The sequence below is a fragment of the Rattus norvegicus genome, chromosome 7 (assembly GCF_021556685.1).
Source record: "Rattus norvegicus strain SHRSP/BbbUtx chromosome 7, alternate assembly SHRSP_T2T, whole genome shotgun sequence".
In the NCBI taxonomy this organism is placed as follows: Eukaryota; Metazoa; Chordata; class Mammalia; order Rodentia; family Muridae; genus Rattus; species Rattus norvegicus.
Window position 1 is genome coordinate 120,641,608 of NC_141540.1, and position 283,172 is coordinate 120,924,779.

The 283,172-nt window shown below is 47.9% G+C and overlaps 11 protein-coding genes and 2 long non-coding RNA genes across 41 annotated transcripts; 5 read left to right on the forward strand and 8 right to left on the reverse strand.

Moving 5' to 3' along the window:
• Positions 1-3,871: 3,871 nt before the first annotated feature.
• On the forward strand, positions 3,872-14,101 carry Kdelr3 (KDEL endoplasmic reticulum protein retention receptor 3). The gene is given in 5 exon segments (NM_001127546.1): positions 3,872-4,033; positions 9,459-9,559; positions 11,197-11,355; positions 12,039-12,291; positions 13,519-14,101. Coding segments are annotated over 5 exon segments (645 nt in total). The 5' UTR covers positions 3,872-3,942; the 3' UTR covers positions 13,560-14,101.
• Positions 14,102-14,320: 219 nt separating this feature from the next.
• On the reverse strand, positions 14,321-34,038 carry Ddx17 (DEAD-box helicase 17). 5 transcript variants are annotated; one of them, XR_015624107.1, is made up of 14 exons: positions 33,511-33,872; positions 30,508-30,658; positions 29,126-29,225; positions 27,564-27,697; positions 26,949-27,014; positions 25,874-26,015; positions 25,382-25,542; positions 25,123-25,295; positions 23,999-24,109; positions 23,496-23,557; positions 22,372-22,431; positions 19,413-19,648; positions 18,138-18,374; positions 14,321-16,900 (listed from the first exon to the last, which is right to left on the reverse strand). XR_015624107.1 is itself a non-coding variant. In XM_087557449.1 (13 exons), exons 1-13 carry the CDS (start codon positions 33,558-33,560, stop codon positions 16,395-16,397), a joined length of 1,953 nt encoding a protein of 650 aa, XP_087413575.1. In that variant the 5' UTR covers positions 33,561-33,872; the 3' UTR covers positions 14,321-16,394. The 5 variants fall into 5 exon arrangements, 3 of the variants coding, with proteins under 3 accessions (XP_087413575.1, NP_001359065.1, NP_001015018.1); XR_015624106.1 differs by having other exon boundaries at positions 18,132-18,374; XM_087557449.1 differs by lacking the exon at positions 19,413-19,648.
• Positions 34,039-49,567: 15,529 nt separating this feature from the next.
• Dmc1 (DNA meiotic recombinase 1) lies at positions 49,568-92,144 on the reverse strand. Its single transcript, NM_001130567.1, is given in 15 exon segments — positions 49,568-50,656; positions 56,865-56,981; positions 71,210-71,270; positions 71,845-71,959; positions 72,081-72,154; positions 72,631-72,722; positions 76,134-76,206; positions 78,909-78,950; positions 80,571-80,623; positions 82,985-83,067; positions 86,292-86,438; positions 87,713-87,757; positions 88,568-88,651; positions 90,776-91,191; positions 92,028-92,144. Coding segments are annotated over 13 exon segments (1,023 nt in total). The 5' UTR covers positions 88,619-88,651; positions 90,776-91,191; positions 92,028-92,144; the 3' UTR covers positions 49,568-50,586.
• A 6,891-nt stretch (positions 92,145-99,035) lies between these two features.
• Fam227a (family with sequence similarity 227, member A) lies at positions 99,036-141,407 on the reverse strand. Of its 7 annotated transcripts, none has more exon segments than NM_001130581.3 (18): positions 99,036-100,247; positions 102,401-102,523; positions 104,148-104,288; positions 107,212-107,364; positions 109,807-109,964; positions 112,248-112,342; positions 112,481-112,580; positions 115,393-115,478; positions 118,181-118,288; positions 119,849-119,972; positions 122,263-122,367; positions 122,902-123,003; positions 124,820-124,966; positions 125,776-125,855; positions 126,390-126,459; positions 128,162-128,244; positions 131,935-132,156; positions 141,146-141,255. In NM_001130581.3, coding segments are annotated over 17 exon segments (1,890 nt in total). In that variant the 5' UTR covers positions 132,077-132,156; positions 141,146-141,255; the 3' UTR covers positions 99,036-100,174.
• A 265-nt stretch (positions 141,408-141,672) lies between these two features.
• Positions 141,673-148,231, forward strand: Cby1 (chibby 1, beta catenin antagonist). Of its 4 annotated transcripts, none has more exons than XM_087555744.1 (6): positions 141,673-141,742; positions 142,290-142,562; positions 143,769-143,883; positions 146,114-146,219; positions 146,298-146,416; positions 147,379-148,231. In XM_087555744.1, the coding sequence occupies exons 3-6, from the start codon at positions 143,806-143,808 to the stop codon at positions 147,457-147,459; spliced, it is 384 nt and encodes a 127-aa protein (XP_087411870.1). In that variant the 5' UTR covers positions 141,673-141,742; positions 142,290-142,562; positions 143,769-143,805; the 3' UTR covers positions 147,460-148,231. The 4 variants fall into 4 exon arrangements, with proteins under 4 accessions (XP_087411870.1, XP_087411868.1, XP_087411869.1 ...); XM_087555742.1 differs by having other exon boundaries at positions 142,290-142,401; XM_087555743.1 differs by lacking the exon at positions 142,290-142,562 and having other exon boundaries at positions 141,673-141,914.
• LOC134479938 (uncharacterized) lies at positions 145,397-147,464 on the reverse strand. Its single transcript, XR_015625765.1, has 2 exons — positions 147,160-147,464; positions 145,397-146,756 (listed from the first exon to the last, which is right to left on the reverse strand). It is a non-coding gene; the product is annotated as an uncharacterized LOC134479938 (long non-coding RNA).
• A 3,479-nt stretch (positions 148,232-151,710) lies between the features above and the next one.
• On the forward strand, positions 151,711-153,461 carry Tomm22 (translocase of outer mitochondrial membrane 22). The gene is made up of 4 exons (NM_212514.2): positions 151,711-151,840; positions 152,005-152,123; positions 152,505-152,622; positions 152,799-153,461. The coding sequence occupies exons 1-4, from the start codon at positions 151,724-151,726 to the stop codon at positions 152,871-152,873; spliced, it is 429 nt and encodes a 142-aa protein (NP_997679.1). The 5' UTR covers positions 151,711-151,723; the 3' UTR covers positions 152,874-153,461.
• A 1,632-nt stretch (positions 153,462-155,093) lies between these two features.
• On the reverse strand, positions 155,094-169,922 carry Josd1 (Josephin domain containing 1). 2 transcript variants are annotated; one of them, NM_001025009.1, is given in 4 exon segments: positions 155,100-157,087; positions 157,899-158,093; positions 158,210-158,338; positions 168,784-169,170. In NM_001025009.1, coding segments are annotated over 4 exon segments (609 nt in total). In that variant the 5' UTR covers positions 168,969-169,170; the 3' UTR covers positions 155,100-156,987.
• Positions 169,923-173,165: 3,243 nt separating this feature from the next.
• Positions 173,166-197,619, forward strand: Gtpbp1 (GTP binding protein 1). Its single transcript, NM_001199315.1, has 12 exons — positions 173,166-173,397; positions 176,262-176,373; positions 182,924-183,104; positions 183,635-183,983; positions 188,718-188,841; positions 190,454-190,568; positions 192,917-193,061; positions 193,144-193,326; positions 194,007-194,142; positions 194,628-194,806; positions 195,896-196,096; positions 196,930-197,619. The coding sequence occupies exons 1-12, from the start codon at positions 173,206-173,208 to the stop codon at positions 197,020-197,022; spliced, it is 2,010 nt and encodes a 669-aa protein (NP_001186244.1). The 5' UTR covers positions 173,166-173,205; the 3' UTR covers positions 197,023-197,619.
• Positions 197,620-200,290: 2,671 nt separating this feature from the next.
• On the reverse strand, positions 200,291-217,417 carry Sun2 (Sad1 and UNC84 domain containing 2). 14 transcript variants are annotated; one of them, XR_015624113.1, is made up of 18 exons: positions 217,268-217,417; positions 214,687-214,845; positions 213,771-213,961; positions 213,470-213,610; positions 212,633-212,728; positions 212,232-212,325; positions 211,175-211,248; positions 209,327-209,430; positions 206,318-206,572; positions 205,719-205,796; positions 205,285-205,328; positions 204,692-204,857; positions 204,164-204,385; positions 203,818-203,902; positions 203,389-203,504; positions 203,130-203,293; positions 202,754-202,846; positions 200,291-201,768 (listed from the first exon to the last, which is right to left on the reverse strand). XR_015624113.1 is itself a non-coding variant. In XM_087557451.1 (18 exons), exons 2-18 carry the CDS (start codon positions 214,806-214,808, stop codon positions 201,655-201,657), a joined length of 2,163 nt encoding a protein of 720 aa, XP_087413577.1. In that variant the 5' UTR covers positions 214,809-214,845; positions 217,268-217,417; the 3' UTR covers positions 200,291-201,654.
• On the forward strand, positions 214,078-215,530 carry LOC148004880 (uncharacterized). 2 transcript variants are annotated; one of them, XR_015625766.1, is made up of 3 exons: positions 214,078-214,182; positions 214,595-214,872; positions 215,393-215,530. It is a non-coding gene; the product is annotated as an uncharacterized LOC148004880 (long non-coding RNA). The 2 variants fall into 2 exon arrangements; XR_015625767.1 differs by having other exon boundaries at positions 214,081-214,182; positions 214,652-214,872.
• Positions 217,418-237,330: 19,913 nt separating the features above from the next.
• Dnal4 (dynein, axonemal, light chain 4) lies at positions 237,331-250,190 on the reverse strand. The gene is made up of 4 exons (NM_001009666.2): positions 250,079-250,190; positions 240,859-241,067; positions 239,535-239,618; positions 237,331-238,445 (listed from the first exon to the last, which is right to left on the reverse strand). The coding sequence occupies exons 2-4, from the start codon at positions 240,925-240,927 to the stop codon at positions 238,281-238,283; spliced, it is 318 nt and encodes a 105-aa protein (NP_001009666.1). The 5' UTR covers positions 240,928-241,067; positions 250,079-250,190; the 3' UTR covers positions 237,331-238,280.
• An 11,380-nt stretch (positions 250,191-261,570) lies between these two features.
• Nptxr (neuronal pentraxin receptor) lies at positions 261,571-279,634 on the reverse strand. Its single transcript, NM_030841.3, is given in 5 exon segments — positions 261,571-265,051; positions 265,526-265,705; positions 267,886-268,133; positions 269,496-269,718; positions 278,912-279,634. Coding segments are annotated over 5 exon segments (1,485 nt in total). The 5' UTR covers positions 279,521-279,634; the 3' UTR covers positions 261,571-264,826.
• Positions 279,635-283,172: the final 3,538 nt, after the last annotated feature.

The following is a 283,172-nucleotide window of genomic DNA, read 5'->3' on the forward strand; positions in this document are numbered from 1 at the left end:
CTCAGGAGCTTCCAGAATAGATTCTTCTTGTCTTCTGGGATTCTTCTGGGGATACAGCCCACACTCTGCAGGGTATTCAACACTGGGGTGAGATATAAGAAAGCTATAAGCCAGTAAGGGAAAAGAGAGACAAGAGTGTGTGTGTGTGTGTGTGTGTGTGTGTGTGTGTGTGTATGTGTACATGCACGTATCTTCTTTCTATAACTGAGCAACCTTATTCTTTCTCCCACAACTTGACCTTGAACATGCGAGCTGCTTAGGTAGTGAGAAGGAATGATCCTCACGTTTTTCTTTTTTTCTTTTTTTTCAGAGCTGGGGACCGAACCCAGGGCCTTGCGCTTCCTAGGCAAGCGCTCTACCACTGAGCTAAATCCCCAACCCCAATCCTCATGTTTTTAAGCTGAGGGAAATTTCCCCCTTGGCTTCACCTCAGCTTTTGGGGATGTGGAAACTGAGGCATGGAGGGTGAGGTACTCACTCCCATCTACCCAGTCTCAGGGGCTGATGGGAAAGGACGGCTGGAGGCAGGGGATAGGCTGGAATGAAGTGTCTCACCTAACCATGGGAATTTACTCCAGAAATTCTCTTTCTTTCTCTCTCTCTCGCTCTTTCTTTCTTTCTTTCTTTCTTTCTTTCTTATTGAGACAGGGTCTCAGAACTCAAGCCAATCCTCCTGCCTCAGTCTCCCAAGTGCTGGGATTACAGGTAGAAACCAGCACATCTGCTTTCCCTGGTGCTTTCAGATGCTCCACCTTGGAGATGGGATGGGTATGAGGAGCTCATTGGGTGAGAGAGAGACAGCACCTACCCCTGATGCAGGCCTGCGGCACAAGAAACAACTTGGACCCTTTATTTCTCCATCTGTGAAATGCAGACTTAGTATCTTAGGTAGTGAGTACCTTAGGAGCTTCAGGAAGACCTAACACCAAGATCACGGAAAAGCACTCAGTAGTTCTTTCTCCATGTCCCCCATTTAACAGACAGGCAAGCTGAGGCCCAGAGAAAGGGCATGCACAGGCTCACATAGCAGACCCTGGATATGGTCCAGGCCCTGCAGCCTCCCAGCCTGTTCTTTCCCTTCTGCCTCTGTGATGGTCACTTCTCAGGCCTTCCGACTGTGGCCAGTCCTCTCCACCCCACCAGTGTCTCCTGGAGGGAATTAAAGGGAGGGGGGAGGTTCAGTCCCTTCCCTGCCTCAGGCCTCACTGACAGCTGCACTGCTTCCCAGAAGGGCAGATGTGTCGCACATGCTTCTCTCTGGCTTGAGGAGGATGTGGGCGCGGGAAGGAGATGGCAGCTGGTTAAGCAGCCTCACCTGAGGGATTTAAATAGCCACTGCCTTCTGCAGGCATTGCTTGGCAGAGGCATGTAGGCAGGAAACTGAGGGCTGAGGGCCATTTATCTTCCCAGAGAGCCATGGTCCATGTACCTCACCTGTCTGACCTCAGGATCCATTGCCTGCCCCCCTGGGCTCTAAGACTGAACAGGGAGAAGCTGCCCAGCATGTCTGATGTGATGCCTAGCACCCTACGCATATGCAAATCTCCCACAGATGTGTAAACTCTTCGGCTCTCACCATGGGGAAACTCCTTGTCAGATGTCAATCTTTGCTGACACAGGGTTATCTACCTCTCCAGGCTGGGAATTCCAACCCAATCATGGCTGTGGCCAGATTGGAGCTGGGCCTTGGGCTCTAGGCTAACATGATGTCCTGTGTGATAATCAGAAATTATGGCACCTCCTTGGGCCCAGATTCTGTGTGAATGGCAGTGCCCTCCCTACCTGTGCACATTGTTGAGACAGTGACCCTCGAGCCTATGCTGTGTCATCTTGGGGCCTCTTCTCAGTGGGCACACTCGTGTATGTGTGTGTGTCTGTGTGTATGTCTGTGAGTGTGCATGTCTGTGTCTGTCTGTGTCTGTTTGTATGTATGTCTGTGTGTATGTCTGCATGTCTGTGTGTATGTCTGTGTGTGCATGTCTGTGTATGTCTGTATGTGTTTCTGTGTGTCTGTGTGTCTCTATGTGTCTGTATGTCCGTGTGTGCATGTCTGTGTATGTCTGTGTGTGTCTCTGTGTGTCTGTGTGTCTCTATGTGTCTGTGTCTGTGTGTTTGTATGTCTGTATGTCTGTGTGAGCATGTATGCACCTGTGCATGTTTTATACAAGCTTCCTCTGAGATTAAAACATTCCATCCTGTCTGGAAAAAGCTCCTTAAGCAGGAAGATAAACAACAACAACAACAAAATAGCTTCAGGAAGTCCCTGAAATTGACCATATTCCCTAGGCTCCTCCCTGCCACAGTAGGCAGAGAGAGCCCAGCTGCAGAGAAGACTCAGACAAGAAGAGCTGCCTGTAAGAGATGTAGACCAAATGAGACACTGGAAAGGAGATTCTCCAACCTGCTGAGCTGCCTGCAGCAGTGCAGTGAGCTCCAGGTTCCCAGCTTTGTGAGCTGTGTGTCACTCATGCTGGGTGGGCTCAGCTGTCTGAGTCATTTCTGCTCCTATAAGTAATCCCTCACCCATATTCCTGTAAGTAACTCCAACAAAACTCATTCATTCATGAAGTTGGACTTTGGTAGTATCTGTACTTTGGTCTGCCATTGGCTCCCATCTGGGATGAGCAGACAAGTGTGTTTCATCTCCCTAGGAAAGGTGTGTGTGCGTGTGTGTGTGTGCATGTGTGCATGTGTGTGTGTAGAATCACAGCAAGCCTGCCCAAGGTCCTCCATGATGCACTCCCTCAGGCCGAGTCTGTGCTACTGGTCACAAGCAAAACCTCCCAGGACTGCTTTATGCGGTGGGGGGATGGGGAGGTAGGGGGGTGTTAGTAATGGAGGCCACGGAAAGAGTTGGTGAACATGGTAGCAACAGATCTTCATCCTGCCAAAGCCTGTGCTGCAAGCAGTGTGAGTGGGAAGAGGCCTTTTTTTTTTTTTGTTCTTTTTTTGTTCTTTTTTTCGGAGCTGGGGACCGAACCCAGGGCCTTGCGCTTCCTAGGCAAGCGCTCTACCACTGAGCTAAATCCCCAACCCGAGGCCATTTCTTTAGGAAGAAATCAGCTGCAGTAGATCAGAGAGGCGGGATCAAGGAGAAAAGAGTAAGGCCCTTGGTTCATCAGTTCTAGAGACCTGTGCTAGAGGGGATGCTCTACACAACAATGGAGGCCTCCAGCTCACTAAAGATTTTTCCTACTCTATCCTGCTCGCCTCTCTGACATTTTTGGAGTTTTTTCTGGTTAGTGAAGTTCTTTCCAATGTCTTACCACATGAAGAAGAGGGGGACAGAAATGAAGGCAGCCGGGCATACGCTACACAGTCAACCTCTTTGACACCATTAGCATCTCCATTGTAAGGAAGTTAATATTGAAGCCCAGACAGGGGACTCAGGGTCCTCCTGTCTCCACAGCGGAAACTATCAACCAGGTTATTTCAGAGACATCTCAGGTTATCTCCGAGTTTAACAGGTGAGGGGGTCAGAGTTCCGGTCAGCCCCACTTCTCAGGAGTTTCAACTGCTGAGGTCGACAGTGGCAGAGAGCCTGCTTTCACCTCCCAGGCCAGAACAGAGCTATGAAAGTCATCAGGACTTTTAGCCGAGTGCCAGGCCCTGACAGTGGTTTCTGGGGTTGAGGGGAACCCTGGGTGCCTACACAGGACCAGAGAGGGAGGGGCTCGGGCCAGCAGCCGTTGTGCGAGCTGCCCCGCCCGTCGGCGTAGGGACGTGGGAAGCGCAGCTTCCTGGCTCCTGTCCCACGCCGAGCCGCCCCGCCACGTCACCGCGCGGCCAAGGGTGCGCGCGGCGGGAGCGCGCGACCGAGGAGGCGCGGCACCGGCCTGGGGCACCGCGAGGCGCGGGGACGGGGACGTGGCAGCGCCCCGCGCACCAGAAAGTTCCCTGGGAAGTTCCGCGCGACACGGCGTGGGAGCCGCAGGCCGGACCATGAACGTGTTCCGAATCCTCGGGGACCTGAGCCATCTCCTGGCCATGATCTTGCTCCTGGTGAAGATCTGGAGGTCCAAGAGCTGCGCGGGTGAGCGGCCCGGGGCGGGGCGGGACCGGACCTGGATGAGGATTCAGGCTCAGAGGGAACCCAGGCGCGCGCGCTTCCAGAAACTTGAGTGAAGTTTTTCGACATCAAAGGATCCGGGAGATTATGCGGGAGCGTGGCTTGTGTCTCCACGGAGAGCCCTACCTCACCCCCCTTGCCCCGTCCTTAACTGGGCAGCTGGAAGTATCAAGGCTGCTGGGTGAGGAGTGGAGGGGGACCTTCCCCTGGGGAGGAGACCCTCCCCCTCAGGAGGAGGGAAGATATTTGAAGTAGCTTTAATCTTGGAATCTTCATTCTTTTACTCCTCCAGGGAGAGCCTTTTCCTGCTTGCTGGTGGCATCAGCCTGGCCCGGGGATGTGGAGCTGGCTCTAAGTGGGAGGCATTGGAGGGGCTCCCTGTTTGGCTAGAGGTCTAGCTGCCATGCTGGGATCGGAAGAAGTTTGGAGGCTGGGTGGATAATTGCAGTCCCCGTGCAATGAAACTGCCCATTGTCTTTCAGGCATCTCCATTCCTAGCGTTCCCTGCCTGCCCTAGGCGTGTAGATGGGTGTGAGCTCAGACTCCAGCAGAGCTGGGGAGACAGAGAGCCGCTGAGGGCTACGTTGAGGGAGAGGTTGGGCAGGGTGTGTGCTCAAGGAACAGGGTACAGTGTTGAGAGCATCCGTGCAAATAGAAGCCACGGGGCACGGGGCAAAGGAGGAAGAGGAATCCAGAAGGTAGGATGAACCAGTGGTGAAAGGCTTTTTCCGGTCACACTCAGGATCCAGGATGAAGGAAGTTGTGGAAGAAGTAGCAGAGGTGGAGGCTCAGCAGAGTCTCTTGAGACTCCGGAAATGGAGGTTGAGAGCATTTTGAGATGTCACCTGGGAGGCTGACCAGGAGAGGGACTTGGCTGAGTATGGATCAGGCACAGTTTGGATCCAGTAGCTTTGGACTGAACTAGAAGTTACCGGGGTTTGCAGTTGTCTCTCACAGCCCTTCAGGATCTGACTCTGGGCACCTGGGAGCTGTAGGCTCTCCTGGTCCTGTGCCTGTGCTTTAGCGGTCCAGGGTAGGATTGGGGGGAGTGCTGTTACCCCTTCCCTCACTCCTGGTGCCCTGACACCCCAATGCCCTGCCTCAGGGAGCTGACCAACTGAGAGACCAGCAGAAAGGGACAGGAGGAACAAATCAGTATGTGTTGCTGTAGGCGAAAGAAAAAATGGCAGCTGGTGCCAGCTCCAAATGCCAGAGCCACTGGCCACTGTCCCACTGTCCTGCTCAGTTATGTAGCCTGGGGCTTCTGTTTTCCTGTCAGTCTGAGGGACTCCCAGTGTCTCCTCCTGGGCTCCAGGTAGGGGTGGTGCTTGTGGAAGTCAGTGTTTTTATGAGTATGTGTGGAGCCACTGTGAGTGGAATCCTGAGCCCACAAGGTTAAGAGGGCTGGAGAATGTAGTGGCCAGGTATCCCCCATGGAGCTGCTGCCTAGGCTGTCAGGGCAGGGCAGGGGCCTCTTTGGCAAGGCCTCCATGGGGGCTTGGTGAAGGACTGGCACAACCAGCTCCACCCAGAGATGGCTCTGTGTAGGTCTTCTCCCCATCTGTGTCACCCGTGCCGGAGTTCCTTCACGGTCATCCTTATCTCCAAACCACACTCCCTGCTCAGCTCTACTCAGGGCCTGGGTCCTGTCACATGTGTGGGGGTGGGATGACTGGGGAGGAATGTGTGGCTCAAGCTTGTCCACAGCCAGTATGTGGGCCCAGTGTTCTTTCAGAATGGGAGAGACCTTAGGAGTCTCCTCCTTTGTCATTAAAAATGTCACCCGGGCCAGGTGACCTTTAATCCCAGCACTCAGGAGGCAGAGTGATTAAGTGAGTTCAAGGCCAGCCTGGTCTACAGAGAGAGTTCCAGGACAGCCAGAGATACACAGAGAAACCCTATCACAACAAAACAAAACAAACAAACATAACCCTGCCCCAAGACCGTGCTGTCCGACCAGAAGAATGAGGCAGGGAGTGTGGGCACAGGAAGGGAGAGTCACTACGTGGGTCCCAGGATGCAGACCCTGTGCTCACTTGGAATATAATCCAGACAAATTGCTAGACTGGAGGGGGCGTGGCAAGAGCCAGGAGAGAGGGTGGCCCAGGCGGCCGCTGGGATAAGGCTTTGGGTCTTTTAAGGACATTTGGAAGCCACATAAAAGTTTTAAGCAGAATTTTATTTTAAAATAGCCCTTGGGTTTCTGAATGGAGAACGGGAATGGGGAGCTGCTGGCCAGCAATAAAAGATTGTGGGAGTCTGGAAGGCACTGAAGCGGTAGAGTTGGACTATGTGAGAATAGCAGAGTAGAGGAGAGTGAGGCTGAGAGTTTCTGGAGGGACCTGGGGCCTGGTGACCATTGGGATGTGAGAGAGGGAGAGGCCCAAGGGTGGCCACGAGTTTGCAGGGGGATGGAAGGCTGTGGCTGTTTACCAAGATGGGGTAGAGGAGGCTATGGGGGTACAAGTTAGTCTTGGCTGACTTTTGGGGCCTGTCCTGGGATTGTCCTGAAAAGTGGAGTAGACAAATTAAGGGGAGGCTTTAGATCTGGACAGTCCCTGGTGTGTGTGTGTGTGTGTGTGTGTGTGTGTGTGTGTGTGTGTGTGTGTGTGTTAGAGGCTGTCAGCCACAGGCTGAGATGGCAGAGATACAGAACAACAGGCAGCTGGATGATTTGTTGACAAGGACAGGTAGAGCCATTGGAGGGGAGGCACCGCTGCACGCTGCTGCTTCAGTAGTGAGGTCAGTTGACCTTGGCTTCAGAGACACCAGCACTGGGACTGGGAGCGGCTGATGAGGTGACTTAGGCTGGTGTGGGTGTGGCAAGGAAGGAAGACAAAGGAAGTGCCTGGCCCTTGGAGCCACCTCCATGACCCACAGCAGAGCCAGAGGAGTGCAGGGGCTGGCCTGTTGTTTCAGGCCCAGGCAGGGTGTGCAGCAGGAACACTGGGGAGATGGAGTGGTCAAGAGTATAGAACCTCGCACATGCGGAGCAAGTGTCCTTGCCCCGGGGCCATGCCCCAGTCTCCACCCCCCCTGTTTTTTTTTTTTTTTTCCAGAGCTGGGGACCGAACCCAGGGCTTTGCGCTTGCTAGGCAAGCGCTCTACCACTGAGCTAAATCCCCAACCCCCCTGTTTTTTGAGATTGGGTTCCTTTGCCTAGGCTGGTTTGCCTCTGCATCCCCAGTGATGGGGTTATGCACCCGCACCAATGCACAAAGGCCCAGCCCTGCCCTTGTGTTCTTGTGAGAACCACAATGGCCACCAGTTATGGCATCAGCTTCAGCAGAAGCTGGATGAACATACAAGGGAGCCCTCTGGACTCTGAAGCTCTTTCATTCCCTGGTTGTGGTGGCACAAACCTGTGATCCCAACATGCAGAAGGAGATGGCAGAAAAATTAGGAATTCAAGGCCAGATTTGTCTACACAGAGTTCCAGGCCGGCCTGGGCTGTATGAGATGCTGTCTCAAAATGAGGCTGCTGAGATGGCTCTGGCTTAGGTACTTGCTGTCGAGTTTGAGCATCTGGATTTGGTCTACATGGTACAAGGAGGGAACCATCCCATGAAAGTTGTGCCCTGACCTTCATATGTGGAATGTGTGCACACACCCACTACACACACACACACCACCAACACATACTAAGTAAATTAATTTTATAAATACTTGTTTAAAAAACATTAAAAATAACAAGACTCTAACTCAGGTACATGAGTAAATAAAGAGTAGGTCAGGAAAGACGGTAGCCTGTGGCTGGAGAGATGGCTCAGTGGTTAAGAGCACAGGTTGATCTCGCAGAGGACCTGGGTTCAATTCCCAGTACCCATATCATATCAAACAACTGTATGTTGCTCCCATTTATATGAGTACCCTTTATATAAGTACTTATATAGAAACACGTGCAACGTATATAGTCATGCGGGCACCACACACATATAATATTCTTGTTTGTCTTTTGAGATACGTTACTACTATGTAATCATGGCTGGCCTGGAGCTCACAGAGATCAACCTGACTGGGTGCTGGGATTAAAGGTTTGCACCAGCACATTGCCTAAAATAAATAGTATTATATTTATCTATTCCTTTTATGTGTGTGTGTTTGCACCTGAGTGGCCTGTGAACCACATGTGTGCCCTGACAATGGGGATCAGAGGAGGGCATCAGATACCCCACTGGAGTTATAGGCAGTTGAGAGCCACTGTGTGGGTGCTGGGAACCAAAACCCGGTCTTCTGAAAGAGTATTAACTACTCTTAACTACTGAGCCATTTCTCCAATCAAAGTAAATAGATCCTTTTTAAAAAGACAGACAGACTGACTGACTGACCTTGGAGTTGGGCACAGTGGTGGCAAATACTTGTCATCTCAGCACTGAGGAGACAGAGGCAGAGAGGGTTGCTAAAAGCTTGAAGTCAGCCCCTTTACATTGATTGATTGATTGATTAATAATTAATTAATTAATTTTAAGATATGGTTTCACTGGGTAGCCCTGGCTGGCCTTGAACTCACTGCCTCCTGACATATGTGCCTCTATGCCCAGCCCAAGGCTAACATTATTCTTTTCACTTGTTTGTTTTGTTTTCCAAGAGGATTTTCCTGTGTATCCTTAGCTGTCCTGGAACTCACTCTGTAGACCAGGCTGGCCTCGAACTCATAGAGTTTTGCCTGCCTCTGCCTCCCAAGTGCTGGGATTAAAGGAGTGTGCCGCCATATGTGGAAAGCCAGCCCATTCTTTGTAGCAAGTTCCAGGCCAGTCAAGACTCCAGCAAGACCCTGTCTCAAAAAAAAAGAAACAGTACCGAGACTAAGACAGCATGCATGACAAGTCCGGGCACAAGTCATGCACATACTTGAGCTCAGAGGTCTGTGTTCTCAGGCATCTTTGTTTTTGCATGTACCATTTGGTGTTTATTATTTACTTATGGCAATGTTGGGACTGAACCCAGGGCCTCGCACATGCTTGGCTCTGTCCCTGAGTTGCACCCCTCATTTTTGTATTACAATGAGTCAAAATAGGCACGACCTCTGTACATTGGAAAAGGGCTTTAAAATGTGTGCACTGTGAAAACAGAGCGTTGCTGGACGCTGCTTTCCTCAGCCTGCTTGTCATCCTGGTTCTCCCATAGTGGAGCTCTGGGAGTGGCACACGAGCAGCCTCAACGCCCCCTCCCGGGCAACCCACACTACCTCTGCATCCTCCACAGAGACGCACCAAGCTGGCGCACGCAGGGTGACAGGGACGTAGTGTTGGAATCTTTCTTTGGAGACAGATCAGAGCTCAACAAGAGGCACAGAGACTCCGTTGACTTAGGGTGGCGCAGGGTTAGCCGCTCCTGGCTCACTACCCTGAAGGCGATGTTCTCACGGTTTCTTGTTCCCCCTGCACAGGCATCTCTGGGAAGAGTCAGATTCTTTTCGCTTTGGTCTTCACCACCAGGTACCTGGACCTCTTCTCCAACTTCATCTCCATCTACAACACAGTGATGAAGGTAAACGCATGCGAACTCCTGGAGTGCTGACGAGAGTTCGGGCCAGGGCTAGAGCTGGCTCACCTGCCTTGCTGCCCAAGGCCTTTCAGGCATGGGCCTCTGTACCTTTTCCTCAGGACCACCATGGTACTTGAACTTCACTCAGAGAGGTGGCTGTGAGATTCATCAAGGTCACAAGCTTAAGTGTGAGGCAGGTAGCATTTCATCTCAGCACTGGAGAAGCAGGGAGGCAAGAGGATTGCTCCAAGTTCAAGGCCAACCTGGTTTAGTTCCAGGGCTACATACACAGTGAGACAGTATCTCAAAAGACTCCTACTACCAACCACACACACACACAGAGAGAGAGAGAGAGAGAGAGAGAGAGAGAGAGAGAGACAGAGACAGAGACAGAGACAGAGACAGAGACAGAGACAGACAGAGACAAAGAGAGACAGAGAGACATGTAAACCCTGGCACCCTACCATGGACTAAGTATTTCCTAGTAATTAACCATCACATAGAATGGTTAAACAATAAACAAATCAGATGTTTATTTCCTGGACCCTGGGCATTTGTTGAACTGGATCGGCCACCCATGCAATGTGTGTCCTGCCTCTGCTATGCTGGGCACTTGGAGACATTCAAGACTCGTGGATCCCATATCTTTAAGGCAGAACGTCATAAGCAAATGAGAATATTAGTTATATATAATATATAATATTATAGTTATTATAATATATAATATTAGCTAAGCAAAATATTAAAAATCTTACTTCAATCCCAGCACTAGGAGTCAGAGGCAGGTAGATCTCTGAGTTCGAGGCCAACCTGGTCTACAGAGTGGGTTCCAGGACAGTAAAGGCTGCACAGAGAAACTCGGGTCTCAAACAACCTCCCCTTAGGTCCCCTCCCCCCCAAATATTTCAAGGGATGATACGGCACACCAAAAGTCTCGGGACATCCTTTGGGTTCCAGGTAGTTCATCCAGGCAAGGTAGGAGGACCTTGTCACCTGTGAAGCAGTCGCACTCAGTGTGACTCTGAGGCGGGGGTGGGAGGTTTCTTAAAAATCACCATTAGAATTACAGGAGGCTGACCCCCTACCTGCTTAGTTGATTTCTCTGCAGACCCAGCCTGGGTGCAGCAGGATGTGGTATTGTCTATAGTGGAATAGAAATGTGGTCTTCAGTACTTGTGTTCGCTCTGTCACTAATCCGTGCTGAGTAAGAATTCAGAGGAGGGTCCTGCCCATGAGTCATCTTGTGAGGGAGACACACTGACAGTCTTCACAGGGCATGTGACACCATGCTACAGGGTGTGGTGACAGCATTCGTCTCTCATCCTAGTGAAGTGTGAGTGAGCTCTCTATAGCAGTGTAGTCTAGAGCCACCCAGCAGTATTAGCACAGCCTGGGAAGTTGTGAGAAAAGCAAATTCCAAGGCTGCCCAGACCCCCCCCCCCCAAAAAAAAGACCCTATACATGCCACTAATGCAAACCTCCAGCTCTCGATTCTAAGGGCCCCAGAAACATCATGTACATGCACATGCATGCACACGTGCACACACACACAGAGGCAGGGCGGCCTGTTGGGGATAATAGCATGTTAGCCCTCAGGATTACAGATATGGCTTAGCATGAGTCCATCCATGTCTCTCTAGGTGGTTTTCCTCCTGTGTGCCTATGTCACAGTGTACATGATCTATTGGAAGTTCCGGAAAACGTTTGACATTGAAAATGACACATTCCGGTTGGAGTTCCTTGTGGTCCCAGTGACCGGCCTTTCCTTTCTGGTGAACTACAGTTATGCACCAATGGAGGTGAGTCTAGTCCCAAGGCAGGGATGCCTCCCAGCACCCTCTTCAGCCGTCTGGGCATCCGTACCACGAGCCCTCTGCTCACTGTTCACAGCATTCACCCACCCCACTTTAAGGGGCACATCTATTCACAGTCCTGAGGTTCCAAGTTAAACAGGTGGCAACCCTCCTTCAGTTGACACCTTGTGTCCCCGAGAGCACTCCAGGCTAACTCAGTGGGTCTGAGCTTTGAAAGACAATCATTTCTGGAGGTCCTATGCTGGTATTACTGGGCTGTTCCTTGGCACCTTGTCTTAAATGTCATATATAAACTATGCAATCTGTCAAAACAGTTTCATGGATGTATTTGCACTGTTGTAAAACAAGCAGGCATTCCATGCCTGAGCTTCTATTTCCGTTAAGTGACGAAGGTTTAATTACTTACGTTCAGGGCTGGGGACACTATGGGTAGAGTGCCTTCTGGCCTTGATTTCTATTCCCAACAGCAAACAGCCATAAATACAAGTTCTTAAACCTATTGTGTGGAACGTTCTGCTGCCCCATTCCTTTCTTGGGAGGTAAGGGAAGTTTGATCAAAGCCTACCTTGGTTACGTTGGTACCCTGTAAAGTATGTCAAACTTGTCTTCAACAAACGCATTCACTACACATGGCTCCTCTTCCAGCCTTTCTGTTGTCTTTCTGACAGATTCTCTGGACCTTCTCCATTTATCTGGAGTCAGTGGCTATCCTGCCACAGCTCTTCATGATCAGCAAGACTGGAGAGGCTGAGACCATCACCACTCACTACCTGTTCTTTCTGGGGCTCTATCGGCTACTCTATCTGGCCAACTGGATCAGGCGGTACCAGACAGAGAACTTCTATGACCAGATCTCAGTGGTGTCTGGAGTTGTACAAACCATCTTTTACTGTGACTTCTTCTACTTGTATGTGACCAAAGGTAGGCACCGGTCCTAGGTCCCCATGCACTTTTACGTATGGTACTTGTAGAAGTTTGAATAGTTTGGTCCCCATAGACTCGTGTGTTTGAGTGCTTGGCCCACAAGGAGTGACACAATATTAGGAGGTGCGTCCTTTTTAGAATAGGCATGCCCTCGTTGGAGGAAATGTGGTACCGTTTAGCCAAGCTTTTAAGGCTGGGGCAGGGTTCTTGTGAAGGCAATATATGCTTTGAATCAGGGTCTGATATATGGTAATTTCTCCTATAACTAGGACCCATGGGTCCAGGAATCAAGAGGTGAGAAAGGGAATAGTTCCACTATCACTCTTAGTGACTCAGTAGGAAAATTTTTGCTTCCAGTTCTGTTGGCCTAGTAGTTCTGGTTCCAGAGGGCAGAGTGCTTTTGCTAGGAGGAAGCTCTGTTCCATGTGCTTGGTGTGAATTTAAGCACTAGGAACCCTCAAAACCCACCTACACAGCAACACATTTCCTCCAAGGCCACACCCAACATTATCACTCCGAAGCCAGCATTCAAACATGAGTCTACAGGGGCCAAAACTGTTTGGTATTCAGGCCAGTCTTAGGCAGAGCCAAGGTTCATCCCTTCTGGAGCCTATTTGGATGTGGGGAGTTTCAGACCAACAGCAATCACAAATTCGGACAGTAAACAGGACTTCTGACAAGGTTGGGGAAACCTCACTTTCCCTAGTAGCTTATAAACCTTGAAACTCAAGGAAATCCAGCACACACAGGACCCCAGGGGGCTAGGGTGGGCAAGGCATGTTACCTTATCACCTCGGGCATCTTTAAGAACTCATTTTTTTTTTGGTTCTTTTTTTTTGGAGCTGGGGACCTAACGAACCCAGGGCCTTGCGCGCTCTACCACTGAGCTAAATCCCCAACCCCAGAACTCATTTTTTTCAACCAGCCCAGCAGCCACCATGCAAAGACTAATCAGGGTAGCTTAAAAACAGGGCTGGGATGGACAGACTATAGAGACAGAGCAGATACACCGGTCTAAAACATCAGTAACAAAAAGGTATGGGGCCCACAGGTAACTCCTCTTGTAAGCCCACAATCCTAAAGGGACAACAGGGTGTAGACTATGCCAGAACAAGGGAGGCAAAGGCAGGTGGATCTGTAGTTTGAAGTCTCCTGAAGGGGTGGGGAGAGGAATTAAGTCTTGTATTAGTACAGCACATTCTAAAAATTTTATTTTCTTCCAAGTCCTTAAAGGAAAGAAATTAAGCCTACCAATGCCAGTTTGAAGAGATAAGCCATCCCTAAGGCAGCTAGAGCAACCCATCTGGATCACTCCTTGGTGACTTTGAGCCAAGACTCGGGACTTCCTGTTAAAATGACTGGTGTGAATTGAGCTAAGTCTATCTCCACATCAATGGCAGCACCTCCCTTTATACCATCGTGGATATAATGAACACCTGGTCCATCTGCAAAGTATGGTGCCCTAAAACGAACGGCAAGTGAAAAGCTGTAAGACACCCTCCTTAGGTCAGAGCGCTGAACTCGAGCCTGTGTCCGCCTGCCATCTAAGCTGTAAGCAGTTCAAATAACCAGCTCTGCCAAGGGCTTAGGACGTCTACTCTCACTTGCCACCTGAGGTGGACACCATGGCCACTGTGTAACTGAATTCTGTGCCAAGAGCCCCCATCAGTCTCACCCTCCCCTCCAGTCAGAGGTGCTCATAGGATGACTGTACACTCAGCCTCCACACATTGACTGCTTGGAGGAAAACATTAGGACTGCACCTAAACTCTTGTTAAGTTTTAATATAATAAAAGTTCACACCTTTTTTGTCAAGTGTTTATTTATACCTACAAAAGAAAACAAGATGGTATCAAAAGGACAATTTACAAACTAAGAATAGTAGTAACATAGCTCTGAGCATCCTGTGCCCTAACATCACGCCTACAATTCAAGTCTCAATGACAGGAATGTGTTGAGAGACCAGCAAGGGCATTAGCAGAGCACTGATCCCAAGCAAAAGCCACCAACCTTTTTAGATGAGAAGTCTGCACAATGGATTGTTAGGGAGCAGCAGCCCACAGCTTTATACCTAAGCCCTTCCCCCTAAGTGAGTAAACCACAGAAGGCAATCAACCCAGCTTCAGGGTTTGCCTGCACCTGTGCTGACAACGGACTGACAAGGAGGCAGAAGTCACTTGCGCTAAGTAGGAAAACTGCTAGTTTTCTGCTGTACCCAGGCCAAAAGAGCTTATGAAATATGAAATGTGCTATTTATCTGGATTCTGCCTCTGCTGGAGAGGGGACAGAAGCAACCTAGCTACTGCTTCATCCCCGGAGGCAGTAATAGAAGGGGTGGGTATTTTGAAGAGCTACAGTAGCACAGAACAGCCCATGGTATAATGCTTAATAAAAAATAAATCTGAATTTGGTTGTAGAAAGTATCTCTAACAGGCTGGTCAGTGTCAGTGATTAGACACTTCCTTTTGGCAGGGTGAGAGACAGACAAGACAGGACATACTTTGGTTTTAGAGCACAGAGCAGGGTTGCCACACATCTGTGCCCACCATCCCCCTTGGCTTCAGTCTGTAAAGAAAACAAAAGAATGCCAAGCGTGCATTCACATGCGGATACTCAGCATGTGACGACAACCTACCTGTTATGTTACACACTGAATCCTATTTTCTGAGCCCCTCAAAACCATCCCTTTTCTCTTCCTGAAAGAAACCTTAATTGACTGTTACTATATAAAGCAGCAAGCACCCTCAGGGCACAGCCAAGGAATGCAGTGGCGCCTGCTCCCTTAAACTGCACTGTGAATGAACAGCACAGGTAGGAGCCGCACACAAGCCCCCACACTATCATCTACTAGAGCTTTGGGGGCATCTACTGTCCTCTTCTGTTTAGGTGATGTAAGAGCAGAATTTTCTCTCCAACTTCATCTGCTGCTCTTCCAAGTTCCAGAAGAAAGCATTTGCTAATGGGATGAGACAAGCTCACCCAAACCTTCACACTCCAGAGAGTAAGGTGAGCCTGGGCTTCAGTCCTCCATGGGTACTACCTACCTGTGAGACACTGGGAGCAAAGGGAAGCCCAGGACAAGTGCCTCCAGCTGCTACAAAGCACCTCAGAGAACAGGCTGTGAGGAGGCTAGCTCTTCAGCAGTCCTGCTCAGGCCAAGTGGGCAGTGCAGCCATGAAGTCACTCTTATTCTAAGAATACTGAGTTTAAGAGGAACATCTGCCCACTTGCAGTCCATCATTTCTAAAGGTGCTTTTTAAATGCTGCTCAGGAAGCTTCTGCGTTAGCACTGATGCTTACCGCTCATAGTGGCTTATCTGGCTAGAGAACAACTTTCAGATGGCCCCTGGTTATACTGGGGGAAAAAAAAACAAACCAGGCAGGCCCTACCCAAATGCCAGTCTACCTAGTAGAAACAATGCTTTATAGTTTTTTAAACTTAAAAAAGACAACACTTGAACTCAGAAATATAATTTCTAACTCAACACTAACCTGGTTAATATTTAATAACTGCAGGAAAAGGGGGTGGGACAACAAAACCAATTAGGAAACTTTTAACTGTTGAATGCACATTAAGAAGCCATCAGCCAAATGACTGAAAAAAGCAGTCTTAAAAATTCATCAGGCCTGAGTAGCCTAACATCAGTAACTCAAAACCCACCATGGGCAGTGTGCATGGAAACCCTCTGGCCCCTCCAGATAAGGAGAGCAGTCTAAAGAGCAGACAGCACCTCCTGCCGAGCAGTCAGTCCTTCCCTACCCACCCTCCAGAGATAAACAGGCTCCAACAAAAGCCTAATACCTTTACGGTGAAAAACAGCTCCACATCCTCAACATGCATTAAGTTGGGGGAAAGAAATTAATCTTTTCCAGTCAGTTATGTATATATATATTTTCTTACAAAATCTGTTATTATAGACTGGATCTTTTGGGTGGGCAGAAGAAACCTGGCAGTGAACTTTTAACTATCTGCATTAAAAAAAGATAAACCATAATGGTAGGGAAAAGAAAAACTAAAAAAACGCAAAGGTCTAGAAGGGTAAAAGACAGTGTTCCTTTAGATGTAATTCATCTGCACGAGTCACTCCCGCCAAGCAGTTTCATTTACGAGATGGCGGAGGGGGAGGGGGTGGGGGAGGGTACTGGTAAGCAGTCTGCCCCATGTAGCCTATCATATTGGTAGCTCCTGGAGGCTGTGCAAACTGCTGTGACATTAGTGGCTGTGGCTGCTGCCCAGATCGGCCTATTCCACTAAACTGCTGGCTAGAGCTCTGGGAGCTCCTTCCGGTTGAGGTGGTGCTGCTAGCCCCGTAAGTGCCAGCAGCATACTCCTGGGCTGTGTAGCCACTGGTGCCATAAGCAGCTGCCCCATAGGTGCCTTGAGCATAGGTGTATTGGCCTGCTTGCGCCCCAAAGGCAGAATTCGGGCTTCCATAGCCACTGCCATTAGCATAACTGGCTCTATCGGTTTCACTGCGATCCCTGTAGCTTGTAGAATCTCTCCGACCACCATCCTTGACCCCTCGAAGCCTCCGGTCACACTCATCCTGATACATCAGGTTGGGATTGTTGGCTGAAGAAGTAGTCCGGTATCGTGAGCGGCCTCCTGGTGGGAAGAAAATGCCAAGTATGTGATTCAAACAAACTGAAATACTGTGAAATACTCATCTTCTTCCTCTCAAATGCTAGTCTCTTTAGTATTTCACTCAACTTGGTGCCTTTTAGAGTCTTTTTGAGGATAACAAAAACAACCTTAACATACCAAACCGGGGAGCCAGGAACGTAGACCCGAGCGTACCTCACAGCTGAAGATCACATGCCTCAGTTAATATTGTGCTATGAAATGAGGCAAAATTAACAAATTCTCCAAAGGTATCAAGAAGAAACAACAATTTAGCTATATATGTTAAATTTTAAGAGACCAGGTTAGCTATGAAGCTCAAGCTGTCCCAAAAAGACAACATACTAGCCTTACCTCCATGTGTTAAGAAACATAGTCTCAGGACTGGAGAGATGGCTCAGTGGTTAAGAGCAATGACTGTTCTTCCAGAGGTCCTGAGTTCAATTCCCAGCAACTACAAGGTGGCTCACAACCATCTGTAATGGGATCTGATGCCCTCTTCTGGCATGCAGGTGTAAATGCAGACTCATACATAAAACAAAAGAAACAAACCCAGGCTTGGATGGACAGTGGTGCCCTTGCCAGCAGTGGGAGGCAGTGGCAGGTGAATCTATCAGTTTGAGAACAGTGTGGTCTAAAAAGTGAGTTCCAGAACAGCCAGGGCTACACAAAGTAACCCTGTTTCTTTTTTTTTTTTTAAAGATTTATTTATTTTATGCATATGAGTACACTGAAGCTGTCTTCAGACACACCAGAAGAGGGCATCAGATCTCATTACAGATGGTTGTGAGCCACCATGTGGTTGCTGGGATTTGAACTCAGGACCTCTGGAAGAGCAGTCAGTGCTCTTAACCGCTGAGCCATCTCTGCAGCCCAAGTAACCCTGTTTTAAAGAACAAAACCAAAACCAAAAGATTCACAGGCATGTACTATTAGTTTAATTGTGAACATGCACCATGTGATCCAAAATTTAAGTAAATAATGGGTCTTAAATTCCCAACTACAAAAATATTGGGCTGTAACAGTAGCATGAAGACAGAACTTGCTCTTCCACTTAAAATGAGGCTGCATAAAAGCCACAGAGTTCTCTCCCATTCCAAACAAAACAAACAAAAAGGAAAACTAAAAACTCACCAACAGAAAAAAACCAGCTGAAAACATGGCACAATTAGGTGTTACAAGTCCTTGGCAGTACCTGGAAAATTCCAGGACTTACCCTTACCCCCTCCTCCGCCGCCACCTCTGTGGTCCACAAGCTGCATCAACTTTGGATTGATGGCCTGATTGGCCTCTTCCAATACTTTGATCAGCTCTCTAGCCTGCTTCAGGTTGCCCGGGGTAAAGAAAGTATAGGCAGTGCCCTTGTTGGTGCTGCGGGCCGTTCGGCCAATACGGTGAACATAATCCTCTGAGCTGTTTGGATAATCGTAGTTGATGACAAACTTCACATCCTCCACGTCTTCCACGTCAATGAGGAGACATTGTGCAGGTTGATGTGGCAGAGAAAGAGAAGGTAAAGACATGCCAAGTGGAGGGCGCGAATGCAGATGACAGCAAGAGGAGAGAGGATGAAGTTAGTGACCACCCTGAGTAGGTACAAAAGAAGACTCATCCCAACAGAGTAAAGAAGGATCAGTGCCGTGCAGGACACACAGCACTGCCATCTTGTTTGCTATGATCCTATGGGAGCTCTGTTCAGTACCCCAAAACTCCTGCCTTTTCTGTTAAATGGTATGCTGACAGGAGCTACACTAAGACCAGAATTCAGACTGACACATTCTAGTGCCACCCCCTTCAAAGCTGGAATGTAGACGATCTCAATTACCACCATTAAAGTGCAGGGCCAAATCACTTCTACTCTGTTGGGAGAAGCCTGGCACAGTCTACCAACAATACAACCAACTTACCTTCAGACCAGTCACAGAGCAACATGGAAAGGTACTCCATCTACTCACTACATCCTCAGACTCAACAGTTAGGTTCTTTCTTGCTCTTGTATTTAAAAAGCAAACCAAACCAAAATACACACCTATTTTGCTTCATGTGAACACCCAGATCACCTTTCCCTTCTCAATCACAAGAACACATTACACTAAGATCTCACTACTGCCAAGCCCAGCTTCTCAAATGAGGTTTTTTTCCACTCAACTCAAGGTTATTGCAAACTTAGTACTTGTATCAACAATCAGATTGTCTATGTGACCTGAAGATTCAATAGCCAAACAATGTGGGGAAAACCATGAAACCTTGAGACACACATTTAATATTCTATACATGGCTGAGTAACCCCCTAAAACTTAAAAGTATGCAAATGTTAGTGTAATGCTTTCAGCTAAATGTAGTTTTTTTAAACCTACTTAACAAGCAAATTTAATAACAGAATCCTAATTTTTGGTGGAAAAAAATCTGCATTTTACAAAGAATATTCCGAAAATATCCTAGATAAAACACAGATTTCTGTGATAGAAATAATTAAAAAACATTCTCTGTTTGTTACCAGACCGATGCACACTCCCTCCTCCTTTGGGAAACCGCTGCAGCCGATCCCGTCTCTTTGCCTTTTATATTTGGCGGCCTCCTTTCGAAAACTCCGCCTTCTGACACGGGACCACTGGAGCGCGGGGAGCATGCATCAAGGGTCCGTGGCAGTGAGAAGTCCCCACACACGCTCGCTCTGTGAACTGGCTTAGATGCTTCTCTGTAGCCCCATTTGGTTGCCAAGCGCCGGAGAACCTGGGTTCAGGTAAAAATTTCAGGTCCTCCAACGCCTCCCCAAGGTAATTGGGGTGATTGTAGAAAAATTAAAAAAAAAAAAAAAAGTTACATCCAAAGGGTCAGACTGCATCTATTGCCCAGACTGGATTAATTTCAGGGGAAAGGGGAAGATGATTAAAAAAAAATCAGCTGTTGTTAGGGGCATGTGAAGTAGGGACATTATGTCTGTTTCTTATTACAATAAAGGCTCCTCAGTCTTTACTGACCCCTAAAGTCCTGAATCACACCAGAAAGACGAGAAGGCACTTATCACAGGGGGCAGCTTGAGTCTCCGGCTTGGGTCGTTGATGCCACAAAGAAAAAAACATAACAGGGCAAGGATGAAAGGGCAGGGTGGGGCGGGGTAGGGCGGGGTAAACTCCATGAGCACTTCTTCAGAGCTTGAATAATGCTCCTTAGTCACTCCCACTGAGTGACCGTGGGAAGGAAACAGAGCACGCTGAGTTACTGCACTGGATGCACAGAAGCGTGCTTCCCCAGCAGCAAGCACCGGGCTTCAGATGCTAACAGCTGGGAGGACTTCTGGAGGGGCTTGATAAGGGGTGGACACGGTGCAAAAGTTCTTCATGCTAGAAGGGTGTCCTGTGTGTGCACAGCGGACTGAAGGCCACCTAAGAGCAAGCCTAGAATCAGGTTTCTCCAGCCCAGGCTGCCCTGAGGTTACTGTTGCACTGCTGTCTTTATAGACGAAGCTGTAGCAGGGTAAGAAATGGAAAGTTACATGTTTTGGCCACTGGCCTGGGAGAACGTGTGGTTTGGAAAGCCCTATGCCGTGGCCTGAAACTGCACTCACTAATTGGGAGAGACTAGGACTAGCCAGCAGGCTCATCTAGAGTGGCTTCGGGCCAATGGAGATTTGCCTCAGCCATGTACTGAGTGATCTGCAGTTGATATCAAAGCTTCTGTTAAAAAACAAAATGAAATAAATTCAATACTTTTAGTTCAACAGTGTGTAGTTTAAACAAAAAAAGGAAAAAGAAAAAAAGAAAAAAAAGCAAAATAAAAAATATCCCAGTGGAAAGGGAACAAGTGGTCACCCGAAGATGACTATTATTAACTATGGGAGTTAAAGAACTTACCTGAAGGGATCATTTAAGAGACCATCGCTCCACACAAGTGAAAAAAGGCCTGGTGACTCAGCTGAAAATAGCACCCCTGTCTATGACGTAGAAGCCTTCACTTTCCAGGATCTTGTAGGACCTTGGTCAGAATTCTGCCATTTGTGGTGGGTTTTCTCCCTCCTTTTGATTTTTACAAGGCAGCAAACACAGGGGCCCAGAACAAGCACTGATGTTGAGTAACAAGAAACAGACTCGGGCACCTTCCCTCTCCCTCACTTGAATGAGGGGGGGTGGGATGAAGAGTCTAAGTTGTTCTAACGGTAGCCAATTGATTTTGTTTAAAATATGCAAAAGGACAGAACAAATTTTTAATTGTCTAGGCAAGATGCACAAAGAAGCTACCAGCACATAGCAAGCCTGTTTTAAAAACCACCATTACTGAAAGCCTTTGTGTAAATTGCTTTCAGGCTTCTGCCTCCTTTCCCAGGCCCCAGTTCTAAGGGCACAGACCCAGAGACGACCTCAGAAGGAAGAGACAACTTCCCACCATGGCTGCAGGTCACTACCTCTGAAGGAGGAGTTAAGTTGAATTATGAAAAGACTCCATCACTGCTGAAGTCAACACTTATCATGTCTATGTTAAACTGCACAGGGAAACTTGGTACTTCTCACCTTACTCAACAGGAAATTAAACACATCAATAATGGTTTCCCCCAATAGAAATGACCCCAGGCTCTTTAAACAAGACCATGTTGTATTACCTAGGTTGCCTTCAAGCATATATTAACATGCCTAGCTCTAAGAAATCTTTCTCTGGAGACAGTCTTACAACGTAGCACTGGTTGGTCTACAACTAACTCACTATGGCCACCAGGTCTGCCTCAAACTATAGAAACCACTTGCCTGTGTCTCCCAAGTGTGGGGATCAAAGGCGTGTATTACCACACTCAGCTAAAACAATCCTTATAAATGTAAACATTCTGGGTCAGACATGTTCAGTTCACAGGAGGCCAAGTATCCAAGGCTATTTGCATGTATTTTAGAGCAGGAATGGAAAGCTCTAGAAGAATATATTCAGATCAAGTTCTTAAACCAGACACCATGTCTATGGCCAAATGATGGGTAAAGGGAGGGATAATTCCAACCACACTACTGCAACGATACTGGGCAAAGCAGATTTAACAGAATGGCATTATACAGAGAGCAAACCCCTGAGTAAATGTTCATGGAAGTGGCTTCTTTGTATCTACAGCAAACAGACTAGTATAAGGGAAAACTAAAGACCCAGCTTTTGATAGGCCTAATTAGGCTCCTTCTATCCAGCCAGAGAACTCTAATTTAATAGTCATGCCTAAGCCTTGCTACTACTACAGACCAAAGACTTTGTCAGGAGCCAGATGGAACTTTGAAAATAAAGGGGGTGGGAACCACAGAAAACCCAAAATAATAACAAAACCCCCATGAAGGTTAAAAGAAAATTGCAGCGAAGGAAAAAATTGCACTTATACCCTCTTTTGTCTAAACTCATGTACATACAATTATAAATCTGACATCACAAAAAAAATTTTTTTAAACCAAAAGATATACAAGGCAGCAATAGAGACGCCTATCTATACAAACCTAGCCCACGGGAGGCTACATCTGTGGCAATGAGGATAGGGGCCTTTCCAGACCGGAACTCTGGAAGAAAGAAAAGGCGCCAAGTTAGGGAATTGAGGCTGAAGCACATGTGTAAATGACATGGACTGAAGAAACATTATCTCCCCACCCACCCAAGACACACGCCCCTCATAACCATAACATGGGCTCTGTATCTTGAGATGTCTTACACCACACCCATTTAAAAAAAAAAAAAAAAGGAAATTAAGCATTTAAAAAAAATTGTGTATCTGGCAGTGGTGGTGCACACCTTTATCCCAGCACTCAGGATGCAGAGGCAGGCAGGTCTGAGTTCAAGGCTGGCCTGGTCTACTGAGCGAGTTCCAGGACAGTCAAGGGTACATAGTAAGACTCTCTCAACAACAACCAAAACTTTGTGTTTGTGTGTGTCTGTGCTCGTAAGTGCCCAGAGCCCAGAGGCATAGAAGCCCCTGGAGGTAGAATTACAGGTGGCTGTAAGCCACCAACACAGGTGATGGGGCCTCAAAGAGCAGTGTGGGCTCTTAGGAAAAGACTTTTATTTATATCATGAAGTTAAAGAACCCTGGGGATAAACTGAGAATACCCAGGATTCAATAAACTAGAACAAGGTTGGGTATGAAATTTGGTCTACAAATAAAAATCTAGTATAGTACTTATTTTTGCAAATAAAATTGTTGTTGGAGATGCAGCTAGGTCGTGTCTACAGTACTGTCTATGACCACTTGTTTTTGTAGAAACAATCTATTATCTGATCCTTTATAAATTGGTTGGGGGAGGGTGGGGAGGCACAGCAGCTATGATGATAGTTGTCAAAGCCTTTATTATGCTAGGTACAGTAGCACACACTTTCCCCCCCAGATAGCATTTGTGAGGCGGAGGCAGGTGGATTTCTATGAGTTCAAGGCCGCCTGATCTACACAGTGAAATCCTATCTCAAAAAAAAAAAAAAAAAAAAAAAAAAAGGGTTGGGGATTTAGCTCAGTGGTAGAGTGCTTGCCTAGCAAGCGCCAAGGCCCTGGGTTCGGTCCCCAGCTCGGGGTGGGGGGTGGGGGGTGGGGGGTGGGGGGGTAGGGGGTGTTACCAAGCTCAAGTTTTATTCTTACCATTAAGTACCCAATCTCTTTCTGGTTGACTCTTGTCTCCATGGATACACATAGCTGGCCAACTATCAGAAGAATATTTATTATATATTAGAGATCTTCACAAAAAAATTATTAGTACAAATTTTGATCAAGTTCTTTAAGCAACAAAATAGAAGATGGCTCATTACACATGCACACAATTATCCATCAGGATTAAATACATACACCCACAAAACAGTCATTTGGAAGGAAACTGCCTGAGCATAGCAGTGGTTCTCAACCTTCCTAACTTGCCACCCTGTAATACAGTTCCACATGTTGTGTTGACCCCAACCACACAATTCTTTCACTGTTACATCATTAACTGTAATTTTGTTACTGTTATGAACGGTAATGTGAGTATCTGATATGCAGGATGTGCAACCTCTGTGAAAGGGTCTTTCAACCTCCTCCACACCTAGGGATCACAACCTATACATAGGTTGAGAACCACTGGCATAAAGCTGTCTAGGTGCTGCACTCACCCATCTCTGCGCATCCTTCGAGTGAGGTCATCACAGCGCCTCTTTGTCTCCACAAATATTATAGTCTTATTTTCCTTTTCTGCCATGATCTCTTCCATTAGCTGGATCAATCTGAAATGACGACCAACAGCACAGTCACCACCCAGGAAAGACCTCCCTTCACAATAGCACACAGGTGATAGTCACTCCCCAGCCACAAAGAGTGTGTGAGGGCCTATGTCTACATCCCAGGGTCCCTTGGAAGGCTGCAGCAGAATGGAGAGTTCATGATCAACCTTAGGCACACAACAACAATCTTTTATTCCAAAAAGGAAGGGGGAAAAGGACCTCAAACTTGTTTTTCAAGTCAGGGTTTTTCTGTGTAGCCCTGGCTGTCCTTGAACCTGCCTGCCTGTGGAACTCTGGGTACCCACAAAGTGGCTTACAAACCACCTCTAATTCCAGCCCTATGGGATCTGAATTCTTGTATTCCTTTTATAGGCAAAGTGCAGGAAAACAAACAACAAAAACTAATTAAGGTTGTGGTCACAGTGTTTGTCTAGCATGCATGATGGCATAAGTGCAATCTCCAGCAACACATAAACCAAGGTCTGTGGCACGAACTAAGATCTCACATGGGGGAGGCAGAAGGTTCAAAGCTACCTTCTGTTATGCCATGAGCTCCAGGCCTGCCAAGGATAAAGAGACCCTGTCTCAAGTAAATCAATACAACTTAATTCACACTAGACTCAAAGCAGATCTCATATACTTGCTATTACTCATTTCTCGGAAATGAGAAGTAGAGGTGATAAGAGGTTAATCTGAAGTCCACCTAAGAAACACTGCTGGCATTAAAAAAGCCCGATATAAGCGCAAGGATCAAAGACCAGCAAAGACAACGCTGCAGTGTATGACACAATGTTTTCAACCTTCGAAATAAATACATGAATAAATAATCAGTCCTGGCTTTCTCAGTTCTCATAATACAATTATAAACCTCACACTTGAGAGGCTGAGGAAGGGAGATCATGAGTTTGAGGACAATCATAGGATAGATAGTGTGGCCCTGTCTCAAATATAACCAAACAGTATTAATTAGTATACTGCATTATAATTATCAAATGCTATGAAGTCTCTTTCCATACTTGTGATCTTTTTCACTCTCCATACAGACATCCACGATCTGTAGGATGTTGTGGTTGGCACTCAGCTCCAGATTGCCCACGTTGATCTGAGTGTAGTCACGCAGGAAATCCTCTGCAAGCTGCCTTACTTCCTTTGGCCAGGTTGCACTCCACATTAGTGTCTGCCGGTCAGGCTATCAAGAAATGAAAGCTTTCCTTTAGGTTAAGGAACTATATTAAGGGACAAAGAGGTATAAATATAGTGATCAGGTTTACAAACCCTGATTTGATCAACAATTTTACGGATCTGGGGCTCAAAGCCCATATCAAGCATCCGGTCAGCCTCATCCAACACAAGGTAAGTACATCGGCGAAGGTTTGTCTTTCCTGACTCCAGGAAATCTATTAGGCGCCCAGGAGTGGCTATGCAAATCTCAACACCTATAAAGCAATAACAACAGAAACTCTAGTCCATGAAGAACCCTTTCTCTCTTATAAACACCCAAACCTCAGCACAGAAACTAGGCAGCCCAGCCCTGGGTGCTGCATTCAATGTTACAGCACTTGCTAAACTCACAGTATCCAAAGAACACAAGGTAAGGAGAGTGTCACAAACAGTAGTCTCTAGTCACACATTTCCCCCAACAAAATATCTAATAGATGCCCAATCCCAAGAATTTATACACTATTGAAAATACTGAATTTCCTCACAAGAACCCAATGCTCATCTTCATGTATAGACATTGGCAAGCATGAACATTTTTGTTTTTACCTCTTTCCAAGTCTCGAATCTGGGGGCCTTTAGGAGCACCTCCATAAATGCACGTACTCTTCAACCGAGAGCATTTCCCATAGTCATCGGCCACCTGCTGCACCTGCTGGGCAAGCTCTCTGGTAGGAGCCAGCACCAGACACTGAAACAAAGGGGAGGGAAGCAAATGACACTGAGACAGCCACTCCAACTTCAACAAAACTTGAAAATCCCAACCACCCCAAGAATCAAAAGGTTGTCTAATTTTTCCCTTATCTTTTAATATTAAGCCATGGGGCACACTGACTTATGAGAAAATATTTACTATTCAGAAATGGAAAGGACACCAGCTCTTCCCCACTTAACTATTGAGGCATAAATGATCCACTTAAGATTGATTTACACCTTTATAATCTACTTTTAAAAAAAAGGAAAAAGCAGGGTCTTGTAGACTCTCTGGCCTTTCAAACTTCTTATCCCCTAAGTTTGGCAACCTGATCTTGAGACCCACATGTGGAAAGAACTGACCCTTACAAGTTATCCCAGCTTCTACAAAATAAACACCCACTCCCTTCAGAAAAGTAAGTAAACCTAATAAAAATGAGTAATTTAGAATTGTGCTTGAGGGACAAATAGCCCAGTGGTTGAATACATGCGTCAGGCCCCAAACTCAACCCCCAGTACCAAAAAACAAACCCAAAACAAAGAACTGCACTTAAATTTGCTGATTTGCTGCAAAACTGGTTCAAAGACTAGGTTCAGTTCGGGGAGGGTGGAGCTCAGTGGTGGGATTACTATCTAGCACACACAAGGGCATAAAGAAGATCACAAACAGAAAAGAGGAAGAATGCCTCAAATCCTATTTTACTGCTGTACAACTTTGGGCAAGTCATTTAATTCCAAGACAAGTCAGTACCACCTCTATATACCGAGAAAAGGGTTGAGAACTGATTAAGGGCAGGGGCCAGAGAGATAACTCATAAAAAAAAAAAAAAAAAAAAAAAAAAAAAAAAGAATTAAATTGGGCACAGTGCCTAAAATTCGATCATCATTCAAAATATTTATCCTGAAAAATTACAAATGGTAACACACTTACAATTGGGCCATCTCCTCTTTCCAAGTATGGCTGGTGGTTTATATGAACAATCGCAGGCAGCAAATACTGGGGAGGAATGAGAGTTAACAATGTCATACAAACCTAGGCCATGAGCCTAACAGGTGTAAGTTAAACCAGTCATTAATAATACCCTAATGGGAAATGGGAAGACAACAATTACCACTCCAGTGCATGTTAGTATGTCACTGAAAGTGTTTGTTGCTTCCTTTGGAGACAGTGTTTCACTACGGAGCTCTCTCTAGCTATCCTGAAACTCACTAAATAAACCAAGCTGGCCTTAGAGATCCATTCACCCGCCTCTGCCTCCTAGTGTTAGGATTAAAAGTATGCCCTGCTTGAACACAGTACTTTATGAGTTTAAGAACTGAGAAAATGTGAGGCAGGCATGGTGGCACACCTTTAATCCCAGCACTTGGAAGGGGACAGAGCTCAAATCATAAAGCGGTATAAAGCGGTAGCCAGAACTACACAGAGAAATCCTGTCTTGGGAAAACCAACCAACCAAACAAAAAAAACCCCAAGAACTACTGAGAAAACATAAGCCAACTAGGATAACAAAGTAAATTACCACAATGTCAGAAACTCAGTACCTACCGCCAATGTCTTTCCAGAGCCAGTCTGTGCAATGCCAACCATATCCCTGCCGCTAAGAGCCAAAGGAAATCCCTGGCACTGAATGGGAGTTGGTTCTGTAAAGTGCTGATCCATCAGCACATCCATTACATATTCTGTAAGAAAGGAAACACATTACCACCTTTACTAATAAAACTAAGGATGCATATCAAGTCCTTAAAAAGTAGCAGTTACCGATGGTAGGACTGACTTTTATTATTCTCCAAAAACTTTAAATCCAATCTCTGGCCAGCCCAACATTACCCAACACTATCCTAACACACCCAATGGCAGCAGCTCATGGCTCATTTACTGTTCCCAAAGTCCCTACAATATCGCAGAAGCGACGTTCTGCTCCATTATAAAACACGGGCAGAACACTAGTGGAAGTTTCAGCACCAAAAACAAAGCAGAGGCTGAGGAGACGATTCAGCTGTTAAGGGTGCTTGCTGTTCTTGCAGAGAACCCAAGTTTGGTTTCTAGGATCCAGGTAAGACTAACAAGTGCCTGTAATTCCAACTTTAGACATTCTGGTGCCTTCTTCTGGACTCCCCAGGAACCTCACTCCATACAAATAATCTTTCAAAACACAAAAATTTGCACAATATGTTTATCAATAGTAGTAACTAATCTCTGTTCTAAAAAAATAGAAACACAGAAAATTACTATTCAAAGCCAGGTGCGTTGGCACATGACTTTAATCCCAGCACTCGGGATGCAGAGGCAGGTAGATCTTTGAGCTCCAGGCCAGCCTGATCTATAGTGAAGCTTTATCTTAAAAAATAAAAACTTTTAAAATTTTATTTTGGGTGTGTGCCAGCGTGGATCTGTGTCCTCCTTTCATGTTTATTTGGTTTCCAAATTTGAACCCAGGCAGTCTGTACCGGCTGATTTTGTGTGTCAATTTGACACAAGCTGGAGTTATTACAGAGAAAGGAGCCTCAGTTGTGGAAATGCCTTCATGAGACCCAGCTGTAAGGTATTTTCTCAATTAGTGATCAATGGGGGAGGACCCAGCCCATTGTGGGTGGTGCCCTCCCTGATTTGTAGTCCTGAGTTCTATAAGAAAGCAAGCTGAGCAAAAGCCAGTAAGTAACATCCCTGCGTGGCCTCTGCATCAGCTCCTGCTTCCTGCCCTGCCTGAGTTCCCATCCTGACTTCCTTTGGTGATGAACAGCAAATGGAAATGTAAGCTGAATAAAAACCCTTTCCTCCCCAATTTGCTTCTTGGTCATGATGTTTGTGCAGGAATAGAAACCCTGACTAAGACACAGTCCACACTCTCTCACCCACCTGATTGGCCCCATCTAAATTACTCTTTTCCTTCTTTTATTTTGAGACTCTGTGTAGCCCTAGCTGTCCTGGAACTCAGAAACCTGCCTGCCTCTGCCTCCCGAGTGCTGGGGATCTAAGGTGTGCACTGCTACCACCACCTGGCCACTATCTTTTCTATATAAAAGGTTTCTACTTATCTTCTAGACAAAATCCTGAAACTTTCAAAACCTTTAAGTACCCTCTGTAATGCAGGATTAAAAACCACTTACGCGGAAAGTTTGCATGATGGAAGGCAAAGACCGGTTTTGGACAAACATCTCCCCCTCTCACTGTAATCTCCTTCTTTCGACGTAGCTCATCAACCTCATACTGTGGGGAAGAAAAATGAAGACAATAATAAAAGCTCTCAATTTAGAAACTTTTTTTTTTTTTGTTCTTTTTTTTTTCGGAGCTGGGGACCAAACCCAGGGCCCTGCACTTCCTAGGTAAGCGCTCTACCACTGAGCTAAATCCCCAGCCCCAATTTAGAAACTTATCACAATGACATATGCTAAGGCTTTTTACATGAATCCAAGTCTGTGACGCACATGACTAGGAGGAGAAAACCCTCAAGAGTAGTCCCTAGCCAGGCCAGTGGTGCTTTGTCTTCTCTGTACAGCAACTCAAGCTCACACCTAACTTGATCTACAAAACAAGTTCCAGACCAGCCAGGGTTACACAGTGAGACAGTCTACAACAAACACAACTTGGGGCCCAAACTCTCTTTCCATTATATAATTTTTTCTGGATAAGCTATCTTCTGGGTAGAACACACCATTAGGAGGTTAAAATGTTAAACTAATTTTACAAGTATGTAGCTTAATGGTAGCTTTTGATTTGCAACTCCAGTAAACCTGGAACTTGCTATGTAGCCCAGGCTGGCCTCAGACTCAGAGATCCACCTGCATCTGCCTTCCGAGTATGAGGACTAAAGTCACATGCATATGGTGCTAGGTTTGAGCGTAGCACCATTAAAGAATATCAGCTCAGTGGTTGATTACCTGTCTTCATGGACAAAGCTCAGAGTTTGACCAAGAAAAAAAGATCACAGGCTGTGGTTTCCCATGCCTAGAACCCTGGCAGTCCAGGAGATACAGTAACAGGACAGCAAGTTAAAGACTAGCCTGGAACTACATAGTGAGACCATTCTACAAATAGAATGATTTTATCACATAAAAACTAAAACACAAAGGCAAGGCATGGTGACATAATTCTTTAGTCCTTGTATCACTTGGAAGGCAGATGCAGGTGGATCTGAGTCTGAGGCCAGCCTGGGCTACATAGCAAGTTCCAGATTTACTGGGGTCACAAATCAAAATCCTGTCTAAACAACAACAACCTACTTAAAAACATTAAAAGAAACTTGATGGGGCACATGCCTTTAACCTCACTTGGGAAGCAGAGCCAGGTGGATCTCTGAGCTTGAGGCCAGCCTGGTCTACAGGCTGAGTTCCAGGATATCAAAGGACTACACAGAGAAATCCTGTCTCAGAAAACAAATAAAATACCCACACACAAAAACAAATTAAAGATGACATAATATAAAATCAGATATAAACACTTGGATTATTAACCTCTATTTAAACATTCACTCATGCCCCCCTTTTCTTACCGGAGTCAGTCTTGCTACTTCTGGATGTTCGACATAAAAATTCTTCTCAAACTTGGGGAGTTCACTCAAATCCCACTTCTTTTTTCGTAACCGCTCCCCAGGATTACCAAACTTCTTCGGGGGAAGCCCACTACCACCTCTTGCTCCAAACCTAGAGACACCAGAAAATGTAGATTCATTAGTACCCATCTCAGACTTCTTGCACTGATTCAGTTTTCCACCCACAAACACTGACAAAATTACTTATACCAACTTGATACTAAGTGTAGTTTTTAAATGGCACCAGAGATTCTAGACAGAATAAAAACGAATGGTCTCTGCTCTTGTAGGGAACTGGTACTCTTTTAAACTGCAAGAGCAGTTTAAACTGTGGACAGGGAGAAAAACAGTCTTCACGTAAGTCCTTCAAATTTACAACAGCTTCTTGGCCAATTTCCCCACTGATGCTGGGGCCAGAACTTCTCTGCTAATCTATAAAGGCAAACTAGTTGGGACACTAGGTCCAGTGTTTAGTTTACTCTAAAGAACCAGAATACACTTGTAATCTTTCATCCTTTATTTTATAGATTTTATGTTATATCTTTTCTTTTCTTCCCAAATAGTACTACTATTCCTGTTTTGAGGCAGACCCTCACTCATCCTATACTTCCCCCCTCAAACTCACAGCAATCCTCCTGCCTCAGCCTCCTAAACACTGGGATTGTAAGTGAGAGCCACCACACCAGGGTCAACTAATATTTAGTTACAGAGGAAAACAAACCAAAAACCTCACCAACATGTAGGTTACAGGTGTTTGTTTTGTTAATGATTGTATTGAATTGAACATGTGTAATCCTAGCCCTTGAAAGCTGGTGACAAGGTCAGAGTTCAAGGCCAGTTCTGGTCTACAAAGAGACCTGGAGTCAAAACAAAACCCCTTCAAACAAATTTAAATTAAGTCTTGTCTTTAGATACCGTTTACCACAGATAAGCTAAACAATACAGATATGGCCACTTGCCAAAGCTAAGATGTAAGAAATCAGAAACTACTTTTCCCAGAACAATATAACATAACCTCTAATTTGTCCTATTATAACCTCTTTATTTGTCTTAATCTATGTAGTACAGGGCCTTAAAAAAAACTCATTTCCTTTTTTGTTTTGTTTCTCTGAGACTCTATCATAGCCTTGGCTGTGCTGGAGGCCTAGGCCTCTCTTTCCACCATGCCCTGCAGGACCTCACTCCTGATTCCTTGTAAACCACTAGAGCATTGGAGAAAATTCAATAGTAGCTACTTTAAAGAATGTCAAGACTGGTAATACTGGGAGAGGTAGCAGGAACCCCACAAGACAATAATATTCTCTTCTGTTAGAGCCTGGTGTGGTGGCCTACATCTGTTTCTGAACTCTGGACACTGGCACAGTGAAGACACATTCCAGGTCAACCAGGGCAGACTAAGCTACACAGCACTGAGACAAACCCACCCTGCAATGATTTATGGCCAGAAACGTTTCTGGAATTCATTGGGTATCTACATTCAGTAGGCAGAATTTGGGTGACTTAATACCACTGCTAAAACAACACAACTAGAAAGAAAAATACACAACTGAGTACACCCACCAGACCTTAAGGTCTCAGGCTTTTCAGCTTAATATTACAGTGTCAAGGGCTTCTCATTTGACTGCCTCACTCCACTTGCAAATGAAGTAACAAACAGAATTCTAAAACGTTTCCAAGAAAGTCAGTTCTTTTTCAATCATGCAATAGCCAAGACCCAATCTTTAAGAGGTTTTAAGCCTAACTCAAACGAGTGTAATGTGGTTCCTATGTATGTCCACTGTGCTTGCTAGAATCCAAAACTGCTTGCATCTTAATGATCCAGCAGAAAATAAAGCTTCTACAATTAAGATTCTTTTACAAGGCGTTTTCTAACCGAATTTCCTTTTTCTACCACTGCCCCTCACTTTGAACTGTTAACCATTCCCTTGTTTTGAGACAAGATCTGTGTAGCCCAGGCTAGCTTTTAACTCCAAGCTCCTGACTCAGCCTCAAATGCAGGGATTACTGGTATGTGTCACCCCAAGGGGTTCTTTTGGTTTCAACAGCTTGGTTACTTTCAAAGACTTTTTTTCCTTCGAGGTAGGGGCTCCCTGTGTAGTCCTGGGACTCACTACACAGATCAGGCTGGCTTTGAATCTGTTTTGTCTTTGCCTCCTGAGTCGATTTGCCACCACAACTAGCCAAGTTTTCATCGTATCCAAACAAAAAGCACCCAGAGTTTATCTAGACGCGAAGTGTTTCCACTCTCTAGGTGTCAGAAATAAAGCTGGCATAAGCTTTTGGATGTATTGATTCCAGGGCATATATTCAAGGATTTCTCAGGCAACACACCACCAAAAGCTTCGTACGTTAACTAATTAAAAAAACATATAAAGGGGGTTGAGGATTTAGCTCAGTGGTAGAGCGCTTGCCTAGCAAGCGCAAGGCCCTGGGTTCGGTCCCCAGCTCCGAAAAAAAAGAAAAAAAAATAAAAACAAAACTTCTTAGCTTAGGCTTCAAAATCAACTGGATCTTTAAAAGGCAATTTAAAAAGTCACCTGCCTCTTGGCTCTCCCAATTTCGATCTTTTAGAAATCAACTCCAGCACTTCCTATTCCAAACTGCTTCCAGTTAACCAAAATAAGACACAAGGGTAGTAAAACCTAGTTTAGATTCAAAAAGGTCTTTCCGACTCTAGTCCTTCTCTAAAAGGGATGGCTAACATAGCGGAAAGGAAACCATTCAAGGCAGCTTTTCCTAGATGAAAACTGTTCTCCCCATAAGACGCGAGGGCCAGCTTGCAGGTATCAAATGACCAGCGAGCGGGCCAAGAGAGGAGACCAGGCTGGCCTGCCACTTCCGAGCCAGGACCGCGGTCCGCAAAGGCGCCCGCCAGAGCCTGAGGCCCGCGCACTGCCGCCATTGTACGTCCCGAGCCTCAGGCTCTGCGGGCCACCCCGCCCCCCGCCTGCACCTCCCCCTTACCCTCCACGGTCCCGGTCACGATCCCGATCCCCAAAGCCGCCTCCGCGCATGGTCCCAAACGGATAAAGATCTGGGAGTGGGGCACGGATGACCGAGCTCGGGAGGGCTTGCTGCTCTGGTCTAGTGATGACCGATGGCGGCGGCGCCTCCGCTGTTGGGGCGGCGGCAGGCGCGGCGCTGTCTCGCTCCGACGCGCTGTCTCCCGTCGCAGACGCCACCGTCGCCGCCTCTCTCGTCGGAGACGGGAGCAAAACTCAGAGAATCGGGGTTGTTAGTACAGTTGGGAGGTCTGGTCACGCTCAAACCGGGCGGTGCCACGGTTTAGGCGTCTCCTTCCCTTCCCAGCAACTGCACAAAATGGCGGCGGCCGCTGAGACTGCTCCAACTTAACGCTACGCACAGCCGAGACGCTACGTAAACAGCGCCTGGAGGGCTGCGCGCGATGCTACAGACATTCTAGGAATGGCTTTACGCCGGTGACGGAGATGAGTGCTCTTGTTGGTCCACCTAAATAAGGCAGTGTGCGCAACCGGCGTAGCGTTCTCGCGCCGCCAGCTCTAGAACGTTGGGTGGGGGTGGGGCGAGCCGTCGGCACGACGTAACATTGTTTGCGTCGTTGGCCAGCCCACTATTGCGAGGATGCGCAGTCTTCGTAGCGCATTCTGTTTAGAGAATCGACTTATCCCGGCATTCCGAGCTCAAACGACCCTTGATGCCAGCCTTGTGCAGACACAATGGTCGCTTTCCATGTTGCTTTGGTCAGGCTTCGGGGTCTGTGGGCCGTAGAACCCTGAAAGTCTTGAGACCCTCTTGGTTGGCCTCGGCCCCTCGCCCCAGCGCCCTTTGTGCCCCAAGCTAGCCACACGCCCCGGCGCCATTTCCTTCCCGTTGCTTTTTGCCGCGCTGGCGCCGCAGCCATGTTGGATGCATCGTGTCGCTCTCTAAAGCGGGCAACAACCCAGCTAGGCTAAAAGACATCCAGTGTTTCCCGCAGTTCATGTTAAGGTGCCATTTTTCCGTACAGAGTGTTGTCACATTTCCCACTGGCCATAGTTGATGCCTCATACGGAGGCCACACCTTCCCAGAGTCCTTTCTGAGGTGGGCGCTTTGAACCTTAGCCATCATTAAAATGGGTGACTCACACGGGTCCGCGACTGCAGAAACGGTGCGTTTTCTAGGTGAGGATTTGCAAACCCAATCCGGGGAAGGCAGGCTGGGCTAGGCCACGGGTACCACCCAACTCCTAGATTACTTTCTTTGCTTGCCATCCCTGCACACTGCCAAGCCACACAAGCTTGGTCATACTTGCTTTATAAAATTGTGAAACTGCTGTATTCCTTGAGACCTCTAGGCTCATTTCTATAGACGCGGAGAATGGAAGCCTGAAGACTGAGTCTTGTCTCCGGTTCTGAGTGTTGCTTAGCTTATTGAAAGCCCTTGAGAAGCTGTTCATTTGTCATTTGGGCCATAGAGAAAGTCACAGAAATCCATGCATTTCGATAGTTGCTAGGGCACTGGGGAACCAACACATTCCTTTGCTCAGAGCTCTATTCTCCAGAGACGGAGAGGAGACAGATGACAAATGTTTATGTCAGACTCTTTTTTTTAAAGATTTATTTATTTTATGTATGTGAATATACTGTCGCTGTCTTCAGACACACCAGAAGAGGGCATCAGATCCCATTACAGATGGTTGTGAGCCACCATGTAGTTGCTGGGAATTGAACTCAGGACCTCTGGAAGAGCAGTCAGTGCTCTTAACCTGAGTCATCTCTCCAGTCTCTATGTTAAACTTTCGCTAACATGGAAAAGAAAATGGTGTAGAGGCTGTGGGAAAGTGCTTGCTGACCATGACTGAAGCCCCGGATTCAATACCTAGCACACCCAACATCAACAACATCAACAACAACAACAACAATATCAACAACAACAACAACAACAACCACCACACACTGAAGGGAAGCCGATGCTTGCTTTAATCGCAGTACTCAGGAGGCAGAAACAGGCGGATCTCGAGTTAAAGGCCAGCCTGATCTACAGAGTGAGTTCCAGAACAGCCAGGGCTACACAAAGAAACCCTGTCTCAAAACAAACAAACAAAAAACAAACGCAAAACAAAAACAAAACCAGACAAGAAAGGGGCTAGAGACAACTTAAAGAAATGGAATGATGGGGTTGGGGATTTAGCTCAGTGGTAGAGAGCGCTTGCCTAGGAAGCGCAAGGCCCTGGGTTCGGTCCCCAGCTCTGGAAAAAAAAAAAAAAAAGGACCAAGAAATGGAATGACATCGAGTGTTCTCAGAAGGCATCCCCCATCTATCAAATGACTTTTGAGCTGAGGTCTCAACTAAGGATCCTTGTTGACAGAAGATCAGTTATGCCAAGCCAAGTCCAAGGGCCTGGAGGCCACTTATACAACTTGGTTTTCTTGAAGGTGGAAATGTCTGGTTTAAGGTAGTGCCATACAGAAGGACCCCTTTGACTGCAGTGCAGAGAATAAACTGAGAGGCAGCTAAGGCAGAAATAGTTAAGAAGCTAGTGTAGGCCAGTCTAGTGGTCTTTTCTGTAATCCCCGCACTGGAGTGATAGTGGCACTCCAGTTCTGAGTTCTAGGCCAGTCTGGTCTACATAGGGAGTAAGACAGACAGAGCTACCGAATGAGCCCCTTTGGGGTGGGTGGGTACTGTAATCCAGACGAGATGATGGGGCTTGGTGCAGGTTAATACCGCTGGGTTAGAGAGAAATGGTTCAATTGTGTGACTGGAGCCGATGATTTGCTGGTGTTTGGGGTATGGGGACCTGAAGTGTCAAGGCTGAGTAAGAGCGGTTCCTAGTGTTACCTAAAGACAATGGATAATGCCTGGAGGTGTTAACTGAACTTGGGGTCACAGTGTGTACCCTAAGAAGTCAAGTTAGTCACTTTGATGGTTTGTACAAGCTTGGCTCAGGGAGTGGCACTATTAGGAGGTGTGACCCTGTTGGAGTAGGTGTGTCGCTGTGGGCGTAGGCTTAAGACCCTCACCCTAGCTGCCTGGAAGTCAGCATTCTGCTAACAGCCTTCAGATGAAGATGTAGAACTCTTAGTGCTGCCTGTACCATGCCTGCCTGGATGCTGCCATGCTTCTGCCTTGATGATGACAGACTGACCCTCTAAGCCTATAAGCCAGCCCCAACTAAATGCTGTCCTTATGAGAGTTCCCTTGGTCATGGCGTCTGTTCACAGCAGTAAAACCCTAATTAAGACAGGCACCTATCCCCAAGAAGTCAAAAGAACCAAATTAATAGTAAGAAAGGAAAATGTGTTCAGTGTGGCCACTTTAGGAAGATACACTTGAGAGGTCACTGAATTTCTATGTCTAACTTTCCTACCTAACCACATTGACTACATCTATCTTTCCTGCATTTGCTTCTTCTTTTTAACCACAGTCTGTACCCCTAAGAAGTAAATCTGGATAACCAGCATTCTTACTGTCATGACATGGGAAAGGAGGAAGACAGCTAGAGAACAAAAGCCAGAGATGCTGACTCTCTCCCAGTGTGCACTGTCAGCACCCGGATAAAGTCCGTCTATAATCTGCGTGTATTGGCATTTTGCCTGGCTGCATATCTTGCGAGGAGGCGGGGGTCAGATCTCCAGAACTGGCTTACAGACAGGTGTGAGCTGCCATGACGGTGCTGGGAACTGAACCTGGATCCTCTTGGAAGAGCAGCCAATGCTCTTAACTCCTGAGCTATCTCTCCAGCCCCTGGGTCAAGTATTATGAGAGCAGTCAGCTGATGGATATTAAGCACCAGGATTTGGGAATGGGGCTCAGTTGGTCGTCTGCTTGTATAACATGCATAAAACCCTGGTTCTATTGGCACACTACAAAAATATGGTGTCCTGCATGCCTGCAATCTCAGCACTTGGGAAGTGGAGGCAGGAAGATCAGAAGTTCATGGACATCCTGAGCTTCATATTGAATTCAAAGCTAGCCTGGGGCTACGTGAGACCCCATTTAAAAAGAAAAAAGCCACAGTGCTTATTATAATCTAAGAGGCAGAAGAAGATATCTGGACTGGCTTGTCTAGTGACAAATGACTTATAAATTAAGCAGGCCTCCTGAGCTCTCCGTACATTTGTTTCCTGTGAATGAATAATATTTTGCTGCTAGATAGTCTCTGTCTTCACTCAGCATTCTTGTCATAAAGTTTATATTTGTCATTATTTGATTCCTTGTACCCTTAAAAAGGGAGATTTAAGGCTCCCTGGCAGATAAGATTTTTTAATTACAAAATGGATCTGCAGACTGCATTTCACTTTCTCGGCGGCTTCATCCTCAGAACCTTAGCTAGGGTTTTTACTAAATAAAAAGACGCCACGCCAAGGCAACTCTTGTAAGGACAACATTTAATTGGAGCTGGCTTACAGGTTCAGAGGTTCAGTCCATTATCACCGTGGCAGGAGCAAGGCCGTATCCAGGCAGGTATGGTACAGGAGGAGCTCAGAGTTCTACATCTTCATCTAATGGCCACTAGGAGAAGACTGGCTTCCAGGAAGCTAGGATGAGGGTCTTAAAGCCCATGCACACAGTGACACACTTATTCCAACAGGGCCATACCTTTTTTTTTTTTTTTTTCGGAGCTGGGGACCGAACCCAGGGCCTTGCGCTTGCTAGGCAAGCGCTCTACCACGGAGCTAAATCCCCAACCCCAGGGCCATACCTTCTAATAGTGTCACTCCCTGGGCCAAGCATGTACAAAGCATCACAGGACCCAACTAAGAGGCTGGATGGAGGGGTTCTCATCTGTAATCTGTACACATGTCTATGTAGAACCCGTGCTTATACATCATACACAATAATAACAATTGCAAAAAATGCATTTTACATTCTTTAAATTTTCATCCAGAAGATGACTGAATTAGAGAGATGGCTCAGTGGTTAACAGTGCACACTGCTCTTGCAGAGAGCACAAGCTTGGTTCTTAGCACCCACATAAAGATGCCTGCAGCAGTCTGAGGATCACGCTAATAGCTCCAGGGAACCCAGTGCCCTCTTCTGGCTTCCTCAGACACCTGTGCTTAAATGTGCCACTCACATACAAACACACATACCCGGAATTAAAATTAAATGTCTTTTTTTTGGTTCTTTTTTTTGGAGCTGGGGACCAAACCCAGGGCCTTGTGCTTCCTAGGCAAGCGCTCTACCACTGAGCTAAATCCCCAACCCCAAAATTAAATGTCTTAAGAGATGATTCAACTTTATATTTTTTAAAAAGTTTAAATTTTTAAAATTTACTCTGTGGGGTGTGTGTGCGCGTGTTTGTGTGTGTGTATGTGTGTGTCTGTGTGTGTGTGTGTCTGTGTGTGTGTATATGTGTGTGTATGTGTGCGTGCGTGTGTGTATGTGTGTGTGTGTGTGTGTGTGTGTGTGTGTGTGTGTGTTGTGCACATGAAAGCAGTACCTGAGAAGAGGACACCGGCTCTGCTGAAACTGGAGTTACAGACCTTTGTGAGTTGTCTGATGTGGGTGCTGGGAACTCAACTCTGGTCTTCTGGAAGAATAGTACCCACTCTTTTTTTTTTAAAGATGTGTTTACTTACTCATTTATTTATCTATTTATTATATATATATGTATATATATATATATATATATATATACATATATATATATATATCCACACTGTCCTCACACACCAGAAGAGGGCACCAGATCCAATTATAGATGGTTGTGAACCACCATGTGGTTGCTGGGAATTGAACTCATGACCTTCGGAAGAGCAGCCAGTGCTCTTAATCGCTGAGCCATCTCTCCAGCCCAATACCACCCACTCTTAACTGATGAGCCTTCCGGCCAGTGCCAAAGTTTATGGGTTTTTTTTTTGTAAACATAGAGTTCCTCTCAATAAAGTGTCAGAGACCAAGGAAACCACTCTTGGAATTAGTGAAAACATACTTAGCTTAGTTCACCCCCCTCCCCCTTTAAAACTCTAGGAAACAACTGCTGTGTGTCCACACTGCTCAAGGCATGTGCTAAGAGTCTTCACCATCTTAGATCACCGGCTAATCCAACAAAACAGTCAGGATCTCTTAAAGGGATGTATGCTGGGGAAGCCAGTGGACTCGGGAGAGTCTCGTGAAGAGTATTTAATGACTGTTAGCCACCACCATCTCTCCACTTTACCAATGAGAAGGCTGAGATCCAGGTTACACAGCTCATCTGCAGTCACACATTTAGTACACAGAATTGTAAGGTGTTTAGCAGCAGCCCTCAGCCCGGGACTCTAGATGCCTGTGGCTCTCCCAAGTAACGACACACTGTCTCCAGACACTGCTTATTGTCTCCAAGGGGACACCATAACCTAGAAGCAAATCTCAGGAAACACCAGTCCATCTCACACTGTTGCCTTCATTCATGTCTTTCTCTTGTTTGCCTCTGAAGACTCTTCCTGCCAGCAACGCTTTTGCTATTGTCCATGTCTTGCTGTAACAGTAAAATCCATACCCAGATGACTTTCAACCACTAGGAGACATGTTCTCTTTGATCATATTTGAAAATGATAAGGTTTTTACTGAGTTTTTCTGGCTGTGAGCTGAGTACACTCTGTATGGACATTTGACGTGGCTTCTATGATTCTGCAGTTGCAGTCTTAACTTTATGTGTGAAACACAGCCGTTCTGTTCTTGTCTTTATGAGACTTATGTGGAGTGGGTTTTTGTTTGTTTGTTTGTTTGTTTGTTTGTTGTTTGTTTGGCTGGCTGGTTGGTTTTTGGTTTTTAGAGACAGGGTTGTAACCCTGGCTGTCCTGGAACTCACTGTAGACCAGGCTGCCCTCAAACTCACAGAGATCCACCTGCCTCTGCCTCCCCAGTACTGGGATTAAAGGTGTGTGCCACCACACCTGACTTCCCGTGTGGGTTTTCTAATAAGCTGGTTCATTACCCAAAAGGTTGAAGATATGGATATGCTTGTGGACAGTGATCTGAAGCAGATGCCATCAAACTGTATTGTATGAAGGACAAATAAGCAGAGACTTCTGGGAATCTAATCTTAGACTTTGGGCTCTCATACAAACTCCCCCACGAGATGGGCATGACTGTGGCAGTAGTTGACAGCACTGTCACTTGCCAGCTTTGGCATCCATGTGGTGGGTAAACTAAGGCAGGCAGCTGTCAGGAGTCAGTGCTTAGAGCGGCTGATGGGGGTGGATCCTGATATCTAATGGGCTGCAGCCTACAGCAGCCAGAGGTTAGAAGTTACTTAGTTGGGGTTGGGGATTTAGCTCAGTGGTAGAGCGCTTGCTTAGGAAGCGCAAGGCCCTGGGTTCGGTCCCCAGCTCCGAAAAAAAAGAACCCCCCCCCCCAAAAAAAAGAAGTTACTTAGCAGACTTCTCTCTGAGTGAACAAAGCTTAGTTTCCTGGGGCTGGCTCTCCTTGTGGCCATCAGAAAAACTATGAACTCTTTTGCCCGGGCCAGCAGGGGTTCAGAGTAGACTGGGGAGGGGGGCGAAAGAATGGGAGACAGGAGGGGCAAAGAAGGAGAGCAAGTTTGTGTTCTGATCAAGCTCTCAGAGTTTATTTTAAAAAACAGAGACTTAAGACAAGCAGGTGGGAAGGTTACCCAGGACAATCCATCAGTGCCACCCCCCTCCCTATAGCCCTAAGCCGTAAATTGCAGTTATACACTGATAAGAACAGACAACTGGCTAGGTGTCCCAAGGCCGGAGGCTGTAACTGGCTTAATTTTCCTGGAGATAGGGGCCATATAATGAACAGAGCATTCCTGGGAAGATTCCTGAGACTGAGGGTGCTTGGCTCTCGGCACTCTTTAAACTCTTTGGGGCCTGGGAGAAAAAGAAGGAAGGGTAGAAAATTCATACACACACACACACACACACACACACACACACACACACACACACACACACACAGAGTGGATGAAACAAAAGGCAAGTCTGGTAACTTCATCCATACAAATATATACATGCATGCACACATACATACATACAGACCTACATACAGACAGACAGACCTGCATACAGACATACATATTCACACATTGAATGGTTAGAGCAGAGCTCCAGCAAGCAGGCTCCAAGCACTTCACACACACACATATGTACATATATACACACAACTGGTCGATGGAGCAAGCTCCAAGCCGCACTCACGCAAACCTTACACATATACGTACATACACACAGTGGATGGACGGAAGGACAGTGTTCCAATTCCCACACTATTTTTTTCTTCCATAGCTTATATATCCCAGCAAAATATTTCAAACAGTATAAAGTTACAATGCGATTGCATTTTAGTTTTCTTCTCGTGAACAATTGTGAAAAAAGTGTGTTCTCCAATACCTTTGCAAGAAATCACATTACGTAATACAGGTAAAGGAAACACATTATTCCCAAGAACCCACATACATTTGTAACTAAGCAACTTCTTATAGAGTAATGAAGTATAGCAAGTAAGGTAGGTTTTATTTATTTATTTTTTAGCTAGTTATTGTCAGGCAGCAATTTGGGGCTAGAAAGAAGATTAGTTATTATTTATCTTTAAAAGTAATCTTGAGGGGCTGGGGATTTAGCTCAGTGGTAGAGCGCTTACCTAGGAAGCGCAAGGCCCTGGGTTCGGTCCCCAGCTCCGAAAAAAAGAACCAAAAAAAAAAAAAAGTAATCTTGAGGGCTGGAGAGATAGCTCAGTGGTTAAGAGCACTGACTGCTCTTCCAGAGGTCCTGAGTTCAAATCCCAGCAACCACAAGGAGGCTCACAACCATCTGTAATGAGATCTGATGCCCTCTTCTGGTGTGTCTGAAGACAGCTACAGTGTTCTCATACATAATAAATAATTAAAAAGAAAAGTAATCTTGAAAGAATCTTAAAAGAATCACGAATCTAAAGTTTTATTTAGAAATCAGTCATATCTCCCTTAAATGCTCAGAAGGTAGGTATATCTACTCATCAGCAACTCTTAATAAATCATATTGGGAAGCTGAGGGCAAACATGGGTGTAAGAAACCAATCACCACCAGCCCAGCCTCAGTGAGAGTCACACCAGCCAGAGCTGCCGTTTTTTTTTTTTTTGTTCCCTGACCACAAAGGGTCCCTAACTTAATAAGAGTGTGCCTTTCTGAACTTGCTATTGTTGTCTAAGATTTTCTACATCAGAGCCAGTAGTAAAATCATCCCAACCAACAATTTGCTAACAATTTTATTTTTCCAAACGTTTTCTAAGGGTGGTGGTGACTGCTGACAATCTACATCTCTAAGTTCCTTCCTAAGGTGGTGATTGAACCAATAATCTGCTCCAACAGCAATGCCTGAAAGAGAGCAAGCATTGCTATTGTGGCCAGTGAGGGCCTAGAAGTCTCCCTTATAGTTTTCACACAGTTCTTAGATTTAGGGGGAAGTGAGGGCAGCAAGCATGGCGTCCTCCGTCCGACACGTGGTCCTCAGGGTTAGGCCAGACTGACGCTCATCCAGGGAGCTGTGGCAACTGTTGAGCCAAATTCCACGAGTTCTAAAGCCATTTGCTGTTCCTCCTGCATGACCCTTGGCACAACGTGCCATCCCATTTAACAAGGACAAAACTTTTCTCCACTGTGGGTTCTGTCATGAATAGTCTGAGTGACGGGTGCAGGGAAACTTAGAAAAGCAAATAAGTAAAAAAAAAAAGCCAGTTCAATGCTCTCAGCAAAATGGAAGGAAGGCAGAGCTTTAAATAGTTTAAGTAGTTTGATTTTATGTGTACAGACTTCCTGGGTTCTGTACAATAATTAATGTCCCAGTCTTTGGATTTCAAATATACATGAACTTAGCGGTACTCACCTTCGCTTCAGTCGTCAAAGACATCTTTTGTCCAAAGATATTAACTGGAAAGCTCCAGAAATAACTAGGTTTTATTTAAGGTTTACTTATTTCATGTATATGAGTACACTGTCGCTGTCTTCAGACACACCAGAAGAGGGCATTAGATCCCATTACAGATGGTTGTGAGCCACTATGTAGCTGCTAGGACCTGAACTCAGGACCTCTGGAAGAGCAGTCAGTGCTCTTAACCACTGAGCCATCTCTTCAACCCTTTTATTTATTTTTGTGAGGGAATTGCCTGCATCTAAATCTACCACAAGTGTGAAGTGCCCAGAACGGCCAGAAGAGGGCGTCAGATGACCGATTGTGCGTGGCTCTGGCCGATAAAAACTCCATTCCTGAAAAGGGTTCAGCTAGTGTAAGGAGCCACACTCCAGAGACTTCAGGCCCTTGTGTATCCCTTGCCATACCATCTCCTGGGCCACTGGGAGGCCAGCAGAAGTTTGATAAGAATGTGCTTGTTCTCTTGGACCCCTTCTTTGGCAGAAAGTAGACTGCGTTAGAAGACTGAGGGTGAGATCCCAGCCTTTCGACCAACCCGGCCACTTCCAGGTAGCAAGAGGATGCATTAGACCCGTTAGCCAGCCCACTCATTGGCTATGCAGTTGCTGCTGCAGCTGTTTCTTTCCAAGAAAAGACCCTCCCATCTTTCTCTGGACTATAAGATGTGATGGTGAAACTGGTGTGGCTACCTTTTAACCAGGAGGGGAATAAAACCAGGGCAGTGTGGATAAAGAGGACTCAAGCACTTGATGACCCGAAACCTGTTGACTTCTGGACTTCTTATGCAAGATGGCACATTTCCTCATTAAAACAAACAAACTAACAACAACAACAACAACAACAACAACAACAACACCTGCTTGTGTTTGGCCCTCACCTACTGATAAAGGAAGTGGAACATCCACTAAACAGCTCTTCCTGGACAGCAAAAATCCGGAGCTCTTTAAGGTAAGGGCTATAAATTCAATGTATTTATCATGGTCCTGCTGGGAGATTTCTGCAGCTCTGTGCTTCTCGGAGCCAGCAAGATGACTAAGTGGATAAAGGAGCTTGCAGCCACGTCTTGACCACCCAGAGTTCATCCCAGGATGGAACAGGACAGAAGTGGAGAACGAAGTCAGTAAAGTTGTCCTCAGACTTACGCACGCACGCACGCACGCAGCACGCACGCACGCACGCACGCACGGCATAGAAAAAAATAATACAAGTCTCTTTCCTCCCTAGTAACAGAAAAGCACTCTACCATGTCAGCTGGGCCTCCTGCTGTCCAGGACAGAGGCTGTGTTGTAGATGAATATGGTTGATTGGGATGTAAGGACCAGGCTGGGAGGGTGGGGGCGGGGAGCAGCTTCCTAGGAGCTGGTTCAGCCGGAAGAAACCTTTATTCTGTCTCTTTCCCTTTCATCTTTCTTCACCTAACCTGAATTCCCAGCCTATGTCTCGGACAGAGTGCTAAGATGATAGGACAGGAGCCTGGGCCCTGAGGAAGAACTGGAACTACCTCAGTGTCTCTAGCTGCCTTGCCTCAGTCTACCTTCTCTTTTAGTTGTTGTTGTTGTTTAAAGATTTATTTATTTTATGTATGTGAGTACACTGTAGCTGTCTTCAGACACACCAGAAGAGGGCATCAGATCCCATTACAGATGGTTGTGAGCCACCATGGGATTTGCACTCAGGACCTCTGGAAGAGCAGCCTTAACCACTGAGCCATCTCTCCAGCCCATTGTTGTTTTTTAAAATAGAGACTTGTTATATGACTCAAACTAGTCTGGAATTCATGATTCTGCCTCAGCTTCACAAGTGCTGGGATTACAGTCTGTGCCTCGATGCTTTGCTCTAATGTTTCTCCTAATGTGTGAGAGAAATAAGCCTGAATTTTATATAAGACATTATCATTTTGAGGTTTTCTTTTCTATTCAGCCAAGTAAAATCCAACCAGTAGACTAATACTACTTTCTTCAACAATTTTCTGTTTATTGTACTGTTGCTGCTGGAGAGGACACCATGGTGAGTGAATCTTGAGGCCCCTGACCTGAAAATGTTAGGCAAGCCCTACTGGTTGGCCCCCTCTAGTGCCCGGAAGGAGCACTGTGGCGTTACCCTGCTTGGGACTCTAGAGAGCAAGTACTGGGCTCCAATTCCTACCAACGGAAGCACAGGGAACCTTGTCAGAAGGACATGCAGTTGGCAGGAGGCTGGAGCTCCAGCTTGGGAATGGATGCAGTTTGAAATGCTGGGGTCAGGTGGCAGAGAGCACCAGCCTAGCAGCAGAGACAACCTGCTCTGGGCACAGGCACTCCTGCTGACCTGAGTCATTGTATCTAGGTGCCTTTAACTCCTGCCTTCACTCTTAGCACTGCCACCCAGTATCCTACTCCTAAACTAGACAACATGTGCTGGGGAGAGGTGAACTTATTTATTTATTTAATTACTTTTGCTGGGAGGGGGTGACACATGCCTGTAATCCCAGCACTTGGGAGGCAGAGGCAGGTGGATCTCTGAGTTTGAAGCCAGCCTTTCTACAGAGCAAGCTCCAGGACAGCCAGTGCTACACAGAGAAACCCTATCTCTAAAATCAAAAGTAAATACATAAATTATAATTTATTATAAATAATAATTGTATTACATATTACAATTGTGTATTATATTTATACTATATTATACATACTGTATGTTAATATAATAGAATATAATTAGTATAATTATAATACAGAACAACACAATGCAATATAATATAAATAATATATAATGTATGGAGTAAATTACAATATATAAATTTATTTATACAAATAAATATACAGCCTTGGGTAGCCTGGAAATTACTATGTAGCATAACCAGGCTGGCCTCCAACTCATGGAGTTGCCCCTGCCTCCTGAGACTAATGGCATGCGCCACTCTCTGCATCAGGCTTCAGTGTGTAGCACTGTGGTTGGTTTTTCTTCTTTTTCAAAGTGCTAAGGATCAAACCCAGGGCCCTGTACTTTTGAGGTAGGTGCTTTTCCGCTGAGCTCTAGACCTCAGCCTACATATGGTGATTGTTAGGGCAGCCTTAGCAACTCATGCAGTGACCTTTTCAGATGAAAGTGCTGAGCTTCACACTTCTCCATTCCTTGACGAAAGCTTGGCTCTTCCTCCCTGGGTAGAGCACATTGTCAGCAGTCACCTGCGACCTTCCCTCCTCCTCTCTTTATAGCTCATCTTATACCACTCTGACGTTTCTGTCTTGAAGGGCCTTGAGCATGGTAAGTGCTCTACCACTGAGCTATACCCTGGCCTGGTCTCATCTGTTACCATCTGTGGTGGTTTGAATATGCTTGGCCCAGGGAGTGGCACTATTAGGAGATGTGACCTTGTTGGAGGAAGCGTGTCACTGTGGGCATGGGCTTTGAGACTCTCCTCCTAGCTCCCTGCAAGCCAGTCTTCTGTTTGTCTTCAGAACAAGATGTAGAACTCTCAGCTCCTCTAGCGTCATGCCTGCCTGGACACTGCTATGTTTCCTGCTATGACGATAACGGACTGAACCTCAGAACCAGTAAGCCAGCCCCAATTAAATGTTGTCCTTTGTAAGAGTTGCCTTGGTCATGGTGTCTCTTCACAGAAATCAAACCCAAGCTAAGACACCATCTCGGCTGGCTCACCGTAATTGCCCCACATCTCCCCCATGCCGGTGTTATTCCTGTACCTGTTCTCTGTGTTTCTACCAGACGACTGTTCCCGCTGCTTTTCCACACCAGTTCCCAACGAGAGCATGACATCAGCCATCTTTTCCAACACAAAGGCCATTCATGTGCCTGCCTTGAGCCAGTGGTGGCCAAATCTTAAAGCTTCTTGGAGGTTTGAATAGATGTAGTGTTTCACAAAGTCTTCGTTTCACAGGATGGATGACAGTGAAGGAAAGGTATGATTTCTCTATTGGGTATTCTGTCCTGGTGGAAGAGCACCTCAGTGCTCCAGTGGGTACCTTGGCTATGTTGTAGGGGACAGCATGTGGCAGAATATTAGTAGCCTGAAGGCAGCAGAGCAGAAGAGGTAGCAGGTTCATGTCCTGAAAACATGTTTGCGATCTGGGCACCTCTGGTGGCAGAAGTCAGCTCTTCAGTGAGCTTTTCAGTTCCCCGAGCCGATGAGTTTCTTGATATGTCCATGCTAGTTTGAGTTTCTGTGGATTGCAACCAGGGGTGTTGACTGGGGCAGGACATTGGATCACACTGTGAACCCTGACACTGTGGTGTTTACTGGGAACGCCTGTTTCTAGTTGTGGTGTTGCTCAGCACACAGCTTTAGTCTCTCTGGCTGGAATACAGACATGCCCTTAGTACACACCTTTAAATCCCAAACAGTCATGGTAAAGTTAGTTTGTAGAAGGAAGCACCATGTTTGAAAGTGATGTCCAACTGAGTGGCAGACAAAGTGATGAATCAGAGAAAGATTTGACAGACTAGGATACGCCCCACTCTCATGAGAAGAGAGGAAAGAGAGGCAGTGAAAGAGGGAGAGGCAAAAAAAAAAAAAAAGAAAGAGGGAGAGGCACAGAGGGAGAGGAAGAAAGAGGAGGCAGTTTTCTGTGAGAGTATTACAGAGACAGATTGAAGAGAGAACAAGTAGACAAAGGTGAAGACGGAATGACACAGAGAACAAGAAGGAGCCAGGTTAGAACAGATTCCTAGAGTTAGTTTGAGCCCAAGGAGAGACTGAGAGAGAAAAGCCAAATTGAATCAGTTACCATGGAGAGGAGTTTGAGTCAGAACAGCTGAGTTGACCAGCCAGCCAGAGCTCAGAAAAAGCTAGTGAGCTTATTCAGCACTAAGTCTCAGAGGCTGAAAACATTCTAGGCCTAGATAAGATTGTATGGAAGCTACAAGCCTTCAGGACTAGGCCTAGGTTAGCGGACGGAGGCAGGAAGTCTCAGAGACAATTACATCAGGTGAATAAAAGATATTTTACATGACATTTTTTTTCTCTGTGTTTCTACCACTGCTCCTTGTCCTCTAAAATGGAGGGTGGGAGGGCAGACCACTTTCTAAACTCTGGAAGGAAAATGACAGACAACCCAGTTGCTTTGGTCACAGTTAACAAAGTGAATCCTGGCTTAGAACAGCTCAAAGTATACCCGTTGCTGGCCCAAACACCTATAAGGTTTGTTGAGTTCTCATAAAAGTTGACCCCAAATATCAGTTTCTCTTCAATCTCCATGGTCCCAGTTTCTGTTTCCCCAAGCAGGACACATCACAGTTAAGTAGAAAGGAGTCTGGTCTAAGCAGCATGCTATAACTAAATAAGGTCTCCTCCTAGAATGGCAGGCCTTTGGGTTGAACCCTGGTTTCTGATCCCACTGTCAATTGCTGAGCTAGAAAGAAATTTAAAATGCCAAAATATGTGGGGAGAGGTGTTGTGTCCCTTTAATGTCAGCATTTGGGAAGCAGAGGCAGACAGATCTCTATGAGTTCAGGAACAGCCTGGTCTACAAAGGGAGTTCCAGGAGAGCCAGGGATGTTACACAGAGAAACTCTGTCTTGAAAAACAAACAGAAGCCAAAATCGTAGGCTCAGAAAGTTCTTTTTGAAGATTATTTATTTATTATGTACAGTGTTCTGCTTGCCTGTATGCCTGCACACCACAAGAGGGCATCGGATCCCATTACAGATGGTTGTGAGCCTCCATGTGGTTGCTGGGGATTGAACTCAGGACCTTTGGAACAGCCAGCACTCTTAACCTCTGAGCTATTTCTCCAGCCCCAGAAAGTTTGTTTGTTTGTTTGTTTGTTTTAATGCATTTAGTAACAAATTCCTTTCTTAGAACAAAACAATGCTTCAGAAATAGCATGGTAAAGTGGTTTATTTAAGAGAATTTGCAGAATGTAGAAAATCTGTTCCTAGATGCTTTTGTTCCTGCTTTATTTCAGAGGAGCCCCTTCTGTGGTTTTACAGGAGAAAAGGGCTGAAGGGCTCTGCCTCCCAGGACCCTCATGCTGAGTGCTTTCTGCTGCCCCAGGGAGCTCTCAGCCCTTTGTGGTCTATGCTTGACCCTTCCTCCCCTACATTAGGACTTCATGCTAAGGGTCAATCCAAAGTCTCACCTTTCGCTCTCTCACTTTCTTGAGCATTAGTCCCTTCTCCTGTGTGCTGCTCCTTGAGGCAGGACCCACACTTCATCTAGAAGTAGCCAGGAAATGACTGCATGGAGAATCAGAAATCTTTGGTAGCCAATACTTTATTTATTTTTTGGATTTTCATGTTAGGTAATACAATATAAAAGATCACCTGTAGCAATTACAGATTACTATTTTAATTTTTAAATAGTCTCACACAGACTCAAAACCAATGTTCTTTCACAAATTCTATTAATGTCTCAGTTCTAGATTTTACATTTATATTAGCTCCAAAATAAAAAAAAAAAACAAACAAACCCTTTGAACTCTCTATCAAACCTCAAGGCATGCCTGTTTTGGACAGTGTTGTCAGAGCCCAGGCTAGCTTTGAACTTACCGCGGAGCTAAAGCTACTTAGACCTCCCAAATATTGAGATTACAGGTGTGCACCATCATGCCCAATTACCATAATACATTTTAAAAAGACATTTCAACTTGACAAACCAAATGATTTAAAGAGTTGGCTTAATGTTTCTCTTCTATCATTGCAAAGATGGATATGAAGGCTGCCGGGTGAATACAAATAGCTCGTGTATACTCTAAACATCTCCTCACATCTCTCTCTTGGGGAAGAGCATCCAGTTCCCTAGTCCCAGCACCATAGTGCTGTGTCCCAACACAGCTGGCTGAGAAGCCTGGGCTTTCGGGGGCTGATAATCTCTGAGCTCCTTTGAATTTTTGTGTGCTCAATGGCTCACTGTGGTAGGCAGATGGGAGGGCACTGGGTACCCCTTCCCCAATACCTGACAGGCATACTTTTGCATATGTGGCTATCAACTGATTCAAGAATATGTATGCATATTTCTGAATCAACATGCAGTGTGTGTGTGTGTGTATATATATATATATATATATATATATATATATATATATATGTTATATATAGTTGGTTACATATCAGGAAGGAACTTTTAAGATAAATATAAGCTTTACATCTCTTTTGCTGACTTTCTTTTAATAACACATGGGAAAAAAACAAACTCTTATTTCAAGATGTAAATTGAAGACTGCTTCCCACTTCTCCAGTCCCTAATAAGCAGCAAGAAGCAGTCTGTACCCATTCCCCACCTACTCCTTGGCATCCCCGATCCCTCCAGTGGTTATTGCGAAGGTGGCTTCATTTTCAGGCATCTCAGGGCTGCGGAATACAAGGGAACAGAAGTTTATAAAAAGCTCTGTTTCTATAAATACTGTGCACATGTCACACTCATCACGTTCCCATCAGTCTGCGTCTCCAGAGACACTGCAGAGCTGGTACAGCTAAATGTGGACTCCAGAACTTACCTAGCAGTGTTATCAACCCTCGCAAACATTTGTTAAACAACTTCTAAATATAAGGTTTTGAATGTCAAGAAAATTACTCCCAAACTTGGAAACAGGCAAATCAGGATAAACTGGGTGTTTTTTTTCAGGGTAGTTAGAGGCCTGTGGCACAGGTCCTATGGGGTTTGTCTGACTCCTTGAGGGTGCATCTTTCTTCAGGTTTGGTAACAGAAGGAAAGCTGAAAAGGCTTTGAACTAAGGCAGAGAGGCCTGAGCTCCTGCAGTGGAGAAAGCTGGTTGTCCAGCATGTCCTCCAGCTTCCTGGTGGAATAAACACCATTGAGTGCTGAATTGTAGAGATTGACTAATTTTGATCAATGGATTCATTTCTTAATTCCCTATTTGACTAAACACGTGATACTTTGAGTTTTCTTGTGATTTAGTTAAAAACCCTTACTAGTTTTCATTAGTTGGTGACTTTACGATCTTTAATGTGGGCTGGTAAGATGGCTCAGCACTAGATCAATTACTTATTGATAAATAAGTAAGAGCAGTTACTGCTAAGGTGATAAGGGGTCACCTGAGTGATCCCACACTACATCATTGTGTTAGGGTGAAAGGCAAGTGTTGCTGAGTACGGGGGATGAGCTACGTGGGTGGGCACTGGGTAGTTGGTTGGAAGGTAACTTCAGTGGTTGGCAGTCAGCAGGGAACTTTTTGCTCTGTGTGTAGTGCTGGAGACGGACCTCAGTCTTGAACAGGATAGACAAGTGGTCTTCCACCTAGCTACACTCACGTAACTCAGGCTGTGCTTAATTAAACTCTCCAAGCAGACAGGGATGACCTTGAGCTTCTGGTCTTCCTCCCACCCCCTCCTGAGTGCTGCAGTTGGGGACAGGCACCACCACACCTGGTTTCAGGAAATGCTGAGAATGAAAGCCAGGGCTTCAAGTGATACAGGGCGCCCACCCTACCAACTGATCTCTCCTGCCCATCCCTTTTGTCATTTCAACCTTTTTTTCCTTGAGACAGGGTCTCCCTATGTATTCCCATCTGCCCTGGTACTCTCTGCGTACTTCAGGCTGGCGTCCGCCGACCTCTGCTAGGATTAATTACTTTTTTTAGGTAGGATCTGACTATGGTGTGTGTGTGTGTGTGTGTGTGTGTGTGTGTGTGTGTGTGTGTGTGTACAGGCATGCTTGCTAGTTATGTGTATAATATGTGGAAGCTACAAATTGACATCCAATAACTTCTGTCAGTCTTTACTTTGTTTTAAAGACAGGGTCTTTCCTAAATCTGGAGTACTCCACTTCAGCCGCACTTGATCAGCAAGCCCCAGAATCCTTTTCTTTCCCCAGTGCTGGAATTATTGACAAATACCATTAGCTCTTATGTGAGTACTACTGAGCCCCCTCCAAACTCAGGTCCCCACACTTGTGTAGAAACACCTGATTCACTGAGCCCTCTCCCCGTCCTGGAGAAGGTCACATTTGACCAAAGGCTTGAAGTAGGTGGGGAAGTTGGTTAGGTAAAGGCTTTGTGGGGAGGGTTATTCTAGGCAGAGGAAACAAGTGGGAGGACAGTCTTCAGGTAGGGGCCTGCCCGGCAGTGCCTTTGGTAGAAGATCACAAGTTAAGACCTGCCTGGGCTACATAACATCTCACTTCAGGAAAGGGGAATGGGGCGGGCAGGAGAGATCAGTTGGTAGGGTGGGCGCCCTGTATCACTTGAAGCCCTGGCTTTCATCCTCAGCATTTCCTGAAACCAGGTGTGGTGGTGCCTGTCCCCAACTGCAGCACTCAGGAGGGGGCGGGAGGAAGATCAGAAGCTCAAGGTTATCACTGTCTGCATGGAGAGTTTGAGCACAGCCTGAGCTATGTGAAACCCTGTCTCAAAAACAGCAATGGTAGGGGTTGGGGATTTAGTTCAGTGGTAGAGCGCTTGCCTAGCAAGCACAAGGCCCTGGGTTTGGTCCCCAGCTCAAAAAACAAAAAAAAACCCAAAAACCAAAAACCAAAAACAAAAACAAAAACAAAAAAAAAAAACCCAGCAATGGTGGAAGCCTAGGGGGCAAGGGCCACATAGCCCTTTACCTGATCATCTTTCCCACCTACTTCAAGCCTTTGGTCAAATGTAACCTTCTCCAGGACGGGGAGAGGGCTCAGTGGGTCAGGTGCTTCTACACAAGTGTGGGGACCTGAGTTTGGAGGAGCCACATAAAAGAATCAAGGAATGGGGGTGAGGTCAGTGGTGGGGCTGGAGAGCTGGCTCAGAGATTGAGAGCGCTTGCTGCTCTTACAGAGGAGCAGGGTTCAGTTCCCAACACTGTGAAGCCCACGTAGCTGCTCACGACTGTCTGTTTCTGAGGGCTCTGGTGCCCTCTTTTGGCCTCCATAAGTAGCAGGGATGCATATGCACATACACACTCAGGCAAACAATCATACGCATACAGTAAAAATAAACATAAATTAAAAAGCCATTCATGGGGCTGGAGAGATGGCTCAGCGGTTAAGAGCTCCGACTGCTCTTCAAGAGGTCCTGAGTTCAATTCCCAGCAACCACATGGTGGCTCACAACCGTCTGTAAAGAGATCTGATGCCCTCTTCTGGTGTGTCTGAAGACAGCTACACTGTGCTTGTATACATAAAATAAATAAATAAATAAATCTTTAAAAAACTTATTTACATAAAAAAAGCCATTCATGGACTGCTTTGTAAATGGCTACTTGGGCTTGGTTTTAAGTTTTGAGAAGCCTGGTGAGTTCTCTGGCAGAGCAGCAAGTTGACTGCTAGGCTATCTCTTCAGCCCCAGTTTTGATATCTTAAGTTCTGATCTAGTTTTGCTGTTTTGATATAAGATGTACATGTCTTTGTTTATTTGCAACAGGTCTCACTCACTCTCTAGCCCAGACTCATCTGGAATTCACTATGTGGCCTCGCTGACCTCACATTAGCAGCAATCCTCCTGTGTCAGCCTCTAATTCTGAGAGTACAGTCATGAGCCACCACATCTGACTTGACTCAAGTTTATGGGAACTTGACATGACTGACCTGGTCGACAATGTACTGTTCCAATGCCTTACTGAATTTGCAAGGCTGAAGCAACCTTTTAGGTCAATAAGAATGGTAGGAACTGGGCTGGAGAGATGGAGTGGTTAGAGCACTGACTACTCAGAGGTCCTGAGTTCAAATCCCAGCAACCACATGGTGGCTCACAACCATCTGTAACGGGACCTGATGCCCTCTTCTGGTGTGCATGAAGACAGCTACAGTGTACTCATATAATAAATAAATCTTTAAAAAAATAAGTGAGAATGAACAAAGTATTTGGATGTAGTTGGTTATGGTACACAGGTGTATCACTAGGGAGGCAACAATTAGGTGGATCTCTGTGAGTTTGAAGCCAGCCTGGTCTACATAGCCAGCTCCAAGACAGCTAAGTGAGCTTGTCTTAAAAAGCAAAGTGTTGGGGGCTGGGGATTTAGCTCAGTGGTAGAGCGCTTACCTAGGAAGCGCAAGGCCCTGGGTTCGGTCCCCAGCTCCGAAAAAAAAGAACCAAAAAACAAAAAAAACCAAAAAAAAAACCCAAAGTGTTAGGGGAAGTATTTTGGTGGGGCTAAAAAGATGACTTAGTGGTTAAGAGCACTTTTCTAGAGGTTGGATTCCCAGCACCCACATGTGGCTCACAGTTGTCCATCTGACTCCAGTCCCAGGGGATCCAATGGTCATGTCTGGCCTCTGAGGGCACTAGACACCTATGGGGCACACAGATATGCAGGTAAAACACCATACACCTATATATGCTGTGATCCATACTGAATCTAGACTGAAATCTCACCTGTTCTTTGAGAACTACTTTTTCGTCTGAGGAGAGTTACTACAAGACTTTGCCTTGTTCAGTGTTGGTTAATAAGTCAGTCACATACATTGCATTGCCTGTTATGTCTCAGGCAAGCAAACAGTGTGCAACTGTCACATTTATTGTCTATACGGGATGACACAGTATACAAATCATCACGGGTGGAATGGATGTATCTCTCTCTCTCTCTCTCTCTCTCTCTCTCTCTCTCTGTGCATGTGTGTGTGTGTGTGTGTGTGTGTGTGTGTGTGGTATATGTTTTTGCATCCAGGTATGCACATTCATGTATGCATATGTAGAAGCAGAAAGAGGAGGTTGGATATCTTCTTTATTGCCATATTATTTGTTTATTTATTTAGGTTTTCTCTCTGTAACAAGGTTTCTCTGTGTAGCCCTGGCTGTCCTGGAAGTCTCTCTGTAGACCAGGCTGGCCTTAAACTTACAATAATCCACCTGCCTCTACCTCCATGGCCGGGATTAAAAGTGTGCAGCACCCCGCCCAGCTTCCATTTTATGTTTGAGACAATGTCACACGGAACTTTTTTTAGGTCTCAGGCCCTCCATATGTGTAGAAATGAACTCAAGCTGGACTCATAGAGACTAGAGAGAGGCCAGCATTCCTCAGGAACTTGTGAAACTGGTGTACCTTTCCCAAGAAGAGTCCCTCCCCAGCTCCTCACCCTCCACATACTCCTCGCTTTCCCCCACTGCTTCCTGCACCATCTGTCCCCTACTTCGTGCCCTCCTGGGCTGGGCTCTCTCGCTGCCTTCACCGGCTCTCGTGCTCTGCTTCCCTCGCCCTGGCCATCTACAGTTCGTTTCTTTCTCTCTCTGCCCTGGACTCTTCCAGATGCCTCCATATCTTCTTTCTCTAACCCACAATAAAAACCTTCCCCCAGAGTCAGCGGTGGCGCACACTTTTAGGCCCAGGACTCAGGAGACAGAGGCAGGCAGATTTCTGAGTTTAAAGTCAGCCTGGTTTACAGACTGAATTCTAAGACAGCCAGGGCTACACAGAGAAACCCCTTGTCAACAAACAAACAAAGAACAAAAAGAAACAAAACAAAAAACAAACTTACAAACTCCTCTCCCCTCCCTCCCCACTGCAGTGTCTTTACTGTCCCCACCACAAACAAAAAGTACTGTGGTGGACTGAACTATAGAGACTAAGCAAGGTTCCCTGAGATGCTGTTATCTAACTAGTTAAATTAATTTTATTTTATTCAGTGGGGATGAAATCCAGGGTATTGCCTAAGCTAGGAAGCACACTGCCCCTGAACTATATCTCCAACCCTTCTTTTAGGGAATTTTTTGGAGGCAGGGTTTCACTCTGTAGCCCAAGCTGGGTTAGAACTTACTGCATAGCTGGTCTCAAATTTGCAACAATTCTCCTGCCTCCTAAGTGCTGGGTTTACACACACTCCCAGCTCCCAGCTATTTATTAATTTCTTTGAGATACTATTTACAGCAAAGACCACTCTGGCCTATAATTTACAACCTTTTGCTTTAGCTTCCTGAGCTGGGATTAGAGATATGTGTCACCATACCTGGTTTAAGAGAGTGATGTTGGGGTTGGGGATTTAACTCAGTGGTAGAGCGCTTGCCTAGCAAGTGCAAGGCCCTGGGTTCGGTCCCCAGCTCTGAAAAAAAGAAAAGAAAAAAAAAAAAAGGAGAGAGAATGATGTCTAAACTGACATCTAAAAAGAAATGTTGGGCTGGAGAGATGGCTCAGCGGTTAAGAGCACCCGACTGCTCTTCCAGAGGTCATGAGTTCAATTCCCAGCAACCACATGGTGGCTCACAACCATCTGTAAAGAGATCTGATGCCCTCTTCTGGTGTATCTGAAGACAGCTACAGTGTACTTATATATAATAAATGAATAAATAAAAAAAAATTTAAAAAGAAATGTTAACCTGGACAAAAAAGAAAGAGGAACTTGTTCTTGTATTGTGTACTTCCCCAGAACCTAACAGCCCTCAACCGAAGTGGGTGTGATGTCACTGCTCGCGTCACTGCATGCTCTGGAATGGCAGAGGCTGATAAATTTGACTACAGAACCCCAAGCCCCTAGCACAGAGTGCAAGGAGGTACTTCCTGATCAGTGGCATAATATTTGAGAAGGAAATTCAAGTAAATAGTATCTGTCAGGGAGTAAGTAGTCTCAGGGGTGGCAATCCTGTTTAAAGGCACGCGTACAGGATCTGAGGAACAAGGAAATACATACCTGTCATAAATCTTGGCAATCCTCAGTTCTCCTCTTCCCTTTCGCAAGCTTATTCTTGTTGTTGAAGCGTGAGCCAGAATGTGTCCGCCAATGGGTTTTTTGGGATCAGCCTGGAAGCTGAATCAATAAAACACTTCTTCAGGTTTCATTTGGAAATACAGTGGCACTTTGCAAGGATGATGAAAATGGGATTGCAGGATGGCGTGGGAGTCTATTCTGTCTGTCTGTCTCTCCGTGTGTGTGTGTGTGTGTGTGTGTGTGTGTGTGTGTGTGTGTGTACAGATTTCAGAGGTGACACTCAGGTATGCCTTAGGAGTCATATGTTTGAGACAGGGACAGGTAGTCTCTGGAACCTGGCAGGCTTACTGCTTAGGCGAGGCTGGATGGGCTGTGAGGTGGAGATTGGCCTGTCTCCACCTCTCAGCACTGACATTACAAACTTTTGCCACTATGACTGTCTTTGTATGTGGTTATTGGGGATTAAACTCGGACCTCATGCTTTGATAGCAAATACTTTACAACGGAGCTCTCTCCCTAGCTCCCAGATCTGTAATCTAAAACAAACAGGAGAGGCTTATATGCAAACTGTGGAGGCCAGCGTGTAAAGATACTGTCCCACTGCCATCTAGATTAGGCTTCAGAGAGTCCCTGATAAGCAGTTCCTCTTTTGTTGTTTTTGTTTCTTTGAGACTAGATTAGCTAGAAAGTAATTCATAATCTTCCTCCCTTTTCATGTTCTGTTTGAATTTTTAAAAGTAAATTACAATTGAAGCTTGGGTTAGAACATTTGCTTACAATGTTTAAGGCCCTGGGCTCAATCCTTAGCACGCGCGCGTGCACACACACACACACACACACACACACACACACACATTGATAAATGACTATTTTAAAAGTACAAACAAGGGTTAGGGATATAGGGACAAAGGTAGAGTGCTTGCCTAGTATTCCCAAGACCCTGGGTTCAACTCCCAGGATCACAGAGAGAGAGAGAGAGAGAGAGAGAGAGAGAGAGAGAGAGAGAGAGAGAGAGAGAGAGAATAAAATATTCGTTATCTTAGCATAACAGTAGAGGTTAAAATTGTCCTTAAAAATTACAAATAGTGGATTTATTTATTCACTAACTCATTTGTCAGGAATATTTACTAGTGGCGTAAGTGCCTAGCACTGCTTTAGTGTGATGATTAAGAATTATCTAAGGTAGGAAGATGGAAAATTGAGGCAGAAGTATTTAAAGTTCAAGGCAAGCCTGGGCTATACGGTGAAACTTTATCTCTAAATAGGTAAAAAAAAAAAAAACTGACAAATACTCCAGACTTTCTCCTTGAGGCTTAGTAATTAAAAGCAAATTGTGAACTCCTCCCTTCCCTCTTCTTCTGTAGTGCTGTAGATAGAACCCAGGGCCTCACATATACTAGGCCAGCGTTTTACTACTAAGCTACACCCTCATTCCAGAGAGCCTTTTACATTTTTTTAAATTATTTTCTGTGATGAGAGTTTGTCTTCACGTGTATCTGTGCACCACATGTGCTGGTCCTTCAGGAGATGGTGAGCCTCCATGTGGGTGATGGGAATTGAACCTAGGTCCTTTGCAACAACAGCAAGTGCTCTTTTTTTTTTTTTTCTTTTTTTCGGAGCTGGGGACCAAACTCAGGGCCTTGCACTTGCTAGGCAAACGCTCTACCACTGAGCTAAATCCCCAACCCCAGCAGCAAGTGCTCTTAATGACTGATCCAACTCTCTAGTCCCCAGAGCGCCTCTTTCTTGTTCATTAATTGTATGTGGAGTCCTTCAGTGTTACATGTTATGAAGGTACAGTGAGAACAATATTGGAAATACTTCTATCGTTGTTGCCCATAGTTTATTTCTCTAGATATGGATATTTAAGGAATAAAGTCTTAAAACTGGGTGTAGTGGTATGTGCTGTAATCCTAATGCTGGGGAGGTAGAAGACTCCTGATGCTTGCTGGTCACCCAGTCTAGCTGAGTTGGTAAGCTCCAGGTTCAGTGAGAGAGCCTGTCCCAAAATTAAGGTGGGAAACGGCTGAGGAAGACATCTGATGTCAACTTCTAGTCTGCACACACATGTATACACACACACACACACACACACATACACACACATGCATGCACACTTCTCCATTCACAAAAATATGTGTACATATACAAAAACGGTAAGCTCTTAACTATGTAGTCATTGTGATTCAAAAATTATAACAGCAAAGAAGTTACAAATAATACTGATATTCCCCTGAGAGATACTTGAGGACTAACACTCACAATGCCAAAAAGTAAATATTTCTTCTTTGAAAGAAAGAAACAACAACAAAAACCAAACAAAAACCAAAATGAAACAAAAAGGGGGGATTTATTTAAGTATTTTTGAAAATGATGTGTATGTGGGTATGTGCATGTGGTAAAGTTGTCCACAAAGGTAAGAGCCATCAGGTCCCCAGCCCTCCCCTGGCTGGAGTTACAGCCAGTTGTGAGCCACCTGAAGTGTGTGCTGGGATCCTAAGCCAAATTTTCTATAAAAGCAGAATGTGCTCTAGCCCACTAAGTCATGTCTCTAGCCCTGAAAAATGTCACAATAACCCTAATGTCAGTGCTTCCAAAAGATCCTGGTTATAAAAGACCTCAACAAAGACTGGCATATTCAGCAGCATACAGACAGGAGTATATGCTGTGATCGTGTAGAATTGATCCCAGGATTGCAAGGGTGGTGGTTCAATATAGCAATCAACAACATACTATGTTAGTAGGATGAAGAAAAACTTAGCACAAGTATCAACTGGTAAAAAATCACCCGTAAAGGAAAGTGAGCATAAATAGCTTATATTTGATTAGAATAAATCATGACATGATATAATTTCTTTTCTTTTTTTAAAGATTTATTTATTTATACGTGAGTACACTGCAGCTGTCTTCAGACACACCAGAAGAGGGCATCAGATCCCATTACAGATGGCTGTGAGCCACCATGTGGTTGCTGAGAATTGAACTCAGGACCTCTGGAAGAGCAGTCAGTGCTCTTAACTGCTGAGCCATCTCTCCAGCCCGACATGATATAATTTCTTAACTCTGGGAAAATACAGTTCCAAGTCACTATAAATTGTGCTTGCTCCGGGCTAGAGAAATGGCTCAGTGGTTAAGAGCCACGACTGCTCTTCCAGAGGTCCTGAGTTCAATTCCTAGCAACCATATGGTGGCTCACAACCATCTGTAAAGAGATCTGATGCCCTCTTCTGGTGTATCTGAAGACAGCTACAGTGTACTTATATATAATAAATGAATAAATCTTTAAAAAAAAATTGTGCTTGCTCCATGACAGTGTTCGGGGTTTGGGATGCTTTAAATTTAAGTCTTGGTGTAATGAGGGTGTGGCTGACTGGTGTAAGATTAAATATGTAGTCTATAGGTTGGTAAGAAAGAAGTTCACTGAAGATAAAACTGCTATGACCGACTACACAGTTCTGAGTATAGACTAGAGTTGCATACCTGTATAATCTCATTATCATGTTTGTTTGTGATTGTCACAGGCAGGTATGGGCTACCTAGTGTGTGTGCCACAAACAGAAGTCCACTCCCTTAGAAGAACAGGAAGTGCTTCTAACTGCCGAGCCATCTTTCCCACCCCACAAGAACAGCTTTTGGTGCAACTGTATGGTGAAGGCAGTAGCCAGGTAGTTGAGGCTATCAACAGTCACGAAGCCAGAGGCTGATCTATCAGGATGCGGAAGCTACAGTATAGGGAAGCAAACAAGACAGCTCAGTTAGATGAGCCAGGTGTTTATAGGTCATATGGCCAGTGGGTGGTTCTTTATGGTCTCACAGGATCCCTATCCTATTCAGAAAGGCTAATAGCATTCTAATCTGAGCTCTGCGCTCTGAATCTGCAACAGTAATTTATGATTCCTTTTAGAACAAATTTATTTGTGGGTGTCTGTTCGTACACACACACACACACACATATATATATATTGTGTGTGTGTGCGTGTGTGTCTGTGAATGTGCAGAAGCCAGAAGAGCTTGCTCTCTATCACTCTCCACACATTTCTTTGAAGCATTACCTCTCCATAAAACTGGACTTCTTTTACTCGATTAGGAGGGAAGCCAGCAAGCCCAGTCAACTTCTTGCCTCCACCCCTTATTGCTGAAGCTACAGGTCTGCCTTGGATATCTGGCTTATTATGTGGGTGCTGGGATCTGAACTCTAGTTCTTATAAATGTGCAAAATGTACTCTTATCCACTACACCATCTCTCCAGCCCCTGATTTATTTATATTTTGCTTTTAGTACTATTATTCACTAATTTATTTGTTTGTTTTTGAGACAGGGTTTCTCCGTGTAGCCCTGGCTGTCCTGGGACTCACTCTGTAGACCAGGCTGGCCTCACAATCAGAGATCCACATGCTAGGATTAAAAGCATGTGCTGCCACCACCATCTGGCTAATTTTTTTAAAAAAAGATATTTTGGTACACACACACACACACACACACACACACACACACACACGCACACACCACAAAGCACAAGTGCCTTTGGAGGCCAGAAGAGAGCATAAAGGTTGTGCCACTCCCCATTACTCCCTTATCCCTAACCCCTACCAAGACTGGGAATTGGACTTGGGTCCTCTGGAAGAGCAGAAAGTACTCATATCCACTGAGCCATCTCTCCAGCTCACCTTTCTACTTTTAAGTCATTTGTTATATGACTTAAACCTAACATAGCTGCTTACAAACTTAACTAGAGTTGTACTTATTTTCTCCTCCAATATTCAAATTTCTTTTTTCTTGTTCAAGTAAGTCTTCGATGCCTTTGCACATAATTTTATCTCTGAAATGAAAGGTCCTTTCCCTACCAGGTTTACTCAGGCAGTTCCCACTCATCCCTCAGGTGCCTCCTTCTAGGAACCCGGCTCTGTGGTCTCCTGCCATGGTGTGCATTTTCCTGCACACTCCCATGCATACTCCCAGCCAGCGGTAGAGTGCTTACTTATCATGTGCAAAGCATCCCTCGCATCATAAAGGGAAAAGAAATCATCCTTCACTGTTAATCTAAATAATCCCTACTCATCTAATGTCTAGACAAGCGTGTGCCACGTGAAGGTCTTTCATTAACACTGCAATGAACACCGAGGACAATTTGGCTCTCCCTGCTTGAGGACTTTCTGGACACATGCTTGTAACATCTCTGCAAAGGAACTATACACCAGAGAGCGTCTGGCAGATGTCTAACAGAAAGACAATAGAAAGCCGGGCGTGGTGACACACACGTGTAACCTATCACTCTAGAGGCAGAGGCAGGCAGGTCTCAGAGCTCATAGCCAGCCTGCTCTACATAGGGAGGTCCAGGATGGCTGGGGCCACATACTGAGACCCTGTCTCAAAGATGAAAGAAAATAAATAAAAATTAGAAGATAAAGGCACATATCAAAAAGGACAGCTGGGGTTGGGGATTTAGCTCAGTGGTACAGTGCTTGCCTAGAAAGTGCAAGGCCCTGGGTTCAGTCCTCAGCTCCGAAAGAAAAAGAAAAGAAAGAAAGAAAGGAAGGAAGGAAGGAAGGAAGGAAGGAAGGAAGGAAGGAAGGAAGGAAGAAAAGAAAAAAAAAAAGGACAGCTTTCCAGGTTTCCCAGGTGATGTGATCCCCGTTGGCTGTTCTGGAAACCTGTCCACAAGAGGCACAGTGGAGCTTCTAGATAAATGGCCAAGATCTTTTTCTTAGCAAATGCTGTCACTAATGTGACCCCTACACACCATGGAGAAGAGCTTCTGGGGTTGGGGATTTAGCTCAGTGGTAGAGCGCTTGCCTAGCAAGCGCAAGGCCCTGGTAGGTTCAGTCCCCAGCTCCGGGGTAGGGGGGGGGGAAGAAAAAGAAAAAAGAGAAGAGCTTCTGCTGCTCCAGGTGAAGAGTCTGAGCAGTAGCAATGTCATCTGCAAAGGCAGAAGGGCTGTATGGAAAATTACTACGGGCTATTCAAAAGGGTTGTGAACTACAAAAAGTTATCAAAATGACTCAAACTTTGAGAGCATATTTAATCAAAGTATACTATGAAATATCAACAGTCTTAGCTTTGATAGAATTAACTTAAATTTTGTTTGCTTTATCAACAATTCTGTGTGTAACTGTGTATGGAAGTTCTAGCCTTTAACATGTATTATATAGGTCGTCAACACTTGACAATTTAATAAAATCCTATCTTACAAAGTGAACACATATATAAATTTTTATGTAAATTTAGGAGTGCCATTGAACCAAGATTTACTGAGTTCTCACTGTGAAAGACATTCTTTTAAGTCATACATGTTTCACTTTGCTTGGATTTCAGATTTAGTAATAATTTGGGTTAAAATTTGTATTCTGTACAGGGAGAATTGGTCTATGTATAGGGAGTGTGTACCACTGGTCACGTGAACTTCAAATATAGTTAAATTTCCTTTATCAGACTAGTTCTGTGCCTTTTGCTGAGTCTTACAAACTAGTTTAGATTCCCCTGAGAGGAGGATTCATTGATCCAATCACACTATTGAGGCCTGTTCCTTTTTTTTTTTTGGTTCTTTTTTTCGGAGCTGGGGACCGAACCCAGGGCCTTGCGCTTCCTAGGTAAGCGCTCTACCACTGAGCTAAATCCCCAGCCCCGAGGCCTGTTCCTTTTAACACAACTGTAGCCATTTTGTATACAGTCTCCATTTTGCTCATCAGGTGAAAATAAGTTCAGGTTCCCAGACTCCACTTCCCAGACGTAATTATCCATGGCTGACACTAAAGAATGCTACTAATAAGCCAAAAAGGTTATGGTTGAATTACTCATGCTCTGTTGTCTCAATGTACTGAAATTCCCTGGTTCACTACTCGTCCACCCCTCTCTTTCCTTATTCAGGACCAATCAGCTTAAAGGTTAGCTGAGAATACTCTGTCTAGTTAACCAAAATGTTGGACTGCTCCCTCCTTGCTTTTTAAACTTTTGAACCTGTTTTTTCTTATAAAAAGCCTACTTTCAGGACAGATGGGTACTACAATTAGGCACCCAAGTCCTTTTTGTGAACGTTCAGTCTTGGGGTGTGCATTCAATAAACTATTCTTGCTTAACTGAGATCAGTGTTTGTATGGTTTGTGTGGCAATTCCTGAACCCCAACACACACCTCTGCTTAAAGGCTGAGGACCCTGAACCTTTCTGTTCCTGGTCATTTCACTAAAATAGGTGTATTCCTGCAAAGTCTGGGAGACAACATGCTAGTTTTCCCTTGGGCAGCCCTGATGTGTTGTGTGGTTTATGAACTTTAAAATTAAACCCGAGTTCAAGGGCTGGTTTGTCAGCTCTGAGACCTCAGGAAAACTGTTTAACCATTCTGTTTCTGACTCTTCATGAAGAATCATAATGGTACCAACCAGTAGGACAATTGTAAGATTAAGCCAGGCAAAGCCTTAGCTTAGTGACTATGGCTATTATCTGCTGTTCTGATCTTGACTCAAATATTTACTACCTATTTCATAGTAAAATGGGGAGTGGGGTGGACTCCTGACCTTTTAGGACTGTTGTGAGGACTCAAGACACTATGAATAACTTATTGGGAGCCACCCTATACCAGGAACCATGGCTGCTCATTTATATACATTAGCACTACCGTGTTAGCAAACCTATCACATAAGAGATCTTCAATAAATGGTAGTTATTATTTAATTAAACATTTCAATTTAAACAGTCATCTTTCAATGAAACATAGTCCAAGAAATTTTTCTTCAAATGTCTGCACTTCCTGACGGCTGTAGCAGTCACAGGGTTGAAGTGACATATAAGGAGGTGGTTACAGCCTGCACTCTTCCAGAGGGCTTTAATTTACATCTATTTCTGACCAAGTTAACAGCATCAGAAAGCCTCCCACGTCCCTCCTATAGCCTTTTACATTTTCTTCTCCTCTCATTTCCTCTTTTCTGTGGAGAATGAGGGAGCAGGTGGGGGTAGATATTAGGATAAGGAGGAACAGAAAGAGCTTTTCCCACTCTGGTTGAACAGGACATGGCATATCCCATAATTCTGGTCTTAGCTGAGGTCATGAAGAATAGATCTGAGATGAAATTAGATAGATTGGAAGAACACAGTGAGACTAAGAAGCACCAGCGACTTTTCTTTCTTGTTTATATATTTTGTTGTTATTGTGGTGGTGGCAGTGGTGAAGGAAAGGACTCAACCCAGAGCCTTGTGAATGCTAGGTGTGCTGGCTACTTGACACCTCAACAGAAGCCAAAGGCATCTGAGAAGAAGGATCCTCTATAGGAAAATGCTTTCCTAAGATCAGGTGTACACTGGGTGTGGTGGTGCACACTGTTAACGCAGAGCTTGGCAGGCAGAGGTGGGCAGATCTCTGTGCAGGGTCAGCCTGGTCTACCAAGTGAACCCCAGTAGTAGTTGTTGTTATTGTTAAGTAATACATCCTTTCTGTCTGCTCCCAAAATATGCACACATTAAAATAGCTTCCCCCTTCATCTTTTGAAACTGGGATTCTTGTTTGGTGTGGTGGCGTGGGGTGGGGTGGGGTGGGGAGAGGTTCAACCACACACTGAGATTGGCTTCATAGAAAGCACAGGAAGGTGGAACAGGGGAAGGAGGTACATCAGGGTCACATCAGAATTACATAAGATTATACAGAGACGCTTCTGGCGCATGGTAATTAGTAAGTATACGTTCTCTTAATTGAGGGGTGAAAGAGTAAGGAGAAGAGTGGGTTTCAAATAATCTAAACACTCTGCATAAGGTCACGATGCTAGTGACCATGACATACTACTTGCTCATTTAAGTTGGCACTGTTAATAAAGTTGTAGGTCGGCATGCTTAATGAGTAAGTGACACATCCACCAGGCTGCAAAGATTGCGGATGGCTTTTTGTTTAAGAGTCACAGACACAACAGAAATGTGTGGTGACATCACGGTCTCTTTTGCTGCTTATCTGCCCTGGCGTGCAGTTTAGTGGGCCCATCCTCTGACTTTAATCTCTAGGATCCCAGGGCTGGATTGCTCCAACCCTCCAGTTGGAGTCTGTAGCCCTATCTAGGAGTCTCGCTCTGCTGTATCATACAGCAGCTCCTCGCCTCTATAATTTTGTTCTTTTTTAATACGATGTGCAATCAAGTATACATGGATACAAGCCTCAATTATTGTCAGTGTACTTGGGGATTCATACCAATTATAGTGATATTTCTTTGACAGGCTCCAGGCAAGCTGAGTTTGGAGTTCCTCAACACCAAGAAACAAAGATATTTTCTTTAGGGGAGGGTTTCTAATAGCATTGGAGATCCTTTACTTTAAAACTGTCCCCATTTTCATTTAGATGTGGTAATTTAGTGCTTTACATGAAGGCATGTATTTAATCTGTACTGTTATAATTTAATATACTTCAGAACATACTAATTACAGTGAGCATTGTGTCCTTACAGCCCTGCTAGGTGGAAGAGACTATTCACAGCGACTTACCCAGCAAAAGTACAAGGCTCTGCCCCCTTTGCTGGCTCTCTGCTTAGCTCCCTTCACTACAGACTGCTCTGCCTTCATCTTCAGTCACCCCTTTCTATTAACTCGAGTCTTCCCTCCCTGTCTCACCAGAGTAATTTCAAGATGGTTTTACTCTTTGAAACTTTTTACAAATACAAGAGAAAAGAACCTCTATCTGACCTAATTTCTTTTGCCTTGTAACTCAAGAGTGACAGTTGGGCCTCCTCAGTGCTCCCTCCCAACACCTGAAGAGAGAACAGTGCTCTTTAACTTGTACTGTTTTATCTGAATGCAACCCACTTCCTCCCTCTGAGCCAATGAGTCATTTTCTCTTTTTAAAGCAAGCCTTTAAAATCTTCCATTTCTCGTTAGTTTAAAATTAATCTCTTTGTGAAGTACTTCATGTCCTGTATACAAAAGACACTCCATAGAGAAAAGATTGCTTTAAGCATTCAAGGACTACACTACAGATGATGTGATATGGGACATATCAAGACTTTAAAATCCTGAGTTAAATAGCTAAATAGATACCATTTATCTTTTTCTTTCATTGAGACGAAGGTTTTTGTTTCTTTAGTTTGCTAATGAAGTCGCAGACTCTTGTTACCTAGTAGGTTTTCAATAATATTTGAACTAGTGAATAGTTAGGTTTTTCCTCAATCTTGTATGTTTTGAAAGATAGAGGAGTTGAACCTAAGGCTTTCCACATGCTAACCACACATCCTACCACTAAACTGTACTTTTAGTTCCCTCAATATTTTAACTTTCTTTTGACTATTTACAGTTGATTTTTCCACATTAGTTTTTTCCCTTTAGCTAACTAGAAAATACTTATAAAATGATTTGAAGGGTAAAAGATAAATCAACATGCAAAAGATGCAGCAGTGTGCTACGGCAAGCTTTTAAATGACTGACGATGGCTGGAGAGACAGCTCAGTGATGAAGAAGAGCATTGGCCACTTTTGCAGAAGACCTGAATTTGCTTCCCAGCATCAACATGGGAGATTACAACCACCTATAACAACTCCAGTTCCAGGAAATCTGGTGCTGTCCTCTGGCTCCACCTGGCACCAAGCATAATTGTGTTGCATATACTTACATGCAGGCACTCAAACATACAAAGTGAATGGATAAATAAATAATAAATAAATAAATGCCTGAAGGGAGGCACATTCATTTCAGCACAACTTAGAGAATTTTGCACTAATGCTATTAAGTATCTGCTAATGTATTTGTTTGTGTATCATTTTATATGTACAAAACAGAAGCATTGCCTTGGTTTAAAGTAAAATCACTTTGTTTTACAACATTGAAGTAATGAATAATTTAATTAAGAATTATTGACAGGTACTAAAATAAATGATGAAAGCTGATTGAAAAACATGATATCACATGATGTGAGCATCACCCACAAATCTAAATTTTGAAGAGTTATTTTTGCAGCTTTACTGATGAAGAACTCTCACAAACACCATTCCTCCCAAACATTAGTTGGCTGGATATTTTTTTAAAGCCCTGAGTGTGAGAATTTTGCATGTCTGCAGGTGACTCCCACAGACTCTTTTTAAAAAGATTTGTTTAATTAGTTAATTAATTAATTAATTAATTAAGTGAGCGAGTACACTGTTGCTGTTTTCAGACACACCAGAAGAGGGCATCAGATCCCATTTCAGAGGGTTGGGAGCCACCATGTGGTTGCTGGGAATTGAACTCAGGTCCTCTGGAAGAGCAGTCAGTGCTCTTAACCACTGAGTCATCTCTCCAGCCCAGTTGGATGTATTTTTTTTTTTTTAGACATAGATGAGCCAGCTGACCTTGAACTTATAAATATCTATTTCCTCCTCCTAAAGTTATGCATCATCATACTTGGCTCGAGAATCTTGGGTTTTGGTTGTTTTTTGTTTTGTTGAGTCACGGTCTCACTGTACAGGTTTGTCTGGCCTGGAACTTGCTGCGTAAGCTAGGCTGGCCTCAAACTCATAGAGATCTGCCTACTTCTGTCTCCTGAGTGCTAGGTTTATAGGTGTGTAGCACCATGCTTGGACAAATTTAACATCCTAGTCATGGGGCAAACTGCCATTTGTGCCTTCTAACATGGTATACTGAGAAGGACTAATATCACTTACGTAGTTTTCCTACCAAAAGCATTTTACATTTAAAATAATGAGAAAAAATAATCAGGGCCAGCTAGATGGCTCAGTAAATAAAGTCACCTGCCACAAAGCCTGACAGAATTTAATGTGCAGAATTCACAGAAGGAAAGAGGGAGCTTACTTCTGTAAGGTGTGTGTGTGTGTGTGTGTACTCATAAGTCAAAAAAGTTTTTTAAAAACTTTAAGCAACTTCAAATTGAGAGATACTGAAAATAGTTGGCCTGCTGTTCAAAAGTGTTAATGTCACAAAGGGCTGGAGAAATGGCTCATTAGCTAAGAACACATACTTCTCGAGAAAAGGACCTAAGTTCTGTTCCTGACACCCATGTTGGAGGCTCATAAGCCTCCTGTAGCATCCACACCCTCTTCTGGACTCCATAAGCACCTGTGCTCAGATGTGCACATGCCCGCACACAGACATACCCATATGCACGTGATTCAAAGATAAACCTTAAAAACCTTTAAACCAAATATCACTGTCATAAAAGTTTTTTTTTTTAAACATTTATTTATTTATTATGTATACATCATACAGCTTTCTGCCTGCATGTATGCACCTGCAGGCCAGAAGAGGGCACCAGACCTGATTATAGATGGATGTGAGCCACCATGTGGTTGCTGGGAATTGAACTCAGGACCTCTGGAAGAGCAGTCAGTGCTCTTAACCGCTGAGCCATCTCTCCAGCCCACTGTCATAAAAGTTTAATGAGGCCCTGAAGCTATTCTGATGAAAGGAAGCTATAGAGACTCAACAAGTACACATCCAGCATGCCCGCTGTTGAGGACCGTGAGCCTAAAATAACCTTCACAACTGTAATGAACAGGACGACTGGAGAAAGTTAGACATTAGATAGCATCACTGTTGATATTAAACAGCATGTGTTAATTGTACTGTGATTATGAAGGAGAATGTTCTTGCTTTTAGAAGACATATGCTGAAGTATTAATTGGAAAAATGTTACTATCTACAAATAATACTCAACAATAAAAAAAAAAAAACCCAGGCAATAGTCAAATGGCTCACACAGATAGGATATATGTCAATATATCCCAATGCATGACTATGAGCATGTACATAGAAAAAGAGATTTCACAGATATGCATGCTAGCATGCACGTACATAACCCTTATAAAGGAAAATTGGGGCGGGCTTACAGTTTCAGAGGTTTAGTCTATTAAGATCATGACAGGAAATATGGTGGCATGCAGGTAGACATGGTGCTGATGAAAGGAGCTGAGAGTTCTACAGCTTGATCTGTAGGCAGTAGAAGGAGACTGTGTGCCACACTGGCCATAGCTTGAGCATAGGAGACCTCAAAGCCCACCCACACTGTGATTTACTTCCTCATAGAAGGCCACACTTCCGAATAGTGTTATTCCTATTGCCAAGCATTCAGACTCGAGTCTATGGGACTCAAATCTATGCAAACCACCACAGAGAGAAAAAAGGAGAGGGAGAGGGAGAGGGAGGTGGGGACGGAAAGGGAGAGGGACAGGGAGAGGGAAGAAGGGAGGGAGGGGAGGAGGGAAAGAGGAAGAGAGGGGGAGGGAGAGGGAGAGGGAGAGGGAGAGGGAGAGGGTGTGTTCCAAGTACCAAGATCATTGGTGAACTTAAGTGAATGCAGCATGTGCATTCATTATGCTAATGTGTAGTTTTTCTCTGGTTAAAAAGTTTTCCAAGTAAAATGTACAAAAGCTTTTGAAAGTTATGAACTCAGGGCTATTCGACTCATTCAAACCTTCTGGATGGTAATACAAACCTTCCTCTGAATGGTATGCTTTCACAATCTTACTTTAGTTCTCGTTCCTTTTATTCCTTGCCATCTTTCAGAGAACCATTGTACTCTTGTATGTGGGCAAATACTTCAGTAAACACTTCTGAATATGCTTTGTATGACTGACATTGTTCCTATGAGCAGCAGACTTCTCTTGTGCTTTTTTAAAAAAGATGTCTCTTGTATATCTAATCAAAAGCCTATTCTTTGTTTTTAGTATAGCAGCCTTTCAACGTTTCTAGAATGTAAGCTTTTATCTGCCTAAGATCATTTTCTTTATGATTTATTTTACATGTATGACTATTTTGTTTTCATGTATGTATATATGTGTGTGTGTGTGTACGTATGTATGTATGTACACCATGTACATGCCTGGTACTTGCAGAGGTCAGAAGGTGTTGGACTCCCTGGGACTGGCATTATAAATAGTTGTGACCCACCATGTAGGTGCTGGGATTCAAACCTAGGTCTTCTGCAAGAACAGTGTTCTAAACTGCTGCGCCATCTTTCAACCCCCTAAGATCTTTTTCTTATTGTCTTTCAATACCCCTTTGTCTTAGATCTGAACAGGGCCCCTAGTACTGATTAAAATGCTGCTTTACTCTATAAGGAATACAGAGAAAGTAGGTCTTAAATAACAAAAAAATGCCATGTGCCATTATGAAGTAAGAGCACGCTGTGTAATGAAGTGATCTATGATACATACATGTGCCCACATTAAGGCTGATCAGTATCGCTGCTGTTTTGAGATGAGGCTTCACAACATCACCCAATCTGATTGTGAGCTCACCATGCTCCTGTGATCATCTCCCAAATGCTAGGATAACAGGCATGTGATATCATACCCAGACAAGGTTGGTTATTTCTAAATGATTTTATTCTATACGGTAACTGTTTGATAGTAATCTCTATAAAACAAGGGCTTACGTCATAGTTGCTCCCGGATCTGCAGTCATTTGGTTGGTCACAAAAACAGCAACATTATATTCTGCATCAAAAAAATAAAATTAAGAATCTAAGAAAAGGGCAATAAAAAGTTCATTGTTTAGACTTCAATTTAGGGACATTGCACCATGAGTTTATCTTTATAAACAAGCTCTATTCCTATTGGTTTTTGTTTTGTTTTGAGACAGGGTAGCCCTGGCTGTCCTGGAACCTACTCTGTAGACCAGGCTAGCCTCAAATCAGAGGCTTCAGTCTCCTAAGTGCTGAGATTAAAGGTGTGTGCCATCCTGCCCAGCTTCCTACTTTCGTTAATAACAAAAATTACTTAAAGTCATCATTATTATCATCTATCAGAATCACTTTTAGTTTAAAAATTGTATTCCCAAAAGTAATTTGAAAATGCTATGTTTCTAACATTCTTCTGAGCTTCTTTGCAAAACATACTATAGCAAACAGAGTCGACAGATGCTCTATGACAGTGCCATTTTTTTTTTTTTTTTGGTTCTTTTTTTTCAGAGCTGGGGACCGAACCCAGGGCCTTGTGCTTCCTAGGTAAGCGCTCTACCACTGAGCTAAATCCCCAGCCCCGACAGTGCCATTTTATTTTAAAGATTTACCTTCTGAGATTTTTTGGAGTCGTGACAACATCTGGGCCAATTTTTGCTGGCGTTCAGCCAATTCTCCACGGCCACTGAAATCCACTCGAAAAAGTGCCATTATTGAGTCAACGATCTGCATGGGAGGAACATAGAACCAAATGTGCATTTTAAAATAGAAGGAAGATGCCTGTTTAAACAGGATAGAATAATATGCTAAATAGCTCTGCCAGTGAACGTTCCTTAAAAACTCATACCAATAGTTTGAAAATGCCGGCTTCTTCGTGAAATTTGGCTGCTACGTAATCAAGTAGCTCCATCTGATGCTCGCCTGATGGGAGAGAGAGAAACGGTCAGGAAAGCTGGAAGCAGAGGCCGTGCTCCTGTGTGTCTGGGGTACCCGGCAGACAGACGTCTTCTTGTCTGCTGATTACTTGCCACTTTACTAGACAGGACTCATACTCTTCTTGACCACATGTGGCAAACAGTACCTCAGACAAAAAGACACTGTTCTGGGGAGCTGTAGTTCAATGCTATGCGACATACCTAGAGTATGGGAAACCGTGGGCTCAATCCCAGTACCAAATAGGATAAATAGCTGACTGTTACTATACATTTCAGGGACAGCAAATAGAAACATTGAACACATTTGAGTACCTTGAGAACTGAACAGATGATATCTGAAGGCTAATTTGTAGAAAATTTAAATAAACAAGGAAAAGGAGTGAAAATGTTGTATCATCAAATGGTAAACTAGTGTGGTCTATCTTCCCATAACCCAAGCATGCAACTACACAGGGCTCTTACTAGTATAGGCACGTGCATAGAGCACGTTGTCCAGTACTGCGTCATGGTCTACGTTGAAGCGATCAGCAATGTCCCGAAGGCGATCTGGACGGCTGGAGTGTGCCAAGATTAAGGATCCAATAAACGGATTCCAAACAAAGTTTAGATACCTACAGGAGGTGGCACTGAGAGCAAGTAAAGCAATTGAGACACAACAGTGCATCTGCAAAGGCATTCTGGATGCCACTAACTACACGAGAGACCGCCAGAGCGGTTGTTTCCAGAACTTCTTCAAAACGTCTTACATAAGGGTGACTGTTGCAGATATGCTAAATCAGAAATTAAATATTAAGGTATACAATTTTAAAAATAAGTTTAGAAGCTTGTTGTGAGGTCCTTGTTTTATAAGGACATTGACAGAGTTTTGGCAAATAACTTAGGATTATGCTACAGAACAGTTAAAATAGAAAAGCTAGAGACTAAGGTTTGTGAGTCTCTTTTGTTCTCAGCTTTGTAAAAATAGACCTGTTCTAGAACACTAATGTCACTGAGACATATTCAAGTCACTTCAAATTCTTCATTGGCTCAAAATGAAATAGTTTAGCATTCCACTAATAAAACATGGCAAAAAATGATAAATTTAACTACATGGAGTGTCAACAAATATCCTCAAGGGTCTAAAAGGGAATGATCGAAGCAGGGTTTTGGTTTTGTTTTATTTTGGCTTTTATGCACCTTCTTGTAAAGGAGTTGGTAGCTTTCTGAGAAAGTTGCAATGGAGCCATATCCCTATACCTCCAAAGACAGAGGATGCTCATTATCACCAACTGGTAAACCAGACAGTGACTGCACGTCATTTGCTGGTCCGGAGTGACCGACAGGGTTACAGGGGATGAAGAAACACAAGCTGCCTGTCCGCAGCTTCATTTCACTCCTGTTCTCATTGCTCATGACACTGTTAGCTGTGGGAAGCAAGGACTCTTTTCCAGTTTTATTTATTTATGTATTTGTTTATTTTGGTTTTTGGTTGGTTGGCTGATTTGTTTTGAGACAAAGGTTTCTCTATGCAGCCCTGGCTGTTCTGGACTCTCTCTGTAGATCAGGCTGGCCTCAAACTTGGGGATTTGCCTGCCTGTGCCTCCTGAGTGCTGCGACTAAAGGTGTGTGCCGCCACTGCTGGGTTTATCTTTCCTTTTTAATTCCATTGTTAGTATTAAACCCCTTGCACATCCTAGGCAAGAGGCAACAAAAGTATCATTCTTGTCAGCTTCTACAAACAATGGATTCTATCTGAACAGGAGTCTAAGAGTTGGGTTTACACAGAGGGGAAATACAAATCAATCTACAAGTATTTACTGATGACCATATTAACCCATTAATAGTAGAAAGCACAAAGAATCATAAGAATCTATGCCCTAGGTAAGCTTAAAACATACAAAGACAAAATAGAAATGTAAGAAAAATAACAAGAGAGAGCGATATAGATTGAGAAACCCCAAGAGAATAACATAAGAGATTTCCCTCCTGAATTTCCCTTTGCTCCTAACTATTCTCTTCCTGTCTTGCTAAAATCCAGATTGCTAGTCTGCAATCGCCATTCCTCCTTCTCTGAAGTCATTCTCTCTACACCTAGATGAACTCCAGCTGAGCCCCTCTTGCTACAGCTCTAAACATCCTACCCTCCCTTCTCAACTTAGAAGGTTCCTTTAGAGACTTCTCATGCCCAGATTTCTCCATTCTGAAATCTTTCTTGGCTTGTTTTTCTTTCTCAAGAGTGTTATAATAATTATTTCTATGGTAGTTCTAGAAGGCCAAGATTTTCTGAATGGGTAATTACAGAAAATCAGAGAAGATCAGGCCTTGATATGAGAGGCCACTTGGGGTTGGGGATTTAGCTCAGTGGTAGAGCGCTTGCCTAGCAAGCGCAAGGCCCTGGGTTCGGTCCCCAGCTCCGAAAAAAAAAAAAAAAAAAGGAGAGGCCACTTGGGTGATTCAGTAAGACTATGACATAGAAATAGAGGGAGCAAATCCCCTATAGGATGGAGAGCAACACGTGGATTTCGATATGACCAGCCAAGATGACTGACAGAAAAGAGCAAAGCAGAGGCATTTCAGACATGCTGGGTCTGTTTTTGCAACCCTGATGTCCTTCCTGAAAGCAGTACTTAAGAAGGTGATACAGAAAAACAAAAGCTCTGGGGATATAAGAAGTCTTTGTAACAGCACAAAAACCTTATAGCCCAAAGAAAGTTAATGTACAACATTTTCCAATCTTCAACAACAAAGCATATTTAGCAGGACTGGGACATTCCCATCTCTTTGCCTCTAGTTATGACCACGGTGAGAAATAAGCCTGGTGAAGCAAGCCGGGCTTCACTATGAATTGCTTTAATGAAGCTGTGCAGATCTTACATCTTCTGAACCTGGTACCTCCTCAAATCACTGTTTCCATCCAATTTACACATTGCCTCGCTCCTTTGCTGTTTTCTTACAAGATGCTTCCACCATCCCAGACTCCACTGTAAATATTCCCTGGAACCAATTCCCACCTCCAGTGATCTACCTCATTCTTCACATTTCATACTTGCTTACCTTCTGAAGACTTCCTCCATCCTCTGACTGTGCTTTGATTTTAGTCCTCTTCATTAATACAAACACACATCCAAGTTTTCTCTTCCCTCTCCATAATTCATCCACATCTCTGACTCTGCTTTCCCCAGAATCTCCCATTGTCCTCTGTACTGCCTCATGCCCCTCATGTCCAACACACTGCCTAGAAACCTTGGTTGTCCTCAGCACCACTCCAGTTAGGACACGCTTCTCAAGCTGTTCCTCTGCTGTTTCCTGTTCTGTTCTTTTTGTTCTTTTCCTTTATTTGCCCACTTTTTGAGACATGGCTTCTCTGTGTAGCCCCCGCTGTCCTGGAACTCACTCTGTAGGCAGGGCTGGCCTTGAACTCAGAGATCATCCTGTCTCTGCCTCCTGAGTGTGTACCACCACACCCAGCTTCTTTTCCTTCCTACTGCTTCCAGCACAGACAAGAAGCTCCCATTTTCCTAGATTTTTGAAAAAATATCTAATTGACACCCATCACATGGTTTCAAAGCTCTTCATGTCTTAGACCTAAATCACCTTTCTGGATGACTATTCTAGAATTTTTTATATCAATTAAACTGCCATGTCCTCTGCAACCCAAACAGCTCTGACCCTTTCCTTCCGCATGCTTAAGCTCTTAAAGTCTTTCCCTCTACTTGAGGCAAAATCTTTGGAATGAAGTTTTAAGAATGATTAAGATACAATTTTATCTCGTGTATTTGATTTGTCACTTTTCATCAAGTTACCTACAGGTTTAGATAAATAAATCAAACAGTGATGTGAGCACTTGCTCAGCACTGCTGTCCCGGTGGCTTTTGTCATTATCATTTGTTTCAGGATCCCTACAAACCAACATATCAAGTCACTCTCTTTTGTAGCAATATTGTTCTACAACACTGCTTTGGAACTTGCTTAAATAAAAAGGTTACAAAGTATTTTCTGTATCAATGAAGATAATCTTTCCTCCTGAGTAGCCATCTGCTCCTGGAAGTTGAGCTGTCACTAGGGAACAATGAAAAATTAATATTAACAGGAATGAACAAACTTTGTAGAAATAAATACACATTATGTTAGTTGCACATCTTATGTTAGTTGCAACTCTAGTAAACTTAGCAAAGAACAATGACCCATTGGCTTCTAAGAAGATTGCTGTATTTCCAGTTCAGTAACCAGTAGTAAAATAAGTACTCTGCCAGAATGTGGTGGTTTGAATGGGAATGGCTCCCACAGAATCATGTGTCTGAATGCTTGGCCATAGGGAGTGGCACTATTAGGTGTGGCTTTGTTGGAGTAGGTGTGGCCTTATTGGAGAAGTGTGTCACTGACAGGTGGGCTTTGAGGTCATATATGCTCAAATTATGCCCAGTGTGGTACACAAATACCTTCTGATGCCTGCGGATCAAAATGTAGAACTTTCAACTCCAGCACTATGTGGAGCTGTCTGCATGCCACCATCCTTCATGCCATGATGATAATGGACTAAACCTCTGAAAATCGTAAGCCAACCTCAATTAAATGTTTTATAAGAGTTACCATGATCATGGTGTCTCTTCACAGCAATAAAACTCTAACTACGACTCAGGATCATTCAACTGAGAATTTCAACATCTCTCACAATGGAAAATATTTGTCAAAGTCAATTCTCCCAAATAAACAATTAGAATTTAAATGTTACTAATTTTACTTTCATAACATAAATATAATTTATGATGAATAACTTAGTTACCTTTCAATTGCTGTCAATATTTAAATGCATTTACTTTGTACATTTGTGTGTACCATAGGCATTTCTACCTATTCCTATGTGAGTGCACATATATGTCCATCTTTGTGTGTGTGTGTGTGATACAGAGTTTCTCTGTGTAGCCCTGGCTGTCGCTGTCCTGGAACTCACTATATAGACCATCTCCACAGACACTCCTTTGTATCCTATGCCCCTAAGATAAATGAATATATAAGGAAATATAATTTGAGGGTTTTGTTTGTTTTGAGGCAAGATCTTACTATATTGCTCTAGCTGAACTGAAACTTGCTGTGTAGACTCCAACTCAGACTTCGGCCTGTCTCTGCTATCTAGGTGCTGAGAATAAAGGAATGTGCCACCAGGCCCAGGGAGACAGCATCTCTTATTGAACCTGGAACTTGCTGATTTTGCTAGACTAGCTGGCCAGCATTGCCCAGGAGTCATCCTGTCTCAGTCTCCCCAGTACTGGGATTATATGTATGCGTTGTAGTGCCCCAGCATTGTACAAAAGTGCTGAGGATACAAACTCAAGTCCACATGATTATGTGGTGAGCACTTTCTCAACTGAACCATGTCCCAAGCCCAAGCATTTGCTCTTTGTTTATTTATTTTTAAAGACAGGTTCTCATGGATTCCAGACTGCCACCTAATCTACTTACTATGAAGCTAAGGATGACCTTGAACTCTGATCCACCTCTATATAAGATTATAAAGGTTTAGGATGGTTTATATAGGGCTGGGGGTTGAACTCAGGGCTTCATGTATGCTAGACATGTCTTTATTAACTGAGCTACATCCCCAAGTCATATGTGTTATCCTGTTGTAGTTAACAATAGAGTTACTTCATACTAGATACACACATTATTTTACTTACTTTTCAAAATCCCCCCAAGATTTGGCACTGTTATTATTTCAGTTTTACTGTGAGGACAAATAAAGGGGTAAAACAAGTTGCCTTTATCAGCTATCAGTGGTAGAGCCAAGACATTTTGATTCTAGAATACATCCTACTTTTCACTTTTTTCTTGTGTGTTTGTGTGTTGTGTTAGCTTGTATATATCCATATTCACATGTGTTAGGGTACGCATCAGCACCTCCTTTTAACCACTTTTCTATGTCACTTTTACTAAGTGAAAGAAATACAAATAGAATTTGTTTATTTTGTTTTAGAAAATAATTATATATTTACTTCTTTTAAAAATTTCTTTTTGCCAGGTGTGGTGGTACATGCCTTTAACCTCAGCACTTGGGAAGCAGAGCAGGCAGATCACGTGTGAGTTTAAGGTCAGCCTGGGCTACACAGCAAGGTTCAGTTTTGTCAGAGCTCCCTAGACAGTAAGACCTCTCAAAACAAACAAAACAAAAAACCAACCAACCAACCGCCCCCCCAAATTATATTTACTTATGCATGTATTTATTTTAGGGGCACATGATGCAATGGCACATCTGTGAAGGTCAGAGGACATCTTGTAGGAACTGATTCTCTTCCACCATGTGGAATCTAGGGATCAAGCTCATTCTCAGGCTTGAAAGCAAGTGCCTTTACCCACTGAGCCATCTTGATAGGCCCCAAATTGAATTTTACTCTTCTCTTTGGACAGAATGCACCCAATAGACAGTGTTCTAGTCTTCAATAAATTTTATGTCCTCACTGTGTTTTTTAAAAAGACAGAAAATATGAATAGGATGAAATTGACACACTGGGTGGCCCTCCTGCCAATTCATTCATAAACCAATTACCTTCCCTGTACTTCCACTCAGATGTTTATAGCACAGGCCTGACAACACTACCTCGCACATTCCAAAACCATCTGTGTAACAGTGGACTGTTTGAGCAAGCTCTTGAGATTGTTTCCTTGAAAAGTGGATAAGACTGCATACAATCATGTAAAGTGCAGCAGAGCTCTAGTGAGCGGATGTTCTACCACTGCTGTATTGCTGATTTAATATGTGTCCTTACCACAGAGGGTATGAGACAGCTGAGTTTTTCCAGTACGGAATTCTGTAAAATTAGAGAAAGGAACTTTTAGAAGTGTTATTGTTTAGATATTCTCACTAACAAATGAGCAAAAGAATACTGCACAGGGTCAGGGATGTTGCTTAGTGGTAGAGCACTTGTCTAAAAGCCCAGAGTTCCAAATTTTATCTCAAGTTCTTCACCAGAGACCTCACTGCTGTCAGATCGCACTCTTTTTTTTTTTTTTTTGATTTATTCATTTATTATATGTAAGTACACTGTAGTTGTCTTCAGATACACCAGAAGAGGGCATCGGATCTCTTTACAGATGGTTGTGAGCCACCATGTGGTTGCTGGGAATTGAACTCATGACCTCTGGAAGAGCAGTCGGGTGCTCTTAACTGCTGAGCCATCTCTCCAGCCCCAGATCGCACTCTTAAAGGACCACCTGTCACAAAAGGATACTACATGTATGAATACCAAAAGCGAGAGACAAAAAAAAAAAAAAATTCATCCTCCCCAACAAAACTGTTTACGTTTCAGACCTGACCACAGGAAGGACAGCTAGGCTCCCTCACTGTGCTGAGCTCCTCAAGGACAAGCTGACATTGTGATCTGAATAGTGACATTCCTACTTGCCAGCAGAAGCAAAAGCTCTCCATAGGAAACCTTCTCTACTAATCACTCGGGGCCACTGAACTCAGTTTAAATTTTTAAAAAGCACATAAGTGGGCTGGAAAGATGGCTCAGAGGTTAAGAGCACTGACTGCTGGGGTTGGGGATTTAGCTCAGTGGTAGAGCGCTTGCCTAGGAAGCGCAAGGCCCTGGGTTCGGTCCCCAGCTCTGGGAAAAAAAAAAAAAAAAAAAAAAAAAGCACTGACTGCTATTCCAGAGGTCTGAGTTCAATTCCCAGCAACCACACGGAGGCTCACAACCATCTATACTGAGATCTGGTGTCCATTTCTGATGTGCAGGTAGAATACTATGTATATAATAAATACATAAATCTTTTTAAAAAGCTTATAAGCAATATACAATAAAAGAAGTTGCTAATATTAAGTCAGTAGAAATAATAAAAGCCAAATTTACTTCAAGTCAACAGAAATAGTAACAAAAAAAACCATTTGGTTTTCTAAGACTACAAATATTGGATTGTCAAGATTCAGCATGTAAAACAGCTGTGCATGGATTATTTGTAAAAACATGGTATATAGGACAGGTGTGGTGTTGCAGGCGTTTAATTTTAGCACTTGGGAGGCAGAGCTACAAGCTAGTCAGGGCCACACAGTAAGACCCTGTATGTACACACACACACACACACACACACACACACACACACACACACACAAGCATGCACTCATGTACACATCCTATTATATATTCTATAAACTGAGAAAAAATCTATTTTCTATATTCATGGAATATGTATTGCCTAAACCAAAGAACAGCCTTAGTATTCAATTACCTTTTGAGGGAATAAGAGAAAAAATTCAATTTCTTTCTATAGTAACCAGAGATAAGAGGAAGAAAAATGTCAATAAGAAATATGCTAATGTCAGTATATATTTTTACTTTAGCTTGGAATGATCCCACATAGGAACTTATTACTATTTATCAGATATATACATATATCATTCCACAGAAAACTATTAAGGTTCTACCTACCTCCAAAAGCTTCTGTAATTGCCATACTTTCAATGCCACCTCCTAGTAATTTACTGCAAACAAATATAAAGTATTGGTGACAGAGTATAAATACAGATATCAAAAAAGAAGATGGGCTGGGTATAGTGGCCATTTGCATCAAATCCCAGCACTCGGGAGGCAGAGGCAGGAGGACCTCTGTGAGTTCTAGGTCAGCTTGGTCTACATAGTGAGTTCTAGAACAGCCGGGAGTATGGGGAAAGATCCTGTCTCAAAAAACAAACAAACAAAGATGATGAAATTTGTATAATTAGTTACATATCATCTATCTATACAAGAACAGGAATTCACTGTTGAAAGAAATGACACTATTTAGATTACAGGTTCTACTGTGGAAGGGCAGGCAGGTGAACAAAGCAATTTATAAGCCCTGTTCTTACTTCTGAGTACCAAAGGTAAATAAGTCAGTAAGGAATGCTCGTTGTTTTTTTTTTTGTTGTTGTTGTTGTTTTTTTTTTTTTAGTTTGAATTAAAAGATTTGTTTTATTTTGTGGTTCTAGGGATAAAATCAGGGTTTTGTATATGCTAAGAAAGCCTGAATTATATACCATGCAATTGTCTTGTTACTAATAGTTTCTCAAATTGTACATAGATATTTCTAAAAGTTAACTGAATTTCAATATTTTTGAGACATGCCTTCTCTATATAGTCTAGGCTTGTCTGGAATTCGTCATGTAGATCAGGCTGGCCTTGAACTCACCGAGATTCATCTGCCTCTACCTCCCAAGTGCTGGGATTATGTGGGATTAAGTGTGAGTTATGAGCCACCATGTGGATGCTGGGTATCAAACATCTGCAAGAGCAGCAAGTGCTCTTTACCACTGAGCCACCTCTCTAACCCCCTTTCTTAATTGAAATCAGCAGAGCCCTTATTAAGTTTGTGGAAAACTTCTGAATGCTTCAATTTGAACTTTAACTGCTGTCTTAGACAAATATAAATCTATTCTCTTAGGCTTTGTCTGATTTCTGATTGCATCCCCAAAGACATGCTAATAGAAACTACAAAAGCTTTTTGAGTATTCCTCAAGATCTTCATGCAGCAACACATACTTACCGCATTTAGTGAATGGATGAATGAGACCATAGTCCATAGTCTCATAGAGAACACTAAATGCTCTAAAACACTTGTATTGCCAATTAAATATATGCTGTCAAAACCTGGCAGTTGTCCTTCTCACTGCTACTCTGTGTGATGTCTTTCTTAGTTAGTGCTATCATAAAACACCATGACCAAAAGGCAACTTGGGGAGGAAAGGGTTTTCATCTTTTAACTCTCCCCAACTCCCTTCTGTCTGGCTTTTTGAGACAGGGTCTCTCTGTGTAACTCTGCCTGTCCTGGAACTCACTATGTAGACCAGGCTAACCTTGAATTCACAGCTCCTCCTGACTCTGCCTGTCCTGCACTAGTCATCCATAAGACAGTTGGAAAATTGAGCTCTCTGGGAAGATAACTGATGGCAAGGAATTAATAGTTTTAGGTATAGTCGTGGTGATGTGATGAAAAATGAGTGTGCACTTAGCATTCACGTGGGTCTAATAAGTAGCTTAGACTTCACAGTCTTCAGCCTTTGGTCCTAAATCTGCCCTTCCTGCAAGTCCCTTATTTGTGATCTATAGTTTGCTGGTCTTCAGACCCAAAACCTAGGTGTCTTTTTCAGTAATCCCCACTATACCCTAATTATACTACATTAGCAAACCCTGCCTGTTCTATTAAAAAGCAAACCACATAGCTTCTTTCATAAATATATTATAATTATAGGCTCAGTGGGAGAAGAGATAAGTCTGAGAGAAAATCTATAAAATTAACTATTTTATAAAAAAAATAAAAACAAAGCTAAACTCAGCTTCCCCAACTGCTTGGCAGCAGAAAGGTCACTTGAGCTTCTATATTTCACATTAGTCAGGAGAATATAATAAAACCTAGCTTTTTAAAAAGATGAAATATTTGGAGGAAAACACATTAAGCCAATTTGGGGGAAATGACAATACATGTCAGAAGTCATAAGAATAAATGAAAAGGGATTGCTAAGGAGTGAGACCTTTAAGACCTAAGAAAATTGTTTCCTCTAAATATTCACTCTAACAACTGATTTTAAAATAAATCCAAAGTGAGGAACAAAATTTTCTTCATCAATGAAGATGGAGAGGAGGGAAACATAAGCAGACTTTTCAGGTCATAGACAAATAAAGGCCAAATTCAAATGACTTATGAGTGTGGATTCCTTGGAAGAAATGTAATCTGTTCCCAAAAGCAGCCTGGAATTTGCCTCACATTCTACTTCTACCTGCAATAGTGGAAATCATGATGAGATTTGGGAAAAGAAACATGGACTCCAAAGGCTGTACTTAGTGGTAATAAAAACTGAGATACACACTCAAATTCCTGACTCCCAGTAGTGATATGGAAAACCATCTTCCTCTTTTCGCTGTACTGAAATGCAGTTAGGAATCCTGGTTCCTACAGAAAGACAACGAGAGGTTAAAAAACAATGTAAGGTGAATGGGTGCCAGCTGCTTCCCAGCAATACACGCATCTCACGGTCATCTACTAAGGTCACCAGCTGCGCAGGCTCTTCTCTGAAGATTGTATGAGAACATGGATAAAAGCATAGGCTTGGGCTGGAGAGATGGCTCAGTGATTGAGAGCAGACATGGGCTGGGTTCCTAGCATCCACATGGCAGCTCACAACCATCTGCAACATCAAATGCCTTCTTCTGTTCTACATGGACACTGCATGCACATAGTATACACATATATACAAAACACTCATACACATAAAATAATCCTTTTTTAAAAAAAGGCCTTAGGGTCATCTCACATTCTCATTAAGTCACATGATAAAGGGTACCTGACACAATTCAACATGGATCTAATATAGATAATAACATTATCAATAATAATAATAATAATAATAATAATAATAATAATAATGTGCCTTTAGATGATAGCCTTGAAGAACAAATGAGAAAAATTCATGGCACAAAACAAAGCAGTATTTTATTGACTGATTCAATTGATCTCATTCAATAGCATCATTTTCCCTCAGCTCTAGACATTTCAAGGATCCATGAAATTGTAGTTTTCACTATTCATGTCTTTACATGGCAGATGCATCCATATTTGCTGAATTAACAAGTGACAGCTGATGTAGTGATGAATAGGAAAACAGACACAAATGCAGTTAATCATTTTTCTTTGTTGGTCCATGCCCTTGACAGTGGTTCTTAAACTTTGAAGAACTTGGGGATGGAAGACTAAGCCCACGCCAAGTTTTAGCCAAGAAAGGATAAGACTCTGGATGCATAAAAGGTATTCTTTTGCTTTTCCTTGAATAACAAAATTTATGCCTGGGAAGATGGGCCCAGCCCTAGGAAATAGAGAGAAGTGGCTCCCAGGAGCTCAACTGGCCAACCAGCCTAGCCAAAACTAAGCCTTGGATTCTTTCTGTTAGAGACCTTGTCTCAAAAACAAGGTGAAGAGGAATAGAGGAAGACATTGGATGCCTCTGAATACACAAACATAGGCACACGTACCCACACACTAACACATGTAAATATAACACACACACACACACACACACACACACACACACACACACACACACACACACGAAATTTAGGGGCCGAAGAGATAGTTCAATTATTAAACTTTTGCTTTACAAGCACAAAGACCTGAGTTTAGCCCCCAGAATTCATGTAAAGAAAGCAGTAAGTTAGCCAGGAAGTGATGGTGCACACCTTTAATCCCAGCACTCCGAGGGGGGGGTTGGGAGGGGGAGACAAGTGGATCTCTGAATTTGCAGCCACAGTGGTCTACAGAGTGAGTTTCAGGACAGCCAGGGCTACACAGAGAAACCCTGTTTTGAAAAACAAACAAATGAATAAACAAGAAGAAAACAAAGCAGGAAGTAGAAGACAGACAAGGTAGATTCCTGGAGCTCACTGGTCAGCCAGCCTGGCCAACTGCATGAGTTCTAGGCCAGTGAGAGAAACCCCAACCCACCTCAACAATAAAAGAAATAAAAACCAACAAGTAAATGGTGCCTGAGGAACAATATCTGAGGTCTCTACACACTTGTACATATATGTATAAACACCAGACCAGCACATACATATAAAATAATGAGACTTAGCTTCTAAAGACAAGACTATGGACAATGGTAAAATGACTCTGGGTAAAAGTGCTTACTTTGAACCTGACTTGAGTTCAATCCCAGAACCCATTTAAAAGTGAGAACCAACTCCACAAAATTGTACTCTGAACCTATATGCCATAGGTGCAAATTCCCCCTACACACACACACACACACACACACACACACACACACACTTTAGAAATTTTAGCTAGGTCGAGAGTCGAGATGGTGTGTGCCTTGGATCCTAGCACTTGGGAGGCAGAGGCACTCAGATCTCCTAGTCCTGAGACTAGCCTGGTCTGCAGAGTGAGTTCTAGGACATCAGGGATACACAGTGAAACCCTGCCTTGTAAAACAAAAACAAAAACAAACAAAAGTGTAGAAGCTAGAAAGTAATGTCTCCCCAAACCTGGGTAGTACTATGGCATACTTCCTTAGAAATTCTGGGGGTTGGGGATTTAGCTCAGTGGTAGAGCACTTGCCTAGAAAGTGCAAGGCCCTGGGTTCGGTCCTCAGCTCCGAAAAAAAGAAAAAAAGAAAGAAAAAAAAAAAAGAAATTCTGGCACTTGAGGAAGTGACTCTGCCTTAGTGGGTCTAGAACAAAGCAATTGGGCTAGGAACCCTAGTGCTCACTTGGGTCCTCTCCAAGTTCAAGACCACCACACCACTTGTGTTACCTCCTGTTTTGGCTGCCATTTCTGGTTATGAGACCCATGCAAACACATGGAGAAATAGAAAGTCTTGGGTCTTCTGTATAGAGGGATACTTGGTAGCTACTTTTTTGTTCATACTTATTTTCAGACTAAAAACAGGGACTTCATGATCCCCAAAACTCTACAAGAGAGTTTAAGTCAAAAGCTACATGTTTTTCCCTGACAGCCTGACTGTTTGCAATCTGTGGAGCCCCTGGAAGGGATAGGTTATGAACCCAGTGGCCTCAACAGACATGGTCATGGTCAGATTGATCTCAGCCCTACACACATAGACCGAACTAATGCTAGTCTCTTTCCAATGCAGGGCTGTCTTCTCAACTGGCCTATACCAGGGACGAGTAACTTGCTTACTACTGAGTGTCAGAGCAGTTATAATAGATGTGTATGAGAAGACAAGGCCAAACTAAGGAGGGGCAGGCAAAAACAAACAAATGGCAGAGGAACAAAAAGCCAGAGTACTATAAAGACAAAGTTTGGTAAAATAATTGCCTTCAATATTATAGCAAGTATCTCTGAAAAATAACACAGGTCTTCCTTTTTAGATTTTAATGACCTGAACTGTAAGTGTGTTAGGGGTGCACACCATGATATCTACCATGTGATTCTAGGAATGGAACTCAGGCCCAAATCATGTTCTAGGTATCTTAATGTTTGACCCAGTCTTCCAGAGACTAATTTCTGTGGCTTTGAAATTGAAGTAACGAGCAGGTCACACGGGAGTATAACATACTGTGGTCTCTCTATAAGAACTTACAATTTCCTACAGTAGAGTCTAGTGCTCATGAGAAAGATGGCGCTGCTAAACTAAAGCAGAAGAGAATGAACCTGCTTACAATAAGTTTATTGGCTGCCTCTTTAATCTTCTCCACTTTGGCTTCTGAGAGGCCTTTGACATTGCAGAGGGCCCTTCTCGTTGTCATTTGTATCCCTTTGATGGTACAGATTCCTACAGACTTCAGTTTCTTAATATCAGCCATGTTCTGAAATAAAGGAATGGGTGTAGCAGATTGATAAAATGCCAACCTAAAAGGCTTCTCTACTATGTCATGAGCTTCGTGTCCATCTCCTTCCACCACGATGCTAATTTTACACAAGCAACCAGGTGGAACCCACCCACCACCTAGCCAAATGTTCTGGAAATATCAGAGGAGAACAGACCCAGCATGTTGCCAAATGTTCTGGCTCTGCCCTGATTTTCCCAAGAATGCTAGTAAGACCATGGCAATGTAGCAAGGAATTAAAAAGAAAAGTCTGTTGGTGGAAAAGCTAACAAGTTTCTCACACATTCACCCCCTCAGTTCAGCTCCTTCTTTCTACAGAACTTCATTACCAATATGTTCTCTACAGTTTTCAAAGTTTATTTTCCGTCTGCTCCTGAAGAACACAAATAACTACATCACCAAAGGCGGGGATTCTCTCCTGCTTCTATTTTCTAAGATCAATGGAAAGAGATTAATATGAAGATTTCAAAAGACAACCTCAGCCAACTTTTAACCGATAATTGCTCTTGACATCCACATACTTTGATAGTCTACATTTCTGCCACCATGATTTACTCTGGTCATTTGACAAACAGAATTTTCTGTAAAAGAAAGCATATCCAGTGTAAGACCGAGAGAGACAAGGGGCAGTTGTTTAGAGAAGCTCTGAATGCCTCCAGCTGAACCAGTAGTTCTTAATCACTGGAGTCCTTGAAGTATCTAGAAACATTTTTGGTTGTCACAGGTAGGGTGTGGCATAAATGCAGGAGTAGAAGGCAGATATAGGATCTCAGTTTGATGTGACCACAGATATCTATGAGTTGTAACCCCAGAGTAAAACTATTTGGTTGGGTTTTTTTGTTGTATAATTTCCAAGCATATTATAAACAGACCAAACCACTAGAGTGGTATGTGGAATTTTATTATTACTGGGCCCTGGAGTGTGTCATTGACAGATCAACCAGACTCACTCACTTTGATGAAGTCACTTTTATCTTAGGCAATATATCCTTCTAACTCGATTTGTGGGGATCTACATGGGCTTGCTGCCATCCAGGCAGTTCCCCTGCTTCCTGCTTCAGTATCTTGGCTCCATGGGGTTGGTTCTCATGTACTAGGATTAAATTGTTCTGGAACACCAAGCATGTTGCTAAACATCTTAAGACATATAGACAGCCCATTTCACCACAAGATAAATAATTATCTAGGGTTGTTAAGGACAAGGTTGAGAAAATGGAACAGACCATTTACTATGGTACTAAAAAGTTACTCACGATTCCGTGTTTTTGTAACAGGTCAATGTCTTGAAACAAAGACTCCTAAGTGAAATGAAAGAGAAAGAATGGATTTTAGATCTTCTTATTTAAATTCACATTTCACATTTTTGAGAGTGATGAATATTGGTACTTCAATTCTACTTCTTTAAACACTGGAGAGCTCACTTTCCAAACACGTTACATATTTAGAGCATCACCAATACTGAAAGTCCTCGGTAGACCATCACGTTTGCAGTGACCTCCATAACTTAAAAAAACTCTCCAAAATAGTGGAACGTCTGAACCTATCTTTTTTTAAAAAAATATTTATTTTCCGTGTTTGGGTGTTTTGCCTGCATGTATATCTGCATACCACATGCATGCAGGGTCTTCTAAAACTAAAAGAGTCATCAGATCCCTTGGTTTGTCATCATGTGGGTGCTGAGAATCAAACCCTGGTGCCCTGGAAGAGCAGCCACCTTAACTGCTGAGCCATCTCTCTAGCCCCCATTTGACTTATTTTATTGCATACAAACCTTGATACCTTGTTCAGGACCACTGTGCATATTTAGGAGTAAAGTGCCATTGAACTACTTTCCTATGGAGCTGGAACTGTGACCAGTGGAAGAACATTTGCCTACCAGCAAGAGGGATTGGGTCGGATCTCTTCCAATGCGAAACAGACAACAGAAAAACCTTCATGTTAGTTGCTAAGTAGCTAATCTTAGCACCCTTGCCAAAGAAATCTTCACACAGTTATGTGTATGTCGTATTTCTACTTTTAGTTGCTAAAAACAGTAGCTTAAAAAACAAGGAACTTGATTTTTGTGGAAAGCCTGGATGTCACCCTAACTTTCAACATTCTAATAATACCTCCTCATCTTGGAATCCCGATTCTTCCTGCACAACTTGATCCTCCTTCATGTTGAAAGGAGAGCAGCAGTAAAATAATCAATTCTGGGAAAATAAGAAATATGATTTAAGAAGTAGTTTCTTAATTTGTTTTTTTGTTTTTGTTTTTTTTTTTTTTGTTTGTTTGCTTGTTTGGGTTTTTTTGGTTTTGATTTTCGAAACAGGGTCTCTCTGTGTAGCCTTTGCTGTCCTGGCTGAACTAAACCAGGCTGGCCTCGAACTCAGAGATCGGCCTGCTTCTGCCTCCTAAACACTGGGATTAAAGGCTTGTGCCACGCCCCCCAGCTCTAATTTGCTTTCTATTATTGTGCAAAACATTGACCAAAGAAACCTGGGGACAAGAGGAAACACACCCTATCACAGTCCATCACTGAGGGAAGCCAAGGCAGGACCTCAAGGCAGGAACCTGGAGGCAGAAACTGAATCAGAGACCATGGAGGAGTGCTGCTTACTGGCTTGTTCCCCATAGCTTGCTCAGCCTGCTTTCTTATATAATTCAGGATCACCTGCCCTACAGCTGGATCTTGTCAGTGCATTTTCTCAATTGAGGTTCTCTCCCTTCAGATGACTCTAGCTGGTATCAACTCAAGTTGACATAAAACTAGCCAGGACACCCACCCCTGATACTCTTGTTGATAGTCTGCTATACTTGCAGACAGGAGCCTAGCATAAATGTCATCAGAGCTGCTTCACCCAGCAATTGTTAGGAGCTGATGCAGAGACCCTCAGCCAAACATTGAGTAGGGCTTGAGGAATCCTGTGGAAGAGGGGAAGAAGGATTAAGGGAGCCAGAGGGGTCAAGGATACCACAAGCAAACCTCTAGAGGGCTAACCTGGGCCCATGGGGGCTTAAGGAGACAGGACTGCCAACCAGAGAGCATGAATGGTACAGACCTAGGCACTCTTCATGTATGTAGCAGTTGTGCACTAGGCCTTCATGGGGAACTCCTAAAGTGGGATCAGGGCCTGTCTCTAACTGTATTGCCTACCTTTGGATCTTTTCCCCCTAACTGGGATGCTTTGTGTAGCCTCAGTGGGAGAGGGTACACCTAAGTCTTGTTACAGCTTGATATACTGGGGCTGGTTGCTATCCATAGGAGGCCTCCCATCTTCCCAGGAGAAGGGATAGTTAGAGAGGGGGTGAAATGAGGTGAGAGGTAGGGACTGGGAGGAGAGGAGGGAGGGAAAGCTGAGATCTGGATGTAAAGTGAATAAAGAACTTTGTCAATTAAGAAAAAACTAGCCAGGGGAGGGGATGTTGGCCCGTAAACCGGGAAAGGGAATAACACTCGAAATGTAAATAAGAAATACTCAATAAAAAAAAAAAAAAGAAAAAAGAAAAAAAAAAAAGAAAAAACTAGCCAGGACAATATCCAATAACCAACATCCAGTGTCCAAGTTTTTAAAAGATCCTGGGAAGCCATAGTCATGATCGTGTATATTACAATCAAATGTAGTCTGAATAATATTGTTCATAGTCTATTCCTTTTCTGTTTGTTCTTTTTTTTTTTTAGATTTATTAATTTTATATGTGAGTACACTGTTGCTGTCCTCACCAGAAGAGGGCATCAGATCCCATTACAGATGGTTGTGAGCCACCATGTGGTTGGGAATTGAACTCAGGACCTCTGGAAGAGCAGTCAGTGTTCTTAACCACTGAGCCATCTCTCCAGCCCCTTGTTTTGTTTTTGTTTTGAGATGCTGCTTCTCTGAGCAGCGGTGGCTGGCCTCACACTTTCTCACTTAATGCCGGAGTCAAGTGTTGGATGCCAGCACAAAGGAAACAAACTACTAAGATGGCAAAGAGTTGGGTACAAAAGAGGACAATATTTGAGTGGGGAGCAGCAGGGCAAAAAGAAGGCAGTCAGAGGTCCTTGGCCCCTGGGCAAGAGGCTCAGTCAGGGCCCCTGAGGCCTACATTTTCCAGGCCCGACCTAGTTCCCTCATAATGAGAGGAGGCCTTCAAGACTTGGGTCGGACTTAATTTACAGGAGGTTGGCAATGTCTCGAAGTCACTCCACGTCTCAGACCCTGAGCGGAAAGTGACAGACACCAGGCTAAATCCAACAACGACCAAAAATTACCACAGAAAGGGCACGGAGAGGAAAACTTTCTCAGGGCTTCAAGTTCTCCTCAGATTTTCCCGCGCTTCCTCTTTTCACCACTCACCCCCACTCGAACCCACAGCCTCCCCGAGATTTTCAAGGTGAATCCTTTACGACTCGCGCTCCGGCTTTCTCGTCCAGTCCAGAATTCCAACGCGGACCCAGAACGTGGAGGAGGCCGACAACACAGTCGTCGAATATCTATGGTTTGGAGCCGAAGGAGGACTTCTGAAGCAAGACCCCAGTGTGGGCGGGGCTTGGGGTATAGGGCGGGGCTAGTGCTGTGGGCGGGGCTAGGGTGTGGGGCGGGGCTGGGATTAGCTACAGAACAAGGGTAGGGCAAATCTCCTAGGGAATCTGGGATAAAACGCATGGCAGAGCGGAGTGTGCGGCAGGGGTTCTAGTGAGGGTGGCTGGGAGGATCCTGGAGCAGGTCTTCGGGTCTCCGAGGTGAAGAAGGGCAGTGGTGGAACATGGACTCTGAGGAGAGAGAAGAGAACCCGGGTGTCCCTTGGTGAAGGGAGTTGCTGAGTCAGGGGAAGAGAATTCTTAAGTCGGCTTCTAAGCCTAGGCAACTGACTAGGGCAGGAGATGACGACCTAGGACTGTTAGAAGGTTGAACTTGGGGGTCCGGTTTCCCCTGCCTGGACCTGCTTTCATTCCAAGTTTTTCATGCCTGGCTGTGTACCCAACCTTCCCATTCTCCTCTTCTCTCCACATTTGCGGCCCTCTCTTTTGGAGAGTAATGTTTTTTTTCTAACGTGGTTTTAAATGGTCTACAGAAACACAGGAGGTTTTAGTTCTGTTTTAAATAGAAATCCGGGGCCAGCCATGATGCCAGCAAGGCCGCCTCTCCAGACTGTTTCCTTTTCCCTTTAAATGGAAACTGACGGTTGAGAGTCAGGAAACACTTGAAAGACCATCTGCTGGGGTAACTTGGAAGTGTCTTGGATGACCCAACAATACGGGTGACCTCTATATCCTTTTTGAACCTTTTTTTTTTTTCTTTTTTTTTTCGGAGCTGGGGACCGAAGCCAGGGCCTTGCATTTGCTAGGCAAGCGCTCTACCACTGAGCTAAATCCCCAACCCCCCTTTTTGAACCTTTTTAATGGGATACATTCCAAAACAGTTGACATTTTGAAGGACAGTCCCATCTCCCACGGATAGTTTTTTGTTTTTGTTTTTAAATCAACCAATGCTATAGCTCTTCCAAATGCATGCTCTTCATTTACAGACTCATTGCCTGTCTTCTCGAATGGAAAATGTCCATTTGAAAAGGAGTCCAACACCTATGGCAGGCTTCTTCTGAATTCACCTAAAATCCAGGAACTTTTGGGCAACTTGTTTGAAGACATCAACAGTATACCGGAGAGCTGCAAAGAGCGCAACAAGACGATTTAGGGAAATCTAACATATGTAGTTTGCTGTAGTGACAGCTGGGAAAGAGAAACGCTCATAATATTTGAAGGTTGTGTGCAGTACACTCGAAGGAAGAAACTGAAATGAGCTTGGTAATGACAAATTCATGAGGCGAGGAGAAAGACTTGTTAGGATAGCCTACCGATGGCACTGTGCAACTTTTTAAACGCTTAAACAACAGCCACAAACGGGGAGTGAAAAAAAAAAGTGCAACTTTCCGTTGAGTTGGGAAGAAAAATTTCTATAACAATTCTGAGTATCGTGAAGTGGCAGTTTCAAGTTGATGAAGGAAATGAGTTGAGTGAGTGAATGGTGTTGGAATGACTGGGTAACCATCTGGAGGGGAATAAAACTGGAACCACACTTCACACCTTTTGCCAAAATAACTTCTAGATGGATCAATCCGAACAACATAAGAAAAACACGAGAAGAAAGCATAGAGCCATTTATTTTTATTTAAAAAGTGTTTTTTTAATCGAACATTATTTTATTTCATATGTTTGAATGTTTTGCCTGCATGTATGTATACCATGTGGGTGTCTGGTGCCAGCAAAGGTGAGGTGTCAGATCCCCTGGAACTAGAGTTCCAGATGGCTGTGAGCCACTTTGTGGGTGCTGGGAAGCAAATCTAGGTCCCCTTCGAGAGCAGGGCATAGCACAAAATTCACAAGCCATAGAAGACTGGTAAGATTATGCGTATGTGTGTTTGTCTGCATGTATCTGTGTATCATGTGTGTTGGCAACTTTGAGGCCAGAAGAGAGCATCAGATCCTCTGGAACTAGAATTCCAGGTAGTTGGATGGTGCTCTTAACTATGGAGACACTTCTCAAGTTCCCGATAAGACTATATTTAAAAAAGAGAGAAAAATCAATCTGGTATGGCGGCACCTGCCTTCAGTCTCAGCATTTGAGAGACAGACAGAGGGAGGCAGATCTCTGAATTCAAGGCCACCTGATGTACAGAGTGTGTTCCAGGATAACTAGGGCTACACAGAGAAACTGTCTCAAAAAAAAAATACTTAGGGAGTTGGAGAGATGGCTCAGTGGTTAAGAGCTCTGACTGCACTTCCAGAGGTCCTGAGTTCAATTCCCAGCAACCACATGGTGGCTCACAACTGTCTGTAATGGGATCTAACAGGTACAGTGTACTTATTTAAATAAGATAAATGAATCTTAAAAAACATACTGAGAGAGATATAGATAATAGATGATGGATGGATGGATGGATGGATAGATGGACGGACGGACGGACGGACGGACAGACAGACAGACAGACAGAGAAGAGAAGTCCTGTAGGGGAAGTGCTATTTTCCTATTCAAGACATCGAGGACAGAGTAAGCCACTTTTGTGTCATTTACTGCCAGATAATATGGCCTACTTGGGGGGGGGGTCTTCAGGAATGATCTAATTTTCATATACTTGGTGATATCATATATTCTAAAGACTTAGTAAAACAGGCAGTGGGATTCAGAGCAGGACCTGAGTCTTAAACCACTGCACTGTACTGCCCCTCTGTGGACAGCCACCTCACAGCCAAATAGAGGCTCCTGGTCTCACTGGGGATCTGGGGAATCTTCACTCCAGTTGTCTGTGAATTATACATTCTTGGAATTTCAAGAGCACAAATTTGAGAAATACTCTGATAATTAAAGAAAGAAGGGTTTCATCATGATACAACACCAAATCTTTTGCCAGACAAATCTTCCCTTAGACACTGAATGCATTTATAATGAAAGTGGGCATTGATTCCCAACTGTGTGCCAGGCCCTCCACTAGGTCTCCCACGGTAGAGATTCAAGGACAAGGCAGGTATTGAGGGCTGAGATAAAAGAACACACAGTTGCGATGCTGCTGTAAGACATAACCCTCGAGTCTGCCTCTCCCTTTGCATAATTTTCCAGGAATAGTTTCATCTTTCTACGGAACGTGAACCTTGGGACTGAAAGCAATTTTTAGAAACCAAACAGCTAGTCACTTTGGCGAGAGATTTAGAAACGTGTCTTCCCTGAGGCCGGGTGCACACACACAAAAAAGTCATCCAAAACTGTTCTCTTACTGCGTGCACGGGTGAGCCGCTGCTGAGATGCTCTGTAACAGGGTTTGTCTCAGCCTTCCTAATGCTGTGTCATTTTAGTACAGTTCCTCATGCTGTGGTGCCCCCAACCATAAGTTGCTACTTCATAATTGTAATTTTGCTACTGTTCTGAATTGTAAATATGTTTGGAGATAAAGCATTGCCAAAGGGGTCTTGACCCACAGGTTGAGAAACACTGCTCTATATAATATTCTGTTCTTAGATTCAGACTAGACTCAAATATGCATGCATGAACTCACACACACACACACACACACACACACACCCGCACGTGCGCATTGCTTATATACTCCCTTGATTAATAATTTGCTTCCACTAATATGTTAGTATGTTTTATGTTCCCTCTCTCTCTCTCTCTCTCTCTCTCTCTCTCTCTCTCTCTCTCTTGACACAGTTTTACTATGTAGACTTGGTTGTCCTGGAACTCACAGAAATCTACCTGCTTCTATTTCCTTAATTCTGGTACCTAAGATCTCCAGCACCATGTGCACTATATTGCATATTTGGAAGGTAGAAATCTTCGTTCTTTCTAAAAACTCCTTGGAAATTTGTTAATACTCTCTAATTCCTACTGAGGCTGAGGCTTCTGGGGCTGTCACATTTCCCTGCTGACTGGCTTTCATCAATGTACTCCACATTTCCCTAGATGTCCTTGCAAAGGCTGGTGGGTGCTGATGAGTGCAGGCTTTGGTCTAGCCTGGTATTAACCTTATTATCCCTCATGGCAGACAGATGCGACAGATTTTATTGAAACGCTAGAAGATAAAATGTACATATGTTAGATTGTTTTTAACTAATGTTTACTCGTTAGAGGTGACCACACCTCCAATAGTACCAGCACTTGAGAGGACCAGGTAGGAAGACTAGGAGTTCAAGATCAGCCTCAGCTGCATAGCCTGGGCTATGTGAGAACCTCTTTTAATTCCCTGCCGCCTCCAATTAACATTATCTTGTTAAATAACACGTTTCAGAAAATTTTCATTAATCCTTCAGTAGTATTTTACTTATAAACTGAATACATTAAAGCTTTTTAAAAACAGGTGTGTGCATTGGAGTGCGTGTGTGTGCACGTGCGCATGCGTGCAAGCAGAGTAACACAGCACAAAGAAAACAACTTAAGGGAGTCAGTTCTCTCCTTCCACTGTGTGTCACTGGGGTTGAGCCCAGGTCAGCAGGCTTGGCAGCATGTGCCTTTACATACTGAGCCATCTCATCAACTTCAGGAATAGTTTTCAAAACTTGAATGCCAGGTATAGGTGGTACACACATTTAATCCCAATACTCAGGCAAGTGGATCTTTTGAGTTTAAGGCTGGCCTGGTCTACACAGCAAGTTCCAGGCCAGTCGGCTGGTCAGAGCTACAAAGTAAGACCCTGTCTCAAAAAATATATTTATTTTATATTTATATGAGTATCTTGCCTGCATGTATGTGCTTGACATGAGCCTGATGCCCGAGGAGCAAGTAGAGGGAGTCAGATCCCATAGTCAGAGGTAAGAATGCTTCCAAGCTTCTATGTGAATGCTGGGAACTAAACCTAGGTCCTCTACAAGAGCAGCCAGTAATCTCAATGGGAGGACTCAGGATGGCTGTCTACTGTAGTTCGTTAGCCCTGAGTCTCTCGGGCTGTCTCTCACTGAGCCATCTCTCCAGTTCCATCAGTAAACTTGATGTCATTCTACTATCTGCTGTCATCAGGGATGGGCCTTTCTCATTTGGGACATTAGTTTATATATTCTTTATTCTTTTTTTTTTTTTTAAGATATTTTAACCTGGTATGGTGGTGAATGCCTTTAATCCAGAACTAGGGAGGCAGAATCAGGTGGATCCCTGAGTTCAAAGCCAACCTTTTCTTTATACCAGTGGCGGTGGTCCAAGATATTTGGGGATTTTTTTTTTCATTTTGTTTTTAACTGAGGGAAAGGTGGGGTTGCAAGGGCAGGGCTGATACAAAGAGACAGGGAGATGAATGGGGATTGGGGTGCATGATGTGGGGAACATCATGTGCATGATGTTCACAAAGAATCAATAAAAAGTTACAAAATAGCTCCTGCCTTGAATTTTTATTATTTTTAACTACCATGTGTTGGGATAACTTTTCTTCACATTGTGTGAGAAGGTGTGTCTCTGTTTTTCGAATTGTTAATTCTGTACTGGCAGAGAACTAAATGCTGGCAGGATTCTGATATTCTGTGACCCATCACCAGGCTTTCTATTTTCTGTCTATTTGTTCTTCCTCACCAGCCGAAAGGCAATCTAGAATTGTATCAGACACTGTCTCACTACTGATTGGCTATAATGAAAATCTAAAGGCCAATAGCTGGAGCAGGAAGGAGGAGGGCAGAACTTCCGGAAGAGGAAGTGCTGAAGGAGAAGAAATTCAGAGCTGACATGGAAAGGAACAGGTATGGACCAGAGCAGAGAAAGGCCTAGAGCTAGCCATGTGGTGGGTCGTAGACTAGAAGAGTTCGGTAAAGTTTCAACGATAGCTGGGAGATTTCCCTGGCAAAAGGCCTAAGCTTTTTTTTTTTTTTTTTTTTTTTTCGGAGCTGGGGACCGAACCCAGGGCCTTGCGCTTCCTAGGCAAGCGCTCTACCACTGAGCTAAATCCCCAACCCCCTAAGCTTTAAACTATAATAAAAGTCTCATGTATTTATACTACTGGTTGGTCTACAGAAAGTCCTGCTATAACCACAGGCTGGCCCACTAATAGAAAATTGGTGGTTGAGCTCTGATTTTACCATATTGACAATGTGAAATTGGGGGGAAGTATTTAATATTATCATCTGCTGGTTCATTGGCTTGTGCCAATTCCTGCTTCTAGTCTGTGGTAGCCTTCACTGATACAGGGAGCCTTTTATAGCTCTCTGGTCAAATCACTGCTATCAGACCAACAAGTGAGTGCTTTACACTGAAAACAGAAGGAATAGGTTTGTGTTTTTCATAAAATATGGCACTTCTTTTCTTATGAAGTAGGAGGTTTATTCGTCTTCCATTTAGGGCATATTCATGCCCACCATCATGTGCCACCGTGCTGAGGATTAATTCTGTGGATCTGAAATGGCACTTTCAGTTTTCTGTGTAACAGCACCTATAAATGCAAACACAACCATGACTTTAATGTATAAATTATTTGTTTTCCAGAGCAAGGGGAGAACCACAGTTCACTTCTGTGGAGTTTACTGTTTCCAAATGAATATGTATTATATTTTGTCTCGACATAACATCCCTAATGTCATTACCTTACATGCACACCAGACCTGACTAACCACTAACATCCTGGGAATAGGTAGCATCTAATTACATGACAAGGCTCCTCCACTGTAGAGAGGATCTCTTATAAACATCACCTGCCAATTAAAAAGCCCAAGGCCAATGAGCTGGACATAGGAGGTGGGACACTGGCAGGAAAAGAGAGGATTCTGGGAAATAGTAGGCGATAAAGGAGAGTCCAGGGGAAAGCCGAGAGAAATGAGATGGGAGATAGACCAAAGAGATGGATGTAAACAGGCAGAACATGGACTCAGGGGAGACACGAGGAGGCCAGGACTGAAGAGAGGTAATTAACCAATTGGTAGACATAGAATAGTTTAAATGGTTAAGTAAGTTATGAGCTAGTCAGGGAATGAGCCACGGCTTATGGCCTAAGCATTTAATAATAAATAAATAGTCTCAGAGTCATCATTTCTGGAAGCCGGGGCTAGAAAGGAAAAACAGTTAAAATTTTACTTTAACTCCCCTGTCTGGAGTCACTTTGTAAAGGTCTGAACACTGTTATGGTGGAAGCAGAGTGCTTCCTTGCTTCTCTAACAACAGAAATACGTTTCTTGTGCCAGTTTTACCATTGAAATATTTTCCCCTTTAAAAAAAATTGCTGTGGGGGTTGGGGATTTAGCTCAGTGGTAGAGCACTTACCTAGGAAGCACAAGGCCCTGGGTTCGGTCCCCAGCTCCGAAAAAAAGAACCAAAAAAAAAATTTTTTTGCTGTGGCCAAATGTGGTCCAAACCTATGAAAGAAAAATGTTTTTCCGTGTTCTTACTGTTGTGTGACCTCTCACAGGATGAAGCCAGGACTTCCGAGAACGCAGAGAGAACCAGTCCCTCTGCTTTAACCCTTCCTTTTTACTTTTGTTTGTTTGAGACACGGAGAGGTTTCTCCGTGTAGCCCTGGCTGTTCTGGAACTTACTCTGTAGCTGAGGCTGTCCTCACACTCAGAGATCCTCCTGCCCCTGCCTCCCAAGTGCTGGGACTAAAGGCATGCACCAGGATGTGAGTTCAGTTCCTACTCTAGGTGACTTACAACTGCCTTAAATTCCAACTCCAGGAGATCTGACGCCCTCTTCTAACCTACACACACATGGATATACATACATACATACATACATACATACATACATACATACATACATACAAATAAAAATAAGAAATCTTAACAGAGATACAGGGTGGTATGGGAACATGCACAGGGACACATGATCTAGTTTGCGGTGAGGGGAAACATGGCAGTTAGGCTGAGCCCCTGAGTGTCTGGCAGGATAAAGAGGGCAAATGCTGATGTGGGACGGTGTATGGATGGTATATGGAGCTGGGGTTCAGTGGAAGGGCAGCAGCCTGGGAAGGCATGTCCTTGGGCTGCAAGCTCTATCTCTAGGCCCATCTTCTGGTCTTTTCTAGTACCCGATTTCCAATTTTCTACTTATTACTTCAGAGAGACCTTCTAACAACTCTATGATGGCTGCTTATGCACTTATCTCAAGGCTTCGATTAATGGAAAGAAAAGAAACAAACAAACAAACAAAAAAAGTCATCCAAGTTTTAAAAACCAAAACCAAAATAGAAAGTTAGTTTTTATTGAAAACGTTAACAAAACCAAGAAGACATACTCAACCAGTACTCGCTGCTCGGCCACACCCCAACTCTTACCTCTGCACTTCCCATGCCTCCCACAGAGCTTTAAATGGCCACACAGTATTGCATAGGATGTCTGTTATTAACGAGTTTCCCCTCTTCTCAGAGACGACAAATGAAGCATCTTCTACACGCCTTTTTTCCTCAGGTTTTCATAGGGTAGATTTCCAGAAGTGTAGTTGGCTTATGAGGCAGGCAGAGTTTCAGGGACCTTGAAAGGAATCTAAAATTCCTGGAAATGTTTGGTTGTGCCTACTCCCCAGGAAAGAAGTGAGCTGTTTTACAGCTCTGAGAGAGCCTGTAGGCCCAGGAGGGGGTGACACCCTTCAGACAGTTAATACAAAGAGGTGCAGGACTAAAGGATTGCAAATATGTAGGCTCAAACTCATTTCTGTTGCTTTACTGTAAACTTCCTTTATGATCACCCCCAAACCAGGTAGAGGCAGCTGGGCCCAGTGACTAAGGTAGGAGACTCACACGGGTGTCCCAGAAAACTCAGCAAGACCCTCAAACAGCAAGGAGTGGTTTGCTAGCATAGGCAAGGCAAATAAAAAATTTAAACTGAAAACATAAATAAACGTTGTGAATATCTAACAATATAGATTAATAGATGGGTAAGCCTCAAATAAGTGTGTGTCACATGTTTTAACAAACATGTAGGAACGACCAGCCTCGAACTCAGATCTACCTGTGTGCCCGGGCCTGGAGAGTGCTGGGACTAAAGACAGCTGGGACTTAGCAGCTCAGCTCCCTTGGTATCCTTGCTGTTGGCTGGTTTTCGAGACAAGGTCTTGCTACATTTCACAAGGATGTGTTGGATTGTGTTGTTATTATCAAGTGAATGAAAGAACAAATTAGTAAATGTCTGATGGATTCGGTGTATGGTGTGTCTAAGCCCTGAATGGTTCATGACAAGTGTGAACTTTAATATTCGCAGTCCACAGGAGAGACTCCATATGTCCCATTGCTAATTCTGTTTTCTATCACATCTGACAGCAGACATGGGCGTCCCCTCCGAGGCCTCCTGTTCTTGGGTGTGTTCATTCAATGGAGGAGGGTGAGAGTCGGAAGAGCATATCCTGCTTGCCTTTGGACTTACTGCTGCTGGGCTTACTGTGGAGGAATAAGAGGGCAGAAATGGGGGGAACCTCATATGACCAAGATGTCAGCAGGCTAGCATCAAGCACCCGAGGGAAGCAGATCAAAAGGCCAGCAAATGACAGACAGCATGGAGGGTCTAGGGTCAACCAAGAAAGAATGTGTGGGTGGACTGCAGTGAATACATAAGAGAAAAAAAATCAAGAAGACAAGAAAATTAAAATTGACTCCTAGGCTGGGCATAGTGGCACATGCATTTAATACCAGCACTTGGGAGGCAGAGGCAGGTGGATCTCTGAGTTTGAGGTCAGCCTGGTCTATAGAACAAGTTCAAGTAAAGGCTACACAGACAAACCCTATCTCAAAAAACAGAGAGAGAGAGAGATGAGTATGTCTTAATTCACCTTACTTCAATTAAAATAATAATTACATTTTCTTTTTTTTAGGATTGATTTGTTTTTTGTTATGTGTATGAGTGTTTTGCCAACGTGTGTGTGTGTGTGTGTGTGTGTTTTTACAATTCTAATTTCTTTACTCCATATTTCACAACATACACAGTGTACACACACAATTTTTTTGAGATTCCCTAGTACTGTAAGCTAAATAAATCTTGTTGTTATGAAGTGATAGTTTGAATATACTTGGTTCAGGGAGTGACACTACTAGATGTGACCTTGTTGGAGGAGGTGTGGCCTTGGAGGAAGAGTGTCATTACAGGAGAGTTCTAGGAGTTCTGGGAGGGTTCATGCAGAGCTAGTGTACAAAGCTCTAAGAACAGAGTAGACAAGAACGCTGCAAATATGTGGCATGGGTGTGGATTTTGAAACCTTCATCCTAGCTCCCTGAAAGTCAGTCTTCTGTTTGCCTCTGGAACAAGATGTAGAACCCTCATCTCCTGCCTAGATGCTGCCATGTTCCTGCCTTGATGATGATGGACTGAACCTCTGATCCTGTAAGACAGCCCCAATTAAATGTTGTCTGTATAAGAGTTGCCATGGTTATGGTGTCTGTTCACAGCAGTAGATCCTTAACTAAGACACCTGGATACTCAGCCTTGGATATTTCATTAGGGCAACAGAAATGAACTAATTCACTACAGTTAGACCCCAGGGTATTTGTTCTTTTTAAAGCCTCTTGCCTCAGCCTCCTGAGTGCTGTGCTAACAGCCCTGTGCCATCACATTCTGCTTGTAAATGGTTTCTTACTTAATAATATGGCATTAAAGATTGGCTTCTGAAATGTTTTTCTGAGCCAAAATCCAGAAAGCCTAGAGATTCCTGATTGAAAAGTATAGACAGGCACCAAGCACAGACAAGGATTTGTGGGAGCCTTTACAAGTCCCCCAAACATGAACACTAAAACCTACTGGGTCTCTGAAAAGCCAAAACTACTCAGTGATGCTCTCGATGACCATCTTCCAGTGGTCCCCATAACAGAAAACCAAGGGCTTCATGGAAATCTTGTTTGCCCAAAGACACCTCCAGACCCCTGACCCTGGAAGCCACACCTTGCCCCATGCCCCTCCCATGTGATGATGAGCTTTTCTCCACCCCCAACTCCCCACACCCCTCCCCTCCACACCCTCCACCACCAGCCTCACCCCCACCCCATCCCTCCATCCCACCTCGATATCCCTCCATTTCCCCACCCCCCACCCCCGCTAGTAGCTGGCCTCCTTTGAATCCTCCCCTGCCAGGAAACCCTGTCATCTGTGCCAGACTCAGCAACACCACTCCTGCATTGATCCCGGACCCCTGTTCCATCTTCCCTGGGTCCGAAATACTGTGGGCATTTAATTTGCTGTTGTATTTGCCTCCCGGCACCAGCTGCTTGTCAAATGGGGCTTTGAGTACCTACTGCTACATCCCCACTGCAACAGGGTGCCTGCGGCAGAACGTTTTTTGGAGGACGCCATAACCTGCTTCTGGGCTTGGGATGCCGTGACTAATCCCTACCTCAGGAAAGCTCAGCTTTCACCTGAGGCCATGTTTGCGCCATATTTTCTTGGTGCTCGTTGTCCCCAGCACTGCAATACGACCATGGCACCGTCTGAAAAGATGCAGTGGCCGGGCACAAAGCTCTTCCGGTCAGGTCTCTCCAACAAACCAGGAGGGAGCAGGGCTAGGAGGTGGGCAGCCCCCTATCTTCCCATTGTTCCTCCAACTCACCTGGAGGCAGACTTCATTATGTAGGGGCTTTTTAGGCCCAAGGAATAGTTATCCACAGAGTTTTCCAGTGAGAAAGGGGACTGGAAACCCTTTTGTTTCCCTTCTACCTCTCTCTTTTCCTTCCTGTGGGGGAAGCAAAATGAATACCAATAAAAAAACAGTTCAAAAACGAGTGTGGTTTCTCCAGCAGCAGTTTCACTGGCACCTTCATGTGCACTGGGAGAGAAATAAATGTAAGTTGGTAAGGTTGGTGGTGAAAATAGAGGGTCAGCACAAGGCCACGCCCCTTGTTACTCCGACAGCCGATTGGAGCCAGGACTAGACAAGACTCTGGGGAAACAAGTTTGTCCTGACCTTGAGGACAAACTGGAGCAAGTCTAGGATGCAGTGTGAGTAGATACAGAGAAGACTTCCTAGGGCGCTGGAGAGATGGCTCAGCGGTTAAGAGCACTGACTGCTCTTCCAGAGGTCCTGAGTTCAAATCCCAGCAACCACATGGTGGCTCACAACCATCTGTAATGAGATCTGATGCCCTCTTCTGGTGTGTCTGAAGACAGCGACAGTGTACTTATATACATAAATCTAAAAAAAAAAAAAAAAAAAGAGGAGCCAAGCGGGGCGGGGGGTTTGGGATTTAGCTCAGTGGTAGAGCGCTTGCCTAGGAAGCGCAAGGCCCTGGGTTCGGTCCCCAGCTCCAAAAAAAAAAAAAAAAAAAAAAAAAGACTTCCTGGAGGAGGGGAGACTGAGCAGGTGAGAGGAAAAACGAAGGAGAGTGGGGTCTGAGGGAATTAGACTGAGGTGCAGTTTTGATGCTTGAGAAGCTAGAATTGATGTGACAAAAGCCTGTTAGTGACACTCCCCACTACTTCTCTGAGTTCATAGTCTTCTCAACTCAAGAAACATGTTAGTCTACAGGTTTAATAGGATAGGCTAGCATTCTTAGTCTGGCTGAGTACTGATTTCTTCAACTCTAAAATAGAGGCTGTTACCACCTATCAGTGATGGGGACAGTCGCCAACCAAGCCATCATTCACCCTGGCAATGGAACCAGTTAGTTTCCACTTTTTAAACTACATTTCCCAGGCTCCCTTGCAATAATCACCATGTGACTAATATCTGGCCCTTGAAATAAAGCAGTAATGTTATGGTGTTTCTAGGGAAGGACCTTTAAAAGCCAGTAAATAAGTAAGGGGAATATATTATGAATGGGTGTGGCAGATCTTTTACTGGATATAAAGTTGGTCACTGATGCCCAACCTTAAAATTATAGGTGCCCCTCGTCAAAATTATTACAATTCAATGATTCTGAGAAACACTGGTTTGTGCACTATAGTGGTAAGGGAGAAAGTGTTACATCCCCATTGCACTCCAGTGAGAAGAGAGGGAAAGAACGCTAGAAAAGAGTATTAGCAGGTTGGAGGGATGGCTCAGCAGTTAACAGCACTGACTGCTCTTCCAGAGGTCCTGAGTTCAATTCCCAGCAACCACATGGTGGCTCACAACCATCTGTAATGGGGATAATGTCTGAGTACCTCAGTATTGCCCCAGCTCTCTAGCCACCTCCACTCTCAGAAACTGTCTTCTTTCTTCCTTAATGAACTGTCTCTATCACTATTGTAAGGACCAGGAAAGCTCTGTGGGTGTCCTCCCCGCCAAGACCTGAACCCCACATTCCTTCCCCATGTGGTAAGAATTCTTACATTGCTCACACTGGACATTTTCTGAGGCTTCTGTTTGAACAACAAACCTTGAAAGGAAGGCAATTTCTTTGTGGGGGTTTCCCTTGGCCTTGCCGTTAAACAAGTAGTCAAACAACGTCGAGGAGGAGACGACCATGTGCTTGGCTTTTTTCTTTTCTTTCTCTTTCTTATCGATGATAACCAACTCCCTGGGGGATGAAATGACAAAAAGTGGATGGGAAAAACCGTAAGAGTCCATGGGATCTTTCCTCCTGCCCCACCCACTACCTCCAGACAAGGTTTCACTGTAGAGCCCTGGCCGTCTTCAAATGTTATCTTTTCCAACAAATATCTCCATTATTTTGCTAGGCAGAGTGGATGGAAACAGCTGACCACAGCAGTCACCCCATCCCAGATACACATTGCTGGGGTTTTTGAATGAACAGTAATGAAATTAGACAGGACGAGGAGTCTGCCATCTTCAAAGAAGACTGACGTGCACACCCTCGAAAGGAAGATGACTGTAAGTGGGGCGCTGCTTGGTGGGTGACCTTGGGGAAACTACTTAGCCTCTCCATGCTAGTGTGCTCACGTGGTCTGGGTGAGGTGTGAGTTAGAGGAGGTCCAATGCTTAAGACGGCTGGATACACAGGAAACGCTCAATAAATGCTGGCAGCTGCTGCTATTGGAGGCCTCCTGTAGAGCGTGTTCACAGGGCACACAGTGGCTTTGCTGAACTGGATAACCATCAGTTGGCTTTTGAAACGCAAGTACACATTTACTTGATGAAGAATTGGGTTGTGAGTATTCGAGGTCAGCAAAACAGCCATTAATCTATGTTTGTGTGAGTTAAGATGTTGTCATGACTTGCTGCTTTTGCAAAGGACTCATGTCCAGTCCTCAGCTCCCACATGGCAGCTCACGACCATCTGTAATTCCAACTCCAAGAGATTCAGCAACCTCTTTTGACTTCTATATTAGGTAGTACACATACATACAAGCAGGCAAGACACACACACACACCTATAAATCATTTTTAAAAAATGACATCATAAGCTGAGTTGACAGTATATACTCAACTATTCAACATGCTGATGTGGGAAGATAACTTGAGCCCTGGCGTTCAGGGCTAACCATGGGCAACACACACACACACACACACACACACACACACACACACATACCCATACATACCCATATATACCCATACACATGCATAAATGAAAAAAGAAGTGGGGGATGTTATATACGTCTCTGCTCCTTTTAAGACAGCTCTCACAAAATCAAATGTTGGAACATTTCCTGGAGCTTCTCCAATAGTACTTTGAACCTCAGGTACTCTGTCCCAGATATACTGGAGGCCTTGTGCTCTGGACTCACAGGAAACTAACTACATTCTCCACGAATGGTCCTGTGTCTCCTCAATGCAGCCCTCATTAAGGGCAGATAGGCACCTCCCCCACACTGGGAGGTTCAGCAGCTGCCTGATGGATGGATGGCCTTGGTCGTTCACCATCTTTTGACCACAAACTCTGGCTGAAACGCCTTGTGTTGCTGTGGCCCTGTAGTGCCCTGCTATGTGTCCCCATGTGTGCCCCTTCACCAGCCAACACCTCTGAGCTAGGCACTAGGCTAGAACTACTCTGCAAGGCAGGTGCTAGTACTGGTCATGTTCAGGGAAGAGGCAGCCACACCCTTTACAGCCTAAGTGCGGATCCTCGTTGACATGGATAAGACTGAGGCAGAGCTTCAGTCTGCCCAATGTCAAAGCCAATGTTCCTGACCTGTGTTCTATTAGAGAAACAAGTAGTAATGTTCCCAGAGAGTCCTACCCCACTGGAGTCATCTTCCTCATGGCCAATTTCATCCTGGCTCTGGCCATCTTTGAAGAAGTGAAGCAGAGTACCACTTTTCTGTTTAGATATCCAGGGGGATGGGAGGTGTGGAAAGTGCTAACCGTGAAAGCATTAGGGACTGAACAGATCCCCAGTACACATTTTAAAAGCCAGGCATGGTGGGTGGTATTTGTCTGTAAGCTCATCACTGGAGGGACACTGGAAGGTCCCTGGAGTTCATTCCAGATTCATTAGGAAACTGTGTCAGAAATTAGGGGGGTAGGGTGGCGGCCTGGAGAGGCTTTTCAGTGGTTAAAATCACTCGCTGGGCAGCCAGTACAGACCAGAAAATGGATCTCAGCACCAAATAAAAAACTGGGCATCAGAGACAGGTGGGTTTCTAGGGCTTGCTGGCTTAAGCTCAGCAGGGGAAACACAACATGGGTGACAACTCCTTTGACCACATGCACATTCACAGGAGTGTACACATATCCACCTTCAGCTTGGGTTTTGAGCCCAGGTTAGGACCCACATTGTGATCTTTCTGCCTGAGTTTTCTGAGTGCTGAGGACTACAGACATAGGCCATGAGGTCAGCCTTTTAAAAAGAGTTGTTTGTTTTGTTTGTTTTTGCACAGAGAGGTAGGGTAGTTGAGACAGGCTCTTACTCTCCAGGGTGGCCTAGAACTTGAGGTAATTCTGCTTCAGCCTTCCTGAGTGTTAGAATTACAACTGTCAGCCATCACCACACAGTAGGAAGATGCAAGCAAAAACACACACACACACACACACACACACACACACACACACACACACACACACACACCAGTCTAAAAAAAGACTGGGGATTTAGCTCGGTGGTAGAGTGCTTGCCTAGCAAGCGCAAGGCCCTGGGTTCAGTCCTCAGCTCCGAAAAAAAGAAAAGGAAAAAAAAAAAAGACTCTAAGCTCTGTGAATGTCTTCCTTCCTTCCTTCCTTCCTTTTTTTTTTTTTTTTGTTTGTTTTGTCGTTGTTGTTGTTATTGGTGTTGGTAGCAGTTTTTAGAGACAGGATTTATTTGTATATCCCTGGCTATCCTGTAACTAGCTATGTAGACCATGCTGGCTTCAAACTCCGAGATCCACTTGCCTCTGCTTCCTGATTGCCGGGATTAAAGGCATACACCACCACTTGCCGGTGAATGAGCTCTTTCTAATCGGGCCACAGAAAAACCTCTTTGCTCCTAACTCCAACTAAATCCTGCTGACTGCTGCAGCAGATGGGTGTCCACTTGTGGCTCTGCCCCCGTGCCCTCTTACCTCTCATAGTTTTCTTGCAGCTCCATTAGGTAATTGTTAAAACAGTTCCACTCGTTCTCGTACATCCGGTCTAGCTGCCTGAGCTTTTTCCTTCGAATTGCCATGTTCTTTGTGACCAGCTGGATGATGTCAGCATAGGTCAGGGTGTTGTCAGTGCATTCTGCTGTCAAGGAAAGGTCTGCCGTGCTGTCCTAGTGGCTGGGCCTTGGACATGGCAAGGGGAGAGTGGATGACCCAAAGGGCAATGTGTGGTGCTCAAGAGTTCTGGAGGAGGCACCCAAAGTCCACACAGGCAGTGGTCTTCTCAGACTGGTGATGACCAGCTGGAGAATGAGAAAGGCTGTCCCTTCATGGCCTGGTGGCTGTGCCCGCCCTATCATTAAGCCCCCTTTGGCTCTGTCCATGGTATCGAGCCAGAAAATACCTCCTTAGACTGTCTGAAGGAAAAAGATGGTGCCCTGGCGGGACTGCAGTGTTGTTCCCAAGGGGTTCCCCAACATCACAGTGTTCTTTCTACAAATCACTGCAGCCATAACTCACAAGCTTAGTTCTGGGCCCGGGACAGTCTGGGCTTGTTGTCTGTCACCACAAAGATGAAGAGAAAGGGGCTCTGACATCCCTCTCCCTGTCGGCCTGATAAATCATTTCTTGTTTTCTGTTTTAGGTTTTGTTTTGGGTTTTGAGACAGTCTTACTCTAGCTGGCCTTGAACTCACAGAGATCCACCTGCCTCAGCCTCTCAAGTGTTGGCTTATAGGCACACACAGCACACTTGGCTCTGCTGTCCATTTCAGATGCGGCCATGCTCACCTGGGATCCTAGCGTTTGGGAAATAGAATTAGGATGATCAGGGAGTTCCAGGGCTGCCAGAGCTGACAAGACACGTCTCAGAACATCGAGGCAAACAGACAAACCAAGAACACCTTTGTCCTCTCTCCACCTTCACCCTTGGTTAGAATCTCAGCTGCATTTGTGACAAGCTGTGGGATGGCCACTGTAACTCTCTTTATTCCCATTTATCTACGAAAGGGTCTAAAAGCCAGGTTTAGTGACTCAGACTTGTAACCTCAGCACTCACAAATGCAACAGCCATTGCCCTGAGTCTGAGGCCAGCCTCGGCTAAATTGTGAGACCTTATCTCAAGAGCCTCCTGAAAAGAAGAGAATCCTTCCTTCAGAGCAGCGGTACTCAACCTGTGGGTCTTGACCCTTTTGGAGGGGTGTCAAATGACCCTTTCACAGGGGCCACCTAAGACCAGGAAAAAAACACATTTACATTACAATTCATAACAGTAGCAAAATTACAGTTATGAAGTAGCAATGAAATGATTTTATAGTTGGGCTTACCACAACATGAGGAACTGTATTAAAGGGCTGCAGCATTAGGAAGGTTGAGAACCACTGCTGTAGAGGATGGTGACAGCCACATTGCCAGTTCTTCATACAGTGCCAGTTCTACACCACTCAGTCACATTACAAGCTTGGTAGAACCATCTTCACTTTGGGAGCTTGAAGGGAAGAGAGAGCTGCTGAGGTTGGTACATGCCAGCCAGGGGCTGTCTCTGGAGCCCAGCGACCTCAAGAACAGGGTGATGCTGTGGCAATTTTGGACCATGTTTCTCAGAGGTAGATGGTCCACCTTCAGAAATCTGTGATGTGAAGCTCTAGGGGCAAGAGACAAAAAGGCCCCCTGTGTCCTTCCTGCCTCTGAGCTAGCAAAGGTAACTGAGCACTCTTACCTCTACTGCACTGGGATGCAATCTGCAAAATGGCCCCTGAAGCTGGGCCTGGTGGCATAAGTCTTAAATCACAGCACTCAGAATACAGAAGGAGGTGGAGCTCTGTGAATTTAAGACCAGTCTGCTCTACATAGTAAGTTCCAGGCCAGCCAGGGCTACACAGTGGGACAAACAAATCAACAACAACAAAGTCCAAAACACAATCAATTCAAACAAACAAAAAGCACCCCCGATGGGGGAACCCTTATTCTGACTTTACAGATGAAATAAAAATTGCCCACAGAAAAACTGGAACCTTTCCAAAAATCTCACTAGTGATTAGCATTAGTTTCAGAATCTGGGCTATTTAGACAAACAGAGCAAACTGATTCCCAGTAGAACCCATGTTCGGACCCCAAGGCATGTTGCTAAGGCTCAGCATACCAACACATGCTGCAAACTAACATATGCTGTCCCTGTTTCCCAAGAGCTAAGCTTTATACCAACTCCAAATGCAGCCATGGAGGAAGGTGGGCAGAGGAGGTTAGATGAAACTCACTTATGGACACCAAAACTCATGGTTCCACTCTCTTGGGCCAGTGAGCAGCAGGGAAAGTATGATACCTAATTTCATGCTAGACAATGAGAAAGAGGTGACTTTGTCCATGGGGACATGTTCAAGCATCCTGGCCAGTACATGAGGCCTAGACATGAGGCTCACCTGAGCACAAGCGCAATTCTCTATCCATGAGAATATACCATGGTATATACCATGGCTGGTTCCTACCAAGTACCTACTGTGTGCCAGGCTATGCCCGCAGCCTGGATGCTTCTCCTCAAGCCCTGCTTCTGCAAAGAGGCAGCATTTGACAAGGATATGGGATGATTTCAGTCTTTTCTCTCCTGCTGACCAGCAGGTCCCGACCAGGCAGCTGTATCGGGGAGTAGTTGAGGAAGAAGTACACCATTAGCGGGCTCTTTCCATAAAGGTTGAACTGGTTTGCAGTCAGTTCGGGGGTTTTGCAGGCAGGGTGGGACTGAGAAGGGGAAAAAGAGAAAAGGAAAGGATATTGTCATATGTGGTGGTGAGTCTCCACTTGACAAGAATTAGAGTCATTCAGCAGACAAGTCCCCAAACACAAATGTGAGGGTTATTTCATTTCTGGGCATATCTGTGAGGGATTATCCTGTCTGATTGAAGAGGATGATCCATCTAACTGTGGGTGGCACTGTTCCTGAGAAGGAATCCTGATGTGTATGCCTTGGAGAAAGTGAGCTCCGAACACATGGCACTAGGCCTTCTGAGTGTAGAGATGTGACTACCTGCCTCAAGCTCCTCCTGCCTTCACTCCCCTTCCTTCACGGTCAGTACTATGAGCCGAAACAAACGCTTCCTCCCTTCTGCTCTTCTCTTGACCGTCTTCTCACAGCACTGGGAAAGGTAACTGATACACTGTGTTTATGGCACTCACACCTGTGACCCAGTAACTCCACAGTAACTCCAGCTCCGATGCCTCCTCAGAATGGGCAAAACCAAGGAAAGGTTTTATATGTGGTCTACTGTAGTAACAAACAGTCACGTCCACATCAGGATGGCAAGAAAAACAACTGTCTGATGTGCAGTATAGTCACAGGGATGAGTTCTCACTGTACTGTTTTGAGGAGAATAATCTAAGTGTGTGGATTTTGCTCTGGCAAAATCTCTTAAGTTTTTCTTCCACATACACTTTGGCTCTTTCACCACGGGCAAAGGTTATCGCTCTGACTAATAAGTAGGTGGTTTCAGACAGTGCCACATGTGCTGGTGCACAGTGCCAGCAGTTAGGGAGGCTAAGGCAGGAGGATCGGTGGGAGCAGATTCTACCAACTCTGGCTTTCTTTTGGTGACCCAGCCCTTACCAAAGTAGGCAAGTGCTCCACCATACCACACGCTGATGTGGCGATGCCCTGTTTCTTACAGTGATGGCACCAAGCACATGCCTCTTTGGCCATGACAACCCACCAAGACCTTGAGGCTGAGCCAGCTCCTCTCAGCACTTCTTCCCACTGCTCCCCTGGGGTTCTCAGCTGTGCCCTGTGTCATGCCTGGTTCAAATCTGTCACTCTCCAGTCTAACTCCTCCCACCCAGACAAACCACAGGCCAGCCCATGCTTGTCCCACCATTTTGCTTCTGTCCATAGAACAGATCTGGCAGCTGTTGGCACCAGAGACCAAAGACACCGAGCCAGGTTCTCAACCTTCCTAATTTCACAACCCCTTAATACAATTCCTCACGTGGTGACCCTGAACCATAACGTTATTTCATTGCTACTTTATAACTGTAATTTTACTACTGTTATGAGTCACAATGTAAATAACTGATATACAGGATAATTCTGATATGCAACTCCTGTGAATGGGTTATTTGACACTCCCCCAGAGGGGTCGAGACCCACAGGTTGAGTACCACTGCGTCTGAGTTTAAAGCAGGAAAAAAATGTATTTATTTAGGCCTTCAGACAACAAGGTCTGACTTTGTAGCCCATGATAGCCAAGAACTCACTCTGTAGCTCAGGCTGGCCCAGAATGCTTAGCATTCCTCCCAAGGCAGCTTCCTAAGTGCTGGGATTCCAGATGTGAGCTACCATGCCTGATTCCAGCAGGGAATTTAAATACAGACAGAACACTCAAACAGTGGGTGTCTTCTTTCTTTCTTTCTCTCTCTCTCTCTTTTTTTTTTTTTTTTTTTTCGGAGCTGGGGACCAAACCCAGGGCCTTGTGCTTGCTAGACAAGCGCTCTACCACTGAGCTAAATCCTCAACCCTCTTTCTCTTTTTAAAGACATGTTTTCTCTGTATAGTCCTGGCTGTCCTGGAACTTGGTCTGTAGATGAAGTTGGCCTCAAATTCAGAGATCCTCCTGCTTTTACCTCCTGGTTCTGGGATTAAAGGTGTGCTCCACCACTGCCTGGCTGGTGGGTATCTTCTTGACCTAGAAATCATCTTTAGGAAAGCTGACAGCATCACCTGGTCTGTATCAGAACCCCCACCCCCAGCACTTGCCTGACACCTGCATAAGATGAAGATGTTTTAACCACGTCGCCTTTAAATCAGCTCGGAGATAATAAACAGTCAAGAGTGTTTGCTGCTCTTCCAGAGGGTCGAAGTTTGGTTCTCAGTGATCATGCCAAGGGATTCACAATGGCCTGTAACTCCTGCTCCAGGGGATCAGACACCCTCTTCTGGCTCTGAAAGCACCCGCACTCACTCACATGCACACATACAAACACATGCAATGAGAAACAATAGAATAGATCTTAAATTTCCAATCGTGTGCTCACCTCTTTCATAAATGAATCCATGTATGCTCTGGCGTATGATATCCGCTTGACTTGCCGTGTGACTTTCCTGGAGAACAGGGTAGGTATATCATTCTCTGTCAAGGGGATAGGACAAAGGGGTGAATATGAATATTTGCCCAGGGAAAAGGCAGAGTTCAAGGTGGGTCTCAGCTTCCAGGGCTAGAGCAAAAATGGAATCTGTGCAAGACGCCAGTCCTCTGGAGCCTGCTTACCTCTCATGGTGCTGCAACACTTCCAACTTCCCTCGGAGATCTTCTTACTTGAAAGGTCTTTTTCATTCATTACATGGGAACGAGAAGCCTTCAGGGCAGCCTTTTTTGGAGGAGGAGGAGGAGGAGGAGGAAGAGGAGGAGGAAGAAGAGGAGGAGGAGGGAGTTAGCAAAAGTTGTATGAGAGAAATACTTGGACCTTATCCATATCCCGCCATTCTCACTAAAGGAAGGCCTGAGACAAGCTTCTGGCCCAGTACAACAGTTTCAAGACCATAGCAGAAAGATGGGGTGATGTGGAGTGGGTACTTCAAGTCAGGGGCTAGGTTTCAGAGATTGCCCAGCACCAGATACCACAGTATTTGTTCAAAGAAATGTTAATGAAGGCCAGGCCCTGCCCAACTGATTAGGAATGACTGCAGTGGGCTTGGAGCCCGGTTGGGAGCTGCATGCACATTGCAAATGGTGTTTCCTTCATCTTCAAGGAACCCCAGGGGGAAAAGCTGTTCGATTCCCTAGCAGCTGAGTGACACCCCGTTGCTGCCTGGACTGCCACTTCTGGACAGATGCCCCCGACAAATGTATACCCACCCGCCAGGCAAATATGGTTGACGCTGCTCTGGACACTACAGCTGGGCAAGGGACGTGGTTCGGCTTAATAAACGAGTAGATAATGAAAATCTGGTACAGTCTCACATTTCAGAGAATTGTCCAGTCCACATCCTCGGCCTTAAGTCCAGCCTCGACTTCCCTCACTTATGAAGTTCTGTATCACGCACCTCCTCCCTGTTCTAAGTAACTCTTTCTTTCCTCCTCGGTTCCCTCCCTCCCCCTTTCCTTCTCTCCTTCCTTTCTTTAGTCTCAGGGACTTTGCTCATGCTGTCCCTGATTCCTAAAAGAGTCTCACCTTCTCCCAATGGCTCCTGCTCAGGTCTGGATAGGTATGGCCCCCATAGACTCATGTGTCTGAGTGGTTGGGCCATAGGGAGTGGCACTAATTGGAGGTGTGACCATGTTAAAGGAAGCATGTCCTAGTGGGGGCGGATTTGGAGGTCTCAGATTGCTCGGTGACACACAAGGTGTAGAACTCTCAGCTCTGTCTCCAGCACCATGCTAGCCTGTGCGCTGCTATGCTTCCCACCCTGACAGTAATGGACTAAGCTTCTGAAACTGTAAGCCAGCCCCACCCATTTAAATCTTGTCCTTTATATGAGTTGCCATGGTCATGATGTCTCTTCACAGCAATAAAGCCCTAAAACAGCTCCTTTGGTTCTCAGCTCACGTGACGCCTTCTGGGAGTGTCATTTGTGACACGCATGTACTTCCTCTCCCCATGCAGGGTAAAAGACTTACTTTGCTCTCCTCTCCTCAGCCCTTCCTATGCACCACACCTGACCCTGGTGGCCAGCAGGAGTGCTGAGACAGGACCTCTCAGAAGCCCGGAACTCAACGATTAGATGCATCTGACTGGCTAGCACCCCTGGTTAGGGATCTGCCTGCCTCTGCCTCCCCAACACTGAGAGGACACACACACCACATCCATGGGTCCTGGGGACTGAGTCTCCTTCCAACTCCAATTCTTTATAGAAGCTGCCTTCCACCTTCTTCTTTAAAAACCACCCATTAAAGGAATGGAAGACTTGACTGAGTCTTTGACAGGCTCCCGGGAGCTTTGCTTCATAGGTGAGCCATGGGAGAAGCTGGATCTCTTGCAAGTCCTCATGGTATGAGTAAGCCAAGGGCAGGTGGCAGGTTGATCTTAGAGAAATCTTTGCTTGGTGCCCTAGATTCTGAACTCTCAGAGAGTCTGCAGCCACTGACATGTGGGACAGCCAGACCGCTGCCATATGCATCTGCTGAGCAGATAGAGAACTGTCTGCTTACGGCCAGAGGCTCTGCCCCCAGCATATCCAACACTGCCTCTGTCCCGGCTCGCCATTCACATTCCAGCTGCTTTCAAGGTTCCAGTTTTTATTGTTTCTATTTCTAGGACAGAAGATGGGATCTCTCAGCCGGGTTCTTGCAATAAATGTCAGGAGGCTTTCTGTGTCTCAGTGCACAGACACCAATTTGTTTTGGGTGCCATGATTGGCCGTGCTCAAACAGTGACTAATATTTTGATGCTGATCTGAAGGACAGTTGGCCCTCAGCATCGGCCATTGTCTGGTTCTGTCTGTGCCTGGGGCAGGAGTGACATTTATAGAGCTCCATCCTATGCTAAACAGAACCCAGAGCTTACAGAGCTGATCATCAAGTTCTGACATCCTGCTAAGTCTCTGTGCTGAGTAAACACACGGCCCCGGCTCACAGCCAGGGACGGGGCCATTTAACACAGCACCAGGTTCCCTGCAGTGTTGGATATGGGCACACTGGCATCAGAATAGGCATGTTGACCCAGGGCTTCAGATTAGAGCAGACATGACCATGGTCAGAGTGCTCAGAAAGAACGGGGACTGGGCTTGCTTCAGAAGGAGCATCCTCTAGACCAGGCCGAGAAAAGCAGCTCTGAGCACGACAACAATGCAGTGACCGCAGTGCAGTCGTGGAGGGCTTGTTTTGTGTGGCAGGGTTGGATTAGGGAGACAGGAGGGAAGAAGAGTGGGGGAGTGGAGGGAGGAACAGAGAGACAGAGACAGAGACTAAGGTAGAAGACTGGAAGCCAGATATGCATCTAAAGCTGTGAGACTACATATATGGGGCTCAGCCTGGACTCGGAGGTTCGAGTTATGTCCTTTCTTATGCCCTGTGATTATCGCCCATGCTCCTCTCTTATGTGGGTTGTCTGGGCCCTATCAGGCCCTGCTCTGAGGAAACAGGATAGGACCGAACGGAAGTACAGGGACATGCCTTCCACAGAAGGCTACACAGATGCTCTAGGAAACCCAGGGTGATCCATGCCTGTGCTCTCCACTTACCATAAATTTATGGAACTTCTTATACTTCTTCTGTCCTATATCCTGGGTGGATGATTTCGTATAGGAGAAGGAGGTGAACTCTCTTGCTAGGAGAGAGAAAAACTGCTCTGTGCATCTGACCACTGCATGTTGGATTGTGTGGGTGTTGACACAGTCCTGACAAGAACAAAGCAGGACCAGACCTGGCCCCGGGCAAGCACAGGCCTCTCGTCAACAAGGCAGGGCTGATAAGCCAGCCAAAGGATGGGGTCGATGAGGCCCCATGTGCTGTGCACAATGTACAGGAAACCAAAAACACCTCACGGTGGCTTCACAGAAAACTAACCACCTGGAATCCTAAAAGCAGCCAAGTAAGTACCAGGTAAAGTGTTTGTTTATTTGTCTTTTTGCTACTTAGACAGGGTTTCTCCATGAAACCCTTCTTGTCTTGTCTGATTGTTTGTTTGTTTGTTTTTGAGACAGTGTCTCTACTATATAACTCTGGTTATAGACTAGGCTGGCCTTGAACTCAGAAAGATCCACCCGCCTCTGCCTCCAAAGTGCTGGGATTAAAGGTGTGCACCACCATACCAGGCCTTCTGACTCCTCCTAAATTTGTTTTGTTTGTTTGCTTGCTTTTGAAACAGGGTCCTAGTGTCTAGACCAGGCTGACCTTGAACTTTCTGGATAGACCAGGTTGGCCTCTGGTTTACAATTGCCTCAGCTTCCCAATCGCTGGGATTGGAAATATGTGCCAGAAAGTCCGGCAGGATAAAACATTTGAGAAAGGAAATCCAGGGCGAGAGAGATGGCTCAGTGGTTAAATATCATTCTACTCTTGCAGAGGACCTGGGTTCCAGTGTCAGCACCCACATGGTGGCTCAGAACCATCTGTAACTTCCAGTACCTGGGGAATCCAACACCCTCTCCCGACTTCTGTGGGCACCAAGCACACACACAGCACATAGACACTCATGCAGGTAAAACACTATTCACATAAACTAGATCGAAAAAATGTTAATAGAAAATAATTAAAATAAACGTCAAAAAAATGTCTACGGCTAGGGTGTTGCAGTGTTAGAGCCAAGCCTCTGGGTTTGAGCCCCAAAACCATCAAAAAATAAGAAAAACTGTCATATGACAACTTGGTAAACTCACAGCTCATCAAAAAAATAAAAATTAGGGCTGGAGAGATGGCTCAGTGGTTAAGAGCACTGACTGCTCTCCCAAAGGTCCTGAGTTCAAATCCCAGCAACCACATGGTGGCTCACAACCGTCTGTATGGGATCTGATGCCCTCTTCTGGTGTGACAGCAGAAGAAGACAGCAACAGTGTACTTATAAATAAATAAACAAATAAATAAATCTTTAAAAAATAAAATAAAAAACTTAAAATTAAAACAATTTAAGGACTGGCTTCTTTCATTTTTTTTCTCCTCACTTTAAAAAAAAAAAGTCCCTGAGTGTATCTGTTGACTAAGGAACACACATGTGTTTGCTCTGAACAGTGACCACTGGCAGGTTCTGACCCTGAGAAAGGGGGTGGCTGTTAGCCACCAGACAGACAGACAGATGCCACAGCTGGCTCTGTGCAAAGGGGTACAGCCAGGCTCCTCCTTGGAACCCAAGAAGGGACTTGAGCTTCACTGTGGCTGAGGGTGGTGTGGGTCTTGGTCAGCCGCTGGGTCTGACTGACTTGAGCTTCACAGCTTCCTCATCACTGGTCTTCCACCTGCTCGAACAGTTAACTTCAAATCTCGGTCTGGGCACTAGGCACTGTCCGGGTCTGACTGGCACTGCTCTGTGTGGCCTCGGTACCCTGCCTCCACTTAAGGCAAAAAATAATCCACAAGCTGTGGCTGAAATGCCTCTGTTGCCCTAGGGCAGGAAGAAGAGGCGGGACTTACATGCCCAGTGATACCCTCAGGATAACGTCTGGCTCATGGAGCTCTTGACGTGACATGGCCTGTCATAGGCTCTCAGTCTAGTCACCAAAGTGAAATATCAATGCCAATGAACTGTGGTGGTTACAGTACTCAGTGTGACTGACATGTGGGCAGTAGAATATTCTGGTCTGTGAGAGACCAAGCTGGCTTCAAGTTTGAAGAAAGCCTCCTCCCTCAGCCTCCCAAGTGCTGCGATCAGAGGTATGGGCCACCAAGCCATACCTATGACATGACACATTGAGAGAAATGAAAAGGTCGGTACCATGCAAGCTGCTCCTCAGATTGTCATGTCCTCATTCATTTGTGGCACATATGTAGAGCTTCTTCTGTTGACTGTCATGAGTATGAAACAGTGCACAGGCGTCCCAGAAGGTCCCAGGCATCACTAAACTCCTAAGCTCCTGTAATTAACTTTCTATATTCTATAGTACAACGTACAGTCTGGATAGATTATAGAAAACACAGGTCTCGGACGATACTAGAACATCCAGACTGGGGAGAATATGGAGTGCACAGACCTCATGGATGATAAATAGAACATACAGACCTTACACAGTATAGGAGAATCGACAGGAGCGTAGATTTATCTTGTTTATAGCTCTGGGGGCGGAACACATGAACTTTACATGCTGGGGGATCCCTTTACCAAAGCTGCGTGGCCTCAGCCTTCCTACCAAATGTGAAATTCTATTATTCCTCGTCTGCAATCCACAAGCACTGAGGTTTTATTCCTTTGGAGGCCAGTTTGAAAATCTGAGAGAAAATCTGGTGGGGACATCAATGCCCTGGGACCCCTGCCTCAGTTACATGGTGGCTGGGTTGTGTTAGGGGGCAGAAGAGGTGAGACCACATCTGGGAGCTTACCCCTTAGAAGTCGACTGTTCTGTAACAAGAATTCTTCTCTCTGGAACCTCTCTGGATCCAGTTCTGAGCAGTCCCAATTGTTATAGCTCTGTGGGCAAGGATATGTCCCTGAAAGAAACCCAGAATGCCGATGGAATGGAGCAGGACCAAAGGAGACAGGGACCCCGAGTCTCCTGATGCTTACAGGGAACCTGAGATCTGCTGCAGCCTTGTCCCAGCCTTGCCACTCCTCTCTAGAGGCTTTGTTCACCTACAGAACAGGGACAACGTCACCTGCCCCACCATCTTCCACTGCTTGGTTGTGTGATTCTGTGACAAGTGCTAATGGAGATGCTGTGGTTACCAGGTTTCCTTGCCTCCCCTTGTTCTTGCCGACCATGAGCTCCACTGTCCCCGTGTGGCCAAGGTCTCCCAGCAGCAGTAAATAAGAGCTCAGTGAAGTCTCCCTAACACAGTGCCATGCTAAGTTCAGCACCAGAAATGATGCTTGCAAGGGTCATGTGAGAAAGCTGAGCCACCGGGCAGTGCTGCGCCTCTGCTGGGCAGTGTGAATGGACAGGAGGTGATTGGTTAAGAAAACAGCAGGAACAAGGAGGAGGAGCAGCAGGAACAGCGTGAGAAATGAGAGGCAGGTTGCCACAGTGACCCAGGACCTGACTTTGGAGGTGAACAACCCTAGCTCTAAAACATGACCCTCCATGTTCAGAGGCTGGATGTGTGTACAGCAAAGAGCTGACACGGCAGGCCCAAGGCTGCTGGCCTTAGAGAGGCCTGCATGCTGGCCTTTGGCTAGAGTCTGGGAGCATAGTTGGGAAATAGTTTCCTACACTGACATACCAGATAACACGGAGCTATCTCCACAACGACCCTGAACACAGACAGACCTTGGCCACCGACTCTGAGGTGCTTCTCCTGGGCAGAGCCTTCACATACTAGGAGCTCCCTGACAGGTAGATACATGGGCTCTGTGGGAGTCCTTGTGGGCAGAGGGAGTGAGCACCAGGCAGCTTGCACAGGGACCCTCCAAAGCAAGCCCGTCCTTCCATGATGCAGCCAAGCTTCCTTACAGAACTGTACCGCTTAGCCTTCGTGAGGAAGCTCCTTAGGAGGAAGTGATCATTGCCCTTCCTTCCCCCTAACAGAACAGTAAAAGTCTCCTGTGTCACACAGCTAACAAAAACCTCACGATAGGGGTTGGGGATTTAGCTCAGTGGTAGAGCGCTTGCCTAGGAAGCACAAGGCCCTGGGTTCGGTCCCCAGCTCTGAAAAAAAGAACCAAAAAAAAAAAAAAAAAAAAAAAGTTCAATTTAAAAAAAAAAAACAAAAAAAAAAAAACCTCACGATAAACAGCGGCAGTTGATGATCTCAGAAGGCTCTGGGCTGCGGTAGGAAGGTTGGGGGATGAAGAGAGCTGGAAAAGAGAATGGGCAGCTGGCAGGGCGGCCTCAAGCATCAGGCTGCTTTGAGTCTTACCACAAGTTCAGACTGCCTTTGAGCTCACAAGACCTGTCATATCCCCTCACGCATGAGTTGCAGGCACTCAACACCATGCCTACACTCTCTACGGTTAAGGAGGGAACAGGAAAAGCCACCTTAATGGACAGCACTAGGAAGCCAAAAACACACCCAACCTCTTTTCCCCATTGGTAGGAATCCCCACGCTCTCACCTGAAATCCACAGGTTCATGGTGTTACAGATCTCTGACTTGAATTCGTGGGTATTGAACCAGGACTGGGGGAAGCAGCAGCAGAAGCTGGTGTACATGGCTTTGCTCAGAAGTGAAGAGAGCCTCTGGGAGGGGCAGAGCTCAGTGTCAATCCCAGGGTTCCTTCCCCCAGAAGACAGCCCTGGCTGAGCCAAGGATCTGTGACCAAACTCCTTCCCAGCGGCAGGCTGCCTTGGGCTGCCTCCCTGCCCTGGTGTCACTGAGGATACTCCTCAGGAATCTTGCTCTGTATGGCCACCGGCCACCATGTCGCCCAGCACGCCTCTACAGTGGTCTATCACTCAGTGCTTCTGCATTCTGCTCAGATCACAGCCAAAGAGAGGCTGGGAGAGTGTTGCCAACCAAACCCATATGTTTTGCAAGAGCAACAAATACTGTAAATGGCTGAGCCATCTCTCCAGTCCCAAGATCTCTAATTTTTCTTACTGATTGGTAAGAGTTCTTTGTGTTGTGTAACATGCACGTCAGTCATCAGGAGCTGAAGAGTTGGACTAGTGATATTGGGATCATCAGCTGCTCTTGCAGAAGACCCAGGTTCAACTCCCAGAGCCCAGAAGGCAACTCATAGCCATCTGCACCTGAATCCAGGGGACCCAGTGCCCCCACCTGACCTCCAAAGGCACCACGCATGCATCTGGTACACAGACTTACATGTAGGCAAAACACTCACACACATTAAAAAAAAAAACAAAACATGAATCTAAAAAAATAGGCCACCAGTGTTTTCCTATAATTTGTTATTTACATCTTTATTTTGTGTGCGGTAGTTTTAAAAAAAATTCTATAGTTAGTGGCTGCATGTAGTGACACGGGTTTGTATCCTCTCTTAGTGATTTTGAAGCAGGAGGATGGAAAATTTGAGGCTAGTCAATACCACATCACATATCAGTTTGAAGCTAGACTGGGCTAGAGGCTAGATTGAGACATTGTTTCAGAAAAAAAAATTACACACACACACACACACACACACACACACACACACACACACACACAGAGTGTGGACACAGTTCAATTTATCAGTCGTTTGCTTAATGGCTACTTCCCCTGGATCACGTCTACATCCCACTCATCAAAAACTTATCTAACTATTGACGAAGTTTCTTCCTTTTAATACTTTTTAGTTCAGACACACACAAAAGGTATAGTTTACACTTCTCATTTTAACATTACAAGAAACAAACCAGAATAGCAAAGGAGCTAGAAGGAAGGAAGGCCCAGTGGTTAAGAACACTGACTGTTATTCCAGAGGACCCAAGTTCAATTCTCAGCACCCACATGGCAGCTTATAGCTGGCTCCATGTCCAGTTCCAGGGAATCCAATGTCCTCTTTTACCCTGCACATACATATGCACATACATTTACACAGGCAATGCACCCACACATATAAAATAGAAAGGGTTTAATTTTTGTTGTTGTTGTTTTGTTTCTAGACTGATTTTCTCTATGTATCCTTGGATATCCTAGAACTCACTCTGTAGACCAGGCTGACCTTGAACTCAGAGATCTGCCTGCCTCTGCTACCTAAGTACTGGGATTAAAGGCATGGGTCACCACCATCAGGCTAAGGGATTTGGTGATTAGTTTTTTTGGTTTGGTTTGGTTTGCTTTTGGTTTTGTTTGACTGGGGGGGGGGGGGCCGGAGAGGTTTCCAGGCAGGGTTTCTCTGTGTGGCCCTGGCTGTCCTGGAACTTGCTCTGTAGACCAGGCTGTCCTAGAACTCAGAGAGAGCTGCCTGCCTGTGCTTCCCAGATGTTGGGATGAAAGGCCTGCAATATCACCGCCCAGTTTAGGCTTTAATTCTAAAGACAAACAAACAAAGAAAGAATAGAAAAGTGGAATCTCATGCCCTCACTCCTCAGGGATAACCATTGCTAAGAAGTTGGCAAATATTTCCTAGATTTTTTTTCTAGTCCTGGGTGTGCATGTGTGTGCTGGTACATCTAACAGTGTGTCACCTAGCTGTGAGGGTATGTTGAAAACTGTATCGGTAGATGATGTCATCGTCGTGTGAACATCCCAGACTGTATTTATACAGACTAAAATGGCATGTCACCTCTATGTGATATAATCTCATGGGGCAACTGCCAGAGATTGATCTATTATGAACAGAATTGCCATAAAGTGTGTGATTGCTATATACACATAGTTTTAAAACCCTGAGTCTAACAACTTGCTTTTCCCCCACCACCAGAGACATTGCTACATCGTCCCCGTAAGTGTAGGACTCAGCGATACTTCTTTGCAATGACTAAATTATAAGCCAGGGCCAGAATACTTATTACTCCTTTATGGAAGGCCTATTTGGAGCATTCTCTTGCCAGTGGGGATGTTTTCTAAGCCGTGGGTGACACTCACCTTTAAGAGTGCCTCTTCGTAATGGGACCGACGCATTTTGAATATCAGGGAGGCGTAGTTTCGGGCTATTCGGTCGAACAGCTTCTTCTGGGTCTCCCTGTCTGGCTGCAGCGTAAGAGACAAGCAGAGAATCACTAGTGTCCTTGCTGCAGCTTCCCTGATGTTTCACCAGACACAGCCTCACCGGATAACCCCAGGCTGGCCTCAAACAAGCACCGCCACACCCTGCACGAGTCTGCGACTCAGGCAAAGTGTTGTTCTCACACCCGAAATCTTATTCTACGGTGAGCGGACCTCATACGCTTTGGGGAATGAGCTGCTCTTCTGCTGCCCACATTTACAAAGCACAGAGTGTTAGTGAAAGGAAGCACCTAACCAGAGGGGCACACGTTCTCCTTTCACCTCTGTCCTGGACCCCATATGCTACTTAGCAGAGACTGTCTATTCGAGGGAGCTGTAGGGCATTGGGTTACACCTGAAGTTCAGGTACAGGAGAGGGACCTGAGGAGGGAGGAGACAGGCAAAGTCCACAGAGGTGACTCATGGGATTGAAGGGGCTCGTTGCTCATGTTAACAAACAAGGACGTTGTTCCATGGAAAGTGAGTTAAGCCAGGGAAGAAGCACAGATACACACTTACGTGGTACCTTTCGTGAAATAGCCACCAAAAGCTATCCAGCCATATGGCCACGAGAAAAGGCGAACACAGAAACTTCTCTAGTTCTCTGTCTAAACAGTAAGACTTGAAAAGAAAGGGAAAATCACATGGTTACTCTGGGCGCCGTTGTTATTATTACCGCTGTTGTTCAAGACAGGGCCTCACTGGGTCACCCATGCCTGCAACTTCATTTTCTCTCTCTCTCTTTTTTTTTTTTTTTCTTTTTTTTCGGAGCTGGGGACCGAACCCAGGGCCTTGCGCTTGCCTACCACTGAGCTAAATCCCCAACCCCCAACTTCATTTTCTCTTAACCTGTGACAAAATGCTTGACAGAAACAACTGAAGGAAAGAAAGCTTTGCTTTGGCTCCTGGTTTCAGAGAGGCCAAGTGGATCTGTCTGTGTGGCAGTGAGAGGCGGTGGCTGCATGGGAGTAGACAGGCACAGGTGATGACAGAACTAGGATTGGGCTAGGAACCTTGAGAGCTGTGGGTAGAGCTTTGGCGGGCAGAGTGATGATACTGACGGACGCAGACGGGAGGCACCACCAGAGGCAGGAGACAAGTGCGTGGAGGTCTGCAGGGGGAAGATGCTCACGGCTCTGAATTCATGCAGCTGGGCCTCTTCATCTTTTGTGGTTACATAATCTTTATCCCCAAAACCGCTCTGGGCAGTTTCATTAGCTCGTCAACAGTTGCCCCTCCGTTCCTGGAACTCGAGTGTCAGCTGTCCTTACTGCTACACCTTGTTCCCCTCCCTTCAGCCATTTTCCTCCCTTCTCCCCCACCCCTGCCCCCGCCCTCCTCCACTGTTCTGGGATCCTTCTTTCCTGCTGCCCGGCTGTGCTGAGTCTGTCCTTCCTGAGTGACATGAAGAGTGGTGTGTGACCCAGTGGCAGTCATGCAGGCAGGATTCAGTAATATATAATATACATACATATATTGTATATGGTGGGGCCGCACAAGCTAAATTTTCTGCTCCTCTGAGCTTGGGAGTAATTGCTTTAATTTTTGACTTAGTTTATATATATATATATATATATATATATATATATATATATATATATATATATGTGTGTGTGTGTGTGTGTGTGTCTTGTGCTGATTCAGCAGAATCTCGGGGCTCGGTCCTGTGTATTTGCGTAGTGGCCTCACAAGCTTGCACCTGTTGCTGGCCAGAGCTGAGAGGGGAGGAGGTAGCTGGGTGCCTCCATCCAGAGTTATGGAACCCAGTACTGGCTCCTCCACTTGCCATATTATTTTGGACAAGTTCTGTCAGCTCTGTGGCCCTCAGTGGCCTACTGTGAGGACTTCGGCTTCTTAGTTTGTGATGATGATGAATGCTTCCAGCACCACAGACAAGGACAGATCCACTCGGCCTCTACAAAACCATGAGCCAAAATAAAGCTTTCTTTCCTTCAGCTGTTTCTGTCAAGCATTTTGTCACAGCGATGAGAAAAGCGACCGGAAGAATCCCCCGGTTATGGCATCAAATTGGGACTCCATCAATGCCTTAATAAGGAAGACAGAGTCCTCGTGACCATCACTTCCTCAGAGCCCTACCTTGGGGCATTTCATTAGGAAGCAAACCTTTAACACATGAGCCTTAAGGGGATACGTCACTCCCAAACCATGGTTGTTTTGACTCCAAAGTAGCAGGAGTCAGGCTTACAGGAGCACGAGCTGACAGAACAGCACACAATCTGCAGGCAGACGTGTGGCTGTGAAGAAGGTACAGGCTCCAAACACACTGAAGGGCTGGCAAGGTGGCTCAGCAGGCAAAAGCACCTCTGACAATTCTGATGACTGAGTCCTGTCCTCCTACAAAGCGTCCTCTGACCCCCACACGCGCATGCCATCAGGGCAGAGCTGGCAGGACCTGACGCCGTTCTCTTTTCCTTACCTTGCCACTCAGGGGGTTTTTCTCAGATCGGATCACATTGCCCACCATTTCGCAGAAGTCCACGCCATTGGGTAGTTTGTTGGGCCTCATTTCGTCAAACTGGGGGTATTCATGGAGCTCTGCGAGCAGGGTCTTTTCTGCTGTTTTCTGAAGAATAAAAGTGTATGGGCTCCGTCACCTTGACGGTGTAAAATAACAGGGTAACCTTCCTTCCCCTTCCACATAACCCAGCACAGCAGTTTATAGCAAGGAAACAATGTAAGGTAAACAGAATTGTCCAGATGGTTCCGTGAGTAAAGGTGCCATCCTCAGAGTCTGGTGACTGGAGTTCAGTCCCTGGGACTCAGAGGTAGAACCAGGGATCCGACTTCTGCAACTTGTCCTTAGGCCTCCCCATGTGTGCTGTGACGTGTGCACCACTCCCCTGCACACACACAAATAAATACAATACATTTTTAAAAAAGATAATTATTTCCTAAGGCTTTTGGTACAGGTGATCTGGATAGTATAAACAAGCAGCCTTTTACAATGCTGGAGACAGGAGACAGAACCCGGGGCTCTGTGCGTGCTAGACAAGCACTCTACCCTTGAGAGCCACAACCCCAGCCTGTGACAGTGAATCTTTTTTTTTTTTTTTTTTTTTTTTTTTTTGGAGCTGAGGACCGAACCCAGGGCCTTGCACTTGCTAGGCAAGCGCTCTACCACTGAGCTAAATCCCCAACCCGTGACAGTGAATCTTGACGAGGACGATGATGAGACCAGACCTGTTGGCAGTAGAGGGGGCTGGCCTCCGGTCAGAGAACTGAGTGGAAGGGAGTGCCCTTCCTCTGACATGCTAAAGGACAATCACCCCAGATTCCTGCATGACTGCATGACAGATCTTCCCTCCGGAGGAATAAAACTCATTTTGTACAGGTAGAGATCACTGGGAAAGCAGCATGGCGCTGGGCTCTTACCCTTTTTGTGATGTGCACCTTGGCATTCCGGAGCTCTGAGCCTTCGCAGATTATCGGGGACTCTTCCTTCAGTTTCTTGACTGAGAATGGAGGAAAAGTTAGAAGTGAGGGTGGTAGTTTGCTACTGGGAGCTAAGACTGCTAGAGAGAGCTGCCAGGTGACCAGCAGACAGCTAGGGTCTGGCCTATCTGGTTAAAGTCAGCAGGGAAGACCAGATGCTGTGCACTAGACAAGTTCCTGTCCCCAGCGGGAATTCCCTCCATTAAGTACATCTGATGGTGCCACCATCAGCCACCTAGCAGACAGTCCCTCTGTGGTCCTGTCCCTCCCTCTTTCCTTGTCCACTGTCAGGTCTGACGATGGAAGGCGAGTGCAGAAGAGGACAAACCCGTCCTCAGGGAGACCCTGGATTCCTACTCGGTTGAATGATTTCAAAAACTGAAAGAAGAAAACCACTGGGGTCCACCTCAGTGACAGAGCACGTGCTGGGTGCGTGCAAGGCCTAGTACCATAAAACAAAAGCAGCTAAAAAGTATCCAATCTAAACAAAGTTAAAAATAAAAGCAAACCCCACAAAAACACATCTCAAAAAAAATTAAAAAAGATTTTTTTGCCTCCGTCTCCCAGGCTGCTGTGAGTTTTCTCTTTTAAAGACTTCTTCTCCAACTCATAGTCCTCAATTGCCTTCAAAAACCAGAAGAAGAAAAAAACAGGGCATTAGAGATTGACATAACCTGGGGAGGGAGTGGGGGTCAGGGGCTGGAGCACTTGCTTTATTGGCATCTGACAGCCTGGAGCAAATTATGTAGCTAAACACCTCTCTTCTCTCTGCTGGTGGTAAGGGCCTCGGCCATTGTGTCACTGACACGGTCCCATCACATGTTGTCAGTATGTTATCCATGTGGATGGTATCTCCCAGCAGGAGGGATTCTGGGATGGCAGAAGTGACCTGACACTCAAGCCTGGGGCCTGAGGGTCTATGCAGACTTCTGTCCTGTGCACTCGCTGTCCCTGCTGTCCTCTTAAGCCCCAGCTGTGTCTGGCACATATTACAACTCATCTCATCCTTGTGGATGCCCTGAGGTAGCTGGATTATTGTCAAGCCTTTTATAGGATGTCAAGGATGAGGATCACTTCCTCTTGAGTTTTAGACTGACAGTCTGACCGGAAGGCTCACTCACCGAGCGCTACTCTCCTCACATGAACACGCATGCACTTGCATAGAATCAGTTCAGGGAGTGTGTCCATGTGCTGTACTGTGATTCACAACGTAACTCAGTTGCAACTCAGAGTGGGCTGGGGACTGATGCTAGTGGTCCCCTGCACATTCATAAAGAGTGACTTCATTTGTATGAAAAGGAAAAGGAAGGTTGGGGATTTAGCTCAGTGGTAGAGCGCTTGCCTAGCAAGCGCAAGGTCCTGGGTTCGGTCCCCAGCTCTGAAAAAAAAAAAAGAAAAAAGAAAAAAGAAAAAGGACACAGAGAGGGAGGGAGAAATCCTGTCTGAAAGCAGAGAGAGAGAGAGAGAGAGAGAGAGAGAGAGAGAGAGAGAGAGAGGAAGAAGAAGGAGGAAGAAGAGGAGGAGGAAAAGGAGTAAGAGGAGGAAGAGGAAGGAAAGAAGAAAATGGGACCAGCAGGATGGTTCAGCATATAAAGGTGACTGCCACCAAACCTGATGACCTTAATTTGACTCCTGGGATCCACACGGTAGGAGGAGAGAACTGACTCTCACAAGTTGTTCTCTGTCCTTATATAGGCCATGGTACGCATATGTGTTCTCTCTCTCTCTCTCTCTCTCTCTCTCTCTCTCACACACACACACACACACACACACACACACACACACACACACACCATTGGGAGGGAGCCTAGAATAAATTAGGGAGGTTGAATGTAACGCTGAGTCGGGGTGGTTTTCTGTTGGGTTTGTCGTCGTTGTTGTTGTTGTTGCAGCAGTAGCTCAGGAGCAGAGAGACTGACGGGACAGGTCACACGTGTGTGGAGGTGGGGTCTGTTTAGGTTTCACTGCAAACCTAAATCTCTTACGAAGCAGCCTGCTGGAACTGGAGGGGTAGCTCAGCAGTTAGAGCTTACTCCTTCCCAGAGCCTGAGTTCAGTACCCATCCTACACCCTGGGTGACTCCAGCTCCAGGGGATCAAACACCCTCTTCTGGCCTCCAAAAACGGCCACACATGTGACATACAGAGACACACAGACATACTGTTTTTAAAGTCTATCATTTTTCAAGGGTAAACGTGAAACCTCAAGTGTACCAACGTGCTTTGGGAGAAACACAAGACCTAAAGGGCAACAACCTCTATTACTTTCCCTAGGACGCTTCATTCCCAAAGGCCTTACCTCAGCTCTGGCACCTACTTCAACTTACCGAGGTGTAGACCAACAGGCTGGAGTCCATCTCTATTTCAGTAATCTTCTTGTTCACCTGGCTCATGGAGCCAATAATGCATGCTGGGAGACAAGCTGCTAAGGAAACTCCAGGAGACAGTCACAGGTAACTTCCGGAAGGGCTCCTCGGTCAGGAGGATGGGTAGTCCAGGCCACACTGTCTCTCTGCTGATTCAGTCCCTTTGACTACACTGGTGACTTCATCTTAAGTGAGTCACTTTGTAAATTATAAATGAGGATTGGTGACAGACATGAGCACTCACAGTTCTAAGCCCAGCACTTCGGAGGTTGAGGCAGGAGGATTTGCTATACGTCTGAGGCCGGCTGGAGGCCAGCTTCATAGTGATCTCTGGGCTGACCAGGGCTGTAGTGAGTATCCTATCTAAAAGAAGAGAAAGCAAGCAGGAAGAGAAAGAAGGGGAGGAGGACAAATTTCCTGTGTTGTAGTCAACTTGGAAAATATTAACCAAGGAAAAAGGCCATCCTTACTGTCTCCACCCTTTCTATTAGAGCCTTGGGAGGGTACCTTTTGGGGTTTTGTTTCAGTGTCTGACAGAGGAGGAGAGGATCCTCCTGCCTTGGGCATGTGCCCCTGCACCAGTGTTCTGTGCAAGCATAATTACAACGTTAGTGCATGCCTGGGTCACTGTTTCCACAAGAACTTGCTTGACAGCTGAATAATGTTCACAGCATCGTTTTGGTGACTTCCCACGGGCCACTTAGAAGATACCCCTTAAGTGTGCTCTCCTGCTGCAGGGCTGTTGCTCCAGAAGCCATTTCCGGTTCTCCCAAGGATAAGCAACACTTTAATGGGCATGCCACAGAGAACACTTTCGAACTTTGGAATACCTTTTTTAAAAGATACTTTTATTTTATGCATACATGCTTGTGCCTGAGCATATCTTTTTAAAAAGTCTGCTCATTTTTTAAAGGTAAACTTGGAAACCTCAACCGTACCAACACCACTGCATACCTGTGGATCTCCTGGAGTGAGAGTGACCAGCACCCGGAAGAGCCGGATGTGGGTGCTGGTGACTGAACCCAGAGCAGGGAGCACTCTCCATAGTGGAGTCATCTCTCCAGCCTTTGAGCTATTTATTTCTTCAAGAGAGAATTTTTTCAGGTGTGGATCGACTAGGCCAAAGGGCAACCTGTTATGGTAATCTCTTAGTTGAACTTTGTTGGGGATTAGTTCTAATGCTTTGTCTTTTTTTTTTTTTTTGTCTTTTTTTAAAAGATTTATTTATTATATATAAGTACACTGCAGCTGTCTTCAGACACACCAGAAGAGGGTATCAGATCTCATTACAGATGGCTGTGAGTTACCATGTGGTTGCTGGGATTTGAACTCAGGACCTCTGGAAGAGCAGGCAGTGCTCTTACTGAGCCATCTCTCCAGCCCCTAATGCTTTGTCTTAATTCAGCTCCCAACAGCTGTGCTTCCAAACACTGAGGGTCCCCATCCCCAGCTACTTTGACTGATAATAAAGAATTGCTGTACATCCAGTGGCTGGACAGGGAGACAGAGGCAGGACTTTTAGATTGGGCAGGCGAGGAACCGAAGGAAAGAGGGGAGGAGAATCACCATGACTCAAAGGCAGAGAAATAAGATTTAAGAGCTGCAGGGTGGAAATCATATAACAATGCAGGTGTAAAGGGAAAGCAGCTCTATGGGAGGGGCTTCCCAGAAGGTAACAGGGCAGCAAAGATAAAATATAGATTTAGAAAATAAAGATTTAGAAGGTGTTAAGCCAGGAATACCAGAGGAATAGCCAGGGGAATGTGTGCTAGCCACAGGAAGGTTTGGAAATGCCCAGCTATTGAGCTAGTCAAAGCATATTAAAATTAGCTGGTGTGTGTGTGTGTGTGTGTGTGTGTGTGTATGGTGTGCGTATGTGTGTGTGCGTGTGTGTATGTGTGTGTGTGTATGGTGTGTGTGTATGGTGTGTGTGTGTGTATGGTGTGTGTATGGTGTGTATATGTGTGTGTATGGTGTGTATGGTGTGTATGTGTGTGTATGTGTGTGCATGTGTGTGTATGGTATATGTATGTGTGTGTATGTGTGTGTGTATGGTGTGTGTGTATGGTGTGTGTGTGTATGGTGTGTATATGTGTGTGTATGGTGTGTATGGTGTGTATGTGTGTGTATGTGTGTGCATGTGTGTATGTGCATGTGTGCGTGTATGTGTGTGTGCATGTGTGTGTATGGTGTATGTATGTGTGTGTATGGTGTGTGTGTGTGTGGTGTGTGTGTATGGTGTGTGTATGTATGTGTGTGGTGTGTATGTGTGTGTATGGTGTGTGTATGTGTGTGTGTATGGTGTGTGTATGTGTGTGTGTGTGGTATGTGTGTGTGTGTGTATGGTATGTGTATGGGGTGTGTGTGTGTGTGTGTGTGTGTGTTTCATTCATGTATCCAGAGCTCTTGGGTGGGTACAGAGCACGTGACCTACCACCGAGAATCAAAACAGAGTAACTAAGAATTCCCCATTTCCTCTCTTGAAATCTCATCAGTCCTACCATGCCTGTTCCCTCTCCACCTTTTGCATTTCGGGTCTTAGCCTCAGGATCTCCCAGGATACAGGCTCTGTCTCAGAATCCTGTCGCTCAAGCAGGTTCACGCTCCTGTCCATCACCCTCAAGTGTTCTTACCATGGGGAAAGCATTTGGGAAGGGAGGGTGCCAAGAGGGACGTGTGCCATAGATAAGACCAAATGGAGTGTGGCGTTAGAAGGAGACCCAGGAAAGACCCTTTGCAGACGGAGACAGGATCACATTAGACAGTGTCTTAGATGGGTTTTGAAGGGGCATATGCACAGTGAGAGAGCTGCTTGCCTGGTGGAGCCATGACTTAAAGTCTGGGCTTATTTATAACTTGAGAGGGCTATTGTTGGATGGACTGTGAGATGGGGATTTGTGATGCTGGGATACAGTTTAATGGAGTGATGGCGATCAATGATGACAAGGCCAGGGAGAAAGCACTTGTAGGTGGAGCCCGGGAGATGCGCCAGAGGGGCAGACTGAGCCTCTATAGGAGGGCTAGTAGGTGAGGAGAGGGGAGGTCAGCCAGAGGAAATGAAGAATCTGGTCGGGGAGCTCACCTGTCTACAGACAGAAGGCTAGCCCTTGGCTTCCTAGCTGCTGTCTAGGATGTATTACAGCCCTAATTCTTTGGAAACAAGAAGTAAAGAGAGCCCAAAACAAAACAAAACAGAACTTTTTCCTTCTAACATGCAACTCGGGCAGCTTTCCTTTGATTTCTTTCTGCTTAAAAAATAAACCTGAGCCAGGCAGTGGAGGCACACGCCATTGATCCCAGCACTCAGGAGGCAGAGGCAGGCAGATCTCTGAGTTCGAAGTGAGTCTGGTCTATGGAGCAAATTCCAGGACAGCCGAGGTACACAGAGAAACCCTGTCTCAAAAAATTAAACAAGGGGTTGGGGATTTAGCTCAGTGGTAGAGCGCTTGCCTAGGAAGCGCAAGGCCCTGGGTTCGGTCCCCAGCTCCAAAAAAAGAACCAAAAAAAAAAAAAAAAATTAAACAAAACAAAACAATAAAACCTCAAGTCAAACAATGCTTCAAAATGTGACGTTCCTTTTGAGGGTAGAAAGGACTTAAGTCCTTGGAGGAAATTACTGCGGTATGTAGTGTGTGCTCACAGGTGACATCTATGAACTATAAGCACTCATTATACCTGGTGTCCCCCGTTGGGTGTGCTTGGCCTGACTGTGGGTGGCAGCTTTAGAAGGATACCGGGTGGGTTTTCCTGCAGCTGCTTCCTCAAAGCATTCTCCAGCACCTTCCTCGCATTGACAGAGACCACCAGGCGTTCGTCCAATGCTAGCATTGGTAGGGCGGCGACGTTGATAGCTTCCATCGTCTTAGCAGACGACATTGACCAATTTCTCGTAGACTGGCAGACAAAAAAGTTTCCTCTCTTTCTGCTCTAATCTTGTTCTTTATCCGGGCAGCCTGCTGGGGAGCACAAAGGGCATAAAACCATCTTTAAAAACAATAACCTGCTCACCTGGATGCTAAGGGGCCAAACAAAGTCATGCAGGAAGAACGGCTGTCGCTTGGGAAGCCCTTTATTTTTTTCCGAACTGATGCAAAATACTTATTCAAAGGTATCTGTTTTCCCAGATAGCCTTCCCCTCCACAGCCTTGTCATAACCACATCATTTACGTCTGTTTTGGATTGTAATCAAGTAATCTTCGCCTTTGATATCTCACAATTTCTTTTTTTTTTTTTTTCCGGGGCTGGGGATCGAACCCAGGACCTTGCACTTCCTAGGCAAGCGTTCTACCACTGAGCCAAATCCCCAACCCCCACAATTTCTTTATACATCTGTATGTGACGCACGTGAAGAATGACACTGGCAAGCTTCTTCTGTAACCTTTGACCTTATTTCTAGAAATGGGATTTTCTTTTTCTTTTTTTAAAAAGATTTATTTATTTATTGTATATGACTACACTGTCCCTGTCTTCAGGCCCACCAGAAGAGAGCATCAGATGGTTGTCAGCCACCAGGTGGTTACTGGGAATTGAACTCAGGACCTCTGGAAGAGCAGTCAGTGCTCTTAACCACTGAGCCATCTCTCCAGCCCGAGATGGGATTTTCTATTCAACACTTTTAGCTAGCCAGAGAACTCCTAGGTTTCACCTGTTCCTGCCCCCAAATGCTGGGGCTCCAGCGACTGGTGGCCCTGTATGGTTTGGTTTGCCTGTTTGGTTGGTTGGTTTTTTCAGATACAGGGTCTCTTAGTATAGGCCTGATGGCCTCCAACTCAGCGGCCTGCCTTCCTCTACAATGTCAAAGGCACTTGTACCATTGCCTGGCCAGGGTGGTTTTCTTTCTCCTCTTGGTGTATGAGTATTTTTTTGCACGCATGTGTGTGTGGCACCTGAGTACCCACTACCTGTAGATTGACTGGAACCCTAGGAACTGGAGTTATAGATAGCTGTGAGGCACCGCGTCAAAGACGTAGTTTCCCTGGTGATGGTGTGGCTTAAGAATATCACAGTAAGATGGTTCAGTGGTTGGTGCTGTTCCAAAGAATCCATATTCAATTCCAGCATCCACGTGGCAGCTCACAACTGTGTGTAATTTTAGTTCCAGGGGATTTGACACCCTCACACAGACATACATGTAGGCAGATCACCAATGTACATAAAATAAAACAAAATGTACATAAAATAAAAATATGTAAACCATTTAAGAATTAAATATCATGTCATGTTACTATATGCAACAGAAAGTATTTGCAATGGATATAGTACATGCAACGGAAAGCCTGGGTTATTTACAATTTATATATAATCCGGGAGGCCGATTTGCTGGATGGGCTCTGAGTTCCTCAAAGACAGAGTTCTGTGATACACGGGTACAGTTCATCAGTGAGATGGAAATCAAGGGAACTGGACCAGGTAAAGACTGGGTGATGCCAGAGGGGCAGGTGGAGCCTGTGCAGGAGGCAAGGTCCTCTGTAAGAGCAGTAATCCCTCTCATCCACTGAGTCACGTCCCCAGTCCCCAAAATTCACGTTATACAATCCGCCCTGGCTGTCAAGGCTGTAAGGGTAGCACATTCCCTATATCCCGACATCTTACAGCTGTACCCAAGAAAGGAAAGAAAAAAACGCACACCCAATTTTGGTAGAATTAATTTAACACAATGATAACCTGAGTCGTCACTTTGTCACTGATAATGATTGTGTGAGCCAGGGCTGAGCCTCCAGTGGCTGAGAATAGAAGCTACTGAGAAACAGACCAGCATCTCCTCCCTCGGGTACCTAAACAGTCACTTCCCACTGCAAACTGCCCCCACGTGGTCATGTGTGGTGGTGCACCCTTTTAATCCCAGCCCTCAATGGGGGTGAGGCAGAAAGATCACTGATTTCAAGGTCAGCCTGGTCTATAGTGAGTTCCAGGCCAGTCAGAGATACAAAGTGAAACTTGCTGAGGATTTTGTTTAATGCTTGCATTATGGCTTCCCAAAATGCATGACAATCCGGCACATGAGGTGCTGAGGGGCCTCACAAGTTGGTCCTAATTGGTAAATAAAGTTGCCGGCAGCCAAGGCTGGGCAGGAAGACAGAGACAGGACTTTAGGATTCATGGGCAAGGGGACCGAAGGAGGAGGATTAACAATCACCATGCCAGACAGGAAGAGGATGCAAACTTGAGAGCTTCGGAACACAGCACCAGCCATGGAAGAGCGGCCCCAGCATCCCCCACATTGGGTCTCTGGTAGCAAGGATGGAATACAGATTTTACTAAGTAATAATTCAAGAGTATGGGAGTAGAGGTGTTAGCAACTCAGAATTCGGGAGTGGCCCAATCCCTGAGATGATTGATGTATCTTAAATAGAAGGCTTCATGTATGTGTGGCTTTCATTGGAGAAGCCAAAGCATTGAGGGAGGGGGGCAGCAAGGAACTCAGGCAGCCACCGAGGAGGATTAGAGCAAATAAATCAACTCCAGCAATAGAGACCCCATCTCGAGTAAGTAAATGAATAATTAAAGCCTACCACACTAACTTGTTCCTATGGGCAGTTACCTGGGATCCCAGAGATGCCTCTGTGGATAAGAGAGGCTTCTACTCTTGCAAATGACCTGACTTTGGCTCCAAGCATCCATGTCAGGGGGCTCATAAGCTCCTGTAACTCCAGCTCCAGGGCAGCCGACGCCCCTTCTGGTCTCTGCAGATACTGCACTCAACATGTATAAATAGATCCGCACATATATACACACATAATCTAAATTTAAAAATTTTAATTGTCCTTGGGCATTAAGAGAAAAAGGACTCAAAGCAGATAACCTTGATTCCTGGGATCCACATGGTACAGGAAAGAACAGACACCCATAAGTTGTCCTCTGGTCTCCACTGTAGCACATACTCTAAATACACAATGACTAAATACATGTAATTTAAAATAAACTACAAAACATACCCTAAAAACAAACAAAACGGCAGAGGTCTGGAAAGATGGCTCAGGGTTAGGAGTGCTTGATGCTTTTAGAAAGAACCTGAGTTTGGGTCCTAGCACCTAGGCTGGGCAGCTCATACCAATGTGTAACTCCAATGATTTGGCGCCCTCTTCTGGCCTCCTGTTGCATCTGCAGGTGGGCACGTGCCCCCGCATACATAAAAATCAAATCAATCTTCAAGAAAACCCGGTAGGCAGATATGTATTTATGTGTATCTTAACTTTCAAAATCTAAGGATATAAGGTATATTTTGTTTTTTCAATTAAAGATACATTTATTTTATATATGTGAGTACACTGTCGCTGTCTTCAGACACACCAGAAGATGGATCAGATCCCATTACAGATGGTTGTGAGCCACTGTGTGGTTACTGAGATTTGAACTCAGGACCTCTGGAAGAACAGTTAGTGCTCTTAACCACTGAGCCATCTCTCCAGCCCTGGGAAGCTCATTCTTTTTTAAAAAGATTTATTTATTTACTTAATATAAGTATACTGTACTATAGCTGTCTTCAGACACTCCAGAAGAGGGCATCAGATCTCATTACAGATGGTTGTGAGCCACCGTGTGGTTGTTGGGAATTGAACTCAGGACCTCTGGAAGAGCAGTCAGTGCTCTTAACCACTGAGCCATCTCTCCAGCCCTGGGAAGTTCATTCTTAACAGGATTTCAAAGCACATGTAGTGTGTGTGTGTGTGTGTGTGTGTGTGTGTATGTGTGTGTGTGTGTGTGTGCGCGCGCGCGCGTGTGCCCAGGCAGGCTAGTGTGAAGACCAGAGGATGACGTCAGGATGTCTTTCTTCACTCACTCTCCACCTTGTTTTGTGAGACAGGGTTTCTCAGTATCCCTGAAGCTCACCAGCTAGACTGGCTGACCTACAAACCCCATGTCCTTGCCAGAGCCTCCTCTGACTGGGGTTACAGGAGTGTCACCGCTCTAGAGATAGTGGGACCTGGGAGAAGGGAGCGGATAAATGAGGCAGACTAAAGTCTAATGCAACCAAAAACATTCTCCTGTTCTTGGAGTATTCTCACAAGCACTCAGAATTCTCCTCACACAGCTCCGTTCCCGGACCATGTTCTGACACAGGTGCACACCACCAGGACTAGTTTTATTTATATGGGTTTGGGGATGCAAACACAGGTCCTCGTGTTTGCACAGTAGCCACCCCACCTCCGTGGTAGGTATTAACCTATGGCTTCAGGCATGGTGGACAAGCTCCGTACACTGAGCTCTATCCTCAGCTCTGTACTTCTTTCTTAACCTTGTTTTTAATGTGCACTGGTGTTTTGCCTGCATGTATGACTGTATGAGGGTGTCAGATCTTGGAGTTACAGTTATGAGCTGCCATGCAGGTGTTGGGATTTGAACTTGGGTTCACTGGAAGAACAATCAATGCCCTTAACCACTGAGCCATCTTTCCAGTCCTGTACTAATTCGTTTAATTTCAGAATGCCTGGCTCTCCCCACACTCATGATAGAAAATTGTAGGTTTTTTTTTTAACATTTTCAAATTTTTGAGGACTCATGCACATGGTAGGTGTGTGTGGTCATAAGACAATGTGTGAAAGACAAGTCTTCTCTTTCCACTGAGTGGGTTCCAGAGATCAAACTCGGTTCATCAATCTTTTTTTTTTAAAGATTTATTTTATGTATGTGAGTACATTGTCGCTGTCTTCAGACACACAAGAAGGCATCAGATTTCATCACAGATGGTTGTGAGCCACCATGTGGTTGCTGGGATTTGAACTCAGGGCCTCTGGAAGAGCAGTCAGTGCTCTTAACCACTGAGCCATCTCTGCAGCCCCCTTGGCAGCAGGCATTATCTGCAGAGCCATCTGACAGCCCTGTCTTAGTTTTTAGGGTAAAGAGGCCACAGCACTGAAAAGCCCAGGTCTGCCGACTACTCCACAAGCCAGCATCCGGACTAGAAGGTAAAACAAACCTCATTGCGTTTCCGGGCCTCTGTTGTAAGAGATGATGTGGAGGAGGTCATGAATAGCCCAGGAGAGAGGACCGCTGGGATACTGTTTGTAGCCAGTTGAATCTCTTTATTCCGGTTGGTTAGCCACACCCCGGTGTTCAGGGACTTAGCTGTGGCCCCGAGTTTTTAAAGGCAGACACAAAGTCCTGGCATCTGGCTCACAGCTGCCGGAGGCTTCACAGAAGCAGCAGTAACTCACCAGAAGCTTACAGAAGCTATAGCATCTATAGGTGCTAGGACATCACCACCTCTGGTTCCTAGACTAGAGCTGGGCAATTTTTCATGGATTCTCCAGCAAGAAGAGCAGATTCTAGTTGAATGTGAAATGGCTCAGCAAGAATACAAGATGGAGGGACCTTTGCACTGTCTTGCCCTGTCACATGTAAGCCACACCCTTTCTAGCTCTCAGGAGGTATAATCGCAGGACAACAGTCCATCTCCTCAACACAAGCCTTCTAGGGTTTTCTGTTTCCTCAGAAAAATGGCCCCATCACCACTCTTCCTCCTTTCTAGCTTTGGGACACTCTGCCTGTCTCCTGGGTCCAGCTAGGTTCTACCCTATCTCCCTCCATATCCAGAGTCCAATGCCGATGACCCGGCAATAACGAAGGCCAGAGCCTTAGGTCTTGTCCCCAGGCAGATCTTTAATAATGACAAGAGCAAAGACGGAGCTTCATGGAGACACTAACCCAGGTCTCCTTAACATAGTCCTTCCTGCACCCCACTCCCCCAATTCAGTCTTCCTCTCCACTCTCTTCTCCCCGGCCAGGCATCCCAGAGGCCTGGCCCACGGACTTGTCCCAGTTTCCTGTCATGATATACTCTTTAAAAAATATTTTTATTAATGGGGAAGAGCACAAGACCCTGGCGCACACGTGGAGATCAGAAGACGACAACCTCAGGGAGTCAGCTTCCTCCTGCTGCCTGGCCCAGCGATAGAGGCCAGGTTGCCAGGCTTGTGTGGTGAGCATCTGTCCCTGCTGAACCGTCTAGCTGGCCCTTATGCCCTATGCCTCTGCACATGAGGGTCCTTCCATGGACTTGGCCCTTGTGTAATACATCATCTTTTGAAAGACCTTCTAGAAGATCATTATTCCAGGCCCCCAGAACCATGATTCTTTTTTTTTTTTTTCCCGGAGCTGAGGACCGAACCCAGGGCCTTGCGCTCTACCACTGAGCTAAATCCCCAACCCCCAGAACCATGATTCTTTTACATGTCTACTTTCAACTGTTACAACACTTGATATATAAAGTCGGCAGGCTTGGGCTACCTAGCCAAATCCTGTCTCGAGAAAGAAAACCTGAACTGGACTGACTTACTTCTATGTCTTTCTCCATTGGGACAATTACTGGGGGGAGGGAGAGCTCACTAGGGTTAGAGTAACCACTCAGTACTTGTTTGTCCTTGGAAGAAGATGTCTATCACACACTGCTCTGTAGGAGCACCCGGTCCTTGTGCTCACAGCTAAGCTCTGGGAAAGCCAGGAGGGTAAACACAGAGGTTGTCTCTTCGAATCGTATACAATCTATTTTCTCACCAGAAGGCACTGGCATAGTTCATTGGCCTGGTGCTAACTGTGTGACCGGGCCGTACGGATCCCCCAGTCCCTTTCTTGACCTTGCCTGTTCAGAGGTTTATAGCGCTATCCTCCTCCACACCCTTACCACACTTCCTTATCCTCAGCCTGTTTTCTCGTTATCCATAAAACCTTCCATTCTTGTGGAAGGGCTCGCCTGTACTTCACTTTGTACATCGCTTTGAGCTTTGTTGTGCTCATGGGATTGAAATTTATCACCCGGAATCTTTCTTCTTTCTTTCCCTTTTTTTTTTTTTCTCTTAAAGATGCCTAAAATAAATTCAGGGTCAGACTCGAAGTTTGAACCGAGTCTGATCATTACTCTGCTGGCCTTGATGGCAGCAAAGATCCCTCCCATCTGCCCCATCCCCGACCCCTGTACTGCTCCAACCGTTTCCGGCTCTCTGCTCCTAGTGGTTAGGCTCGCAGGCCAAGCGGGGGTGAGCAGGGTTAGGCTCGCAGGCCAAGCGGGGGTGAGCAGGGTTAGGCTCTCAGGCCAAGCGGGGGTGAGCAGAGGCAGGTGCACCTCAGGGCTTCTCATTGTCCTCCTACCTACTCCCCAGGATGGCTGGAAAATTACACTATGTTCTCTGGGAAGCTAGGCTCCGATGACTCTGTCAGGAAGTTTCTAGCTTTAGCCTAATGCTATTACTCACACCTAATGTGAGAACTGAGTAGCTTCTAAAGAGGAATGTTTACAATACACACACTGCTCCAGGCTGAATTCTCCTTCATACCATTTAAGGATTTGTGTGCTCTGGAGCCCAGTAAGTTTTCTGCCGTTGCCTGCAGAGGAGGGAAAGCGAGCTCCATTGAAAGCCGAGCTATGGCAAGCATAGGGCCAGGTGCTGGGGTGGGTGAGTGGGAGCTGAGGAACCTTTCCCCTCGGGGCATTATTTAGGGGGGTGGTTGACTATCCCAACTCAGAGTTAGCATTGGATAGCTCTCGAAATGCAGACTGCGGTACTGGACCTCTGTTCACCGTCAACTTTCAGCCACTTGATGACTATTTACTGAGGACCTTCCACAGACCAGAAAGTGTGCTCCAACTGGGCATAGAATGGTAAACTGGGCCAGACAGGATGCATGGCCCTAGTGGGGCTAATGGGGTAGACTTGTAAAATTAAAGTACATAATTATAAAACATAGGTCATAAAAATTATGCATGTGATGATGAATTATAACTCCCTACTGCTCCCAAAGAAGAACAGGATTATGAGATGGCAATGTGGCTTTGTTTCTTGTTTTGAGGCAGCGTCTCACCACGTAGCCCTGGCTGGCCTGGCACTTGCTATGTAGACCAGGCTGGCCTACAACTTACAGAGATCCTCCTGCTGCTGCCTCTGGACTGCTGCAACAGTTTGTTTTGACCTAGTTACAGAGATCAAGGTGAGAAGGAAGAGAAGGAGTTAACTGGTTGAAGGGGAGAAGAAACGCCACCCAGACAGAGGACAACAAGGTTGGAAGGGCGCTCCTTGGACGCTGCCCAGGCCCATTGCCACTAGTCACACAGGGAAACAAAGTCCTTAAGTTTGGCTAGCGTGACTGAAGAAGGTAAAATTTCTTTTAAAATTAAAAACAAACATGTGGTAAAATTTAAGATATTTGTTTAATCATGTTTTGGACAAACCCAGTTAAATGCAATAATACTCAAGTTAATTTTATCTGTTTTGAATTGACCTTTAAAAGCACAGGGCTGGGTATGGTAGCCCTAGCCTTTAATCTGAGCTCTCTGGAGACAGAGGCAGGAGGGTCTTTTTAAGTTGGAGACCAGCCAGAACTACATGGTGAGCCCCAGTCTCAAATCTCAAACAAATGAAGCAAAACAAAAGAGTAGGGGTCTGAAGCCAGGCTGGGTGTGTGTCTGTAATTCCAGCACTGAGAGGCTGAGGCAGGAGGATGAGATAGGAGTATCCAGTGAGACCTTATCTCAAAATATGAAAGGTGCTTCAAGGATATCACCGGAATCAGCGTGCACAAGGCTCTGCATTCAACATCCAAAAACTGCTAGAATGATCGCAATTTACAAACGTGCTCTGCTTTGTGTTTCTGTAGTGATTGCTACACCAGATATGGTGGGTTTTGATGTGGAATTCTCTCTTCGAATGCTGTGTGACGAAGGTGGAGGAAAACTGTTTGGAGGCATAGAACGCTCATCCCTGTCATTTATGGCTGGGATGACCTCGTGCACCCACTAGGCAGATAGGAAACGCCTTCTGAATGGCCCATTTCTTCATTTACCGAACTGAGCTACAATACCAGCCCTTAGAACTGACTCTCCAGTTTCTCTGCCCCTTGTTCACTAGGCGACCTTCCCTGAACCTCAGTTTCCCTTGCTTGTGGGAGTGTGGAGGAGGCAGGCCTGGCAGGAGCCAGTTTGCTATTGGCAGGGAGTCGTCGTGCTTGTCTTACCTGAAAGCTTCGGCAGAATCCCAAAGCCTCAGGGCGAGTTCCACCACCCGCCCCTCGGGCGACCCGACCAAGCTCCGGATGGCCGCCGGCATCCGCGACCCCAAACCGCCGGGAAGGGGCGCGGTTTGCTTTGTGGCCGGGGCGGGGGAGTCGCAGGTCGGGCCATTTTGCTACTATGAGTCCAGCCAGGGTTACCACGTACTCCTTTAACACAACAAAGCAGCTCTCAGCCTGCCTTGTTGCCAGTGTACACGGTTACTATGGCGACAGCGGCGACCCGGGGACCAGACCAACACGTTTAGGGGGCACGCCTCTCCCGGCCTATGCCACAAGGCTTTGTGTGTATCTCCAGAAGACGTGCTCGAGGCTTTCCTCTATTCATGAACCCGAGGGAGACTCAGGGGACCTCGCTGCTTCTCGGAGGCTCGTCTCGGAGGTGGTTTTCCCTCTGTCCTCAGTGGTAGAAACCAGAGAAGCCGCGCGTGCGCACGATGGGGAGCCGGGTGCCAGCCAATCGCGGTCGCGGCAGTTGACGCGGCCTGGGCGGATCCTTGCAGAACCCTGAGGGCTAGCTCTGGACTCTGGCTTTGCACACAGGTACATCTGGGAGCAGCGTGCGGATACCCGTATCAGTCGTGGTGGGTGGGATGCCTGGGTACCCCTGGAGAGGATAGCGGGCAGGCCCGGTGGTGGCGTGCTCCCCTGGTGCATCTTGCGACGGTGACTCGGAGATGGTGTTTTGACCCATCCTTTGAAGGTCTTCTAACCGGTACTGAACTCTTAGGTGCTGTGGCCCGTGAGCCTGCAGACGCGAGACTGGCTGGCTCTTAACTTTTTCGAGACACGTTCCCTTTGAGAATCCAGTGAAAACCAAAGATGCTTCCTTTAATTTTTTTTGTCAGAAGGAAGATAATGTGTTTTATAGCCCGATGCAAACTAAAGCTTCGCACAATAAGTGCAGTTTCCTGAAAAGGGAGACAAGTCGATCTACTTCCCAGGGTCGTGCTGAGCATCTGATGTCCCAGTAATTTGTAAACATGAAAGCACTCTTAACCTGCGAGCTTGGTGCTGTTCTTTGTGATTATAAGGGACTCAAGGGATGGAGGGATGGCTCTGAGACACAGAGAACCGGTTGTTGTTGCAGAGAATCCGAATTCGATCCCCAACTCACAAACGCCAGTAATTCTAGTTCCAGGAATCCGCAGACACAAGGCACGACGCTCGGAGGGTGAGCAACAGTGTTGGTTGGAAACCAGGTACAAGCCCTTAACTTTCTTGGCCCTGGGTCCTCTATGAGAGAGCTTCACTAAAGAATCCTAGGATCTCAGCAGAATCGCCTATCCAGCCATCCAGAGGTCTTGCAGCTGCTGATATGGGAGCATCTTTCTGGGCACTAATATGTCCTGTGCCTTGAAGGGTGTGTGTGTGTTTAGAGTCTGTGAGGGGGCCTGGGGGAAAGGCTCAGTGAATGTGGGTACTTACTGCTCAAGCATGAGGACCTGGATTCAAGTCCCCCAACGTCTCAGTCAAAAGCTTGCTAAGGACTCTGACACGTGCAATTCTAGGACTGCTGGCGGCAGAGACAGGTCTGCTGGTACTTGCTGGTCACCAGTGTAGCTCCAGGTTCAGTGAGATACCCCGTCCAAAGGGAATCCAAGAGGACACCCGACGTCCCCGTCCAGACCCTGCATCTTACACACATACGTATTCATAAAGCACACGCATACCCCCGCACATATGCACGCATACAGCACAGAAGCACACACGTTGAAAAAACAAAACCTGCCATGAAGCCTTGTGGTTTTATGACTTCTCTTTACTTGTTTTACTTAAAAGCTGGCCTCTTTCCCGAGCCTACGTGATGTTACGGATTTTATGAGGGGGGTTTTGTGCTGTGATTAAAACTAGTGTGCTGAGTGTCATTGTCAGCGCCATCCTGGGCTGGCTCTCTCCTTAAGACCTCACCAAGTCAGGTGACTTGACACACGGACTGAGTTATAAGTACCACTCTCGATCCGGGAGTGAAATCCGAGTATCGCTTCATGGCTTTAGAATGACGTCTATGCAGAAGTTAGCGTTCCTGGTGCTGCTCTTACTGTCTGACAGGAATAGTAGAAATATCCTCCCGTGCGCCACACGATGCCAACGGGTGACAGAGTTGCCTGAGGTTAGCATCACTGTGAAGCCACTCGAACTTTGGTTCCAATGCCTGTTCCCACTGAAGACCTTGGCTGTCCAAATGTCACCAATCAAATGGGGTGAATAGGAGGGGCGCGTCGAGGAGTAGTTGAGTTAAATGAGATTATGCAAAGACCTTAGCACACACTTCCTGGTACACAGGAAGCACCCAGCACATGGGTGCTCCTACCTGTTAGGACTTCAAGTCTTCTTTTTTTTTTTTTCCGGAGCTGGGGACCAAACCCAGGGCCTTGTGCTTGCTAGGCAAGCGCTCTACCACTGAGCCAAATCCCCAGCCCCGACTTCAAGTCTTCTTTTACTGTTCTGTCTAAAGGGACGACTGTTCCCAGAAGGTATTGCCAGGATTGGTAATCCTCAAGGGGTAAGATGTTCTCATGGTAAGAGAACAATGAAGTGAGGTCCCTTTTTTTTTTTCTGACTTTAGGAGAAAGAAGTGCCAGTGTCTCCTCATTGAGTCAGGGATGCCTCTCTTTGGGAGCATATTCAGCCCGAAGAAGACTCCTCCTCGGAAGTCGGCCTCTCTCTCTAACCTGCACTCTGTGAGTGGAGACTTGGGGTGGCATGAGTGGTCTCTCGGTAGAGAGGCAACACTGCGGGAGGGCATCCTCGGAGTTTATATTATTAGTCAAGTTTGAATTCCTGCATGGGAACTACTGTCGGTGTTTATTCAAGAGCTATGACAGCCAGCCTCATTGTGAAATGGTCCCATGTGATATTGTCCAATCTGACTTACATTTCAGTTCCAGAACTTGTTCAAATAATTAACTCCAGTCATGTTTAAAGATCAAATTCAAGCTGCGTATCGTGGCACACCTTTACTCTCAGCGATCAAGAGGCTAGCCTGGTCTACTCAAGTTCCGAGGCATCCAGGGTACAAAGAGAGACTCTGTCTCCAAAAATAAATAAAATAAAATAAAATAATCAGTTCAGGGCCTTGAGAGATGGCTTAGCCATTAAGGGTCCTTGTTTGCTCTTGCAGAGAATCTGGGCTGGGTTCCCAGTTCCCAATGATGGCTCACAACCCTCTGTAGCTATTGTTCCAGGGGATCCACCACCCTCTTCTGGCCTCTTCTGGTATTGCATTTACAAAGTTCACAGACATACGGGATGGCAAAGCACTCATACACATAAAATAAAAATAAATCTGCTGTTGCTTTGAGAACAGAGTCGCTGTGTAGTCCTGGCTGTCCTGGAGCTCTCTATGTAGAACAAGATGGCTTCAAACGCACAGAGATCTGCCTGCTTCTGCCCCGGAAGTGTTGGGATTAATGGTGTGCACCCCACAATCTGCCCACGGCCCAAATCAAGTTTATTTTGGAGAGTCACAGAAAATATTGACTTGCCATTGTTAGTGACATTTGAAAGGATAACAGTTCCAAAGGAAGGGTTCCAAAACCATTTGGGGCTATGATAGCACTGGAACAAAGTTAACTTTCCAAATGCAACATGGAGCCCACCTGAACACATGGCCCACACTTAGAAAATACATAATAAAGCCATCCCTAGCTCTGAGACGCCCCTGCCATCCCCGGTGCAGATCCACACAGGTCCACACACACAACCCTATCAGCATCTGTGACCACAAACTGGGATCTCAACCCCACCACATTCCTGCCCTTAAATCTGGGTGCTATTGCTGGATCTTTCATACCAAGAGATGACAGACCCTAGTTCCCTTGTCCCTTTCCCACGTGACATTTGCACAGACTAGCCAGTTCTTTACAAGTCTGTCTGAGTTAGGAAGCAAGGATTGCCCAGCTCCGAAGACTCTGAGTCCATTGCCCCTAGTCCCCAGTTAACATCATGGTGGCAGCCCTACTAAGGCCAGGGCTAAACAGTCTGGGATCCTAGTTTTCCATGCACTGGGCTGCCAACCTCCTTCCTGACACTGGTGACACAGATGCACCTGGTGCTCTCAATGGGACACTTGTCCTAAAGACTTGCTAATAAAACTACTGTCTGAGCGTGACTCAAAGCTCACCCTCCCTGCAGTTTTGCAGGATATCACAGGCAAGTGCTGGGATAGGGAAACACAAAACATGGTGTACAGAGTCCTTTTAAGATTTATTTATTTATTTATTTATTTATTTATTTATTTATTTATTAAATATATATATACAGTGGTTTGCCTACCTGTATGTCTGCAGGCCAGAAGAGGGCACCAGATTCCATTACAGATGGTTTTGAGCCACCATGTGGTTGCTGGATATGAACTCAGGACCTCTGGAAGCTGCCAGTGCTCTTAACCTCTGAGCCATTACTCTATCTTCCGGGGGCCTTAATAGCATCCTGTTGTACAGGACAGTGGCTCAGGTTGAGAAAGACACATAAAGTACCTTATGGCCTTATCCTCTGTGCGCCTTTTGCTTCAACCACCCAACCTTACAAGAGCCTCCTTTATGTTGCTCTGCCTGCCCAGAGCCATCTTCCCTATTCATCGATTTCACAGCAGCTAATTGATAACTCTGTATATCAACCAGACTCTTGGGTGCTGAGTAAGGAAAAGAGAAGCACCTGGCGTGGTGTGCAGGCCTACAGTTCCAGCTACATGGGAGGCTGAGACGGTATTACACAGTCAAGGCCTGCCTGGGCACCACAAGTCTCCCTCAGAATTTGTAGCATTTTTAAAAAAGGAGTTCCCGGGCAGTGAGGAATTGACTCTGTGGAGAGATGTGAGGACCTAAGTCTAATTCCCAGAACCAACATTTCTCGTTGTGATGTCCTCTCTTGTTCCACGGCTTCCTGTGCCACCATGGTGTCTTACCACAGTTAGATCGGTCAACGCGAGAACTGGAGCTGGGTCTTGACTATGGAACTCCTACCATGAACCTGGCGGGGCAAAGCCTGAAGTTTGAAAATGGCCAGTGGGTGGCAGGTGAGTGGCCCTTCCTGATGTTTTGTCCGTCAGGGTGGCAGGAGGAGAGCCCTTTCACTCCTGTCTTGTGTCCTCTAGACTCAGTGATTAGTGGGGGTGTGGACCGGAGGGAAACTCAGCGCCTGCGCAAACGAAACCAGCAGTTGGAAGAAGAGAACAATCTCCTGCGGCTGAAGGTGGACATCCTGCTGGACATGGTGAGAACGGGGTCGGAAGTGACGCCCGGCTTCCCCCAACTGATTTCCCCAGGGCCTACCTGCCAGCTCCTGCCACTGGGTATCCACACAAATACAAAAGCCAACCTTGCCACCAAAGCCTGGGCAGGGATGTAGTGCAGTACCCACAGTCCCTGGGCCTGTGGTAAGGGGATCCTTTAGTCCAGGCAGTGTCTGATATCCACACAGGAGAAGAGGTCTAGACAGCGGAGAGAGTTTCTCTGACCACACCCCCGATAGTGGCAGGAGTGGAGACTAGATGAAGGCCTCCCAGGTGGTGGGGGTGTCTGCTCCGGTTTGGAGGCTTCCCGCCTGTGCAGACCTGTGCAGGGGACAAACCAAATTAATGTCAGTCTCTTGTGTGTGCTGGGCCTGGCGGTGTGTGTGCAGGGGATGACAGACGTGAGGGAGCGGATGGGAAGCTTCTTTGCTCCACTGGCTAACTAGTCTGCGACTTCATCACTCCAGAAGATAACTGGCATCAGAGTAGCATCTTGCTCTTGGAACTAATACTAGCCGTAAACATGCTCTGGGAGCAGAGTCCACCCGCCCTCTGTCTTCATGTTCAGTGTCTGCCCCCTTCTATAAAGCCTAGTCCAAGATGCTAATGAGAAAGGAACATTAATTTTAGAGCATCCATCCCTTTTTTATGGCACTGTTCGCTAAGTGCCATTGTACGAGCTATACAGTGCCAAGTGATTTATAGTCTCTGAACTGCAGCGTACCCAGTGTCTGTCATTTCTGTCCTTCACACATGGTGTGCTGTGCAGTTGTGTAGATATGCTAGAGGTGTGAGGAGGAGGAACTCTGGCTACTGAGGCTTTCCTGTTGAAGAGGCAGCTGGGTGAGGAGCGGCAGCTTTTCTTGGTGCACAGTAGCAGGGCATGTCTGCAGCGTGGCCTGGATGTACTTTCTCTGTAACAGTCTGATGCTCTTCCTTCCAGCTTTCAGAAACCACTGCTGAGTCCCACTTAAAGGACAAGGAACTGGATGAACTGAAGATTACCAACCGCAGGAGGAAGTGAAGAACCTGGGAACATTCGCTAGATTAGAAAGAGCCACTGGCCAGGAGAGGAGGATGTGGCAGAGCCCTTTGATTTTTAGTCAGATCAGTAGACTTGCCCTGGGAGAGAGCACTAACAGGCCCTGGCTCCCTTGGACAGGGGATAGGGAGGAGACATGGGATGGAAGAACCCAACGGGCCAGGGCCAGGGCCATAGCCAAGGAGGCATCCCAGATACACCCAGGGCGTCAATCTAAAGCATACCCCAGGGAGGTCTAGAATAGGAGCCTTTGGTGGCTTGTCAGTAGGTGACCATATCTAACTATCCATGTCTCAGAATCACCGTGTTCAGACAGCTGGCTGCTTACCTCTTGACCCTGGTGCCCAGGGTTTGGCGCTCCTTCCAGAGAGCACCTCATGTGAGGGTGTACAGGAAGTGGCTCTGGGTTGTCTGCACCCCAGCCCCCAAACCCCCAGCCATAATCTCTCTGCCTTTAAAGAGCCCTCATCCCCAAGTTCACGGCCTCTTCTGGCATCAGCTTCCCAGCAGCAAGCTCCAACCTTCCACAGCACATTGTAATTTACTCTATTTTTATTAAACGGTGTTCAATAAACGCTGTGTAGCAAAAATAGATCAACAACAACTAAAAAAAGTGTAGTTTCCTCCGGAAGTAATCAGAGCCTGGGTTCTAAGTTTGTGTGGCTCCACCAAAAGACAGGATTTTTAGAATTGGGAAAACGGCACCCTGAAGGGGGAACCACCCTGGAAGAGAAATAATGACTTCGTATTCAAATTCCTCTGCTTTCCTGTGTTCTCGAGGTGGCACTGGCGCCCACTAGCTGGTCCAGACCTATCGGGAGGTGAAAGGCATGGAATCGGTGCCCAGGTTAGTGTGAACCTGCCTCCTCTAGCCAGAAAGCAGTCCAATCATCAGAGTTCAGCAGGGAACACGGACTGAGGCATGGAGCTAGAACATTAACCTGGGGACCACTACCGTGGTTACCTCCTGGTTTGGCATTGAGCCTGGCAGTGGGCTCAGTCCCTTGCATGCAGCCCCTCAGCCCACTGCCCCATGTGGAGGTCAGAGGACACACTGCATGTCTCCACAGCTGAGCCCTGTCGACACGCTTAATCATACCCCGGGTGACAACATGCCATTCAGAGACCAGTTTGGAAACTGCTGTAGACGACAGTGCAAACGTTGGAGGTCTGAGTCCCAGCTCACAGTGACAGAGGTGGACTGCATACACCAAGGCTGAAACTTATAGTCCCTCCTAAAAAATGCAGAACGCTGCAGGGGGATGGACGAGAGCATGATGGAGAACCTCAGCTGATAACCTCTCAAGTGCCAAACCTGGAAATCTACCTCTCTCCCCTTTAACTCTATTACAGTTTATGTTTTTTTTTTTTTTTTGGTTCTTTTTTTTCGGAGCTGGGGACCGAACCCAGGGCCTTGCCATTCCTAGGCAAGCGCTCTACCGCTGAGCTAAATCCCCAACCCCACAGTTTATGTTTTTATGAGGCAGGTTACATGGTCCTACTACTAAATGTGGAGGCCAGAAGACACATTTCAGGAGTCAGTTTTCGTTGTCCCAAGTAGGTCATGAGGAGAAACTCAGGTTGTCAGGCTTAGTGAATTGTGCTCTTATCCCATGGTCATCTTGCTAGCCCAAGAGGATGCTTAATACTGAAGAAACCAGAAAGAATCCAGATACATCAGATGGGTACAGATTATGGAATAATGGGATTTGCTTGTGTCCAGAACACTGTTTTCTGCAACCATTTATTGAGAACTGCTGACGCTGGGTATCTTTTTTTGTTTGTTTTTTCAAGACAAGGGATTCTCTTGGGTAGCCTCAGCTGTCCTGGATGGAACTAACCCTGTTGATCCAGGCTGACCTCGAACTCTCAGAGATGTGCCTGCCTCTGCCTTGAGAGTACCGGGATTAAATCGTGCACCTATGTTTAATTCTCATGACAGCTTTAGTAATATTTTTCAGTTGAAGAAACCAGTCCAGTGAGGGGAGGACTGGAAGAGAAGGAGCTATGGCCAGAGTCTTGGGCATCACTGGAGTACATTTGTATGACCAGATGATGTGCCTTCCCCTGCCGACACTAGCACCTTAGGCAGGGTGCTGGATCCAGTAGGTCATGGGGCAGCTGTGCAGTAAAGTATGGCAGAACGCTGCCATAGCCGTGGCTGTTCTGTAGGAAGAGCAGGTGGAAGGGACCTGGTTGTTCCCATCACAATGAGGTAGAAACAGAAGAGTGATGTGGCCAGTGTGTGCATGGGACTTACAGGTGGGGTTCACCAGGCTTTTTTGGACAGACTGATTGGTGTTATGGTTTTAGGAAGGGACCAAGGGTGACTGTTGTTAACAACAAAAACAAAAGGATACCCCCACAGTCCTCACCTCAGCCCTATTTCCCTTAAGAAGATTTTTTTTTCTTTGAGAGGCATGCAGTTTTTGTTTTGAGACAGGATCTCTCTCTAGTCCTGGAGCTCAATGTGTAGACCAGGCTAACCTCCAACTCCTAGAGATCCACCTGCTTCTGCCTCCCAAGTACTGGGGTTAAAGTTGTCCCAGATGTCCCAACGCCCAGACGCCATTCTTACAAATTTCCCTTTTGGGTAGATATCGCCTTCAGCTTCTGACCAAAATGCTCCCTCAGAGCCTTTTTAGTCAAACTAGAAACTGACTCGCGCTGGCCCCTTGACACTTTTCTTATAACTGAGGCAACACTCCAGCCCTACAGTGTTTTTCCGGCCCCCTAGAAAAATCTTTATTAGCCAGTGTTCAGGATCCCAGTGTAGTCCAGCAAGCTTTTCTCAGGTCGAGATTTTCAGCACTTGAGAATGCACTTGAGCAAGCGAGCACACGTACAAACACACACACACACACACACACACACACACACACACACACACACACACACACACACTCACGTTTTGGGTTAACAGGAACATTTAGCCAGAAGCAGAACTACAGAAGCCAAAAAGAAAAGTGAGTACGTTTAGAGACTTTCCCAGAACTATGGATTTTGCTGACCCAGGCCTTTCTTTTAATTTTTGGCTGATGATGCTATGTGCTGAGATTTACAGCCTGAATGGCATTTCCATCATGGAGTCAGTTCTGCTAAGGTTTGGAGCCCTGTTACAGAGAGAATCAATTCCTGCAAGTTGTCCTCTGACCTCCATAAGCACAACATAGCTTATGTGTACCTATGCACATACACACATAAAACTGTAATTTTTTAAAATAAGATTTAGTTTTTTCCAATTATGTGCTATTGGGGCTGGAGAGATGGCGTAGCATTTAAAGAGTACTTACTGTTCTTCTAAAACACACAAGTTCAATTCCCAACATCCATGTCAGGTGGCTTCATGACTGCCTGTGTTCCCTCCAGCTCCAGGGATCAAAGACTTCTAGCCTCCAAGCACACCCACACTCGTGTACATATACACATCATTTAAAATAAGGGCTGGAGAGATGGCTCAGTGGTTAAGAGCACTGATCGCTCTTCCAGAGGTCCTGAGTTCAATTTCCATCAACCACATGGGGCTCACAACCATCTGTAATGGGGTCTGGCACCCTCTTCTGGTGTGTCTGAAGACAGCTACAGTTGTACTCATCCTATATATAAAATAAATGAATTTTTAAAATAAACTTAACGCATTCGTTGTTGGGTGCAATGGCACACGCTTGTAATTCCTACATTTAGGAGGCTGAGGCAAGAGAAGAGGTCAGTCTGAGCTACTAATGAAGTATCTTTTAATCCCTGGGGAGGCCCAGACAGTCATAAGTTGGAGGTCAGCATGGGCTACATAGTGAGACCTATCTATAAGAGAATTATTGCTCACTTGTGGTGCACGACTTTAACCCTAGCACTCAGGAGGGAGCAGCAGGCAGATTTCTGAGTTCTAGGTCTACAGAGCGTGTTCCAGGAGAGCCAGGGCTACACAGAGAAACCCTTTCTCAAAACAAAACAAAACAAAACAAAACAAAACAAAACAAAACAAAACAAAAACCAGATCTCTCTAAAATATGCAGTTTTGGAGCCCAGCCCAGACCCAACTACACAGAATAGCTGAGAAATACCTGCATCTCTCCTTGAACATCCTTTTACTGTCAGTTGAAATTAAGAGGCTGGCGACACCAAGGGGGCGAGCTGGAGGAGCTGTCAACACTTTCTCTCTAGCCAGCCCCGCTCGCTTCCGGAAGACGCTCTGTCCCGAGGTGGGCCGATCTCTGCTGCTCTCTTCCGCTTCCGGTGTCCTACAGCCATGGCCGCCGCCGTCGCTGCAGCCGGCGCTGGGGAGCCTCTGTCCCCCGAAGAATTGGTCCCGAAAGCCGAGGCAGAGAAAGCTGAGGAGGACCTGGAAGAAGACGACGACGACGAGGTACTAAGGCCTGTGGGGAGCGGGGCGGGAGCGGGAGGTTGGGATGTGAAAGTCGCAAACGGGTAGGGCGTCTTCTTCGCGCGGCCGGGAAGGGCCAGGCCCCGGGTTCGTCGGCTCCAGGGCTGCTGCCGTTTCGCCAACGACCCATATCTCCTCTATCACAGCTAGATGAGACCCTATCGGAGAGACTCTGGGGTCTGACGGAGATGTTTCCCGAGAGGGTCCGGTCAGCCGCTGGAGCCACCTTTGATCTCTCGCTCTTCGTGGCTCAGAAGATGTACAGGTAAAGAGCCGAAGTAGATCCACCAGGAGTTGTTTATGGAAGGGTGACTGGTGCTGTCAAAAGACACCGGGCCTCGGAAGTCGCAAACCAGAGTTTGAGTGACCTTGGATTCATTGTCATACCTAATGTGATTGGTCTTCTGCAGAATGAAGTTCTTACCTGGCAGGGTCGTTGTGAGACTAAGGTTACTATATACGAGGCTTAGGAGAATGCACTGTAATCACTGCTCCTCTTGCCTCTGCTAGGACTCTGGTGCAAGGAATGGGTAGGGTACGCTTTCAGAAAATTGAGGGTGGTACTGGAAGTTCTGGCACAGGTTTGGTCCTTGCTGGATTGCCTGCTTTGTCTTTGCATGCCTCCACTTAAGCTCTCCCTCTGCAGATTTTCCAGGGCAGCTTTGTGGATTGGGACCACTTCCTTCATGATCCTGGTTCTTCCTGTTGTCTTTGAGACAGAAAAGTTGCAAATGGAGCAACAACAGCAACTGCAGCAAAGGCAGGTAAGCACATGCTCTTTCTTGGCCTTGGGCCAGTGGCAGAGTCCCAAGGAGGTTGGCGCTTAACCCCAAGTGGGAGTAGGTACTCAGCAGTGTAGAATTTGCCTACTTCTCATGTGTGACAAAAGAGACCTACTGGAACTATACGGTGTCCTGACAATCTTATTTTTCTTTTCCAGATACTTTTAGGGCCTAACACAGGACTGTCAGGAGGAATGCCAGGGGCTCTACCTCCACTTCCTGGAAAGATCTAGATTCTTATTTCGGTATTTGTCCGTGTGGGAGAACTTTGAAATTCATTTGTGTTTGAACTGCTGATTGTTTGAACTTTTTATTCTTTTTTTTAACCTTGGCACATGGATCTCTTTGAACATAGTGGGAACTTTCTCCGTTTCTCGTGGAGGGACCCCAGGTAAACCTGTGCCCTTCATAATGAATGCCCTCATTTACTTCCTGTTCTCACTCCGATGCTGGAGTACAGCCATTTGGAAGGTTATCCCACTCTCCTTTAATAAATTGCTCCTAAGAAGTTCTTACATGCCCATAGTGGGAAAGAAGTTAAGTACCCCTGACTATAAGGACTTTTTTTTTAATGGAAATGTCTAGGACGTGTTAAACAGTGTGGGACTGACAAAATCCATTACACCTGTAGTACAGCAGCCACCAGGGATCCGGTGTGTGCCAGGGAAAAGGGTGGCTGGCTGTAGCTTTGGCCAGGGGGAGACTGGGCAGAGCAGACACTCATTTCCTCTGCACATTTCGGCTCTTAGACCTTCATGTGTATACAAAAGAAGTCAGCGCTCACTTTTTGTATTTAAATATTAAAAGAACTTGAACCGAAAGTGTCATTGCTGTGTTTGTGATAATATTTCACACCTAGGTTGTTTAGAAAGCCAGGGACACTGCTTGCTAAATTTCCTCTTGCTTAAGCCAGCGCCTCTGTTTCAACCTCGTTTCATGCTTCTAAGTTAGTGGAGTTTGCTTTGTTGGTGGTGGTTGGGTTTTTTTGTTTGTTTTTGAGGCAGGGTTTCTGTGTGTGACCATAGCCATCCTGGAACTCATTGTGCAGACCAGGCTAGCCTCAGAAAGCTTTCTTTTCTTTCTGGTTTTTTTTTTTTTTTTTTTTTTGGTCATTGTATGTGTGTTTTTATTTTTTTTTTCAAGACAGGATTTCTTTGTGTAGCCCTGTTCTGGAACTCCCATTTGTAGGCCAGAGCTGGCCAAGAACTCAGACTTGCCTCCCCAAGTGGTGGGATCAAAGGCATGGGTCACTAATGTCTGTTTAGTGAAGTTTTCAAAAAAGGAAAAATATGCATTATTGAACATAGTAGTGAATATTGTCACAGATTCAAGCATCACCTCTAGACTTCCCATGGAAAGTACAGGCCAGAGTCTGGATAAGCAGTCTATACTGTATGTATAACAGTATGTCTGTGTGTTTGCCTTCTTGTCTTGAGAAAGGGGAAGTTTGCAAGTAGAGCTTGCTATCTAATTGTTTTTATTGGGGGTAGAGTCTCCAGAGCCCAGGCTAGCTTTCAACTTGGTCCTCCTCCTGAGTGCTGAGGGATAATGGGCATACACACCTGGTAAGGCCTTTTTTTTTTTTTTTTAAGTAAATGCAGAGTCTCTTGATAATAGATCCAACTGTAGCCCTATCTTTGAGCCCGGCAGTTTTCCTACTCAATATTGGCCTTTTGTTTTTCTCTTGAAATGGGGTCTATGTTGACCATACTGGCTTGAAACTCAGAATTGCCTGCCTCTGAGACACTTCAATCAGATCTACCTGAGACACTGCCTCCTGAGAACTGGACCGATGCTAGGAACCACATCTAGCTTGGCTTTGGTTTATCTTGCAGGTTTTCTAAGCCCTTTACGTTCTCAACAGTACTGTGATTTAGGAGGCTGTGTTGGTCCCATGAGTTAAGGAAACTGCACAAAGCCTGCTAATGTGTGCTCTCTAGGCCAGCAGTGGCTCCAGTGTGCCTAGCTTTTCACTCAATAGTAAGGGAAATATAGTCAGCAAAGTACAAACTACAACAGAAGTCTCTTTTTTTAAAGGTTTATTTATTATGTTTGTGATCACACTATAGCTGCCTTTAGATACCGTAAGAGGGCGTCGGATCTCATTACAGATGGTTGTGAGCCACCATGTGGTTGCTGAGAATTGAACTCAGGACCTCTGAAAGAGCAGTCAGTGCTCTTAACCACTGAGCCGTCTCTCCAGCTTCCCGCAGTCTCATTTTTGAAACTAAGAAATTCAGATGCCTTGGAGGCATTTTTGTTTTCTGGGGCAGGGCACAGTCAGCTGTAATCCAGGCTGATCCTCTTGCCTCAGCCTCTCACTGCAAGCACAACAGCATGGTTGGGGCACCTCTGAACTAACCTCACAAAGTGAGTACTTCCTCTTGGTTTTTCTGGTAGATTTGACTAATGTGTCTCAGAGTGGTAACATACATAATCAGACAACAAGGAGATTTGTGTTCAGCTTCTCATTTTTAATATTTGGTTAAACAAAATACATCTTTGTAAACAAACCCAGCACAAGGCCAACAAAGAAAGGGAATAAAGCAAGAAAAACAAAGCCTAGGGTTGCCCTTGCTGGGCATCAGGGTCAGGATGCCCCTTAATAGGAATGGGGCTTTTTGCCCTTGGGCATCAACATGGGTCCCTGTTCCTAAGCACCAGAATTGGATATGAACAGAACCAGCCCTGAAATGCTTAGGCATCTTTATACATCCCACCAGCTCATGGGCTCCACGTGCGTGGGACTGTTTGCAGTGCCATTTGCAAAGGCCCAAGCAGATCTGTAGGGAGGAGTCTCCTCTTCCCAAGAAATGGCTTACTCTCACCGACAGTGCCAATGGACCAAGGTCCTGCTTGTGACAATCAGCAAGGTCGGCTGTAACTTCTGGCTGGTAGTGATTGGAATGTCATTGTGCAGGGGCAGAGTTAGCTCCCCGTGGTGCCAAGCAGATCTGGTGTAGAAAATGGTGCAGATGACCATGGCTGAGCGCAATGCAGTAGCCACTTGAGGCCTCTGCTACTTGAATAAAAAACGGCCTTGTTGGATTGAAGATACATGTGCAGAAAAAGTGCTGGTGTAAACATGCACTCCAGTCACAGTGGGGAGACAGCCCCTGCTTCACCCCAACAAGCTTGCTCAGGATTAACATGCAAGCCCCAGGTAGCTCTGCTGCCAGGGAGAAGCAGGCCAGTGGGGCAGCTCTCAGACCTACAGAGACCATGGATTGATAAGGGCTGGCCAGGTCACCTGCCTTGAAGGCCACCACAAACACATTGGTATGGGGGTATGGTACTTATTTCTCCTCATTTTCCAAAATTATAGGAGAAAAAAATGGTCTAGAACTACTTGAGGTGGAGCGAGCCAACCCTGTTTGTAAAAGAAACTATAGCAGACGCCAAAACCAGAGGCTCCAGCTCGATGCATACAACCAACCTGAGATTGCTGCCACAGCCCTGGAGCTCAGGATGTGCCTACCAGTCTCAAACCCTGAAGCTTACCTTCATGGCAGTTTCCTCACCCAGCTGTGTCCCAAACTATGGAATTTGATGTCAGTGGTAGATGTGTTTCTGATTTTGCTAAAATGGGTCAACTATAAGTGCTATCCCTGCTCATTGTCTTTTGCCCCAGAGCCTCCCTAGTCAATGTAGTGAAATGGTAGGGACATAATTAGAGTGAAGAGCCACCATTGACTGCCCTACTGTGGTTTTACCCACATTGTATTAGGTATACGTTACACCATTGTCTTGCTAGAATACTGTGCAATTTACCTACTTTGGAATATCAGAACTTTTCGTTATAAAACTCCAAGGCTGGCTGGGATTTAAAAAGGGCTAAGAGGTGGCATAATGGATTGCAGATGGCATGCAGTGCCATTGCTGGACTCGTGACAGTTTCCTGAGACACAGTTTCCTGGCTCTGGGTCCTTTGAGCCGGTCACTGGGCTCTGCATGTACTTTGTCCTCAGACCCCATGGTGCCACAGGAGAAAAAAGGGGGCAGCCTCTCTGTGAGCCTGAAGCATCAGTAACACTACCAGCAGAACCTGTGTCAAGACCTCATAGAAAGGAGAAAATAACCAAGCCCCCTCAAATGACTCCCTTTTCAGCTCCCTCTTTCAAACAGCAAAGGGTGTTCAATGTCTTGCCCTAAGTGTTCAGAACTCCTACCTTCTTCCCCCAGGCACAGACTGCTGGGTGGCTCTGACAGTCCACATATCTGTCCTATTGCACTGGCCAATCTGAAGGGAAAACCCAATGAGATGTTTGGGGAAGTGAACTGTAGAGGCCACAGCACATCAAAGAGGTCTGGAGGGTTGAGGCAAAGAGGGTCAGGCAGAACTGTCTGTCACACGTCGGCCCTCCAGCTCTGATGGGCTTCCACTTCTTCTGGTACCACCAGTAGGAGTTCACAGTTTTTACCTCGCAAATGGTATTTTAGAAATTTCCTATGGAAGAGGGAATAGGCAAGAAATGAGATGCCAGTGAGTTACAGATTGCAGTCCTGGGACCACCCATTAACCAGAATCCTCCCCATCAGAGATCAGATCCACTGGCTTCTGCCTCCCAAGTGCTGGGATTAAAGGTGTCTCCCACCACTACCCAGCTACTCCCATAACAATCTTAAAACTCCAAGGGTGACTGACTCTTTAAAAAATTCCATGTTTGGTTACCCTTCCAGTCCTGCTAGAATTCCAATCTCAGTTCCTGCACGTTCTCATATAGTCCTGTCACTAGTGGCTGCCGGCATGAGGACAAGACCATCGAATATTCTAATGGTTACTAAGCTTCAAACAAACCAGCATCAAACCTGGGTGTAAAGCACTTGAGCCAATCAGGCCTCAATCTGAAAGGAGAGGGTCAACTCCTGAAAACTGTCCTCTGACCTCCATATATGCCCAGAAGCACACAGGCACCTACACACACACACACACACACACACACACACACACACACACACACACACACAAAACAAACAGGTCACATAGAAACGTAACCCTGTCTGGAATAATGTCATCTTCCTTTCTTAACTGGCAGTTGTCTTAAGTGGAGAGGTGACAATGTCAGTGCCATCAAACCAGAAAGCTAGAATCATAGGATGTGAAACCTGTTCATCAAAGGGATAGAGTCCTAATTAAGTCCAAGACCCTATGATTCCAAGGGGACAGGGAGAGGATCCCAGGACACAGGAATTTCATCTCCTTTGTCAAATAATCAGATGAGCCCGACTTCCCCAGAAGCCCAGCCTTGCAGGGTCACCTGAGCTCACTCTCGCCTCCAATCCACTCTGGCATCTTGAGTTTGGAGTCAAGGTTGTAGTAGGCCCCTCCCACCTCACGAACACAGATCCAGTGCTGCCTTTTGAGAGGCAACTTGAGTGGACCCCAGCACAGGCTGGAGGGCAGGTTCATGATGAAGCCCATGACGTTAGCAAGAGCAATAACACCCACGTCCCTACAGAAGAGAAAAGGTGTCAGACTCTAGGGCAGCCACACTCCATAGTTGCCCCCATACACTTGGGGTTGGGACCACAGCTCGTTCTTGTTGGCAAATAAAGTTTGGTTTTCTACCTGCGCTTGTCCCACCAAACAGCTTCATATCCTTTTGTTTGAAGGGCCGCCATGATGACATTCACATCATAATTCCCATTTCCCAGCATGCTCTTCTTGTGGGGCGTCACCACAGTGTTCGGAGACAGCCTACAAACATAAAGGAAAACGTTTAGGCCTGTTGATCTGCCCACCCTTCCCAGGTTTATACCACCAGAAAGGCACTTTACAGCATTGCCCCTAGAAGCTGGTCCCTCCCTTGGCAGAGAAGCCTCACAAGTTTCTACCCAAGCACTGCATGCCTGGCTCCTGCTAGCCCAGAGGTTGCCTCTCATGATGCTAGACAACTGAGGAAGGCTGAGACCCATCTGGCCTCCTGAGAAGAGTGTTACAGCGAAGGGAGGGACCATAAGAGATGATCCTTAGAGGCACTGGCCTGTTATCGTAGCACTCCTATTGCTGATGTTCTGCTTGGACACAAACCCTCTAATAACACTGGCAAAGCTGGTTGTAATGGAGGTACACAGCTATAACTCTAGCACTCAGGAAGCAGAGAAAAGGCAGGTCTTTGAGTCAAAGTCCAACCTCATCTACTTAGTTCTATGTAGCCACTAGGTACTACATAGTGTGACCTTTACTTTAAAGGCAAAAAGCACTAGCAATTGGTGTGTGGTGTTTTAAATGGCACAGGTAGTAACTGTTATTCCTGCTTTTTGCAATTTAAATGCTGCAAGGTCTGTACTTCTGTAATCATTAACTATTCATATGTGTGTAGTGGCTGAGACAGAGCATAACTGCATGAACTAGAGCCAAGTGCAAGGCCATAAAGAGTAATGAAGCCTGAATTACACTGGAATGTAGAACCCGTCTACATAGTCAGTGTGCACGTGTGTGTATGCCTCTGTGTGTCCTGAACAAAAGAAACATTATAAGCACAAACAATCAATTGGGAAAAACCTAAGAGGCAGAAGCAAGTGAGTATCTGAGTCTGAGGCCAGCCTGGTCTACAGAAAAGTTTCGGGACAGCCAGGGCTACACAGAGAAACCCTGTCTCAAAAAAAAAAAAAAAAAAAAACAAAAAAGGGGCTGGGGATTTAGCTCAGTGGTAGAGCGCTTGCCTAGGAAGCGCAAGGCCCTGGGTTCGGTACCCAGCTCCGAAAAAAAGAACCAAAAAAAAAAAAAAAAAAAGAGAGAGAGAAAGAAGGGACTGGAGAGATGGCTCAGTGGTTAAGAGCACCAACTGCTCTTCCTGAGGTCCTGAGTTCAAATCCCAGCAACCACATGGTGGCTCACAACCATCTGTAATGAGATCTGATGCCCTCTTCTGGTGTGTCTCAAGGCAGCTACAGTGTAATACAATAAAATAAAATCTTAAAAAAAAAGAAAGAAAGAAAGAAAGAGAGAGAGAGAGAGAGAGAGAGAGAGAAAAGAAAAAGAAAAAAAAAAAAGGTACTCTGTAGCTATGGCGGTCCACCCAGCTTCCAACTAAGGTTTCCATACTAGCTCAGGCTGGCCTTGAAGTCAGGATCCTCTTACCTTTGCTCCCGAGTGCCAAGACTATTGGTATACAGCACCCCACTATGTCAAGCCCTTTCTTTTTATTGCTCCTTTCCCCATTTTCCAGCAAGGCCTGAGCTTAGGACATTCCCAAACCCATTACTTTGTTTTCACAGTCTCCACAAGTCAGCAGGGGAAGAAGGCCATTCTGACTAGAGGAGGGTCAACATATCTTTTTGTTGGTGGTGGGTTTTGCTACTTCGTTTGTTCGTTTTTGAGACAGGGTCCCTCTACATAGCACTGGCTATCTGGGAACTCAAAGAGATAGATCTGCCTGCCTCTGCCTCCCAAATGAGTGATAGAATCAAAGGCATGTGTCACATGATGGGTCAACTGGAAAAGGAAAGAACACTGTGGCAGGTTCCTCAGGACGGAAAGTGTCCAGAGGCGGTAACATGTCATTGCCAGAAGAAAATATCTACTTTGACCCAAAGAAGTCAATTCTAAAATTTTAAGAACTCTTGCTTAAAATCAAAAACTTTTCCGGGCTGGAGAGATGGCTCAGCGGTTAAGAGCACCCGACTGCTCTTCCAGGGGTCCCGAGTTCAATTCCCAGCATCCACATGGTGGCTCACAACCATCTGTAATGGGATCTGATGCCCTCTTCTGGTGTGTCTGAAGATAGCTACAGTGTACTTATTTTTTTTTTTTTTGGTCTTTTTTTCGGAGCTGGGGACCGAACCCAGGGCCTTGTGCTTCCTAGGCAAGCGCTCTACCACTGAGCTAAATCCCCAGCCCCACTACAGTGTACTTATATATAATGAATAAAGAAATCTTTAAAAAAAAAAAACTTTTCCAAGCATAGCACCCACGCTGATTTGGGGCAGGTGTTAGCAATGCTACACCCTCGCTCATGCCAAGCTAACACTCTGCCAACTGACCCATTCTTCAAAAATAAAACATGCCCTTGACATGGTTTAAAACTCTCCAGTTGCAAGGGATGGTGGTGCACACCTGTGATTCCAACAATCAGGATCTGAGGCAGGACTGCTGAGAGTTCCAGGCCAGCCTGGACTACAATGTGAAACCCTGTCTCAAAAAACAAAAGGGGGATAGGGACTTAAAGGATGACCCAGCACTTACACAGTGGCTGAAACCCATCTGAACTACAGTTCCCGGGCATCTGAGGCCCTTCCCTGGCCTCCATGAGCAGTGGACACAATGAGACCTAAGCATACATGCAGTCAAAACAGCCATACCCATAAAATAAAAATAAATGGACCAGGCTGGCCTCAAACTCACAGAGATCTACCTGCCTTTGCCTCCTCGGTGCTGGGATTAAAGGCGTGTGGCACCATACTGGTATACTGGGCGTCACAGGGATTTAGGGCTGGAGAGTTGGCTCAGGGGTTAAGGAAGACCCAGGTTTAATTCCAAGCAGTCAGTGACGGCTCACAGCAATCTGTAATTTTGGTTCCTAGGGATCCAATGCCTCGGGTCTCTGCTGGTACCAGGCACATATATGGTACACAAATGTAGACGAAGGTAAAATCACCTTCACATTAAAAAAAGTTTCTGACTGATGTCTTTAATTATTTTCATACAATATTTTGATCACATTCTCTTCCCAACTCCTCTTAGATCCTTTTCACCTTCCTAATCATTCAACTTCACAGTTTTTCTCTCAAAACAACAACAACAAAAGGAAAATCAGACTAGAAAGAAAGATTAAAAAAACAGTTGTGGGGTTGGGGATTTGGCTCAGTGGTAGAGCGCTTGCCTAGCAAGTGCAAGGCCCTGGGTTTGGTCCCCAGCTCCGAAAAAAAAAGAAAAGGAAAAAAAAAAACAAAAACAAAAACAAAAACAAACAAACAAAAAAACAGTTGTACAAAAAGAAAAAAAATGCAAATACAGAGTCTGTTTTGTATTGGCCAACTGCTCCTGACCATGGAGCCTATCCTGGAGTGTGGCTAAGATACCTAGTGACGGGGCTGGGGATTTAGCTCAGTGGTAGAGCGCTTACCTAGGAAGCGCAAGGCCCTGGGTTCGGTCCCCAGCTCCGGAAAAAAAAAAAAAAAAAAAAAAAAAAAAGATACCTAGTGACAATCTCTGGAGAAAATTGATAGCACCACCCTACACATTTAAAAATGACAGTAACATCAAAGGAAAAAGGGCTCACTTGCTCATCTCCAGACAGGAAACAAATATCATTTACTTCTGACACCCATCACTAGGGCAGCTGCCTAATAAGTGCCAGGTCTCAAAGGAAGAGGTATGAGCTCATTCTAGGTAAGTAAAAAAGGCTTGAGGCTGGGACTGCTTGCTCTCCTGGAGGACCTGAGTAGACCCCAAGATCTACCTCAGGCAGGTCACAACCACCAACTGCAGCTCCTAGGAGTCTGACGCCTCCAGGCTCTACAGGTGCCTGCGCTCATAGCCACATACCCACACAGACTTCTGTTTTTAAAGATTTATCTCTTTTTATTTATATAAGTACACTGTAGCTGTCTTCAGACACACCAGAAGAGGGCATCAGATCCCATTCCAGATGGTTGTGAGCCACCATGTGGTTGCTGGGAATTGAACTCAGGACCTCTGGAAGAGCAGTCAGTGCTCTAACCACTGAGCCATCTCTCCAGTCCCCATACTTGTTTTTATGTGCCTTTTTCTTTTAATTTCTTTTCTGCTTCAAGCCCCATCTCCCAATTACCCAGGACTGGACACTTGAACAAGAAATCTCAGAAAGACAAGGCAAGCCAGCCCAAGATTAGCAGGTTCCCTCCAACAGAACCCATAATCTGGACACTCGTATCTGCACCCAGAGATGTTAGAGTATGTTAGTAAAAGCTGGCATAGAATGAGGGAGTCCCACAAGCTGGCAGTAACTGCCAAGAGGGGTTTTCTGCAATAGGGTACCCCTAACAGACCAGGCTATATAAAAAGGGGTGTTTGCTGGCCTTGTCAAAGAGCTCCTTCCTGGCTTGGTGGTGATGGGGCTTAACTTTAATCTCAGCACTGGGGCAGGGGCAGGGGCAGGGGCAGGGGCAGGGGCAGGGGCAGGGGCAGGGGCAGGGGCAGGGGCAGGGGCAGGGGCAGGGGCAGGGGCAGGGGCAGGGGCAGGGGCAGAGGCAGAGGCAGGCAGATGTCTCTGAGTTTGAGGCCAGCCTGGTCTACAGAAAAGTTTCAGGACAGCCAGGGCTACACAGAGAAACCCTGTCTCAAAAAAAAACAAAAAAGGGGTTGGGGATTTAGCTCAGTGGTAGAGCGCTTGCCTAGGAAGCGCAAGGCCCTGGGTTCGGTCCCCAGCTCTGAAAAAAAGAACCAAAAAAAAAAAAAAGAAAAGAAAAGAAAATACAAAATATAAAAGCTCCTTCTGGTAGGCATCCGTAAACTGGGCACCAATATGGCAGAAAGCAGCCCAACTGGGCCATGATTGTGGATCATTCATTCATTCATTCATTCATTCGTTTGTTTGCTTGCTTGCTTATTTATTTTGAGACAGGGTTTCTTTGTGTAGACCTGGCTGTTCTGGAACTCACTTTGTAGACCAAATGGGCCTTGAACTCAGAAAGATCTTCCTGCTCCAGCCTTCCCAGTGCTGGGATTGAGTGTGTGTATCACCACACCCAGATTGAATTTACACACACACACATACACACACACACATACACACACAGTCTAAAGTTAGGTGGTGATTTTTTTTTCTTATATAGCCTGAGTTTCAAAGTCACTGAAGATAAATTAAAACTCCTAATTCTCCTGCTTCCACTCACAGGTGCTGGGAAAGCTAAAGCTAGGCATGTATCACACCACCACATTCAAGTTTGGTGACTTTAACCTACCTGTCTATGAACACCAACAGCTGAAAAAACTAAGCTCAAACCTGGGTTTATACAAATTCACTGCAGGTTAGCCAACTCCAAGTCCCACCCTACTCAATCTGCTGCTGTCTTCTCTAGAGGGAAAAGTACACTTCAGGCACTAAAACTATATGGCCTTTAGTAGTTTATCCTACTTCTGACGACAAGCCAAATCCATCCCACAGCTTCTTCAGGCTCAACCTCACGTTGTCTCTTCCACAGGATTCTTCCTGATTCTATGAAAATGGAAGGAGACTCAGAGGACCACATATAATACCACATCAATACTAATTTACTAAACAATTCATCTGGCATACATTCAAGCAAACAGTGAGTCCTGAAACCGTTTTAGTACTATCCCTGAGCCAGGCCTTGGCATCTAATAAGCACACCCAAGCTAGCCAACGTTGACACGGGGCTGTTGTCTAGAACTTGGAAGGCAGAGGCCCAAGTATCAGAAACCCATGATCATCTTCCAATACATAACCAGTCTGGACTATGAGATCTCCTTTCAAAGAAATCCCAAATTGATCAATATAGGAATTGCTAACAAAAACTTCTATTCCATTTTACAGGGCTAGCTGTCTGGTCCCAAGAAATCTCTTTTCCCAAAGTCCGGCATTTAGACAAAATCCAGCACCCAACCCAACCCAACCCAACCCCACCCCACCCCACCCCCGCACACTCCCGACTTGGAAAAATAGCTTCCACCTGCTAAAGTAAATATTCTCCTTATCTCTGGCAAAAGGGACCTCCCACTAACATATATGCCTATGGTGTCCAGTAGCACATCAAGGTCTATGCTAGCTTCTAGGTTCCTTCTACCTCTATTCAAGTTCTTACTATACCTCAGTTTACAGATTACCCTCCTCCTAGGTACTTGTTCCCCTTAAAGCCTTGGGAACCCCCCCACCCCCAAACACTGTTATTTCTGCTTTCCTGAAAGAGAGCAAGGGGGTTTAGAATAAACTTTTCCTTTACCCACAAAACAGCTATTTTGGCTTCTTTATTGCACCCACTTTTATTCACCCATAGTCATTTGAAGATGAGGGATTGTCTACCCCTGTGATTCGCTCCCTGCCCGACAAAAGTCCTTTCTTTTACTTTAAGGCTAACTGACTGCCCAACTAGGCTAGCTGCTTCCTGGGTGTTTTCACTTAATTCTTCACAATCTTTAGATACTGTAAACAAGGGAGCTGAGGTGCAAAGGTTACAGTGACTTGCACAGTCACGCACAGCTGGTCAGTGGCACAATGAGATCCAGCCTCTAAGACAACACTCAACAGCCTGCCCAGGATCACTTCCCCACCATGGTCCAGCAGAGTCTCTTGGGTATAGTGGCTGCTGCTCAGGACTGCCTTGCTGATTTCCACAGACATCCTAGGGCTTACGGCAAGCCTCTCCTGTTTGCCATTACAAACACAAGTTGGGAGCCTCTAAGGTGGGCTCTAACCCAGGTCACCACTAATGTCCTCAGTCCACTCCAAAGTTACTACTGGGCCTGCTATGGTGGTGACTTTGGATTTCAATGAAGAGGGAAAAGGAGGAAGGAAGGGAGAGATTTAACCTAAATTCTTTCTTTCATCAGAATTTCCTGATATGTTTCTAAATAAAACACAGTTCAAAAGAGTAGGTAAGTGTCAGCTATTCCCATCATGGGTTTGGATGAGCTACTCCAGTCCCTAGAGTTTAATACCTGGCACCCAGGACCCAGGTTTGGTTCCCGGAACCCATGGCTGCTGACAACCACCTGCAACTCCAGTTCAAACGATCTAACACATGTATGTGGTCCAAGACATTCATACAGGCAAAATAAAATAACATAAAATAAATGCTACTGCAAGCTGAGGGCCTACAGTGGCAGAACACTGGTGAGCATGTGTAAGGCCGTGAGTTCAAACCTCTATGAGTGCACCTCTAAGCCCTTTATTTTCAAAGTTTAGACAGATAGTGTGTGTGTGTGGTGGGGGGAGACACTCACACTGATGACATGCTTCCACCCTTGGAGTACTTTCTCCTGGACCAAGCCTCAGTCACATCTGATTCCTCCCTCCCTCCCTCCCCTTCCTGCCTGCTCGTTGCTAATCAGCATTAGCTCAGCTCTAAATCCTTAACTCATTTCTATGCTGAGCATGAGTCATCTCATCTCCACAACTCTCTTCAGACTCCACCCTGCTTTTGTATTTCTCCTCCTTCAACTGGCCAGAACTCACTGCTATGACAGACTTCCTCTCATCAACACAGTCCTCCACCTCGGTACTCAGGAGCCACAGTTTAAAACAGCATGGCTCATTCTGGACAGTCTTCTCTCTGAATGCCAGTTTCTAAAGAGACCATCTTTTCATTTCTAAACTGTCCCAGTGTCGGTGGTGCTCTCTGCCCCTCAGTCTCTTAGACCTGTCCCATGTACAGCCCTGAGGTGACCTACTCAGCTCAGCTTGCCTTCTCTACAATACCTCCCAGTACCTGGCACACTACAAGTAGCTAGTCCCCCTCCCCCTTGCACACTGCATGTAGCTAGTCTCTCTCTCTTGCTCACTGCATGCAGCTAGTCTCTCTCTCTCTTTCTCTCTCTCTCTCTCTCTCTCTCTCTCTCTCTCTCTCTTGCACACTGCATGTAGCTAGTCTCTCTCTTGCACACTGTATGCTGGATGGAGCTAGTCAGTCTGTCTCTCTCTGTCTCTGTCTCTCTGTCTCTGTCTCTCTCTGTCTCCTCTTCCTTTACATTTTCTCCAGATTCCTTACATACACTTGGGGGAGTCCCTACTTATCATACAGAACCTTTGCAAGTAAACATGCTCTGTAATAGAGCTCCTTTTCTGGAGTTTTCTTACTGGTTAGCCTGCACTGTGCTGATTGGGAACATAGAAATAGACCACAATTTGCAAAAGCTTCAAAGGAACAGAGCCCTGGTCCCGTGTGATGACTGGTAGGTGTTTAGCATCTTTCATTCAGGGAAAATACATCTGAGAGATGCCAATTAGCCACAATTATATAAAGCCCAGACCCCCAGTCCTGCTGACTTACTAGCCAGAAAGGCAGCTACTGAAGTTCCTGCTTCTCTGAGGAGATTTTCCAGTCTGCAGCAAGAAGCCAGGAGGAGCCCTTTGGAGGCAGGCCCTGGAGCTATAAAGCTTGGCAGAATCTGGCCATTAATAAATACAGATTCCACGTTCTAATTCCTTCATCTGGAATAACAGGAAACAATAGTGTCTACCTCTTAAGGTGGGTGTGAGGACTCAGCTGCTACACAGAGAGAGTCCTCAGAATGGTGCAAAGAGTTGGTTTGTTAAGTGTCTCAAGATTTCACTCCCTTGTCAGTCCAGGAGCCAAACTCAGAGGTCAAAATCTGTCAACCTGAGTAAGACTAACTATATACAATCTGACATTAATAATCTGGTGGGTAAAACTAGGCAAACTACATCGACTTAGTCCTGGTTCCCCAGGCCATCGCTAAGGTTGCTCTAAGATGGTCAGTACACACTACCAAGTGCCAAGCACACTCAGGTGCTCATGGTAAGCCATTTCCTTCTCCCTGGTTAGAGATGAGCAAACAATTCAGAGCTACCCAGAAAAAACATTAACAGCTGCCCAAAGGGAATCACTTCAGAAGCCTGGGCCCTCCTTTCTGTCACATGACTGAGTGGTGGAAGATACCCTTTCTTTCTTTTTTTTTTTTTTGGTTCTTTTTTTCGGAGCTGGGGACCGAACCCAGGGCCTTGCGCTTCCTAGGTAAGCGCTCTACCACTGAGCTAAATCCCCAGCCCCGAAGATACCCTTTCTTAACTCCTAGAGCTTCATCTTCTGAGGAGTGACATGGACTTAACAGACGGTGGTCATGAAGCAAATGGCACACCTATCGCGCTACCCAAGGGTGTTACTGATCTTTAACTGGTCCTGCAAAGTAATGACTCTCGGGTTGGGGATTTAGCTCAGTGGTAGAGCGCTTGCCTAGGAAGCGCAAGGCCCTGGGTTCAGTCCCCAGCTCCGAAAAAAAGAACCAAAAAAAAAAAAAAAGTAATGACTCTCATTTTAGTCCTGGAAGAGCACTCAGGATACAGGATACTTCTCAGAGACTCCTACAGTTCCTTCAAGGAAAGTGGTCCACACTTATGCTTACAAATCACCCCAAACATTCTAGCTGTGACTGACGTGGCTGTGCAGCTGCAATTTCGTCTCCAAATGGGGCCTCGGTATATATTACTGCTTAAAGCATCCTTGAGCTTTCTCTGTCTCGAGGTCTTTTCGTGTTGGAGGGGGAAGACAAGCTCACTGTCAAAGCTGCTATGGACTTCAGTCATATTGCTGGGTCCAGTCAGACACCACAGAACTAACTCTCCAGGCCCTTGGGTAAAAGACTTTTCAAAAACCAAAGCGACGGGCATAAACCTGAACCCTGACCACTTGTGGAGTGTCATATTTGTTCTACAGAGTCCATCATTTTTCCTTTGAAGAGGCTGGGCTACGAATTGCACTTAGGACCCCCTACGTAATGTGCAAGCACTCCACTGAACTTCACACCGGCCCCAGGAAAATCATCATATAGCAGGAGGAGAGATATGATGGAGTCTGCCCTAATCACAGCGTTGCTGTTCAGAAGCTGCTCAGAACAAATTACAAATTACTTGACCTTTCTGTTCATTTTCTCTATCAGTAAAAGGACTGTGAGGAAAGTCATACAGAACAATGTATGAAGGACACCATGGGCAGGCAGCACATGGCCCCAGAACAGCTAAGCATTATCGGTACACTTTTCTTGAGACTCCCATCATATCCCACCTTTGTTAACAGTTGGCTGAATGTAGATGTATTTTGTGTCCCTCCTATACTGTAAACTCCTTGATGGCAGGGTCTGGAAGGGAGGGAGGTGTTACAGCAGTGCCCACCAGTGGAGATACGACCCTGAACTCAACTCTGAGTCCGAGCCTGGTCAGGTTATTTAGAGGAAATTAAGGAGCTCCACAGAGCCCTGTCTTCATCACAAAACGGGAATAACACATGCAACACGGAGTCCCCTGTCTGACCACATCCGTGGAGACAGCCCACTAAGGCTAGTCCACCACAGATGGGCCATAGATGGTCATTATCTCCCATTCCTGTGTTCCTTATTCTTGCCCACAGCATCTTGATTCCAAACCTGTGGGTTTGAAGGTTTTTGTCCCTGAGACATTGCACCACCCACACAAATTCACCAATACCGAGAAGTGGGGACCAAGATGTCAAGCAGGGGAGCCCTACCTCTGGAAAATCTCCTGCAGCGTTTCCCGCGTGAAGGCGTTGCTGTCCTGGAAGACGTTGTTGAGAGCATGAAGGGCACAGAGCTCCCTGCGCTGCTTCTCATGGTAGATTTGTGGGGGTGCTGCCTGGGGAAGCTCCAAGGATTCAGATTTGGCCTTGTCTCCTTTCCATGGCATGCAACTCATGTTTTTCAATTTAGGTTCCAGGCAGAGCCGATAAACACCCCGCTCCTTTCCTCCTGAGGAAAGTCTAGGTTTCTGTCTTCAGATTCCTGAGGTTCACCTACTCTCTGGTGTCCATGATTTATGCTTTGTCACTGGGAGGAAAGGTTGGAACCAAAAGGGACAAAAAAACCCAACCCACCAGTCTACCTTTTCTGTCTTCTCGATAGAAAAAAATAACTTTTGGATTAGTTTATTTAGCCACCACTTTCAAAGTGCAGAATTAACAAAGAAAAAAAAAAACCATAAAACGTAGGATCCCTCCCTTTCGCTACCTTCCCTTCCCACCCCCTTTGGAAAAAAAGAAAACACTACGCTCTCCAGGCTGTGTTTTCTTCTCTGCAGATGCCAACTAGGCCTCAATGCAAGAGGGCAGAGCCGAATGGGTCACATCGCTCCTTTTCTTCCATTTCGTCCGAATCACAACGCCACAGGCTCCGAAGACCCGGTTGGATGGTGGAGAAAAGGCCCAATGCCAAGAGCTAGCGAGGACCGGAGGGCGTGCGGTCGCGGGCCACGCGGGGACTTCGGGAGTAGCGCTCCATGCCCGCCGGCGGGCTGGCGGACTGGGCCCAGCGGAGGAGCCGCTTCGCCTCGGCGCGGGCGGAGCCGCGGAAGGGGAACGGCGGCCCGGGCGCCGCCGCGGGGAGGTCCCGCCCGGCCCGCGAGGGTGCGGCCGGACGCCTCGCCTAGCCCGGTGCAGTCCTGGCCCACCGGGCTGGTCGTCCCCTCCGCGACCTCCTGCTGTCACGTGAGGCAAGCCGGGGCTTCCTCCGGCTGCCTGCCCGGCCGGGACCGCTCGTCACCCCTTCACAGCCACCTGGACCTTGCGGGCCGCCACCTGGGCCGCGCACGGTCGAGCAGGAGGCAGAGCGGGCGGGCACGCGCACCTGAGGCCGACGTCAGCGGCGTTCACTCGGCGCGCACCCTAGACACGCCCCCGCGCTGACCCCGCCCGCCCCACCTCGCGTCACCCCTGACGTTGTGTGACGTAACCGGCGTGGGCTGTTGGTCGGGGGTGGAGGTTCACCTGGCGCTTGTAGTTCGCGGAGCCGTTGTCCAGGGCTCCGCGATAGTGGGGAAGGTCGACTTGTCTTTTCACCGCAGCTTCTCCGGGGCGCCCACTCCCGCCTGGACGCCGCAGGGCCCTCCTCCGGGCGGAGTACTTTCTTGAGCTAGGGCAGCGGCTGCCCTGGCCTACTTATGTTCACCAGATTTCTGAACACTTTCCTGACACGGCCGGGCATAATCTTGGTTGGTGAACCCGACCGCCTCCAGTTTTCTTTGAGAGTCGAGGGCAGGAGTCTAGCCGGGAGTCATATTTCAAATGGAAACCAGAGTTCTATTTCAGATCCTTGGTGTCATATTCCCGATCACTTCACACAAACCACTGCCCTTTGGCTCAGCGACCTCCTCGGACGGCTGTCACAAAGCCTGCCTTTCTGTGTTTTCTTTTCCCTTCTGATCCTTTTTAGACGTGTGTGTGTGTGTTCTCTCTAGTCCAGCTGGTCTCAAAACTCATTGCATAACCAAGAATGTCCAATTTGTGCAGGGCAGGGGATCGAACCCCGGTACATGCAAGACAAAGCACTCTACCAACTAGAGCTCCCTATTTTCTGAGTTAGCTGAGGACACTGTGTCCAAAGGCAGACTATTTGCAGTTTCCCATGGATTTAAATTAAATCATTGTTTCTAGCTGCCTGCCTTTCAGATTTTGTTAGGGAAAACAACAGATTTGCTCTTTCAAAGTGACGGTTTCTCTAATCCTCAAGACCACCCCAATCAATGGTGTTGTGCAACACCACGTGGTAGGGAGTCCTCTGCCTCTACACAGACTACTTTTGAATTACCTTAATTTTTTTTATGTGTGTGTAATTTGTAAACTACCAAACTGTTACAGTGTATTTACATCGGATTTATCTCCTACAGTCTTGCCATTCAACCAGAATTATTGTAAACACCTTTCATATTAACTGATGAGTAATTAATTACTGCCAAGTAAATTAGACATTTTTCTTTTTCAGGGAGAAAACGGAAGCCCAAAGAAGCCATTCAAGTTGTTTGAAATCACTATGTCTGTAGTGGATTAAGGGTTTGAGCTTGGGCCAAACTGTTTTCAGAAAGAAAATGTAAAGATGGATAGAGGATTCCCTCTTTTTATATTTATTCTCCAAAGCATTCAATTCGAAAAGCAAGTACTCAGAATGTCTATCCTTTCTAGGCAAAATCCTATAGTGAGAAGGACTTTCTTTTCCCTCAGTCAGGTATCAATGTATTCTGAAATCGAACTCTTTCTGTTTGTACGATGCTAAATAACACTCGAGGTAATAGAGTTAATACAACCAGCAACTCTGATCACCCCTAGGCAATCAGCAAGCAACCTCTAACTGGGTTCTTAACACTCAGAGATACTGTCAGAACCCACAAGTAAAGGCTTCCAGTCCACAAGACTACCTCTCACTTTCGATGTCAGTTAGGAGTCCAAATCTCTGAGGCTGGAGATATGGCTCAGAGGTTCAGAACATTGATAGGTTTTCCAGTAGACCTGGATTTGATTCCCAGTACCCATAAGGAGCCTAACAATCATCAGTGACTCTAGTCCAAAAGGATGCCCCATTTAGACTCTACAGGCCCTGCACAAAGGTGGCACACACACACACACACACACACACACACAATTCATACACACAAAATAAAAATAAATTTAAATAACAAACCATTAAGACCAGTTTCCAGCAGTATCTGTTCAGAGACTTGGTGGTACATAGTTGAAAATAAGAAGATTCGGGGTTGGGGATTTAGCTCAGTGGTAGAGCGCTTGCCTAGCAAGCACAAGGCCCTGGGTTCGGTTCCCAGCTCCAAAAAAAAAAAGAAAGAAAGAAAGAAATACACAAAACTTTTAGGGTTGGGGATTTAGCTCAGCGGTAGAGCACTTGCCTAGTGAGCGCAAGGCCCTGGGTTCGGTCCCCAGCTCCGGAAAAAAAAGAAAAAAGGAAAAAAGAAAGAAAGAAAATAAGAAGATTCTGTTGCTCAAATAGACTCCCTGAATTAGGTGATGGCTATTTTGAACCCTTTTCTTTCCCCACTACATACATACAATCCTGTGGTCCAGACCCTAAATTTCCCGTACTTTCTCAGACAACTGCTCTTTTTTAATCTATTACCAGGACCAGTGGCCAGGTCCAGCCAGCATTAGACCTTGGTAAAAACCAGAATTCACCTAACAAAGTCTAGACCTTTTCAGACCTTTGAAACAGGAATTTCAGGCACACGGACAGCGTTTTGTGGGCTGGGACTTTCCACAAGTGATAACTGAAAAAATAAGCCACAAGAAACTACCTTGACAGATCCTAGACCTGTGGCTCAGCTGTTCACCAAAAGTGTGCTGAGGGGATTTACGCTGGTGTTTAGGCTGCCACCATCTCCTTTCTGTTCACTCAATTGCTCTCCGAGGAATCAATGAATGGAGCTCCCTAAGGTCAGCGTTTAATTAATTGCCTTGGTTTGGCTGCTATAATATTACAACTCCTGGAATACATAGCATCGATTCTACTATAAAAACTGCCTTGCGTATGCCAGTACGCCGGACATAGTATTGCAGCAACCGCCTTCAATCATTCGGAGTGCCAGGCTCATTTTGCAGTTTACTATCTGTATATGCGGCGGCCAAACGCGCGGGACCTAGGAAGGATAAGATTGGGTCCCGCCCTTGTCCATCATGAGGCTCCAGGCGGGACTGTTTTGCTGTGTGATTTGGAAGCTGGCCCCGCCTCTGGAAAGAAAGGGGGCCGGAGTCGGGGTGGGGGGGAGGTGGAAAGCAATGCTGTCTCTTTTCATTGGATTGCTGTCAAGTCAGTCAAACCTCTGCTTCGCTCCCGTTGGCGGGAAGGCTCCAGGCAGGTAGCATGCACGCTGTGTTGGCCCCACCAGAGGTGGGACCAAGGCTCTCGACGACTACGACGTTTGTTGTTGGGGTTTGGGCCTCATTAATTATTCATTAAGGTATTTGAGAGAACTGCAGCGATTGGTAGCTGAGAGACTGGGTCGCTTGTGTCTGCCAGAGATACGAGACACCTTCGAGAGGCGGGGGAAGCTGCGCATAAATTATTCCAACAAGGGGGCGGTACCCAGCATAAATTAGTTAAATGAGCCAGGCAGGGAGGGCGGGCGGCCGGCTGCGAATTAGCCTAAGTTCTTAAAGATGGCGGCGGAGCGGAGTCGCTCCCCGGTGGACTCGCCGGTGCCGGCCTCGATGTTCGCCCCCGAGCCCAGCTCTCCGGGGGCGGCCCGGGCCGCCGCGGCCGCGGCCCGACTCCACGGCGGCTTCGACTCCGACTGCAGCGAGGACGGCGAGGCGCTCAACGGCGAGCCGGAGCTGGACCTCACCAGCAAGGTAGGCCTGGGAGACGGCGGCGGGGCCAGGGGTACGCGGAGGGGCCGGGCGGTCTCCGAGGCGACGGCAGGCAGCCGGCTGTCCAGTGGCGCGGCTCACAGGAGCGCCCCAGGGACTCAACCCGGCCACCTGCCGCTCTCTGGGACGTGCGGGGCCCGGGCCCACTCTCCGCACCCGGCAGTGTCCACCCGGCCTCCCGCGCTTCCCGCTCCCGCCTCGATCGCTGCCCCTTGGCTCCGCCACGTGGAACCGGGCTCCCGACTCCAGCCGCGCGCCCTGCGTCCCTGTCCCTATGTGGACCAGCCCTCCTTCCCCAGGAGGGGTCCCTGAAACACAGGGTCTTCCTCTTCTAGGAGCGTCCCAGAGGACCAAGTGTCAAGGTGGCTTGGGCAGGGGGCGGGATACTCGCGAAGACAGGTAGCCAGTCTAAGGGGTGGCAGCCGTTTCTCTTCCTGGTCTCTGGAAAGGAAACAGAAAGTAGTTGCTCAGTCGGTGAGAATGATGTCCAAGGAGTGTCCACTTTCCGTGTCCACCCAAATAAAATAAAAAGATGGTGCTGACAAGATGGCTCAGCAGGTAAAGGGGCTTGTCTCTTGTTTGACGACCTCAGTTCGATCCCCTGGACCCACCAAGTGAAGAAAAGAACTGACTCCCACAGGTTGTCCTCTGATGTCCACATGTACACCGTGGTACTCGGCGCCTTCCCCCATCCCTGCCTTGTTATAAATTTTTAAAAAAATAAGCACCTAGCCACCTAGGAGTGGAGCCACCTCTTGTATTCATGGAGTATGGAAGGGCATCTTTAAATAGCATCTTCTGCATTGTTGAGAAGGTAGGCAGAAGTTAAGATCTCACCATTTACTTGGCATTGTGGAAAATAAGAAAGTAGCTATAAGATGTTACTGATGTTTAGAAAGTGTCTAACACCACTAAAGAAACTAATGTCAAGGGCTTCCCTTCCGACTGTTGCCATTAAAAGGCTCTGACCTTAAGACACTTTCTTAACCTCTCTGTTCTCCAGCCATCCCATCAAGAAAGTGCAGATGTGTTGCAAAAATTAGAAGTGAATGTTAAGACCCATTATAGTATCAGATGCATACCAAAGACTCAGTAAATGTTTGGACTAGATAGAAGGATCCCCTGTGTGGATTAAAAAGCAGCTGATGGAAGATAGAGGAGCCCCACCCCCTGCCCTTCGTAGGATAATTACACTAGAGGTTTTATGGAGCTTTGATGTCTGTGGTCATACTATGCTGAACGAGCCTGATCTCGCTTGTCTGATCTTAGAGGCTAAGCAGAGTCTGGTCTGATTACTACTTGGATGGGAGATTTTATGGTGCTTTGAAAATGTGACATCTCATGATGGCACTGCTATATAAAACTTGGCTCTAAGCTGAAAAGAACCCGAGACCCAAGTAAGCAATTCCCAATTGTTCTTTCTCCTTCTAGTCTGTGCTGGTCCCTTGGAAGCTTAGAAGCTTCTTTTTGTAGTGATGGTCCTGTCCAGTACTTCTAATAGTAGAATAAGGGTAGCCAAGCTCAGGAAGACCTCCAGCCAAGATGCGGGAGACAATGTAACACTGGCAGTATCTGGGTTACAATTATAAGCCCCGATGAGTCAAATGGACCTGTTGGAAGTGTACTGTCACATGGTCAGGGAGCTGAAGAAACCTGAAAGCCTAGTGGGAGATTGGGACAGAGTTGTGAAGAGGGTGGTACCTTTTTGACCATTTTAGTTAATTGCCCTGAGTAAGGAACTGTTACTTCATCAAGCAGCTGGGGAAATCCTTTGAAATTGTGTGTGTGTGTGTGTGTGTGTGTGTGTGTGTGTGTGTGTGTGTGTGTATTTTGAAAACAAAAGCTGACCGTGTGGAGGAGAGAAGGGTGAATTGAATAGACGTAAGTCCTGAAAAGAATAGACATTAGATATGTATACCCTCACTACGGTGACGTGAGGGAGGCTAAGGCTCTTGAGAGCTTCCAGCAAGAAAAACAATTAATGATTAATGGTGTGAAATTCACGCAGAGTTTTTGAAGAACTGACCTCTTGAGGATAAATGCATGTTAGTTGAGCCTGGCCTAGATGCTCTTTGTTTTGTTTTGAGACAGGCTCTAATGCTATAGCCCCGACTGGCTTCAAACTCATGGCAGTTTTCCTGCCTCAGGTGCTCCAGCGCTGGTATTACAGACTTGAGCCAGCCCAGATGCCTTATATGTTACTCCCTAGAAGATTGAGATTCAGAGAGGTTAAGTTCTTTGTCCAAGGTCACATAGGCATGGCTAGAGAATGAAATCTACTTGCCTCGTGGCAATGGCCTCCCCAAGCAAGTGGTTGATACTTTGTTATTGACAGGTTTTGCCCAGCTGTGGTTCTAATAACACTAACCTTAGTGGCAGCAGGGTTTGGTTGACAAAGATGGCCTTCTGCAGGCAGTTTTCACTGTAGTGAACAAGAAAGCTTAGACAAGGTAGACCAGAATTCTCTTGTTATCATGAGAGCACCGGGCTGTGGGTGGAGGGCACGGCTGTGAGTGAGCAATCTATCCTTGAACTTCCTGATGCACACCGCAGGCAGGAGGCCGTGCAGAGGTGCACAGCACTGCTGGACAGCGTTCCCGCAGCGTCATACTGTCTTCTCCCGGTCAGGGAACTAATCCTCTTGTGAAGCAACAGGAAACAGGCTGGGTACACCTCTCGTCCTGGATCATATAAGGCTGTTCCAGGAGAGACGGCGAGTGTGTGAGGGGTCTGTGCAGCTGTGTTCCGTTAGGGTGCCCTGGGGTTTGGTCAGGGTCTTCGGTCAGGTTGTTGGCTGTGGCATTTTCTAGTGAGTATGGTTCTAAGGCTGTTGGTTTCTCTTCTAGCTGGTTCTAGTGAGCCCTACATCAGAGCAGTATGACAGTCTACTTCGGCAGATGTGGGAGAGGATGGACGAGGGATGCGGAGAGACCATATATGTCATTGGGCAGGGATCAGGTGAGCATAGTTTTCCTTTCCTTTGTTTGAAACAATTATTTAGTGCTCATTTCCCCACCACCACCTTTTTTCTCTCATGTATCTCTTGTATGGCTACACTGTAGTATCTGCAGAACTGTCTGGAGGGAGGGACCAGCGACTGAACACCAGTTCCTGTGTTAGCAGTCAGGACAAATTTCAGGGGAGGGGAGTGTCCATGTTCCTTCCCCAGGGGGCCCTAGAGATACTTCCTCTCCACTTCAGGATTCCTTATTGGCATACAGGGAATTGAAGCTTTAAGCAAGGAAACCTCTTATATAAGGTAAGGGAGTAGGTCCTAGCTAGGTCTAGAACTAATCCTGCTTCCTCTCCAGGCCCTGTCTATGGTTCCTATTGCTTTCTGATTCCTACCTGGCTGAGAGTCTCTGAGGTTCTTCTTGAACCCACCAAGGAAAGGACACTCAGGACTCCTCCCTTCCATTGAGCTACTTTGGCCCAGACCACACTGACTGCGCTGTCTGGATAGCTGTGATAACAGAGGTCCCTCCCTGCGCCCAGATCCGGTCAGGGGCCATTATGATTATTGTCCTCCAACTTACTTGTTCATTGTAATGTAATGGAGCTTACAGCTTTAGAAAAAGGCTGACCCCATGTTAGAGTCCCAGATGGGATTATGAAATTGCCTTTGTCCAGCTCCTGCCCCACCCTCCAGTCACTCATAATGCTGTAACCTACTTACTGCCTTCATCTTTACTACAACATTGTCTTTGCTGAAATGAAAACTGAAATTGTTGAGAATTGCTTGCAAGAAGCCCAGGCCGGCCTGTGTGCATCATTAGGGCAGTTTTCTTTGCTTAGCAGACTTGTAGAAAGGCACAGGAGAGTTCTTTGACAGACTGAGACTGAGTTCAGGAGCTCTTACAGGCCTTCGGCCAGGCTTGGGAATACAGGCCTGTGATCCTACCACTCAGGAGGCTGAGACAGGAGGATAGCCAATTCCAAACCATCTTGTCTAAAAATAAAAATATAAGAAAGGCTGGAGGTGTGGTTCAGAGGCAGCACCTCATTGCCGAACTTATGTCAGGCTGGCTGAAGCCTCAGCGCTGGCAGGAACAAACCTCTGTTCTTCAGCTTCTTAACCTGTGTGTGTGGGATCGTCCAAATCTTGATACTTTCCAAAGTTCTTCTGGGTACTTAAATTTTGGTTCCCTGGGCTTGTAGGTTAGCAGTCAAAGACTCACCTAGTGTGCTCAAGGCCCTGTGCTCTATACCCAGCAATGAAAAGCCAAACAACGAAGAATAATAAAGCTGATCCTCCACCCCAAGGAGGAAAGAGGACAACCAGGGGCAAAGTCTTGGTTTCTGAATCCCACTATGCCTGCCACCTTATCTCCCTTCTCTTCCCACTCCTGCTAACCCTACGCCTAAAAAAGCATGGTTCAAGAGATAGACTAGGGGGCTGGGGATTTAGCTCAGTGGTAGAGCGCTTACCTAGGAAGCGCAAGGCCCTGGGTTCGATCCCCAGCTCCGAAAAAAAGAACCAAAAAAAAAAAAAAAAAGAGATAGACTAAGGGGTCACCTGTCAAGGGAGGAGGGTGCCAGTCAGCATTGCCAAGTGCTGCTGGGCAGCAGGTTCAGAAAAGGCCAGTGTACTTGGTGACAAGAAATCATCGGGGCTGGAGAGACGGCTCAGTGGGTAAGAGCACTGACTGCTCTTCCAGAGATCCTGAGTTCAAATCCCAGCAACCACATGGTGGCTCACAACCATCTGTAATGGAATCTGATGCTCTCTTCTGATGTGTCTGAAGACAGCTACAGTGTACTTATATATAATAAATAAATAAATCCTTTAAAAAATTATTGATTCCTCAGGTAAGCTTATCAGGTACATCTCTGGTCTACCTTAAAAAGACAAACCACAGGGGTTGGGGATTTAGCTCAATGGTAGAGCGCTTGCTTGCAAGGCCCTGGGTTCGGTCCCCAGCTCTGAAAAAAAAGAAAGAAAAAAAAAAAAAAAGAAGACAAACCACTCATAGGTCACTTCCTGCGTTGTAGGAAACCACATAAAGGTCAGTTTTGACAAGTGGCAGAGCAAGTCTTAAAGACCCAGACTTCTTATTTATTTATTTATTTGTTCATTTGTTTTAAGATGGTCTTGCCTTATAATCTAGGCTGGCTTTGAGTTCTTTTTAAGATTTATTTATTTTTATTTATATGAGTACACTGCAGCTGACACACACTAGAAGAGGCCATCAGATTCCATTACAGATGTTTATGAGCTACCACGTGGTTGCTGGGAATTGAACTCAGGACCTTTGGAAGAATAGTCAGTGTTCTTAACCACTGACCCAGCTGTGGGCTTCCCAAGCCATGCAAAATTTTTCTCCCGTCCTTTAATGTAGTCTGAAATTTACCATACCCACCAACTCACATCTAATTAACCCTCCTTCAGAAGGTAAGATGTCAGATACTCACTGGCCCATCTCCAGCATACCCTACCATTAGCCACACATCATCTTGGTGACTCCTTCTGCTGGATTCTTTGGAGGCAGAGAGATCTGAACTGGTTAAACAAGTCGAGCATCAAACAGGGCTGAATCAGTGACAAGGCCTCCAGAGGTCAGCTTCAGCTTTAGGCTTTCCTGTCTGTGTGAAGGTGCTTTACCCCTCCACCAGGGTCTTCCACTGTAGTGTGGAGACGAGACCTTCCTGGGGGAAAAAAAAATCTTTCCCAGATAAATTAAAACCATGTACACAATCCAGGGGACTGTGTGTTATACCTGTATATCCTTCATTTAAGGTTCATTTTTAGGAAGCAAGTCAGTAATGATCCAGGGGTTTGGGGTTTGGAGCCTGGCAGGTCTGGGTGTACCTGCTAACTTTTTCCTTTACCTTAAAATGCAGGTAATACGGAGCTGGAGAGTGTGTACTGCTCTTCAAGGGGTCCCAAGTTCAGTTCCCACGCACATTAGGAGGCTCACAGCCACTCATAACTCTAGGTCCTGCGGATCTGATACCTACTGGACACCGACACTCACGTGCCCGTTCCCACACATACATTTAATTAGAACTCAAATCTTTCAAAATAAATAAATAGTAGGGAAATATGAGTAATGATCCCACAGTGCCCCAGTGAGAGTGGTGTGCGCACTCCAGGAGTACACTTGGCACAGAGGCGTTAGTGTTAGCACTGCCAGGTTTTCAGGGTACAGCGTTGTAGCTGATTTACTATGGGATTGCTTTGCAAAAAGAACCTCAACTGTTTCTTAGAAGTCATGACATGACAGCTCGTTTGGAGCTTCCGGCAGGGAGCACAGTTGTTTCATTATACCCATGACTGAAGAGCGGTTCTCTGTCAGGGAAGGTTGTCCTCTTCAACTGAGCACAGCTTTTGGATGGACACACGGAACGCTGAGAGAGGGAGAGCATTCCTGCTTAGCCAGCCAGATCCGCCTGATCAACCCTAGTGATGAGTGGGGTGGCAGATGGCACATCAAGGGGCACAGGAGTCAGCAACAGCCACACAAAGGAGCTGCTTCTCTGTGAGCACTGGAAAGTGGGCAGAAGAAACAACATGCCCAGAAACATGGAGGCTTTGGAGGTCAGGAGGTACTGGACAGGTAGGCAGGGTGCAGTTATGATCCTTGAATGTCATGTCAAAGCTAAGACTTGTGTCCCCAAAGCCTGGGAACCTGTCACTTTGAGTAGAAGAATGCTGTGGAAAGAAAAGCGAGCTGGCAGAAATCTGATGAGGGGTAGCGCAGTCTTTAGTAACTGGACTCTGGCTTTCTCCTTGGCTTTTGTCTACTCCTAACACAATGAAAGTGGTGCATGCTAGACCAGGATAATGTGACCACCCAAGAGCTCTAATGGTCAAGGTGACATTGGTGCTAGCCCTAGCTTAGAAAGCAGCAGGGAGGAAGATAGTCTGGTGAGGATGGCAGTTTTCCCTAGTTCAGCTCAGCTGTTCATTCAGAACCCTTCTGCCCTCTGCCCATTGCCCTCTGCCCTTTGATGTCCCTTGTTTCCAGTTGTTTTACATTTTCTAGACATTTGAGTGCTTAAGGTAGGACGCTTCTATAGTTGGGGGAACATGTGTCTAAAAACACCTTTGCACAAGGGCAAGGAGTGGCAAATGTCCCAAGGAGGGCCAGTGTTTGTGGGGCCTCTGAACAGATGTTGATCGACTGCTGTCTAAAGTGAGGAATAAGGGTAGACCCAGGACCATCCAGGACCTAGGATGAGCCCCGGGACATTTGCACTGGGATAGAGCTGAGAGGGGAGCCTGTGTTAAAGGGGGAAGGGGCTTAGAGGAATTGAAACTGGAAGGAGTTCTGTTGGTTCTGGAAAGCCATTCAGAGATTTTGATGTGCGGGGATTGGGGATTTAGTTCAGTGGTAGAGCGCTTGCCTAGCAAGCGCAAGGCCCTGGGTTCGGTTCTCAGCTCCGGGGGAAAAAAAAAAGACAAAAATAACAGAGATTTTGATGTGAAAGTGGCAGTGTAAGTGCTATGGTGTCTTTGGGAGCTGTGCTGGATGGGCTGTGCACAGGAGGAAGGCACACAGACTAGATTCACTGAGATCAATTCTTCAATAGAATATGGGCCCAAATCAGGCAGCGAAAGGACACCACCATAAAGAAGTGTAGTTGGCAGGGCTGGACTGGTGAAATGGTTATGCTTAGGTATGCAGAGAAGCAGAAGCAATGTAGTCTTTGTTAGAATGGGGACAGCCAGAGAAAAGGAACAGCCAGACAGAAAAAGCAACAGGGAGCAAGGAAGGAAAAGCATCCAGGCTTGAAGTCAGAGGACCCTAGTTTACACTATGGCCCCTCCATAGCCTCCCAGCTCTGAGTATCTGGTTTCTGTTTATCCTGCTTGTCTTCCCTCCTCCCTTCCTCTCCTTCCCTCACATTTATGATCCTCCTGCCTCATCCTCTCAAGTTCTGTTGTTGTCAAGCTGTTTACTTCACTGTTAAAGGTAACCGCTCAGCCTGCCTTACAGGGTTACAGGGAGTGTACAGTGCTGTATTGGTGCTGAGCATGTGTGTGCCACTGCTTAAGGGTGAGTGGGTGAGTCTGAATATCAGATTCCTAGGGGTTCTCATGTAGGCCACTGCGTTCCATGTGGAGCCTGGAGGGGTTGCCAGAGGAATGTTTTTGAAGTCTTGACAGTGACAGTTGAGGCCATAGAACGAGATAGCTAAAGGGAAGGTTGGAGGAAGAAGAGGGTCTTTGGTGGACAGACTGGCAGAGGCTGCCATTCAGGTGATAGGAACAGAGAATACGTCAAGAGCTCTCTGGCTGAATGGTGGGCAGGGTTGTAGCCATGCAGAATGATGGGAGGCCACTGGATGTTTGGTGATAGCAGCTCTTCTAGGAGTAGTTGGTTCACAGTGCCGGGGAAGAGTGTCAGCAAGTTGGCTTATCTTCTGAGTTCCTTGGTGATGAGAAGAACTAAAGAGATAGTTGGTAGCTCAGAGTGTGGGCAGAGACAATGACAGAGGAGTGGCTTTCCTTTCCTTAGAATCAGTGAGCTCGCTTTAGGGAACCTGAGAGAGAGGAAGTAAAGGAACAGGCTTGGCCTGGCAAGGTGTCTGGTGGGTGAAACAGAAGAGGGTACCCTGCTATGGGGATTGCTTAGAAGGAACTGAGAGAGGGGCTGAGGGAGTGGTGAACATCGATGACCCCGCGCTACACGGAAGCACCTGGGCATTGCCGGTCTTAGACTCGAGGACGCTAGTTACTCTTTTCCTGGCTTCCTTCGGGGTCTGAGCTCCAATTCCTTTTCCAGCTGGTGACTGGAGACAGAACCTGAGCCATCCTAATTAAAAACTGTCTCTGAGACACCGTCCTTCCATCTTCCTGCCCTCCTTGCTTGCCTAAGGCATTGGAATTTCTCCCTTGCTGGGTTCCTGCTTCTGGCCTCCTGCTTGTTGCCTAGGAGGTCTTCTAGGCCTCCTCGCTCTGACCATGTTATTGTCCTGCCTGACCCCCACGTTTGCTGCAGTCTGGTGTCATACCAGCTTCCACTTTACTGCCACCCCCACACCATCCTGCTCCCCACACACGGTGCCTGCTCTCAGTCCCTGACTGCTCATGGTCTGCCATGCTTCTGGCTTTGCTTCTCTTGTGTGATGTCTCAACTTCTGAAAACCCAGTTTTTGGTCAGCACATCCACAGCCTCCCTTCACATTCCTAGACCGTGTCTTGCTTTCTCTTCCTTCAGATCTCAGGGTAGTGCTCCAATCAAATTGAGATTAATTAATTTCTTTGTTTCTCCCTTGGGGCTGTGAGCTCACTGAGGGCACCTGTATTCCCAGCACCCAGTATGAAGCTTGGCGTAACTTCAAGGAGAAGCTCAGTGACTCGTGAACGAATTTACCCAGCACCCTGATGGGGAACAGGGAAAGCCATGGCCCTGCCACATTAACCCTGTGCATGCCTGAGTCGTTGCTATTTCTCTGCAGTGCCAGGAAGGAGTCTGTTTAGGTAGAGTTGACTGGCTGGCGTATTGGCAGGCTGGTTGGTCAGGACTCCGTCTCCTGCTGATGTCTGGGCTCTTGTCACCAGATGGGACTGAGTACGGGCTGAGTGAGGCTGACATGGAGGCCTCCTACGCCACAGTGAAGAGCATGGCGGAGCAGATAGAGGCTGACGTCATCCTCCTGCGGGAACGTCAAGAATCGGGTGGCCGTGTGCGTGATTACTTAGTCAGGAAACGAGTCGGAGACAATGACTTCCTGGAGGTCAGGTAAGGTCTCAGAATACTTGCAGGCAGGGCCCTGCTGCATGCCTGGGTCTTCACAGATAACGTGGTAGGGCCTGTGACACTGGCCTGTCAGCTCTTCCTCTACCTAAGACGGGAAAGACAGGGGCTCGTGGTCTCGGTGATTCTGCTCTTTGTTTCTGAGTTCCTTCTCTAGGTATTTCATCTAGGATGTGTGGGAGAAGGCCTGGCCATGCAGTCTTTGTTCAGTTTACCGTCTGTTTGGGACGCTAGAAGTCGGAGAAGTCGGGAGCTGGGGAGCTACTTTGTGCCTTTCATAACACTGGGGGTGTTCTCAAAGCAGGGGCTATAGGGTTGCTGGTGTTAAAGGAGCCAGGACTCCTGACTAACTTTGTATTCTTTGGGTACAGCTCCAGGAACATCCCCCGCTGTGCTCATCCTGAATAGGGAAGTCTTGAGCCAGAGTGCTGGGGTGAGCCTGTGCTCAGGGCCCAGTCCCTGGCTGAGTCGTCTCTTCAGGAACTAGCTCTCATATCAGGTTCATATCCACGCAGGGTGGCAGTGGTGGGCAACGTGGATGCTGGCAAAAGCACACTCCTGGGAGTCCTAACACATGGGGAGCTGGACAATGGCCGGGGCTTTGCCCGCCAAAAACTCTTTCGCCACAAACATGAGATTGAATCTGGTCGAACCAGCAGCGTGGGCAATGACATTCTGGGCTTTGACAGTGAAGGCAATGTGGTGAACAAGCCCGACAGCCACGGCGGCAGCCTTGAGTGGACAAAGATCTGTGAGAAGTCCTCCAAAGTGATCACCTTCATTGACTTGGCTGGCCACGAGAAGTACCTTAAGACCACTGTTTTTGGCATGACTGGCCATTTGCCTGACTTCTGCATGCTCATGGTAAGTGTGAGGTCTCCCCCATGAGGGGATCTGAGGATGCTATGCAAACGTTTGGAATCATTCTGAGACTGGGGCCTGCTGGTGGAGGCAAGTTTGGGGTCTCAGGGAGCCCTTGTCCTCTGAGCTCTGTGGTCTTCACGGGCAAACCTTGACCTTTCTCCTGCATTTCAAGCAGAGAGGGGCCTCTTAATAGAAAGCATGGATCTCTTGCAGATTTCCTTTTTGGAAAGGCATAGAGCCTTTCTTCTTATTTTGTGCCTTCAGAATAGTTTCTCCTTCACCTTGGGGTACTTCCAGAGGGTGACCCCAGGTGGCACTCTGAGATCAACCTGGAGAAGAAAAGGGCACCTCACGTCAGGAACCAAGGACAGCAGTCAGCAGGGCCTGAGGTGATGTCTCTCAGAGCATGGGAGGGAGATTTGGCAGCCATGGTTCAGCTCTTTTGGGGGATTGCCGTGGGCCTGGCCCTGTGCTCGCCTGGTGATGTGCACAGTGGGAAGTAGGCCTCGCTGCTCCTAGGCTCCCAGAGAGCTTGTGATGGGATGCTTGAGCAGCTCATCATGTACCATCACTGAAAAGGAGAAGGGCAGAGGCTTGGCTTTGCCGTGTGTGCACATGCGCTGTGTGTGCACACAGCTCCTGTGCCGCTTCAGGGGAGCTAGCGGGAGGAAGAGAGTGCTGCCTGTGCTAATACATGTGGTAAACACAGGAGTCGGTTCCTAGGGAACTTGCTCAAGTAGCCCCACAAACAGATCCCAAGGCTAAGCCTCAAACTGGAGAAGAGAGGGAACAGCATGTGCTGTAGGGACACCCAGCCCTCTCTGCCTATTCCTTTTGGGATTGTAGCAGCTGCTCTCATGCCTTTGAACCTTGCAAAGGGCTGTTACCTATTCTTTTTTTTTTTTTTTTTTTTTTTTTTTTGGTTCTTTTTTTCGGAGCTGGGGACCGAACCCAGGGCCTTGCGCTTCCTAGGCAAGCGCTCTACCACTGAGCTAAATCCCCAACCCCACCTATTCTTGATTAAGGAAAGCTGCCACACCAAAAGGCATCTCTGAGTCCACAGGGCCATTGGTCTATGGCTATTAAGAAAAAAAAAAAAATTTTTTTTTTGGTTCTTTTTTTTCGGAGCTGGGGACCGAACCCAGGGCCTCCGCTTCCTAGGTAAGCGCTCTACCACTGAGCTAAATCCCCAGCCCTATTAAGAAAAATTTGAAGGCTGAGGAAGATATCTCAGTGAGTAAAGGGCCTGCCAAGCAAACCTGGTGACCTGAGTTTGACCTCAGCACCCACATAAAGGTAGGAGAGAACTGACTGTATCTAGTTGTCTTCTGACCTGCTACATGCACACACATACCAATAATTTACAATTTTAAATCTTAATTTTATGTGTCTGGGTATTTTGCCTGCATATATGTCTATGTACCACTGTATTAGTACCCACAGTGGTCAGAAGGGGGCGTCAGAGTCCCCAGAGACTAGATCATAGACAGTTGTGAGCTGCCTTGTGGATGCTGGGAATTGAACCTGAGTCCTTTGGAAGAGCAGCCAGAACTCTTTAACTCCTAAACCATCTCTCCAGCCTGTAGTAATAATAATAACAGTTTTTTAAAAAATCCTACCCTGGGGGTTGGGGATTTAGCTCAGTGGTAGAGCGCTTGCTTAGCAAACGCAAGGCCCTGGGTTCGGTCCCCAGCTCCGAAAAAAAGAAAAAAAAATCCTACCCTGATTGTATTTTTTATTTTAATTTTATTTTATTTTTGGTTTTTCAAGTCAGGGTTTCTCTGTGTAGCCCTGGCTGTCTTGGAACTAGCTCTGTGGACCAGGCTGGCTTAGAACTCAGAGATCCACCAGCTTCTGGCTCCCAAGTGCTGGGGTTAAAGGCCTGTGCTACCACCCTGGCTGTGTTTTTAAACATGAAGGGTTTAGAAACCAACATTTTTTTCTTTAAGATTTATTTATTCATTTATTATATATATAAGTACACTGTAGCTGTCTTCAGACACACCAGAAGAGGGCATCAGATCTCTTTACAGATGGTTGTGAGCCACCATGTGGTTGCTGGGAATTGAACTCAGGACCTCGGGAAGAGCAGTCAGTGCTCTTAACCGCTGAGCCGTCTCTGCAGCCCCCATTTTTTTCTTTTTTGCTGCTGTTGTGATAAACTAGCATGTGTGATAACTGGACTACTTGTGAGGTCCAGTGTACTCCACTGTGTGTGCAGGATGATTAACCACATAGGCTAACTAGCATCTAACAAGTTCTTCAGACAATAACAAGCCTTTTCTAGCTGAGCTGTAAGAGTAAAGATAATGACGCAGTAATCTTCACCCCAAACCACATTTTCCTGTCTGAGTTGTAGGCCATCATCCATTTATTAGACTTCTGTAGACAGCAGTATAACTTTAATTATTTCAAACCTTATTTTTAATGATGGTTCGTAAATGCTTTAACCTCCCTTGTAGCTCACCACCCACCAGAGGTAATGGAAAAGAAAGAACACAGCAGGGCTGGGGTTGGTGGAGCGGTGGACCTGTTTGCAAAGGTTCTTTGGTGCAATAACTCTTGTCTATGTTGTCTGGAAATTGGCAGTTCAGTTCACAGGTTAGCAGGCGGCAGCAGTTCAAACCACTCGTAAACACTTCACAGATACACCAGTAGTCCAGTTCAGTAGAATAGGGTTAGCAACAGCAGTGACATGACCTAAGAGAGACAGCCAGGCCTCAGGCTCAGCTCAAGTCAGCAGGAGGGACCAGCAGGAACACCAGGAGAAGCTGTGCCTCTCTCAGGGAAGTGAAGATCAGCGAAGACATGAGACCCACAAGTGTTGTACAGCTAGCTGTACCAGCAAGCCAAGCTCTGTCTCCACCACTCCGTGGAGTCCTTTTATATGCTCCAAACATCACATGTCCTCCACGTGCCCTGCCTCAGTACGTGTCTGGCCGCAGCACATGCATCCAATCAGCCCAAGTCCTCAGAAGTGGCAAGAAACTGCAGCACACACCACCAGGGTGGTTTTGGTGCCTTTCACTCTATGGGGTTCCGACAAGTGCAGCTCAACTACGAAATGTAAAGCAGACCAATACATGCATGTTGTTAGTGAATATTCCTTCACGTGTCCTTTCACGTGCTTGCTTTAGCAGAACATCCTTCGTAAGGCTGCCTTAGCCTTTCACACCTGTGTCCACTCTAATGAAACGTTCCTTCACGTGTTTGCCCCAGCAAAATACCATCCAGCCGACTTTCCAGAGAACCCTCAAGTTCCCACTTCACAGCAGAGAAATAACTGAGCATGGTGGTGGCTTATGCCTAGAATCCCAGCCCTTGGGAGGTGGAGGCAGGAGGATCATGGCTTTGCAGCCAGCCTGGATTACATACTAGTAGTTTCTTTTTCTGGAGATTCTCCTGCAGGCTGTGGGAGCAAGTAAAAGCTACACAGTGAAGGTGTCCTGGCATGTTCCAAGTGTCACACAGGCAGGCAGGCAGGCACAGGGTGGCAGTTTCTCTCTTCTATTTTAGTAAGCATTTGCTTGCATAATACACAAAAAGCAATGAAGAGGGCCAGCACGATGGATCAGTGGCTGAAGGTGTCTGCTACCTACCCTGATACCCGGGAAGCATCTTTCAAAGAAACAATTCCTCCAGACACCAAAGTGGCATGCCTACCCCCTCTCAGGCCACATCCATATCCATATTCATGTATACACTAACCTCTCTTTCTTTTTTTTTTTTTTTTTTGAGAGGGTCTTACTGTGTAGCCCTTGTTAGTTTGGAACTTGGCTGGGTAGACCAGGCTCGCCTCAAACTCACAGCGATCCACCTGCCTGCCAGAGACACTTTTTCAAAGGTTTATTTATTTTTTAGTTTCTGTTTATAAGCATTTTGCCTGCATGCTTGTATTTGTACCACATGTGTGGTATTCTTGGGCCATAAGAGAGCATAGGATCTCTTGGAACTGGAGTTTTTGACAGTTGTGAGCCACCATGCAGATACCGGGAACTGAACCTGGGTCCTATGGAAGAGCAGTCAGTGCTCCTAACCCCCGAGCCATCTCTCCACCCCAGAGAAGCAGTGTGCTCATACTGGCAAGTGTTCCATTATGATGTCAAGATCAGGTGACCCTCTAAAGTAAAAGTGCTCAGCAGTGATATGGTCATTGCAGACCAAGGATGCTAAACTTAGGGCACGTGGGTGCTTGTGCTTCCCAGTTCTATAACCACAATTGTCTGTTATTGTCTAAAACTCCTCTGGGTTTTTTGTTTTTGTTTTTTCTTTTCTTTTTTTCGGAGCTGGGGACCAAACCCAGAGCCTTGCGCTTGCCAGGCAAGCGCTCTACCGCTGAGCTAAATCCCCAACCCTCCTCTGGGGTTTTTGATGTTGGTTTGATTTGAGTTTTTGTTTGCTCATTTTTTTTTTTCAGTACTGAGAACTGAACCTCTGGTCTGTGGTGCTAGGCACAGTCTACCTCTAAGCTACACCATACCCCAGAATTTTGCTACCTTTTTTTTTCTTTTTAGACAGGGTGTCATTGAGTTCCCCACTCTGGTTCATGCAGGCCTCAAACTCAGGCTTCTGAGTGCCTGGGGTTGCAGGCTTTGTCACCTGCATTTCAGGTGTAAGTCCCATCACCAGGAATGGATTAAATGAACTGCGCCCTGCCCTGCTTTCACTAGCAGGCTGGGGTCCGCTAACCACCCATCCCTGTCTTGTACTAATAGTTCCTTTCTGTTGTGGCAGGTGGGCAGCAATGCTGGCATCGTGGGGATGACCAAGGAGCACCTGGGCTTGGCACTGGCACTCAATGTACCTGTCTTTGTGGTTGTCACCAAGATTGACATGTGTCCTGCCAACATCCTTCAAGGTAAATGAAGCCTCCAGCTGCATCAGCCTCTGGGGTTGCGACACTGCATTTCAGGGTGGACTGACTGCCTCAGAGCCTCAGACACACCTTCTGCATCCTTGCCTATGCTAGATTAGCCTCGATGTCCATCAGCCAAAGTCTTTTACTTCTTCCTCTCTTCTTTAGCTGTTGACTAGAATTTCCCACTGTTCTTTTCCCTCCTGGTTCCAAGTGCAGGATCTATGGAATCTCCAGTCTGCTACCCCTCCCTCAACCCCTTCATGTCCCCAGCAGCAGGCACTGAGCTGTACCGTTGAAGCAGGATGCGTATGGAGAAATTTGGGCAAAGAGTCTGGTAGCCTTTAGCCACCAAAGCTTACACACACACAGGCCTTAGGAGTAGGCTGTTGTAGTAAAATATAAAAAATAAAAACGCTGTCTACACCACAGTGCCCCAAGATATCTGCTGGATATCTTAATTCTCAGTCAGCAAAGCCTCTCACTCACTTTGCTCCATCCCATATCATACTGCGGAAGGCCTCTCTCTGAGCCATCAGCAATCTCTTTATCTATCTAGGTCCCAAGGCAGGTTTCCATGCCAGAAACACACATCCCAACTCTGTGGTGGCCCAGACCTGCTGCCCCACATTCCATTACACTTAAATTTACACATGTAAACCACATAACACAATAACCTTTGACCCAATTGATAAGATATAATTGCCCACCTAAACATACAAAGCCCAATATACATCCATCCCTTAAAAACATTCATAACAACCTGTAAAGGTACAGCATGGAATCTTAACGTCACCTGCCATATTGTCCTGCCATGGCTTCTCTCCCTCTCCCTCCTGTCTCTTCCTCCTTTCCATCCCAGTCTCCTCCTCTTCCTTCAGACTTCTTTCCCACCCATCCTTCCTTCTCATCCAATGACAGGCCTCCTTCTATCCTGTACCTGCCTCAGCTGTGACATCATCCCACAGGAGGCCTCTGCACCTTTCCTCTTTCTTGGTGCTGCAAGTCAAAGAGCACTGTCCCATTAGAAGTTCTCTAAGAATATTCTCTACAGCCAAACAGTGGTAGTGCACACCTTGAATTCCAGCACTCAGAGGCAGAGGCAGAGGCAGAGGCAGAGGCAGAGGCAGAGGCAGAGGCAGAGGCAGAGGCAGAGGCAGGTGGATCTATTGAGTTCTGTCTACAGAGAACTCTGTAGCCTGGTCTACAGAGTGAGTTATAGGATAGCCAGGGATATACAGAGAAACCCTGTCTCAAAACAAAAATCAAAAGGGTCTCTGCAGATTGGTGAATGCCCAGGATATTCCTGAGATGAGACTTTCCAGGAAGCAGAGCATTGTGGGAAAGAACATCGTCCTTGGGAACACAAGTCACTTTGTGTGTCTAGACTCATGGCCTTAGAGAAGAGACCCATGTATATGCTCTCTGAATGCTAACAGTGTGTGTTCACCCACCTTTGATCATCATTTTTGCTTCTCCAGGTACTGTGGCATTTTACACTGGTTCCTCTGTCTGTCTGTCTCCTGCTTGCATCAGCATTGAGTGCACCTGTCTTACCCTGTCTGGTCAGAGGGAAGGCTGTGTCCCCTAATTCTGTTCCATTTCACCCTTTAAGAAACCCTGAAGCTGCTACAGCGTCTGCTGAAGTCACCAGGCTGCCGGAAGATCCCTGTCTTGGTGCAGAGCAAAGATGATGTCATTGTCACAGCCTCCAACTTCAGCTCTGAGAGGTAATGGGGACAGGGCTACAGGGTGGAGAACCACCTGCTTCTAAGCAGGTGCCCCTGCCAGCCTCGACAAAGTGAGCTATAGACCTGAAGCAGCCCATCAGGCATGAGGTCTCCTGGCACGATTGGAGGAATAGAAGGTTGGCTTTGCAGTCCCCTAAGCCTTTACCATGTGACTCACACTCTGAATTACTGGCCTCTCGGGTTGGAGTACCAGTTGGGTCATCAGCGTCCTTACCTAGGAAGTGGAGGTGTTATTAACTTCCTGGACTAACCAGGGTTCTCTAGAAGCACAGAACCAATGGAATAAATGTATACCACACACGATATATTAAGTTGGATTGCATGATACAGGCCGAGTCCAACAGTGGCTGTCTGCTTGATGGAGAGCTTGAGAACTTCATAGCTGCTTTATCCACAAGGCTGGATGGATGCATCCTAGGTTCCAATCTAGAGCTGAAGACCTCAAGGATACCTGGAGAGCTGCTGGTCTTTAGTCCATGAACCTGGGTTGTGATGTCAGTGAAGGAAGACAGCCTTGGCAGCCATAGCAGTAGATGCACTCACTAGCAAGAAGCAAGGGTGGGGGCAAAGGTGGCACTGCCTCTCCCGTGGACCTCTTTGTTTATTTTCACTTTATTTTTTGTTTGGTTGCTTTTTTGAGACCGAGTCTCTCTACATGGCCCTGGCTGTCCTGCAACTTTGTAGATCAAGCTGGCCTTGAACTCAGATCTTGAACTCTGCCTCTGCCTCCAGAGTGCTAAAATTAAGGCGTATGCTACCATGCCTAGCTTTCTCTCTTGGACTCCTTTGTATCTGGGCTCAGTGCTCTGAATTGACCACTCCTAGAGGAACTGCCATCACCAAAAATTACTAGGGGACCTCCCATCATTTTACACTGCTACAATCCTGTCCACCTTGGGGAGGAACTTCCTTACACAATTGCTTCTTCCCAGAAATATCCTCAACTCCACCCATGTGCTTGTTTCTCAGTTGATTGTAGATCCAGTCAAGTTGGCAACCATAATTAACCCTCATGCTCCTCTGAGGGTGCTTGGGCTCTGGACATCCTGAGCATGGAAGGCAGCAGCCTGTGGTAGAACACTGTCTGTTTATGCCTCACTAACTTGTTAGACTGTTTCTCAAAAGCCCTCTAATCACAGGTCAGGTTAGCGTTTATTTAGTGAGTCTTTTCATTCAATAGATATTTACCAGGCGTTTGTTGTAGTAGGCTCTTCCTCCAGATGGTAATGCATCTAGGTTCTAGAGATTAACTTGAACACGGTCTAAAGCTCTTTAGTTCATTGGTCCACGATCATCTTTTTGTTGTTGTTGTGTTTGCTTATTTGTTTGAGACAGGGTGTCTTAGGGTTTAATTGCTGTGAAGAGATGCCATGACCAAGGCAACTCTTTATGATATAGAATAGAGTTTATTCAGGACATGGGGAAGGGAGCTAAGAGGGTAAGAGGGGCAGAGAAAGGCAGAGAGAGAGAGAGAGAGAGAGAGAGAGAGAGAAGAAAAGTAGAGGCCGGCCATGAGCATGTGGAGAGAGGGGGGGGGGGGAGGAAGAGAATGGAGACAAAGGGGGAAGAGGGGAAGAGCAAGAGGACCAAGACAACTCTTATAAAGGACAACATTTAATTGGGGTTGGCTTACAGTTTCAGAGGTTTAGTCTGTTATCATCATGGTGGGAAACATGACAACATACAAAGAGACATAGTGCTGGAGAAACCAAGGGTTGTACATCTTGATCCACAGGGAGCAGAAGACTTTCACACTCAGTGTAGTTTGAGCATAGGAGACCTCATAAGCCCACACCCACAGTGACAACAAGGCCATACTTCCTTCTAGTGCCACTCCCTATGGGCCAAGCATTCAAATACACAAGTCTATGGGAGCCAGACTTACTCAAATCACCACACAGGGTTTCTCTGTGTTACCTTGGAACTCACTCCGTAAACCAGGCTGGGCCTGAACTCACAGAGATACAACTGCCTCTGGCTCCAGAGTTGTTGGGACTAAAGATATGTTCTACTACTGCCCCTCCCAAGATCATCTTTCGATAATGGATCCTTCCCTTTGCCCACAGCCAGGGCCTCAGGGGAACCACCTGCCTCCTGACTTGGTCTGTGCTTTAGAGCAGCCTAGCATTTTGCCTGTTTCTCTAGTCTTATGCTGTGTTCAGTACTCACAGCTGTCCAGTGAGGGACTGGGTACAACCCCACTCCAGCTCCTTTGAATCTAGCCTATGAGGCACTCAGGAATGTGCAATTCCTGATCTCAAGACAAGTAAGTCACAAGGAGTAGAGCCAAAGGGACTAGGTGACAGATTTATTTCTTCTCCATTTAGGATGTGCCCGATATTCCAGATCTCCAATGTCACAGGTGAGAACCTTGATCTGCTCAAGATGTTCCTCAACCTCCTGTCCCCCCGCACCAGCTACAGGGAGGAAGAACCTGCTGAGTTCCAGATAGATGATACCTACTCTGTTCCTGTGAGTGCCTCTGGCTAGGTCTGCACAGGGTGGGTGGCTAGTGGGCACCTCCTATTCTAACCTGGGAATGACTCTTTGGCAGGGTGTGGGGACAGTGGTGTCTGGGACCACACTGCGGGGCCTGATCAAACTGAATGACACACTGCTGCTGGGCCCAGACCCTTTGGGTAACTTCCTGTCCATTGCTGTCAAGTCGATCCATCGCAAGCGAATGCCTGTCAAGGAGGTACGGGGGGGCCAGACAGCCTCCTTTGCACTGAAGAAGGTGAGTGAGGGTGAAGGTGAGTGAGTGAGTGAGAGTTTCAAAAACTCTTTCTGAGGTCTACAGGTCAGGGTGTAGTCTGCTGTCTCCAGGTGCAAGGTATGGGTTACTGATCGTTTTCACAGAGAAGGCTGAGGCTCATAGCCTGGTAACCTTTCCATCTCAGACAGTCTGTCTTGTGTCTCTGCTCCTCCCGCTGTGGCCTGAGCATTTATGTCTTGCTGGCAGTGCAGTTAGCGAGGCGTATCCCTCCTGCACATGGTGCTAGCCGTCTTAGGGTTGGGATGCGTAGGTCTGTGCCACACACTCTTGCTGCTCAGTTCTCCATCTCCTTGGGTCTAGGGTCAATGCTGGTAGTTTGTAAGACAAGATGGCCACGAGAAGTGGCATACGGTTTGTCTTCTCCAGTGGTTATGCACTGCTCATTTCTTCCTGAGTGCCTGCCTGCGCTTCAGGTCCATCTTTCAGGCCCAGCTGCTAGAATGCTGAGTTCCTGAGTCTTTGCTGAGTCTTTCCTGCCTCCTAGGAGCTGTGCTTAGCTGTCTGCGTTAGGTGGTAGTGAGGAACAGGCCTGAGTTAGAGTGGTCTCCTCCCCTAGAGAGACATGTTGCTCTCTAGGACCAGGCTAGGCAAGCCTGGAAGACATCTCGGTCCTCAAGCCATGCCCACCTCTTTCCTTGCAGATCAAGCGCTCATCCATCCGGAAAGGCATGGTGATGGTTTCCCCACGCCTGAATCCCCAGGCCTCCTGGGAGTTTGAGGCTGAGATTCTTGTCCTCCACCACCCCACCACAATTAGTCCACGATACCAAGCCATGGGTAGGTATCCGAGGTCCCACCAACCCCAGAGGTTCTAGGCTAGCACCCTCCCAAAAGAGCTCCTCAATCCAAGCCCAATGCCTCCAGCATCAGGCAAAACAGGTCTCTATCCTGTTTAGCAAAGCCACTCCTATAGTTCATTCCCTGAGCAGCACTCATTGTTCAGTTCTGCAGATGCTCAGAGAGCCACACCTGTCCTCAGGGACCGCAGGTGCCAGTACTCATTTAGCCAGGGTTGTCGAGCGTAACTCTGTGCCTGGTGATATGAAGGCACAGTCCTGTGGGAAGGCATGTGTGTACATAAAGGCAGGCACTCAGGCTCTGCCACGTAGCCTGGGAAGGGGTGAAAAAGTCAGAATCAGATCTGAAAGTAGGCTGCCCTGCCGTATCCGGCCCTCAGAGTTCTTGTCCTGCCCTGGAGATAGTGCTCTAACCAGAGGCCACGGGGTAGGTCATGCATGTCCTGACTGCGGTTCTCTCGGTAGTGCACTGTGGGAGCATCCGGCAGACAGCTACAATTCTGAGCATGGATAAAGACTGTCTGCGCACAGGAGATAAAGCCACTGTCCACTTCCGCTTCATCAAGACCCCTGAGTACCTGCACATTGACCAGCGGTTGGTGTTCCGGGAAGGTCGAACCAAGGCTGTTGGCACCATCACCAAGGTATTACGGGGTAGCCTCACCTACCCAAGGAAGCTTCCGTTTGCTCTAGTCCAGTAGCCATGAGTACCACAAGCTCCTCTTGAGAATCCTGGAGCTGTCTTCACTGTGGAACAGAGGTGTTGGTCCCCACCCTGGCAGAGCTGAGCCAATTCTAGGATAGGGCTTCAGGGTTGACTTTGTTTGCCCAGGATTTGTCCCTAGGCCTACCTTGAGTGTTGGAGACTGTCTTGAAGACAGTGGCATTGGAGTATGGTTCTCCTCCATAGGAGGCAATGGGACAGTGCCTGGGAGCCATAGTTGGCCTCTGAGCTGCTTGCTCCCTCTGGGTCCTGGGGCTTGCTTGGGACTATGTCCAACGGCTTCCCACAGCATGGTAGATCCATTTGGAGTGAGTGCTGGGTATCGTGGGGACATGGCATGGTCGGAAGCTCCCATGGTGCTTGAGGATTTTCTGGAGCTCACCTTTTGTCTGCTGTGGACTTCACCCATGATCTTGGGTGGGACATTTGATAGAGAATTTGACCCCTGCCCCCATTAGAGGAAGACATGGCTTCCATATCTGAGTCTGGAATGAACCTCAGGCTGCCTTTTCTTCCTGAAAAACTTCCCTCAGTCTGTCCTGGAGGAGCTGGGACAGTGTGGTAGAGGCTATGACACCCACTGTAGTGTCCTGTGGAGTCTAACCAGTCTCCTTTCCTGCTGTCTTTGAGATTGAGCCTGGACCGCAAGGAAGATTCTGAGTCAGTTGCTCCTAGCTGATAGCTTTTATGATTTCTGACAGACATTTATTATGTTTCTTCAGGGGGCCTAAAGTTAAAGTATGGTCCACAGCAGGCTCTGAGCAACCCAGACCCTGGCTCGGTAGCTGGGCTGAGGATACAGTGGTAGAGGTTCAGAGAGCTCTCTGCAGGAGTAGCGGCTGGGCAGGATCCTTTCCAGGCACGGGGAGGCAGGCTGAGGCATCAGTACTGCCCTGTGGTCCTGGACTCAGAGTAGGGTGGGAGGCCTTTTTGCTCTGCCTTCTGGGATGGCCCTGCCTCGCTCAGAACTGGGCAGGCAGCTCTGACCTGCTATCCTTGGCCTCCACAGCTCCTCCAGACAACCAACAACTCCCCCATGAACTCCAAGCCCCAGCAGATTAAAATGCAGTCCACAAAAAAGGGTCCCCTGAGCAAACGAGAAGAAGGTGGTCCATCTGGTGTGCCAGCGGCAGGGCCCCCCTCAACTGGAGATGAGGCTTCCTCGCTAGGGACTACACAAGCTGCCACATCCAGTGGTCTCCAGCCACAGGTAAGCAGGGCCTCTCTTGGCCTATGGCATGATGGTGGGAGCAGCAAGCCTGGTAATCTAATTGGTCCTGATTGACATTTGATTTTAATTAAATAAAGCAGAATAGAAAAATGTCAAGGTTCCCCTTTTTTGTTGTTTTGATTTTTTTTTTCTTTTTGGATAGGCTCTCACTGTATAGCACTCTGGCCTGAAAGTCACTATGCAGGTTAGACCAGCCTTGAACTCAGAGCAGTTTTCCTATCCACCTCAGCTTTTCTGATGCTGATGTCAATCACACATAGGAGCCATCATGCCAAGCCAAGGCTTCCCCTTCATAATAAGAATATATGTGGGTATGCTGGTGCTGTGTGTGACTGAGACCCAACACAGCCGAGAGACACTGCCTTAGAGGCTCCTAATGCACCTGTCGGCATGAGGGAGGTGGCCTCGTGAGGTCATTGTACCACTATTGTACGATCACTCCATTGGCTCACCTGCCTGTCCTTGCCAGTCCTTTCCTGACCTGACAGAGGCCTGGTACCAGTCTCCCTGACGCCTGTCCTGTGTGCATCTGCTACTATTGCACAGGACTAGTATCCCTCTCCTCCACCCCTCCCTATTCTCTCTCCTTCCTCCTTGTACCCCTCGACCCTCAGTGTGACATCCAAGCCCCCTTCCAGTGAGCAGCAGTGCTCACTGACTCCTGTTCCCTTTGTGCTTCTCTGATGAGCTCCCCACCAGTACTACACAAACCCATATCTGCCAGGAACCAGGTTAGGGCTGCTGCCTGCTCCACTACCTGGTCCTGCTTCGGAGGACCACCACTTCTCAAGTGCCTGCTTTCTTTCTTTTAGCCCAAGCCCAGCAGTGGGGGCCGGCGACGAGGGGGCCAGCGCCACAAGGTGAAGTCCCAGGGGGCCTGTGTGACTCCTGCCAGCGGCTGCTGAATGTCCCCCCGGTCCACTTGACCACCCATGGGATCCTCACTGCTCACTGGCCACTGCTCACCAACTGGGCAGAGAATTTTTGACCGCCACCCGCCCACTCCAGTCCACAGCCAGAGCACCCTTGTTGCCACACCCCGATTTTCCGGGGGGGTTGTAATTTATAATGAGCAGGGACTAGACGTCCGAGGACTGACCATTTGCCACCTGACACCTTCCTCACTCACAGCTTTCCTACATCTGGGCCCTTAATTTCTATCTTTTTATTATATATTTGTCCCAAGTTTGTCTGTGTGTCTGTGTGAGTGTGTGCTTGCACACACCTGTAGCCGGTGTGTGCAGAAGTGCAGCTGACCCTGTCAGTCTCCATTTCAGTCCTAGTTGGACACCAGCCTCCAAGAGCTGCCTGCCTGCCTGTCCTTCCATCCGTTTGTATTTGTCTCGATGAGATCCTCAGAACGTCCAGGGAACCTCAGAGCCCCAGGCACCTGTCTTCCCTGGCTAGTGCCCCTCTTAGCTAGAAGCTCTTCCTTGGGGCTGACCTGTGGGCTCAGAAGATTCTGCCAGAGCAGGGATTCCCTCAATCTATGCGTTGGGGAGTTTAATGGGAAATGGTGGCCTCTCCTGTCTCTCCTTTTCCTCCGAGCTCTTCAGTGGTACTGTGATGTGGAGACTGTGGTGACTGCATTGTAGGACCGCCTTCTCTGACTCTTGACCCTTGATCCAGAGACCTAGGTGGGCTTATCCTTAGAGACAATCCTGGGCTTGCCTGGCTGGCCCTGGCTGCTCTGGCTTCTATGCCCGCTGGAGGTTCTTCCTGTTTCCACTTATGTCTCTGGCTGAGCCTCGGAGTCCAGGGTACCAGACTGGGTCCGAGTCGTCCTGGAATCGGGTTTTATAGTACCTCCTTTGGTGAGGGAGGGGAGGTACTCCTGAGTTAAGCTAGGACTAGAAATCCTCCTTTCCCACCACACATCACCCCAGCACAGCTGCTACAGCCATGCCACATAGCAGGGAAGGGCCTGAGCCCAGATGCCCCACTTGGGGTGTACAAGGGCAGGTGGCAGTGCAGACTCTTCTAGGCCATCGAAAGAACTGCTGCTGGGTTAGGGCAGGGTGGGCTGCCCAGACCAGAGTGGGCAGAGCCCTGCACCACAGCCTCAGGTTGGAGTGCTCCTTAGGCTCAGCCAAGACAAATAGGCAGCTGGCTGGGGCCCTCTACAGCCCCGCCTCCCCTCCCAAGTCTCTTTTGTCCTCTGCTCCTGACTGCTCTTCCTTCCCTCCCTCCGTGTCCCTCCAGCTGTTTCTAGTTACCACTGCCCTGTGGCCATGGACTGACCAGACCAGCATTCACAATAAAAATTTGTTCTAAGTTGACAGTGTCACATTCCCTGCTCAGCCCTCCAGGTGGGGGTGCTGCTGCAGGCATGCCGTGGTTCTGTCCGCCCTGTGCACCTAAAGGAGCCCCTCTTCCTCAGTGATAGAGCTCCACTAGCTAGCTTTGAACCTCATTTTCCTCATTGTACACATCCCTGCCTCCGGGTTGTGTGGATTCTTTGAGCGTGTGAGGGAACCAGGTGCTCTGGACAGGCTGGAGGCCTGTGGTGCTGCTGTGGGTGGGCTTGCTGGACAGGCTGGAGGCCTGTGGTGCTGCTGTGGGTGGGCTTGCTCAGCTGGGCATTCGCTGCTGTTTCTGAGGAGGACCCTGAAGCTCAGGAAAGGGCTGTGTGCTTCGGCCACCCTCTCACTCCTACTGTTCACCTGTGCTTTGTGGTTCTGGGTCTCTTAGGCTGGTGCCTTTGTAATAGTGGGGCCTTAGCATGGTGGTGCATGGCACAGTGCCTACTATGGCTTCTTACAGCATTGAGCCACAGTAGAACTTAACTGTGCCCTGACAGCATTACTGGTCACTAGAACTATTATGTTCAGGAGCCATAACTACCAGTCTGGACTCTGCCCCTTAGGGAGACAGATCTGCATATGGCCAAGGGAGCCAACTGAATTCAGTGTTGAACTGTTATTAACAGGGACCACAAAGGTCCTTCAGAACTGAGCCCTCTCAGCTCTCCATCTAGAGAAAATACCAGCCGGTTTGTAGTCAATAAAGAATACAGATGTTAACCTGTCAGTCTGGTAAGTGTAAGGCTCAGCCTTCTCTATGTGCAACTTGTATGTGCAACATCCTTTCTAGAACTGAGGCTGTGGGGTGAGGTGGGGTGGAGGCACCAAGTCCTCACCTCATGTACAGCGCTGTTCAGGCTCATCACAATGATGTATCAGGAATGTGCCATGGTGCAGGGGTGTATTTGGCTGGGTTTGGGGGAGAGCTAGGGAGATAATGGTGTGAAGCTCAGACTGAGAAGCCCAGAAGATTTGATTGTGGGCAGGCGGCAGAGGCACTACCCTGTTGGTATGTGACAAGTTACAGGGCTAGTTGCTGGAGCTCTTCCTGCCCTGCCAGTGATGCCTGTGTTGTTTTTTTTGTTTGTTTGTTTGTTTTTGTTTTTTTTGTTTTTTTTTGTTTTTTTGTTTTTTTTTGGTTCTTTTTTTCGGAGCTGGGGACCGAACCCAGGGCCTTGCGATTCCTAGGTAAGCGCTCTACCACTGAGCTAAATCCCCAGCCCCGCCTGTGTTGTTTTATGCCCTTGGTGTAAGTACAGACCTAGTGTCCCTGGGCTCTGGACCAAGCCCTGGGCCAACGTATACTCTAGTCAGTGCCCTCTCCTCCCTGCTGACCAGTTCCTGCTTTTATTTTCTCAGCCATGGCAAGGACCAGCTTCTGAGCAAGATGCCATGGTCAGCAGGAGGCTCCTCAGGCTTGGTGAAGCATCACCTGAGCTGAATCTAGACATCAGGGCAACTCCCCCAGGACCTGGCAGATCCTGACCCTTCAGGAGACACCTGTCAGCCTGAGGCCCTCTGCCTGAGTTTAAGCACACAGGAAAGCCCTCTTAATCCTCCTGCTCCTCCCCCTCCTCTTCCTCTACCACCACCTTTTCCTCCTCCTCCTCCTCTTCCACAGAGGTGTTCTTGATGGCTCTTAAAGTCATCTCATTTCCTCCTGGCAGCCCTCCAATCCAGAAAATACTGGAATGGACCTTAGCTGGGGTTTTTAACTAAAGGCCTGGGTCTCTGAGCATTAGGTACTGTGGTTTGGCTAAGAATTCAGTTCAGTTCCTTGTATCTCCCCTCCTCCCACCCCAGAGAAGCTGAGTAGCTGTGTGACAGCCAGGAAAAAAAAAAAAAAAAAACCACACACACACACAATCCATTGATCCTGGGCATCCTTTATTTTTTGCATAGGCATAAATTAGAGTCTGGAGAGGTTTGATTCGTTTTGTTTTGAAAGAATCAACAGTGCAGCATTTGTGACAGGAGAGCGCAAAACAAGCCCTGAGGGCAGGGCTGTACAGGTTGCCAGTTCACCAGAACACTTAATGGGCCTCTGCTTGCAGCTCCTCCTGGCCCTTCCATAGACCAGGCAGGACCGAGCTCCTCTCAGAGCCAGGAACTAGAAACTGGGTAACAGCTGGTGCCCCTCAGAATGGGGCTAGAAATCAAGCCTGTAGCTTTTTCAGTTAAAAACAAAACAACAACAAAAACAGACCTTGAGAATTCTATATAATACAACAGGGCAATTCAATCTAAAAGCCTCTTCCTCCTCCCCACACAAGGTAACTTCTGCCAGCCTCCCTCCCTCTCAACCCCATCCAACTGCCACCATGGAGGAGCCAGAAAGGAAACAATCTAAGCAAAAGCTGAGAGCCCAAGGGGGCTGCTTTAGAGTGGACAGGGCCACTCTTAAGTGGGGTGGGCTAGTGTAGCCCCTCTACCTGATATCTTGAACCACACTGTGGCTATTGGCACTGGATCAGGAGAACCCCCAGTCATCTCCCCTCTCTAGACTACGCTGCTAGAACGCCCCAAAGACAGAGGGCTAGGTCCTTCCCTGGGGAGTGGGAAGCTTGCTGTGGCACACAGGCAGGATGCAGCAGGAATGGGAACAGAATAGACCCTCACCCACATCAGGGGGAAAAGCAATGGTCCCCAGCACTGGGACTCCCAGGTTGGCACAGACAGCAGTCCTCAGAGGCACACAGGAGCTGGCTCCGTCCAGTTTGCAAGAAACCCCAGGGGTCCTATGGGCCATGGTACCTCCCATGCTGGAGGCGCACAGCAGCCTCTGAGTCCTTTACCAGGCACCTGCCAGGGACAGTCCAGCCGCATAGTGCTAAGCACTGTCCTAAAAGGCCACAAGACCCCCAGCTTATCCCTGGGACTCTGGCTTGGTATGCGCGTGGCTTTGGCACCTACCGGGAGTTCACCGGTGCCAGTCCCTCCACCTCACTTCCTGACTCGCAGACTCCCCAAAGTATGCTACATATATACACCCTCGTAGGCGCCTAGCTCTAGGGGGAAGATTAAGAGGCACAGGAGCCTGTAGGCAGCCTCGGGCTGTTTAGCTTATGCAGGGAGTCCTACACATGCTGCCTTTGCTCTTGCTCCTGGAAGTCAGCGCTAACAAGCATGTGCGGGCAGTGGTGGGGTGCTGTGCACCTACTCTCAGAGCAGGGGTAGATGCTGGGAACGGTGAGCCTCCCACGTGGCTAGCAACAGGCACAAGATCTCATAGGGCTAGTGGGCAGGCTCTCCGTGCACCCGGAAGCGGTAGATACAGGTGTATTCAGGGTGGCCCCAGTTGGTCAGGATCCGAAGCTCCACAACTTGGTATGTGGCCATCTTAGAGGCCTAGGTAGAAAAGAGGGGTTCGGTGTCACAGAGTCCTTTGACAACTCAGCAACAAAAGCGATGTAGTGGAGAGCCACTCTGGCAGCCAGATGTTTCCTGCCCTGGGGCTTATAACAAAAACAGAAAACTGAATTTCTAAAGTTTCTGTTTCCTGGAACAGAGTTTCCAGGCCAAAGGCCTTGGAGGACTTTGGGGTTCCTAAGTGTCACTACCCACACAAGCCAGCCCTTGGGCCATGTGTTAACAGTCTTGAGTACCGAGGACCAGCACAGTTCATCTGAGACAGGCGAACTCAGCCCCAGTCACAGTTGGCATTATCAGTGCATAGGATGTTCCTAGGAAGCTTATGGACACAGTTTGCTTTTTTCTCAAGTGTCTAGCCTGTACTCTATGCTTAAAGCTATAGTGTTACAGGACTGAAGACCTGGGTCAGTTAAGAGCACTGGCTACTCTTCCATGTAATCTAGGTTCGATTCCCAGCATTCATGGCAACTTGTAATTGTCTGTAACTCTGGCTCTAAGGGATCCAAAGCCCTCTTCTGGCCTCTTAGGGCACCAGTACACAGATGGGGCATAGACATGTATACAAGCAAAATACTCATCACACGAAGTCAAACAAAAAGATTTAAAAGGAATGACTTAGCTCTAGAATCTGCCTCTTTAAGGCCTAGGTCAGACACCCATGTGCCCTACCTGAGGCCCTAGCACACTGATCATCTTGAACACCCTTCACAGTCACTTCCTGACAACCCTTCCTTAGTAAAACTCACTTAGGGCGGAGCCCTGATCAGAAAGCTCTGGATGCTGCCCTCTGTTTAACGACAGAGGGTCATCTCTACCCTATACCCTGAAGTAAGGCAGGGTGGGAAGATGGGACAAGCCCTGAATCCTCTGCCCAGCAGTGCAAAGACTGGACACTGGAAGATGTCTGCTGCTGACTGGGAGTGCGAGGTACCACCCACCCCACAAGCACACAACCCTGTACCTGGAAGTAGAAGGTCTGGATGGGCTCCCCATCCTGGTCGTAGGCAAACGTGCCCAAAAGTGTCCCTTCCTGCTGCAGGTCTTCATCAAAGCCCTACAGAAACGCACACAGGGAGTCAGGGAGGCCATTCCCTCTCACACTGTGGTGTCAGCACTGCAGCTTCAGACAGCCATGCAAAAGGGCCAGGTCTCTCCCTGGCTCACTTTTAAACAAACTAATCTATTTCAGTGTGATTCTCAGCAAAGACACACACACACACACACACACACACACACACACACACACACACACACACACACAAACTCCAGTAAAGATCAGGTATGTGATTCTCAGCAAAGATCGCTCCCCCACACTCCAATAAAAATCAGGAACTCACAAAGATGGCGAAGTCCTTGGGAGCACTGGAGATTGTGCTGTTGGGTGACAAGGCCTTGGGCACGTGTTCTAAGGTGACGGCTGTGGGGCGGATACGAGCAGAGAGGCGGACCACTGCGAAGCCCTGGGGCCCCTGGAATGCCCAGCAGTTGCCTGGGTGCACATCTGGCTGGAGGGGTGGGAGGCATGTCAGAACAAGGCCTCTAATCCAGCTTTGGCTGACTGAGAAGGGCATCCCCCACTGTGTTCAAAGTGCCCACCTGCAGAATGACTCGGGGTGACTGGGAGTGGTACCACAAGGGGATGCCAAAGAGGCTGAGAAGGGCTGTCTTCGTCTCGTAAGTCTCAGAACAACGGGTGCTGATGACACTGGCTCCTGTCACAGGAAAAGAAGGATTTTAAAACTCAGTGGAGAGCCCCAGTAAGTTTGGGTGGTTTCAGGGCTGAAAAGATTGCCACTGCATGGGGACAGGTATCTCAGGCCACCCCTTAGCTCTAACTCAGTCTCACAGAGTAAGCCACTCCCAGCCAGGGGTCCACTCAGTGTCAGCCATCCCTGGCCTTGGTTGGAGTCTACTCTGTACTGGCCTCAAGCTTTCCTTGTTTAGTCAGCACCATGCTGCCTGGCAGGCCCGGGGCCCAGCAGTGTAAGGACCGGGGTAAGGTGAAGTGGTGAAGGCGGCACACACCTCCTGATTCCAGGGCATAATCCACCATTCCAATACGGTCCTCACTGTAGCGCTGCAGGGCCTGCTTGACGATCCGGTGCACTTGCTAAAACATGCCCCAGGCAGACAGGGATGTGAATGGGGCAGAAGAGGTACTGCACGCATACCCATGGACTGGCCCTGCAGCAGCGGCTCCCAAGCAGGGTTTGAACCCTTCCACCCACCACACTGGGCCCAGAATATACACTGAACCTCCAGCCAGGAGGGTCTACCATGTCCTAATACACATGCAGAGCTGGCAGTGTAAGACTGACCAGGTCTACAGCTTCCCGGGGAGAAAGCAAGTCTGTTGAGAGTCACTCCTTACCTCCTCTGTCACCCCAACTATGCCTTCTTTCTGCAGTGTCTGTCCCAGAGAAGCTGCGGCCTCCCTGGCTGACTTGCCCTGCATTTCAGCCATATTGGCAAGAATCTTGTTCTCCAGCTCCTGCAGCTGAGCATGCATCTCGTCTCTCTGCAGGAGCCCGCTGCGGGCGCCCCTATCTCGAAGAAGGAACTGACTGATCCAGTCAGGGAACTGGGATTCCACCTACAGACAAAGGCAGTGTCACTCAGAACCTTGCAAGAATGTCAGGGGCTGCTATGACAGGGTGGGTGAGCTGTCACTGGAGGAGGAAGCAGAGCTGGAAGAGATGTTAGAAGTTAGGAACTACTCTCTCCAGGGAAGTGACCTGGATGGGAAAGCATTTCCCCTAGAGCCCAGGACTGCATCAGGTCAGCTATGCTTATGCCTCTAGAACAGGCCAAAGCCACTGCTCCAGCTGACACACCCCCTCCCAGGTGGGTGGTCTCAGAGGGGAGGGGGATTAGTAGGGCTCTGGTACTTCCCACTCACATCAGCCCTGGCAGCCTGGATCTTCTGAGGCAGCAGGCCCACTTCATCTGCCACCGAGTTCTGCTTCAGAGTTAGGGCAGCCAGCTCCTGCCTCAGACCGGCCAGTTGGGCTTCCAGCCGCTCCAGCTCCTTCACAGAGCTCTCCTGGAAAGCCTCCTGGGTCATGCTATTTCCAGATGGAGGGAAGCAAGGTAAGGCCATGCTGAGGAAGGAGGAGGAACCCCTGACTGACTCCTGTCATAATGTGTAAGCCCATCACTGTGTGAAGGAGCAGGGCTGCCCTTGGAGTCTGGCAGAAAAACACAGCCCAGGAGCTCGGGCTTACCTGTCTCAGCTAATTCTAGCCTGATTCTCCCTAGGCTTGGAGAGCCTCCCAGGCCTTCAAGACTTGCTCACAGGAGCAGAAGGCAGACAGAAAAGACCAGCCCACAAAGTCCAGTTTCACTGCCATACCTGTCCCTGCCACCCCCAGGCCTTACCAACCCGCCTTGTACTTCAGAGGCCATAGGCAGGGTCCTAAGCTAAGTCTCGGCCAACCAGGCAGAACCCTAATGGGGTGGCAGAGCAGGCCTTGGCCAGATGGCTGCCATTACCTTCGCCATTCTGTCTTCAGCTGCTGGACACGGGCCTCAGACTCCTGGGAGCAGGAAGAAGGAGCAAGGACAAGACATGAGTTCAGAGACATCTGGGGGCCTGTTCTATAAGGGAGTGTTTGCTTAACCACGTCCCTGAAAGTGTCTCCCAGCCCTCTCAGCAAAGATCAGAGCAGGTGAAGTCCTGTGAGTCTCAGCCGCATCAGACTCATTCCCACCTGGGTTAGTTTATGTTCACTAAGCACAAACACCCTGCACAAATACCATCCTGCCCCGTGCACGTCCCCAGGGTCGCTGTGGAGCATCTGTGGCAAGTTCAGGCCCTAGACTACCCGCTTACAGGCTTCCACTCAGCATCCCAGCTGTATCCATGGAGAACCAAGGACCCATGTAGGGCTGGGTGGGGTCGTGGTGCACTAGCCTAGCCCACTGACCTGAGAGGCCTGGACGATCTTCTTGAATAGGTCTTCCGAGTCCTGGTGATGCTCTGCCCTCAGGGTAGCCAGCTCTTCCTACCAGATATGAGGGTTGTTTTGTTTTATTTTGGTAGTTTTTTTTCTTGTTTTCTATTGAGGCAATGTCTCTCTATGTGGTTCTGACTGTCCCAGAACTCCCTCGACAGACCAGACTGACCTCCAACTCAGATCTACCTGCCTCTGCCTCCTGAGTGCTAGGATTAAAGGTGTGCACCACCACACCCACTGAGAGGGTTTGCTAGCTGCCCTGGGAGGAACACTTGTGATTAGATATGGTCTAACTGAGTTCCTACTAGCGTTTCTTTAACTCCCGAGTTTCAGCTCGTGGCCTTATGCCACAAGGCTCTAGAATACAAGGAGTACCACCTGTGCCTAGCACTTCACTTGTGTCAGGCACTGTGCTGGGGACTCCCACCATGGAAGATGGGTCATTTTAATCTTGACAGGGTACCTGGCTATGGGGCCTCTTACACCCCACATGGGACTGCCAGAGTTTTCTATGGCCTCTCCTCTATGAAATGTGCAGTCCCACCCCCAGGCAACGATGGTTCCCCCACCTGGATACGAGCCACTGTGTCCCTGCGCAAGTCCTCCTTCAGGGCAGCTTCCCGGCGGCTCACCAACCCTTCTAGGAGAGACAGGGCATCTTCATGGCTCAGGCTACTGCCTCCTCCATGGCCAGCAGCCCCCTGCCGCAGCTCCAAGCGCTCCAGCCGTATGGCCTCCTTCTGCCAGTTGGAGGAAAACTCAGCAGCAAGGGCTTCCAGGCGCCGCTCCAGAGAGTGAACCCGGGAGAGAATGCGCTGCTCAGCCTAGTGGGGTCAGAAGGAAAGAGCAGAGGTGAGGCCCAGGGGAGCAAAGCTACCAGAAGGCTTCCTGAGTGCGGCCACTGAAACAGCCGAAAGAAATAAGTTCCAGGACTCCTGACTGCATAGTTGCGACACGGCAGCTGGGCATAGTGGCACAGGCCTTTAACGCCAGCACTTTCGGGGCAGAGCAAGTGGATCTTTGTGAGTTCTAGGCCTGCCTGTTCTACAGAGTGAGTTTCAGGACAGCCAGTGCTAATGAAACTCTGTCTAGGGAAAAACAAATGGCAAAAAGCAGCATTTGGCAGGAGAGACTGGGCATGCACTACAGGAGGGCCATCAGCATGTTGTCACCATCAGATCCCACTGTGGAAGGAAAGGTGGCTGGGAGAGGGAGTCTGAGCACAGGGACTGGCCAGGAAAATTCTGTGAATTTATAGGATGGTCACAGGCACAGCTAAGCAGCCCCACCTCATGAGCTGTATAAGTACAGGGAGGCAGCTTTTGGCTTTCAAGTGCTTTTGCTCTTCCATAGATAATGAGTCCCAAAGAGGCAATGGTTTGAAAACTTGCATTTTCCTCCTTTAAATGAATGTGCTAGAGAAGATGTAGTAACAGCCATTCAGGCCCAAGCATGGCACCTGATAGTGTCATTCACATGAGGACTATTGTTGGCCAAACAACAAAACCTTTGCCAAGGGAAATTACAAAACACAATCTACCATTAAAGGGCAAAGGGCTTTGGGGCAGAGGTTTTAGACATTCTGTTTTAACCATGCTTGCACAACTCCAAAGGCAGCAAGCACAGAATCCTGTTCCCAGCCTGCCCTGCGCTGCCCCTGCCATCACCCCTCCCAAGCCACTGTCTTCACTGAGTCTTCCCACGAGCAGATCCTGGCTGTGCTCTGCTGGCCTTGCTTCCCCTTGTCACATGAAAGGTGGCCCAAGACCGAATTGTCCCTCATCTCTTCAAAAGTCAATTTTAAAAGGAAACTACAGGCGATAGAATATGCCATCATTTTAAGAAATAAGATCATACTGTGCTGGGACATATTTAAAATGTGCAAGCTTAATTTAGCTGATACAGGCAGAGTTCACTAATGACTAAGAGTTAGGAGCTGGGAGGAAGGGGCTGTATGTTTTGTTGACAAAGGATCTCACTCAGTCCAGACTGTCCTGTAGTTTACTATGTAGCCCAGGCTGACTGCAAAGACATGTGATTCTCCTGCCTTAGCCTCCAAGCTCCCACGTGCCAGGACTACAGGTGTGAGCCACCATGCCCTGGTAAGACCAAGAGGTTTGTGTGTGTGCCATGTTCTTGTGTTGTGTAAGCATGTGTGTACAGAGAACATCCTGTGTACTGTGTGGATGCACCGCCTGTCAATTCAAAAGCCTACAGCCTATGGCTTAGGCAGGAAATAGAAAGTGGGATATCTGGAAGGCAGAAAGAATTCTGGAATAGGCAGGTGCAGGAGATTGGGCCAGGGAAGATGTGAGGACACAAGCACAGGTTACCAGCCACATGGCAGAATGTAGGTTAAAATAATTGGATTACTCTAATTATGATCTAGTAAGAGCAGACCCTAGCTATATGGCCAAGGTATTTGTAAATATATTTTGAGTCTGAGTCTCATTTCTAGGAGCATGGGACTGGAGGAAGAACCAGATCTTAACTTCAACATGTGTGTGCACGCATACATGTATGTATGCACATGTATGTCCAGGTGCACCTGCTTGTGCATGCACAAGGGGAGGCCAGAGGTTGACATTACATGTCTCCCTCCATGGCTCTCCACCTTATTTTTTGAGTCAAGCCTTTTCACTGGACCTGGAGCTCAGCACTTTGGCTAGACTGACTAGACAGCAAGCCCTGGAGATCACCTGACTCCACCCCACCACCCAGCACCAGTGTTACAGGCCTATGCTAGTCAGTACTGGTGATATGAACTCAACTGCATTGAACTAGCACCGCAGCCTGGGGACAGAGTTTCAGGTGAACTGTATTTCTATTCCATTCTGGTTATATGTCCATGTCACCCTCAACTGTGCAGGCCCCTGAAGAGCACACCCTAGACCCACCCTAATCTAAGACACTGACTGCTGTGTCTCACGCCCATGCCTGCAGCCTCTGCAGAGTGACCTAGCAGACTGCCTGCTTGAGGTGCCTCCCTCTCTTTGCCTCCCCTTCCTATAATCTGCTCTGGTCCTGCTACTTGCTGCCCCAGGTCTCAATTCATCTGGGTTGTCTCTAGAACACAGTTGAATGGCTCTGGGAGAAGCCCGGGCTAGTTTGGCAGGTGAACAAAGAACAGGCAGGGGCAGTTGTCCCTGTGAGGGCCTGGGCCACCCACCCCACTACACAACTAGCACAGACTGTCCTGGCATAGCCCAGAAGGACCCACTGGTCCCTTCAGACTCGCAGCTACTACATACTTGAAGTCTTAAGCCACAGTGTAGATTGGGGGAGGGCTGGGAGGTACCTGGTCAGGATGTTACACACAGAAGCCTTGGCAATATGGAGAAATCGCATTGGAAAGCAACAAGACCGTTTGCCAGCCCCTTCCTTCTGCTTTCTGAGGATGTACATAACTTTTGGGTTGTTTAGTCCTGTTTAGAGGAAAGTTAGCTCCCCCTCGACCTCAAACGGCCCAGGAAGGGTGTTGTAGCTTTGTGGCTTTGTGTGAGTTTTGTGTGACTTCTCCAACCTGCAAAGCCAGGCTGTAGAAGCATGCTCTCCACCCTCAGCACCCTCAGACTCACCTGCAAGTGCGAGGAGGCATCCCTGGTGTCCCACACCTCCGGCTGCCTCCTACTCTCCTTTGCTGCCCACCAGGAGGCCACAGCGGGTTGCAGTGTCTGGAGCCCTAAGGGGTAAAAATGCCAAGCCCCTAGGCACAAGGAGAGAGAGAGAGAGAGAGACAGACAGACAGACAGACAGACAGACAGACAGACAGACAGAACTTAGAATCTTCTTGGTCACAGCCTGTGTCACACATTGTGAGTCTTGCTCGAGCAGAGGTGGAAGTGACAGCCCATGACCTCACAGCACCTTCATGCTCACACCTCCCTCCAGGTGTCCTCACTCATCCCCCAGACTTAGGAGAACGCACCTTCCTTTACCAGTTACAGATTCTCAGGGGTGGAGCCCAGACCCTGACAGATGACTTCCCAGTTCAGTGACAGTCCCTGGGATCTTTGACAACAACTAGTATTGACTGCTCTGTCTGGAAGGGCTTGCTGGCTCGAGTGGCATTTGTGAGTGGGTTTAACAGCTCCCTGGCTCCCTGGCTGGCATCACAGAGAGCACAGCACCCGCTTCGGGGGTGGGGGGCAGGATTAGCCACAGAGAAACAGTGTTTAATTCACATTTGCCTTAGTTATCGGCCATGAGCAGGGAGGGGAAGGGAGCATACACAAGCCACTAGGCCTGAAGTCCCAAGTGCACATGACCACACACCCCCTGAGCAGGCCTGGGCCCTCTCACCTCACATCTCCACATGCTCTGGCTGTGACATGGGCTCTATCAGCCACGACTCAGAGCTGTGCTTACCACCTGGGAAAGGGCTGACAGGATAAACACTACAAGGCCTCGAGTAATAAAGTAATATTATTTTAAGGGTGATGCCCAGTTTCCACTGAGTATGAACAAGTAGTTCTTGCAACGGGAAACAAAAAGGAAACCGACATTTGGAAAAATGCCCTGCCGTCTTTATTAATAAAAAGCTGTGGGGTTGGGGATTTAGCTCAGTGGTAGAGCGCTTGCCTAGCAAGCGCAAGGCCCTGGGTTCAGTCCCCAGCTCCGAAAAAAAAAAAAAAAAAAAAAAAGCTGGGTGCTGGGTGCTGGGTGGCCCACACCTTAATCCTAGTACTCAGGAGGCAGAGGCAAGTAGACCTGTGAGTTTGAGGCCAACCTGGTGTTCAAAGTGAGTTCCGGGACAGCCAGGGCTACACAGAGAAACCCCGTCTCAAAAATGAAAACAGAAAGAGTACAAGACTATAAGGTGGAACCAACTCTCTAACGGCACTGACAAAGCTCTGCTGATGCAGTTGCTCAAAGTGAGCCTCGGTCCACACAGCCTTCATGTGAAATCACAAACTTGGTTCAATTGTGCAATGAGAAGCAGAACACACAAGACAAAGATAAGACGGCCCTGTGACCAGCACAGTGCAGCAGGGCTGTAGGTAAGCAGCTCTTACAGTCTCAACCAGGGCCCTTCTGGCTGCTTCTAGCTCCAAGGCAGCCAAGGTTTCACTTGATCTTGTAAAAACAATCCACTCACATAGACTCTGTCCCGATTTGGAAGAGAGGGAAAATAGCTGCTCCTAATAATAGCAGAGTTCTTGCTTGCTGCCCAGAAAGTGGCTGTCGGGGGTGTTCCTCCCAAAGCTCCCTGTACTAGAGCAGGAGCAAGGTCAGGAGACGAGGCAGATTCCCTCAGCCCCGGCACACTGTCAGACAGGCAGCCTGAGTCACTAGAGGACTTTCGGGGGATCGGGGGAGTAGGAAAGTCAGGCCCAGGGCTCTGTATGGACAGCTGGATCACCGTTAGCCCCAACTCTGCCACACCCTAGCCCTGTCTAGCTTCCCTCTCTTCCACCCCTGCTTACCGTAGGTCAGACCAGTCAGGAGTAGCAAGAGCAGGAGGAACCACAGAAAACTCTTCAGGTTTGGTGAGAAGTGCCTGGACCTCAGGAGGACAGACAAAAGGCAGACATCAGTGGGATCTGGGCCTCCGTTCTGCACTCAGTCTCTTGGGACATTTCTAGAATTCTGAGCTGGAGTTACGACATGTACCCTTGGGCTCCCCATGGGGCTGAGATTGGGCAGGCCACTGGAATGGTACTGTAGGTCCTAAAAGTTGTGGGGAAACTTTGGTTCTATAAACTTAAAACTTATTTCAATTGTGTGTGTGTGTGCGTGTGTGTGTGTGCGCGTGTGTGCAGATGAGTGCAGGTACTTTCAGAGTCCCTGAAACTGAAGTTACAGACTATTGTGAGCCGCCAAGTGGGTGCTAGGAATTGAACTCAAGTCCTGTGGAAGTGCTCTTAAGTGCTGAGCTAAGCCTCCAGCCACACCACCTCAGGGTTTTGATTGGTAGCCCAGGCTGACCTGGACTCCCCATGTAGCTCAGGCTAGCTTTCTAGCAGCACTAGTCATGCTCCCTGACCTGGACTTGGCAGAGGCACCCTGACCTTCTCCTGGTCTACCTTTGTTCTCTGCCCAGGGGGCCCAGTTCTTAACCTCTGTCCTGCTGGTATGGGAACTTGGGGAATGACCCTACAGCATCCTCAGACAGTATCTCTTTTCGATTTCTGATCATGGGCAGGAACTTCTGGAATGTAGCCTGTCACGGATCTAAGATGGAGGCAGGACTTCACTTTTGTGAACCCCTCTTCTAGAAGGGTTAGTGCCTCACAGTTTGCCAGTAGGAGCAAAGCCACCCTTTTGCTGAGGACTGGAAGGGTCTCAGTGAAGCAAGAACCTGTGCTCCAGAGTACTGCTAGAAGGTAATCAACTAGGAGGGAAAGCCCACCTCAGCCAAAAGCTACATGTACCCTGGGGAACCGTCAAGGAATGGTGGACCACATTCAGGCTTGGATGCTCTGTTAAGCCCTGTGGTACCAGGTCTTTCTGGTTCTTCATCAAGGCTGGAGTCTCACTCACCTGGTTAGGACGAAGACATCCAGGAGGGAGGCAGCTGTTGTCAGACGGTACCAGGTGGTGCCAACCCACCAGTAGAGAAGACCAAAGAGGCGGCCTGAAAAGTGGCCGTTAAGCCTAAGACTTGGTCGTATTTAGCACACTGCCCTTTCCCCATCAGGTGCTCTCTTGCCCAGTCCCCTTTGTCCCACTCCACAGTGACCCCTTTCCAAGCCTACCTGCCCAGCCTTCCTAACTCAGCCTGCTCTGAGGTGGCTCCTGCCCAAACCTGCTAGGCTTCCCACAGACATGGCTCCCAGTGATTATTCCAGAGCCTTCCCCAGCTCTGCAGCCCAGGTGCCCAATTACAGACACAGGAGGAAGTGACTGCTGCCGAAGTTGTCTAGCACACAGTCAGCACGCACCTGGAAGAGTGACCAGCGTCCAGACAAAGGAGCCGGCCCGAGATGCTGCACTTCTTAACCCTGACCCTGAACTGTGCTGGTCTGAGTCCGTGTAGCCTGCAGGGAAGGGGAAGAAAACAAACATAGCTCCTTAATAGCACTGATTTCTAAGAGCCGCAGACGTGGAGCCTGACTGCTCCTTGAGCTGAAGCCACTCGTCCTCTGCCCAGAGTGTTAGACTGGCCCAGCACACAGTAGGTCCAGAAATGTTTGTGAAGTGAGGAGACGGGAAATCTCCTGGTGCTGGGGAATGAACCCAGGACCTGTGCTTGCTTTAGCTCTGTGCCTCCTGAACTAAGTCCCCAGGCCCTGACATTTTATTTTCCCTTTGTACCCTCACCTTGCCAACAATCTCTAGGTGGTTGCTCCCATGTGTATCAGAAATCACTGAGTATTAACCATGTTTGAGCCCCAGATAAAACTGCCTAAAACATAGTGGTGTGGTTCTGGGTCGCTCACAGACCAGTGGAGGAGGATCCTACAGACACCACAGTCCTAAGGTAGGGACAGCTTGGGCCAGGAGGGAGAGCTTTGGTACAGGGACACCCAGTAAGGTGCACACACGCACGGACACACACACACACACACACACACACACACACACACACTCAAGGCTGCATGTTTGCTAGGCAAATTCTCTACCACTAAAACTATCCCAGCTCTCAGGTCTCACGGAAGCTATGAAGTGCCCATGGCCCATGACATGTGAAGTCATCTCATGCTGTCAGGGTGCTCCTTGCCCTCAGTCTCCTGTCTGCCCTAGAGCCCACTCTCATGGGGTAACAAAGCAGCACCTACCTGCAAGGTCATCCTCAGAAGAGTAGCCTGAGGAAGAGCCAAAAAAGTCCTCTGAGGCCTTGTTCTCCATGGTGAGCCCATTGGCTTTGCTGCTCTCAGAGCCGCCTGTTCCTCTCCTCCTCCTCCCCCGAAGGTCCCCACCTGGCAGGAGATAGGGGCTCTGCTGAGCTCCTACAGCCTCCACCCTAGTGGGTCTGGAGCTGAGGGATACTTCAGGGATCGTCCTCTGAGGGACCTCAGGAACACTGAGAGGGGAGGAATTTGGAGACCAGGTCTTGGGAGTGAGATATGGGGTACTCACTCCAGTAGGGCTCACTGTGTAGGTGGTCATCCAGGAGGGCGCTTCTGGCAAGGGACACAGCCCGGGGGCTGCCTATGTAGGACTCCCGAACCACAGACTCGCTGTAGTAGGAGGTGTGGGAGTCAGAGGGGGGGGGCAGCTGCGGAGCTGGGGACAGGCGCTTCATGTTGCTGGATTTCCTCTTCAAAGTCCTGTGGGACAGACATGAGAAGAGAGGAGGGGGGAGGGGTTAACCCCGCCAGGAAGGGGAAGCCACCAACCCTGGCGACCTCGTTTTGTGTGGGAAAGCCTTGTTGCCAGGCGCCCAAAAACCCAACTACTTCCAACACAGGTATTTCTCTGCTCCCAGTGTCATCGCTGAATCTCACCAGACATGAGCAAGCTCCAGAGACAGAGACAGCATCCAACTCAGGTTTCTAACTTCAAAGCCAAATGTTTCCCCATGCTTCCTAGGGGGACTTGGAGTTCCCATAACCTACTGAAAATCTGGACAAACCTGACCTGGCTTCCCAGACCTAGTCAGAGCCTCAGGGGCTCATGGCTGCCGGGGGAGGGGAAGGGAGATGACAAGGCATGTAGTCCCAAGCCACTGAGGCTCTCCACTTGGTGAGATGTAAAGTGTGAGCCTGGGAAAGGTGGCTGGTCTGCCACACCTGCCCACAGTCAGCCTGCTGCTGTGAGCCCAGTGGAAGACTTTGTCGTTTCCTGCCTGGCTTTTGTGTGAAGCTGCTTCTCCCCACTTCCTGTTCACTAAACCGAGGCTGGGTGGCCCCTGCTCACACTGGGTAGAGAAGGCAGCATCCTGGCTCCTGGTGTCCTTACAGAAGTGAAGACAGACAGAACCAACCCTCTTGACCAAGTATCTGTCTCCATCCACAAAGGCAGTGAAAGGAAGGGCCACGGGCTCTGCTCCTACCTGAGAGGACTGTCTTTAAACACGGTGCTCTGGCCTCCTGCCACGGAGCTTGCACCACTGCTGCTGCTACCATCGTTGTCATCCTGGGAGTAGCGCGTGAGGCGCTGGCTTCGTCTTGACATGATGAGGCAGAGTGGGGACTCTTCTCCTGAAGAAAGACTTGGAGGAGACAGGGCAACATATAAGGTTTGGGGCTGTCCCCGGGGAAAGAATAGATGCCTGTGCACTTAGACAAAGCAGCCCTGTGGTAGAGGGCATCTCCCCTCACCCCTGTCTACCACCTGCCTTGGGACTGACTTAGGACTCTGGGAGCTTCTTCCACGGCTCTTTTCACAGGGTTTCCTAATTGATAGGTTGCTTGTCCTTATCCTGTGGGAGCCAGAATCAGGCCTTGTTGGACCTCTGAGGTGCAGCAGGGACTGACATCTGACAGACACTGCTCCCTGGGGTGTGCTCTTCAGCCTGCCCACCCCCAGCCAACTGCCCAACCTCATAGGTACCGCTCCCCTTCCATTGGTGTTTCTCATGTATGTATGTATGTATGTATGTATGTATGTGTAAGGGTGTTAGGTTCCCTAGAACTAGAGTTACAGACAGTTATGAACCACCATGTGGTTGCTGGGATTTGAACTCAGGACCTCTGGAAAAGCAGCCAGTGCTCTTAACCTCTGAGCCATCTCTCCAGACCTCCTTTCCTTCTTTTCAGTCACAGCCTCTGGTTCACAGAGCCAGCTACGTCCTGACTGCAGAAACCCTTCCTACCATATTCTGCGGCCCCTCAGCACACTGTGCTATGACACCTTGATGTGACAATGACAGTGATAAATTACTACTGGCTGCCTAATTCCTTTCCTACTCATTAATGACCCTGGCACAAGCAAGGGGGCCATCATCACCCATCTAAGGGGAGGAACCTGGGATGCGAGCCTGCAGGTGAGAGCCAGGTCTCTGCTCAGACCTGACAGGCTGTGGGCCTGGGCATTTGCACTTCATCAGAAGGTCTGCAAGTTGTCTGGGGAATGTTACAGCTCCATATAGCATATGCTTGGAACATAGCTGTCAACGGTGTGGTTACATGGCAGTTACACAAGTATCTGTTAACGAAGTAAGGCGGAAGGTGGAGCTGTTTTGTGGAGTTGCAGTCAGTCTGGCCTATAGGACAGTCAGAGTCACCACATGAGGTGGGTGAAACTGATAAGAAGGCCAAAGTGAAAAGATCTGGCCAAAGACAGCCTTCCACTACATCAGCGAAGATAAACAAATCTTTCAGTGCAGGGACCTAATTTCAAATCTCAGAACATCAACACAGGAGTCTCTCCAACCTGGGCTAGCAGAATTACAAAACTTTAGATCCCCAAACCCATCCAAAAAGAGATCCTGGTATTTATGACTTTGTATTGCTTCTGAGATTCCTGGTGAATACTGACCTCCCATGGTGGGAAACACACCCAAACCCCGACCTCAGAAACCAGAAGGTCAGGTTCATCCAGCTAGAAAGACAAGTAGCCTCCTGTCTGGGCTAACTGGCATTTAACCAGGTGGGATGCCCATCTGGCATCCTTCACTCTCTTTAACTGGTGTTGGTAAAGGGACCAACTGGTAGTATCCTGGGTTGTATTCCAGTCCTTATAAGGTAGTTCCACCCATGACTGCCACCCCTACCTAACAGCTCTAGATGCCCACACCCTCCACCTCTTAACCCCTGCCCTGCTGTAGCACATGAAGCTTTTGCCAGGGGGGAAAACAGTGCAACATGTTTATACAGTACCCACGCTGCTGTGGCAAGAATCTAAACGTTCTGAGGGGGTGGGGAGATAGGGCACTGAACACTGCCCATGTGCCATCTCCCAGCACTCCCAGAGCTATGCGAATCTTATCATCGTTATCTTTCATACTTCATCCTGTTGTCACAAAACAGTTTACCACAGCGGCCATCCAGGTTACACAAGATCACAAAGGTCTACTGTGGGGAGCGGCTGGGATATTCACTCCTCCATCCTGCCATTAGTTACAAAACCCTCAAATAAAACATCCTTTCCTACTTCAGAGCCTTGACCCCTGAGACATGGCCCCTGTTGGGAATCTTATATGTGACATCTCCACTCCATTTCCCCCGGGACACAAAAAGTGCTCCAGGCGCTCACTCTCTGTCCTGGCTCTAAGTCACACCCCAGCGCGCGATGGCTTTGTTTTGTTTTGGTTGGGTTAGGCTGTTTTGGAACTGAGCTAAATGGGCCCTCCCCCATCCCCCATAACTGTGACAGGCGGTGGTGGCGCAGGCTGGGAACTTCCAGTGCCAGGGCTCGGCCTGTGGCACTGCCCTGGTCCGGTTTGGGGCGGCTGGGTCTTGGCTGCCCTCCTCCCCGGAGGCTGCTGGGGAAGTCCCGCCTGGGGACAGCGCCCTCCCCGTGACTGCGATGCGTCAGGGCGCCGGCCCGCGAGTGTCCCGGAGCGTGCGTCGCAAGGGGGTTGGAGTGGCCCGGCCTGACCGGACGGTGAGGCTCAGGCCCGCTACAGCTGGACGGCGACCCGGGTCAGGCGGCCGTGGGGCCGTGGGAGGCGGGCCCAACCCGTTCCTTACCTTCCGTGGCTGTTCCCGTGTCGGGGTTCCCCGGGCGGCGCCGCGCGCTGGGCCGGGCCGGTCCCGAGGCTGAGGCTGAGGCTGAGATGAGCGCAGAGCGGAGACGCGGGACAATGCGGCCGGCGGAGGCCCGCGCTGCGCGAGTGGGGCAGGGCGGTGCGCGCGTGGCCGAGTGTGTATGTGTGCGCCTGTCAGTCAAGGCTGACAGCCCACAAGTCATTGGCCAGGCCCAGCCGGCCCGCCCCGCCCTCCGTTGCCGCCCATTGGTTGGTTTGAACACAAAGGCTCCGGCTCGGCCCGCCCTTCGCGTGGGCCCTGTAGTTCGCGCGTGGGAGGCGGGAGCAAGTAGGACCTCCTGGCTGTGGGACTTGTGCGTTCCGTCGCCCACCCGTGCCCACGCTCACGCCGCGCCGGAGCTCTAAAGGCTTTAGGTGCTGGTGCACACAGGGTGTCATGGAATTGGCCATTGGGAAAGGATCCCTCCGTGGACCCCGCGCGCACCGGTGGTGTGGACACTTCCCAGCGCCAGCCCTGTCTGCCCACTTTAAAGACAAGGGAAACAGATCCATGGAAGTTTTGTTTCTTTTCTTTTCTTTCTTTTTTTTTTTTTTCTTTCTTTTTTTTTTGGAGCTGAGGACCGAACCCAGGGCCTTGCGCTTTCTAGGCAAGCGCTCTACCACTGAGCTAAATCCCCAACCCCGGAAGTTTTGTTTCTTACATAGAACCTACCCAGAGGGGAAGTTGGGTCTAGAAGATTAATACTGTTTTAATTTTAAGGTTGAATTTTTAGTTCCAAGATGGGCAGGATACTACCCATTTTCCCCAACCACCCATTTTTGTTGTTTTAGTTTGTTTTTGCTTTTCCAAGACAAGATTGTACTGTCACAGAGATCCACCTACCTCTCTGCCTCCCGGAACTGAGATTAAAGGAGTGCACCGCACCGCCATGTCCAGTCAGAAATCCCAAATTTCACAGCAGCTTTTCTGTTTTAAGGAAGGCTTCATCCACAGCAGGTGGCAAGAGAAGGTAGGGCTAGCAACATATTCTCCTACTTTTCCACCCTCTGGAGTGAGTTCCTGACTCCACAGACCTGTCCCCTTTCCACACACCATCCCCCCAAAAGATGAAGGAGTGTGGCTGGGGATAAAACACTTCTGTTCAGTCTCTTCTAGGGAAGATGACAACCAGTGTCCTTCAGTTTAAAATGCCAGGAAAAAAAAAAATGAGACAAGAAAATGATAAAATAACAAAAGCAGGTATAGAAAGGCAGTAGGAAACTCAGGAAGCACAAAACCCCTCGTATTGGTTTGGTTCCACCGCCAGATTAAAGCAGACCCCCTTTCTAGACCTCCATTATCCCATCTGGAAATGGGGTGCTGCCTACCCTTGCAGTATCTTTGGACCTGTGCTAACTAGTGTTATTTCTGAACAACCTAGACTTCCTGCGAACTAACGCCTGCGTGAACGTTAGCTGGACAGGGAAGATACCTATGCAGGAGAGGGACTCTGGGTTGGGTCCAGGCTCACTCCGTGTAGTCTCCACCTCCATTACAGAGCCTGCTTCCCTACCCCAGGTGCTGGTTTGTGCCTCATACCCATAGACTGGCTGCAGGCAACCATTCCCCTGTATGCTAGGCCGCTACACATGAATGGGTGCTAATCCTCGGTTCTATGATTGGATCTGAAATGGAAGGGCTTTTCAGACTTTGGAGTGAGATGATCCTGGATTATCAGGGGCCTTGTGACAAGAATTCATTTCAGGAAAAGGCATGGATAAGGGAAAGGGGCGCAATATGGCCTCTGAGACAGAGATCAAGGCCCAGAGAGGAGGAATGCCCACAAGGACAAGTAATGGACTCTCCCGAGGGAAAGGAAAGTCACGGGGCCCTGCCACACTTTCATTTTGGAGGGGCTAGTGACCAATCACAGATTTCAAGCCTACAGAACTATGTGGGGCAATACAATTCTGTTGCTTTAAGTCACCAAGTTTATAGCCATTTGTCATAACAACTATAGGAAATCAATGCAGGGAAATAAAAATTCTCAGCTTTGGTAATTCCATCTCCATTGTCATGACAGCCCTTATCGGATCTCTGAGAGACCTTACAGACTTCTGTCCCTGTCATTTCTGTCCCTTCTGGGGAGGTCTGTCATGTGTAAGGCGGCCTTCTCTCCATCACCCACTGGAGGCCCTCATTACTTTGCTTTTTTTTCTCATCGTTCCCGTGTTGTGGAGGGGCAGAGACACTGGTTTGCCCCAAGTAAAAGAAGATCGCAGAGGGGGACAACCCTGGCCAGGAGAGTGGGATCACATTCTGGCTTTATCATCCTCCATTTTTCTTTTCTTTTCTTTTTTTTTTTTTTTTTTTTTTCGCCTCCTGTAGTGCCTTCCCCATTTTACAGCTCCATGCCGGAGCACACACGAGGGCTCTAGAAAAATAATAAAGTTATGTTCCTTCCCACGTGGGTAGAAAGATGTTACTTTTTTATCATGCGTAATGCTCCTCTTTTATGAGATCAGCATGAACTTGATGTCCTAGTTTGGTTCCCTGTGGCTGTGATAAAAGCATGGACCAAAAGCAGCTTGGAGGAGGAAAAGACTTCTCTGGCTCACTTGTCCTTATTGCAGTCTCTCACTGAGGACAGTCCGCAGGAATTCAAGCAGGAGCAGAGGCAGAAACTGTAAAGAGTTACTGCTTACTGCTGCGCCTGTTCCTCGTGGGTTCCCTCCGTTTGTGTTCTTATACTATCCAGGACTGCCTGGCTAGGGGCAGCACCGCCCACAGTGGGCCCTCCCACATCAATTACCAATCAAGAAACTGCCCCCCAGAGACTTTTGCCTACAGGCCAATCTGTTGGAGGCAATCCCTCAGTTGAGGTGCCCTCTTCCCACCTGCACTGGCTAGAGACACCAAGAGTCAGGGCTCAGTGGGGTGAGCCAAATATTAAACCACCCTTCCCAACACAGGACCGTGAGATGGTTTGTGGCTGCTGGCTCTCTTCTTGTCCAGGTGAGTGGAGGAAGGGCCATTGCAGTGGAGGCTGCTTGCTCACCCTGTGACAAGGCAAGTCACTTAACCTCTCTGAACTGTTTCCTCTTTTTATAAAACATGAATAACAGCAATCGTTTTGCTTGCCACACCAAGTAACTCTGGCCTTGAAGAAGTTAATGAGCCCTTCCGGATTCTGTTGCCTCCTCCATGAGGTCAGGCGAAGAAAGCAAAAGGCGTTGTGGGGAGAGCACATGGCCCCCAGTTTGTCCTTGACCTACAGCCAAACTTGGGGGCTTCCCTTGCTATGCCCCACATGGTGGTGGGACAAGTACTCAGTACTTCTGTGAGGGGTCCCCTCCCCTCTGTGCAACCAAGGTCACCCCTATTGCTCCCTGCCAGTATCAGCATCAGCCGCCGGTTGGGTGTTGGCGTCTGTCATTTAACCATCACAGGCCAACCTGGCAGTGTGGGGACTTTCATGTCTGCATGGAACACGTTTGGCAGCTCACAGAGGGTGAGGACTCTTGAGAAAGCTGGTGCCCCCAAGTCCCGGAGGCTGTTTCTCCGCCTCCTTGGGATCTGATGCGGGGTGTTGCCGCACTGCACCCAGCCCTGCCATGGCTCTTTAATCCAACCATTCCAAGAGTTTGTTAGCAGGCGCCAGCCCAGTAAAGCTGTTTTATGGAAGGAGTGTGCTACAAGACACGTGATACATGTAGTCGGTGAGGGATGTAGATCTCTGACGGAGGTGGACACTCCCAGGCACACAGCAGTTGGCCCAGACTCTTTGGAATGACTGTCTCTCCATCTTCTCCGACCCCACGCCCATTACAGTGCCAGGCTTCTAATAAACGCTAACTAAACACAGCTTCTTGAACTTCAATTACCGACTCCCTGGCACAGCCTTCAGGGAGCCTTAGATGCAGAGCCCCTGTGGGCCTCAATTTCACTCCCAGAGCCCTGCCTATGGCCTCTCCTAAGGCCAAGCCTGTGCTTGGGCTGGACTGGGGCCTGGTTTGCCCTTTTCCCTTTTCTTGCTGATGACATCCTGCCAATCATTCAGTAACAGGTTCCTAGGTGTCTTCCCTGACATTTCCCAATTCAAGTTCCCAAGCAGAGCAGCAGCTTCCATGCCTGCTCCCACATTCTGCACATCCCTTTATCTCTACACCCTTTGCTCTCTGTTCTGGGATGGCCCAGAATAATAGCCTGGATGCTCAGTTGAGCATCCAGAAGGAAGGAAGGCAGAGGCAGGCTTAGCATTGTTTTTTTTTTTTTTTTTTTTTTTAAGATTTATTTATTATATATAAGTACCCTGTAGCTGTCTTCAGACACACCAGAAGAGGGCATCAGATCCCATTACAGATGGCTGTGAGCCACCATGTGGTTGCTGGGATTTGAACTCAGGACTTTTGGAAGAGCAGTCAGTGTTCCTAACCACTGAGCCATCTCTCCAGCCTTAGGCTTAGCATCTTTGACTGTGGCTGTATAGGTCAGACATTTTGCTCCATGACTATGGGAGGTCGTCCCTCTGACATAAACAGCAGCTATATCAGCTGCCCCGGTGACATTACCTGGCCGATGGTTCAGGAAGCTGGCGTGAGACTCAGACCTTCTCGAAAAACAATGTGGGTGTGTTATTTCATTATTCTCAGCCTTGATGTTCCCATCTGAATAATGGGTGTGTGAATGAGCTTAGTATAGTGTGTGGTTCCCTGGAAGGCTATCAGTGATGGGGTTGGTGTTCGTTTTTAATGAGCACCTGTTTAGTCAGCCACAGCACTAACTACAGCCCTTCTCTGGCAAGGTCAGGCAGGACAGGCCACCAGGCTGTAGGGATGAACTACTGACCAGTTTCAGCATATCACAACAAGACATAAGTTCTAGCTGGGTCACAGGCCACAACAAACACCATAACCAGACCCTTAGTGTGACTTCAATAGCATTTTTTAAAGTTCTCCCTCCAGGACTAGAAAGACGGGTCAGCCAGTAAAGCACTTGCTTCACAAGCATAAGGACCTGAGTTCAGATCCCCAGTACCCACATACACTTGCTTAGAGTCCAGCACAGGGGAGGCAGAGAGAGGAGGCTTCTTGAATCCCTGAGTTCCAGGTTAAGTGAGAGATTCGCAAAAAACGAGGTGGAGCAGGGCATAGCGGTGTATTCCTTTAAACCCAACACTCGATGGCAAAGATAGATGGATCTCTGTGAATTTGAGGTCAGCCAGAGCTATGTAGTGAGACCCCATCTTTAAAATAAAAAATGAAAAGTGGTGGGGGAAGACATATGAGGTCAGCCTCAAGCCTCCACAGGCATGTCTGCCAATGTGCTCATGAGTGTGTATGTGTGCATGTGTGCACACACACAGACATGCACACATACACACATACATATACACACATACACACACATACATATACACACATACACACACACACAGGCACGCAATCTTCAAAAAAATACTAAAAGTATAATTTGCAGCTATTTTCATATAAAGGCAAACATATTCCAAACTTGATTATATCTCTTTCTGATGAGGAGGAGGAGGAGGAAGAGGAGAAAGAATAGGAAGAGGAGGAATAAGAGGAGGAAGAGGAGGAGGAAGAGGGAGAGGAAGATGAGGAAGAGGAGGAGGAGGAGGAAGAGGAAGAGGAGGAGGATGAGGAAGAGGAAAAAGAGGAGGAAGAAGAAGAGGAGTAATAGTTGTTTCCACTGACCTTCATGGATTCTGGCCCAATGGCCTGCACACACTTTGAAGGGTCAAAGGAACTGCTGGGAAACGTGTCTCACATGTGAGAGGAGTAGCCAAGGGCAGAGGGACAAGAGGGGACAGCTCAGTTATAGGCAGCTGTGGAAGGAGCAGTCCCATTAAGATAGCTTGCAGAACCGTCCTTAGTCCCATCCTAGCCCTGCTGCCTAGACCTCCACCTTGTCCCTTTGGTGGCCTGGGAGGCCCCAGCATGTATCAATCCCCTGCCCTCACAAACTTCCATCCTCACCTTCCAGGCTTCATCTACTTGGCCTCAGTTTTCCTACCTGCAAAATGGGTGTAGCATCCCCTTCTCTTCCTCTTCCTGACAGGTGGCTATGGACAGCAGAGCAGTGTGGAGGTCCGTCAAGCCAGGGGAGAAGGATCTATGGAGGCCTTGACATAGCAGTGTTCTTTTGCTTGCCCAACTTACTTCTCTGAGCAAGGATGAACATTGAGAGTACCCTCCCCTGTCCCAGCATCCAACATAGGAGGAATATTCTATGGTAAGCCCCTGGAGTGCTCCCCAGAAAGCACACAGGGTTAGAGGTCTCCTCTCAATGATGAGGGCATCCCAATCTGGGACCCCAGGAGTCTGTGTTCATCACATCCTCACATTGTCCCTGTTTCCTAGGACTGTACTTCCAGCCAGCCCCCGTCCTCCAAGTGTGGGAAGGCTGGGTGGCTGGTCTTTGTGGCACAGGATACAGTGGGGTAGGGCTGCAAAAGCCAGTGTGGCTGTATGTTCTGCTCCACGCTGTCAGCCAGCCCTCCCTCTCCACCAGCATGCCCAGGGCACACTGATACCTTGTAGTTACCATACAAGACCTCCAAGTGGCCAGAGACTCTGGCTTTGCCACCTGGAGAAGGAGGGCTCACCAGTGTTGGAGGGCGGGGTTGTTGCACATGCGTCCATCTGACTTACCCTCTCTTCCCACTGATTGCCAAGATCCAGCCACGCAGGCCATTGTCTTATCACCTGACTCCTGTCCACACTCTTTTCCCTTTCCTGTCCCCTTCCCACGCCACCTCACTCCTCTGCTGTCTTCTCAACAGCCTTGTTCTGGGGCCAGGGTAGCTGTGCTTATCCATCAAGAGGGTTCTGTCCTGCTTTCGGAGCATGCTCCTTAGACGTGGGCTTTCTTCTGCATCCCTCCCCAGACTCAAACCAGCCCATGGTGAGATCAAAGGACACCCAGTGTCGTTTCCTGACCGCTCTCTAACTTGTTCCTTCAAGACAGGGTCTCTCCCTCACACAGGAGCTTGTGTCTTTTAGCTAGGCTGGCCTTCAACAAGTCCTGGGGATCTTCCCCTACTGTGTGCGGTTACAGCCCCACACTCCAACTATGCTCAGCTCATGGGAGAGTGCTAGGATCCAGTCGCAGGTCCTCATGGCTGTACAGTGAGGGCTTTAAGCACCCAGCCATCTCTTTAGCCCCAGGGGATCATTATTCTGGTTGTTTTTTCTCCAATGCTCTGCCACATTTCTGCAGCTCCCTAGAGACCCCCCCCCTTCCGTCTCCTCCAACCTTCATGCTCTATGGAGATCTTCCTTGAGTATAGACTTCATTGAGTCATTAAAACACACACACACACACACACACACACACACACACACACACACACACACACACACACGTCACCTGTGCCCCATTTACTCTCATAGTCTCCCTTCTTTCTGGTGTCTGCTAAGTCTGGCTCTAGCTAGCTAGCTTCCAGGCATCTGGATCTGGGTAAGATTCCCATCATGTTATAAGAAGACCAGCTTATATGGACATGAAAAAAGAAGAGGGGGTGGAGAAATGGTTCAGTGGTTAAATGCACCGACTGCTCTTCCCAAGGTCCTGAGTTCAATTCCCAGCAACCACATGGTGGCTCACAACCATGTGTAATGAGATCTGATGCTCTTTTCTGGTGTGTCTGAAGACAGCTACAGTGTACTTATATATAATAAATATATAAAATATTTTAAAAAAAAGAAAAAAGAAGAGGAGGAGGAAGAAGAGGAAGAGGAAGAAGAGGAGGAAGAAGAGGAAGAAGAGGAGGAAGAGGAGGAAGAGGAAGAGGAGGAGGAGGAAGAGGAGGAAAAGGAGGAGGAAGAGGAGGAGGAGGAAGAGGAGGAAAAGGAGGAGGAGGCCAGCTTTCTGTGCCTAGCCTGTGCATCTATTCAAACACAGTACTACGCAAACAGACTGCCCTCCTGTCAGTTGGGAGCTTTGGTAAGTGAGGCAGAGGGTGCACACATGACCAGCCCTCAATACAAAGCGAGGGCTCTGAGTCCACTGACAGCCATGCCAGTCAGCATCTGGCTCGTCGCAGCTGGTTTCTGAGGAGCTTCGTGACTACCCTGGAGAAGATGCCTAGAAGCTATGCCCCGGTCTCTTTGTTCCTCAGGCCTCTGCTGTGTTCTCACTAGAAGGTGTCATCTGTGAGCAGCAGTTTAGACTGAGCCCTGAGAGCCACCCTGTAGGTTGCTGGAGCTTGAGCTCAAAGTTTCCTTTTTTCCAAACTAAAACCACGTCCTCCCCCTGTACCTGCTTGGCCTTAGGCAGTGGTGCCCTCCCTGCTTCAGTAGGCCTGCAGCCCTCTGTGGCTGTGCTCTGGCCAGTGACTGACAGGTTCCTGCTGTTGGAAGGAGCGTCCCAAAGCAGAGCTGGACCTGAAAACTTTCTCAGACTTGGACAGAGCCATTTAGAAGTTGTAAGAAGGATCCCAGAGGTCTCAGGAATGTCTCTTCCCTCTGTCATGAGGTTTTTTGGCAAGGATCAGAGCACCCCGGCCTCTCTAGGACGTGAGGAAGACAACTGATTAGTAGAGTGTCAGCCAAAATGGCCTAGAAGAAACTGTCAGAGGGAAGGAGGCTGGTGTGGATGTATGTAAGATAGAGGTTGGGGTTTGGGGGTGGTCTCCAGGGATGTAGCAGGGTGGCTGAGCACACCCAGTTAGTGTTACAGGAAGGGCTCAGGCTTGCTCAGAACCATGCTAGTCCAATGTGAGGTCCATGAGCTGTAACTGCGGTGGTCTCTCCCTTGCCCTCTCTCAGTAACTCTGGTTCCAGGGGATCCCAGGTTGTCCTCTGAGCTGTGTAAGTGCTAGGCATGCTCATGGTGCACACACACACGACACATAAAATACATAGGCAAAGCATTCACACACACAAAACACACAGGTCCAGTTTCTTTCTTTTTTTTTTTCTTTTTTCTGTTTTTTTGAAACAGAGTTTCTTTGTGTAGCCCTGGCTGTCCTGGAACTCTGTTTGTAGACCAGGCTGGCCTTGAACTCACAGAGATCTGCCTGTCTCTGCTAGGATTAAAGGCATGCACTTCCACCGAGCCCCTAATTTATTTTTAAATACTTGTCTTTGAGAACTGAGGGGGCTCTCCACCCTGGTGTCTCCACTGACACAAAACTCAAATGTAGGCAATCTTTGGGAAATGTGTGTGTGTGTGTGTGTGTGTGTGTGTGTGTGTGTGTGTGTGTGTGTGTTTATTTTCCTGAGGCAGAGTCTCTATGTAGCCCTGGCTTGCCTGGAATCTGTTATATAGATCAGGCTATCCTCAAACTCACAAACTACCCCTGCCTCCCAAATGCTGCGTGCGATTAAAAGTTTGTACCGTCGCAACCTCCCTTATTTCAAAAACTTAAAAAAACATTAAAAAGGGGTTGGGGATTTAGCTCAGTGGTAGAGTGCTTGCCTAGCAAGCGCAAGGCCCTGGGTTCAGTCCCCAGCTCCTAAAAAAAAAAAAAAAAAAATTAAAAAAAGAGAATGGACTGGCAAATCTATGTGGCACATCTTAGATGGCTTTGGGGTGCATGTTACTGGGGTCGCTGCAGGTCCAAAATCAGCCTCTGTCTCTAAAGTACCAGGACCTTCACTGTGTGGGCTGCAGACATCCAGCTGATCACAGAGCTCATCAAGGTGGCCCTCCCTGCTCTTCAGGTCCTCTCCTCACCTAGAGAACCAGTGGGGTCCTGTGTGCTTACCTCCAGATCTGCACAGCAACACATAGATGCTAGAGGTGCCGGAGAGTGGGTGAGCAAGTGTGTGCATGTGCATGAGTGCACACACTAGCACGCACACACCATCCACTACTGGTCCTGGCCTCTCCTCATCTGCATACTGCAGAGCAGGAAGCTGTCATTGCTGTCCCTCATGAAGGCATTATCCCGTACTAGTCCAGGTCTGGGTTGGAATGTAGGAAGGCAGGGAAGGTTCTGGAGGAAAGGTAAGAGAGCTGTGAAAGAGGCCGCCCTAGGGCACCTGGGTAGTGGTTGAGGGCTGTGAGGGTGCTCATGAGACCACAGCCTAAGGTTGTTCAGATATGAGGAGGCAGCAGCATGCAGCCTATCCTATCATCACTTTCTCATGAAACACAGCAGGGCGAGCCTCATACCAGCTATGCTGCTGAGATGTCCGGCAGCTCTGAGTACCGTGGTTCCTCACTCAGGCCATCGAGGCCCTGACAACAGTCTGCCAGACACGTCCCCTGAGAGCTAAGCAAAGTCTCTCCACTTTAGCTGCTCTCCTCTAGGTGTTTCTCATATTAGGGCTGCCTGGACAAATCTGTCTGAAGTAAGGACTTACTGGGGTGTGGGGGTGGTGCACACCTTTGATCCCAGCACTCAGGAGGCAGAGGGAATTGGGAGTGGAGGAGATGGTCGTGCCTGATGTTCCTAGCTAAGGTACTCATACCCACATGGCCTGTGGGGTTTGTAGAAGCAGCATTTACCCAGATAGCCTAGGATAGCCCCATTGCAGGCAAAGCCAAGTCAAGCACCCAGTGAGTCTGACAATGGGCCCTTGTACCACCAGAAGCTTCCCAGGCATCACTTTGTCACTCTTGGGACTGACCCTGGAGGGAGAGGCTGATGCACTGGATTTGGCGGCCCTTGTAATGAACCCCAGGAAGAAGAGAACATGTGATACCTGCATGGTAGAAGGAGGAGGTAGCTGGTGCTAGGCCAGTCAGGTCACTGGATCCCCATGAGTATGGCTCAGAAGGTGCTGAACTGGCACTGTGGGCTCTGAGCTTGAAGTGGAAGCTCAGGCCCAAGCTGACCTATAGCTCCAGGGAGGTTGGGGGTCAATCTACTAGGCTGTCTGTGCCTCGGTACCTATGCAGAAAGAGTGTGGAGGAAGTGCTTGATAAACGTGCGTGGATGAAGAGCACACGTCTGTTTCTGGCGGACTTAAAACCACTCTATCTTTTTTCTCTCTTTTGGCTTGATGAGCCTGGCCAGTGGTTGGCTTGCCACTCAGCCCAGGAGTCTCCCGGAGGCACGATAGCCATGTTATGCCCGTGTATGACCACAAGAGGTCGCCCCGCACCGCCAGCAGCAGAAAGCTGTTCAATTTGTGGACTCAGAAAGGGCAGGATGGTTGCGCCTACAGAGGTCTGGGCTCCCAAGGTGGGACATCATGAGTGTCTCTTCTGTTGTGGCGGACCCGGCTAGGACCAGCTCACCTGGGTGATGTGAATGCGAAACTGGGTATTACCAGTGCCCCAGGGCTTAGTGTTGTGTCTCATGCCCTGCAGTTCTGGGGCTCCAAGCCCTAGAACCAGGATTGGTGCCAGGAATGTTGACCCTAGGGAGAGGTGGGGGAACCAAGCTATGCTGGGTCTTGCAAGCCAGGGTGGAAAGCCATGGGGAACTTTGGGTCTAGGGGTTACACCCATCAGGTTCAGGGTACAAGTGAGGGCTTCAGTGAAGAGGTTGCTGCTCTCTGATGCCTGCAGCATGGCTTGCAGCCCGGCTCCATTTTGGCTAGTAGGGCAGGTTCTTACTGGTCTGGCTCTCTTGCTCCCCTACCCACCCCAGCTCCGTCAGACCCTCAAAGCTAGATGAAGCCTGAGTTCTCAATCCCTATTCTGTCCCCTTGCTGTCCTGTAAGAGTCCCTGCCCACTGGTCCAGGTTTTTTCCTCCTGCCCATAACGTATGAGTCTCACCCTGTCGATCATGGCTCTGCCCACTCCCCACTCATAGCATCTTTGACTGACAAGCTGGGAGCCTCTTGACTTTCCCATGGCTTTCTAAACCTCTCTATCCCAGTTAAATGGTTCCTGTATGTAGGCCCTGGGGTCAGTGCTTTGGCGGTCTCCCTTCCTCCATGATCCCTGTACCCCAGCCATGGAGCAGACCGTTGGTGTTAGCTGGGTTTATAGTTAAGGCTCTGGCTGCATCGTGATAGGAGTGGCCTTCATTCCAGAGCCCAGCAGCCAGGTGCGATGGAGGGAGAAGACAAGCTATATGGAGACCACAGCGGGTCCAGAGAGCCTGGAGAAATAGCTGTGGTTCTATCCTGACCACTGGATTCACTCAGATAAGAAGAGGTAGAGAGATGGTCTCTGGTCGGGCACAGGACCACTCCAGCCTGCCTACTGGGCTGACTCTGTTGCTAGGGATCCTGCTCAACCTCACAGATGCTGACCCATCAGACATGTGATGGTCATAGCAGGCTGTGCATCCCTTCCTGTAAAGGAACAACCCTGTGTGTTTAACATTCCAGGTTCCTCTAGGGTTCATCTGAGCGTCAAGGACCTCCACGCCTCCTAGAGCTAATGATTGAGTGAACAGCAGCTGAGTACACAGTCTTAAGCTTGGTCAGGGATCCACAAGGAACAGAAGGTTCCTCTGCTTCTCGAGTCCTCACAGCCAGAAGATTCTGGCTCCAGTGTGGTCAAGGAAGATGCCAGAAGTTTCACAGAGGGCTCCTGCTGGGAACATGAGCCTGTACTTCTGCCCAGAGCCCCTAGCTGCCAGCTCTCATTCCGGAGTCCCCTTTAGAGTCCTGTACCCAGACCACCAACCCTCTATACCTCATCTTTTCATCCCTCTATCCTCTTCCTTCCATCCACTCATCATCCCCCTACCAACATTTCCACCCATCCCTCTCTTTCCATCCATCCCTCCATTCTTCTTACACACTTACCCATCCATCATTCCTCCATCCACCCATCCCTCTACTTGTCTAGCTGCCCAATTATCATTCTTTTATTCACTTGCTCAATTAATTAGTCACACTGCATATTATTATTATTATTATTATTATTATTATTATTATTACTACTACTACTACTACTACTACTACTACTACTACTACTACTACTACTTGGTCAGTTAGTTTGGTTTTTCAAGACAGGGTTTTTCTGTGTAGACCTGCCTGTCCTGAAACTCTCTCTGTAGACCAGGCTGGCCTTGAACTCACAGAGTTCTGCCTGCCTCTGCCTCCTGAGTGCTGGGATCAGAGGCTCACACCAGCATTCTTGACTTGTGTTTATTTCTTAGAGACATCGGGACTCACTCGTGCTTAGTCCAGGCTGGCCTGGCAATCACGATGTAACCTAAATTTCCGAGAGTCCTGCTTACATTTCCTAAGTGCTGGCACAGCATGTGTGAGGATGCACAGTGGCTCACGCATGTATTATAGTGTATGTGGAGCCTTGTGCCAGGCACTGGGGATGCACAGAGCACACAGTCCCAGCACTCCTTAGTTAACGGAATAACTAAGGTGCAGCAGGTGCAGATGCTATGGTGACATGTGCCACAGGGCACAAGGGGACACAGAATGACTGGGCAGCTGTCACTACTGCAGGGGGCAGGTAGTGTGGGACTCTTGCTGTCACCCTGAGCCACTAGCTCACAGTGAGAACCTCACCCAGAGCCTGCTTCACACACACAAGATGGCTGTGGGTTATTTCCTCCCCGATGCTAAGGTTCTTGTGCAATCTCCCTGGCCTGTTTCACAAGGCTATTTTGAGGCTAGAAGGACACATAGCAGGGGGTGCTGCTTGGTCAGGAGCAAAACCCCAGCACGGGTGCACATGCTCTGGAGTCTGTCTCAGCTCGAGATGAAAGGTCAGGGTCTGGTCCCAGCTGCATGTGGTCTCTGTCACTGGTCAGGGGCATTCAGTAGTCACCCCGCCTTTCCTGATTTAGCTTTGTAGAGTTTAGGTGGTAAGGGAGGAATGGAGATAGTGGCCATCTTGACAGACTCAGCCTAACCTTCCCGACACCCTAGGACACTTCCAGACAGTCTCCCCTAAACCCCGCTAAGCTTTGTGTCAGGAATGGAGCCCAAGGCTCCACACCAGCCCTAACCCAAATCCATGAGCCCCAGCAATGTGGACATCTTTAAACATTCATGGTCACTTCTTCCTGGGTTCCAACGTCTACCTGGGGCAGGAGGATGATCCTTATTCTGCAGGTGAGGTCACAGAGGTACAGGGAGTTGTTCCAGAGGGCAGCAGCCACCTGAGCAGTTTTGAGCTGGGCTCTGGGATCACAGGCTGACGACCTGAATCCTGATCTGCCCTGTAACTACTGGGCCTGACTCGCCTGTGAGATGTAGGCACCAGCATCCCAGAATGGACAGAAGAGCCAAACCAGACCCAGTGTACAGAATGCTCAGCACAGAGCCTAGCACGTCTGTGCACCCAAGAGTCTAGAAGTCTTATTAATAATAATACAAACCTTCTGCCTCTGTGGCTTGCTCTCACCCCACCCCCACCGTCTTTCTAAGGATTGAAGACAGCAGCTGGCAGTGGGAGGTGGTTGCTTTAAATATAGGATGAGGAGAACAAAGGAAAAATAGAACAGGGGGGTGGTTTGTGGCCTACGCCAACTATCCCCCTCCAAACTTGGGGAGGAACCTAGGGTGCCAAGGTCCCAACTGGCCACCGCCAGCCTCTGCATGTCCCAGGGACTTGAGGAAGAGAGTCTTGCTGTGATCAGGCTTACCTGCTGGAATAGGACAATCCTGGTTTGGACCAGGATGCCACCACGGAAGGAGACACTTCCTGCCTGGCTATAAGGTTGGCCTTGGAGAAGCAGGAAATAGGTTGAGCTCCTGGGGTGTCTGCCTACTTCCAAGACAACATACAATATTTACTAGAAGATTCTCTGTAGGCCCCATGAACTTCAAAGGCTAACCCCCCTCCCCCAGCTGCCCACTCTCTGTTTGCCACAGAGCCTGAGACCAACCTTACCCTCTACCTCTTAGGCCAGTCTCTTAGTGTCCTCCACTCTCCTGAGAGCCTGTGCTTCTTGGTCTTTGTGGTGCCCACGGGTACTAGGATGCCATTCTCTGAGATGGTTGGTGCCGGTCACTGCTCCTCCAGGCACTTGGCTTCAAACTGCATGTGACAAGGATGTCCACTTCCTCTTGAAGACGCAGACTCATACTGGGGGGACAGCAGGAGGGGAAGGAGGTGTTCCCTGTACCACATATGGGGTAGTAAAGCGCCACAACGCAGGTGGATGTGCCTTCTCAGAGGACAGAGTAGCTAAGCAATAGGAGAGCCGGGGTCATGCCTGGAATGTGGAGCCCCTCAGAAGGACAGAAGGAAATAGAAGCATTGAGAGTGAGCAGGTACCAGGGGGACCCTGAGTCTGGCAGCCTAAGTCTGGTCCTGGCTGAAATGGCTAGACCTTGGGCTAACTCTGAGTCTTACTTCCTCTACTTGTAGATGAGAGAGGGCAGTTCGTGACCCAAAGGTCTGCTGAGAATTACATGACGTGTCACAAGGGAGGAAGCCCAGAGGCTGTCAAATGCAGGACTTTCACAGAGGGAAATGCCTTCCTGAGCCCCACACTTTGTTCCTAGCCAACAAGTTCCTCAATGCTCCCATACAGCTCCCAGCTCTTTCTGGGAAAGAAAGGCTCCGCTCTTCCTGGTCGTGCCTTCTCTTTTTCACCCTGAGGGGAAGTCCTGGCTGACCATGGCTGGCATGGACATCAGAACGCAGAGCTCCTGGGGTCAAGAAAAGAGACCCTCCATACAACCTCAGTGAGCTGGTCAAAACAAAGCTTTAAGAAATAGACAGAGGATACGTGGTGGTGGCACGTACCTTTAATCCCAGCACTTGGGAAGCAGAGGCAGGCAGACTTGTGTGAGTTCAAGGCCAGCCTAATGTACAATGTGAGTTCCAGGGCAGCCAAAGCTACTCGGAGAAATCCTACCTCAAAAAACAACAACAAAACAAACAACAAAAACAAACAGAAAGAAAGGAAGAGACGTGAGGGGTTGGAGAGATGGCTCAGCAGTTGGGAACAAGGGTTGCCTGAGTTTGGTTCCCACAGCATGTCTCGCAGCCATCCATTCTAGGGGATCTGATACCTTCTGACACACATACAAACATGCAGGCAAAACGCCCATATACAGATAGAATAAAATAAATATCTAAAAAGATGAAGAAATGGGGTTGGGGATTTACCTCAGTGGTAGAGCGCTTGCCTAGCAAGCACAAGGCTCTAGGTTCGGTCCCCAGCTCTGAAAAAAAAAAAAAAAAAAAAGATGGGGTTGGGGATTTAGCTCAGCGGTAGAGCACTTGCCTAGCAAGCGCAAGGCCCCAAGGCCCTGGGTTCGGTCCCCAGCTCCGAAAAAAAGAAAAAAGAAAAAAAAAGATGAAGAAAGAAATGGGCATGGAAAGAACTTGCCAGAGATGCCCCGAAAAACAGAAATATTACTAGTGGTTGAAGGAGCTGGGAGTGGTAGCACCTATACAGCACTTGGGAGGCAGAGGCAGGAGGATGACTTCAAAGCCAAACTGGGCTACAAGAGACAAACCAAAACAAATAATAGGGCCAGAGAGGTGGCTTGGTGGGTAAAGGGACTTGCTGCTAAGCTTGACCTGAGTTTGGTCCTTGTGACCCACATAGTCGAGGGACAGAACTGCTTCCATGCATTGTTCCCTGAACGACACACCCAAACAGTGCCACAACCCTAAATCTTCCCATATATACATGCATGCACATACCCATGATCCCCTCTTCCCCACAGATGTGCAGGAGCGCGCGCGCGCGCACACACACACACACACACACACACACACACACACACACACACACACACACACACACACTGAATGGTTGAAAGAAAGCTGAGGGAAATCTGGCAGTGATAAAGATTTAGACTACAATACCAAAGCTGTGTGTTCCAAGCCTGCTAGTGTTGAAAGGTGAAGCTGGGCTGCGCTGGACAGGGATCATGACGTTGATGTTCATGCCATTTAAAAGGGTTAGGGAGGTGGCTCTGATGTTAAAAGCAGTTGCTGCTCTTGAAGAGGACCCAAGTTTGCTTTGTAGCATCCTCATGAGGCAGCTCCTACCCACCTGTGGCTCTGGCTGCAGGGGAGATGATGTCCCTTCTGGACTTTGCTGTGCCCCTGTGCTGGCACGTGCACATACATATCCACATGCAGACATATCCACGTGCACATACATATCCACATGCAGACGTATCCACGTGCACATACATATCCACATGCAGACATATCCACGTGCACATATATATCCACATGCAGACATACCCATGTGCACATAATTAAAGTAAATCTTTTTTTTTCTTTTTTCTTTTTTTCGGAGCTGGGGATCGAACCCAGGGCCTTGCACTTGCTAGGCAAGCGCTCTACCACTGAGCTAAATCCCCAACCCTTAAAGTAAATCTTTAAAAGGACCCTGTGACCTAGCTGTACAGCATCATGGGGCAATCTCTATTAGCCAGACGGACGATGGGTGTGCATGCACGCACCATGTCTGCTGCTGTGCTGTGTAAGCAGCTGTCTGAAGAAAGCTGGATGGCAGAAGTAGTTGCTTCTGGAAAAGCCGGTGGTGGACACAATTGGATCACCTTACACACTTATGAATATAAAGGTTTAGATGCTGACTGCTGATAGAACCTGTTCCTTTTCCAAACGCTACATCCATTTAACCTGCTACAGTCCTTGGAGCCCGAAGGACGTGGTCAGCTGTTGATGTACAGTGTTCGGAGGAAGGTAAACACGAACCCAACTGCGAAGACCACTCCAGCTGTCGAGGAGCAGATCTTATAATGGTTTATCTCTGCTCCATTCCAGTTAGTAACTGTTCTTGTGCTGAGGTGGACAGAGGTATCTGATTGAGAAGTGACCATGACCTTGACTGTGGTGTCCTTTAAGGTCTTTTCCCTTTTTAGAAAGAAACATTTATTGTCTGTGCCATAAGGCAGAGGGCTGGACAGTAACACAGGAGCACCCTGTAGTGTGTGTGTGTGTGTGCATGTGTGTGTGTGTGTGTGTGTGTGTGTGTGAGTTGCTCTCTACCTTATTACACTTCTGCTTATTTATTCTGAGTGTGTGTGTGCCGCAGAGTGTGTGTGGAGGTCAGAGGACAGCATAAGAGAGGCGGCAATTGTCTCGTACCAGCACGTGGGTCCTACAGACTGAGCTCAGGTCGGCAGGTTTGGCATCAGGCAGCTCTACCCACTCAGCCCCTGAGCCTGCCTCCACCTTATTTTTTTTTTCTTTTTTTCGGAGCTGGGGACCGAACCCAGGGCCCAAGCACTCTACCACTGAGCTAAATCCCCAACCCCTGCCTCCACCTTATTGAGACAGGATCCTTCATTGGCCTGAAACTTGCTAATATAACTACACTGGGTGGCCAGAGAGACCCAGGGATCCTCCTGTCTCAGTCCCTTGACCTCAGGGGTCACAGGTATATGCTGAACAGAACACACAGGTTCTGGGGATCAAACTGAGGTCCGCATGCCTGTGCAGCTTTACTGAGCCATCTCCTTGTTGCCTGCTCTGTATGTTTTAAGAGGCAACGGTTTTGCAACTTGGAACCTTGGCCTCTCAGTTGCCTCAGACTATGGTTTTGGGAGTCATGTGTGGCACGGTAGCAAGCCAGGGAGGGAATTATAACAAATACTCCCTGTATATGCAGAAATAGTTATGATGGTTTCTATGCTTGCCTTGTACTGAACAAAAACTAAGGCTTTATCCTGGTTTCATTTTTTTTGCTGTCATACTAAAATATCCTCAGAAAAGTTTTAGGGAGAAAGGGTTTATTTTAGATCTGACTTCCACGTTATAGCCACTGTGGGGAGGTCCGTGAGCTTGAAGCAGTCACATCCCATCCACGGTCAAGAACAGGCAGAGTCTCCACTCTTAACACATTCAGGACCTCATTCCTAGCAATGGTGCGGCCCACAGTGGCCTGGGTCTTCCCACATCCAGTAACTTAGCTAAGTTCACAGACATGCCACAGACGTGCCACAGACGTGCCACAGACGTGCCACAGACGTGCCACAGACGTGCCACAGGTTGTGGCAATGTATCCCTCATTAAGACTCTTCACAGATTCTAGGTTATGTCCACAGCTTATGCTAGCTGCCATCAGAGGTGTCATTAAGTAGTAAACTATTATTTTATATAGGAGAACCAGGGAGAGGGGCACTTAATTCTGAGCTATAACAATATCCTTTTCTGGGCTGGAGAGATGGCTCAGCGGTTAAGAGCACTGACTGCTCTTCCAGAGGTCCTGAGTTCAATTCCCAGCAACCACATGGTGGCTCACAACTATCTGGAATGGGATCTGATGCCCTCTTCTGGTGTGTCTGAGCAACAGTGTACTCACGTACATAAAATAAATAATTCACGTACATTTAAAAAAAAAAGCAAACAATATCCTTTTCTAACTTCACCCTTAAACTATTAATTATGTTTTCACAGACTGTTAAGGAAGAGAAAGAGAGTACCCTGCTGTAGTGCCCCATTACCTACCTGCCTGGCAGTGGCCACACGACCATACTGCCTGGGAGCAGGAGGGGCCACTGCAGTGACAGCACTGACCATGGTGGCGTGGGCTTGCTGCCTGCGGCTCTGTGATACTATGTGGGTTGAGCGCATTAGCCTCACCTGCCCAGGTGAGCCAGCGTGAGCTGGCAGGAGTGTCACAGTAGTGGCCCAGTGCAAATCACTGGGGTGCCGACTGTGCGAATGCTCCAGCAACCTCTGGGGGCAAGCATCGCACTCACTCTAGACAAAGCTGCTGAGGCCTATAATGGAAGAGGGACCAGACATGAGGACCTCAGGCCCATAATCCCAGCCACCACTCCACCTTGGCTGCCAGCTAAGACGCAACTGCCAGCACCCACGTGTGGCAGATTAAAGGAAGAACAGATGCGAGGCAGGCGTTGATCAGTCGCGCTATTCCAGGCTGGCGCCCCTCACCGCCTCCTGAAGCACCCCACCTGGTCGCCCCTTCCAGTCCCATGCACAGGCCTGTCCATCTCTCTAGTGGCAACCCCAATAGGGCCAAGGAGCTGCCTCCCACCCAGTTCAAGAGGCCCAATTCCTGCTGCTCACATCTGCTCAGATGGCTGCGGTGACACTTGTCCAGGCCTGTGCCCTGTGCATACTCACACACACGAGCACACTCACCCCTCCCAGGGCACTGGCCTGCATAGCATCACTGTCCAGTTGATCTGATAACTGGGCACCCAGGTGGAGGAGGGCAGAACGGAGCCCTTGTTCCAGGAAAGTTCTATACACCATAGACTAAGTTTAGTTTTTGGTTATTTTAATTGTAAAAACCAAGATGTTTATATAAATAAGACCGCTGTGTAAAATATGATTCACCCTTCTACTAAAACCCTTCTTCCCGCACTCAAAAAGAATCTAGAAAAGCCAGCAAGGTAAGAAGTACAAATTGCATGCGGTCCCTGATGAAGTCCCTGGCAGGCCAGGTTTCCCTGCTAACGGGGCCTCACGGTGAGATCACTCCTGGCCCAGGGGTCTCACCGGAGCTCGGCAACACTTTTGAGAAGTCGCTCTACACCAAGGCCCTAGCTCTCAGCCATGCAGCTGATCTGGTGGAGGTGGTGTGAAAAGTTCATGTGGCCCGGGCTGGGAGAAGGGGACAGGAAGACTGGGTGATCCTCGTGCCAAAGCCAGGGCTGTGAACTGCTGGTCCGGTAAGATGTGGTGGACTGTTCGGCCCCAGGTCAGGCTGGGGGAGGGGAAAGGGAACTCCTTCCGCAATGACAAGGAGAGACTTGCCCTGTGTCTCACGAGAGAGGAGCTTCGTTTTCAGCTCACTCCACATGGCCTCTAACAACGAGGGCAGGAGACACTTCCCAGCAGTCCTGGGGCAGGACTTCGGGGCTGCTGGGATGGAAGGTGGGTCAGTCCTTTCCAAGGAGAGTCCCATTCCTCGCCCCTCACCTGCCACATTCCACCCTTCATGCACACTCAGAGAGAGAGAGAGAGGGAGGGAGAGAGAGGGAGAGAGAGAGAGAGAGGGAGAGGCCTGTCCACGGCCCAGAGCTCAGAGGGAGACGGCAGGGAGCCTGGGAGTGGAGAGGACACCAAGTTCACACTCTGGGTGTGGCTCAGGAAACTGGTACACAAGGACAAAAGAAAAGACTCAACTCTCCTCACAAGAGCCAGGCTCCGCCTAGGGGAGCCCCCCAGCCCAGAGGACAGGCAGGAGAACTGCAGGGATGGGGGTCAGGAGCACTTCCACACACACACGGCCAGGGTTCCCCCGAAGTACAGGTACAGGAGGTTCTTCACCTCGTGGGTGATCTCAAACCCAAAACCCTCGCCGATCACCACGTGCCAGGAGGAGCCGAACTTCTTGTCCATTGTCTCCTTGATCATCTTTGCAGCACTCTGGAAGGGAGAGGGTGCCCATCAGGGGTAGTGACAGGCACAAGCCTGCTCCTACACCAGGAAGTGTAGCCCTGAGCTCTAGGCAGAAACAGCTGCTGCCCCAGCCTGACAGCAGTCTGCCTGCAAGATCACCACAGAAGTTTCTACACAGCTCCCTCCTGCAGGGAACAGCAACTGGACACCTGGCAGTCGGGAAGGAACTGGTGAAGGCTGGAAGAGATGGTAGCTTGAGGAAGGCTGGGCTGAGGGCTGGCTCTGTCACTCTGGGTTCCAGACCAGCACCAATGCCCTCTGCCATGAACCAGAGAAAAGGGGCCCAAGGCTGTTGTGGAGTCCAGAGGAAATGAGAGAGTGGGGTACTCATTGTAAGGCACAACATGGCCCTGCAGGATGCCTTGAGAGCAGCTTGTTCCCAGCAAATATGGCAGGCTCAGAAAGACCCCAGTCCACAATGGCACTCCATTTCCTGTGCAGGCTCTTTCCAAAAGCTTCCTTCAGCATGAAGAGGTTTGGACACTGAGATTGTGTCCCCATCACCTCAATAGCTCAGGAAAGAGGCACCATCACCCCTAGTCTACAGACTCTGGGCTCTGGGTTCAGAGCTGAGGAATGGTTTGTCTTGAGAACACAGCCAAGGAGGCCTGCAGATGGGATGTGGCCACACCTCCACCCTCTTTCTCACCACAGCCTCATGAATGGCACTTCTGTGCTCACCTGTGGCCACAGTCCCAGGACCTAAAGAATACCTTTCTGAATGGATGGATGAATTCATGGATGAATGCCTGGCAGGCCTCTGCTCACGGCTGGGATAGAGCCCAAGAAGAAGCCCTAGCCAATAGCCCACTTGAAGAATTTGGGGCAGAGGTGGTATGGAGACCCTGCTGGCTTCCCTCCCTCAAGGGCTGGGTGTGGCCCTTGGTACCCTGGCTAGAACCGCCCTCTTCTCTCATTGGCCTTCTGGAATAGGGACCACCTCCAAACAAGGCTCTAGCTTTGTCCCAGCAGGACTGTGGAGCTGGTTACAAGGAGACACCCTGTCACACACAGGTCACCAGAGGCACAAGGGGCGGCCTGCACTGACGCCAATACCTCATTGTTGTTGGAGTATTTCTCACAGGCTGTGACACAAAGCTCCATGGTCTCCACTCGCATCTCCTCTGGCATGTCCGAGTGCTAGAGACAGGGCAGGGTGACAAACAGAGAGAGGCTTAGCCGCGACCTGGCCTTCCTGGCCAGCCTCTCAGTTTTAAGCTTAAGGCATGGACACTAGGTGGCTTCCCTGGCCCAGCCTTGGGCACTGATTCACTCCTGACTGGGCCTGCAGCTGGGGCATGATGGCACTGAGCTGCAGGCTCCAGAGCCTGTGCCTGTCTGCCAGGGACCTGTGTGGGAGGGAGCCCCACCAGAGGAAGTGGGCGCTCTTTCAGAGCCAGGAGGGAGGACCTGGCCATTTCTGGGCCCGCTGCCCTCTGCTCCTTGGCTCTTGTTTCTCAGGCAGTTTGCCAGGTTCCTCTTCCTCCCACATGGAGGCCTGCGTCTGTTGTCACCCTCTCCTTCTCCAGCCAAGTCTTTCCTCCACACAGCTGTACCTTGGGGGTGGGGGAGTCACTCTCCTTGGGCTCTGGTCTTCTGTGTCCCACCGCCCAGGTGAACCTCACGCAGTTGTCATTTAAAATCTCTGGCCAATTTCCTTGACTTTCTTCCCCTGACATCCAGATCCCACCCTCAGTGAGCTCCTAGGCCAGGGCCAGCCTCGTAGCTCCACCACAGGGCTTGGCTGCTGCACCTCTGTCACTGGACTTTGGCATTCTTAGCACTTTCCTCTGAATCCACTGTCCTAAGAACAGCGAGTGATTTTCTATGACATGACACCCTACATCCATCCCCTCACTGCTCCTTGGACCTCAGGACAGAAGCTACATTCCTCAGCATGTTTCTCAAGTGGCTACCTGCCAGGCCTGCACAGGCTGACCCCACATCACTCTGACCCTCACACCTGCCACTCCTCAGGAGCTCAAGTCAGCAGTATTGGTGATGACAAACTTGCCCCACTCAGCCTCCTATGCTGGTAGCTTCTTTGAGAGACAGATGCTTCCTCAGGTCCTTGCAAGACCTGCCACCTAACTTGATAAGGATCACTGCTCTGACTTCTTCCAGGCATTGGCCTCTGTGCCAGCACTTACTGCCTGTCATCATCTGCCTTGTTGGCCACATCTCCACACTACCTGGACTCTCTCAGCATATAGCAGGTAGCCTGAATGTAACCGGTGATTGAATGAATGGATGAGAGAATGAATCACTGTGGCTGATAATGTTTGGGGTGGAGCCAGCAGAGCCTGTTCTCCTCACTGCAAGCCCCACCTACCTGCAGGCATCAGGGCCTGGTGGCCACTCCCTCCCTCCTCAGGCTTACCCTGACCAGGGGGAAGGTCTGCAGGCGCTTATAGTCAGCCTCCTCTTTCTTCCCTTCAGCCTCTCCCATGATCCTCCCAGTGTGCCCTCAGGAGGAGAGTAGGGCTTTCACGAGGTGCTGAGCCCAGCAATCACAGCGCCCAACACAGGGCTCGGGAAACAGGCTGTGCCAACTTGGCGGGAGCAGAAAATGTCTTTCCCCAAGGGGTGCTGCAGAAAACAGGAAAAGCAGGAGGGAAGAGTTGGCTTCAAAACCACACATCACAAATTAGAAATGTCTCAGTGACAATCTGACACCTCCCCATCTCAACGCCTCTGCCTCCTTTCCCAAATGGCCAGCATGTCTGCAGACGGAGGGTGAGTCAACCTGAGATGCTGCAAGAACACACTGTCATTGTCAAGACAGATACTGTGTGCCAGGCCCAGGATGGAGCTGAGAGCTATCAATTAGCAAGGACAATTTCTGAGTGCCAGTGGTGGCCTGTCTGGTTTGAAGGAAGTCAAATGCATGGGTGACCACTGACAACTGGGGCCTGTCACCAAGTGAGGGGTCCCTTCTGCAGGACCCTGCTCTGTAGAACATGAATAGTGCTGTGTGGTGGCTTTCTTGGCACACTGGGTGCCTTGATGGTCCTTGCCCACTCTCCCCAGAGCTATTAGGTCCTATCTAGTCCAGCTGGCCCAGGAGTAGAAGGCCCAGGCGCTGGTACCAGTTCAGCCAATGACCAGCAGCACAGCCCTGGGCAAAGGAGTTCTCATCAGTGACTGTGGCCACACCCATGACAGGGAACTCAAATGAGACAGGGCGTGTGAAGCAGGTGCCTGGGTGTCAGTCAGTGGCTGTCCCCTCCCTCTGGCTTCCAGAGGACTCAATAATAGTTTTAGACCTTCCCTCACCTCCCACTGGAGACAGGGTTTCTAGACTCTTTCTAGACTTAAGCCCTTCCCCACCAGACCTGGGCATCTATTGGCAGGCAGGGCTTTACACAGTCGGATGGACTGTGGTGTGAATGAGCTCCAGCCCTGCAGGAGCCCGGGTGCTTCTTCATCCTAGACTGCAACCAAAGGGCTTCCTCTCGGGCGTACTGACGTGCATGTGTGCACCGTGACGAGGACCCACCCTTAGCAGCTCACAAGGACACGAGGCCACATGTCACAGCAGCATTTCTGAAGTCTAGATCTCAATTAGATGTCACCTGCAAGGCCACTAAACTCCAAGATGCCCAACATAGCAACCAAGAGGGATATATACAAATTTTGAGACAGTGGTTGTCCAGGCTGGCTTGGAACTTTTGGATTCAAATGACCCTCCTCATTCAGTCTGCAGATAGCTGGGAATACAGACACAGGGCCCTGTGCCGGCCCAGAGTGGGTGATATGGATTAACTGTCCTGTGCCAGCCTGGTCCAGGCACGTGGTCTTTGTGTAGCACCCGATGCTGATGGCTGCAGAAGCTAGAGCCTGGGAGTGGAGGCAGGAGAACAGCCACCTCTGCCTGAGGTCACTCAGCTCAGGAGGAGCTACAGCTTGCCCTGGAGCAGCTCCCTCACTTCATGCACACACATGGGTCCTTGCTGCTCACTTGACCTCGAGTGTGGCTCTGATGACCTGGCAGAAATTTAAATGTTCCGCCTCCTTCCCAGTGCCTGTGGTTCTAGTGGCTGTGATTTGGCCTGGCTGAGCACTATGATTCTGGGTACTCTCCCCAGGCTAAGCTATACTCTCAATTCACACCTTTCTGATGCTGCTACCACTGTTGGTCCCCCACACCCCCAATCCCCTACACCCCCTGTTGTAAGATACCCTTGAGCAAGGCTCAAAGCTTGGCATGGATTCCACCATTCCACGACACTGGTGTTTTCTGACTTCCCAGGGGACAGATGGCTCCCCTTGTCTTCCAATTCTGGGCATTTGTACAACTTGGGTTTTTAGCAGGTTTTGTTTGTCTCTTCATATGAGCTGGCTGTTTACCAAGCACAGTCTCACTGCACTTTTCGGTCAGGTTGCTTGTTCCACAAAACCCACTAGGCCCCTCCTCTCCACTCGCTCACCAGCATCAAAGCCTGTCTCCCATCTTCCACTCCCAGCTTTAGCAACGCCACTTCGCTGGCTCCCAAGCCACCCTCATATGGCACTGTGGCAGGGGTGCCAGGGCTCTCCACTGTTTACCTCTGAAAATCCCAAGTGGGAACGACTTAAAGTGTGGAAGCAGCTGCTCCAGCATCTTCCTGCCACTTCTGTGTTTCAACTCAAGTTGATTCATCCTCAGAGCTAAGAAAGGCTGCCAGGTAGGGCACAGGGGGTGGGGGACGACACAGAACCCATGGTGTACACCACCTTAAAGACCATCATGCCTATAGCCTCAGAAAGAATCTATGGCAGCTCACAGGACTTCAGGGGTGCTACCAGAGTCCATTCTTCAGCAGAGTCCCCAGGATCTAGGGAACAACAGCATGGAGTGGAGGGTGCCAAGTCAGAACATCTAGGGCCAGCAGGGATAGCAAAGCACGTGAATGGCCCCACATTGCATCCCTAATGCTGCAAAATAGATATATAAGTCAACAAGCCAATGGAGCACTGAGGTCTAGAAGAGAATGGAGTTCCATCTACTTCCTTGGCTTTGGAACCCAGAACAGGGGCTGCAGCCAGGCCTAGTTTCCTCTTGGAGATGGCTTTCTCCTCCTTGGCATGTTGACACAGCCTCCTGGGATGGTGCAAAGCACCCACTGCTCTGTAGTTCTGGCTGCTCTGCCCTCTAAGGCTATCCTTCCTCCAGCCAGGACTCAGCCAACATTATTCAACAAATATGCTATGGACCACGACGCACGAACACAGAAGCTTTTCCTAATCACTGCATATACTCCTGGCAATCCAAATGGGTAAGACTTGCAGAGGAAGAGGGATTGTTAGAGATGACGTGCTTCCACACAGAAAGGGAAGAGAGATTCTTATGACCCTGTATCATTCTGGTGCAGCTCCAGTTCTTCAGCCACGATTAGCACACCCTGCTGAACGGATGCTACCCAAAATAGCACAACTGGGGTTTTAATAACCTTATCAATCTCCCGTGTGAATGAGTGCATGCCTGAGAGAGGCTGCTTCAGATCAGACCACACTTTTTAATAATGTAAGTGTGCCACAGCCAGGGTACCAAAAGTTCAACTGCACGCCATCTGGCCCACTGTGGCACTTGGCCTCCCTGCAGGACTCCTTTAGTGCTCTACATAACCTCACCCAGGACGTACACACAGGGCCGCCCTACAGCCTTGTCAGAACCAGTGCACCTGTCTGGAAGCTCCTTGTTCTTTGTGACACTGACCTTAAATCACCATTTGTTACTCTGCTTCTGAGTATTTGAGGAGAATCTTTAAGAGGACATGGTCTCTGGAAAGTAAAGCCAAAAGTATCTGCCAATTGTGTGTGCATATGCTAACACCTAATGCTTTGGGACATTCTTGGCCTTTAGGCTTATAACCCACTACTTAACCAAGACACTACAGGACCCTTTTACAGTGTGTCCGGGAGTTTTGGAAACAGTGTTTCCAAAAACAAGTTCTGCATGTAGGTCTGAACTCACATCTGTTCTGATTCTGTGGATGAGGGGACTGAGCAGGCTCTACCTCACAGAAAGGATCAGCAGCTGTCACTGGGGTGACAGGAAGGGGACCTTTGCCATCTTTCTTCCCAGGAGCCAATCATACACCTAAGCATTAGGCCCAGCATACTGTTACTTCCCATTCCCACTGTGTGTCAGCCTCTGCTTTAGCACTGGAGGAAACGCGTCGGGAGGACACCAGTGGAGCCTGGCTGGACCAGTGAAGGCAATGCACAGCTACATTCCACTTCACCCTCACATTTGCTGCTCCATTTCGACACCACAAGAGCTGTCTAGTGAACTGGCTTCCCACTCTAAGGGAGGGGAAGAATAAGGCATCGGTGCTCATGGAGCTTTGGTAGCTGGCCCAGAGTGCACGGCCAACATTTGTAGGTGGGATCTGAGTACAGAACCAGCCTCCCGACTTCACCTTCAGTGAAATAATTCCGATACTGGGATCTTCCAGGCCAGTTGCCCATCTGTGCCTGCCTCCCACCTCCACCCATAGGGGCTGGGTTCTGTAACACCACAGTCAGCAGAGCAATGAATGAGAGGCAAGAAGGAAGTTTGGTTCAGTATGACTAAGTAGCTGGTGCTGGTTCAAACTTCTGGAACCTGACCTAGAGTAGTTTATTTTAGGCACATTTAACAGCACAGTTTGGTGAAAATTTTCTTGGTGGTAATTAACTCAATCCCACATGCACAATAAAGCTTAAGGCATGACTGTATCAACTCTTTACAAGGTACATGTGACATTTTCCATAAAGATGGTTGTAGACTGACAAACTTGAGTAGGGTCTTGGGAAGGTCCGATGTGATCTCAGCCACACAGAGAGGACAACAGTCCCCAGACTGTTAGTCATGTCTGCTTCCAGCCCTCCGGGTAGGATGCCAGGTTACTCATTCCTTCCTTAAAGGTTCCCTTGTGACCTCGTGACCTCCGTGGCTCCCACATCCCCCTTTTCAATTTTTTAAGGAGAAAATTGTGGTTGTAATAGAGGCTGGGGTTGAATGCTTTGCGTGCATGGCTAGTCTATCAAAGGCAAGCTTAAGTGGGTTAATTATAAGACTAACAATGGAGGACCAGGGAAAGGGGAGAGCCGCCTCAACCATGATGGCCATTCCAAGGTCACTCAAGAGATGTTGCTTATCTCTTTACACAGGACATTAACGTAACCCCTGATAGTATAAGGAAAATCTGGCACATTAAAGCAATACATGCTCTAAGTAAATCCTGGTAACCAAGATTATGCTTGAAAAACAGCTAAGGTACAGTAGTAGCTCTTTGTAAAACTGTGGTTTCTCCAGGTCTCCCAAACGCCCATACTGGGGACATACACCGGGCACCTTGGTCATCACAACACCGCCTTTTCTGACGTGTCCACCCTCTGACTCTACAAACAATTGAGAACAAAGCTGACAAGGGGAGGAAAGGGTCCAGGGACACCAAGAGTGAGGCCAGGTGAGAATCAGATCCCCAAAGGCCTGGGTTACCCAGGTCAGGCCAGTGTGAAGGAGAAGCAAAGCCAAGGCTGCCAGGCTGCCATTCTCCAATCTGACCGTAAGAGCATCGGATTTCTATGATCTAGCTGGGTGTGCTGGCACAGGCCTGTTATCTCAACACTCAGAGACCAGCCTGGCCCATATTGTGGGTTTCAGACAAAACAAGCCAACAGACAAAGACCCTATCTTCCCCCAGCTCTTCCCTGTTCAGTTTTTCCAAGACAGGCTTTCTCTGAGTAATTGTGACTATTCTGGTACTTGCTTTATAGACCAGGCTGCCCTCCAACTCACCGAGATCCACCTGCCTCTGCCTCCAGAGTGCTGGGATTATTAACACCTGGCATGAGACCATGACTTTAAAAAAAAAAAAAAAAAAAAAAAAAAACTTTTCTTAGGGCTGGAGAGATGGCTCAGTGGTTAAGAGCACTGACTGCTCTTCCTAGAGGTCCTGAGTTCAAATCCCAGGGACCACATGGTGGCTCACAACCATCTGTAATGGGATCTGATGCTTTCTTCTGGTGTGCCTGAAGACAGCTACAGTATACTTATATACAATAAATAAATCTTAAAAAAACTTTTCTTAAAAAAAAAAAAGAAGGAAGAATGGAAGGAGGGCAGGCAGGCAGGCAAGAGAGAGGTTGACAGTAAGGAGGGGGTGACCAGTCCTTAAAAAAGTTACCTTTCCACGTATACAAAAGCTGTCTCATTTGCATTTAAAAGGTCTTTACTTTTTCTCAATCCCACTGAGGCCCAGTGAAAACTCTGATACGCTTTGATCAGGGAGGGAGGAGAAAGAGAAAGGAAAGGGAGGAGAGGTGGGATTAGAGAGACATCTGTTGACTCTTCTCAGCTATGCGACTCAACACTTTCTTTGTCCAACATGTCGTGCTAAACGACAGTGACTCACACCGCACACCCCCACGGACATACCCAAATTTGGATGCGTTCCCAAACATTTCCGTAGGAGACAAGTGTAATAAAAAGTCAGTCATGCCAGCTGTGGACTGCACGAGCAGTTGCTTACGGCACGGGTTACGCAGGCTCCTGCCCCACTTCTTTCACACTCAGTAGAGCAGATGTGAACGCAAGGAATTAAAGGTGACATTATCACGGGACCGAACTGCACGCAGCACTGATTTATTTCCTAGGTAACCGATGACAATTGCTAATCAGCAGTCGCATCTTATAAGTGATCACAATCTCACCATGTGTCCTGAGGCCAGACAAGACCCCGCAGCCCAGGGATGTAGTCTCGTTTACTGTCCCAGGAGTATTCCAGTGGCAGGCACACGGCAGAAGTCCAAAAGATATCCAAAATGTGATTAAAGTATATTTCCACTGCCTCCTGGGAGGGGACAGGGCCATTCAAAGCCATCCAATAACACTTCCTAAACACTGCGTACGGCTGGGATGGCTCAGCTTGGTTTGCCTCACATCCATGAGGATTTGGGTTCGGGTCCCCAGCATCCACGCAAACAGCTGTGTGTGGAGGTGGAAAGACGGCTCCACAGGTAAAAGTGCTTGCCGTGTAAATCGGAACCTGAGTTCAACCCAGAACCCATGTGAAAGGAGAGACCCAGCTCCAAAGAGTTCTCACTTGACCTCCACATGCATACTGGGGGAGCATGTGCATGCTCGTACACCCTTTCTCTCACACATGAGTGCACATGACCAGAGGTGTTTGGGTGCTATGCTATGTGCCTGCAATCCTAGTGCTGGGGACACAGGGACAGGAGAATCCTGGGGCTTGTTGGTCAGCCAGTATAGTCAATTAGTGAGTTACAGGTTTGAAGAGAGACCTTGTCTTTAAAAAAAAAAAAAAAAAAAAAGCCTAAGGTGGAGAGTGATTGAGAGAAATACCAGTCATCTATCTTTGATCTCCATATGCATGTACAAACACATGCACAGATACTCCTACACATGGAACATGTATGTATACATACGCACACACAATTTTTAAGAACATGTATTTACTTAATACTGATTTTCAGCCAGAGTCCAGGAGAGGGATTCTACACACAGGCTCTCAAAATTCCCCACCTCCTAAAAACCTGAGACATAGGCACTATCCTCTCTGTGTTACTACGGACGAGCACACGGCCTGAGCGGAGCAAAATGGCTTTCCATCCAGCAGAGACATGGACGGCCAGAGCCCAATCCCAAGTGTGCATGACTTCAAGACCATGCTTTTGACTGCTCTGCCATAACTAAGCAAGAGGCAGCCCTGCCGTCATAGTTTCCATCGTATATGAAAACTGACCCAGGAGTGTGGTCCGTGGCAGAAAGGCATGAAGGGAATCCAGTCATGTGGGCATGGGAGGAGAAAGAGAAAGTTCAAGGCTCCCCTGGATTGGGAGACAGAACACAATTGAGAAGGGAGAAAAAAGGCTGGGGCTGGGTTGTGGAAGTGTGGAGGGCAGGCTCTAAAACCTAAGCATAGAAGTGTGGATTTCATTTTCGCTCTCACATAACATAGGATGGCCTTGAACTCACTGAGCACCTGAGGATGACCCTGAACTCCTGATACTGCTGCTATGACCAAGCACTTGGGTTGTAAGCATGCACTACCTCACCTGGTGTCTTGGAGCTTTTCAGGGTGGCTGGTGGCACAGTGGTTGGGGAGTTGGATTGACAGGGATGGCAGCAAGGAAGCTACAGCAGTAACTCAGATAACAGGCCTTAGAGACCAAAATGGTCTCAGGAATGGGAAAGGTATGAAACCCCAGGGAGACAGAATCAAGGTAACTCGATAACTTCTCTGCGGAAGGGTCCTACTAGAGCATGGAGGAAACCAGTTAGAACAGATCGGTAGGTAGAGGCAGGCCAGCTTGATGCTAACAGCTGGCAAAATGCAAATGGAGACATTTGGTCAGCAGTAAAAGGCGGGGCGGAGTCATGGATGGTTGGAAGAGGGAAGTGATGAATCTAACCCTCACAGCCCCTTATCAACATCTTCCAGTTTTCTCACTCCCACACCCCAAGCAGAGCCAGAGAGCAGGCCTGAGGTTCATCTGCACACAACAGATATTAAGTGGACAGCACAGGAAAGCACTGGCTGCTCCCAGGAGGGAAAGCGTGAGGTACTAAGACATAAAAAGAAAAAATTAGGGGGATGGAGGAAATGAGTCAGTTTATAAAGTGTTTGCTACAAAAGATGAAGACTGAGTTTTCTTCCCAACACCCATGCAAAAGGCTGGGTGTGGTGACCCCAGCACTGGAAAGGCAGCTGGAAGGATTGATCCTTGGAACTCATTGACCATATAGCCCAGTGGTGAGCTCCCGGCATCAATGAGAGACCCTGTCTCAAACAATAAGGTGGAGAGTGAGTGACTAGGGCACCAAATGTTGACTTCCTGGCCTCCACATGAAACTGCACACACAGGAACACACAAACTCACAGGGAAAAAAAGCAAGTTAGCAAGTACCAAATCTACACTGGACCCGGCCCTTTGTACTTCAATTGCCAAAGGAGATGAGCTTCAGACTGTTGGCTTTATAGATGCACTGACTGGTGCCCAGAGATCTCAGGTAATTCTTACAAATGGGAATCCAAGTTAGGTTTGCCAAGTTCTTTGCATTACATAAAAGGTTAAAAGGGGAACACATCCTAAGGGGCGCTGACAGTTGAGTCCAAGAACATCATCCTAGGACCTCAGAGTTCAAAAAACCTTCGCGACCATTCAACCCAATTTCGACTTTATAGATGGGATGACTGAGCCCCCCATGTCAGGCAATAGTCAGCCTAGAATCCCAGAGTGTCGCCAAATCTCCAAAACAAGCGGTCTGGGATGAGGCAATTTAGACCACCGGCCAGTAGCAAGGTGGTGCGAGGACAAAGTGCTGCGGGAGTCAGAACAGGGAGGATGCTAGGGCATGGAGTTAAACAGGACTCAAGATGAGTGAGAAGGAGCGGCCTGCAGAGTGGTGGTGGTGCGCAATGTCACTGCCGAGCTCCGAGGTCCCCTACGCGGGACAAGGGGAGGTCCTGGGCCGGGAACCGCGGGGTTGGGGACCTAGGTGGAGCCTCGAGTTGGGCCAGGCCTTGTCCGCCCCACGCGTCCTCCCGCCTTCCCTCAGGGCCAGCCCTCCCCGCCGCGTTGCCCGCCGCACTCCGCGGCCTCACCTGCTCCCGCGGGGGCCGGGGCCGAGGCTGCTGCCAGAGCACCCCCGCCAGGGTTGTCAAGGACCGAGCAAGAGTGTCTTAGCAACCATCACGGAAGTCCCGTCCTATCACCGGACATTGACAGCAATTTCACTTATTATTGGTGTAGAAAAATGCCAATTAATTCCGAAGGGGCCTAGAAGGCCGTCGCTTACGCGAGGGGCATGGCTCAAAGAACGAGGAGGTGGGGCTTCGCTCATAGTCGTCTTAAGCCTGCCGGAGCAGCTGCCTACTGGCAGAAGTAGTTATTGGAAAGGAACAAATTTTGTAAAGCTGTATTGCCCTGGGAGTTTTCGACATCGAAAATGACAAATGCATTTTGTTGGTGTCGTGACGCTGATCTGCTATTTTACAAGGACCTCAAGATCGTGATAACAACCAGAATTTATGTAGTGTTTTAGTGCTTCACAGTGACTGTCTCATTGATTCACAACACAGTACTTACAGGTAACAGCATCCGTGATCCCATCCGAACCTATGTATAGAACTAGAGAGACTGAAGGAAACAATCAAGGAATAACCTCGGAGAAAGAACCCAGATCTTTCTCTTGTGCAAACCCTCCGGAGTGGCCTTGCTGCTTCTGATTCTTGGAAAGAAATGATGAAAGAATGTTAGAGCAGCTTTCTGAGGGAAAGGTGAAGAGGAAGAATGGATGAAAGGGTCAGTGGAATACCCCATAATTTAAACATTTACTCTATGCTTAACATGGACTCATTAATGAAGCTCTACTAGCTGATGACTCTGGGGAAGGCACAGTCCCCAGGTAGAGAGCCAGGAGAAGAAATGGAAAGAGAATCATTTGTTCCACATGCTTCTATAGCAGAGACTGGCAGGGTACTGGCTCTTTTAAGTGTGAAACCATGGTGGGCAGAGCCCAAGAAGACCAGAAGGCTAATTCGAGTGGGACAGCAAATTGCCTGGGGAACCCCAGAACAGCTGTAGCTCCAGGAGGCCTGGGTGCAGGGTCAACGTAGTAGATCAAATAGAGGTAAAGACACAGAAGGAAGCAGAGTAGTAGAGGGAGAGTTTGAGACACAAATGCCTCGTGGTGTGAGGTGAGAATAATGCACAGTAATTGCTGGAGAACTTCAGGGAGGGCGATAACAAGGTCTGATCTGGGACACTAGCCTGAGTATGCAGACCGCAAGCACACACACACACACACACACACACACACACACACACACACACACACACACACTGGGCTCGGTTTGAGACTAGGCAGCATGAATTCAGCTAAGAGCATGCCAGCTCCTAGTTTGCCTCCCTGGAAAGTTCTGACTGTCTGTGGTGAGTCTTACTCAGCCTCCAAATTTCCTTAATTCTCTTTTCCAACTTTCTCCAGGAGACAGAGGGCAGCCTTTGAGGGGGATGATGCTCTCGCTTCTGTCGCTTACACAAACGACTCCCCAAAGGGGTACATGTTTGCTATCTTCCCTTTCTCGCCTCCCATTCATTCTTCTGCCCACCGCAATCTGGCTTCCACTCCCACGATGTCTCTGAAATTCCCTCTCTCATGGTTACCGGTGACCTTCTGAGAAGCAGCAGCAATTGACAGGCCTTCTTAATCTTTACTTCACAGGGACCCAGCTTCCCTGCTGGCAGCACCAACTGCAAAACCCTTTACACAGTTCTCCCTCACAGAGGTAGTGCCTACAGATCTTTCTGCAGTGCAGACTCCAGGGTCTCCTGTGATGGAATGGGGGAGGGTGGGTTTTTTACAGGCTGCCTTGTGCTCACTAACAGTGAGAGCAACTGGGTAACAGGGCACCTCCCTCTCTTCAGTCCCGCAGGTCTCTAATTCATTTGTGGCTCCCATCTTGGGCTCCTTAATGGGAGTGTGTTTTTCTGACAAGTGGTTTGGATGTGAAATGTCACCCGTGGGCTTATGGGGCAAAACACTTGATCTCCAGCTAGTAATACTGTTGGGGCAGGTTGTAGAACCTTTGGGATGGAGCTGGTAGGCAGTTGAGGAACAGGCCTTGAAAGTTACAGCCGTGCCTTGTCCTGTCCTGCTTCCTGCCTTCCTCTCTGTTACTGGAGCCACCAAGACACAGGAGCCATGTCTTGGTCAACCTGCTTTCCTCCCTATTATAATGGACAATACTTCTGGATTTTGAATCAGAATAAACTTCTTCCTCCTCTTCCTCCTCCTCCTCTTCCCTCTCCTTTTCCTCTTTCTCCTCCTCCTCTTCCCCCTCCTTTTCCTCTTCCCTTCCCCCTCCTCTTCCTCCTCCTCCTCTTCCCCCTCCTTTTCCTCTTCCCTTCCCCCTCCTCTTTCTCCTCCTCCTCTTCCCCCTCCTTTTCCTCTTCCCTTCCCCCCCCTCCTCCTCCTCCTCTTCCTCCTCTTCTTTTCTCCTTCTTCTAAGACAAGGCTTTTCTGTGTATCTTTGGCTGTTCTGAAACTTAGACCAGGCTGGCCTAGAGCTCAAAGATCTGCCTGCCTCTGTCTCCCAAGTGCTGGAATTAAAGGCATCTGCCACAATGCTGGTTACACGTCTTTGCTTAAATTGCTTCTGCCAGATACTTTGTCATACTGACAAGAACAATGCCTCCTCCTGTTTGCTTTGCTTTCTTATCCAGGGGGTTCTAGCTCTTACTGGAACCGTTAGTGGGAAGTGGGTACCCTGGAAATGTCCCCTTCTTCCAGGCAGCAGTGCTCTTGATGTGTGCCTTGTTGAGAAATGCTGTTTTAAGACTGTCCCTTGGGGCCCTTAGGCCCAGAGCTCCACTTATCCTTGTCCTTTTAGATCAGCAGTTCTCAACCTGTGGGTTGTGACCCCTTTGGAGGTCTTACCAGCCTGCTTAAGTCCACAGAAAAACACATTATAATTCGTAACAGTAGCAAAATTACAGTTATGAAGTAGCAATGAAAATAATGTTATGCTTGGGGACATCAACAGCAGGAAGAGCTGTATTAAAGTGTCTCAGCATCAGGAAGGTTGAGGACCACTGAGCTAGATACTGATTTTATTAACTCTTACTTCCCAGGCTAGGCCTCTGTGGTGCACAGGGTCCAGACGATTCCAGCAGAATCCTGGCTTCCTCCACCAGGGTGGCCCACAAGCCTTTCATTGTAACATGTCTCCAGCTTCTTCTCTCCATATTCCCCTCTGGGCAAAAGACTGCACTGGCCACTTAGTTGCCTCTATCAGACACCAAGCTGTCCTCTTTACACTTTTTCCATCCTAGCCTACTCCAGCCAGTGACTGGGCTGCTAGTCCCCAGTCCTGTCTCCTCACAGGGCTGGCCCAGCACAGCAATACAGGTGGAGCCATTCTTGTAGAAACTCCTTCCTTCCCAGGCTGCTGTCTCTTGCCCTACACTTCCTAGTCCTCCATTCCAGTCAGCAGGCTCCTTCCCAAACCCAGGTCACATCCTGGTTTATCAGCTACCTTCCCTCACCCCACAGTGCACCATGGGATCCAGTGTCTATCCCAGGTTGGAAGTCAGGGCTCACCTTCCTCCTGCTTCAAGCCCCTAGCTATATGAGGTAGGAAAAACCTAACCAACCCTCCAGACTCCCTCAGCTAAAGGCTGCTTCTCACTGATCTCTCTGCTCCCAGGCCCCCGTGTTCTCCTCCCGCTCTTTATTCTCTTGCTCTGCTCACAAGAGCCTATAAACTCTTGGGATGAGGATCCTAGGTAAACATAAGTCCCTTGACTTCTCACCTCCCTCTGTGTTCCTGAAACTTATATGTCCGTCCCATGGCTAGATTCCCTCTTCTGTGAGCTCCACCCCGAGGTCCTCACAGGGAGCAGGCGTTCTGAGGTCCCTTGACACTTTCTTGCTCCAGAGGACACAGAGGTAGGGAGGTGTCTCAGCTCTCAGGCCTGCCACTGGATTGAGGAATAAATCACACACGTGTGTGCTTAGTTGTGAGAGTGGGGGGAAAAAGAATCAGGTCTCCCTTCCTATACCCTCTTCTAGAACAGAACTGGCTTTAAACCAGTCTGACAAACAAGGAGTTCTATTTTATTATACCCTCTACACTGAAATTTAACCATTTTGAGTCTGTATTTCATTTTTTTAAAAGTTAAATCTCATTGTAAAAAGCCCAAGCTACCCTCTTAGCTGTTACTCCTTCTGCTCAGCCTCTCTAGAGGTAAGATGACTGCCACATGCCAACAGGCCTAGCCACCAGACCTTGCTTCAGAAAGAACCAACTGTTGAATTTATTGAGTCTATCAATACTATTTTTGTTTTCCATTTTATTTTCTTCTTCCAGAAAATGATTTATTTTAATTAACTTGTTAATTATGGATATTTTGCCAGCAAACATGTTAATGTACCACATCTGTGTCTGGTGCCTGAAAACTCCAGAAGTTAGGTCTCCTGGAAGTGGAGTTACAGACGCTGGGTGCTGGGAACCCACTGAGCCATCCCTCCAGCTCCATTTCTACATTAGATTTTCTACTGACTAATCTTGATGCTGTCCCGCTCTCATTTTCAGCTAGCTCTTCCTTTTCCAACTCCTGGGAATGGAGATTTTACTGACTATCAATTCTTCCTCCTTCCCAACCTTTCTGTTTAAGTGACAAACTTCCCTCTTACCAGGGCCTCTGCTGCAGGTTGGTTTTACAGCAATTAGACACAACAGATCCACTTCAATGTCTGAGACAGAAGTAGCTTCAATTTTGAAACAGTTTCCAGAAGATCCCAGTGTAGGCAAGCCTGCAGGGTGTGTTCTTAATTGCTGATTGATGGGGAAGGGCTCAGCCCATTGTGGGCGGGGCCATCCCTGGGCTGGTGGTCCTGGGTTCTATAAGAAAACTGAGCAAGCTACCGGGAGCAAGCAAATAAGCAGCACCCCTCCACGGCTTCCGCATCAGCTCCTGCCTCCAGGTTTCTGCCCTGTTTGAGTTCCTGCTTTGGCTTCCCTCAGCGAATGCTGTGACCCAAGATATGGAAAGCAAAATAAACCCTTTCCTCCCCATTTGACTATGCTGCTTCATCATGGTCATAGAAAGATTAACTAGGACACGTGTTAGGGTTGTCTGTTTTCATTATCAAGTAGTTCAACTAACCCTGTTGTCTGATCAAAGATGACTTCTTCACTGGGTGTGGTGACTCACACCTGGAATCTCATCATTCGGGAGGCTGAGGCAGAAGAATCTAGTGTTCAAGGTCAGCCTTGGCTACATAGTGACGTCTTGTCTCAATGATAGCAACAAGTTACTCAAAGTGCATTGTATCCAGCCACTGGGTGCCGGATGCCTTTGATTCCAGCACTCAGGAGGCAGAGGTGACTACAAAGTAAGACCCTGGCTCAATAAAATAAAATTAAATTAAAAGGTGTATAAGGTGATTCACAAGCATTAGTAACGAATTACTCTTTTGTTACTAATATTTACTTTCATTCTCGGTAGGATTTTCTAGAAGTTTTGAGACTGGCTTTTGTTCATGCCGGAGATGAGTTAGCATATTACTAACGGCATCCATAACAAAGCATGCCAAGGTCAGCGACTTCAGAGCACAGACCGATCATCTGCTGGCTCTGGAGGTCTGAAATGAGTCTCACTGGGGTAAAAATCAAGGCATCCCCAGGGCCATGTTCCTTTCAGGTCTCAGGGGAGGCTGTGGCCTTTCCTTTTCCAACCAGCTGTAAAAAATAACATAGAATGGCACTGGAGACATGGCTCAGTGCTGAAGAGCTCTTGCCGCTCTCCCAGAGGAGCCAAATTCAGTTCCCCGCACCTACAGCTGGCTCACAACTGCCTGCAGCTTCCGCTTCCACTTTAGCGGATCTTGCACACACATGCACACACACACACACACACACACACACACACACACACACCTCCACATCTCCCCATAGCCCCAATTACACATAAATAAAAAATAAAAATAAATCTTAAAAAAAAAGAAGGATCCCCTATGTGCTCCAGCAATGTCCCCCAACAACAACATCCTGGACTGTAAGGGGCAGAGTCACCAGTGTGGAGGTAGTGGCTTCCCTTATTGCCTTTGTTCTTGTGATGAAGGGACTGCGGTAGCAGAATAAACTCCATTTTGCTTTTAAGACTCCATACTAAGTTAACTTGCCCTTGGAGAGACATGGCCACCACCCTTGAGGTCTGAGAAAAATCACGAAATGTCCCTGACAGTAGAAAAATAGACCCAGCAGCTGGCTGACAACAATAGAGTGGGCTAAGGAAACATAAGTCTTTCCCAGGTCAAGATGCTCCTTTTTTGATGTAGGCTCCCTACTTGAGGTTTAACCAGGTGCTAGGAACCAATTAGCTTAAAGATCAACACTCCTTCACCCCCTCACGTAATCTTCCTTTATAAACCCCCTTCACCTAGATCTGGGGGTCACTCTCCTATCCTGTTGCATCAGAAAGGTTTGATGGGCTCTCAAACTTGAATAAAGACTCTTATGTGTTTGTGGTTCCTGGTGTCTCTTCGGGGCTTTTACAATGTGGGCACAACAGTGAGTATGTGTGTGCCGATGTGTCAATTTGTGGGTACTGGCTGGTTTTGTGACAACCTGACACATAAGCTAGAGTCATCAGAGAGCAGGGAGCATCAGTTGAGGAAATGCCTCCATGAGATCCAGCTGTAAGGCATTTTCTCAATTAGTTATTGATGGGGAGGGCCCAGCCCATTGTGGGTGGGGCCATCCCAGGACTGATAGTCTTGGGTTCTATAAGAAAGCAAGCTGACCAAGTCAGAAGAAGCAATCCAATAAGCAGCCACCCTCCATGGCTTCTGCATCAGCTCCTGCCTTCAGATTCCAACCCTGTGTGAGTTCTGTCCTGACTTCTTGGTGATGAACAGCAATGTGGAAGTGTAAGCTGAATAAACCCTTTCCTCCCCAACTTGCTTTCAGTCATGATATTTTGTTGCAGCAATAAAAACCCTAAGACCTGTGTGTGTGTGTGTGTGTGTGTGTGTGTGTGTACTTGTACGTGTGTGTGTACATGTATGAGCATATGTGTATGTATGAATGTGTGTTTTTGTGTGAGCATGTGTGTTTTTGTGTGTGCGTTGGTGTGTATATGTATTGTGTATGTATGAATGTGTGTGTGTGAATGTAAGTATGCACATGTGAGTGTTGTGTTTATGTGTGTATATGTATTGTGTATTATGAATGCACATGTGTTTAGTTTAATGCAGTTTTACGGAATTTTTATATCTATTGAACTACAACTCTCCCCCTAGCTCTGGATCCTTCTCTTCAACGGTCTATCTGATCTTTGGAATACAGAACCATATATAACAAAGACAGTGTGAGGGTTGAATGGAAGACTTTTGCACCTAGCAAGCCACTGTTGAAGTGGCTGGCATTTTAATTTAGTGAACGGGAGACTGAGAGCAGGTCCTCCTTTGTGGGAGAATTGGACCATTTCCCATGCTCTGTACTTCAAGAGTGTAATTTGTGGGGACCCCTGAAAACCTTTCTGGAGCACCTCATCTTGAACCCCCACTTATAACAGGAAGCTCTCACCTATTTGTCCTCTAGTTTCTTACACATATGAACCTGCTGCTCGTCTGAGGCATCTCTTTTAAGTCTCCAGTGCCCCTGGAGGAAGGCTGTAGCTCTGAGGCCAGGCCCACCCTCTAAAATACTCTTCTCTCTGGGACCTTTGTTCCCCAACTCTAGCCTGGTACCTTACTGGGAGGTATGTGTTTGATATCTCTGGGTTTTCTCAGTCTGCAGAAGAAGCCCCCGCTTCAGCTTTGGTTTCTTTTCCCCCCACATTTTTAAAAGATTAAAAAAAAAAAGTATATATATGTGCATAGTATAGCTGTCTTCAGACACACCAGAAGAGGGCATCAGATCCCATTACACATGGTTGTGAGACACCATGTGGTTGCTGGGAATTGAACTCAGGACCTCTGGAAGAGCAGTCAGTGCTCTTAACCTCTGAGCCATCTCTCCAGCCTGCTTTTGTTTCTTCAACATGTGTTTTGATGTCCCTGAAGGGACTAAGGGACCCTTAAGTCATACATACACACACACTACCTCATGCAGTGTCCCTGTGTTTAGATGAATGTCTCCCCAAGGCCCCTGTGTTTACATAAATGTCTCTCAAGGCCCATGTGTTTAAAGTGTGGTCCCCAGCTTGGCACTATTGGGAGGACTTGGTGGGAACTTAGGAGGAGGCCCTTAGGGCATGGGTGACACATCCTTAAAGGGACATACATGTCCTCCTTCTCCTCCTTTCTCACCATGAGGTGAGTGGTTTTATTTCTCACATATTCCTACTGTAGTATGTCACCCTTGGTTTAAAACCCACCCTTTTCTGAAGAGAAATGGAGGAGGGGTCCCCAGATCTGGAATACAGGACAAAGGTAGGACAAATGACAGATGACCAGGCAGCCAATTAACCCAGGGTAGCCATTATGATGGTTCGAATAGGAATGGCTCCCACAGAATCATGTGTGTGACTGCTTGGCCCACAGGGAGGGGCACTATTAGGAGGTGTGGCCTTGTTTAAGGAAGTGTGTCACTGTGGAAGCCAACTTTGGGGTCTTATAAGCTCGTCTGACCAGTGTGGCTCGGTCTCCTTCTGCTGCCTGCGGGTCAAGATGTAGAACTCTCAGCTCCTTCCTTAGTACCATGTCTGTCATGTCTCTAGCTGCACACTGCCATGTCTCCCAACAGGAAATAAAGGACTAAACCTCTGAAACTGTAAGCCAGCCCCAACCAAAAGTTTTCCTTCATAAGAGTTGCTGTAGCCATGGTGTCTCTGCACAGCAGTAAAACCCCAACTAAGATGTCTGTGAACGCTCTGCGACAAGCTAGACTTAAGCAGCAAGTGAAAGTCAGTCTGCCAGGAATGAGGAGAAGGAGCAGTCTGGTCCCAGGGAGATGCTTGTGCACATTCCCTCTGTCCGGCACACGTCAGGGAACAGCAGGACGGCCAGCATGTCCAGAGTGTGGCAGGCAAATGGAGAGAGTGGCTGAGTGAGGGCCGAGAAGTAGACAGGCTGGGATGATGGAGGAGGTCTTTACTGCACACTAAATATACCGGGAGGCGGGGCATGACTGCACATGCTTTCTGAGTCACGACAGCCAAAATGAAACAGTAAAACCAAGCCCTAAAAAGAATGGTATGCTGGGTGCTGGTGGCACATACTTAATCCCAGCACTCAGGAGGCAGAGACAGGCGGATCTCTGAGTTTGAGGCTACTCTGGTCTACAGAGTGAGTTCCAGGACAGCCAGGGGCCACTATGTAGAGACTCTGTCTAAAACAAAGCAACCCCACCACCACCACCACCACACACACACACACACACACACACACACACACACACAGGCTAAGAGATCACCTGCAGTGGCACAGATCCTGCCTGGCATCCTGGAGACTGAGCTGAGACAGAGCCTTTATACCCTCTCTATCTCCAGCTCTGCCCTCTGCCCCTCTCCTACAGGGGAGCTCAGAGCTCCTGTTCCCAGGCTTCTCAGAAGAGGTCGGCCCCAGGACTGGGGTTGACAGTGGGCCCTGCTCTGTGATCCGATAAACTGGCTGAACCAGCCCTTTCGCCTGGACACAGACAGCCGAGGCCAGTGCCCACCCAACAGCTGCTGTGTACCTGGGTCCCGCAGAGGAAGCGAATACAACCGAGGCGAGTTCCAAACTCCTCCAGAACCTACAGGCCCGCTACTATACTTGGTTTAAGCTGGGGGAGGAACCCGGGCCTTTGTAAGTGGAGGTAGCCTATAGAAGGGAGCTACCAGCCTGAACACCTGCTTTCCCAGGGAGTTTTGTAACAAAAAGAACAAAGAAGCACGTGGGATGGTCAAGAGAGGGTCTCTGCTCAAGGTGGCAGGCAGTCTCTAGTGGGCTGAAAGGTCATTGGCTCAGAGGGCACTGACTCCACCCCTTTACTACACTTAGAAGTTCAGACTCTTAATAGGAGAGGCCTGTTTGGAAGAAATAGTCATTGGAACATGTTTTTTTGATTGACGTATGAGCCCCACCTTCTTCCCCCCCACCTGGCCACCAAAAGCAAGCAACCTTGTTCCCTCACACCCTTCTACCATGACGTTCTGCTTCACTACCCAGAAACAACGGAGCCAGCTGACCATGGACTCGAAACCTCAGCAACTATAAGCCCAAATAAGGCCTGTTTAAGGGAGAAGACACTTGGTCACCTGCATGCCCACAGGAATGACAGAGCAGACCAGGAGGAGTTGGGGATTCAGAAGGCAGGTTCTTGAAAAGGTCAAATAGGAGGATCCAGCCTTTGGGAGAAGCAGACATAGTTCATTTGGAGTGGCAGGAGGGAGCTGAGAACGAGGCTGGCACACAGTTCATTGTCAGGCTTGGAGATGGTACTGAGAGACTGACTCATCCTTCTAACACTTAGATAAGAGAGGGAGAGAGGGAAGGTCACTGTCGGGTATGTAGGGCTGGGACCGAGCATTGGAGACTGAGGCCAGAGAAGATATGATGTTGCTGCCTAGGAGAGCAAGACCTTGAGCAGAGGCGGGAGGAAATGGCTGTTCCTTGGCTATTTCTGGCTGTGGATTTGTGCGTGTTGGTGCATATGCAGCCCCAGGCTCGCCTGCTGAGATCTGTTCATCTGCGCAGGTGTGGAGCAGGTGGAAGGGAATTTCCCTGGGTGGTGGGACATTGCCAGCTCAGTGGGACAAAGGGAGAAGAGGACATTTGTAAGGAAAGTGGTACAAGGTGTGATAAATAAGAGGTGTTGGCCAGCAGTTTAGTTTTCCAGGTGTATCTGTCTGCCACTCCCTGGGGTTGCATTTTAAAACAAACCTGAGAGTACACAGACGCTCCAGGGCCCCGGCAGACTTGGCTGTGGCTTTCCTGTGTGATGTAAATCCACTCTTGAGAGTTTGGAAGGCTCTGTCCTGCTGGTATGCACAACCCCCAACCCTGCCCCCTCAGCCCTGATTTTCCAAAGTCCAGCAGTTATCAAGTCCAGCAGTTATCAAGTCTAGCAGTTAAAGTGTTGGGCCCCCTGAGATGGTGTGGACCCTAGTGCTTGTGTGAGTCCAGTCAGGAGGTCAGAGAGGGAAGCCTAGACAAAACTTGGGGAGGGAAAGAAAAGCAGGAAGCACAGGGAGGCTGTGTGTGATATCATGGTCTTTCTCTTCCTGTCCCACCTCCCAAGTCCCCAAGGGGTGCAGCTCTCTGGAGGTCTGGGCATATGACTCAGGAAGATTGGGTCCTAAGCAAAGCCAGGGACCCGGATCCTGGAACTGGGGCACAGGTGGGGAAGGGGTGTTGGGAATGAGGCCAAAGCGGAGCTAGAACTGGGGCACTTTCCACGTGGGACTGGCTTCTATGCAGCCTTCCTCGAGAATCCTGGGAACTTATATGTCTGAGCCTAGCTTAGTGGAACTGCTCAGGCTGGGTTGGGAGGGGTGGGCATGTATGGATGGGTGAGGCTTTGGGTTAGGCGAGGGGAAGATGCTGCGTTGGGGGCAGACAGGGTGGCTCCCCCACCTCCCACGTTAAAGAAGAGCCTCCTCCTTCTCCGAGTAAACCACATGTTTATTTTGAACGTTCAAATTTACAAAAAACAAGAAATGGTAACAAAAGCCATGGCACAGGTCACTCACGCGCTCACACACACAGAGCATCTCATGTCACTTATATACAAAGTAGAGCGAAGTGGGGAAGGGGGCGGTGGAGGGTACTCATCTCGGTGTCCAACCATACTCGCTGCTGGCTGCTCAGCCTGTGAAGGAACCTGTTCTTCCCCCAGCAGGGGCAGGGAACAGGGTGGGTGGGAGGTGGGATCTGGGGTGGCAGGCAGCTGGAGTTGGGGGCGAGGAGGACACTAGTCCCTTATCTGGGAGGAGACCCTTCTCCAGTTTTCTCACGTCAAAGGTGCTGGGACTAGTAGGTAAAACCCAGTCTGGGGGTAGGGGAGTGGCCTCTGGGTCCTGGAGAAGAGGACAGTCAGGGGAGTGCCAAGCTAGGCCTCAGCTTCCTCATCTACAAGCCGATGGTTGAGTTGCCAACCCCCAACCCCACCTCCCAGATCCTCACACCTTAGTCTGTGGTCCCCGGTCATGTGTAACTGTTAAGATAATCCCTTGGGACATGGGAGAGGCCACTCCATGCCTCACAGGTGGGGAATCTGGCAGAAAACAGCTTAGAGAACCTGACCTAGGCCTTGCCCAGAACAGGGGCTGAGGAAGAATCACTTTCACCCTGCCTTTCCGAGTTCACTCTGGAGATACTCCTCTCTTGCCCTGAAGACTGCAGCTCAGCCTGAGGCTGAGGCTGGGCATAGATGAGAGACCCCTTCCCCAGCCTCGAGCCCCACACCCCACCTCTGCTCCTTCTGAACTCTGAAGGAGATGACTCCGTCCTTTAGGCATGTAATCTGCCTCCAAATGGAAATCGTGCTGTCCCCAGCTGGCCAACTGACACCAGGCAAGTTACTTTACCTCCCCGAGTCTCATTCTTCTGCATCACAGGGCTAAGAACAGTCTTGTCTTGTAACTGTGCTGTGAGGTAACGCAGATGGTGCGGATACAGCACTCTGCGGGTTCAGTGTCTAAGACTATCTAGCCGGCCTAGTTCTATCTTCGTCAGACCCAGGGGCAGCTCAGGGCTTGTCTTGTTGGATGTGCTCAGGAGCGGCAGAAGACTGAGTGGCACTCCACGTGCTCAGGCAAAATCCATAGCACAGTAGGTGACAGCAGGTGGGGACTTTGGAAATAGAGAGGCCGCCCCTTCCCCAGTCATCCATACCCATAGCCATGAGTCCGTGTCTCCATTTTTTTCCTCCTGGGTGGGGGTGGGGGTGGGGAGGTGGAAGTTTAACCAGGATGACCTGGCATGGGAATGTGACTGAGGTGTCCTTTCTCATCACCACTGAGACAAAGCAGGAAGGACAGAGATGGTGTGTCTGGTGGGCTCAAATGACGAGGCAGTTTCTGCTGCATCCTTCCTAAGACTCTGTCTTCCCAAGGCCTCCTCTAAATCAATAAATAGCAAAGGCCTCTTCTAGAACAATAGCAAGAGCCCGGTGAGGCTCAGAGTCCCCCAGGTCTAAGTTCTGAATCCAGCTGTCACTCAGCAACAAGCGGTGTCCTCACCGACAGACACTTGACCCAAGACTGGGGCTGATGTCATTGGTTGTTACTGGGCAACCGGGATCTCAGCAGGTCTGGGTGAAGCCTCTGCAGCTACCTCCGAGGGATGGGGATGGAGGTGCCGAGCCCTGTAGTTGCTCTCAAAATGGAAACACAGATCTACAGGCCAGAGGCAAGTCTTTGACACGATTCCCAGGCATGGGCGGCAGCCTCTCCAGCGTCATGTCTCGGGCCGAGTGGCCATGGAGAGCACAGAGAAGGACAAAAGTGTGTCAGGGGTGGGGGGCAGAGGCACCAGTACCCACTGTTCAGCTGACCTGCTACTGCTCCTATACTTGGGAGAGGACCAACAGGGCCCTGCATCCTCCGCTGCCTGTCTGGGCTCTTTCCCTCACCTCCTGAGGCTGTCAATGTGTTGGGTTGTCCCTTAAAGAGATTCTGGTGCCCTGTTGAAAAGCATGTGTCCTCTCAAGTGCCTCCCTGCACAGGTTTGAGCTGGGCTCAAAGGCCCTCAAGGACAGGCAGTGTGATTCACAGGGAGGAGCACTTTGGAGGGACTCAGAGGCCGAAGGCCTGCCATGTTGTGCTTTTTGATCCTGGTCAAGTTAATTGCGCTCTCTCTGCTCTTTCCCATCTTCTACCAGCAAGAGCTTACAATGGATGGCCTCTCTCTGCTCTAACAATCTTCTGTGCTCTTAGGAAAGTTGGTAGGAACTAGGAGAAAGTGAGGCCCAGAGAGGGTAGGTTTTTACCGAAAGCCACACAGCAAGTCATAGGAACCAAGTGGTTCTCTCTCTCACTCAGTGCTCTATTCTCCGTCCCAGCATCCTCCATCCTTCCCAAGGCCACGCAGAAAGAGATGATATGGTGGCTAAGCAACTGGGCTCTGCCAGGGAAGTGTCTCCTCAGTCATAGTGTGCTTCTGTTTTGGATGCTCTCAGGATAGGCTAGAGTGACCCAGCAGGTCCTGTGTCAGGCATGGAGGGGATGGACAACCATGCTGTGGGCAAAGTTACCAGTGGGTACAGGGGTTGATTACAGCCCTTTGGCCTCCGGGGTCTTGGTCCCTAGCTGTTAGGGTAGGGGCTGGGAAGGGAGCTGAGGTGGGGCTTGAACTGACATCCAACCAACATTCAAACCACAACACACAGAGAAACTGTGAGAGGAGGGAGGAGGAGGCAGGGGCAGTTGGCGAGATGACCCTGCAGCCCCTGTGGGCAACTGATTAAGACAGAGGAAGAGCATCTGGTCTCATACATCTCTGGCATCCTTTCTACAGCCTGATGTAGGCCTGAAGCACAAGGGATGTGAGGGTCAAAGGCCACTTCTACCCACGATCCCTCAGGGGATGTCCTTGGAATTAGTGAGATCCTATGTGATCAGCGGGACAGTGTATGAGAGGGGAGAGACCAAGCCAATATGTTGCCAGGAGGCAGGACTGCCTCAACCCCTACATTGGACCAATTGGTGTGAGATACTAGCCCCTATCCAGGTGGCTGAGGGGACATCCATCCAGGGCAGGGCATTCTGGGAAGTGGGGGGCCGTGAGGAGAAGTGGGAGGTATGGCCAGGGGTGGGGTAGGAGGGAAGGCCAGCATGTGGACAGGCTGAGGAGGGAAGTGCCCCTTCTAAGTCCCCAAACTGACAGGCAAGGGAGGGGCCCTGAATGAGGTGGCCCCTCATGCCTTAGCCCTTCCCTTGCACACATCAAAGGCGGCCTTCTTCGCACCTCCAAAGGCCTCTACCAGCTTGTCTTCCCAGGGGAGGACATTCCCCATGAGTGGCCCGGTGCAGTTGGCAATGCCCAGCACCTGGGCAGGTGTCAGAGCGTGGTCCCACAGGTTGAACTGTGCAATGTCACCGACGAAGGCCTGCGTGGCATCAAATCGGCCTCCCAAGGTATCCTGAGCCAAGATGGCAACAGAGAAAGGAGAGAAACATGGAATGAGGGAGGAAGGGAAGAGAAGTCAAGCCAGGCACCGAACCTGTCCAAGCCTGGTCCCTGAGGGTCTAGCCCCACCCCCAAGGCTGCTACCTCCCAGGGCTCCAGCCTCAATCTCAAAACTCATACTCGGGGCTGGGGATTTAGCTCAGTGGTAGAGCGCTTACCTAGGAAGCGCAAGGCCCTGGGTTCGGTCCCCAGCTCCAAAAAAAGAAAAAAAAAAAGAACCAAAAAAAAAAAAAAAAACCTCATACTCTAGCTCTGCTCCAAGGTTCAGGTCTCACCCCAGGTTTGAGTTCTACATGCTTCTTTAGCTCTCTCAGTGCCCATCTGTGAATTGGTGGCTCAGACAAGGTGCTCACTGTTTTCTTCATCGGGGGCGGGGCCCTGGAGTGGGCGGGGTAATGACTTGGGAAGCATTCTTCCTGATCCTTACCTGTTCTTGGCCCAGGATAAGGATGCCATGTGGTTTGATGGGGTGCCAGGCTGCCAGGTTGTCACCAGAACCCCGCAGTTCTCCGTCCTGGTATGCAGACCACAGCCCATCCCTTGTAGTCCAGGCGATGCAGATATGGTGCCAGTTGCTGTCTTTCAGGCTCAGAGGCAGCTGGGCCACCTGGATACAGGACACAAACCCCACGTCAGAGGCCCAAGGCTGGAGAAGTGTGATGACGAGGTGGCCAGCCTCATAGCTTTCTTCACAGATGGAATCCAAGGCCCGACCTGCATCCCAACCATCGTCTTTCCTGCCCCAACTCTCCCTTTTCCCACATGACCCCACCAAGGAGCTATCCTCAGACTACAGGGGCCACCTTTTTGGTTTTCAGGGCTTCAAGGACACACATGGAAGGGACAGTGTCCACAAATCAATTTCCCTTGCACACCTAAAACAGATCCCAGCACACAGTGGGGCTCATTCACTGGCATAGACAGAATGGGCCTTGGATTCAGAGGATGGGTGGGTCCCAGTATCTGGCCTTGACTCTGCCACTAGCTCCCTATCTGACCTTGGGGAGACTTCTTTCCTTCCAGCTCCTCATCTGTAAGGTTGGGGAGAGAATACCTGGTTGCTGCCTCTTCCTGTATCCAAGGCAGACATGGCTAATCAATCATGAGCCTATACTCCAGCTGGGACTCTGCTCATGGTGCCCTGGAAGCTTGGTGCTGGTCTGTGAGGTGAATGCTACTTGTCTGCGGCTTTAAATGGCTTCTGTACCTCACAAATGCTTTGAGATCACGACTTCGTGAGGCACTCTCTGACGCCTGATGGGTACCAGGCCCCATTCCAGACTCAGAGGGTGGATGTGGGTGTGGCCTTGAACAAGCTGTGCCTATATGGGAGAGCAGGGTTTGAGGGACAGCATTGCCTCTAACTGTTCATGTCGACGGTCAGCTTGACTGCTTATGAGGGAGTTTCTAGAGAGATCTCATTGAGGGAAGGTCTACCCCAGATATGGCTGATGGGCTGGGGTTCCAGACAGAATAAAAAGGGAGAGGCTAGCTGAGAGTCCGAGTTCATTTCGCTCTGCTTCCTGACTGTGAACTCTTGCCTTCCCATTCTCACCCCACCACAACCCCACCCCCTTAGCCCCCAGCTGGCCTCAAATTGTAAGCCAGAACAAACCCTTCCTTAAACTACTTTTGTCTGGTATTTTGCCACAGACGTGAGACAGACTTTAGAAGAAAAAAAAGGCCTGGGGGCTGCAGGGGAGGTCGGTGGGTACAGAGAGGGAATGTGCTTACAAAGGCCCCCTGGAAGGACATGGAATTGGCTGTGGTACCGAAAACCTGGTGCTTGTCACAGAGCAAGGACACAGAGGAAAAGGGTGGCTTGCAGGAACAAGGCTGACTGTGCGGCGCCCTGTCCGTGGTGCTGAATCCTCCAGCCTAGTGCTGCCCTCTGACTGGCCTGGGCGAGCAAGCGGAGCAGAACAGCCCTCTCCACGCGGAGCCTGGTCGCCCCTGTCATGTTTTGAACCTCAAGATACCACACTGACCCCTTGGGGCCACTGCCTCCTGGACACCCGGTGGGGGTCTCCGCTGCATAGCTTGTGAGCTGGTCCTAGATGAGTGTGACCTGCATTTCCAGGGTGTCTCAAAAACAAACAAACAAACAAACAAAAAACCCACCATTCATCCCCTAGGCTGAAACAATGTGGCAGGCAGCAGGCAGCTTTGGGAGAGATGTTCTTTCTCCCTCACTTCACAGATGCCAGGCAGATGGAAGGCCTGCCTTAATCATGGGGACAGGTGGCCTGGACAGGCAGGGAATGACCTAAGGACAGGACGGTGGGAGTAAAAGAAGTTCCAGAGCCCATGACAGATGAGGAAACTAAGTCACAGGCTGGTAGATGAGATCGCCCAGTGAGCACATTAAATAGCCAAGACTCAAACATCACCCTCAGAATGAAGTCTGATATAGGCACCGTTCCTTCCAGAAGGGCAAGCTTTGGAGACCATCAGCAGCCCTCCTTGGTAGTTATTACTTTTCTTCCCCCACACCCCTCTTTTTAGAGTGAGCAGACCTCAAGGTGCACATGCCGGTAGGCTGGCCTCTAGCGGGCAACTTCTATTCATTCCCCCTTCTTTAGCCAGCCCCGCATCTGGAATGTCTATTCCCAGAACTGAACTTGGCACACAGTAGGTGTTAAATGTGTGCTGAATATAGGGAACAGGAGAGTCAACGTGTCAATTCATAGTCATTCAGCTCCTAGTAGTACAGGGCTCTGCGGCTGTGGGAAACGGAGCCCTCCCGTGAATCCCTAAGCCCGGCCCAGCGCCCTAGAGCCCGCCCACCTTATCGTTGATCAGCAGTTCCATTGGCTCAAGGCCGGCCTCCAGCAACACGATCTCATTGGCCTGCCCGGGCACCGAGTAGGAGAAGGGGGTGCCCTGGCCAGAGCCACCCGACCTGGAGCGCAGCCACATGCAGGCAGTGAAGGCGTAGAGTTCTGGCACTGCCTTGCGCACACGGGCATACATGTAGTTGTTGCGGATGGGGATGCTGACCTTGAAGGCATCTGGGGGACTGTAGGCCGAGGACCCTGGAAAGGACAGGGCGGGGTCAGAGGACAATGTGCAAGGAGGGTTTAGTGGCTCCAGCCCACCAGCGGGGGCGGGGGTGTGCGCCACTCGATTTCACCTAATCTACTTTTGCCTCTGGCCTGAGAGGCGTGACTAAATTGGGCCCAGGGGCTATTGAATTGATGCCCCGAGTTCAAATCTCCCTATCACTTCTTTCTTACCAGTGAGTTTCTATAAATGCAACCTCCTTGGGCCTCCATTTCTTCAGCAGAACGGGCTAATGAACTGCTCTCCGTTCCACACGGAGGGTCGGTAGGCCCACAGGCTCGTCAAATACTAGCTATAATCACAGCTATTTACAGTTGTGCGCCTATGTAAGCTCTGTGTGGTGCTGCGTGTGGCAGGCTGGTTGGAAGTGCCTTCCTTCCCTATGCCACTTCCTTACACACCTCCTTACACGCTTAGGAGACAGGCAACGTTACAAATCTCGGTTTTTCGGGTGTGCCTCAGCACACAGGTTATTTTCCGTCCATGTCTTTCTTCTCCCTCCTGCAGACAGTTAAGAGAAGATGCTACGTCAGCGACGTTGGTGTAGAGGGACAGTACAGTGCTGGAGGATGAGGATAGAGGTCACTGCCAGGGTCCAAGTAGTCAACTGGGTGTCTCCCTGGAGCACCCCAGGCCCACTGCTCCCCTACAGCTGAACCTACCATGGCTCCCACAGGTACTTTCTGTTTTTGCTCTCCAGAGCTGGCTCCAGACCCCCTCCTCCAGGAAGACATCCAGGTTTCTTTCTCCTGAACTTCTGCCCTGCACCTGAGCTGCCCTCTGCTTCCCCCATCTCTCCATTCTGCCCTCAGAAGGACCAGTGAGAGCTCATAAATCCCTAACACCATCCCTCCATCTAGAGAAGTAAATGACCTTTCAAGGTGGCAGAGCAAACCTGTGACAGACTTGGAACCCAGGGGTCTGACACCAACACCTACATTACAATTCTCTGACCCCTGGCAGTTGCCAGGCTGAGGCTTAAATAGATGGCTGAGGTCCATGGATTACTCAAAGGCGCTAACTGTGGATGGCTAGGGGTCTGAAGGATCGGTTACAGGTCTAGACCATGCTCTTACCCGCGCAGTGTGACTTTTGAGAAGTCACGTGACCTCTGTCAAACTCACTGTCTTTACCTGTGAAAACCCTGTGGTTAGTGAAGATTAAATCAGCCAGGGTGTCATTACACAGCCAGCCCCTGGGCCCAGCAGAGCTAGAAATGACGACTGTTGGCAGTGACTTTGCAAGTGACAGGAATCCCCCAGCAGCAGGCTCTCCCTGTCATGTTCTACAGCCTCTGGAAGTTCCCGCTCAGCCGCCTGCACCCCAGGACCTACCGTGCTCCAGCTCAGCCACGCGACCCTGCAGGGCATCCAGCTCCTTCTCCACTTCCTGTCGTTGCTGGTGGCTGCCATGACTGAGGGCAGCACGTTCCTTCTCCAGTGCCAGCACCTTGGCCAGCAGCTGGCCTTCTAGCTCGTCCATCTTGGAATGCAGGGCGGTGGGCACAGCAGGGGCTGGCGCGGAGGAGGAGAGGTTCCCACGGGCTGGGAGCTCCTGCTGCTCCAGAGGGAAAGGAAGGACGGTGATGTCACATATGGTAACACCTGGTGACCACAGGTGAGCCTGGCTTTAGGTAGGCAAAGCTGAGATAGTGAAGCAATGGCAGGCAGGGTACACACAGGCAGAGCCTGCATGCAGAGGGAACAAGGACCCTCACAAACACAGCCTTGTAGTGGACAAGGAACACACTGAGAACATCTAGGGCCCTCTGGCTGGGCCACATGACACAAATCCCCCTTCTAGGGCTGGGACACAGTTCAGGGCAGGGCATCCCGGGACACACCTGCGACCTGGTCGTCTGGATGGAACTCTAGTATTCCATTATCTTGGGATTGTAGTGACAATCCCGGACTCAAGTGACAGACAGCCAAAGGCTTTGCCCAGCTTGGGAACCAACCTGCTGCATGATGCTAGGAAACTATGTAAAGTGCTCTGAACTTATTTCCTCACGAGACAATTGCACTATCGCCTTGGAATCATTCTGGGGAGGAGTATGTGGCAAACACCAACAAATAGATGTCTTTGGCATTTGGGGTATTCCAAGGCCGGTTCTGACACCCTGTGTCCAGCCCAGGGGACAGTGTGTAGAGTTGTTGTTTTTTGTTTTTTTGGTGTGGTTTTTTTTTTTTTTGTTTTGTTTTTTTTTTTTTTTTTTTTTTTTTTTTTTGGTCCTGTCTTAAATTGGGCAGAATTGAGGCAAGCAAGCAGGCTAGGCTACAGAGTCACACCGGAAAGGATGTTCTCTAATGAATACATCACAGAAGTGTCAGCAGAGCTTTGAGGAGCCAAATTGAATGTGGCTTCCTTCGCCCTCCACAGTCCCCTCAACTTCTGCAAGGCCCAATGTTTCCACACTCCTCAGGGGTCCAGGCAGTGAATGATACCTAAGTCCCTGGCTTAGGGCCCAAGACAGAAGCTCAGTAATATCTTCAGTGCTTGGGGTAGCATCTGGCACACAGTAGGCACTCGTGGAACACAGTGGGAGCTTGTGGCACACAGCAGGTGCACATGTGGTTGGTCAGTGAACAAATTGGGAAGATTCTCTGAGCAGAGGTGAGGGCCAAGTGTAAACCTGTCCCAGACCTCCAATCCTTTGAGGTAACCTTATACTTCGTGTGGGAGCCACTCGATAGATGAGACATGGAGGGTGCAGGGCTCCTTAGGGGACTTCATGACCGATGCTGATGGGAGTGTGTGGCTGGTGGTGGTGAGCAGGATGGAGAACTGTCTGAACCCTCCGGTGCACCTCATGACTATAGATTCCGTGACTCCCACTGAGCTGCCCTACCATGACAGATCCAAAGGCTGGCTATGGCTTGCCTTCCACTTGTATCTTTTGGCACAACCCATGCATCTGAAACCCTGTGACACACATCCCAGCCAGAGTATGGGCCTCTCTCCTGTGTACCACAGCCCTGACCACAGCCCTCACCTGAGGCGTCCCAGATCCCCCGACTATAGGCAGAATGGTGGTACGAGGCAGTCACCCTCCACCCTGCTCATGAGAGACAATACCAAAGCTGAGTTTGAACCCTACACATCCTCAGCCTGAGGTCATATTATTGGTTCCCATGGCAGCTCCTGTGTCCCAGAGCACGTTGATAATGAAAGGGACACATTTATCCTCTTATCACAGGAAAGGTAAAGAGGCATATCCAGTGTCGTCAAGGAAGTGACCAGCAAGGCCAGGACTGGGTCACTGAGGCTGAAAGAGTCCCTAACTTGCTCTTAGGGGCAGGGCCAGTGCCTTGAGGCTCAGGGTGCACAAGGGCTGCTGAGAGACACTGTCTTGTCTCCAGCTGGGGACTGGGTGTCCTCCGTTCTCCTTCCAGAGTGACTAGGACAGAACTGTTTACGCTGTAGGGTCTAGCTTCTTCCTTCAAGGGGACACACAGGTGGCCGGAGGGTGGGGAGAGTGTATAAGTTGTCCTTGGTCAAAGTTCCTGTTGGTCGCACCAGGAGGCCAGGGAGGAGGAGGCTCAGGGGCTGGGCGGCAGCCCCCCACCCCAGCATGTGAATCGGAGAAACACGACGCCCCCACCCTGCTTCCATCTGTCGCGGCGCAGGCTGTGTGGCGTGGGCTCCGTGGGCCTCGTGCCAAGTGGGCTCCAGCCTGAGACGGTAGGGGGACAGCAAGGATGATGTCACACTGTCCCCCACTCAGCGCCTGATAGGGCAGGAAGGGAGGTCTGGACTCCAGGGGGGCTATTAAGAGGCTGTGGTAGAGTTTATTTTATCTGGGCCTAGAGCCAAAGCCCAGGGTTCTAGGCCCAGCTCAGTGGCTCAGGAGCTAATGGGGATGAGGTGGGAGTAAGAAGCTCCTTAGCCTCAACAGGGATACCAAGAAAGGATCACTGCTGACAGGTGCAAAGCTGCTCTTATCTCCTGAGGACTAAGTGTTGAGGCTCAGAGAGGGTGGGCTGCCTGCTTAAAGTCACACAGCAGTCCTGTGCCCACTTTTCATACCAACCTTCACAGCCTGAGTCTCAGTTTGTTCTTCCACCAAGTGAGTATGCAGTATTGTCCTGTCTACTAAGAAAGCCTAAGGGATGATCTCAGCAGCCATGAGAACACCAGGAAAGGAAGGCTGCGTCGCACTGTGTAGGACAGCCTCGCAGAGGGCCCCATAGGAGGATCCCGTAGTGTGACACGACTGAGGTGCAGAAAGAGTGGAAAGCCAACTGCACGACCTCATCCAAGCCTGACTTCAGGGCCCATGCACAGCCTGTCCCTGCCTGCTCAGACCAGGTTCTGAGGACAGTAGTGTAGGCCTCCCCACCTCAACTGTGCACATGTCCCGTGAGTCCTGCCAGCTCACACCCTGGCTCCACCAGCTGAGTGGCTTGTTCTGGAAAGATGCAGTGTCTCAGTTTCCCGACTGGCACAAGAGCAGTACAATCTCAGGGTCCTCAGGGGGCCTGGGAGCTGTGTGGAGTGCTAACCGTCATCACTGCCACCAACCCTACTTCACCCTCTTAAGGGGGCTGGAGATACGGCTCGGTTGGCAGAGGACTCCAGCACTCCACAAACTGTGTGGGATGGTCACAACCTGTGACCCTCCTCAGGAGGTGAAGTCAGGAGTGTCCAAAATTCTAGGTTATCCTTAGCTACATATCAAGTTCAAGGCCAGCCTGGACTACATGAGATCCACCTCAAAAATAGATAAACAAATGTTTTGAAAGCATACGTACATCTCCATATCCTGCCCCGAAACCATTTGTCAAGTTACTACACTGAGAGAAAAGCTAGGCACGAGGAGGCCAGCAGTCCACACTGCCGGATGTCAGGTGACAGAGGGAGGGGGTGGAGCAGGGAGAAGACAGGGGTGAGATGGCCCATTCCGAAGGAGGTGCCCATGCCTCCACACCCCAAATCCATCTCACCCCGAGGCTTTAACACATGCTGTTCCTCCTGCCAGAAATACTCTTCCTGCCCCAGCCCATCCTCTCCCGAGAGAGTGCCTGCTCTCCCAGATGGCAGCTTCCCTGACACCGGAGCCAAGATGCTCCAAGAGAACAGGGTTCCAACTGCTGGGGTTTGGAGCCCTCACCTGCTCCACCAGCAGCGTGCGCCCCAGCAACATCGCGCCTGCCAAACAGTCGCCAGCTCCAAGTCCCAGTGGTCTGCTAGGTTTTGAGTTTGTCACTTACGGGATCTGTGGCTTTGAGCAAGCTGCTGGGCCACTCTGACTCTCGTGATCATCATCTGGGAGTCTGGCCATGTTTTAATACTTCCTACATTTGGGATGCAAGGCGGGACCTAAGTCTGGGTGTCACAGCTAAGTGGCCCTCAAACGTTTATTACTATTTCTGTTGTCCTTACTGAGGGGAAATGGGTGTGTGTGTGGGGGGTGAATGGAACCAGTTGGCTGCATCAGAAAACCAGTTGAGCCACTTGGGCACGATCCTGATGATACTGAGCCTCCCCTGGTGTCCTCAGCAAAGATAGGACCCCTGGCCCTACCCCAGTTCACTTTTGTCCTGGCAACAGTCTTGGCTCAGCCCCGCTGAGTTGTGTGGCGTTGGACAAGTCCCTCCCTCGGTCTCTTTCTGGGTGGAACTACGGAGGGTACACAAGCTCAACTGTTGCCCTTGTTGTTCAGTGGGGATAAGACACTCAAGCCATGCAGGGGACATCCATTAGGTTCCTTCCTTTGTGAGCAGCTTTACCTTTGACCTTATCCCACCATGGACAAAGACCTCCAGAGTGGAACGGTGCCTGACGTCGTGAATTAGCAAACCACACATAATTAAACCATGAGAGTCCTGAGTCCCTTACACCCACCAGCTCCAGGAAGCTTGCAATGACCAGGCCTGGTGGGCGAGGCTCTCTCTCGGGTGGGTGTGGAACTCTTACAGCCACTTTGGGAAAATGTGTCACAGTATCTACCGATGCTAAATATATGTCCCTGCTGGCACCCAGGCATCCCACTGCTGGGGATAGGGCCAGCAGAAAGGAGGCTGATGGCCACCCGAAGAGACCATACAGTGTTCACAGGAGCTTCACGCTAGTATCAGACAGAACTCAGTCTGCCCTCAGACAAGCGGGTGATGGTGCCTCTGCCCAGTGACAAATGGCCACTGCCACAGACAAAGGACTCATGGCATAGGCACCGAGCCATGCAAGTTCAAATACAAGCAAAACTCCTCGCCAGTGGTGATCAAGGCCGGAACTGGGGGGCCCCAGGAGAGCCTACAGGACCTGCAAATGTTCTAGCTGCTACCCTGGGAATGCTTTCCCAGGGGTGTCCACATCTCTCTGCCCAGACCTGTCCACTGGGGATGTGTGTCCTTTATAAGTAACACATATGAACCCGTAAAGGCTGCGGATGTATTTCTCTGTGTTAGACCACAGAGATACAAAGTGACCGTGCTTCTGACACAGCGGGGAGGACCTCTCTTCTTAGGAGGACAAGAGGTTTTTGTTTTTTTGTTTTTTTTTTTAAAGGACGTGGGATGTCCTGTCTCATTCAACAGATCGGGTAATTGAGGATCAGACACAGGAGCATTTCAGAAGTCACAGCAAGACAGTAGCAGCCTCATGCATTGCAAAGCCAGGCTTCTTGCTAGGATGAAGGCTTTCTATTTACAGACTCAGGCTAAGGGCCTTTCACACCCTGGCACACCCATTTTACAGATATGAAAAGTGAGGTCTGGGAAGGGAGTATGCCAAGCAATAAGTGCCCATGCAGCTGGCATTTAGAGTTAGCAAGGTGTCTAGGAAGTATCTGATCTGCTATAAGTTTGTTCTTTCTTTTTATTTTTTTTATTTTTTATTTATTTATTTATTTATTTTTTTGAGATAGACTCTCGTGTAGCCCAGGCTGCCCTTGGACTTGCTGTGTGGCTGAGGATGACTTTGAAAGTCTCATCCACTTGCTTCTTCCTTCTAAGAGTTAGGATTGCAGGTGTGTATCACAATGTCCCATTTATTCTGTGCTAGACATTGGGCTTGTGGCTTTGTGCACGTTTGGCAAGCACTCTACCAATGGAATTTCATCCCAGCCCCTCCTGGGGAGTCTTCACAACAGAAATTCCTGACAGGGGCAAGGGGCAGAAGTCTGCCTGTATTGCATCCCTCAGACTCTGAGCCTTCGGGTGTCCTCTCCCAAGACAGAAACGTGCATGGCCTATCTCACGTGACAGAGACGGAAGGGGCTAATGTATAATACATACTTCAAACGGACCAGCTGCTCCCGACAGCCCCAGGGGAGCCTCCACACCAGCAGGGCCAGCCTCTGAGACCTGGCCAGCACTGTGCTCACTCTTAGTACCCAAAGATGGAGATGCCCTCACTTGTATTCCCCACTGTCTTGTAGGTGGGGAACGTCCGACCCCTCCTAGTGTAAAATCAACCTGAAGAAGCAGACAGGGCCCTGGAGCCAGATACTAATAGGTCCAATCCAGGCTCTGAGGCTGGGTGACCTGGAGCTAGTGCTTTAATCTCTCTGTCGGTTTGTTGGCAAGAGAGGAATAGTTTCTCCTCCATAGAGTGAAGGGAGGATTAAATGAGATGTTGTAAAGTTCCCGGTGCACAGTAAGTGCTTCCTAATACGGGTGATAACTGTTAGAGCATCAGTAAGTGTTGCTTCCCTGAACCCAGCATCCTCTGGGATTCCCATCAGGATGCTCTACACTGTGGCTCTGCTCCAGAACGGGGGGGGGGGGGGGGTAGAGGAGACAGGGCGATGGAGGGCAGGGTTTATGTCAAGGAAAGAAACTAATCCTGAATTTTTACCCTCCACATACATTAGCACAAAAATGGAACTCTGGGACGAGCCAGCATGGCCAGATGCCACCTAAGTGGACCAGCTCCCATGGAAAGTGATGCTTGGAAGTGAACGTCTCCTGACCTAAGAATGGCTCTCCCGGGACTCCAGCTAAAGGCTCCATTCAACAGACTGAAGAGGAAGCAAACAGCTTTGCCACCGTATGCAGAATACAAGAAAGAACCAGAGGCAACCTGTGCCCATCCAAGACATGCAGGCTAGTGATGGATGGGTGGGGGTGGGGGCTGGTGGGCGGTGGTTCTGCCCTGGCCTGTTACAGAGCCTGCTAGTGGACTGGTATCAGGGGCTGCGAAGGGGGAGAGAATAGAGGAATTAATTGAGAAATGTTTCCTCAAACCTGTTGCCTTTTTTTTTTTAGTGAACAATGAAAATAAGTAAGTTTAAAATAAAAATCAATGTGTGTTTTTTTTTTTTTCTGAAGTCCTCAAATAAGGCTTCCACTGGAGGTCGGGTATGAGGAGCAGGCCAACCTTCCCCGTCCCCATACTGGAAACAGGTCTGGCTGGAGCAGGTGTGACTCAGGGGTGCAGAGGTGGATGACTATGTAGGGGAGCATGACATGGTCAGGGAAGGCCTCTGGAAGGACTGTCTTAGAGCGGGTGCTAATGGGGAGACAGTTGGACTGACCCAAGCAAAGGTGGGAGAGACCTGAGAGACGAGGCTGGGAAGCCAGGTCAGATTCAGGCTGAGGAGTGTGAGCCCCCATGAAGGACCCCAGGGTAGGCTTTAGGAACACCCCAGATGTGTGTAGAGAAGAGACCAGCCAAGAGGCAGCCGGGCATGAGCATACGGATGCAAAGAGGATTTGAGGGTCATATGGAGTGGGCATTGGAAGCCCCAGGGTGTGGCTCAGCCGACCCAGGGGACCAGAGGGCCAAGAAGGACCTCGAAGCAGACAGAGGTGCTTTGGTAGAGTAAGAAGGGGCAGAGGAAATGCATCTAGAAGCCAAGAAAACACTGTGAGGCAGAGGAGGGCAGTCAGATGACTGAAGGGGGCCAGCAAGGCAAAGACTGGAAAACCCCTTCAGTTTGTCACCTCTGGGGACATTAGCAAGGATGAATTCAGGGGACAGCGTGTGTGACAGCAGATCGGGGGCTTTCACCCACACTGTATGAGAAGAGAGGGGGAGTCTGGGCAGTGGTCTAGAAGTGCATGGGTCCCCACTGAGAGTGGCAGTGTGGCTCCAGGCCACACTGATTCCGGATGCTGCTAGGCTCAGACACCAGATCTGGTAGCTCTATGTCTGTCTCACTCAGCAAACAGGAGAAAGGGACTGTGGAGAAGCCGGGGCTCCCCAAGCCTGGGTTGCCAACCTACTGCCAAGTCCCAGCTGCCAGGATCCCTCAGCCTCGGCAGGCCCACCTCAGAGAAGCCCACCTTGCCAAGAGCCAACAGGGAGCAGGGCCAGGGTCAACACAGCTGTGCCAGTCACAGACATGGGAGGGGTCACCTGTGCCTCTGTGGTGCCAGGGCTGGGGCAGCGAGGGAAAGTTGAGGGAAAACTCAAATGCTTTGCACGTTAATCCAATCTTTTTTTTTTTTTGGTTCTTTTTTTCGGAGCTGGGGACCGAACCCAGGGCCTTGTGCTTTCTAGGCAAGCGCTCTACCACTGAGCTAAATCCCCAACCCCTAGTCCAATCTTAAAGGGAGAATTCACTGCCGTTTATGTATTTGTTTGTATCTTTGCCACTGGTATGTTTGTCTGGTGAGGCTTATAGTCTCACGGTGCCCACTGTACAGGTGAGGAGACTGAGGCCGCCTTTCCTTGCAGCTTTCATTGGGCTGTTTTCCTGCTCTTGGCTTTAGGAACTTCAGCCCTGGGCATAGAAGAAGCAGCCTGGCTGGCCTCCCTCTCTGACACTTAGCTCAGGAGGTTCAAACTGGATTTTCTCATCTCCATAAGGGGAGTGGAAGCCCTGAAGGTGGTCTGGGGAGGCTGTGGTCTGATGCCCTGAAGGTGGGGGTGTGAGCAGCTGACTCCCAGGTAGTCTGATGGGATGGAGCCTATAACCTCCCCACAGGTATCTCCTCCAGCACCCAGCCTGTACTTGGAGCCGTATGCGTGCCCTCTCTGCCCACTTAGTTCGTTCACACTTTTACCTCATCTTTGCCTTGCCCGCTGCAGCCTGGGGAAGAGAGCAGGGGCCACAGCGTCTGCCCTATCTCACCCCTCCTTCGAGGATCTCTCCTGTGTCTGGAAATCAGTCCATGCCTGGGAATGGCCAAGGCTTTCCAGGCTGTTTGCCCGCCCAATCTGTTTTATTTAAACTTCCTGAGACTGGGGATTTTTAACGGGTAGGAGAGGGACCATAGATATAATAATGCCTAAGCATCACACACAAATAGGGTCCCTACTACCCGGGCTCCTTGTATCTGACCTGGAAAGGAGGCAGTCGGAGCTAAGTGAACCCCTATCCGGGAATCATCCGCTGATCTTCCCAAGAGTCGGGAGCTTCAGGTATATAAAACTGGGCGTGGCCCGAGGATGAGAGGTGATGCAGGCATGCAGGTTGGTGTTAACGAGGCACTCACTCTTGGGCTTACGACGAGTACTGCTAACAGTACGCCTAACGCCTAATGGTAGTGAGTATGGGGTGGAAGCTGCTCTAGGTTTCTGAGGAAGGACATCTAATGAGAGCATCTTACCTGTCAAACATCCCCACACCTGCGTCTCAATCAATTTCCACTACAAGGGGACGCCGTTCTCCCATTCTCACGCCCCCATCACCATGCCAGGCTCCCACCCGCGATCCAGACCAGGACACTCCCATGGTGCCTACGAGGGGCATGCTTCGAGGGACCAGACGGCAGCTCCGGGGACTTGACACCCGCGCGCCGCAGGCAGGGCAGTGCCCCTCCACCCCGTGTCCCCCCCCCCCCCCCGACGGTGCGCTACTCACCTCGATGCGCTCGATGCGGTCTCGCAGCGCGCGCACCGCGTTCTCCAGCTCCACGAGCAGCGCGGGTGAGTCCCAGGCGCCGTCGGCCATAGTGTCGCGGCGGGGCCCGGCGTCCTGGAGGCCGCGCGGCAGGCCGCTCTCGCAGCGGCCCAGCTTGCCGGTGAGCTCGCGAATGGTGTCCCGGTCGGCGCGGATGCGCGCCTCCTGCTGCAGCGCCGTCTGGCGCAGCTGCTCCGCGGTGCTCTGCAGCAGCAACAGCTCCGCGCGCTCGCCAGCCGCGTCCCCCTGCTCAGCCCCCGACGGGCAAGCGGCGGCCAGCGGTGTGCAGAGGAAGCGACTGAGCAGCGGCCCGGGCGGCGGCGGGAAGACGCTGGCCGCCGGCTCCCCGGGCAACACCGAGGGCCCGGCCGAGCCGCCTGCGCCCTGCAGGGCGCTCAGGCTGCGCTGCGGACCCGGGGCACCGGCGGCCGAGGCGGCCGAGGCGTTGTCGGTGCCGCCGGGCAGCGCGCGCGCGGGGCTGGCCGCCAGGGGCACGCTGGCGATGATGCAGATGACGGCACCGAGGAACGCCAGCATGCCCGCGGCCAGCAGCACGGCCAGGAACTTCAGCGTGAGGCGAGGAGGGGGCGCTCGAGGCCCCCGGCAGGCGCGGCGGCGGGGTCGGGGCGCAGGGCCCGGGAGAGCAAGAGCCGGCACGGGAGCCGGAGCAGGAGCCGGAGCTGTCGCCGCGGCCGCTGCTGCCGCCGCTCTGAGCCCGCGCGGCGGGAGGAGGAGAAGGCGGGCGCGGCGGCCCCGCCCCACTCGCTCCCCCGGGGCCGGCCGAAGCCCAGCCCCGCACCCGTTCCGTGCCGGGAGCCCCGGTGCGTGCGCCACGCCCAGCGCTTCATCTCACCGGGAGGGAGGTGACTGGATGAGCTACGTGGTGGCTGGGTTCTAAGGCGACCCTGCGTTCTGGGCTCTGGTCCTCTCCGGGTCCCCGAAATGCCCACAGCTGTGTTCCTGCGGGGCTCTGTCCTCAGCATGCTGCAACCTCAGTGGCAGTTAACACTCAGCCTGAACATATTCGCGATACAAATGAGGAGACTAAGGGCTCTGGGCTCGGCATGATGCCGGCTCGGTTGTAGTTAAGCCTCAGCCTGAACATGCTCCTGATAACAAAGAGGGAACTGAGACCCTTGGAGGCCAAGTGGCAGCCCAAGGTCACACAGTTAGAATGCATTTGAAGCAGCATTTGAGTTGAGCCATGTCTGCCTGGACTGGACTACCAAGGTGGAAGGAAGCTAGCGAGAAAAGAGACAGTAGCCGGGGGTGAGGAGGGATTTGACCTAATCTGTTTCTGCTGTGGTCGCCTGAGTGTCACCCGCTACTTCCTCTTTCTAGAGGAGCAGGTTAGCTCTACTCCAAGCACCTCACCTGAGCCCTTAGGCCTGCAAGCATCAAGGTTCCCAGAGGAGAACCCCCAGCTCGCTGCAGCCTGGACCAGAATGGCAGGTGGGATGCAAGCTGGTGGGCAGGAGTGGGCTATGTGTGCGTGTAGGTTTTACTTCATCGTGTCTAAAATGTCTATATATATTCTGTTGAAAATTAACTTTGTGATGAAAAACTTTAAAAATCTTCCCACCTTTTCCAGTCCAGCTTCAGCCCTACTGTTCTGCAGGCCGTCTCTGTCTGAGGTAGATCCCTGAGCTGTAAGAGCCCTGGAAGGCCATGAAGGTTTGGGCTACAGCCTGGGATTGTGGCAATTGCTCCTAAGTCCTGAGCTAAGCCTTGACCATCTCAAAGTCTCTGACCCCCACAGCTACCAACGTGAACATGACTGGGAACCAGGACATTCCTGAGGAGGCAGCTCCCAGAATCCTGAGGGAACTTACCTGGTCACTGACACCCCATGGGTGGTGCATGGGCATCGGTTCCAAATCCCTTCACTCTCTGAGGATTATGTCCCCTTGGCTCTCCCATCTCCTAGAGTCAGGGATTGTTGTCCAGATATACTATTAAGTAGCACAGGAAACTTGCAAATGCGGGCTCTCCTTGTCACCCAGCACCCAGAGCTGGGTGGATGGTAATAACCTGAAAGCCCAGCCCAGGCAGCATGGCTCAGAGGAAGCATGCACAACTGGAGATCCAGCCTCAGATCTTTGGAGCCAATGGAGCCTTAAGGGTACAGAAGACATCAGCATCCCAGCTGATTCTAGTGTGTCCATGAACACAGACACACAGACAAAATCCCCAGGACAATGCCAGAAGAGGCCAAGAGAAAGCCACTCTGGCGATACCCATACCGACATGGCACCAAGAACCAGGCGTAAGCCTGGGAGGCTCTGACACCATTCTCAGTAGCAGAACAGTCAACTATAATTTGAGTGTCATCAGCTGACCCGAGAGTTTGGAGACAGCTGAATAGATAAATGCAGAGGCTGGAAATGAATCTTGATTAAACTAGTCTATTAATTGCTTAGCATGACTATTAAGCATTACTAAGTCAGCCCTCTGCTTAAACACCTGCTACTGGCATCCCATGTCTTTTCAGACACACCAGAAGAGGGCATCAGATCTCATATCAGATGGTTGTGAGCCACCATGTGGTTGCTGGGATTTGAACTCAGGACATCTGGAAGAGCAGTCAGTGCTCTTAACCACTGAGCCATCTCTCCAGCCCAACATCCTATCTCTTGTTGGAGACTATTTTTACAGGGATATCTATACAGTAACAACCTTGGCTAACATCGAGTGCTGTCCTCCGAGCAGAGAACAGGTTTGCTTGCTGATCAGAGTACAATTCACATCTCTGGGACCACAGTAGGGTGGGTCAGCCAATGCACCCTCAAAAGAAGATGGAGGTTGTCTTAGCTCACAGTGTATTGGTTGTGCTGTAGACCTATTGTGTATGTCTATCTAGGGTTCCTACATTGCTCCATGAAGCCACAGGGAGCTATTTCCTACATGCAGTAAATGCCTGGTTTGATGTGAATCAAAAGTCTCGCTTTGCCTCCCCCCCATCCCTCCTTGTCTCCCCAACTCCCACCCCCAACCCCCACAGATGCTGTGGATCTTGACTTTTCCACAGCATCTGTGAAACCTGATGACTTGCTGGTTTGTTTTTGAGACAAGGTCTTTCTATGTAGCCCTTGCAGGCTTCAAACTCTGCCTCAAGTTCCTCAAGAGACCAGGTTAGACTCAAACTCATAGAGATCCCTCTGCCTCAGAAAGCTGGAATTAAAGGTGTGCACCATTGCACCTGGCCCTAACTTGCCGGTTTGTAGGTGAGGTGGATCTCAGGCCTTTCTTGATACCTTCTGTGTCTGCCTCTATAAAATGAGAAATAGAAGCATATACAAAACATAGAATGAGAGTATACAAAAAAAATTCTCTCTAGGCTGGGGAGCGCTCATCTGGCAGAGTATTTGGCCAGCAGGCATGAAGCCCAGGTACCACATAGAGCCAGGAAATGGTACATGTCTGTAATCATAGCATTCGGGAGGTAGAGACAGGAGGACCAAGAGTTCTAGGTCATCCGGGGCTTCATGAGACCTTGTTGAAAAACAGAGAGAAAGAGAGAGAAAGAGAAAAGAGGACAGGGAGAGAGAGAGAGGAGATACACACAGAGAAAGAGAGACAGAGACATGTACACAGAGAGGCAGACAGACAGAAAGACACAGAGACAGAGAGGTACACAGAGACAGAGACACACAGAGACATACACACAGAGAGACAGAGACACACGCAAACATACAGAGGAGATAGGTAGGTAGGTAGGTAGATAGATAGATAGATAGATAGATAGATAGATAGATAGATAGATAGATAGAGAATTGGATATCTGATCATAATTTGGTTCTCCATCCTTGTGCCTGCTGCCTTCATGCATCTCAAACTGAGAATTCCCCAGACACGGCAACACCTTCCAGCTCTGCCTTGGTCCTCGGAAGCATGCAGCATCACTTCCTCCATTCCTCTCCAGCCCTGGCGCTCAGCACAAGCTCCTTCCCCATCTCCTGTAGCTTCTTGGAGAAAACTTCCCCACAGGCAGTGAGCGCCACTATTCTGGGTCCATCTCTTCTGGGACTGCCCCTCGGACCTAACAAAGTTCTTACAGGGATGATGACAGGGGTGTCTCCAGAAACCTCCCTAAGACCAATAATAGCACCCTTGTCTTTCCTCATAAGTCTTGCATCATTCCTTCTTTATCTTCTGTTCTGGTGCTGATACAGAGCCCAGAGCCTGTGTGTTACACTCATGCTCTTCCTGGGCTATAATACCA

Bases quoted from the DNA above. Each gene is read 5' to 3' on its own strand.
- Fam227a (XM_087556566.1), bottom strand. From the start codon at position 132,076: ATGTCGTCTGCTAAGACGATGGAAGCTATCAACGTCGCCGCCCTACCA. The intron at 128,245-131,934 runs GTATCCTTCTAA...CTTGTCTCCCAG, and splicing joins GCTGCAGGAAAACCCACCCG to CATGCATTATTGGCTCCATG. The intron at 126,460-128,161 runs GTAAGTTGAAGT...TGGTTTTTGAAG, and splicing joins GCCTGTTGGTCTACACCTCG to GCAATTGAGGACTATGAGTT.
- Gtpbp1 (NM_001199315.1), top strand. From the start codon at position 173,206: ATGGCGGCGGAGCGGAGTCGCTCCCCGGTGGACTCGCCGGTGCCGGCC. The intron at 193,062-193,143 runs GTGAGTGCCTCT...ACTCTTTGGCAG, and splicing joins ATGATACCTACTCTGTTCCT to GGTGTGGGGACAGTGGTGTC. The intron at 194,807-195,895 runs GTATTACGGGGT...TGGCCTCCACAG, and splicing joins CTGTTGGCACCATCACCAAG to CTCCTCCAGACAACCAACAA.
- Tomm22 (NM_212514.2), top strand. From the start codon at position 151,724: ATGGCCGCCGCCGTCGCTGCAGCCGGCGCTGGGGAGCCTCTGTCCCCC. The intron at 151,841-152,004 runs GTACTAAGGCCT...CCTCTATCACAG, and splicing joins AAGAAGACGACGACGACGAG to CTAGATGAGACCCTATCGGA. The intron at 152,124-152,504 runs GTAAAGAGCCGA...CTCCCTCTGCAG, and splicing joins GTGGCTCAGAAGATGTACAG to ATTTTCCAGGGCAGCTTTGT.
- Cby1 (XM_087555743.1), top strand. From the start codon at position 143,806: ATGCCTCTCTTTGGGAGCATATTCAGCCCGAAGAAGACTCCTCCTCGG. The intron at 146,220-146,297 runs GTGAGTGGCCCT...TGTGTCCTCTAG, and splicing joins AAATGGCCAGTGGGTGGCAG to ACTCAGTGATTAGTGGGGGT. The intron at 146,417-147,378 runs GTGAGAACGGGG...TCTTCCTTCCAG, and splicing joins TGGACATCCTGCTGGACATG to CTTTCAGAAACCACTGCTGA.
- Ddx17 (NM_001372136.1), bottom strand. From the start codon at position 33,560: ATGCGCGGAGGCGGCTTTGGGGATCGGGATCGTGACCGGGACCGTGGA. The intron at 27,015-27,563 runs GTAGGTACTGAG...ATTCCTCCCCAG, and splicing joins GCTCTGGAAAGACATTGGCG to TATTTGCTGCCTGCGATTGT. The intron at 25,543-25,873 runs GTAAAAACAAAA...ATTGCTTTATAG, and splicing joins GATTCGAGACTTGGAAAGAG to GTGTTGAGATTTGCATAGCC.
- Josd1 (XM_087557450.1), bottom strand. From the start codon at position 168,968: ATGAGTTGCATGCCATGGAAAGGAGACAAGGCCAAATCTGAATCCTTG. The intron at 158,339-168,783 runs GTAGGGCTCCCC...TTATGTTTGTAG, and splicing joins CTGCAGGAGATTTTCCAGAG to GCTGTCTCCGAACACTGTGG. The intron at 157,088-158,209 runs GTAGAAAACCAA...CCTCTTCCATAG, and splicing joins GTTTGGTGGGACAAGCGCAG to GAAATTTCTAAAATACCATT.
- Dnal4 (NM_001009666.2), bottom strand. From the start codon at position 240,927: ATGGGAGAGGCTGAAGGGAAGAAAGAGGAGGCTGACTATAAGCGCCTG. The intron at 239,619-240,858 runs GTAAGCCTGAGG...CCCTGTCTCTAG, and splicing joins AGACCTTCCCCCTGGTCAGG to CACTCGGACATGCCAGAGGA. The intron at 238,446-239,534 runs GTATTGGCGTCA...TCTCCCTTCCAG, and splicing joins AATACTCCAACAACAATGAG to AGTGCTGCAAAGATGATCAA.
- Sun2 (XM_087557451.1), bottom strand. From the start codon at position 214,808: ATGTCAAGACGAAGCCAGCGCCTCACGCGCTACTCCCAGGATGACAAC. The intron at 212,729-213,469 runs GTAGGTGCTGCT...CCTTCCCTGCAG, and splicing joins TTCTGAGGATGACCTTGCAG to GCTACACGGACTCAGACCAG. The intron at 204,386-204,691 runs GTGAGTGGGAAG...CTTTGTCTGTAG, and splicing joins TCCAGGCTGCCAGGGCTGAT to GTGGAATCCCAGTTCCCTGA.